Genomic DNA, 232,542 nt, shown 5'->3' on the forward strand with positions numbered 1-232,542 from the left:
TTGTATACACAGTATATTCACACCAATTTGTGTCTTTATACCTGTACTTTGGATAATAATGATCATCACATTCCACCATCATTAATAACCCCATGCTCCTTCTCTTCCCTTCCAACCCCTCTGCCCCATCTAGAGTTCTGTCTGTTCCTCCCATGCTCCTTATCCCACTAGGAATCAGCCTCCTTATATCAAAGAAAACATTTGGCATTTTTTGGGGGGGATTGGCTAACTTCACTTAGTGCCTTGCTTTTGCTGAGTCTGGCTTTGAACTCATGATGTTCTTGCCTCAGTTTCCTAATCTGCTGGGATTACAGGCATACACCATCACCACACCCAGCACTGATACATATTTTTAACCAAGTCAGTATTTTACATTAAGTTTCCTTCTTTGTGTTGTACAGTTCTGTTGGTTATGACAAATGTGTGAATGTCATATATCCACTATTGTGATATCACACAGAATAGTTTCAGCCCTTACCCCTTTGTTTTACATATTTCCTTCCTTTTTATCCCTCTCCTCCCCATCTTGGAAAAAAGTTTATTATTATTTTTTTAAGATTTATATTTTGCAGTACTGGGGTTCCAGAGTGCTCTACCACTGAGCTACATCCCAGTCCTTTTTATTTTATTTTGAAACTGTGTCTTACTAAGTTGCTGGGGCTGTTCTTGAACTTTGATCCTCCTGCCTCAGCCTCCTTGACCCCTGGCAACAACTGATCTTTCTATTGTCTCTATAGTTTTGCAGAATGTCATATACAGTAGTTGGAATCATACAATATTTTTATTATTTATTTATTTTTATTTTTATTTTTGGGGACCAGGGATTGAACTCAGGGGCACTCAACCACTGAGCCACATCTCTAGCCCTATTTTATATTTTATTTAGAGACAGGGTCTCACTGAGTTGATTAGCATCTCACCATTGCTGAGGCTGGCTTTGAACTCATGATCCTCCTGCCTCATCCTCCCGAGCAGCTGGGATTATAGGAATGTGCCACCGCACCTAGCCAATATTAAGCCTTTTTAGATTGGCTTTTTAAATTAAACAACATGTATTTAAGGTTCCTCTATGTCTTTTTTGCTTAATAACTCATCTTCCTTCTTTCCTTTCTTTCCTTTTTTGCTGTATTGGGGATTGAACTCTGGGCCTCTCCTTTACTAGGCAAGTCCCCTTCCACTGAGCTATATCCTCAGCCTGGAGAGGTCCTTTCTTTCTTTCTTTCTTTTTTTTTTAAACATTTATTTTTTAGTTGTAGGTGGACTCAATACTTTTATTTTTATGTGGTGCTGAGGATCGAACCCAGTGCCTCACACATGCTAGGCTAGTGCTCTACCACTGAGCCCCAGCCCCAGCCTAGGTCATTTCTTTTAATCCCTGAACAATATTCCATTATATGGGTATAAACCACAGTTTAATCGTTCATCTATTAAAGCACACGTTAGTTGCTTTCAGTTTTGAGTGATTATGAATAAAGCGGCTATAAATCTTCATGTACAGGTTTTTTTTTTTTTTTTTTTTTTGGTACTGGGGATTGAACTCAGAGGCACTCGTTCACTGAGCCACATCCCCAGCCCTATTTTGTATTTTATTTAGAGACAGGGTCTCACTGAGTTGCTTAGTGCCTCACCATTGCTGAGGCTGGCTTTGAACTCGAAATTCTCCTGTCTCAGCCTCACCAGCTGCTGGGATTACAGGTGTACGCCACTGGGCCCGGCTGTACAGGTTTTCTGGGGACATAAATTTCATCTGAACTGGATAAATACTTAGAAGTGTGATTGCTGGGTCATTTGTTAAGACTATGTTTAGCTTTTTGAGAAAATTTCATAACCAGAGGTTGTGGGTTAACTCAGTAGTAGAACACTACAAGTGAGTCAGAGGTTCAATGACCAGCACTGAAAAAATAAAACCAAAACAAAATCTCAAAGAACACAGACACTGCTAAACTATCTTCGAAAGTGTTTTTACCATTTTGCATTCTTATCAGTATCGAATGAGAGTTCCTATTGCTTCACATCCTCACTAGTGTTTGGTATTATCAGGTTTTTGGACCTTAGTCATTCTAATAGATATGCTGTTGTTGTACCATATTAACGTTACTATTTTTATTATTTTTGGTACTGGGGATTGAACCCAGGAATGCTTCACTACTGATCTATATCCCCAGTACCCCGCCCCACGTTTTTTTTTTTTTTTTTTTTTTTTTTTTAGTTTGAGACAGAGCCTTGCTAAATTGCTGAGCTTGGTCTCAAACTCGGGATCTTCCTGTCTCAGCCTCCTGAGTCACTGGGATTACAGGCATGTACCACTGCACCCAGCCCATAGCCCATATTAACCATTTTTAGTGTACAGTTTAGTGGCACTAAACATATTTACACTGGTTTGCCACCTCACCATCATCTATCCTCAGAACACATTTCATTTTGCAAAACTGAAATTCTGTACCTATTAAACACTAAATTTCCATTTTTGGGCTGAGGCTGTACTCAGTGGTAGAGTGCTTGCCTAGCATGTGTGAGGCATTGGGTTCGATTCTCAGCACCACAAATAAATAAATAAATAAAGATCCATCAATAACTAATAAAATATATATTAAAAAAACCTACATTCTTTCCTATCCCCAGCTCCAGGCAACCATTATTCTACTTTGTATGTCTGCCTTTGACTATTCTAGGTGTCTTATAAGTAAAACCACATAGTATTTTTCCTTTTGTGTCTGGTCTGTTTTACTTATCATAACGTTCTGAGGATGCACCCATGTTATAGCATGTGTCAGAATTTCCTTTCTTTTGAGGATTCAAAATTTTGAGAATTCAAAATTCCATAAAATGTAGAGAACACATTTTGCTCATCCTTTAGTGGACACTTATGTTACTTTCAAATGTTAGTTGTTGTGAATAATGTTCCTGTGATCACCACTGGGCAAATATCTCTTTGAATCCCTGCTTTTAATTCATTCGGATGTATATTCAGAAGTAGAATTACTAGGTCATACAGCAATTCTATTTTTAACTTTTTGAGGAGCTGTCATGCTGTTTTACACAATGGCTGCCGGAGTCCGGCTGCAGCAAAATAACAGGGGTGGGGGGTGGGGTGTGACAAGCAACTTGTGGACATTGATACAGTAGGAGTGGAAGCCATTTATTGTAGGACAGGAGTGGTATTTATACATTCCACACAGCTTATCTTAATTAGCATAAACTAGATATAGCAGTCAACCAATAAGAAATCTCCACACTTAATGGCTCACTTTTGTTACTTCACAACCACTCCCTCTGGCATTTTGCTAGGCGCCATCCAGACTTATTTACAGACCCTAACATTTCTCTGGCAAAATGCCAGGCGCTATCCTGACTTGTTTACAGACTCTAACATTTCCCCCTTTTGTTTAATTTAAATAATGACCATAGTGGTTTTTACACAAAAACCATAAATAACCTGCTACAAACAGAAAGGGAGGATACAAAATGCCACAATGCCAAGCCACTTGATGGCTCCATGCAAGAAGCCCTTGGAAAAATTATACCAGCAATGACACCATTTGTAAAGATACGGAGTTACAATTTGTTGTAGATTACAGTTTGTTGTCTCAGTCCAGGTAAAGCAGTGTCTCAATAGATTAACTCACAGTCCAGGTAAATCACAGTCCAGGTAAGTTCTGCAGGCAGCTAGCTTAAATCATAGTCTAGGTAAGTTCTGTAGGCAGCTAGCTTAATCCGAAGTCTCATCCGTTTTTCAGCGGAAGTCTCGTCCAGTTTTCAGCAACACTGGAAATTCTTTCACCTTGGTCTTTACTGGCATTGGGACGAAGGCAGGAATTCTGGATGGCTAAAGAAAATCCTGTAGCATTCTACTAAGAAAACAACCTTCTGAACAATTTAGTACATTATCTCAAGGTGTTTTACATTTGAAATAAGCCTTAATAGTGCTCATTACTCATTAGCTTCCAGGTGTGGGAGAACCATTGTAGTTACTGACATTGGAAATGATCAAACTTCAGGGACACCGGTGTCTTCTGCCAGCTGTAGCATCCCGGGCAGCCCCAGATGGCCCTGGGGAGAATCCCAGACTCAAACTGCTTCCAGGCACAGGGAGCAAGAGCCTGCGAGACTATGCCTGGATTTGGGCTCTTGCAGTGGCCTCCCGCTCCCTGGGCGGAGGGCGGGAAAGAGCCCACTGCTTGGAAAAACCTTGCTGTGCCATGATCGGCTCGAGTGTCCTAGTGTCCCGGGGCTCCCCATACGGGCGGGCCACCATCTGCCGCAGTCCGGCTGCAGCAAAATAACCGGGGGGTGACGAGCAACTTGTGGACATCGATACAGCAGGAGTGGAAGCCGTTTATTGTATGACAGGAGCGGTATTTATACATTCCACACAGCTTATCTTAATTAGCATAAACTAGATATAGCAGTCAACCAATAAGAAATCTCCACACTTAATGGCTCACTTTTGTTACTCCACAAACCACTCCCTCTGGCATTTTGCCAGGCACCATCCAGACTTGTTTACAGACCCTAACATTTCTCTGGCAAAATGCCAGGCGCCATCCTGACTTGTTTACAGACTCTAACAAATGGCTACACCATTTTACATTCCTTCCACTACTGCACAAGGATTCGAATTTTTCTACATTTTCATGAACACTTATTTTAGTAGTGGCCCTAATATCAATCTTAGTATAAAAATTTGAGAACTTTTTTTTTAGATCCTCTTATCTCAACAGTTTAGTGCAATGTTTGCATATGGTTCAAAAGTAGGTATATGGTATTGATGTGCCCAAATTTACTATCGCATGACCTTAGTCACCCATTCCAGTGTTCCCCCTGCTATTTATCAAGGACCCTCTCCCCACCAGTGATACTGGGAATCAAACCTAGGGACTTAGACAAACTAGGCAAGTGCTCTATCACTGAGCTATATCCCAAGTTCTAACAAGGAATCTTTAGGAGTGGTGTTTGCTCTGTAAACTCCATAATCAGCCCTACTTCTCTCTCTGCTGATGTTGTATAACTTCAGACACAGGCCTCGAATCAGCCAAGGCCTCTGCTGTCCTCTGTCCTCTCTTCTAGGGCAGCTTATTTATTTTAGGCCTGACTCTACTCTTCCTCCTAGCTACCTGATCCCTACCAGTCTTACAAGGGGTAGAGAGGTGGAGTGAGAAACTGCTCTCTCTGCTTTTTATTTCCTTTTCTTGACTGTTGTAGTGATTCCCAGTAAGTACTAGACATTCCAGTAATGTGTTGAAAGAGTGGTTGATAGTGGACTTCCATTACTTGTCCCTAATTTTAGAGGGACAGCATTTAGTCTTTCACTGTTAAGTATTGTAGCTGTAGGGTTTTTTTTGCTTTTTTTTAATTAAGTTGAGGAAATTTCCCTTTATTTTTAGTTTGCTGAACTTTTTTCTTTTTCCCCCATGAATGGGTGTTGGGTTTTGTTCAATGCTTTTTCTGTGTCAATCAGGCTTGCTTTCTGAGTATACATTTCTGATTCCAGGAAATTCCTTTTTCTGGAATTATTCATGTTTAGTCAGCTTTTTGTTGCTGTGATCAAACTATCTGACACCAACAAATTAAAGGAGGAAAGATTTATCTTGGCTCACAGTTACATAGGTTTCAGTCCATGATGGGATGGCTTCATTGCTCTGGGCCTGTGAAGGCAGAACATCATGGTGGAAGGACTTCAGAAGACATTCCAAACTGGGTACAGTGGCTCACATCTATAATCCCAACTGCTGGGGAGGCTGAGGCAGGAGAATTGTGAGTTCAAAGCCATCCTCAGCAATTTAAACAGAGGTTCTAAGCAACTCAGCAGGACCCTGTCTCTAAATAAAAATATAAAAAAAGGGCTGGGGTTGTGACACAGTGGTTAAGTGCCCTTGAGTTCAATCCCTAGTACCAAAAAAAAAAAAAAAAAAAAAAAAAAAAAAAAAGACATTTCAGATCCAAGTCATAACAACTGCTAATGAGAAGGAATTTCTTCTTCCTTTAAGGAATCATCACCTATGCCCATAATGTTTTGGTTGGAGGTCCTCAAAAAGCCATTACTTGAAAATAGACTAACTAGGGATGGAGATATGGGTTGGTGGTCGAGTGCTTTCCTAGCATGTGTGAAGTCTTGGGTTCAATCCTCAGTACCTCAAAAACAAACAAACAAATAAATAAAGACTAACCATGAAAATCACTATATTTTTTAATGTTGGGAGTATTTGCTCTCAATACCACATACTGAAACACAGATTCCTTATCACAGTTGATGTTGATTTCAACCTGGTCTTGTCTAGTTGTATTTTTATAATCACTTCACTTCAGGGAAACTGGACAAGGGTCTGGAACCTCTTAATTGTAGTCTTTGAGATCTCAGTAAGTCCTCAAACAAAAACATATGTTCACAAAAACAATAAGTTGTGCTAAAAAGTGCTGCTTCAAACTCTTGTTTTGCTGTATTCTATGATCATGAGTTTGTGAAATATTGGTTAAAGGAGGTTAAATAGGATTCCTTATCACAAAATAGCTCAGTGCTTTTCATATGTTAATGTATGTTATAAATCTCCCCAGAGGAGAAATACACAGGGAATTGCTTCCCAAATTTCTTTGATCATGGAGGTGTTTTATTTCAGAAACTCTTCTGGGTAAAAAGATTTGGAGAATTAGAGCTTAAAGGCAAAAGCAGTCTAAATTCATAGAAAAGAAATACTTTTCTCAAAAAGAAACAGTAACACAGACCAACAAATAAAACTCTTCCTCAGTCCTACTCAATATAGCACAACATTAAAGTACAGTTTAAATTTAGCGTTCAGTTTTCTATAAGTTGTTTTTCCTGTCAGTAAGATGGGGGCTTGATTTGCATTGGAGGCTTGATCTTTCAGATTAAAGGACAGTTTGGCCAACAGAGATCTTAAGAACTTTGAAATGGCAGTTTTCCTACTTATGTCCTAATGATTAAGAAACGGTTTCAGCCTAGTTACATTTGGATTTGATGATTTGTAGTCCCAGACCTCAAAACACAAGTTTTGAAGAAGCAGCTTAGGTTAGAGCGTGGAGTCCAACTTCCATAGTTTAAAAGTTAGTTTACTGCTAGCCTTACCCTATAAGTAGTGAGACCTTGGATAAGCCATTTTACTTCTTTGTATTTCAGTTTTTAAAGTTTTGTAACTTACAACAATCTTAAGCAAGCAGGATAAGAAATTTTATCATCTTCATTTTATACTTGGTGAAACATTCTCAGTGACTTGCCCAGGCTAATAGGGGTGATCAATGCTGCTATACTGACTAAAAATCAAATGCCCAGTACCCGCCCCCCACACAAAAAAATTAAAACAAGTTGTTCAACTATAGTAAAATGACTGTATTAATTTTTTTTGACCATAGTATAAAATGGACTATAGTAATTTTCCCCATGGTACTGGGTGTACAACCCATAGCCTCATACAGGTTAGGGTTAGCATTACCACTGAGCTACATCTCCAGCCCAACTAGTATCCTTTTTATTCCTCCAATACCTACAAAAAACTATTAACATAGCTTAAGTTATCTGAAATGAAAGAGAAACTAAGTTTCACTGTATGCTTCCAGCACCTCACATCTGGTATTTCTGTTCAATAAAGATTTGGAAATAGGGAACACAAACGTAAAGGGTACGGGTTTGGAGGGTCATTCGGTTCCTTCAAATTCCAAACTACAGGCTTCACAGAGGGTTCATTCTAAGACTAGAGCCCAGTCCAGACCAAGGTCTGCTTGTGACACCGCCGAACAGTTACACCACGCCAACTAAGAACGGTCCGAAACAGCTGGAATCGCTGCGAAAGGCCTCAGGGTGTACCAGACAGGTCGCACCGGCCGGGGGTCCCCGCTTAGCGGAAATACACCAAGCCAGGCGTGTTGAGAGGCCACTCCCCGGGTGCACAGGAAGAAACTGGGACGTTGCGGACACGGAGCTGGCCTGGCCAGCGGCGCGTGGCACGCGTGGAACCTCCCGCGCATGCTCCGCCCGCCGGCCTCCCCCGCCCCGCCCCGAGCCCCGCCCCTATCACTCCTTCTCCCCTCCCCCGCCAGCCTCTCTTCGACTTTGGCCCCTCCGGCCGGGCGGCCGACGTTCCGCGTGCGTGCGGGCGCCTGACTTCACTTCCGGCTAACGCGCTCCGCTTGCCCCCTGGCCCCGGATGGTGACTGGCGGTGGTGCTGCACCTCCCGGGACTGTCACTGAGCCGCTTCCCAGTGTGATTGTGCTGAGCGCAGGCCGGAAGATGGCGGCTGCGGCTGCGGCGGCCTCGGGCCCGGGCTGCTCTTCGGCGGCGGGGGCGGGAGCGGCCGGGGTCTCGGAGTGGCTGGTGCTGCGGGACGGCTGCATGCGCTGCGACGCCGACGGGCTGCACAGTCTCTCCTACCACCCAGCGCTCAACGCCATCCTGGCCGTCACCAGCCGCGGGACCATCAAAGTCATCGACGGCACCTCGGGGGCCACCCTGCAGGCCTCAGCGCTCAGCGGTGAGTGTGCCGCAAGCCGGGCGGGGGTTGTGTCGGCTGCGGGAGGAGCCGGGCGGGCGGATGCCGGGCAGGGAAGCCGCCCAGCCCCGAAGCTCGGCCTTTGAAGGGAAGCGGGGTTGCGGGAGGGCAGGGCTAGGGGCTCGGGCCAGGTTGTGAAGGGAGGCCCGAAAGCTGACGGAAGAGGACCTTAGGGCTTGGCTGCTTCGGCGGCAGCAGCTGGGAAGGAAAGACCGGCGAGTCGGGGAATGGTGGGAGTTGCCTTTAGGGCCGTGAGCGTCAGGTCTGGCTTGGTCCTCTGGAAGTGGAGATAGAGGCCTCGAAGCTCGGCGCTGGAGAAGGCAAGCCCCCCACCTGGGTGGTGGAGAAGGTGTCGGGACTGCGCTCTGCTAGATGAGAGAGCGAAAGGCTCAAAGAGTTGATCCCGGCAGGAGAGGTTGGTGGCCGGAGGCAAGGGGCGCGAAGCGTCCGAACCGGCTTCCGAGCCCAGAGTTCCTGGAGAGAAGTGGCCAGCCGGCTGTTCTTGGGTCTCGCAGGTGCGGGGACTTACAGCGGGCTTCGCGCCTGGGGTGGGGGTGGGGCGGGCCAAGGGTGGGGGCGGGGAGGGAAGTAGGCGGGCCAGCTGCCTGAACTGTTCAGTAGACTAGTCTCAGTCTGGCAAGACAGCTAGAATAGACCCAGTTCTCTAGCTCTGGGCTTTCAACTTCTGCTAGGCTCCAGTACCTAGAAGTTTAGGATCTGGGGTGTATGAAGTACCGGTTCCTTTCGGTTTGTAATTAGGTGATACTTAACTCCCTCTCAACTTGTTTTATCACAGTTAGCCAAAAAATTGGGATTTGGACGTTTGTCTGAGTCTCCCATTGGAGGACAGACAGTACTTCTGGGTGGTGTAGACGTTGGTCTAGGGATAGGACTTTTGGAATGCATGAGGTTGAACTCTTAGAGGACAGACTAGAGTGTTTTGGAATTGCCCTGGCTAAGTTAACATTTGGCTGAGGTGACATTCCATTTGTAGTTAAATGACGAGTAGCTTAATTTAGATCTCATAGGTTAAATTGAAAAATTATTGTATGAGTGAGTTAGACCCATGCATAGAGAGATAATGTATGCAGTAGTATTTAGCCAGTGGAGGTAGTTATGTGATCTCTCAGTTCACTTGTATTTTAACATAGACAAATAAGGAAAAGTTACTGTGTAATAAGGGATTTAAAAGAGTAATTGGCAATTTATGAATACAGAGGTGAAAATAGAGATTTCTGTTCATGTGTCACTTGGGAAAGAACTAGTTTGTGTATAGTTACAGAATGTAAACCAGATATATGTATCTAAGAGATATGTTTAAGTGAAAGTTTTGGATCATAGACTTGTAATTTTTTCTTTTCTTGGTTTAGGTAAATGACAGAAAGGGTCCCAGATGTAGCACCAATCAATTACTGCAATTTGGGTATAACAGCTTGTCACTGTGAGGGAGATGCTCATTAGTAATTGGGTATCTTCCTTTTAAAAAATTCATTGAAAATATTTCAGAAATGAAGAGGAATAGAGAGTAATTAACAGTGAACAACCACATATCTCCAACTCACCATCAGAAGTAAAAAATTGGAAATAAAGTAGAATCTTCCTTTGTGTCCCTCCTGGATTTCTTTCCATGTAACTCTCCCTCCTCCATAAATATCCCTAATTTGGTTTTATCATTTTCATACATGTCTCGTATCTGATATTATTTTTCATGATTCTTTAGCTCTGAGTAAATGATATTATAGTATATACATGCTAAAATTTCTACAGAAAGTCAGAATAATAAAAGTATTGAAGTATTTTGGGTAGGAGGAGTTTCATTTTTGTGTGGTGTGTGTGTGTGTATGTGTCTGGAGGCCATGTTCGAGAAAAATAATGTGTGGCAGGATTTCTTAAAATGGTTGTATATTTATATGCCTGAAAATGGAAGGGAAGAAAATAACCACTGGAGGGGTAGATTGTTAAAGAGGAGGGTTTTAGGTGTACAATGTAAATATAAAGATATATGCATAAACCAGCACTGATTTGTAATAACTTAGTTGGGATATATTGTGCCATTTGTTAATAAGAAAAGTATGGGATGTGATGCAGCTGCAGATGCCCATGCATGAGGATTGAGTATATAGAGGAGTTTAATGGCTAATAGAACAAAAGGATTGCAGGACAAAAGTTGAAAAGTAACAATGGAATAAGTTGAAACATTTTACATATGAGAACTAAAGTTTATTATTATTAATTACCAGAGGTTATGTAGAGTCTGTGTCTCTAATGTATTTAGACCATTGGGAAGGGAATGATGCATTTTGTTTTTAACCTGGAATATGTAGGTATTTACTTAATTCGTTTTTAATGGTTAATAGAGGGTGACAGTCCTAAAAATAGAATAAGGATAAGGTTCCAGTAGTCCACCATGGTTCTAACATAACCCCTCTTTTCAGTTCATGGGCAGTGAGCCACCTTCTCTTCTACCCCAGAGAAAGACATCTTTGTGTAAGGGGATAAAGAGTGGGGTAACCAACCATATGAAGTTTATTAGGTGATAGAATATCATGCCTTATGGATGCACAGGGTTTAGCTTATAGGTTTATAGGTAGCCTGCTAGTGTAAGTTGGAAATTGAAACATTGGAACAGGGCTTGTATGTATATGTATTCAGATTGGTGGTAAAGATTTTTTTTTTTTTATATCTAGAATAGGTCTTCAAATGATTGTTTTATAAACACATTTTCACTACATTAAGAGCTGTCAAGATATATGTAGGTTAGGCAAGATTTGTTAGTGTTTTAAGAGTTAAGGTTTTTGATGACCTGAGCTGGTTCCTGGGCCGGGGATATTCAGTGACCTCCATAGTTTGGCCTGTTTGATTCTCTTTATCTCTGATTTGTTTTGTGAAACTGGTCCATTTAACTCCCCACCTACTCCCCACTATATTACTTTTGCTCTTTGTTGGAATGCATCAGTTCTCTCCAATCAGACAAATCTTACTCATTTTTTTTGTGGCTCAGAGCATATTTTAACTTCCTGAACCCTTCGGCCAGCAAGGAACCCCTAAGTACATATTGTTCTGTTAATGTCCATTTTAGTAATTTGGCTGCGCGCTGTTTCTGTTGTTTTGAATATTCAAGTTTCATTTTATTTTGCTTTTTTGTAGATTTGTTTCTCATATTTCAGCAATTATAAAAATCTCATAGTAGGTATCTTGTCTGCTTGTTTATAATTTCCTCTACAGGATGCTTCTTACAAAATATTCAAATATCTCTATATATTTTTGGGTGGGGGGTACTGGGGATTTAACCCAGGGGTGCTTAGCTTCTGAGTTACATACACAGCCCTTTTTCCTTTTTTATTTTGAGACAGGATCTCGCTGAGTTGCTCAGGGCCTTGCTAAGTTGCTGAGGTTGGCTTTAAACTAGCAATCCTCCTGCCTCAGCCTCCTGAGCTGTTACAGGTATGCACCATTGTGCTTGGCTCACTCAAATATTTTTGATTTGAAGCATGTATGTATACTAATAAGTGCTTTGAATAGATGCTTCCTTATATACTAATTGCCAAATAAAGACATTCCCTGACTTTTAAAAAAATAGACTCTATTTTTTAGAACAGTTTTTAGGTTCACAGCAAAATTGAGCAGAAATTGCAGAGTTCCATGTATCCTCTGGCCCTACACCTTCACAACCTTCCCTACTATGAACAGGGGATACCACAGTGGTATAGTTGTTACAGTAGATAAACCTACATTAAAAAATTATCACCCAAACTCCATATTTTACATAGGTGTTGTAAAGACTGAATAATATTCCATTATGTGGATATACCATAGTTTGTTTACCCATTCCTGTTTGGAAGTACTTCTTGCTAGCTTCTAAGTGTTAGCAATTATAAATAAAGCTGCTGTAAATATCTGTGTGCAGTACTTCATGTGGGTAGGCAGTGAACTACCTCCTCCCTTTCTACCACAGGAAAAGACATCTTTGTAAGGGGATAAATAGGGGGTAACAATATACATAGAGTTTTACTGATAATAGAGTAGTATGCAACTTTTCAAATAATTTTTTCAATTAAAGTGTTTGGTTGATGGAGAATCATATACAGTAAGAATATGCTTGCTTGTCCAAGAAACTGCCAAACTGTCCTCCTGAGTGGCTATACCATTTTATGTTCTCACCAGCAACAAATGAGATCCTGGGTGGCATAAGAAAATGAACAAATTGAACTTAATGAAAATTAAAAAATCTTGTGAATCACTATTAGCAAATTAAAACAGATAGCTCTAAACACTGGATTTTGGTCAGAATCTGACAGGTGTTTAGAGGTATCTGTTTTAATTTGAGATTCTCTAATGCCATACAAGGTTGAACATCTTTTTATATGCTCATTTGCCTCCTTTTTATGTTTATTTGCTAAATTGGGTTTTAAAAATAAAAAAGTTTATTTACCACTTGACCATGCTGTTTACATACCTAGATTTGCCCCCTTCTCTTGCTGTTGCCAGTTCATGCAGTTCAGCGTGATAAGAAGTAGCTTGGCTCTCCAGACAGTTGGCTTAAGTTAAAATTATGGTTTTTGTTTTAGTTTAGTAACAGTGTAACCTTGACTAAATTATTTAACATTTGTTTCAGTTTCCCCATTTGAAAATGGGAATGATAATTGTACTAATTTTTATTCATTTATTTTTTCAGTGCTGGGAATCAAACCCAGAGCCTTGAGCATGCCAGGCAGATGTTCTATCACTGAGCCACATCCCCAGCCCGGTTGTATTTTGAAAATTAAATACTAATGCCTGTAAAATGCTTATAGAGCAGTATATTTACCAAATATACAAAACAGTTTCCTTGTATTTACTTGTAATTCTTAGTAAATACCTTGCTTTTTTTCTTGAGGCCTTTTCATATTCTTTGTAAAGTCTTTTGAACATAACCTGCTACTTTCCTATCTCCTGCAGAACCAATCTAGTTTTCTTTGTTGTAAGAATAAGGCTTTGGGGCTGGGATCGTAGCTCAGTGGTAGAGCACTTGCCTAGCCCATCTAAGGCTAGGTATTTATAACTAAAAAAAAAAAAAAAAAGAATAGGTATTATTAAGGTATTGTCTTATTTAATTATTCTTGGTGGTGTTTTCTCTTACTCCTTATAATAGCACACTCCCCCAGCATTGTACTCTCCCCGAGCACCTCCCCTCCCCAGGTACTGGGGATTGAATCCAGGGGTGCTTTACCACTGAACCACATCCCTAGCCCTTTTAATGTTTTTATTTTGAGATGCATTGTTGCTTAGGGCCTCATTAGGTTGCTGAAGCTGGCCTCAAACTTGTGATCATCCTGCCTCAGCATCTTGTGGGGATTACAGGTGTGTGCCACTGTGCCCAACCATCATAGTACATTTTGTATTGTTTATTTTATTTTTTATTTATTTTTTTGATACTGGGGATTAACACTGAGCCAATCCCCTGCCCTTTTTAGCATTTTATTTAGAGATAGATAGGGTCTATCTCTGAGTTGCTTAGGACCTTGCTAGGTTGCTGGGGCTGGCTTTGAACTCAAAAACCTCCTGACTGAGCCTCCTGAGCTGCTGGGGTTATAGTTGTGTGTCATATGTCACCATGCCCGACTTTATGTTTTTTAATATGTTTTTTTGTGGATATGTAGAGACTGCATGGGCTTTATGTGTTAGGTGATCCTAAGTTTTAGCTAGCTTTCTTAAACTTCCTGAACCCCAGCTTCCTCATTTGTGAATTAAAATTAATATTTAATAGGGTAGTTGTGAAGATTAGGTGGTCAAACATGTTAAAAGTACCTAAAAGTTGGTGGCAAATACATAGTAGCTACTCAGCAAATGCCAGTTCTCTTATGTCTCTTGGATGCTTAATATTGTAATGCTCTGGGCTGGGGATATGGCTCAAGCGGTAGTGTGCTCGCCTGGCATGCGTGCGGCCCGGGTTCGATCCTCAGCACCACATACAAACAAAGATATTGTGTCTGCTGAGAACTAAAAACGAATAAATATTAAAAGTAAATTCTCTCTCTCTCTCTCTCTCTCCCCCCCCACTCTCCCTCTTTAAAAAAAAAATATTGTAATGCTCTACAAGATTGTTTAAAAAAAGTTTACTCATTTATGTTTATATACAGAGGATAGATAAATATCATTCAAGTATGGGTGGGAATATGAATGTTGGTAACAAATGTAATCTAAGTTTGGATAAATATCTTTGTATATATAGGTTTGGCTAAATAGAATAAATTTAAGATATTACTAGTTCTCTGTGTATATATACATTGTTCATATAGTACATATACATAAGTAAATGAAGATATGTGTGTGGATAGTAATCAGTGGATAGTGTATATATTGTAGGAGGAAGACATGTGTAATTAGTTTCTGAAGTGGATTCCAGGCCAGTGTTGCAGTGGAAAAGGAAAAAAGCTGCTCAGCATTTTTAGACAAACATTGTGTTTCTTTTAGATTATCTCCCTTTCCCTTTTTCCTAGGTATATATTGACTTTGATTAGAGAAAATTATAAAATTGTAATAAATAAGAAAAAAGATCTTTATATTCTACTCCAGCTTCAATGAAGTTTCAATTTGGTGCATTCCCCCCCCCCCTTTATTTAGAAACTTCTTTTTTTAAAAAATTGTTTATTTGTCATACTGGGACTTGAATCCAGAGGTACTTTACCACTGAGCCACATCTCCAGGACTTTTTATTTTGAGATGGAGTCTTGCTAAGTTGCTTGGGGCCTCACTAAATTGCTGAGACTGGTCTTGAACTTGTGATTGTCCTGTCTCTTGAGCAGACTTGAAACCCATAGCTGCCTATTCCAAGAAATGCTGGAGCCTGCATGGTCCTCAAGAAATAAATTTTTAGAAAAAAATGCAGTATTTCCCAGTAATGGAAATTTTTAAGTGATTCAAACCTTTTTCTATTTCCTGCATACTAACTCGGTGCATGCAACCTTTTTATCAATTTTTCTTTGAGAGATAATAAATATGGCTTGAATTTGGGATTTCTAATAACCCTAGAAGATAGTTATCTTTTGGATGCATCCAGTTCTTTTATAAAGCATTAAATCAGCAGAATCTCTCTTTGGTCTAAGCAGTTAGGCTCTGTTTCAGTCACCTGACTTTGGTGATATTAAGTGATGAATTAGTTAATGTCAGAGGTTTGCTGTTTTGTTAACAAAGCACTTTTCTCTAGTTAGTTATAGTAAATTTGCATTATGCTAAGATCTCCTTTTAATGTTTTGCTTGTGTTTTAAAGAGCATATATTTTTATTTAGGTTTTTACTTTTACCACTCAGACTTATCCTAACTGTTGAATGCTGTAAGGTGGTTTTACTCTGACAAAGAATTTATTCTAATCTTTGTTTTAGTATGTGGCAGTATGAGAGACCTTGAAACCTGGCAGCCAAGGCTCAATTAAGCCATAACCCTCACTCCCTCCCCTTACAGAGTAACACTGGGGATTAAACCCAGGAGGGTTGTTCTCAGCTACATTCTCAGCCCCTCTTCCCTACCCCTGTTTTCTTTTTCTTTTGCTTTACTGGTTATTGAATTTGGGTATTCCACTACTGAACTACATCCTCTGTACCCTCCGGACCCTCTTACTTTCCCCCTAAACTTTTTTTTACTTATATGGTGCTGATGAGGATTGAACCCAGTACCTTACATGTGCTAGGCAGGCACTCTACCACTGAGCCACAACCCCAGCACACCCGCCCCCAACCCTTTTTATTTTTTATTTTTAGACAGAGTCTTGCTAAATTATGATCCTCTTACTTCAGCCTCCTGAATATTTGGGATTGATGGTACATGATACTGTGCCTGGCATATTCTCCTTTTTATTTATTTATTGATTTATTTAGTTGCGGATGTACACAATGTCTTTATTTCTTTAATTTTTAAATGGTGCTGAGGATTGAACCCAGTGTCTCAGATTGCTAGGCAAGCGCTCTACCACTGAGCCACAGCTCTAGGCACACGCAATTTTTTCTTAGTTTTCCATATGTATGGCAATGTGACTGAATTGTAGTAGACATAAGAGCAATAATTTTTGTATCCAAGAGAGTTATAAACTATATCTTAATTTATTTTGGACCTGATTTATTGTTATTATTTAAAACATTAGACCACATTTTTTCCCCCTTTATTTATCTATTTTTATGTAGTGCTGATAATTAGACCCAGTGCCTCACATGTGTTAGGCAAGCGCTCTACCACTAAGCCACAACCCTAGCCCTGGACTTGAATTATTAAAAATGTAAGGTGAAGTAAAGAATTGATGGCTGATGTTAACTCAGGCATTTATTGAACATATGCTGGGCACAGTGAATACAAAATAACTAAGGTAATATTTTTGTCTTTGAATGCATGCTACATGCTTTTAGTAAACCATTTTAGCATAATTTCATAAGTGCTGTAGCATAGATATGTAGAATGTCATGTAAATATGGAGCAGGGAATTGTGAATACAGAGGGAGTTTCTTCAACCTAAGGGAAATTGGAAAAGCTTCTCAAAGAAGGCAGCCTTTTTAATCAGTTTTGAAAGGTGGAAATACTAGGAAGGAAAATTTAGGTACTTCCTTGTGAACAGACACGCTGGTCTTCAAAAACATCATTAATTCAAGAACAGAGAGAAGTATTTTGAAGATGTTGACATTTATTGTGTATGTGGGAATGGTTAAGTTCCAAGCAGAATTATAGGCAAGGATAAGAGCACTTTTTTTTTTTTTTTTTAAGAAGTTTGGACTTGATATTAGTAGTAGGGAGCCATTGTAGGTTATGATATGATTAGAGTTGTATTTAGAAAGATATGAAGCTAATATCTGTTTGTGGGAAGTGATGAGAACATCATGTAAAACAGTTTGAGAAGGAAAAACAATATAATTTGGTTAACATGAAGAATGAGAGAAATTGGCAAGGTGAAAATTATCCTTAGGATTCTTCTTTGCATTACTGGATGGATGATGTTTATTAATCCAGATAGGTAGTACAAGAAAATATGGTGACTAGCTTTTGTTGGAGAAAGCTTGAAGTAAGATGCAAATACATTTTTCGGTTGTGTTAATTTTGAGGTATTTTGAAGTTCATCCAAGTAGAGAGGGTCCAGAAGACCCTTAGCAGTTGAAGCTTGAAAATTTGGAAGGCATAGGCACTAGAGAGAAAGCCTAGTCTAGTTAGCTGTTCAGGATGTTGGCTCTGGAACCAGAGCATTTGAGTCGCTCTACGTATATCAGATAGGAACTGCCTTGCTCACTTCCATTTGCTTTTTCATCTCTTACTAGCTGTGACTTCAGTCAACATGCTTATCCTTTCTGTGTGTTTCATAATTACTTTAAAAAAAAAAACAGAGAAGATTTATTTATTTATTTATTTTTGAGAGAGAGAATCTTTAATATTTATTTTCTAGTTTTCGGCGGACACAACATCTTTTTTTTTTTTTCCTTTTTTTTATTGGTTGTTCAAAACATTACAAAGCTCTTGACATATCATATTTCATACATTAGATTCAAGTGGGTTATGAACTCCCATTTTTACCCCAAATACAGATTGCAGAATCACATCGGTTACACATCCACAATTTTACATAATGCCCTATTAGTAACTGTTGTATTCTGCTACCTTTCCTATCCTCTACTATCCCCCCTTCCCTCCCCTCCCATCTTCTCTCTCTACCCCATCTACTGTAATTCATTTCTCTCCTTGTTTTTTTTCCCATTCCCCTCACAGCCTCTTATATGTAATTTTGTATAACAATGAGGGTCTCCTTCATTTCCATGCAATTTCCCTTTTCTCTCCCTTTCCCTCCCACCTCATGTCTCTGTTAAATGTTAATCTTTTCCTCCTGCTCTTTCTCCCTGCTCTGTTCTTAGTTGCTCTCATTATATCAAAGAAGACATTTGGCATTTGCTTTTTAGGGATTGGCTAGCTTCACTTAGCATAATCTGCTCTAGTGCCATCCATTTCCCTGCAAATTCCATGATTTTTGTCATTTTTTAGTGCTGTGTAATACTCCATGGTGTATAAATGCCACATATTTTTTTATCCATTCATCTATTGAAGGGCATCTGGGTTGGTTCCACAGTCTAGCTATTGTGAATTGTGCTGCTATGAACATCGATGTGGCAGTATCCCTGTAGTACGCTCTTTTAAGGTCTTCAGGGAATAGTCCGAGAAGGGCAAACGGTGGTTCCATTCCCAGCTTTCCCAGGAATCTCCAAACTGCTTTCCAAATTGGCTGCACCAATTTGCAGTCCCAGCAGCAATGTACAAGAGTACCCTTTTCCCCACATCCTTGCCAGCACTTGTTGTTGTTTGACTTCAGAATGGCTGTCAATCTTACTGGAGTGAGATGGTATCTTAGGGTGGTTTTGATTTGCATTTCTCTGATGGTGAGCATTTTTTCATGTACTTGTTGATTGATTGTATGTCCTCCTCTGAGAAGTGTCTGTTCAGGTCCTTGGCCCAAATGTTGATTGGGTTATTTGTTATCTTATTGTCTAATTTTTTGAGTTCTTTGTATACTCTGGATATTAGGGCTCTATCTGAAATGTGAGGAGTAAAAATTTGTTCCCATGATGTAGGCTCCCTATTTACCTCTCTTATTGTTTCTCTTGCTGAGAAAAAACTTTTTAGTTTAAGTAAGTCCCATTTGTTGATTCTTGTTATTAACTCTTGTGCTATGGGTGTCCTATTAAGGAATTTGGAGCCCGACCCCACAATATGTAGATCGGAGCCAACTTTTTCTTCTATCAGACGCAGAGTCTCTGATTTGATATCAAGCTCCTTGATCCATTTTGAGTTAACTTTTGTGGATGGCGAGAGGAGGGGATTCAATTTCATTTTGTTGCATATGGATTTCCAATTTTCCCAGCACCATTTGTTGAAGATGCTATCCTTCCTCCATTGCATACTTTTAGCCCCTTTATCAAATATAAGATAGTTGTAACTTTGTGGATTAGCCTCTGTGTCCTCTATTCTGTACCATTGGTCCACCCGCCTGTTTTGGTACCAGTACCATGCTGTTTTTGTTACTATTGCTCTGTAATATAGTTTGAAATCTGGTATCGCTATACCGCCTGATTCACACTTCCTGCTTAGAGTTGCTTTTGCTATTCTGGGTCTTTTATTTTTCCATATGAATTTTTATGATTGCTTTATCTATTTCTACAAGAAATACCGTTGGGATTTTGATTGGCATTGCATTAAACCTATAGAGAACTTTTGGTAATATCGCCATTTTGATGATGTTAGTTTTGCCTATCCATGAACAGGGTATATTTTTCCATCTTCTAAGATCTTCTTCTATTTCTCTCTTTAGGGTTCTGTAGTTTTCATTGTATAAATCTTTCACTTCTTTTGTTAGGTTGATTCCCAAGTATTTTATTTTTTTTGAGGATATCGTGAATGGAATGTTTTTCCTCATTTCCGTTTCAGAAGTTTTGTCGCTGATATACAGAAATGCCTTTGATTTATGCGCGTTGATTTTATATCCTACCACTTTTGCTGAATTCATTTATTAGTTCTAGTAGTTTTTTTGTAGACCCTTTTGGGTCTTCTAGGTATAGAATCATGTCTTCCGCAAATAGTGATAATTTAAGTTCTTCTTTTCCTATTTTTATGCCTTTAATTTCTTTCGTCTGTCTAATTGCTCTGGCCAGTGTTTCGAGAACTATATTGAATAGAAGTGGTGATAGAGGGCATCCCTGTCTTGTTCCAGATTTTAGAGGGAATGCCTTTAATTTTTCTCCATTCAGAATGATGCTAGCCTGAGGCTTAGCATAGATAGCTTTTACAATGTTGAGGTAAGTTCCTGTTATCCCTAGTTTTTCTAATGTTTTGAACATAAAGGGATGCTGTACTTTGTTGAATGCTTTTTCTGCGTCTATCGAGATGATCATATGGTTCTTATCTTTAAGTCTATTGATGTGGTGAATAACATTTATTGATTTCCGTATATTGAACCATCCTTGCATCCCAGGGATGAATCCTACTTGATCATGGTGCACAATTTTTTTGATATGTTTTTGTATCCGATTCGCCAGAATTTTATTGAGGATTTTTGCATCTAGGTTCATTAGAGATATTGGTCTGTAGTTTTCTTTCTTTGAGGTGTCTTTGGTTTCGGAATCAGGGTGATGTTGGCCTCATAAAATGAATTTGGAAGAGCTCCCTCTTTTTCTATTTCCTGAAATAACTTGAAAAGTATTGGTATTAAGGACACAACATCTTTGTATGTGGTGCTGAGGATCGAACCTGGGCCGCACGCATACCACGCATACCAGGTGAGCACGCCACTGCTTGAGCCACATCCCCAGCCCTCATAATTACTTATTGAATTATTGGCAAAGTTAAATGCACTGATTTGTAAAATACTGCTTGACCTATCATAATAAATCAGTAAATGTTATTTTTTTGTATTGGTGTTTTAAATTATATAGTTCTGTTCAACATGTGTTTTTAAGGTGAGGATAATATGATGAATTTGAAATTTCTTCCTCAATCTGTTGATATAACAAAAATAGTAATTATGAAGAGGGTACCTTTGGCAAGACACATCTGAGCTACCATCATTAAAATGGACCAATAATATTTTCCCAGATATATATCTGATTACATAATAAATGTAGAAACCCTTTATAAACTTTAGCACTTTATTTTTTTAGTTATAGATGGACATAATATCTTTATTTTTATTCATTTTTTATTTTTTAAAATATTTTTTGTAGTTGCACACAATAACTTTTATTTATTTATTTTTATGTGGTACTGAGGATCGAACCCAGGACCTCACACATCTGAGGCAAGCACTCTACCACTGAGCCACAACCCCAGCCTAAACTTTAGCACTTTAATATAAGGGGTACACAAAAGTACAGATGAACTTCTGTGGTATGGACGAGATAATAAAGGTACAAATTACAAAAAGAAGTATGGAAATGTATACTCGTTTCTATACTGTATGGAGGTACAACTAAAAAGAATGAAACAGTTGATATATAAAACAGTCTATAAAATAGTGCTCCTAAAAAGTCATTATTCAGTTTGAGTGTGTTAAATCAGGGATGTATGTTAGAAGTAGACATGCTTACTTTGGGGAGGAAATGATATAAATATTACAATGAGGAATATGCGAGTGTTTTTGAGATTTATTGTGGGCACTGGTAATTTAATCTTCATGATTTGTTATTGTACTTTGATTTATGAAGTAGGAGAGAGAAGTAAGATAAGGGATATGGCACAGGGCAGTGGTTCTCAGTCTTGCTTGTTCATGAGAATCATCAGGGGAGCTTTTAAAAAATACTCTGTTTGGGCTCCAGTATTCTGACTTAAGTGGTCTGGAGTGGAGTCTAGGCATGCCCGCCCTCTTGCCTGAGAAAGCATGCCAGCTGGTTCTAATGTGCAGTTGGATTTAGGGGTTCAGACTTTGAACATAAGTACCATAGATAAAGAAGCTTATTTTGTATGTGTGGGATAAATGAGAAAGTTTTTATTTGATTTTTATAATATTCTATTTAGTCTTGAAATATTCTCAAATTCTTTTGCTAATACAACCTATCTTACTGTTCTTAAAGTTGTATTTAGTGAGTATATATTTAAATATGTCTGTGAGTAGCAGGGACATATCAAAGGCTAAGTTTCTGTTGCTTTGTATTTTTAACATTTTTTTTTTTCCTGTAATTTTTGGTCTTTTGAGCTAAGTCCTCTGATACTTTTTCATTAAAATGCCACTGTAGTCAAGGAGAATGACTTCACACTGGAGGATGTGGAAGGAGAGAAGAAAGGGAATAGGAGGACAGGGATGTGGGCTATCTGTGTCAACAGGTCAGCTATTTTATGCCTAGAAATGTTTTTGTTTTTATGTAAAAACAAACTAATAGGGCTGGGGCTGGGGCTGTAGCTCAGCGGTAGAGCACCTGCCTTGTATGTGTGATGCACTTGGTTTGATCCTCAGCACCACATAAAAATAAATAAATAAAATAAAGGTATTGTGTCCATCTACAACTAAAAAAAAAAAATTAAAAAAACTTAGAGTATTGCATTTCTCACACTCTACCTTAATATAGTAAAAAGTTCTTCAAAACCGTATGAAGTGGTTGATTTTTTTGAAAAATTTATTGTGTATGAAGTACTGGTGATAACTACTTGCTTTTCTGGAACTCATGGTTTAGTGGGAAGAGCTCTGTTATACCCACACTATAATGTCAGGTGGTGATAAATGCCATAGGAATGTTAAAGCTGGTATAAGAATGGCTTGTTAAGTTTGTGCTGTTAGGGAGTCTGAGAGGTCTTTAAATTTGTGCTAGTTAGGGTGGCATTTGAATAAAGATCTAAATGATGGGTGTTAGCAGCAGTGCAGATAATAATCAGAGGAACTTTCCGCTGGCCTGTTACTAGAGTAGGCACAAACAGCTGGATGGATTTTCATCATATTTTGGGTGGAATTTGAGTAGGGATGACTTAAAATATAGGGTATGTGAGGAATGATGAGTCTCTGTGATGATTATTCTGGAGATATATGTTATCTATGTTTAACAGAAAAGAGTATTTTTAAATATGAACTGTAAATGAGAATTCAGATAAACACACACTACAAATTGTAGAATTGTATTGATATAGCTGAGTTACTTTCTCATATTGGTAACTTTATGCAACAATAACTATTTATTTACAGACAGTTAAGGGTTCTTTGAGCAGCATCAGATAGGGAAGTTAAACCCCAAAGTTTACTTTAGCCAGATCAGCATTGTGAAGGAAGATTATAACCTGTTTGTCCTAAGTTGTTGAGAAATATAACTGACAGATTGGATATCTGAAAAAGACACTGTAGTGTCTTGCAGGGGATACTAGGTCTTTAGAGATGAGTACCATCTATGAACATTTTTCAGTGATGATTGCTTTCAAAACTTTCTTAATTGATATCACATATTTAAGGTTATAATAAAATAAGAGAGTCTGGTGGCAGTTTTGGTTAAAGTGAATAAAGAGAATTGGAATGTGGAACTCTTAGAATAATTTTGTATCTTTTGAAGGTCCTTTTCTATGCTTTGGTAGGTTTTGGTTCTCTGGCCTAGAACAATACTATCCCTGCATTATATTTTATCATTGTTATCTTTTCTTCATGGTCCCACCATTGTACTTTTACAGACTTTGTTGTGTATCAAGTTTTGTTTTACAATAATACTTTCTTTTTAAAAATATTTTTTTTTGTTTAGTTGTAGATGGATACAATACTTCTAAATAATTATTTTTATGTGGTGCTTATGATCAAACCCAGTGCCTCAAACGTGCTAGGCAAGCGCTGTACCACTGAGCTACAACCCCACTACTTCGGTTTTTTTTTTTTGAATTTTTTTAAAATATTTATTTTTTAGTTCTCGGCGGACACAACATCTTTGTTTGTATGTGGTGCTGAGGATCGAACCCGGGCCGCACGCACGCCAGGCGAGCGCGCTACCGCTTGAGCCACATCCCCAGCCCACTACTTCGTTTTTTAATGCTGGAGTTTTAACTAACAAACTTTTTTCGTATTCAATGGTTTTATTTAAAAAATTATATCTTAAGAGCTTTTTGAGAACCTACCATTTGATTTTACACCTTCTTTTTCCTTTTTTTTTTGGGGTACCAGGGATTGAACCCCGGGCACTCAACCACAGAGCCACATCCCCAGTTTTTAAATTTAGAGACAGGGTTTTGCTGAGTTGTTGAGGCTGGCTTTGAACTCACGAACCTCCTGTCTCAGCCTCCTGAACTGCTGGTATTACAGGCATGTGACACTACACCCAGCTTGTAGCTAATTTTTTAAAACTAAATTCACTTATTCTAATTAGGTATATATGACATTAGAATGCATTTTGATCCATTGTACACAAATGCAGCGCAACTTCATTTCTCTTGTTGGACACGATTATAGTGTCCATGTGTGCAGTCATACATGTACCTAGGGTAATGATGTCCATCGCATGCCACTTTCTTTCCTGCCCCCAAGCCCCTACCTCTCCCTTTGTCCCCTTCCAGTTCGTAGCTAATTTTTTTAACACATTTATTTTTTAGTTATAAGTGGACACAATATCTTTATTTTGCTTTTATCTGGTGCTGAGGATCGAACCCAGTGCCTCACACATGTTAGGCGAGTGCTCTACCTGTGAGTCACAACTCCAGCCCTTGTAGTTAATTTTTGAAAACAAACTCTTTCCATATTTTCGATTCTAAAGTTTACATAATTGGGGCTGGGGTTGTGGCTCAGCGGTGGAGGACTTGCCTAACGTGTGAGGCCCTGGGTTTGATCCTTAGCACCATATAAAAATAAATAAACAAAATAAGAGTATTGTGTCCAACTACAACTAAAAAAATAGATGTTTAAAAAAAAGTCACATAATTTATAGCATGTCAAATAGACTAAGGAAAAGAGGAATCACTTATTATTTTATTACATAGAGGTGGCCAGGGTTAACATTTGAGCTTTTTACGTTTTTATATAATTTTTTGGTACTGGGAACCCAGTAAGAGATGCAATTCTAAAATTATAAGAAAAAAGTAGGAGAAGCTGGGCGTGTTGATGCACACTTGTAATCTCAGAGACTCCAGAGGTTATGGCAAGAGGATGCAAATTTAAGACTAACTTGAGTAATTTAACCTCAAAAAACGAAAAATAAAGGCTGCATATGTAGATCTGTGATAGAGCACTCCTGAGTTCAATCCCCAGTACCAGAAACCACCAAACAATAACAAACAAAACAAAACAAAACACCATAGGGAAAAGCTTGATGACATTATATTTGATAGTGATTTTTTTTAAAAATATGGTATCAGAACCATAGACTGCATAAGAAAATGAATAAATCGAACTTAATGAAACTTAAAAATCTTGTGAATCAGAAGTTACACTATCAACAGTACAAAAGCAATACTTAAAATGGGAGAAAATATTTGTAAAGCGATCGACATGCAGAATATATAGAGAACTTCTAAAATCCAACAGTTAAAAAAAAAAGTAAAAAATGGGGAAAGCACTTGAATAGACATTTCTCCAAAGAAGATGCCTAAGAAGCATATGAAAAGAAGCTCAATGTCACTAATCGTTAGCAAAATGCAACCCAAATCACAATAAGGTACTATTTAAAAAAAAGTTTGTTTTTATTTTTTTTTTAATGGGCACAATACCTTTATTTTATTTATTTGTTTTTATGTGATCTTGAGGATCAAATCCAGTGCCTCATGCATGCTAGGCAAGCACTCTACCACGGAGTTATATCCCTGGCCCCACAATAAGGTACTATTTTACACTCATTGGGGTGGCTACTATTAAACAAAACAAAACAAAACAAAAAAACAGAATAACAAGTGTTGATGAGAACATGAAGAAATTAGAATTCTCGTGCACTGCTGGTGGGAGTATATTTAAAATGGTGTAGCTATTATGGAAAACAAATATAGTGATCAAACAAGTAATTTCCTGCCACTCAGGAAGATGAAGAAGGAGGATCACAAGTTTGAGGCCAGTCTTGGCAATTTAGCAGACTCTGTCTCAAAAAAATAAGGGGCTAGGTTTGTGGCTCATTGATAGAGCACTTACCTAGAGCACTTGCCTTACATATGAGAGGCACTGGGTTCGATCCTCAGCACCACATAAAAATAAATAAACAAAATAAAGGTATTGTGTCCATCCACAACATATATGTGTGTGTGTGTGTGTGTGTGTGTGTGTGTGTGTATTTATTTTTCCTTTCTTTTTTTTTGGGGGGGGGTGTCAGGGATTGAACTCAGGGGTGCTTAACCACTGAGCCATATTCCCAGCCCTATTTTATATTTTATTTAGAGAAAGGGTCTCACTGAGTTGCTTAGTACCTCCCTAGGTTGTTGAGGCCGACTTTGAACTCAAGATCCTCTTGTCTTAGCCTACTGAGCTACTGGGATTATAGGTGTGTGCCACTGCTCACTGAAGCAGCAGTATTCTAAATAGACAAAAGGTGGAAGCAACCTAAGTATCCACTGATGTGTAAATTGTTAAAATGAATGGAATTCTGACACATGCTGTACTATGGATGAACCTTGAAGACATTATGCTAGATGAAATAAGGCAGTCACAAAAGGAAACATACTGTATGATATACTGTATGATGATTCATATAAGGTACTTGGAATAGTCAAATTCATAGAAAACACATTCAGGGTTGCCAGGGGCTGAAGGAAAGGGATCCACTTCTGTAGATGGATGGTAAAGATGTTTATACAACATTGTGAATGTACTTAATGCTATTGAATACTACACATAAATGGTTAAAATGGTAAATTTTGCTGGGTGTGGTGGCACATGCCTATATCTCAGCGGCTCAGGAGGCTGAGGCAGGAGGATTGCAGATTCAAAGTCAGCCTCAGCAATTTAGTGAGAGCCTAAGCAACTCATCGAGACCCTGTCTCTAAATAAAATAGCCCCCCCCCCCAAAAAAAAATCAGATGGTATGTTTGTGAAGTTCTGTCTCTGAATTCTATTCTATTCATTGTGCTATGTCTGTGCTAGTACCATACTTCTTGTGGTAGTATAGCTTTTTTGGTAAGTCACAAAATCATGTAATATGACTTGTCCAACATTATTTATTTAGTTTTTGAGGTAATGGAGATTGAACCTAGGGGTGCTTTACCACTGAGCTACATCCACAACCCTTCTTATCTCTCTCTCTCTCTCTCTCTCTCTCTCTCTCTCTATGACTGGTGATTGAACTCAGGGGCACTTAACCACTGAACCATATCCCAAGTCCCAGCTCTTTTTGAGTCCCTAAGACAGCTTCTTCCTAAATTGCCCAAGGTGGCCTTGAGCTTTCGATCTCCTACTCACCTCCTGAGTTGCTGGGATTACAGGCATGTGCTACTGCACTGGACCTCCAGCCTTTTTATTTTATTTTTTAGACAGGATCTCATTAAGTTGCTCTAGCTGACTTTGAACTTAAGATACTCCTCCCTCAGTCTCCTCAGTAGCTGGGTTTATAGGCATGCACCCTCAGAAGTAACTCCCCCTTTATTTTTTTATTTTGTTTGTTTAAAAAAAAAGTTTTTTTTAGTTGTAGTTGGACATAATACCTTTATATTATTTATTTTTATGTGGTGCTGAGGATCCAACCCAGTGCCTAGCTGGTGCAAGGTGAGTGCTCTACTGCTGAGCCACAGCCCCACCCTTCCCCCTTTATTTTTGATCTGCAGTTGGTCAGTCTACTGATGCAGACTGATCCATATTGAGGGCCAGCAGTATTTTTTTTTTGTTGTTTTGGGGATGAAGGTTTGAATTCAGGGTCACTTAACCACTGAGACGCACTCCCAGCCCTTTTTTGAAATTTATTGAGTGACAGGGTCTCACTGAGTTGCTTAGGGCCTCGCTGAATCATCCTGCCTCAGAGTCCCTAGCTGCTGGGATTACAGGCATGTGCCACTGCTCTTGGCTTTATAGATTTTTTTATCAGCTAATATCTACATAATCTTTACTGTATCTTCTCTTTCATTCCTGATATTAGTAATTTGTATTGCCTTTTTTAAATCAGTCTTGCTAGATTTTTGTCAGTTTTATTGATACTTTCAATGAACTGCTTGTTTGCTTGTATTCATTTTCTGTATTCCTTTTTTTTTCATTCCTCCCTTGCTTCTCTTTCCTTTCCTTCCCCCCATTTCCTTCTTTATTTTATAATAGCCTTTTTAATGGGTGAGAAGTTGTATCTCATTGTAGTTTTGAATTGTATTTCCTTCTGGGTTTTAAATATCCAAGTATCTCAAGTGAACCTTCCCTGTCTCAGAACCCAGCAGTTAATAGCAAGGCTTCTAAGGACAGGGCAGAATCTGATGAGCAGTAGCCCCAGTGCCTCAGCTGGCCTAGGATGTGAGCCAGAGTTTTCACTTGTTGGTAAGCAGCAAGTTAAAGCATCAGATGATGCTCCAGTTGGGATAGGGCCCTAGGCCCTGGAGTTTGGAATAAATAGTTGTGGTCCTTATTTGTGACCTTTTGATCTTGGCCTAGTTACCCAACCTCACCAGGTTTCAGTTTGTTTTTGCCTTTGTCTTTTCTCTATACTGGGGATTTGTTTTAGTCAGCTTTTTCACTGCTGTGACTAAAAGATCCAACCAGAACAACTTTAGAGGAGGAAAAGTTTGTTTGGGGGCTCACAATTTCAGAGGTCTCACTACATGGACAGTAGGTTCCATTCCTTTGGGCTTGAGGTGAGGCTAAGCATCATGGCAGAGTGTGTGGCAGAGGAAAGCAGCTTACATGAAGCAGAGAGGTCTCCAATTGCCAGATACAAGTAGATACCCCAAAGCTACACCCCAATTTCCACCTCTTTCAACCTCGACCTACTATTTCAGTCATCACTCAGTTAATCCCTATCAGGGGATTAATACCCTAATTGGGTTAAGACTCCTACAACCCAATCATTTCAGCACCAAATTTCCTTGCATTTTCTCACATGTGGGATGCCACACCTAAACCACAACAGGATTGAACCCAAGGCCTTTCACGTGTTAATCAAGTGCTCTATTGCTGAGCTACATCCTGAACCCTTTTTTTCAATTTTTAATTTCACTTCATTATTTCTTCTGGTTGTTTTGGGTTATTTTGTTCTTTCTGTAGGGTACCCTCTCCCCACCCCTGTACTGGGAATTAAACCTAGGAGTATTCCACCATTGAACTACATCACCCTTTTAAAAATTTTGGACAGGGTCTTGCTAAATAGTTGAGGCTGGCCTCAAACCTTGGATTCCTCCTGCCTCAGCATCCAGAGTTACTAAGATTATAGGTATGCCACCACACCTGGGTTCTTTCTCTAGTTTTTTAGTAGGAAGCTTAGATTATTGAGTTCATTTTCAATTTCTGAACACCACAATATAAACTTTTAATTTGTATGAACTTCACTCTAAGCGCTGCTTTAGATACAGTGACAAGTATTGAAGTTCTCAGGTTGAGTAAAAGATACAGAGAAAGGGACAGTAGATTGAATAATCTTCCCTGAAAATTCATGTCCATGGAGAACCTGGGAATGTGACCTTATTTGGAAATAAGATATTTGCAAATATAATAAGGTAATCCTTGGGCGAGTATGCCTGGAATCAGCCTACCCTTTTCCCCTTCTGAGCAGTGTGGCATTCATACTATTTATGAACGGTCTTCCCTAACTCAGTGTTCAGAAACTGAAAATGGACTCAACCAATGAATGTGTTTCTGTGCATGCTACTATATGGGCCTGGAAAATCCTCTGAAGAAATTGCTGACAAGACTGTTTGATCACTGTCCATCATTTTGAGTGCTAGTGTTGCATAGGGCAAGAAGTTAAAACACACACACACACACACACACACACACACACACTGTTAAACTTCTTTCATGTTCTCTTTAGGAATCTAATAACATCACGGAATCCCATGGTTGTATGGAAACCCATTTGAAAACCCTGGGAATTGTACCATTATATACTTACCTGGGAAAATTAATGATTTGTGATTTTTAAAGTTTAACTAATTACATATCTTAAACATTAAAGCAGTTAGAGTTTAAAATAATTTATAGTTATTGATTTCTACAACTATTTTATAAGTTTTTCCACATGAGTTCCTTCAATTTGTATTGTTTTTTATGGTTTTACCTTGAGACCGGAATTGCCAGCTTATATTCCTATTTACTATATTATAGATAATATTTTTCTTTTCTTTTGGTACTGGGGACTGAACCCAGGAGCACTTTTCCATTGAGCTACATTTATACTACTGAGTTACTTACCCACGCCTTTTTGTTTTTATTTTGAGACAAGAGTCTTGCTAAGTTGCTTAGGGCTTCACTAAGTTGCTGAGGCTGAGCTCGAACTTGTGATCCTCTTGCCTCAGTCTACTGAGTTGCTGGGACCTTGCCTGGCCAGTTATTATTTTTTCTGTATGTTAGTGTGTATTTCAAATTTCCAGACCTGGTACTTAGATAGATATAGAAATTTTATGAAATTTTTTTGTTTTATGTAGATCATAAATTAGTTGCTGATCAATTTTGTAATACTTTCAAGATGCCCAGGTAAGTTTAAGAGATATATAATAATCTGGGATTATGAAGCCCAGTTCTAATATTGGTTGATTATATTATGTTAATGACTATTTTACATATTGATGAATAGGCCCCTGATTTATTTACAGTTTTCTGCTTTTTTTTTTTTTTTTTTTCAATCATTAGGCAGTGGCAGGACTAGTAACAGGCATGTTCTGCAGCATTGTGGTGGGAGTTTAGAATCAGGTATGTTAGCAGTGGGATTGCTTACCCACTAAGAAGTTTCTTAGCTAATGTAATAAAATTTTGTAGTTGGTCAGTCTTAAGTCCCCTTAAGCCTGACATGGTAGTGCATGCCTGTAATCCCAGCAACTCTGGAGGCTGAGGCAGGAGGATCGTGAGTTCAAAGCCCATATCAGCAATTTAGTGAGGCTCTTAGCTACTCAATGAGACCCTGCCTCTAATAAAATATAATAAAAGGGCTGGGGGATGTTGCTCAGTGGTTAAACACCCCTGGGTTCAATACCCAGTATTTTCCCCCATACCCAAAAAGTCCCCTTATAGGCCTGGGGTTGTGGCTCAGTGGTAGAGCACTTCCTACCACTTGTGAAGCACTGAGTTGGATCTTCAGCACCACATAAAAAAAAATAACTAATATAAAGGTATTGTGTCTGTCTACAAGTAAAAAATATATATTAAAAAAGTGCCCTTATTGACACTCTGTATTTATAGAATAAAGATAACATTGGTCTTGTAAATGTTTTTATAGACTTAAATGTAAAATGAATGTTATCTTTTTTCATAACTTTAAAATTCCATTTGAAGCTTCTAATGCTTAGTATTTTGTAAGATTTGAAATTCTTGTTATGAAATTTTATGGTGTGCTCGGTGGCTTTCCATTAAAGTACTTCTCTGGTGTTAACTCAGAATTTTAGTCAGCATTGATCCTCAGTGGTAGGTTTCTGTTTTCTCAGTGGTAGTTGAATCAGGGGCTTTTCTAATTCTCATAATTTAGGTTGTGAAAAAAATACTTTTCATAATGTAATCTCAGATAATAAAGCTCTCAAGAACTTTGGAGGTAATTTTCTAGTAAGCATAAAGTCTATGATGACTTTATGTTTATTGAACTTTGCAGAAATAACAGAAAATAGCTAATTTAAAAAAATTTTGTTTTGAACAATTGAATTTTGAAATAATTCAACTTAGAGGAAAATTGCAAGAATAATATGGTACAAAAATCTTCCCTTTATCCTTTACCCAGTTCCTACCAGTTCTAAATATTTCACATTGACTTTTCTTTCCCACATATATACACACATAACTACTTTTATTCTCTTTGAGAGTTGTTTGCATGTATCAGGCCTGTTTAATCCTACTGTTTCTGTGTTTATTTCTTAAAGCAGTGATATTCTCTTTTCATAATAGCAATGTAGTTGTTAAGTATTTATAATTTCACATTGACACTTTCTAGTACATATTCCACTTTAATCATTTGTCCCAGTCATGTCTTTTAGAGCATTTTTTTCTAGTCCAGGATTATATATTCTATGTAGTTACCACAAAAGCATTTTTTATGGACTATTGGTTTTAACATTTTAAGTGTTTAATTTTTGTTCTTTTGGCAGCTAAACCAGGTGGACAGGTGAAATGTCAGTATATTTCTGCTGTGGATAAAGTTATATTTGTGGATGATTATGCAGTAGGTTGTAGGAAGGACCTTAATGGAATCTTATTGTTAGACACTGCTCTGCAAACACCAGTTTCAAAGCAGGATGATGTGGTTCAACTTGAACTGCCCGTTACAGAGGTAAGTTGAAATAAGTATCTCTTAATGTGATTTCCAATCTATTAGATGTTAAATGAAATTAAGTTGTCCTTCAAAGATGTTATATAGGTATCCATATTAAAAACCACCAATTGCTGTGCACATTCCAGTAATCCCAGCAGCTTGGGAGACTGAGGCCGGAGGATTGAGAGTTCAAAGCCATACTCAGTAACTGAGCGAGATCCAAATCAACTTAGTGAGACCTTGTCTCAAAATAAAATATAAAAAGAGCTGGGGGTATGACTCAGTGGTTGAGCACAAGAATTCTTATCAATCACCATTTTAAATAATATTTGTCTTTCCTCACTATAGTTAATTAGTACTCTTTGAAATGTTATTTTAGTTGTGAACTGTGAATCAAAACAAGCTAAATCATCTTGATGATTATTATTTGTAGTAGCAGTTTAGGGCTAAGTGTAGGGCCGGCTTTGGTAACTTGAAAACTGAGGTTAGTTCCTGAGTTATAGACAACTGCTTCAGGTCTCATTTTTCAGTCAAGGGAAAGGGAGAGCACAAATCCAGAGAGCACATGAGCAGATTTCTTCTCATTTTATTTCTGTCTTCCCTTTTCTGTTTTCTTTCTCTCATCTGTTTTTGTTTTCTTTCTTACTCTGCCCTGTACTCTTTTTGTATTCAGCCCATTGTGGCTATGTGAACATGAGAGGAGTTAGAGAAAGAGGTGGTTTCTCTAACTTTTTTAATATTAAAAATGGGAGGATTCTATATTGAAAAACCAGTAATCTTTGCTATGTATCATGTCTTAATAACCCCAGTTTTAAATTGCATCCATAAGTGTTTTTCTATAGTTCTACATTTTCATTATTGTTATTATTATTATTATTATTATTTTTTTTTTGTGTGTGTGCCGTGTGTGTGGCCCTGGAGGTTGAACCCAGAGCCTTAACAACTGAGCTACATCTGCAGCACTTTTTTTGGGGGGTGGGGTGGGGGTGGGTCTATTGGGGATTGAACTCAGGGGTACTCAAGCAGTGAGTTACATCCCCAGCCCTTTTTTGTATTTTATTTAGAGACAGGGTCTCTCTTAAGTTGCCTAGTGCCTCACCATTGCTGAGGCTGGCTTTGAACTCATGATCTTCCTGCCTCAGCCTCCTGAGCCACTGGGATTAAAGACGTGTGCAATGGTGCCTGGCCATCTGCAGCACTTTTTAAAAAAATTATTTTGAGGGCTGAGGCTGTAGCTCAGTGGTGGAGTTCTTGCCTAGCATGTGTGAGGCACTGAATTCAGTCTTCAACACATAAAAATAAATAAATAAATACATAAAATAAGGCATTCTGTCCACCTACAACTACCAAAACATTAAAAATAAAATTTATTTTGAGATGGGGTCTTTCTGAGTTTCCCAAACTGCCTTGAAGTGGCGATCAGAACTTCTGCCTTAGCCTCCTAAGAGCTGAGATTATAGGCATGCACCACTGTGCCTGGCATATTACTTAATTTTTAAGTTTATCCCAACTTAATTTTGTTCTTTGTGTGGGTTGCTATTTGCATAATGTAATTTGAAAGCATTTTTCAAAATAATTGGATTTTGAATCATCTTAAATAGAATGTAAATGATGATAATGCTGTATTCATAATAAAGTGAGAAATTATATTTATGCTCAGTGTAGGTTATTAATTATTTTGTAGTTGATAGATATGATTAGTTTATAAAATTATTATGATATACTTCCTGTTTTTAGGATGCAGAAACATTGATGTGTGAATTTTAAGCATAGTATACTTGTTTCTATTTGCATTTTTTCTTTGGTTTAGAAAAATAAAAGTTTTAGCATTTTTAGCATGATTTAGCATTTCTTTTAAATGCTAAAATGTATTCACTTACATTTCACAGTTATGTCATACAGCAGTGTCAATATTGAAAGCATGTTGCTGAAAGTTTAACTTTCAAAACAGATATCCTTTTGTTACTAGAATATCTGAGACTGGGGGCATGTCTAAAATCTTTGGACAAATGGTTCTACTTTTTTTTTTTTTTTTGTGGGGGGCGAGAAGTGTACCTGGGATCGAACTCTGAAGCACTCAACCACTGAGCCACATCCTCAGCCCTATTTTGAATTTTACTTAGAGACAGCGTCTCACTGTGTTGCCTAGTACCTCATCATTGCTGAGGCTGGCTTTGAACTCTATTCCTGCCTAGCCTCTTACGCAGCTGGGATTAGAGGCGTGCAATTGCAAGCCCATTGTTCACATAATATTCATTGTAGACATTCCACCATTCTAGGCATCATTCACTGCATTACAGTAATTTGTCACTATCTTCCCCGAAATATAGGGTTTGGTATGATTGGTATGGGTATTCTTTTTCTTAAATCAGCCATATAGTTCGATTAAATGGTTCATATTGAAGATGTGAGTAATATTTCTTATTACTTGCTGAATAACTTTTATAGTTTTCGGTATTTAAAGCTCATTGGAGAACTTTGTGTATCTCTTTAAAATTTTACCTGTTTGATTTTTGCTCATGGTTTCAGCTTGTTCATTTTTCTTTCTTGATTTGGTTTGTAATAATGTGTATTGAAACTTTACCAAATGCTATTATTCTGAATAAAAAGCCCTTTAAACTATTATATAATAATTTAGGTTTGTATAATAGAATTAAAAGTAGGTAAGTTTTTTATAGTACCTGTCATAACCATCACAAATCAAAATATCTGATTGAGGATTTGAATTTAACTTTGTTTTGTTGTGTTTAATTTTTTATGATCATCTTTTTTACTTAGGCACAGCAACTTTTATCAGCGTGTTTAGAAAAGGTAGATGTTTCCAGTACAGAGGGTTATGATTTGTTCATCACACAGCTCAAAGATGGTTTAAAAAATACATCTCATGAGACTGCAGCAAACCATAAAGTTGCTAAGGTAAGAAACAAAAAAAATTTTTTTTTTTACCTTGTTTGGGATTATAATAGAATGAATACCTCCATCCTTTTGCATTTCATTTCCCTTCTCTTCTGAAACTGTTCTTGTTGTAAATTTCTCTCTTTTTTGGGTACTGGGAATTAAACCCAGGGGCCCTTAACCCGAATCTCCAGCCCTTTTTAAAGTTTTCGTTAGAGACAGGGTTTTGCTGTGTTCTTCACACTGACCTCAAATTTGTATCCTCATGAGTAGATGCAATTACAGGTGTGTGCTATTGTGCCCTACTAAGGCTTCTCTGAGTTGTAAATATAATATATAGAAGCCTTTCATACTGAAGGATATAAGGCCAATGATCAAAGCTAAATCTTTTTTCAAGTATGGTTGTAATTATACTAAATATTAAAATATACCTTGCTTTATTTCACTTCAGACTGTATTTTGGGTATTTGCATACCAATCCTGAAATCATCTGCATTGTTGTTGTTCTTTTTTTTTTTTTTTTTTTTGTGTGTGTGTGTGTGTGTGGTACTGGGGATTGAATGCTAGGTTTCTGTACCACTGAATGCTTGTATTACTTTTGGTTTTGAGAAAAGGTCTTGCTAAATTGCCCGGTCTGGCTTTGAACTTGGAATCCTCCTGTCTCAGCCTTTCAATTTGCTGGGATTACAGGTGTGTACCACCACATCTGGCTGATTTTTTAAAAATCCTTGCATTGAATTTTATTTTGAGGTTGATTTTATTAATCCATACTCCATTAATGGAATGTTTTGTTTAGGAAAGCAGAAACCGTACTATGAATTTCTGCAGAGAGAATTTTTTTTTTTTTTTGCGAGGATTTGATTTACAGTTTTTGAGAACCGTAAAGTATAAAGGACATCCTGAGTAACACAGAGATGGTAACTACAGGAAGCAGCTTACATTTCTGTATAGAAGAACAAAGAGAAAGAGGTTAGGATAATCAGAATCTAGACGCTTAGAGAATAGACTCCATGGATCTGGACTTAAGACTTCTGTGGAGAAAGTGCTCGGAGGAAGACCTTGTTGAATTGGGACTCAGTCTCTGAAGAGAGGTGCTAGGTAGCTGATGGTAGTACCTTTAAGGGAACTCTATGAGACCCCTTTTGGGAATGTTAAAAAAACAAAACACAAATGGTGAGACTGCCAAGAATCAACTCCTACCACCAGGTTGTTCCCTGAATCATTGGTGATAATAATGACTCCTAATACCAAGGAACAAGTCTTTCTCCCTTCATCACACTTTCTAGTTTCTTTTCTGTTTTCTTGTCGACAAGAAACTGACAAGAAATATATTTGCCTCAGCCCCAATATGATAGAGGAGAAGCTGAGAGACATCAATTTAATAATTGGCACAGTCTGCTCTGTCTCCATACATAGTTTATATTTCTTATTTTTTCCCCATATACAGTTTCTAAATGAGCTTAGTTGGTAGAGTGCTTGCCTCGCATGCACAAAACCCTGGGTTTGATCCCCAGCCTCACAAAAAACAAAACAAAAGCAAAACAAACAAAACAACAACAGCACATACACACAGAAAGATCATACTTTTTTTTTTTTTCATAACAAGATGCATTGATCCTTGTTACAAGGGAAGATTCTCTATTCTAGAAAAATGAGACAAAAAGTTTCAACAGATATTTTACCCTCCCCTAGATGATATTAACTACTTCTAAAATTTAGTTATGGTCTTACTATTTAGGTAACAAAACTGAGTTACTTAAAGATTAAATTAACAACAAAAAGATCTTATATATAACGCCATTATGTTTTTATGTGTGTAGTATTGTCATTCCTGAACAATCTGAATCTTCAGTGTTGCTGTGTTTTTTAGGTTTTTGTAATTTTTCATAAACTTTTACCATTGAACACAGAAGTACTCTGAGGCATCCTAGACAATCTCTTGGGTTTTATCTAAGTTCTCTTTGCCTTTTAGTCAGAATCAACCCAATATCCCCTTGTTTGTGTTTCAGTCAAACAGGGTATGACGATGTGAACTTTATTTCACCATGATAAACCAGGCTAGGGGTATGTCTTAGGGGAAATAGCCAGCTTTTATTTGACCAGTAGAATAAATGCTTCTTTGCTTGTTCATAGCAGTTTCAACACCTAGTTCAATGGAATCATTGTTGTAACCCTGGTAGAATATTCCTCCTTTAGAAAGTAAGACCTATAGAACTTAAGAAAGAAAGAAAGGGGTAAGGATTGTGGCTCAGTGGTGAGGCACTGGATTCAATTCTTAGCACCGCATCTAATTAAAAAATAAAGGTCCATTGAAAACTAAAAAAATATTAGGAAGAAAGAAAGAAAATCTGAATGTTTTTTTTTTAGGTATAATAGGGATCATGCTGGGAGAAACGATATTATGATTTTTTTTTTATTGATTTGAAGCGTGTACTTCATCTAGTGACGTGAAACTTCAAACTTCTGGTGTCTCTCCCAGTTAGTGTTGAAAATGAGTTGTTAGTAGGCTGTGTACATATATTGCACTTTTCTGTCAGGCCAACTCCTTCTGTATGTGATAAGATCAGTAAGTTTTATGGGCAATAGTCCATTATTGCAGTTTTGTTTTCTTTGAAATGCTTTCCTTGGTCAGAAGGAAAGTTGTCTGGAATACCATTATGGTGCATAAGACATTCTGTTAGTCATTCCACCTGCAGTGATATAATGGCAGAAGTGTTGAGGGCAGAACAGGTGAATGCATTATCAACAATGCACATCTGTTACAATGAAGAGAAATTGCTGCCTAATATATGACTGAAGGATTCCTGTATAGGTGCCCCGCTATTAGATAGCTGGCTGTTCCCCCTAAGTCATGCCGCTCTCTTGGTTTGTGTTGGTGAAAGGAAGTTCATGTTGTCATACCTGGCCTTCATCTTTTGCCATGGCCTTTTGTGTATAGGACCATTGAATAGCACTGGCTGTGGAGAAGGCTAACTGATGTGTAGATTACACACACACACACACACACACACACACACACACATAATCATTTCCTCTTATTGGTGCCTTTTGCAGAGCATTCATATTTCACAAATATTTTCATACTGTTTATTGTTGAAATTTGTCTGTAGACTTTTACCCTTGATGTCCTTGTTAACAGTCTTCTATTTCTGATATTTCTAAGTGCCTTACCATCCAGCCAACACATAAGCTGTTAGTCATTGAGGATCTTCACTTCTGGCCAACTTCAACAAATGGGTTGAAGTTGTATCCAGTGAGATTTACTTTTTTCCTTCTGATTGGTGCAATAATTCTGTAGTCATTACACGTGGATGATACCAGCATATTGTGCAAAACCATCTGTGAATCAGGGCCAAGGTTGTTTCCCCCTCAGATTATCTCATCATAAGGAGTTCCCTATGAAGCTATCAATGTGGAACAAGGAGGAAACATGCAGTAGTAGTAGTTATTCTAGAAGTCTGAGCCACTTGCTTTTATACAACTTGTGCCTTTTTAAGACTTTCTCAAGACTGATCTCTTTATGACACCATATGAAAGAACTTGTTGCTCATGCCCAAAATTATGGTTTGGTATATCAGATATCACCTAGTTCATGATGGGATTAATGTATATCTGGGAAGAAGCCAGGGACTGTTTCTCAATATAGTTATTTCCATGAGTGGGCACAGTTTTCCTTTAAGACTCTAGCATTCAGTTTTGGAATTGTCCCAATTCAGGTTGCCAGAGGCTCTTTACAGCAACAGAATTTGCCACAGAGACTTTTTTTTCAAATTTTTTTTTTTTAGTTGTAGATGTACACAATGTCTTTATTTTTTATTTATTCATTTTTATGTGATGCTGAGGATTGAATCTAGTGTCTCACAAGTGGTAGGAAGTGTTCTACCACTGAGCCACAACCCCAGCCTGCCACAGAGGCTTTTAGTGTCATTGTCATTTAATTTGCTCTTAAAGTAAAAATGTTAGAGCATCTTGAACTATGAAGTAGACTTGTTGCAGAACTTCTTGACTGTTCCCCACTTAAAATTAGCAACCTTATGTACTGCTTGATGTGTAAGGTCAGTGTAGCAAGTTTTGATAGGCTAAATATTGGCTCCAAGATTGACTTAAACCTACTAAGCATCCTGTGTTTTATTATCTGAGTGGTTTTATAAGCTGTAGCAAGTTGTCTTTCACCTTGGAGAGAATATACTGAAATGTTTAATCTACTAAATCTCTGTAAACTTGACCACAGTTGCAGGACTGTGAGTTTTTTCTGGAAACTATTGATCTTCTCTGCAAGTATCTTACTAAAACATAAATTTCTAGTTAACTTTCTCCTTATCACCACCAGTGTAAGTGATCTGCAAGATGTTAGGATGATTAGAATTTCTGCAGATTACATTATGGGTATGGTAAAGAACATGAGATAGAGTCCTGGGGTTAAGATTATGAAGATCTATTGTTATTCCTGCCAGGTAAAAGCAGACTTTTTGGGTAAGTCCTTAATATCAGTATAGAAAAATATTTGATAGAAGTATAACTGCCTACCAGAATCTAGGAAATTTGTTGATTTGCTTCAATAAAAATGCCTCATCTGGGACAGCACCTGCATTTGACTTTGCCACCTGATAGTTTACAATCCAGGGTCATTCTCTAAACTCTATTTACATTCTGCATAGGCAAAACAGGCTAGTTAGATGGAGATGAGACTGGGTGATCACCATCATTATCTTTCAAGTCTCTTATAGACACATTAATCTCAGAAATTTTCATAGGAATATGGTAATGCTGTGGCATATCCTAGTGGAGAAGGATAATTCTAGTGATGGCTTCTTGACCTTTCCTACTTTAATGGTCCTTAGAGTGGAGCAAAGAGCTAATGTGCAGATTTTTCCAGTTGCTTTTTCTCTAGATCTTCCAATTAAGCATTCAGGAACTATAGAACTAACTACAGTGTGGTTTTGTAGACTTATAGTTCTCTGAGACAGCTTTGTGCCTAACTGTTAATCATAAAATTGTTGTGTAAGTCTTTAGTTTGATGAACACATCATGTTTTAGGTCAGTTCAGAGCCACGTTTTTGTAATGCCTGAAAGACTTTTTCTCTAGTACAGTCACTTGTGGTGAATGACCACAAGTCTCTTTGGCAAAAACTCAGAGTATCATTTATATTATATAGTTGGGGTATTATCATAGTACCCCTTTTCAAAGGAAGGCAGCCTACCTTTCGATGAAGAGGCTTTGTATCTATGAACAGGCTAGATATAGAAATCTGGTGAAATGTTCTTATTTTTTTTATTATTTTGTGGCAGTTCAAGTCATATTTTTGGTCATAAGTTTTTCCAGTTACAAAGGTGTAAATAATAATTTGCTAGACTGCCTAGAGTATACTACACAGAGTGCAGACCATTCCAACTTATCTAAGCACAAGATGTAAAGATGAAATTACTTTATAGACTTATTTCTTTGGGAGAGAAATATTTAGCTTTAAAAAATAATAAAAAAGATAAGTCTAACTATTTATTGTAGTACTGGGGATTGAATCCATGGCCTTGTGCATACAAGGCAAGTGTTCTATCAACTGAGCTATATTCCTAGTCTCATATTTAGCTTTTTTTAGTCCAGTTTTTTTCTTTTACTTTTTTTTCTAGCTATGTGACTTCTTTAGTTATTAGAATATTAAATAATTGGGGGCTGAGGTTGTGGCTCAGAGGGAGAGTGCTTGCCTAGCATGTGAGAGTCACTGGGTTTGATTCTCAGAACCGCATGTAAATAAATGAATACAGGTCCATCAACAACAACAACAAAACAATATTAAATAATTGGGCTGGGGTGATGGCCCAGTGGTAGAGCTCTGGTCTAGCACATGTGAGACCCTGGGTTTGATCCTCAGCACCACATAAAAATAAATAAATAAAATAAAGGTATTGTTTCCAACTACTTCCAAAAAACAAAAACAAAAAATGTTTAAAAAATAAATAAATAATTGGGATAGACATTTATTGTATATTGTTTTTAGTGAATTTGGGCTGAAAATTCAAGTCTGTGACTTCAAAGCCTATGCCTTTAGCTACTGCACTGGATTATGATGATGACAGCAACAAAAACATATGCATGGGCTAGGGATATAGCTCACTTGGTAGAGTGCTTGCCTTGCATGCGTAAAGCTCTGGGTTCAATCCCCAGTACCACCTCCAAAAAACAAAAAAGAGGAAAAAAAACAACCCAAAAGCATTTGCTAAGCTGGGCTGAATACTCATGTACACCAGTAATAGTAATTGTTCAAAAATATTCTTATGAATGGATATATCTGAGTGTGTAATTTGTTCTTTAATGTTATGTTTATACAAGGTGAATATGGAAAATGACAGATGCTTTTAGTACCATTTTAATTGTGGTAGGATATAAAAGAAGATTGCTACCATTCAGTTTTAAACCATCTTTTTCAGGGTAATTAGTTGAGGTTTTATTAAAATTTTTAAAAAATTAAAAATAATTTAAATTGATAAATAATTATATATATTTATGAGATATGGTATGATATTTTGATATATGCATACATTATGAAAAGATTAAATGGAACTAATTGACACTATCTTACCATTTATCATTCCTTTTTGGTGAGAATGTTCAAACTGCTCTTCTAGCAGTTTTTGAAATATACATTATTATTTGAGCTCATCATGTTCTAATGTCACCGAAATTTATTCTTTGACACTTTGTACCCTTTGACCAACATCTCCATACACCCACCTCAGCTTCTGGTAACTACCCATCTACTCTCTGCTTCTAGGAGTTAAACTGTTTTGGGTTCTGCATTTGAGATCATGCAGTATTTATGTTTCTGTGCCTGGCTTATTGCACTTAGCATAATGTCCTCTTGGTTTCTCCATGTTGTCACCAATGGCAGAACTTCCTTCTTAACTGCTGTATTCTGGAGTACAACATTTTTTTAATTTTTCATCTGTTGTGGACAGTTTGCTTTCGTGTTTGACTTGTTTCAATAAGAGTTTTTTTTTTTTTAAAAACATAACAGTAAGCTCCTTCTGTCAATAATAAACTAATGCAGTAAACCTATTTGAGGTTGATAATCTTATCAAATAAAGAATTAGGTTAAGTCGTGATTTTTGGTTAAATTGTTGAGTATGTTTCCTTTGCTTATTTTCTTTCAGTGGGCCACAGTTACATTTCATCTTCCTCATCATGTGTTGAAGTCCATTGCCAGTGCCATTGTAAATGAACTCAAGAAAATAAATCAAAATGTTGCTGCCTTACCTGTGGCGTCCTCAGTGATGGACAGATTGTCTTACCTCTTACCTAGTGCACGTCCAGAACTTGGAGTGGGGCCAGGCCGTTCTGTAGACAGGTATGAGTTTTGCTTACAAAGAGAGGTGATGGATTGAATTTTTAGTTTTTGGATTAACTAAAAATTACTATCAGGGGCTGGGGGTGTGGCTTGAGCGGTAGCGCGTTCGCCTGGCATGCGTGAGGCCCGGGTTCGATCCTCAGCACCACATACAAACAAAGATGTTGTGTCCGCCAATAACTGAAAGAAATAAATATTAAAAAATTCTCTCTCTCTCTCTCTTAAAAAAAAAAATTAAAAAAATTACTATCAAATATGATTATGATAAAAAAACTTAAAAAATATTTTGAAAACTTGATTCATATAAACAAAGTCATCGTAACTATTCAAAATGTAAGAATTACTTTGCTATTGATAAAATATTGTGCCCTTTGAGATAATTTTTAAATTCTAACAAATTTAAAAACTGATTAAAACCAAAATGTTGTTAGCTATTATTTTCTAAAGAAAAACAATGAAGAATTAATATCTGTCCTTTCCTGGATTCAAACAGTATTGTAAAAATCATAGCTCAGTGATCATTTTCTTCAGGAGATTTATTGAGGATCTGTTTTGTGTAAAATGAAAGAAAGAGCATTTCTTTAACAACTTAAATGATGTGCTATTTGAAATGATATCTGTCAGATTCTGTTAAAAGTACTAAAGTTTTAACTGAGCAGAGTAGCAGTGAGATATAATCCCAGCTTCTTGGGAGGCTTAGGGAATAGTAGCACATATTTGAGGCTCGCCTTACCAACTTAGCAAGACCCTGTCTCAAACAAAAAGAAAGAGAGGAAAAAAAAGAAAAGAAAAGGGAGAAATAAAAGGAAAAAAAGGAGGTGTGGGGGACAAGTGATAGATATATAGCCTAAAGTGGTAAAGTGCCCTGGATTCAATCCCTAGTAGGTACTAAAGTTCAGATATGCTTTACTGTAGTATAAAATGTAACAGGTTTTTTTCTGTGTGTGTGCCAGGAATTGAACTCGGGGGCACTCAACCACTAAACCACATCCCTAGTCCCCTTTTTTTGTATTTTGGAGACAGAGTCTCACTGAATTGCTTACTGCCTCGCCTTGCTGAGGTTGGCTTTGAACTTGCCTTCCTATTGTCTCAGCCTTCCGACTGCTGGGATTACAGGTGTCTGCCACCATGCCTGGCTAAAATGTAACGATTTTCATTAGATAGATGTTCACATCTGCTTTTTCATGTAGCATTTTACATGTGCACATTTCCATTGAATGGGATTTGAAACTGTCTAGGCATTTAAAAATATTATTTTTGTAGTTGTAGATGGATAACACCTTAATTTTGTTTTTTTTTCCATGCAGTGCTAAGGATTGAACCCAGAGCCTCACACATGCTAGGCAAGCTCTTTGCCACTGAGCCACAACTCCAGCCCTTATATGCATTTTTGTGAAGTAATTCATGCTGATGTTACCAAAGGCACTATTAAATGAATTCACTTTAAAAAATTAAAAAATAATTTTTTTTTTAGTTGTAGATGGACATAATACCTTTATTTAAAGTGTGGCAACATTTAATAGTTTATCTTTTGGAAAACTGTTACTTTGCTTAGTTTTCCTATTTGTGTTTGTTAAGTGGTTTTATTACATAAATGACTCACTAATTACATTAACTATCGAGAAGAATATTATATTCTAGAGGAATATTGCCGTCTCTATCTTTTTGGACAAAATATAGAGATTGTTGCTTTTAAATTGAGTTTCAGGTGATAATTGATATAACTGTCCATGAAATATGCTTTAGAATATGTTTGGAAATGGGAGAAAGAAAAAAATACATAATTTGAACAAGCTTTTCTTATCTAAGAGCAATGCCTATAGTGACATCATAAAACATGCATCCCTGCAGAACTATTTTCTTTGCAAATAGTTGCAGGGTTTCTTTTTAAAGAAATCAGTTGAAGCTGTGATAAATGTCATATTTTGGGAAATGCATTCATCAGATAGGATTTTCATTGTTTTTGGGAATGTTAAAATGTCCCGAGTACTAATTTTTTTGGGGGGTACCGAGGATTGAACTTAGGGGCATTCAACCACTGAGCCACATTCCTAGACTTTTTTTTGTGTGTGTGTTTTATTTATAGATAGGGTCTTACTGAGTTGCTTAGCGCCTCGCTTTTTGCTGAGGCTGGCTATGAACTCATGATCCCCCTGCCTCAGTCTCCCGAACCACTGGGATTATAGGCATGCGCCACAGTGTCCAGCTCCGAATACTAATTTAATGTAGTGTTTGTTCCGTTAAAAATGAATTGCAGGGGGCTGGGGCTTGCCTCGCACACATGAGGCACTGAGTTCAATCCTCAGCACCACATAAAAATAAATATAGTAGGTCCAAAAAAACCCAAAAGAGTTAAAAAAATGCAGAATCTTATGAGGACTTATTTTTTTTTTTTTTTTTTTTTTTGCTACCAAGGATTGAATCCAGTGGCACTTAACTAACGAGCTACATCCCTAACCCTTCCTATTTTTATTTTGAGCAGCGTCTCACTTATTTGCTTAGGGCCACAGTAAATTGCTGAGGCTGGCTATGAACATGTGACCCTCCTGCTTTAGCCTCCCGAGTCTCTGGAATTATAGGTATGCACCATTATGAGGACTTGGGTGAACTTGGGTCTGTTGAAGGTTGAGTTAGAGTCTAGTGGTAGTATAAGTAAATGAGACTGGTTTTGTGTTCTAGGAGCAATTCTGAAGATTTGTAACCTGTGAATGAAAATGGTTTTCTAACCCATAAGATTTTTTTTTTTTTAAATAATGGATTAAACCCAGGGCCTTGTGCATGTTTGACAAACCCTGAACCATTAAGACCTCCTTCTACCTTTTAAAAAATTTTTTTTTAAGTTGTTGATGAACCTTTATTTTATTTATTTATACGTGGTACTGAGAATTGAACTCAGGGGCTCACACATGCTAGGCAAGTGCGGAGCCACAGCCCCAGCCCATTCTTCTACCCTTTTTAAATCCAGAATACAATTATGTGTAAATATAAACTTGCTAGTAATATTATAGAAAATTGTGTACTTATTAATTTGAGGGAAGAATTTAAGAGAACTATGTATCTGGTCTCTTTTTGATGACTTTTACCTCTTTGTCCTTTTTTCCCCCTTGCTGTTATCAGTTACAAGTTTGTGTTAGGAAGAGTAACTTGTTCTTATCAGTAATTTCTTACTTGAATCCCTTTGGACTTGACTTTAAAAAGTCAAACTATTAAAAAAATACTCTTGTGCTTTTAAGTTATAGTTTAGTTCCAAGTACGCTAGTATATTTTAATATGAAAACCTGTGAGGATTCAATTTTTTGATAAATCCCTGGAGAGTACTGTTTTTCCTGGGAAAGGATTTCTATGGTCAAAGAACAGAAAATTGCTTTCTACTTACAAAAACAAAGGGGCTAGGGTTGTGGCTAGGGCTAGCATGTGTGAGGCATTGGGTTTTATCCTTAGCACCACATAAACATAAAGGAATAAAAATAAAGGTATTGGCTAGACTCAGTGCTGCATGCCTATAATCCTAGCGGCTTGGGAGGCTGAGGCAGGAGGATCATGAGTTCAAACCCAGCCTCAGCAAAAGCAAGGTGTTAAGCAACTCAGTGAGACCCTATCTCTAAATAAAATACAAAACAGGGCTATGGATGTGCTTCAGTGTTGAGTGCACCTGAGTTCAATCCCTGGTACCCCCCAACCCCAAATAAGTGAAGGTATTGTGTCCATCTAAAATTAAAACAACAACAACAACAATAACAAACAAATGAAAAGCAAATCAAAATAAAATAACACTTCCTCAGTATATTTGAGGAAAAAAATTATTACTTTGGTTGCAGTTTTATTCAATTATGCAAAACTTGGCATGTGTTGAAAGCATGGGGCTTTCTGCCTTTTCATTTTCACATTTTCTGTTTTCTGCTTGCTAATTGCTCAAAATTGGTTAATTTAGTCTACCTGTGGAATCATTTAACAGCAATACCCACTGATCAGATTTTGTTTTTCCCTACTCTGTTTAAGAGAAAGTCCTAAAGTGATCATTTTTAGTTTAAAATTTAAATTTATTCAGTAGACCATTTCCAGTTTTTGTTGAACTCTGAAAAACGTTTCTGCATGTTAAATAGGAGTTTCTCTATATTTTGATGCCTAAGTTCAATTATATGATATATGTTTACTTTTAGATCATTGATGTATAGTGAAGCTAATAGACGGGAGACATTTACCTCATGGCCTCATGTAGGCTATAGGTGGGCACAACCAGATCCCATGGCTCAAGCTGGATTTTATCATCAGGTAAGAAACACTATCAAAAATATTTTTTTCCATATGCCATTGTCATCTTCAGTAAAATAATCAACATTTTAGTAATTTTGTCAAAAACTTATTTTGTGTATTCTAGATATGTGCCTGTTTGTATACATATACATATATGTGAGTTTTGATTATGATGTATAACCTTTGTATGATGTTGACTGGCAATAATATTTCCTGTGTTCTGTATTGCTTATGAAAAGGAAAAATCTATTGTTAAAAAGTAACTAAGAATTTAATTACTTCATATTTAAGTATTTTCTTTTAAATTTGATGTAAAATTTAAGCACCAAATTGGCAGTATTTTCTGGACTTGCTTTTTGGAAAATATTCTCTTTGGATAAGTATTTTATTTTTAGATTTTGACTTTCATTCATAACAGTAGTAGAAGCTTAGGGTAATCACAGTTGCTCTTGGAATTTAAATTTTGAGATAAAAATTATTCATATACCAGATAATTATAGAGGCAGCATTGCTGATAGTACAGTACAACAGTTATTGAACAGTTGATTAAGAAGTTATGTAGGCATTTATTCCAGTGTTGTAAGGGTGTATATGCAGTTTTTTTTTGTGTGTGTGTGTTGATAGAGGAACAATTTAGTCAAGAAAAACAGTTAGTTGTATTCAGGAAAAGAGAGGTGTACAGTGTAATGATTAGCATGATAGAAAGATATGAGGATGGGGCATTATAGAAATCTTCACTGAACTGAAGTAGAGGGAAGGCAAGAAAAATTATTTTAGCTTCTTTCAAGTAATAGTGTATTTCAGCTGAGTGGTATAGAATGGCGTACCATTGATTTACTAAGAAATATCAATTTGTGTAAAACATGCTTATTCAACTATAGAATTCAGGAAATATTTGTCATAGCTATTTCACAGAGATTTGGAAAGATGATTATCCTTTTTATTCTAATATTCAAGTGTTTTGAATACCTTAATGGAAACCCCCAAACCATGTATTGCAGGTTTTCTTCAAAGTTGGTCAAATTTCTAGTAAAAATAAGTTTGGAGCTGGGTGTCATGGCACATACTTGTAATCCTAGGGGCTCAGGAGGCTGAGGTAGGAGGATCATGAGTTCAAAACAGCTTTAGCAAAAGCGGGGTGCTAAGTGACTCAGTAAGAACCTGTCTTTAAATAAAATACAAAATAGGGCTGGGGATGTGGCTCAGTGGTCAAGTGCCCCTGATTTCAATCCCTGGTACACCACCCCCCCCCAAAAAAAAAAAAAGTAATATTGGAGACTGGTCAGTTAGAATCTCTGTAATTATTTCCCTATAATAAGTATTGAATGTGCACATTTTTTTTCTAATAGCTTACCTTCTTCTAATTTGGTGTTATTTTCGAAGTCTCTATTGGGCTGGGGATGTAACTCAGTAATAGAGTGTGTCCTTTGTGTGCACAAAGCCCTGGGTCAGTCCCCAGTACCTCTGTCCATGTCATCCCCCCCTCCTCCCTCAAGATAAAAAGGATCTCTCTTAAGGGCTGCCCTGTTATTTTTTTCTTTTGAGTTATTGTTGTTCATTACAGTTCATCTCAGAAAAGAGATCAGATCAAAATTTTCCTATAATCTCCTGCCTGTGTTAGGGACTGATTATTCTTAGTCTCTCAAAATGTCTAATAAATTCTACTGATTATTCTTAGTCTCTTAAAATGTGTGATAAATTCTATGTATAAAGTAAGTGCTCAAATATGTATATATTTATTTATGGTCCTGGAGATTGAACCCAGGTGTACCTAACCACTAGTCACATCCCCAATCCCCTTTCTTTAAAAAATTTTTTTTTTTTAGTTGTAGTTGGACACAATACCTTTATTTTATTTATTTATTTTTATATGGTGCTGAGGATTGAAACCAGGGCCTTGCATATGCTAGTCAAGTACTCTACCACTGAGCTACAACCCCAGGTCCCCCAACCCTTTTAAAAATATTTTATTAAGAGACAGGGTCTTGCTAAGTTGCTTAGTGCCTTGCTAAGTTGCAGGGGCTGGCTTTGAACTTTCTATCCTCCTGTCTGAACCTCCTGAGCTGCTGAAATTGCAGATGTGTACCACTGCACCCAGCTCAAATATATTAATATTGGTTTTCAGTTATAATTGAAGTCATGTTTTGTCATCAGAATTTTATATTTTTGAGTACTGACTGTATAGAAGCAAAATTTTTAAACATATATAGATATATATTTATTTTAATTATTAAATTATAATTTATATGGTAGTTTTTTATCATTAATAGAAATACTTGTTGAAATAAATATTATAAAATACTTAATTTTTTGATATGTATATATCAAAATCTGACTGAAATATATAGCATTTTGTTCCATATATCTTAAAGAATATTGGATGAATTAGGTCAACTAGCTTAATTTTCCTTTGTTCTTACATATTTGTTTCAAAATCGGTTTTTATAAATAAATTGTACTAGTTCTTTTCATACACAGCACTGTAATTCAAATACTTCAGTAGTACAAATATAGGGTAGTAGGTCAGGAATTGAGCATGTGTATGCTTTCATGTTTGATTTTGTGATTATTTTCTGATGAAACACTGCTTTTCATATAAAATGTCTAATTCTTAAACTTTTGGAGTTTCAGTGAGTTGTTGGGACCTGATAGTATAGGCTAACTCAGTATAGAGTTTTACTTAAAATTAAGAACTCTTAAAAAAGAGTTTGTATTAAAAAGCTATTTAAATAATGATTATTAATCTTTTCTGTGTGGGTGTCTGTCTGTGTTTGTCTGCCTCTCTCTTTCTCCCTTTCTTTCTCTCAATAATTTTGCAGCCTGCCTCATCTGGAGATGATAGAGCCATGTGTTTTACTTGTAGTGTGTGTCTCGTTTGTTGGGAACCAACTGATGAACCTTGGTGAGTCTAATTTTTCTAAGCCTATAATTACAGGCTGTTAGTTGTATAAATGTACTTATTAATTTTAATTTTCTGGGTTGATATAAAATAATCTTGAAATTTTACTGCATTTCATTTTTGCCATTGTTCTAAGAGAATGAGGTGGCCCTGTCTATATTCTATCACATCATTTGGCATACAGTGTCTCTGAGACCTATTCTTTTTTTTTTTTAATGACTACATGACAATTTTTTTTTTTTTAAAGAGAGAGTGAGAGAGAGAGATAATTTTTTAATATTTATTTTTTAGTTTTTCGGCGGACACAATATCTTTTGTTTTTTTGTATGTGGTGCTGAGGATCGAACCTGGGCCGCTGGCATGCCAGGCGAGCACACTACCGCTTGAGCCACATTCCCAGCCCCGTGAGGCCTGTTCTTTCCCAAATCTCTACATGGGAGAAATGCCAAATAGAACTGGGCTGTGGCCAAAAACTAGGTAAAATGAACTCTAGAGTGATTAACTTGAGCAGTTTAATCTCTAATCTATTGAGGGAATCTGTCAGTAGGGAATCCCATTGAGGAGGACCTTATAGTATGTGTGTCTAATTTTGATGTAATTTTAGGGTGTATCTGATGTCTTCAAATTCTGATGCATGCAATTTTAGAACCTGGATAATTAGAAGTTATATTTTCGAACCTCATTTTCACTATTCTGAGGCTTTATTAATAGAAATAATAATAATAATAGCAAATATTAACACGTGTGTGTGTGTGTGTGTGTGTGTGTGTGTGTGTGTTTGATACTCAGGATTTAACCCAGGAGCACATTATCACTGAGCTTCATTCCCCAGCCCTTTTTATTTTTTATAAAGTTTGAGACAGGGTCTCACTAAGTTGTTCAGGGCTTTGCTGAGTTGTTGAGGCTGGCCTTGAACTTGTGAGCCTCCTCTCTCAGCCTCCTGAGTCACTGGGATTACAGGAGTGCACTACCATGCCCGACCAACTTTGTATGTTTTCAATTCATTTAATTTTCACATTGATCTTTGTAGTAGGTATTGTTATCATCTCCATTTTATATGAGAGATCTGAGAATATTCCCTAATTATAGTCACTCTCTTAGATAGGAATTACCATTTTAAAATGAAGAAAATATCATTTGCTCAAGGACAAATGGGTAGTAAGTGATTGAACCAGTTTTTTGTTTTAAGATGTCATGTTGTACTAAAATTAATAGTCTCTGAATGTTCATCAGCTGGTGTGAATGAAGTGAAACTGGTAAAGCCTATACATTTGGATCAGTCTGAACTGGAAAATACTATATGAGAAATTCATGTTGCATTATTTACAGACTTAGTTGACCAATTTCAGATTTAAGTTTTTGTTTGGGACTCATTTCTTTCTATGGAAGCAAGCAGGCTTTTTGCTTGTCTGTCACACATGCTCCATTTAAATATAAATACATATGTGTTTGTGTTCATGTATATATGTGTGTGTGTGAGTGTGTGTATGTATATATAATTTCTAAAGACAGTCATCAAAAAGTTACTTAACTTTTACTTGAAAAATTATACCATGATTTTATAGAATATAATCTTGTAAATTTTTCTGTGGGAAAGTGGATTTAAATTTTCTACTTGGGCTGGTCAGAATCCTTTTTTTAGTAGCAGGGTTGGGGGTATTATCAGGGATTGATTGCCTTGATGATTCCCCCTCTTCTTTGCTCTAAATTTGGGGATTCCTCAAACCCAAGAAGTTTGTGGGGTCTCTGAATGCCTGGAGTCATGCTCTAAATGGATGGAAGGGGATTGGCAGAGGCTGCGTAGCTGAGCTGGGGCACTTTTTGAATTTAAAAGGGAAAGAAGGGACAATCTGAAAGGGGTAATGCCACTCTCCTATTTTGATAATAGGATTAATAGAGTTACTTTGGAGGGAGATTGAATTCTTAAAAAGAAAAAAAGAATTACCTAGTAATTCTGCTTCTACTTATCTGCCCTAGGGAATTAATTGCCTTAATATGCATGGAGGCATAAAATAGATGGCTATTGTAGCAAAAGACTGGAAGCATCTTTTTTTTTAATTGATTTTTTTAAAAATACATGACAGTGAAATGCATTCTTAAATGCCCATCAGGAGTGGAATAGCCAAATAAAAAATAATATGTTCATGTGATAGACATGATCCAACAATTAAAAGGGATGAACACTGTGATATTTGTTACAATCACCAGTAACTTTCCAATATATTATTAAAAAACATTTTTTTAGTTGTTAATGGATCTTTATTTATTCATTTATTATATGTGGTGCTGAGAATTGAACCCAGTATTTCACACATGCAAGGCGAGTTCTTTACCACTGAACCACAATCATAGCCCTCTAATACATTCTTGTATCAAGGAAATGATTATAGAATGATTTGTTTAATGACATTGATTTATATAAAGTAATCAAAAACCCTTTGTGTACATTTATATGTAGACTTATAAAATATATATATATATATATATTAATGTTTATTTTTTAGATGTAGATGGACACAACACAATGCCTTTATTTTTATTTGGTGCTGAGGATCAAACCCAGGTCCCACCCGTGCAAGGTGAGCGCTCTACTGCTAAGCCACTATCCCAGCCCGTATAAAAATATTTTAAAGGGGCTAGGGTTGTGGCTCAGTGGTAGGACACTTACCATGTGTGAGGCACTGGGTTTGATCCTCAGCACCAAAGTAAAAAATAAATAAATAAAGCAAAGTTTAAAAAAATATTTTAGAAATATATAAGTTGGTTGGTCCTGGTGGCTTATGTCTATAAACCCAGCTACTTGGGAGTCTGAGGCAGGAGGGTTACAAGTTTGAGCCCATCCTGAGCAATTTAGCAAGACCTTGTCTCAAAATAAACTAAACTAAAATAAAAATGGACTGGGAATGTAGCTCAGTGGTAGATTACCTACAGGTTCAATCCCTATTTCATAAACAATAGCAATAAAAAAATGTCAGTTGAATTCATAATAATGGTTACCTGGACTTGGGATAGGGGATGACTAGGATAAGATAACTGAAGTTCTGGACTGGGTTGTAGCTCAGTTGATAGAGTGCTTGCCTCCCATGTGTAAGGCACTTGGTTCAATCCCCAGCACCACATAAAAATAAAGTAAAAGTATTATTTTCATCTGCAGCTAAAAAAAATATTAAAAAAGAAATAACTGAAGTTCATTTGGCTTTATTTTATATAGTCATGTGTAATAACTTGTATAAGTAACATTTTAATAAAGAAGCTAAACCTCAGGGAAGATGAAAGGGTGAAAAAATACATTGGAATTTAGCTTGGAGGGAATTTGGTCCAAATATGTGCTTGGCAGTGAAATGTGAAAGGATTTATGGAAGACATCTGAATTTCAGATTACCCTGGATTTGTAGATAGATATAGGTATAGGTATAGATATAGGTTAAGTTGTAGTTGCCATATAAAAAGAAATATGGATAAGTAATACCATGTTTTATCAGGGGGATTTTCTTTTCTCTCCCTTTCTTTGCTATGGAAATATACAAGTGGGTAAGGGAAAAAGGTTTGTTTTTTTTTTTTAAAGTAATAGGATCCTGACATTTCAAATACCTTATAATTAAAACTAATCAAAGTAAAAAAGTGGGCAGGGAAGCATGCAAGAAAAAAACGAAAACTAGAAAGAAATAATAAAGAAGTCACAAAGTTGGACAGATAATTTTTTTTTTGGTACTGGGGATTGAACTCAGAGGCTCTGTCCTCTGAGCCACATCCCCAGCCCTATTTTGTATTTTATTTAGGGTCTCACTGAGTTGCTTAGCGCCTCGATAAGTTGTAGAGGCTGCCTTTGAACTTGCCATCTTCCTGCTTCAGGGGAGCCACTGGGATTACAGGCCTGTGCCACTGCTCCAGGCTTTGAACAGATAATTTTTGAGTGTTAAAAGTTGATTCTGCTTTGAGTATTTGAAAAAATTCTTAAAGTCATTATACCAGGTCTTGTTTTGCATTCTTAACCTTTTAAAAAATTCTTAAATGTTATGTTTCTTTATGGTTTTCTAGTAAACTAATTTAACGTTTTAGTTTTGTGCAATAAGCAGTTACTTGAAAGAAGTACAGTTGTATCTCTCTATTTGTGGGGATTGGTTCTGGGACCCTCTGTGAATACCAAAATCTAAGGCTGCTCAAGTCCCTTTTTATTCACATATAACCTATTTACATTCTTACATGTAATTTTAAATTATTTTCAGATTACTTATAATATTTATATAATGTTATTGATATGTAAATAGTTGTCAATCTATGCCTTTTAGGGCTTAATCACAAGAAAAATGTCTATATATATTCAGCACTAATGCAGTTTTTTCCCCAAATGTTTTCTATGCACTGATGGTTAAATCCATAGAAGCAGATCCCATGGATATGGAAGTCAGCCTGTAGTGTGTACTTTCTGAACATCAGAAATTTATAACATCTGAACCTCTTTTAGGTTTTTTGAAAAGGAATTTTATTTATGAGTTACTTGCCTGATTGTGTCTTACAGTGAATATGAAAGGTATATTTTTGTGTTTTAATATGTAATTTTATCCATATACTTGTTATTTAAATATTTTTTATCCGTATTCTTAAGAGATCTCTGTTTTTAGAGCGTCAAAAACTTTTTGACAGTAATTCCATTTATTGAGTTTTGTTTACTAGAAACTTTGTGATATAAGTTGCATTTATTGATATCCTACTATATGTGATTTATAGTTGTGGTGGAGAATTGTAGGAAACCATTTTGAAGTAATATCAGGAGTTTAGATTATTTTATCAATATGCTAATATAGCATGAATTATAGTATTGGTTTCTCAGTTTCCTTTGAGACCGACCTTTTGTGACTTGAGTTTTTTACAAAAAAGGAGCTGATCCTGAAGTTCTGTTTTTTTTCTAATAAGTCTTTATTTACTCTTTTCAGTTACACATGACAGTAGAATATATTTTGACATTTATGTGGAGTTCTATTTTAATGTACTAGTTTAACTGCTTCGTTTTTCAGTAATCTTTTTATTTCTTAATCTGTGTACAGGTCGGAACATGAGAGACATTCTCCAAACTGCCCGTTTGTTAAAGGTGAGCACACACAGAATGTGCCATTGTCAGTCACACTTGCAACAAGTCCAGCACAGTTTCCTTGTACGGATGGAACTGACAGAATATCTTGCTTTGGGTCTGGGAGTTGCCCCCATTTTCTAGCAGCTGCAACAAAACGAGGAAAGATCTGCATATGGGATGTTTCCAAACTCATGAAGGTATGCTTTATTTTTGAAGTAACAGATTCATAATTGAAAAAAAAATCAATTGTAAACTTAGGATTTTCGTTTGTTTAGGTGCACTTAAAGTTTGAAATTAATGCCTATGATCCAGCAATTGTGCAACAGCTTATTCTATCAGGAGAACCTAGCTCAGGAGTTGATTCAAGGAGACCAACTTTGGCATGGCTGGAGGATTCCTCTAGTTGCTCAGATATACCAAAATTGGAAGGAGATAGGTATGTGAATTTTTTTTTAGTAGTATTTATAAATGTTACAAGTTTTCTTTTTAAAAATTTTATGTTCTCATTGTTCTACCTAAAGGGGCATAGAAATTTATCAAGATTATAAAATTTTTCAGAATCAGAAAATAAATGTCAGAATTTATCAAAATTAGAAAATAAATGACTGGGGGCTGGGGCTGTAGCTCAGTGGTAGAGCGCCTGCCTTGCACGTGCGAGGTACTGGGTTCGCTCATCAGTACCACATAAAAACAAATGAAATAGGGGTATTGTGTCCAACTACAACTAATAAAATAAATAAGTATTATTAAAAAAAAATGTCTGATCAGAAATCTGAAACCTGTGATTCTCAAAGAGAAATTTTCATTCAGAAATACTGTGGCCTGTAACCTGTAACTTTTTTTTTTCTTTCTTATTTTTTGTCAGTTGGCAATAATTGCCATAAGAAAAATAAAGTTGATTGATTGTGGGTGTCTCTCAGTGGTAAAAGTGTATGCTATGCAGGTACAATGGCCAGGGTTCAACCCCATACCAAAAGTGCAGTGGGGGTGGGAAAAAAAGCATAAAAAAATTAAATCCTTGGATTAGATTTGTGATTCACTTTTTAAAAATTAAATCTTCTCATAGAGCAGTTGAAACAAATGATTTGTTTCCCATTTTTCATTAGCACCTCAAAAATGGAAGTGAGGTTGTATGTGGTGGTGCGTACTTGTAATCCCAGTGTCTTGGGAGTCTGAGGCAGCAGGGTTCAAAGCCAGCTTCAGCAACTTAGCAAGGCCCTGTGCAACACAGTGAGATCCTGTCTCTTAATAAAATACAAAAGGAAAAAAAAAAAGGAAATAGGGCTGGGGTTGTGGCTCATGGTAGAGCACTTGCCTAGCACATGTGGGGCCCTGGGTTCAATCCTCAGCACCATGTAACAATAAATAAATAAAGGTATTGTGTTCAACTACAACTAAAAAATATTTTTAAAAAAATGGAAATAAAATTTCACTAATGAAAGTGAAATGATGTTAGATAAAGCAAGAGGACCTAATTATTTAAAACAATATACCATTAGTGAACAGGGAGTTGAGGCATCATAATCATTGATATAGAAACATTAAAATTGCTCTTCTAGATTCTCCTCTCAACTTCTCTGACAGGTAGCTGATTTTTGTGACTTTACTGATTTGTGTGGGGCAGGAGAGTCAAATTAAAATCTCAGTTCACCCACTTGTTTTCTATGAACTTCTGCAGTTATGACTGTGTACTGGGCCTGGATCACACAACAATGTTTGTGTGATTTCCCAAGGAGGCAGTAAGCCATTCAGTTGATGATATTGATGATAAGCAATACCTGCTATCACTGGTAAGAGGTTAGGTAGCAATGTGAAATGGAGGATGTTTAATTGTCATCAGATGTCTTTAGATACTGATGGTATCTACCAATTCATCTGCAGGGGCTTCTGATGTTACTGATTGGTGCTACATTTATTCAGCGATTTATTATTTTACTTCACAATCCCTTTTGGTGGCATGTACTTCATTACGAAGTATGTAAAATTTTATTAATGGGAATTATTTTATAATTGGGAAATTAATTTAGGAAGATTATCACTGTCTAGTTCCTCTTTGGTAATAGCACGTGGAAATTATTGATAGTGGTGTGTGCTCGAGAACATACTGAATTAAAGCTTTGTGGTTGTTCTCAGTTACAAATCCATGTGAGAGTGATGGGAAAGCAGCTTGCTTTTGTTGTGTGAGGTTGGTTTTTTTTTTTTTTTTTTTTTTTGGTATTGGGGATTGAACTCAGGGGCACCCGACTGCTGAGCCTCATCCCCAGCCCTATTTTGTAGTTTGTTTAGAGACAGGGTCTCACTGAGTTGCTTACAGCCTCGCCTTTGCTGAGGCTGGCTTTGAACTTGCGATCCTCCTGCCTCAGCCTCCCCCGCCTAAATTATACTATTAAATTAGTTTATGAACAATGATTATCACTTAAAAAAACTAAAACAGAAACTTTGTTAAAATTATTTAGGTGAACCCCTCCCAAATTTCAAATGTTGCCTTGTTATGTAGTATCCCTAAGCGTTTTCAGTGGAGACCATAACTAGAAATCAAATAACATTATAAATGTCTCCATATTTCAGATTTAAGTATATTATTTCAAAAGGGTAAAATTGCCTTTTCTTTCTGCAAAATGCATCTTTTTGTTTTCATAATGAGGTTATCAGAATTTTAGAAATCACTATAAGATGTGCTGATTAAGAGAGTCCAGACAGAGCCTAATATTATGTTTGTTTGGTATGTAATGACCTGTTTTTTCTTGTTGGCTAACAGTGGAGAGAGAGAGGATAGAGGTCGATTCAAAGAGGGAGGCTGACAGTTTCATCGCCACTTGAGTGACGCTCAAAGGAGGGACTATTGTTGTGTTAACCTCTAACTTCTGAGTGTAATAGTTTGTCAAGGAGTTATTAGCAGCCTTTACAAAACAGAAAAACCCCACAAAATAAAAATGAAATGCATGTTGGTGTGAGTATGTGTACTTACACATGTATTTGTACAATTTTATTAGGTTTCAAAGTAACTTTTCTAAATTCAATAATATAATAGTCCTTAAAATTTTACTATTGCAAGCTTATGCTTAAATTTATTAACTGCTGCTCTGTACCCTTTTATTTGCCTAAATTATCGCCAGTCACATAGTAGATTTCAAATCCCTAAATGTTATATTGATTCCTGTAAGTTTCCACACTCTATTTCAGGTAGACATTTATTTAATGATTTGTGATGATTAAGACTTTATTATTTGTATCTCATTTCAGCTAGTTTTAATAGTTTTTTATGTTGTTTACATTTGAGATGTATAGCAGTGATTTTAACATTACACTTTTGTTTTGATTTCTCATATGATGAATGTTTCTTATCGAATTCAGATTGTTTTTCATTTTTACTTTTAATTTAAGTGATGATTTACTGGAGGATTCAGACAGTGAAGAGCATTCCAGATCAGATTCTGTGACAGGTATGTAAAAATTATTAGATTATCTTCTTTGTAAATTCTTCTATTTATTATTCTAGGTAAAGCTAAATACTGTTTAAGTCTGAATTTCTTAGTTAATGCAAACTCAAAATTTTCAGTAATTTGTGCAGAAAACCCAAGTATCAGAAATCTTCGGTGTCTCTTCTTTGCTCTTTTTTTTTTTTTTTTTTTTGCAGTTTTAGTAATCTTTTTTAAAATTAATTAATTAATTATAATTAGGTATATAGGACAGCAGAATGCATTTTAATTCATTGCAGCACACTTTTCATTTCTCTGATTGTACATAATGTAGTGTCACACCATATGTGCAGTCATACATGTACTCTAGGGTAATGATGTTCATTTCATTCCTGCCCTCATACCCCTCCTCACCACCACCCCTTACCCCATTGAAGTTCCTCCATTACCCTCATCCTCTTATGGATCAGCATCCACTTAAAAGAGAACATTCAGCTTTTGTTTTTTATGGCGAATTGGCTTACTTCGCTTAGCATGATATTCTCCAACTCCATCCATTTACCTGCAAATGCCATAAGTTTATTCTCTTTTAAATGCTGAGTAATATTCTGTTGTGTATGTATACCACAGTTTCTTTATCCATCCATCTACTGAAGGGTACCTAGGTTGCTTCCATAGTTTAGCTATTGTGAGTTGAGCTGCTATAAACATTGATGTGGTTGATTACTATAGTATGCTGATTTTAAGTCCTTTGGGTATAGACCAAGGAGTGGGGTAGCTGGGTCAAATGGTGGTTCCATTCCAAGTTTTCTAAGGAATCTCCATACTGCTTTCCAGATTGGTTGAGAAATCTTGAATTAATGGTAAGTACATAGTGTATAATGTATTATCTTAAATAAATGTAACGTTTAAATTAAAGCTCTTTATTCTTAAAAGAAAAGTATATGGAAAATAAATTTGAAAGTATAAAATTATAGTCATGCTATCAAGTGTACTAAATTTAGTACCAAGCATACTAAATTTATCTATCTATTTATTTAGTACTGGTGATTTAACCCAACGGTGCTCTACCACTGAGCTACATCCTTAGGTTATTTTTATTTTGAGACCTGGAGTTGCTAAATTAATGAGGGCCTTGCTCAGTTGCTGAGGCTGGCCGTGAATGTGCAATTCTTCCTGCATCAGCCTCTCAAATTGCTGGGATTACAGGTGTGTACCACCACACCCAGGTTAATGTTATTTTATAGGAAAGAATAATAGTGATTCTCAAATTAGTTTTATTATGTCAGAATTTATACTCCAACTCTGTTACTTATAGTCCATTTGCATTTCCTTATATGTAAAACAGTGATTATTCATATTATTCATAGTTCTAGTCTTTAAATATATAGCTGTAAGACTTGGAACATAGTACCTGAAAAGTAGCTAGTGTTTTAAAGAAATGACTGTAAATAAGTTGTGGCTATCATTTAATGCCAAATGTCATGAACTAAGGATATGTGTAACTAAATAAATCTCTTTAGAAGAGATATGGTTTTGTGTAGTACAGTAGTTAAAAATTATGGTTATTATAGAGTAATACATGTTCTCTAAATTCTAATTTATCATGAAGTCTTTTTGAAAGTGATTAACAAAAGGCTGGGCCACTTAAACTCTGTGGGTTTAAGATTTTCCTTTGTAACGTGAAGTGTTTGCATTAAATGTTCTTATTTTCTTTTTTTCCCCTTAAATTTTGATTCTGATTGTAACCTTTACATGCTCTAGCTTTGTCCTTTTTTCTAGGTATAGTTCTTATAGATCTTAAAGATCTTACTGTGTATATTTGTAATTAATAATAGTTGTATTGTTTATTTTCTTATCCCTTTTCTAACTTTAGAATTTTTAAAATTATCTTTTGACTTCATTTGTCAGCACCTAGAAAAATTTTCACATTTCTGTTGACTGCATATGGCAACACATCGTTAAGGGTTGAGAATGTTGTCTGTGTGTAGAATTAAAAGGTAGCTTTCAAAAGCAAAAAAACCCCTTTCTGTTCAAAAATTGTAATTGCCTCAGTTGAGAATTTTTAAGTACCTCATTTTTTTCATAAGAAACTATATTTCTTCTAAACTAATTTAGTTATCTTAAAAGACTTATTTGTAACTTTCTGGAGGCTTGTGGAGTAGCCATACATGTATCAGTTATTATGAAAGATGTGTTCCTTTTCCAAAATATCTAGAAAATTTATAAACTCTAGGTACTAATTTCCGTTCAGTTGAATTCTGTTGTCTGAGAAAGGTTTAAAAAATGTGAGTGCAATCTAAGAGACTTCATAAGACATTTTTCAGTTGAAGATTAAGACTTTTAAAAGTAATTAAGCCAGTGGCTTGGGATGCTGAGGCAGGAGGATTGAGAATTCAAAGCCAGCCTCAGCAACAGGCGAGGCGCTAAGCAACTCAGTGAGATCCTGTCTCTAAAATACAAAATAGGGATGGGGATATAGCTCAGTGGTTAAGTGCCCCTGAGTTCAATCCCTGGTTACCCCCTCTCCCAGAAAAAAGGAGGTATCTAGATCATCTTAAAAATATTTTGGTTTTGGAACACATACCGGCATTAAGAATACATGCCTTTTGACAAAGAGTGAGAATGTTTGACAGGAGGTCAAAGAAAAGTTTAATTACTTTCGAAAGTTGCCTGCATAAGACTTTTGTATGGGGATTATTTGAAGAGGTAAGAAAGTTCAAAAAGGTATAATGTAGTGTAGTTGTACTCCCTTTAATTAATGAATTCATTTTTTAGTAATAAAGTTTAACCTTTATTTTTTATGTGATGCTGAGGATCACATCCAGTGCCTCACCCATGGTAGGCAAGCGCTCTACCACTGAGCTACAACCCCAGCTCTCCCTTTATTTTTATTGGTTCTTTTTAGTTATGTATGACAATGGAATTCATTTTGACATAAAGGCATGGAATTTTGTTCTATTTTAATCCCTAGTACTTCCCCTTTCCCTCCACCTGTTCCCTTCCCCCTTCTCTACTGATCGTTCTGCTATTTATGTATAGTATATTTTTTAAAAATTAATGTCTTGTGGATGTACATGATGATGAGATTCACTGTGGTATATTTATATACATATACGGGAAGTTAGGTAGATTCATTCCACTGTCTTTCCCTATCCATCCCTCCTTTATCCCTCCTTCCTTTTCCTTTATCTACTCTACTAATCTTTTTTCTCTTATTTTTTTTTTTTTTTTCAAACTTCCCCGCCTGTGCTTTGGATTAGCTTCTGCATAATAGAGAAGACATTGACCCTTGACTTTTTGGGACTGGCTTATTTCACTTAGCATGGTAGTATCTAGTTCCATCCATTTACCAGCAAATGTCTTAAAGGTTGTTCTTTATGGCCGAGCAATACTCCATGTGTGTGTGTCTGTAATATATATACATGTATATATCACACACACCATATTTTCTTTATCCATTTATCTATTGAAGGGCAGCTAGGCTTTTTTTTGGTTATTGTGAGTGTGCTTCCTTTAATTGAACTATAATTAGCAGATAGTACAGAAGATATGTGTGTTTCATTCATTCATATATATGTTGTAGTTGAACACAATACCTTTATTTTATTTATTTATTTTTATGTGGTGCTGGGGATTGAACTCGGCGCCTTGCACATGCTATGGGAGCGTTCTACCACTGAGCCACAATCCCAGCCCCTGTGTTTCACTTTAAAATGATAGATTTTGCAGAACTTTTTCTTTCTAGTTGTTATTTGTTTCTAAGCTCAGATTAGAAGTAAGTTTCACACAACTATAATCCACTGATAATCAGCATGGTAGGATAAGAAAGAAGAAATGGTGCTTTGATTCTTAAGGAATAAAGAAAATTCAATCAAGATTATAATGATTTTTCTTAGATATTTTTCAAAGTATGTAAATGAGAGATACATCAGTAGTGTTAGATGTCTTTTTGATTTAGAATTGAAGTACAGAGATCTTGTTTTAATATTCATTTAAAGTAATGAATAGTTAATATACTCATTCTTTAGCTCTTTAATTTCCTATTTTTTAAATATATATATTTTTTAGTTGTAGATAAATGCAGTACCTTTGTTTACTTTATGTGCTGCTGAGGATTGAACCCAGTGCCTCACACATGCGAGGCAAGTGCTCTATCACTGAGCCACAACCCCATCCCTAATTTTCTATTTTTTTTTAAGCAGGTTTTCAGAACCTCAGTACAGTAAGTTCTGAAATTGAAAATAATTTTGAATACCTTTGTAATTTTCTGAATAGGTTCATCTCAGATTTGATTAAATGTCTTTTAAAATACTTTAAATTCTTTGACTTACTATAATGCACTGACTGGATGAGTAAAAAATAAATGTGAACATGTTAAACCACAGATTTTGATTTAAATTAACAAGGTCGTATCTAATAAATATTGTTCCTTTTCAAAGGGCACACATCACAGAAGGAAGCCATGGAAGTAAGCCTTGATATAACAGCACTCAGCATTCTCCAACAGCCAGAAAAACTTCAGTGGGAGATTGTTGCAAATGTGCTTGAAGATACTGTTAAGGATCTTGAAGAACTTGGGGCAAATCCTTGCTTAACAAACTCTAAGAGTGAGAAGACAAAGGAAAAGCACCAGGAACAACACAACATTCCCTTTCCATGTTTATTAGCTGGAGGTTTATTAACCTATAAATCTCCTGCTACCTCACCCATTAGTAGTAATTCACACAGGTCACTGGATGGTTTAAGCAGAACTCAGGGTGAAAGTATTTCAGAACAGGGGTCAACTGACAATGAATCCTGCACTAATTCAGAATTAAATTCTCCTCTTGTAAGGAGGACTTTACCTGTTTTACTTCTTTATAGCATCAAAGAATCTGATGAGAAAGCAGGAAAAATCTTTTCACAGATGAACAATATTATGAGTAAAAGTTTGCATGATGATGGTTTTACGGTTCCACAGATTATTGAAATGGAGCTGGATAGTCAGGAACAATTGTTGTTGCAGGATCCTCCTGTGACTTACATTCAGCAGTTTGCAGATGCTGCAGCCAACCTTACCTCTCCAGATTCTGAGAAGTGGAACTCTGTGTTTCCCAAGCCTGGGACTTTGGTTCAGTGCTTGAGGTTGCCGAAGTTTGCAGAGGAGGAGAATCTTTGTATAGATTCAATAACTCCTTGTGCTGATGGAATTCACTTACTGGTAGGACTGCGGACGTGCCCTGTTGAATCCTTGAGTGCAATAAATCAAGTAGAGGCTTTGAATAATTTAAATAAATTAAACTCTGCACTATGTAATAGACGGAAAGGTGAGCTGGAATCAAATCTTGCTGTAGTGAATGGTGCAAATATTAGTGTAATCCATCATGAACCACCAGCAGATGTACAGTCTCCTTTGATAATTCAGCCTGAGCAGAGGAATGTTAGTGGTGGATATTTATTACTTTATAAAATGAATTATGCCACTCGGATAGTGACTTTAGAAGAGGAGCCAATAAAAATCCAACATATCAAAGATCCCCAGGACACGATTACCTCGCTCATTTTGCTTCCACCAGATATATTGGATAATCGAGAGGATGATTGTGAAGAACCTGTTGAAGAAATGCAGTTAACCTCAAAGAATGGCATTGAGAGAGAAAAAAAATCTGACATTTCTACTCTTGGACACCTGGTAATAACCACTCAGGGAGGTTATGTAAAAATATTAGATCTTTCAAATTTTGAAATTTTGGCCAAAGTAGAACCGCCCAAAAAGGAGGGCACTGAAGAACAAGATACATTTGTTTCTGTCATTTACTGCTCGGGCACAGACAGGCTATGTGCATGCACCAAAGGTAAGCTATTTTTTTGCTTCTTTCATAAATCTTATAAAACCCTTATATATGGTTTATGTGCATACCTAATATGAAATTAAGATCCATATAGATGGGGAGGAATTTACTGTTTTATAATGAAGTAATTTACTGTTTAAGTGTTCTTAAAACTTTTTCTGCCACCCTAGGTAAGGATTATGTTTATAAATAAGTTAATAAATCCCTTGGAAAGTATCTTCTCTGCTTTAACTTGAGGAAAATAGCCTGTTGTTTTTACTGTTAGACCAGCCTTTGCCTTTGCTCAAATTTGTGACCTTGTACAAGTTATTTTAAATTCAGTAAATCTTCATGTATTTATAAACTAGGATAAGAAGGCCTATTTCCCAGGCTTATTAGAGTAAAATTAAATAATGTATGTAAGGCTTTTGGAATAGATATTTATTGGTCCTTATTTCCTCCTGAAATAATAATACTTAGCAAATAATTATGAGTTTTGCCAAATAAACTTTTTTTTTTTCCTGATGTACTCCTAATATTGGTTGATTGGGAATCAGTTTTGAAACATTTGAAGCCCTATGCATTTTTTCCGTTTTTTTTTTTTCCATTAAATACATTTTAAATTGGGGAAATATAGCAGTTTTTTTTTTTTTTTTAAGAGAGAGAGAGAATTTTTTTCTTTAAATATTTTTCAGTTTTCGGTGAACACAACATCTTTATTTTATTTTTATGTGGTGCTGAGGATGGAACCTAGCGGTGCCCCCCGCCCCCGCGCATGCCAGGCGAACGTGTTACTGCTTGAGCCATATCCGCAGCCCAATATAGCAGTTTTTGAAAAGGATTGCTAACAATATGAGGCATAACAAATAGTTCTATCGAGAGTTTAGTAGGAAGTATTGGGTCGGAAGATATATAGCCAAGGGTTTTGGGATTGGAGAAGAGCTACACATACCTTTTATCTGTTCTTCTGTTAGGCATTAACCTGAGCTTTCCCTCATAGATTACAATAGTTTAGTTAGGGAGAATAATGGCTAATATTATGGTTCCAATTGCCTTTTTTTTTTTTTAACTACGTATACTGAAATAACAAGGAAAAAAAAGTCTTCAAATAATACTAAAATCTAATTAGGTTAATTTAAAAATGAGTAATGCAGAACTTTGAATTAGAGTTGAGAAGTTCAGAACAACTACTAAATGTTGAGGTATCAGGTAATTTTAATTTATTGATTACATTTTAATTTATTGATTACATATGTGTCAGTTCATTATTCTAAGAACTTTACCTTTGTCAATTCATTTAGTTATGAAATCCAACTTTATGAGGTATGTACTTTCTTTTGTCTCCATTCTGCAGATAAGAAAACTGAGGGAAAGAGAAGTAAAGTAACTTATCTTAAGCCACAGAACTAAAAAATGGCTGAGCCAGGATACACACCTGGGTGTGGTGGGTCATCAGGGTGCTTTAAGCTATATACATTATTTAATGCCAGAGTGTGACAAAAGCCAAGGAATGATACATGAATACTTTGCAATCTTTTAATTCAAAAGATTTAAAAAGTTAAAACAATATAACTTACTATAAATCATCCAAAAGGAAGTTAGGTTTGGAACCAGAGGGTTCTGGCTCTAGGGCACATCCTTAGATAAGACTTGAGTGTTTTCCAGAAATGGAGGAAGGGTTTAATGATTTCAGTTATTTGATGAGATATGCTTAAAGCAACTCAGGAAAATAGCATTTAAGCCTTAAACATTTAGGTATTAAGTATTTAAATATTTAATAGCAGTTAAAAATAGATTGATGGGTTGGGGATGTGGCCCAAGTGGTAGCCCGCTCACCTGGCATGTGTGCAGCCCGGGTTCGATCTTCAGCACCACATACAACCAAAGATGTTGTGTCTGCTGAAAACTTAAAAAAAAAAAAAAAAAAAAAAATAGATTGATGTATTCTTGGAGTTGGGACAGATAGAAGTTCTAGGAAGGGATTTCATGTGATAGGGGAATTTTAAGAATATTATTTATAAAGTTTTCAACTGATAGATAAACATTAAAGATGTAGATGTAGTTGGATACAATCCCTTTATTTTATTTATTTATTTTTATGTGGTTCTGAGGATTAGACCCAGGGCCTTGCATGTGCTAGGCGAGTGCTCTACCACTGAGCCACAATCCCATCTTTATTATTTATTATTTCAAAAATTCAAAATGTGATCTTTATTATTCTTTTCTTCTAATTTCAAGTTTAGCTTGTTCTTGTTTTCCTTGAAATGCATTGTAGAATTTTTTTTTTTAAATTTGTACTTTTTTGATGTGGGCATTGGTTGCTATAAAGTTTTCCTCCTAGTACTACCTTTGTTGTATTTCACAGATGTTGGTATGTTGTGTCTCTACTTTGGTTTTTCTAATACTGGATGCATGTGTATTTAGAATTTCTAATTCCTATTGCTGAATTGACCCTTTTATCATTAGATAATGATCTTCCTTGTCTTGTTTTACTACTTTGATTTAAAATTGATTTTATCTGATGTTTGTATGGCTGGCCCTTCCTTTTAGCTTCCATTTGCATGGAATCTTTTGTTAAACTCTGTTCTTTACTTCATTTGAGGGGAGAAGTGAGTTTCTTGCAAGAAACATATAGTTGAGTCTTGGTTTTTTTTTATTCCATTCAGTCACTATTTTTTAATTGGAGAACTGAATGAACTTTCATTCCTTCTCCCTTACAGTCTTTCTTGGTGGTTAAGTTAATTACCCTAGTAGGTAGTGTGTTTTGTTTTACTTTTTAAATTATTTATTTGGTGGTGCTGGAGATCGAACCCAGGGCCTTGTGTATATGAGGAAAGCACCAACTGAGTTATATCACCAGCCTTTATTTTTAATTTTTTTGGTAGTTGTCCATCTACAATAATTTGTAGTTTTTTAATTTTTATGTGGTGCTAAGGATGGAACCCAGTGCCTCATACATGCCAAACAAGCACTCTTACCACTGAGCTTCAGCTCCAGCCCATGTTTTATTTCCTTCATTATTCTTGGTTTGTATATTATAGATTTTGGCTTTTTTGTTACCATCAGGCTTACCAAAACCATCTTTTAATGAACTTTTAATATAATCATAAGGGTAAGAACAGAAATAAAAGAATAAGAACATAAAAGAAATCTCTCCACTTGCATTCTGTTCTTCCCCACATTTTGAATTTTTGGTATCCCATTTTACCTATTTTTATTTTGCCTAACTGCTTAACATTTAATGTTGCTATTTTAAATTCTTTAAGTCTTTATACTAAATCTAAATGGTTTTTGCACCATGTTTACAATATTAGAGCATTCTGAATTCATATAATTACTCTTACCAGTAAGTTTTCCTATGCCTTCCTATGTTTTCTTCTTATTAATGTCTCTTTCAGTTTGTACAACTTCCTTTAGTGTTTCTCATAGAACAGGGTATGGTGGACATATTATTTTCTCAGCTTTTGTTTGGGAAAGTGTTTATCCTTCCTTCATTTTTAGGGTTAACTTTGCTGGGTACAGTATTTTCAATTGTCTGTTTTTTTCCTTGAGTACCGTGAAATCCTTATGGTACTCTTTTCTAGCTTGTAATGTTTCTGCTGAGAAGTTGGTTTTCAGTTTAATTGGGGCATCCCTATATGTCATTTCTTTTCTCTTGTATCTTTGAGAATCTTTATCCTTCAGTGTAAGAGCTTGATAATAAGATGTATTGGGTAGACTTGGTTGAGTTAAATTTGACTGGTGGCCTTTGACTTTGCTGGACAAACAAACAAACAAAACAACCCAAAACTTCTGTGAATAAGCTTTCTTCCTTCTTGGCATTCTCAACTACTATTACCCTACTTTTTGTTCTTTTTTTACTATTCCATAGTTCCCATAAACTTTGCTCATTCCTCTTCATTCTTTGTTTTTTCTCTTGTGTGTTTTCAAATAGACTTTTTTTTACTTCCCCAATTCTTTCTTCTTTTTATTTATCCTACTGTTAATGGCCTCCATCATGTTTTAAATTACATTTAATGTATTTTTTAGCTCAAATTTCTGATTTTTAAAAATTTTAAGTTTTTTTCTGAGTATCAAATTGTTTTCTTCAAGCTTATTGAGGTTATTTATAACAGTTGTTATAAATTCTCTGAGTGTTGGGCTGGGGTTGTGGCTCAGTGGTAGAGCGCTTGCCTAGCACTGGTGAGGTCCTGGGTTCGTTCCCCAGCACCACATAAAAATAAATAAATAAAAATATTGTGTCCAACTACAACTAAAAAATAAAATTAAAAAAAATTCTGAGAGTGTTCCTATACTGATTACTGTATGGTCAGTTTCTGGCACCTTGAGTAGCAGGGAGGTCATAGTTTCCTGAATAATCTTGAGACTTTTTATCTATCTAGTCAGTTTCTGGCACTTTATCTTGAGTAGCAGGGAGAGCATAGTTTCCTGAACAATCTTGATGCTTTTTATGTCATTTGGGCATATTTTCCAGTCTCCTTAGTCTGACTTCATTTGTGCCTGTCTTTCCAAATTTATTTTGGTGTTTTTTGTAGCACTGGGATTGAACCCAGATTTTGTACATGCTAGGCTAGTTAGTGCTTTACCACTAAGCTACATTTCCCAGACCTTTTTTTTTTTTTTTTAATATTTATTTATTTATTTTAGTTTTTGGCAGACACAACATCTTTGTTTGTATGTGGTGTTGAGGATCGAACCCGGGCCGCACGCATGCCAGGCGAGCGCGCTACCGCTTGAGCCACATCCCCAGCCCCATCCCAGACCTTTTTTCTAGATATTCTTAGAATGCTGCTTATTTTCTCTGAGCCTGTTGTCCCTTCTACTGAGTTAAGTAAAAGACAGTACCCAGGTCCACATTTGCCAAAAGTCTGCTGTTGGTGGCTTGTCACTGTTTTGGTGTGCAAAGCAATCCAAGCCCAGGTTTGTTCTGAATACTCTGTTGGTGTATTGTTCAGAAAGAAACAGGAAAGTGCCTTGATCTATTCCCACAGTTCCTTCCTGGGGCCTTCATAGGCCCAACTGACTTATTTCTAGTCATTGACCTGTGGTCAGATATTGTGGGATTCTGACTGGCTATGGGCAACTACTGTGGATGAGCCAGACCAAGGCTTCTTTGTGACACCAGTGGCCACCCAAACTGCCAATCTGCTTCAAACCCTGATCTCCCAGCCCACCAAGACCAGCAAAACACTTTGTTAGGACCAAGACAGCACTTCTATTGACTGCTTATTGCTGAGGTGGACTTGTGGTCCAAGAACACTGTTGCCTCTAGCCATAGGTGTTACTATCCAGTATAGAAATTTGGTTGACTGGGGCCATGTGTGTTGTTCTGGCAGTTAGACTGTTTGAGAGGCTCCTTCCATAGCTGTACTAGAGATGGAGTCTCCTAGGATCTGCCCAATGTTTGATTTTACAGCCTAGCAGTAAGCTCCAGGGGCAAAGTCTGGTATATACTATCCTATTCTGCCCTCAGTGTATTGAATCCTGTAACATGCTGTACTGCTAAGGGTTAAGGTAGTGTGGGTGAAGGCACATCTTTGGCTGTCTTAGCTGATGCTAAGCTGGTTTATGCCTGAGTCTCAAAGCCACAAGCACCAGCAGAGTCTGGTATGCTGAGTCTCTCCAAAGTGCTGGGGCAGTTCTATAGCCCCTAATGCAAGCACTGACTTAGCAAAAGCCATGCTTCCTGAGGTTGGTGGATAGGTGTGGAGACTGTCCCTTGCCATTAAAGCTGGCGCTAAACCGGGTAACACCTGAGTTTAACAATAATGGGGACCTGCAGCATTGGGAGGAGGGAGGATGTTCCCCAAGCCCACTCCAAAGCTGGAACTGTTGCAACCAAAATTCAGATCTGCCCATAGGCATCCAGGTCTCCATCTGGTGTGGGAGATAGTCTAGAGGCTCTTTCTGTGAGTTTTGGACTGCATTACAGGGCCTTCAGTGTTTAGTGGGTGCGTGTTCTCTTGACATCAGGCCTGGTACTTGGCCCTGAAACAAAGCCACATGCTAGCTGGGTGTGTTTGTGGGGAGAGTTAGCCAGAGGATCTTAGATGCCATCCTGATCTTCCCTGCTGATAGTGTATCTAGATGCATTTAAAGACCTAGAAAAATCCCGAGAAATGAACCACTTTGAACATTATCTCCCAGTTCTTCAAGTGTTGACTATTGAAGGTGCATTTTATTTATTTATTTATTTTTTAAAAATATTTTTTTAGTTGTTGATGGGCCTTTATTTTATTTATTTGTATATGATGCTGAGAATCGAACCCAGTGCATCACACATTCTAGGCAAGTACCCTACCACTGAGCCACAACCCCAGACCCTGAAGGTGCATTTTAAAGAATGAGATTAATAACATCAACATTTTAAGTTGATGTCTTAAAATGTATGTAATGGCATACCTTAAGAACATATATGATTTTTTTTAAAAAGAGAATTTTTTTTTATATTTATTTTTAGTTTTCGGTGGACACAACATCTTTATTTTTATGTGGTGCTGAGGATCGAACCCAGCGCCCCCACGCATGCCAGGCGAGCACGCTAACCGCTTGAGCCACATCTCCAGCCCACATATATGATTTTTTAAAAAAGTATATTATACTGTGATGCACATGGATGTGGCACTGTCTTCTGAGTATTTTCTTTTTTTTTTTTCCAGAGTTTATGTTTGTTTATTGTTGTAACATTTTGTTTTGAACATCAAACACTGCACCAAAATATGAGCCATTCATCCTTTTTTTTAAATTTTATTATTTATTTTTTAGTTTTTGGCGGACACAACATCTTTGTTTGTATGTGGTGCTAAGGATCGAACCCAGGCCGCACGCACGCCAGGCGAGCGAGCGCGCTACCGCTTGAGCCACATCCCCATCCCTGAGCCATTCATCTTAAGACGTCTTTACCATAACTAAAAAGTACTGTATTGATGTTTACAATTAATTTCAGGCAACTGAAAACTTATTAGTGATATTTCTAATAATCAAATACTTCATCATTGGCTGAACATAATTATTAAATTAAAGAGCAGTTTCCCCTCCCTTTCTTACCCTCAAACCAAACCAAAAGTCATTTTCCACCTGGAAATAACATTTATTTTAACCAGTTTTAAATAAAACCCAGCATGCTCTAAAACATGGGAAAACGAGGTTTCCCAGAGTGAATATGATACTTGAAAAGATAAAGCTCCCTGGATGAATCGTTTTCACCAACTTGCAAAAAGAGAAAGTGCTTAATGTTTTTTCTAATCATTTCTTCTCTCAAAGGCCTTGCTTCACCTTCAAAGCAACTAGAGAAGGGCTGTGTGCAGGCCCACAGTCAAGTGGGCTGTTCAGGGCAGAAGCATGTTTCAGTCACTTGGTCACCTTTCCTCCTCAGTTGGTTTCCCTATGATTTTTAGCAGCTTTTGTTTTAGGACAAACTAGTAGGTTTCTTTTTCCAAATGAAAACTTTATTGCAGATTAAGTTTTATGGAAAAAATATATTTTGTCCTATTTTGAAAATACTCAGGGACAGGATGTCTTCTGAGTATTTTCAAAATAGGACAAAATATATTAATCTGCAATAAATAAATGTTTTAGATTAATTTTATGTAGCATTAATAATATACTAATAATATACTAATAATATACTTTGATTAAAATTTGGAAATAGAATATACAAACTGAAGAACTGAAGGTAGGGCTAAGATCAGTGCCATACAAGGGTGAGGATGTAGATATGGTACCTAGCTTAGTTAATGTTTAAAAAAAACATTTTTTTTTAAAAGCTCACAATTAAAAGGGAATTGACGACATTGAATTTGATCCCTGTAACTTAAAACCTATATACATGCACTTATATTTATAAGGAGAAGTTCAAATTGCTTTATCCTTAATAATCCTACTTTCTGAGATTATTGGTTTATATACTCACATCCTTGTTTTTCTGCTGGTTTTAGGAGAAAATCATTCTTCTTGCCTTTTACTTTTGAGTTTTTGAGAGTTTCCATTAGGAATGGATATTGTATTTTGTCAAATATTTGTTGGCATCTGTTGGGATAGTTATAGAGTTTTTCTCCTTAGTTTAATATCATGGATTATGTTGATCGATTGGTTTTGAAATGCTAAAACAACTTCGTATTCCTGGGATATTTTGTCATAATGCATTAGTTCTTGTATATTTTGGTAAACATGGGGAACATCCTCCCTCCTCCCAATGCTGCAGGTCTCCACTATTTTTTTTCCCATCTCTGTTCATGAAAAATACGGCCTTATAATTTCTCTCCCCTCCCCTCCAATCTGGGGATTGAACCGGGGGTTTTGCAGATGCTAGATAAGGTCTCTACCACTGAGCTGTATCCCCAGCTCCGTTTTTGTTTCTTATAAACTTTTTTGCTTTTGGTGTCAGAGTAATTAATTGCCAGATACATTGAATTGGGAAGTATTCTCTATCTCCAATTTTGTGGTCAAGATTCTTTACATTTGGTAGAACTTACCACTGAAGTCCTTGAGCCTGAAGACTTTGCAGGGGGGAAGATTTTTTACCTCAGATTCCATTTATTTTATAGATAATTATTTAGCATCTCTCTTCTTTAGTGAGCTATGGTAGTATGGCAGTTTCATTTAAGTTATCAAATTCTAGCATAAAGAGTCTTAAAATATTTCCTATAATCTTTTTAATATCAGTAGACTCTTTATTGATGTCAGGGCTTTCCTTTGTGATAATGGTGACATGTGTCTCTTTTTCATTGTCAGTTTGGCTAGAAGTTTATTAGTTTTACTGATTTTTTTTTTTTTTTTTAAACCAACCATCTTCTGGTTAAAAGACTTTTTTCCCCTTTGTTTTTCTATTTTTCTTTTAAGTCATTATCACTATAATGCTTCTTATTTCCTTCATTCTCTTTGCTTTGGGGTTTATTTTGATCTTTAGTTTCTTTAAGGTATAAGCTTGGGTTATTAGTTTCAGCCTTCTTTTATAACAGGCATTTTGAAACTATAGATGTTCTTAGAAGCACTATTTTAGCTACATTCCCCAAATTTTGATATGTGTGTTTCTCTTTTATTTTTTATTTTTATTTATTTTTTAGTTGTAGTTGGGCACAATATCTTTATTTATTTATTTTTATGTGGTGCTGGGGATCGAACCCAGGGCCTCCCCCGTGCCAGGCGAGCGCTCTACTGCTGAGCCACAACTCCAGCCCTGTTTCTCTTTTATTTTAGCTCAAAACCTGTTCTAATTTTCCTTGTGATTTCTTGTTAGGCCTATGGGTCATTTAGAAGTGTTTTGTTTAGTTTCCAAATATTTGAGATTTCTCCAATTTTTTTTTTTCCGCTCTGGATCTCTAATTTCATTGCGATCAGAGTACATAAATTATATGATACCAGTGTTTTAAAACATACTGACACCTTTTCTATGGCCCAACATGTAATCTTTTCTTGGCTAATGTTCTGAGTGCACTTGAAGAGATTGTTTATTATATACTGATTGGGTTGTGTTTTATGAATTTCACTTGTATAAATGTATTGTTGATAGAATTGTTAAAATTTTCTTGATTTTTATATTGAATTCTCTCTGATGGCTACTGCTTGCATCATCTATCTTTTCCACACCTTTATTTTCAACAAATTTGAGAATTTTTAAATCTAAATGTGATCTCTTAAATTCAGCATATAGTGAGTTTTTTTTTGACACAGTTGGATCATCTTTGCCTATTAAATTTGAATCAGTTTATACCTGATATGATTCCTGTTTACATTTATAACTGCTTTTTTGGTTTTTAGATTTGTTTAATACTGTTATTACTTTTTTATTACTTCACTGAATTTTCATTCCTCAATTGATTTCCCCCCGTCCCCTTTCCTATACTGGGGTTAGAACCTAGGGGTGCTTTGCATCAAGCTATATCCCCAGCACTCCCCTGCCCTTTTTGCCTTTGCTACTAGGGATTGAACCCAGGGCTGCTTTGCCACTGAGTTACATCCTCAGTCTCTTATTTTGAGACAGTCTTTCTAAGTTGCTGAGGGTCTCACTGAGTTAAGGCTGGCCTAGAACTTGTGGTTTTATCTTAGACTCCTGAGTCACTGGGATTAAGATTTATGTCACCATTCCCTGCTGATGTCTTTAATATTTGTGTAAGAACAATTCATTAGGAACGTCCAGGTATCTATTGCCAAATCAAGAATTCCATAGGATAGATATCTTGCACCTCTTGATATGTCCTTTCTTCTTTCCTGAATTCTGCCCTTTTCACAGAGAGTTTTTTTTTTTTTTTTTTTTTTTTAAGGGGTGGGGTATCAAGGATTGAACTCAGGGGCACTGAACCACACCCCCAGTTCTTTTTGTATTTTATTTAGAGAAAGGGTCTCACTGAATTGCTTAGGACCTCACTAAGTTGCTGAGGCTGGCTTTGACCTCATGATCTCCCTGTCTCAGCCTCCCGAGCCACAAGGATTATAGGTATACACCACTGTGCCTGGCTCTAGAGATAATTATTACTTCAGAATATTTTCTGTATCTTAACTTTTCAAAAGAAAACGTCTTATACTGGGTGTGTTGGTGCACACCTGTAATCCCAGTGGCTAGGGAGGCTGAAACAGGAGGATTGTGAGTTCAAAGCCAGACTTAACAAAGCGCAGTGCTAAGCAGCTCAGTGAAACCCTGTCTCTAAATAAAATGCAGAATAGAGCTGGGGATGTGGCTCAGTGGTTAAGTGCCCCTGAGTTCAATCTCCAGTCCCCCCACCCCCTGCAAAAAAAGAAAATTTGTTTTATACTTCATAAGTAAATGCTTCAATAACATACTGTCGATTTTTTTTTTTTAAAGAGAGAGGGAGAGAGAGAGAATTTTTTTTTAATATTTATTTTTTACTATTTTTTACTATTGATTTTTTTTGTTCTTTATAAAAATGGCATCAAACTATGTAGGTTTGGGGACCTTTGCCCTTCTCATATGCTGTTTTTAGCTTATTGCATGTCCTATACATCGTTTATTTTTCACTTCTGCATTGTACTCTATTGTGCAATACATCCACTAATAATTTATCTGTTTTCCTGTCTGTGGACATCTGGGTTATTTCCAGTTTTTCTGCTATTAAGAGCCTTGCTGCTATAAACATCTTATAGTTTCCTGGTGCTCATATGTAAAAGAGGCTTCCTATAGTATATTCTTAGTAGAATCTTGGGTCATGGAATATAATTATCTATGTTCTCCTGAAATTTGTGGTTAAAAATCAACATGATAAAATACAACACTTTAGCCAATATCCTTGAAAAATAATTTTGTCTCTTTTGAATCTTCTGTAGATATTGCTTGGGGAAGTGGCTCCAGCCTGAGAAGGCAAAAATCAAGAAAAGAGCTTGCCCCAGACAAACCAAAATACATAACTTCAAATTTATGGAGGAGGAGGTCCCTGTTGCCTGCCTTGCCACCAACCAGTTAGCTATTCCATTCCAGGGATATTGGCTCCCCCTCCCCCCATTGTTGCAATAGGCTGAGAAATGGGGAATGAGAGCAATTAGTGTGGGTCACTCTTACTGGAGATTAGTCTGTTCGTTCATCAACCAATTCTCTGGTTGTCATTAATTGTTGGGTTCCAGAGTTGGGAAATAGTTGTTTCTGGTTACATTTTCTAGTTCAGTGGTTGTTTTGATGGAGGAATGGGCCTTTGAAACTTCCTGTTGTGCTATTTGACCTGTAATCACTGTTCCCATATTGTTTTTTTCTTTCATGTTTTTTTTTAGTGATTCAGATTATCATAGTCTGCTTCATAGAATAGTAACTTAATTCTAGTAAAATAAATAGAAATGTCACTTTAATCTCCTTAGACATGTAATAACCCCCCAAAGTGTTACATAATTATTTTGTATAATCTTTATCTTTTAAAAATGTTGATAAAAGAAAAATATTTATTATATTCATCTGCTTACCATTTCTGGATCCCTCCCACCCCTTTTAAATTTGGTGTTGCTTATTTTCTTGAAGAACTTTCTTTGGTATTCATGATAAAACAGGTTTGCTAACAATCCTTGTGAGTCTATTATCTGGAAATGTCTCCACATTAATTTTTTAAAAATATTTATTTTTTAGTTTTAGGTTGACACAATATTTTTATGTGGCCATGAGGATTGAATGCAGTGCCTCATGTATGCTAGGCAAGCACTGTACCACTGAGCCACAACCCCAACCCCTCCACATTAATTTTTGATAAATAATGCTACATGTATAATTATGAATTAATATTCTTTAGAGTACATGTATTAATTTTTAAAAATTGTCTTAAATATTAGTTTGCTGTCACTTATTTTTCTGACAAAAATATGAAAGCTAGAAATTTAATCTGTTTTCATTTCATTGTCATTAAGAATATTTATTCACTTTTATTATTGCTGGGATTGAGCAATTGGTCTGTGGGTCCCAATATAGCTGGTATATCCTTTTCCTCATCTGCAAATGGGTGTAGTATAGTCTCTGTCTTTTTTGTGAAGATCCAGTAATTAAAGCACTTACCTATTTTCACATGTTTATATATTTCTTATTTTCTTCATTACAGTTGTCTTAATTTGTAATTCCTTGGCAATTAAATTCTCAAATTTTAATCATTTTGATAGCCTTCCTTATCTGCCTCTGGATTGACATTAAAATAAATAATAATTTAAAATAATGGCATTGCATGTGAATATTTGTTCATCTTATGTGTATCTGTGTTGATGTGATTTTCCTAAATTGTAGGTGGTGAGCTTCATTTTCTCCAAATTGGAGGAACCTGTGATGATATTGATGAAGCTGATATTCTAGTGGATGGATCTCTTTCAAAGGGAATAGAACCATCTTTAGAAGGTTCCAAACCTTTATCAAATCCTTCCAGTCCTGGTATTTCAGGTGGGACATTAATATTTTAAATGATTTTTTTTCAACTGAAAATTCTTATGTTGTTAATTTTTCTGAGACTTACATCATTTTAAGCATTGTTTCAGTCTTTATAGTCAATTCGATTGCTTTTAAAAGGAAGTCCATTTACTTGTTCACATTCTTTTGCCAGACTTGTTATTATTATATATATATATATATATATTATTAGTTGTTTAAAACATTACAAAACTCTTGACATATCATATTTCATACATTTGATTCTGTTATTGTATATTATTTATCATTATTTCTCTAGGAAGATACTATAAAATGTTAAAGCAAGAAATGGTTCTAAATATTGGTGAGGTTGACTAAGGGTTAACATTATTTCTGCTATTAAGGGAGTTTTTTAGTCTAATTGGGGAGGAAAAAAGACATGAAAGTGAGCTCATTAAGTAGGTATAAACTCAGTGGACTGGTTAATATTCTTAATATTACGACCGGAATTGAAAAGCCTAAAAGACATATTTTCACTGAGGTGTTATATTTACTTCCACATTGCCCTGTCCTGAATCTCCAACTGTGTGTTTTGTTGTTTTGCTTTTCTGTTTCTGCCCATGTTCTAAACTGCCCCTCCAGAGCTATTTTTCCAAAGAAATAAAGATAATATGTTAATCCTGGCTTAAAAATAATTATTTGATTTTTGGACTTTTGGAAATAACTGCAGATTGTTTCTCAGTCTCCAGGTACAATAAACTTCATGATTTTTAAAGTATGTAATTTAGTTTCATAGTTTCCACATATTGCAGTAAGCCCGTGAATATTTGTATGTTCTCTTTCAGCTGGTGCTGGGATCAGACTCACTTTATATATGTGGGCAAGCACTCTACTACTGATCAGTACTGGCAACCTTTTTACTAAGCTTTCTTAGACCTACTCTTTATCCAGTTAGTTGTTTTGTGCTTCCTTACTGCTGCTATATTTTACTCTTAACAGTTACTACCATCTTATCCTCTTAACCTAGCATTTAAAAAAGTTTAGTACATCTTTAATGAAAAGTATGTTTAAACTCAGACATTTTCCAAATACAAGTATTTCCTAAAGTTCGTAAGTGATCTTCATGGACACTTAATTTTAGGCACTTGGTATTCTTTCTTCCACCAAAATCAAATGTTGAGTGGCTGCTACCCATATGTGTTAACTTTTAGGGATTACTACAACAACATATGGCAGTCTTCACTATATGGTATAAAGCTTAACATAACTGACCTTTTTATTGGTGGGGGGGTACCAGGGCTTTAACTTAGGGGAACTCGACCACTGAGCCATATCCTCATCTTCTTGTCTTAGACTCCCAAGCTGTTGGGATTACAGGCGTGCACCACCCACACCTGGCCATGTAAATGACCTTTTGGAACAAAAATTCTTATTTATAGGTAGACTGTCCTGTGCTAGAGTCCAGTAGCACACACAGCTGTCCCCATCAATACGGTGTAATATTTTCAGGTGATTGTAGGCAAAATCATTCCCCAGTTGAGATATGCTGATTTGTAGTTAATTAAGACTTTGTCTTGGCTAACTAGACAACCATGTATAAAAATTTAACACATTGAATGGTTTCTTGTTTTCTAAGTTATTGGTAGAATGGAGCAGAGTTTTCATATAAAATATATAAAGTACTTTTTAGTGGAGAAAAGATGAATCGGGTTATTTTATTATGTTTTTATTTATTTATTTTTGTTCTAGGGGTTGAATTCATTGCCTTGTACATGCTAGGCAGGCACTATACCACTGAGCTACATCCTCATCCCTAAATTAGTTTATTTTATTAACAAATGACAATGAAATCATGGTGGTAATGTTTACAAACAATTATTTAATATGATTTAAATCAGATATGATAGTCGAGAAAAAGATGTAGTTTGAAGTAGGCTTGTGATAATTTTATAGAACTTAGTATCATTTTCTTTGTGACAATATTCTGAGTCTACAAGATGTCATATTTAGCCTTTTAAAACTTATTTGTGTTAAATAGAATAAGAGCAAAAGCTCCTCAGCTTTGACTAATGTTAGACATTTAACATATGTGAATAATGTATTTGTAAAAGAAAAACTAATCTGTGTAAAGTAGGTTGTTACTCTTTTATCAATGACATATCTATAAAATACCATAAAGGTGCAAAAATATTGTTTGTTAATGTGTACACATTTATTTGCTATCAGAATAGTTTTTGACTATTTTAAAAAAATGTTCATTACAAAAGGGCATTTTATTGTATAAATACAAGTTGTGAAAGTTAACAGTTGATCTGATATAAACTGGTTTGCATTAAACTGCCTCTACTGCTTTTGTTGCCCTTATATTCTTAGGGTTAGTCAAAAGTCAGTACATCATCTTCTAATAGGTTGTTTTTGAGTTTCTCCAAAAGTGACTCTTCTGTCTATAATTTAAACTTATTCAAGATAGGCTTTTCTTTTGTGATGGTATTTAGTCAGTACTTGTTACTTTCATTAGAGTGAATGGATTCTCTTTATTAAATCTTCAGGATATTTGGTAGTGTTGTGGTTGATTAGACAGAAAACATAAATTAAAATTTTATCTTTTTTTCCCTCCGTATTTCATTCACTAATGTTAAGGAGTTGATTTGTTGGTGGACCAGCCATTCACCGTTGAAATATTGACTTCTCTAGTTGAACTAACCCGCTTTGAAACTTTGACTCCACGGTTTTCCGCTACTGTTCCTCCATGCTGGGTAGAAGTTCAGCAAGAACAGCAGCAAAGGAGGCATCCTCAACATTTGCATCAGCAGCACCATGGAGATGCTGCTCAGCATACTAGAACTTGGAAATTACAGACTGACAGGTAAAATATTTCTTTCCAAGATTAAAAAAAAAAAAAAAAAAATGGGGGAGCACTTTACCACTGTGCTGCATTGCCAACCTTTTAAAAAAGTTTTTATTTTGAGACAGGTTCTTGCTAGGTTGTTTAGGGCTTTGCTAAGTTGCTGAGTTTGTCCTGGAACTTGTGATCCTTCTGCCCCACTGTCCCAAGTCACTGGGATTACAGGTGTGCGCCAAGATTTAATTTTAAGACCATTTTATATATTTGGTTAAAGACAACCTGAAATTCCTAATAATATTCTTTCTGTTAACTTTTGCATATTAGTGACTTTATGCCTTCCATTTGTCATCTTCAGTTTGGAAATTGCTTTGTTCTTGTTCTTATAGAATAAAATAATAAGAGTAAGGGCTATTAATTTGTTCATGTAGCCCACAAATTTATTTAACAAATATTTAAAATGTTTGTTATTTTATAAAATATTCTTTTATAAAAGCAGGTACTCTTACAGGCTCTAGTAATATGGTGCTTATGGAATTTACATTCTAGTGTGCATAGACAAACAGTAAACAGGCTTAGGGTAAAGCTTTTATGAAAAAGATTGAAGAATGTTAAAATGGTGTATGGTGATTGAATAGTTTTTGGGTAAACACATGTATATGAATTTAGAGAGAGAGTGAAAAGGAAAATTTGCATGACATTTTTATACAAGGGGCCTGAGAAAGCCCTCTATGGAAATACTAATTCAGGCAATAATAAGTACAAAGCCCCTGAGGAGTATATTTTATAAGTTCTAGGAAGGGGAAGAAAACCATTGTTGTTGAAGTGGAATGGATATAGTGGAGAATGGTAGGAAATGAGTTCAGACTCGTGCTTCATGAGATATGTGTTAGTTTTGAGTATAGGAGAGATGTGATATAATTTGTGGTTTGGAAGGTGACTATTGTGTTGGGTAGATTATAGGTGGTAGTGCTTGTGATATTGGTGTGGCAGTGGTAGAATCACTATTGTGGTAATCTGGGTGAACTACTAATGATAGCTTGGACCATGATGGCAAAGAATAGAGTGAATGGATTCTCTTCATAATTCAGAATTAGAGGGAATAGAATTTAATGATATATTGGGCATCTGATGTGAGAGAGAAGAATTTAAAAGCAGAGAATGGATGTATTCAAGAAGTTCTTGTTTTAAAAGGAAGATTCTGGGACCCTATGGTAGATCTAGGATGGGCCCAGGAATTTGCAGATAATTCTGATACTTGGTAATCCACACTCTTGAGGAACTAAGGGTTTATTGGTATGTACACATCTTAAGGCAGGTGTAGTAGATTCCTAAGGAAATATCATTTGTTGCCCTAAATTTAACCTCTCCTTTGGGAGAAATGTGTTTCGTTGGAACGTACAAACCCAGAAAGTAGGAAAGGTGATATTAATGATAATTTGGTTATGGCTAATGAACGATTTTTGCAATATTTAGTGTTTCACCTCTTATTTGACAGCAACAGCTGGGATGAACATGTATTTGAATTGGTTCTACCTAAAGCCTGTATGGTTGGACATGTGGACTTCAAATTTGTTTTGAACTCAAACATCACCAATATTCCACAAATACAAGTGACATTGCTGAAGAATAAAGCTCCAGGCTTAGGGAAAGTCAATGGTAAGAATGGATCAAAATTAATCTTTGAATATTTTATCTTGTGATTTTTTTTTTTTAATCTAATTTTTAACTTGACTGTTTCAGTTTTGAGGTCTCTTATTGCCCCTCCTCCCTACCCTGTGCTGTTTGCGTGCTCAACTACTTGTGTTTTTTATATAGGAAAATAATCCAGAAAACATTTCAGTGCTTTTCAGTAACTCAGTGATGTTCAGAAATGCATAAACATAAGCAATTTAATTGAATTTTTTGGGAAGGGGATTCATTCCTTTGTGAATTAGTTTCACTTTTAGCATCACTAGCTTTATGCTTTTTGTTTCCTAAGAGGAGAGTTAATTGTAAAAAGAATTTGTTATGAAATTTAGCATTCTTTTAAGGTTATTAGTGAAGTGAACATTTTGTGTGATGCCAGAAATATACTTTTTTGGGGTTATCCTTCTTAGAATTTTAAAATTTGATATCCTGACTTACTAATAACATATTATTATCCACTTAGCATATTAGGAACTCGATGTTAGTTCTCAGTGTTTTTTCTTTAATAGGTTATTTTAAAATAGACTGGAAATAATTTCAGGGTAAAATGACCGCTTAACATTAGGGGCTCAAATGTTGAAATTTGAAAAAATTTTTTTTGTGAAAAAATGCATGTATGTGTTTGTGTATTTATGTGAATTCTTATATGTGTGTGTGTGTGTGTGTGTGTGTGTGTGTGTGTGTGTGTTTTGAATCATCACAAACTTCTTTTTTGGGTTTAGAACTCAGGCATTGGTATTTTAAAAACTCCATAGGTACTTATATGTGCAGCCAACAGTCAGAACTTTTAATTTAGTTGTCAGTAAGTTACATCTTCAGGTGAATATTTTATTGGCCTTAGAAGAGAGAAGAATATATAAAATAGTTCATTGAATCTAATTTTCTTCTTCTTCTGATATCTATTTTATAGCATCTGTGATGAAAATCACAGTATTTCCAAATTTAATAAAAACCTTTAGATTTTTAGGCACAAAAATCATTGATATTAAGCAAAATTAAGTTTACTAATATTTTTATCCTCTAGAAACAGCAGTAGATAGGCAGATCACCTTTCCTTTGTCTCCAGCTCTTAACATTGAAGTGGAACAAAATGGGAAACCGTCTCTGGTTGATTTGAATGAAGAAATGCAGCACATGGATGTAGAGGAATCACAGTGTGAGTTAAATTATAGAGCTGTTGTCCATGACAGTAAAGGAGTAGTGATCCGAATGCATCGTGTTGGGCAAAGATTTCCTTTCGGCTTGCAAAAACTTGGTTTTAAGAACAATGATTAACAAATACCCTATGATTCTGCTTTGGCAATGTGCTTTAACTTTCAGCTCATCTTTGTGAACACAGCTGCGCTAATACTTGTGTTCTTGTTTTTTAATACCTTGGGATTTGAAATCAACTCTTGGCTCTATAATTTTTTTTTTTGAAAATCAAGATGAAACGAAAAATGATATGGGTATGGAAAACAACATATATTAGATAATTGGTTATAGCTCCTTAGCATGGCAATGAATTATTATTTAAACACTCTCTTAGTGTGGTCTTTTGTGTGGTGGTATTATATGCAAAGGGATGGATATTTTTTTATTACCTTTTAATTAACTAAGAAAATCTGTATTTTTCCTTTTAGGTCTTAGATTGTGTCCATTTTTAGAGGATCATAAAGAAGATATTTTGTGTGGGCCAGTATGGCTTGCAAGTGGCCTTGATCTCTCAGGGCATGCTGGGATGTTGACATTAACAAGCCCTAAACTTGTTAAAGGTGAAGTAATTAATATATTTTATAAAAGTAGAATGAATAATGTCACAATTATTAAAAAGACTTTAAGATAAGCTGATTTGATCAATGTGAAATACTGTTTTGTTTGTGACTTTCATTAGAAATTTGAACAGCTTCCTTTATCTTAGGTATTTTCCTTTCATATGTGATTATGGTTATGTGAAACTTCTTATCTGACTTTTGTGTCATGAAGGTCTTAGTGGTCATTGGTAAAGCACAGCTTGAGTGTAGTGGCACATGCCTGTAATCCCAGTGGCTTGGTAGGCTGAGGCAGGACAGTGAGTTCAAAATCAGCCTCAGCAACTTAGTGAGACCCTATCTCTTAATAAAATATAAAAAGGAGCCAGTAGTGTGGCTCCAGTAGTTAAGTGTCCCTGGGTTCAATCCCCAGTAGCAAAAAAAAAAAAAAAAAAAAAAAAAAGAAGAAATGAATAGAGGTCGATTTGACAGAGGTCTTTGAGTAATCAGACATTATGTTCTGTCATTTTCAACTTTCCTATTGCTTGAGATTCCCAAATCTTTGAGTATTTATTGTATATTTTTATATTTTCTTCCCCTGAAAGAGTTTTTATGGAATAGGTTTGATACTACCAGATAAAATAATTCATATATCTTAAGTATACAAAAAGTATAATAAATGTATATTTAAAAATAATTGGTTGTTTCATGGATAACAAATAAAACTGTCAGTAGCAGGACTTTTTAGCTTATTGTCCTAGGAGTGATTTAAAAATTAAACAAAACAAAATAAAAACAACCAAACAAAAAATGCCAATTCAAATTGTTGAAAAAGTTATCAAAATCATCTGGATGATTATCAGAACAACTTTTACAGTATCACAGGGCTTGTGTTAAAGTAACCCTTATGTTACCTAATAACATAAAACCCCAGAATAGTGGTACTGACAATTTGGGTATGCAAAAGAGAAATCTGAAATCCTTTAAGTGAAGTGGTGAAAGTTTTTGACTTTAGGAAAGCAAAAAATGATATGTTGAGGTTGCTAAAACCCATGGTGAAACCCATTCATAAAATTGTGAAGAGGGAAAAAAGAAGGTTTGCTCTTGTACTTCAAACTGCAAACATTATGTCCACAGATGAATGAGAAGTTAAGGTAGAAAAGGCTATAAACTGTATCATAGTTTCATATATATAGGAGGAAAATATAAAATATATGGAGTTCAGATCTAACCAGTTTCAGGCATCTGCTGGTGGTCTTGGATCATATGCTCCACAGATAAGGGGTACTACTAACATATCAAAATTGTTCAACCATATACTCAAACAGTATAATTTGGAATTTCTGGCCTGGTGGAGTTGTTAGCCTGGTCTATTAGATGAAAGGCAGTGTATTTATATTTTTGGTTTTTGGTGATTCAGTAATTTATTCTGTTCTGCACCACTCCTCTAGGTATGGCAGGAGGAAAATATCGTTCATTTTTAATCCATGTCAAAGCAGTAAATGAAAGAGCGACAGATGAAATTTGTAATGGTGGTATACGTCCTGTAGTAAGACTTCCATCCTTAAAACACCAGAGTAACAAAGGTTATTCACTTGCTTCACTGTTGGCAAAAGTTGCAGCTGGCAAGGTATGAAGCTATCATTTTGAACAACAATACTGTTGTAAAACATTGTGGATGAGATTTGACACACTTTGGGAAGTAGTATGACCCCATATTGATGTTTTACTTGATACTTGGTTTGTTTGTACTTTTTTTTTTTTTTTTTTTTTGCAGTGACTTAAATATAATCATGAAAATGTTTTGAATTAACATAAAGCAAATTGTCTAGCTTTTATAAAATATTCTCAGTTGGAAATAATTTATAGCAGGTATTTCCATTTATAGTTTTCGAGTATAATATTTATTTAGAATTTTACCCTAATATGTTCTCTTTTGGTATCTCACTACTTTTTATTTATTTTTTGATGGCATTTGGGGAATGTCAGATGAGACTTTGGGTAATAATTTTAGAATATGTCTTAATCTTCATGGTTTATTTTCTACAACTAGCTATGTATCATGCAGTCTCTTAATAATTCTTTGATACTTGATTGTGTAGGTTTTCCAGTTTTTCAAGGACTTCTACACTTTATTTAATCCCCAAAATAACTCTGAGATAGGCAGAGCAGGTGCTGCTATCAACCTTTTTTTCTACATATTTGGAAGTTAGTGAACCTCAGCAGTTGGGAAACTGGCATATCTCAAATAGCTTCTAAAGTGCTATAGCTGGAATTAGATTCCAGAAGTATGGTTTTTATAATCTTTAATCACTGGGCTTTAAAATAGTGAGTTTGTTGTTATTTTCTCTGTGGAAAATTTGTTATTTATGAACATGAGAGCAGAAGCTATTGTTTTAATTTGAGATTTATGGTTTTTGATAATAATAATGTGCAGTTATTTTCCTTGGTTTGATAGCTTGGTACAATTAAAAATTTTTTTTTCACTTATCTAATTTTACATATTTAGGAAAAGTCATCTAATATTAAGAATGAAAATGCAGGTGGCACTCGCAAAAATGAAAATCTCCGGGGCTGTGATTTACTTCAAGAGGTTTCAGTCACTATTCGAAGATTCAAGAAAACTTCAATTTCTAAGGAAAGGTAATCTCTTTTCATTCTGTTGTTCTTAAAGTAATAAAAGTACAAAACAACACACACACAAATTTGAAAATTTGACTTTACCTGAAAATTTTGTTGCTAGCAACAAAAAGAAAAACTTGTCTTTTTATTTAATTGTCTTAACTCTGGTATTTTTACAGTATTTGTTATGAACCAGGAATACATGAGGAAAGAAGTGAATTTTATTTGAATTTATACTCATTCTTTTGTCATTATTATCATATTACAATAATGTCATATGACTTTATTGTAAGCTTCATTTCTTTTAAAAGTATCTACAAATGAAGTTCTCTATATATGCTAATTTAAAAGTCCCCCATCTCTCCTAGTAGTGGTAATCAAAAACAGGCTGTGCATGTGCTAGGCAAGCACTCTACCACTGTTTCATATCCCCAGCACCCCCCAATATTTTTCTCTTTTTAAATTGTGATAATTATGATTTAAAATGAAACATTATACTGGGTGCAGTTGCACATACCTGTAATTCCAGCTACTCAGGAAGTTGAGACAATAAGTTCCCAAATTTGATGCCAGCCTGGGCAAGTTAGGAAGACCCTCTGTGGTAAATAAAATAGAAAAGGCTAGCATGCATGTGTGAGAGCCTTGTTTAATCACCAATACTGAAAGAAAGTTAAATAAAATAGAGGGGAACATTACATGACCAACAAACATGTCATTGCTTTAGTTTACTTATTCTAATTTGTTGTGTTAATATAATTTTTTGATAACATATTTTTTCTTTCTCATAGAGTGCAACGATGTGCTATGTTACAGTTTTCAGAATTTCATGAGAAGCTTCTTAACGCGCTTTGCAGAAAAGCCAGTGATGGCCAAATCACAGAACATGCCCAGAGCCTTTTGTTGGATACTCTCTGTTGGTTAGCTGGAGTACATTCAAATGGACCAGGAAGGTTAATAATTATGACTTTGTTTACCATTGATGATTGCCCTTTGTATTTTATGATTCAGAGTCCAGAATGAGTCTAAATGTCTGCCATTGTTTTGCAGCTCAAAGGAAGGAAATGAGAGTCTACTTTCAAAAACACGAAAATGTCTTTCAGACATTGTACGCGTTTGCTTCTTTGAGGCAGGACGAAGTATAGCCCATAAGTGTGCCAGATTTCTAGCCTTATGCATTAGGTTGGTGTGCTTTATTGTTTTTAAGTTGGTGTGTTTTTAATTTGAAAGTATACTGGTAGGTGCACCTGTAGTTTGGTGACTGATACCTTTCTATATTGTAATTTGATCTTCATTGAATGACTTCAAAAGTTGATGAAGCTTATTTTTTTATTTAAGGAAATTTTTATAATTTAAAAAATTTTAAAATTTGTTGTAATTTAACTAATTAAACATGACAATAGAATTCATTTTGATGGTGAGGTTTATTTATATTCTAAGAAAAAATTTTAAGTTCTTAGGGCAAATTGCAATGTTAAATAAGTCTATTAATAAAAGGAATCTGCTAGCCTTCTCCGCTTATTAGTAGTGGTTGGGCGAATTATAAGAGGGACATTTCTCTCACTTTCACTCCTGTCTCTTTCTGATGGGCTTTTTTTTTTTAACCTGAAGCTTACTCCCTGTCATATACCAGTCTAACTTGAACTTTAAAAAAAAGAAAAAAAAATTATGTAAGTCAGTTTTTGTAAATCCAGAAACTTAAACTAAGAAGTATTTAAGAACTAATGGCCATTATCAACTGCATTCGCCTGAAAGCCTGTTTTATTAAAGGTAGTGCTTTAACGCATAAGAAAATTGTCTCAGAGACCCTTAGTGTAATTAGTTCTTGGTATCTTGCTATATGTTTGGTCTAATGCAGGTGTTTCTTTAATCAGGATGAATAAGTTTTAAAGATCTTTAAATGCTACTCTAGATTTAGGGTTAATTTTTTTTTTTTTTAAACTTTTAAAATTCTCCTTTTTAAAAATTTTCAGTAATGGCAAATGTGACCCGTGTCAACCAGGATTTGGATCTGTTCTGTTGAAGGCTTTACTTGATAATATGTCATTTTTGCCAGCAGCAGCAACTGGTGGTATGTAAAATTAGTTTAACCACAGATAGCATAATCACAGGGACTATCTTAGTAATTGTTTATCTCTGTTATCATTCCCCCTTTTCCCTTTAGGTTATCTATCTTTTTAAGGTGTTGATAACTTGTGGTTTGGTCGGCATATACTCTGTTTTAATAATATTCCTAGGAAAAGGTTAGTTGGACAATAAAAATGCCATTTCATCTCAACTTGTATACTTTTCTGTACATCTTTTAAAAAGTGTCTTAAGCCAGGTGTGGTGGTGCGTACCTGTAATTAATTACAGTAACTTGGAGGCTGAGGCAGGAGGATTGCAAGTTTAAGGCCAGCCTGGGTAATTTAGCAAGGCCCTAAAGCACCTTAGGGAGACCGTGTCTCAAAACAAAAGGGGGACCGGGGATGCGAGATGTAGTTGAGTGGTTAATCGCCCCTGGGTTCAATTTCTGGTATGAGGGCAAAAATAAAGATAGTTTCTTACAGCTAAAGATAGTTTCTTACAGATGAAGATAGTTTCTTGGGTAGGATGCTTCAATTCTGATGTGTACTTAGTCATCTTAAAATTTATAAAGAATGTTAAAATCTCTTGGTCTTTATCTAATAGGCAGTATAGAATAACTACGCTCCATTCACTTCCTAAAGTGTACTGTTTGAAGCTAACTTCTATCCAGTAGTTTTTGAAAATTTTCATGCAAAGAAACAGTGTTTTAGGAAGGTTGGTTTAGAGGACCTATAGTCTCCAATTATTTAGCTATTCTAAAATGTACCTCAGAGTCATTTCACATTATAATTCTAAATGCCTAGGTTGATTTGATATTCCTCTCAAAAATATGTTTGAAATTCTTAGTGTAGGACTGTGCCACACATTGGGCCACAGTTCAGTGTGGTTCAGTTTGTCAGTGTTTTCTCTTTAATCCAAAGATTTTATTTTTCTTTGTAAATTGTCCTTAAAGATTTTCTTTCCTAGAAAAGATATATTTCTAGCAAAAGGAGATGTACTGATAAAAAACTTGAAGTCTCTTTGTTAAAGAAAAAAGAGTAAAAAAGAAACATGTCAATATTACTGTTTCCAGGTTCTGTCTATTGGTATTTTGTCCTACTGAATTATGTTAAAGATGAAGATTTAGCTGGGTGCAGTACAGCTTGTGCATCTCTGCTTACTGCTGTGTCTAGACAATTACAGGACAGGCTGACACCAATGGAAGCTTTACTTCAAACAAGGTATTTTAACATATGGAATACTTAATAAGGAGCCTTTCTGGGTATGATTCTACCTTTGCATAGAATTGTTACTTAATATATATGCTTAAGATGCTATTTTCTGGCAAAATAGTTTTCATTTGTGCATTATTACCATTGTTACTTAATATATATGCTTAAGATGCTATTTTCTGGCAAAATAGTTGTCATTTGTGCATTACTACCATTTTTCAAATGATAATTCCTAAGGTCTTTCCCCTTCTCTGAATTTGAGATTTCCCCGTGGATAGTTATTCAGAGGGCTAATTGTATTTCATAACTTATTGGAATGCCTTGCTAATGGAAAAAGCATTTAATGTGATATGCTTTTCTGTTTTTACAACTTTATAGATGTGATTTTGTAAAAGAATTATTACCCTTAACTAGTAGTTTTCCATCTGTTATTTATGTTTCCATAACTTCTATGTGGTGAATTAAGAAAGAGCAAAAGGTTAGATTTGAATTATTTCCTGATCTTCAATTTCTGAAGTATTCCTTTATTTATAAAAAAGGTTGTCTAATCTTTTTGAGATTAGATATCTTGATTTTGATGAAACTTTCTATAATGCCTTTGTACTTTCTATTACTGTAGAGATTGAGTGGTATAGAAGAATGTCTGTTATTTTCTTCCCTGCCTTCCTCCAAAAGTGATGGCCTTATTACAATAGCTACTAGCTTATTGGAATTATATTTCCTGAGTCTCTGGATGTCTTTAGGAGTATAGTTTCAGAGAACAGAATTAGGATTCAGTGGATTAGTTAAATCTGGTTAGTTGCTTCCTCAGCTCTGTAAATCAAACTGCTGTTATAAACAAAGTGAATAGATAATTCTTAATTAAATGGTTGACAGGAAAATTGTTAGTACTTTTAAAAAAATTTTTTTAAATTTATTTTTCAGATACGGATTATATAGCTCACCATTTGATCCAGTCCTTTTTGATTTGGAGATGAGTGGCTCCTCTTGTAAAAATATATACAATAGCAGCATTGGTGTCCAATCAGACGAAATTGATTTATCAGATGTCCTTTCAGGTAGTGATTTATTTTATTAAAAGAATTTTTAAAATGTTATATCTTAGGTTTAATTTACCATTTTACTTAATGCATTGTAGTTGCTATGCTTTAACATTAAAATTCTTAAGAACTTAGCACCTGTGAATCATTAAAACTGCTTTAATTTCTTGCTTTTCCCCTTCTCCTCCAACGCCCCCAAACCAGTGAAGTTTGAATATCTCTAATCCAAAAATCCAAAATCCAAAATGCTCTAAAATTAGAGATATTCACCCAGTAAATTCTCTATTCCTAAATCCAAAAAACTTCAAAATTTGAAACATTTCTGGTCCTAAGCATTTTCTTTAAGGGATACTTAGATCTATAATGTTATCTCATATACTTAGCTATATGTTAGCATGGGAGGAGTTGTGATTTTATTTCGTGTTTTTGTTTTTACTTGTATGTCAACAAAATTTTAATACTCATACTTCTATTGAAATTTATGTGTTGTAACCTTGTGAGTTTTATATGCTTTACCTTTGCTGCCTATAATGTCAAATAATGTTATTTCAGAAATATAGAGTTAAGATATATACTTACTGTAATAAGTAAGGATGAAGAAAGAAAAAAAATTTTTATATTTGTCATCACTACCCCAACTTAAGCTTTGTAGACAGTGCATATGTTCTTCTACATGTTTCTGAATAATCTACTTTTAGGATTGTTTGTATAAAATTATTTATATAAAATTTTCAGGTGCTGGAATGTGGTGTTTATTTTCATACATAAAGCAATGACCATGTTATTTTTAATTCTTTTTCCTTGTAATACACTAGTTGTATTTGTTGCTGATAAACTGTTAGGTAATTTATTTGTAAAACATTAAGATAATTGTCACACTAAATATAAATAAATTTTTGGAGTTTTGTTAATTGCAAGTAAATGATGATGAATTGTGGAAAAAGGAAACTAGAAAATCACATACAGAAATATAAATAAAATGAAATATCTCAACTACATCCTTTTTACCCCTCCTGTATATCATTATTTATTAGATGTTTAGTTATTTGGACTTGTTTCCTATACACATTTCTTAAATTTTTTAATGGAAGATATTATACTATACATACAAGTTTGCCAGTTTTGTTTCCTCTCTGATACTGCAAATTGAACCCAGGGTGCTGTCCTGCTGAGCTACCTTGCCAGTCCTCCCTAGTCCTACCCTGTAACTTTTTTTTCTTTTTCAATACCTTTATTTTATTTATTTTTAGGTGGTGCTGAGTATCGAACCCAGGGCCTTCATGTGCTAGGCAAGCACTCTAACTATTAGCCATAGCTTCAGCCCCTCCCCTATAACTTTTGAGGCAGAGTCTTGCTAAATTGCCCAACTGGTCTGGAATTTGTAATCCTCTTGCTTTAGCTTCCTGAGATGCTGGGGTTACAAGCATTCATGATTCCTCCTGGCTGTCTTTTTTTTTGGTAGTTATAAATGGACAGAATGCCTTTGTTTATTTTCTTTTTTAAAAAATTTTAATTTGTTATATATGATAACAGAATGCATTACAATTCAATTACACATATAGAGCACAGTTTTTAATATCTCTGGTTGTAAACAAAGTAGAGTCACATTCTTCGTGTCTTCATACATGTACTTAGGGTTATGATGACCATCGAATTCCATTGTCTTTCCTACCCTGTGCCTGCTCCCTTTCCCTCCCTCCTCTTTCCCCTTTGTCCTATTTAGAGTTCATTTAACACCTCTTCCTCCTCAGCATATTATGGATCAGTATCCTTAAATCAGAGAAATCATTCAGCATTTGTTTTGGGGATTGGCTAATTTCACTTAGCATTATATTTTTATGTGATTCTGAGGATCAAATCCAGTGCCTCACACATGCTAGGCATAGTGTTCTGCTACTGAGCTACAGCCCACTGGCTGTCATTTTGTTATTAAGGAATTATATTGCCCTGAGTATATATGTTATCACTTGTATTTGATGACTTAGGCTATGATTTCCTTACGCCTATCTCATCTGTATTCTCTAAGTGACAAATCATTTAGGTCATTGCTAATTATAGTTAGAACTTGGAGGATAAGTTAGAATTTCAATGAAGATGAGATCCATTAGGATAAGACTGTATGGTGAAGACCATAGGCTCAGGCCATGCTCTCAGGTAGTAAGTTTGCAGGAATAGCAATACTTAGTAAAGAACACCCAGAAGAGAAAACTTAGAAATCATGATGTGTCACCACATGAATGTCTCCTCATCTTATTCTTCATCATTCAATCTTCTATTGTCTTTCTTTTTTCAATTAATACCATTAGTGGCATAAAGACAGAATGTCATTCTTGTTTATCTCTTTCTTAATATGTCCCAGCTATTTTTCCACCTATGTGTATTTCAGTTCTCTTCACTCTCTTACCTATCATGATTGATGGGATTACAGTCCAAAGTATATTCATTCTGAACTTGAAGTGCAGTAATAGCTTTTTAACTGGTCTTCATGTATGCATTCTTGACTCACCTCGGTACATTCTCCATACTGCAATGAGTGTAGTCTTTTCTGAGTACAAACCTAATTGCTTAATCTCTCTCCTTAAAATAGTTTAATGTCTTCCTATTACTGTGAAGTTTAACATCTCTAATACAGCATATTAAAAAAATCTTATATAATTTGGCTTTCTTTCCCTTACCATATAATTTTTTGCCATTGCCCCTTCAGTCTTCAGCCCCTTTTTAATTGTCAAGATATGGCCCATAGACCCCCTCAGGATTCCTAACATCAGATTTTTTTGCTATAATGTACAGTGTTGTTTGCCTTTTTACTATGTGACATTTGTATTGATTATGCAAATGCTTGTTGGTTTTTACTATACACTTGAAATAAAAATATGCCACATTCATTTATGGATATACATGATGCAGTAAATATGATTAGCTATTAAGTTTTGAAACCCTGAGTATGTATTTTTTTTTTCAATATTGGCTGATGAAATGGGAAATATACACAAGGCATTTCTCTGTGCCAAAGTACTATGGTTCTTTTAGGGAAATAATTTGTGCAGTTGTTTGAGTTACAAATTGAACCAGTAGCTTATTTGCAAGTAAGGTTGATAGGCAAACCATGTTCATTCAATCTTAATTATTTGAGTGGTATTTTCTAAAAAATGATTGAAAATAACCTATCACTTTGGGAAAAATTAATATTTTTTGCCAATCTTAAACGTAGAACTGTTAAAGTAAAAGTTAGAATTTTGGAAAACATATCTTTCACAGTGAGCTTGACAGCTCTCAACACGTTGAATCTTTTCTGATGGCATATAATGATGTTAGCATTACTTTCTAGTATTATAAAATAAAATATCAGCATTTGGAAGATTTGTATATAATCTTAAATCAATATTTCTCAAATGATCCATGTGTGGGATATTTTATCACTGTGTGTAGGTAAAAAGACTCCTTAAAGTATTCAGTATACCAATTGCGTGGTGGTGGTGGTGGTTGTAATGAGGATTGAATCCAGGGACTCTTAACCACTGACCCACATCCTCAGCCCTTTATTTTATTTAGAAACAGGGTCTTGCATTGTGCCTCACTAAATTGCTGAGGCTGGCTTTGAACTTGCAATCCTCCTGCCTCCTGAGCCCCTCGGATTATACACATTTGTCACTATACCCGACTACCAATTGATTTTAATGGAACTGTTTCAGAAGTTCATGGCTAAGGGGCTGGGGTTGTGGCTCAGAGGTATAGCACTTGCCCAGCATGTGTGAGGCACTGTGTTTGATTCTCAGTACCACATATGATAAATAAGTAAAGGTCCATCAACAATTAAAAAAAAAAAAAAAACAAAAACCCAAAACAAAGTTCATAACTAATTTTTAAGAACTAATTTTTAAAAAAATTTTGGCTGATGAATTTTTTCCATATACAAGGCTATTAATTTACTCCTTTTTCTTTTTTAAAAATATTTATGTATTTATTTATTTTTTTGGTGTAGATGGATACAACACAATGCCTTTATTTTTATGTGGTGCTGAGGATCAATCCTGGATCCCGCATGTGCTAGGCGAGCGCTCTACTGCTGAGCCACAATCCCAGCCCCCAATTTACTCCTTTTTCAACTACTTATTTGTGTTGGACTAGATTTTTTTCAAATTCTTCTATACAAATGACATATAGCATCACTTTGAATAAAAATGCAGATGGGAGATTCCAGCTATTCTCTGATAAGCCAGACTATAAAGAGATTGACTTTTAAGTGTTTTGGTTATTTTAAAACCAAAGCATACTATTTCTTTTAGCATCTAATGGATTTATTATTATCAAATGAATTATATAATTTCTTGACCTCAAAATGGCTTTCATTTACATTAGCTTAATATATAATGTTTACCATAGAGTTCTTAATATTTTACAGACATGTAAAGAGTCAGCATTGATAATTGTTCCTCTAATCATATTATTTTTTTAGTTCCTCAGAGATGTCATGTTTCTTTGTATTGTAGGAATTTTCACTCATTCCTTCTGCTTGACTTCTTCTACTTTAATGAATAAATACATAGCAATCTCTTATTTTCCCCATAAATCTCATCGATTCATCAGGGAAATATTGTGTTAACCTGTTAAAATAAAATTGACTCCCCTCGACTTAGTCATTTAAGTTTTTCTTAAGGAAAGCATTTAAACTTTTAAGTGTGTAGCTACTTGCTAAATACCTTGTAACCACTAATATCGAATATGTTTCATGAAGAGCCAACCTATTTCATTTTACTCATTGATCTCATATCTTATTTGAGTTTGTGTGCAATAAATTGTTTGTTGTTGTTGTTTGTTTTTTAATGATACTGGGAATGGGCCTCGGGGCAGTGGACCACTGAGCTACATCCCTACCGCCCATCCCTGCCTTTTTTTTAGTTGGAGTTGGACACAATGCCTTTACTTATTTATTTTTTAATGCAGTGCTGAGGATTGAACCCAGTGCCTCACATGTGTGAGGCGAGACATTTACTGCTGAGCCACGACCCCAGCCCCTATCCCTAGCCCTTTTTAATTTTATTTTGTGACAGTGTCTCAGTAAGTTGCTGAGGCTAGCCTCAAACTTACGATGCTCCTGCTTCAGCCTCTTGATTTCCTGGGATTACAAGTACACAATACCTTGCCCAGTTTACAATAAACATTTTGGTTGAATATGTGTCAGGCCGTATGTTGGTCACCAATAGGACATTAGAGAGTAAGGTTATGACAGTTTAGTCTGGCATTTAGTGTTCCTTCAGATGTTGACCATTTTTAACTCCTAGATCTTTTCTTGGCCAGCTTTTATTTTACCTTGTCTCTTAAATAATTCTGCTTAAAGCATTAGTTGTCTAAAAAATTTGAAAAGCAGTTAAAATAATTTGCTCTCCTGAGCCATACATATAGTCACTGTGAACTCTTTTTATTCTTTTTCCTTTAGTCTTCTTGTTGTAGTTTCTTTCTTCATCTAATTATGACCATTATTTTTTAAATTACTTATGCTAACTTGAATTATCTTTATTAATAGAAAGCAGTATACCTCAAGATAAGTGTCTTTTTCATTTTGAAATATTTCTGTAATCTTTTTTTCACTGTCTTAGTTGACAGCATAGAATGTATTTTCATTATATATATTTAACATTGTGTAATAGCTAATGTCAGGAGCTAGCTTATTATTTTTCTGTAATTAACATGTAAATCACTTGTTGCTGAATATAAGTTTCAGTGCTTATAAAAAGAAATCTCTGATGTTTCTTATTACTGTGAATGGCCACTTCATGGCTTTTATGCAACTCTGCTTTTGTGGCAAACATTCTAGTATCTTCTTTTGTGAATTTTCTTAGTATCATGCTCATTGTTTGGGCTCTGTGTAAGTGTTTTATGTTTATATGTGTTTTAATTAATTTTAAGTTTAGAGCTATAATTACTGTGCCTTTTTAAAAATTATCTTTACATGCTTTAAGTGTAAGTCTTCTCTTTTTCTGTACTAGGAAATGGAAAGGTCAGTAGTTGCACAGCTGCTGAGGGTAGTTTCACATCTCTCACTGGACTTCTAGAAGTTGAACCCCTGCACTTTACTTGTGTCTCAACTAGTGATGGAACCAGAATAGAAAGGGATGATGCAAGTACGTTTACTGGTATATACCTTCTTTTATTATATATTTTATGGAATGATGAACAAATAAATGATATGTAAGTATGTATGTGCAATAAATGTAAATTTTGCTATCATTGTAAGTGGAAACTTATGGGAGGGACATTTTGGGGAAGATATCATAAATCATTTTATAATCTTAGTTGATTTCTAAGTTTTTCCTCCCTGACAGTAGAGCACTGTCTGAAATTTTTTTTTTTTCCCCAATATTTTTTTTTAGGTGTAGTTGGACACAACACAATGCCTTTATTTTAATGTGGTCCTGAGGATTGAACCTGGGTCCCGCCCGTGCTAGGCGAGAGCTCTATTGCTGAGCCTCAATCCCAGCCCCTTCTTTTGTTTTTATGTGTGCATTTTTAGAAACTTTTTAATTTGGAAAATGTCACCCACAATGGAAATAGAATAGTAAAATAGATTCCCATGTTTCCATTACCAAGCTTCAACAATGAATTAATGATGGCTAGTATGGTTTTGTGTACACTGTACATATAATGTTCTTTCTTTCATTTAGAGTCAATAATATGTTTGCTGATGTCTTTGAGAAAGTTGAGATGAATTGAAAGAGAGTACTATTTTTCCAACTAGTTTAAAGTAACTGTGGATATCTGAAACATTATTTGAGTATATTAAATGTGTGGTGGTGTTGATTTTTTTTTTTAAATTTTTTTTAGTTGTTGATAGACCTTTTTTTCTTTTAATTTTTTAGTTGTAGATGGACACAATACCTTTATTTTGTTTATTAATTTTTTTATGTGGTGCTAAGGATTGAACCCAGTGCCTCACACATATTAGGTGAGCACTCTACCACTGAGTCACAACCCAATCCCCTGTTAATAGACCTTCATTTTATTTATTTATATGGGGTGCTGAGAATCCAACCCAGTGTTTCACACGTGTCAGGCAAGTGCACTACCACTGAGCCCCAGCCCCAGCCTACTTGTGTTGGTGTTTTAAATAAAAACCTTCACTTATAAATTAAAATTTTGACTATTAGTAGAAACTTTACTTGCCTCAGTTTTTTACTTAAAAATGAGATTATAGTAGTACCTAGTACATATTATAATATAAACTAATACTTTGTACAGGTAATACCTATTTGTTAGCTGTTGCAAAGATTTAATGAGTTTACGTAAGTTCCATACTCTTGACATTGGGTTTAGCCTTGGCCTTCACACAGCCCTTGGTTCTAATCTCAGTTCCGCCACTTTCAGTGTTACAGGGTAACTTTTCTAATCTGGTCTTCACTTAAACAACTAAAAAATGAATCATGATATCTGATACATTTATTCGTCTCTTGAATGTGGCAACTCATTGAAAGTGTATCTTTTCATAATGCACACTAAATATTTGCTTTTATTACAATGGTTATCCTTTCCAACGTAGCTTTCTAGAAAATACCTGTTACAAGGGTTGGAGTTGTGGCTCAGTGGTAAAGCATGCTTGCCTAGCACATGTGAGGAACTGGGTTAGATCCTTAGCTCCACATGAAAAATAAATAAAAGTATTGTGTCCATCAATAACTACAAATATATATATATTTGTAAAACCCGTTATAAGTATTACTGCTGTTATCAGATTTGGCTTCTTCCTCTTGTTTTATGCTGACATGTTGTGAGATTAAGTTTTTATCTCAACTTTCTCCAAAATATTATTCATGAATATTAATTGAAAAATGGTTTATTAGTAATGTGTATTTGAATTCATATTGAACATACATTTTAATACATGTTGAAAAAGAAAGTCAAAGAAATTTCTTCACTTATAGGATTTCCTGGAGTCTTTATTGGTGACAAAATTTATTGGTAATAGTGTGTACCAGATTTGACTGTGTGTGGGACTTGTTTATTTCCATTGGAGTGTTCATGGGGAACATACATTAGGAAACCTTTATGTATTCTGTATAAGCCTGTTCTAGTTTAGACTGTGCTTTCAGATGAGGAAATTAAATATCATCTGTCTTTTTAAATAAAGATCTTAAAATTGAAGGCTTTTAAGCAGTTTTGGAAGTGGAAAATTGTGTGTTGGTGTGAGAAAAATTAATAAAGTTATTTTAAGTTTATCTCATGCTCATATAAATTACTCTCATTTTTTTAAAGTTTTTTTTTTTTTTTTTTTTTTAAAGATGAACACAATATCTTTATTTGTTTTTATGTGGTGCTACGGATTGAACCCAGTGCCTCACATGTGTGAGGCAAGTGCTCTAATGCTGAGCTATAACCCCGGCCCCTAAATGACCATTAAAAATGAGAGAATTAAAAATGGAAGTTCTTCTATACCCAAAATATTTGTAAACTCAGAAGTAATATGCTTTATGGTCGTTCTGGGTCCCCTTAGAATTTAAATAGCAATATTATGAGTACTATACCTTTGACATAAAATTTTCTCATTTATGCTCCCTTTAAAATTATATTTATTTCCCTCTTTTTGTGAATCCTTTTTTTAAGTATATATTTTTAAATTTTTAGTTATGAATGGACACAATATCTTTATTTTGTTTATTTATTTTTATGTGGTGCTGGGGATCAAACCCAGTGCCTCACATGTGTGAAGCAAGCACTTTGCCACTGAGCCACAACCCCAGCCCATGTGAATCCTTTTCTAAAAATGAGAATTGACTATAGTTTAGTTCGACTGTTTCTCTGTGAAACTTTTCTTCATCCTGGTGTCTTTGTTTTTGTTTTCCCTTTGTCTTATGCCAGTGAGTTCCTTCGGGGTTACTCCTGCAGTAGGTGGACTATCATCTGGGACAGTTGGGGAAGCCTCGACAGCCCTGAGTTCAGCAGCCCAGGTAGCTTTGCAGTCTCTCTCTCATGCAATGGCTTCAGCCGAGCAACAGCTACAGGTGCTGCAAGAGAAACAGCAGCAGCTTTTGAAGCTTCAGCAACAGGTTGGAGACTATTTGGCTCTTTGTTCATGCTGTCTCTAAACTTCAAAAGCTGAAAAAGTACTTTCAAAATGACCATTATTTTTATAAAGAAAAGTAGATTGATCCGATCTAATAATTTTCAACAAAAAATTGAGGTAAAGTTTTTGTAGCATTAAATTTGTTAAAATTACATAAATGCTTTTATTTGATACATATATGAAGGAATAGAATTGATCATTTTGTGTAGTCTTTACGTAATATCCATTGTTTAAACATTCTTGATCAAACATTACAGTTCCCAGTTATTCCATAGAGAATCTAAAACAACATTTCGAAGAACATTTAAATTAATATGACTTATAATTTAACAATAATGATGTTTATAGTCTAAATGCAGCCTGTGACAATTCCAGGTGACAAATTATGTTAGATTAGTTCACATGAGAATCTGCCTCTTGTTAGGGTTTAACAGAATTTTCTTTCCTTATTTACATTTAATTGTTCTCCTTGCTGTTCATGTTCACTTTGAGAAAGTGTTAGTTCTCAAATACACAGGAAATTTTATATTCAGTATTTTAAGAAGTATACATATTAAAGCAGTGTTTCATTTATAGAAGAGTCCAATTTTGATTGATCTTTATGTACCTAGGATCTACTTAATCGTGTTTATCTTTATAATTTACATCCATGTTCATAGTAGTCCCCACAACTTAGGTAGGCAGGATTAGTCTATATGTGTTGCTTTTACTTCTTTTACAGAAAGCAAAGCTGGAAGCCAAGTTACACCAGACAACAGCTGCAGCAGCTGCAGCAGCCTCAGCAGCCTCAGCAGTAGGTCCTGTTTACAGCTCTCTGCCTTCCAACCCAGTGGCTGCCCCAGGATTCTTCATTCATCCTTCTGATGTTATTCCACCCACTCCAAAAACAACACCACTTTTTATGACTCCACCACTCACTCCACCCAATGAAGCAGTTTCCGTTGTGATTAATGCCGAACTTGCACAGCTTTTCCCAGGCTCAGTCATTGATCCCCCAACAGTCAATCTTGCTGCACATAACAAAAATTCCAACAAGTCCAGAATGGTAAATCATGTTTTAAATAGGTGTTGGCTTAGACATTTAAAAATATTTGGAAGTAAACTTTTAACTATAGAAGGCAAGATTTTATTATATGACTTCAATATATTAGATTATTTTCTTCAATAAAATATAATATACATTAGGAAATGAGACTTGTTAAGTTAATATTATGGCTGATATTTTTTATAGAGCAAGAGTAATGTCAATATAGAGTTATACTTTTTTCTCTTCTAGAATCCACTTGGTTCTGGTCTAGCCCTTGCAATTTCTCATGCTTCACATTTTCTTCAACCTCCACCTCACCAGTCCATTATTATCGAGCGAATGCATTCAGGTAATCTTTTACTTTCTTGAAGTATTTTTCGAGCCTACATTGTTGGCTCTTTTGTGACTTACTGTTATCCATTTTGATTTTTCATTGCAAATTAATCACATTTGCTCTCTGATAAGTACATTTGACCAAGAAAAAGCACTATTATAAAAGGTTCAGGCTGTGTGCTTTACCAAGTTGAATGGAAGAGTGCTGTTTGCACAATGAATTTGTTCTCTACCTGAGTCTTGCTTGTTTTGAAGAATGATTGACATGAATATCTGCCTTCATTGTAAGTGCTCAGTTATTATACACTAGAAATTACATTTCAAGGAGTATTCCTAAAACTAGCATTCTTGAGGTGAAACTGTTTTCTGAGAAGAGCTGACAGAACTGCTACTTACCATAGTAACTGAGTAAGATTAATAATACTTCAGGGTCTCTGGATTGTTTAAATTTGTTCTAAATTTGTGTTACGTTTATATAATGGAGACCTGTGATTGGGATAGTTGTTTTCCATTACATCATATTTCTGAATAAACTAAGTAACTTTAACTTATAATCATACCAACTTTTAGTTCTGCACTTTAGCAGCTGAACTCAGCAGAATACTTAGAGGGAATACAGGGAGATATAGTGTAAACTGTAGCACTTTTCATTATATGAATAAGTAAGCCAAATTTGTTTTATTGTAACAGGTTTTTCCTCTTTGGAAGAATGAGTTTGAAAGCTCATCAAATAAGTCTTATGCTATTTTCTGTCAAACTAATTATTTTTGATAGCAACATTAGTGTTGATAACATTTAGAAAGAAAGTTTGTTCTTGTTTTTTCCCCCACATAAATCTTTTCTTTCAATAAATAATGAATATTCATGGCTTAGATTTTAAATCATATTTACAGATGAAGAAAAATTTTAGGCCCAAATAGGTAAAAATGAAGGTATTACTGCTGGAAAGAATACATGCCCCATACCTAAAGAGCAAGGATCATCATGCATATTACTGTGTAGACTAGGTAATTAGAATCGTGAAAAGAACAGGAGACTAGAAGTAGTCCTTGCAGTACCATCTGACCCTCCTCTTCATGCTATAGAACCAAATTAAAGCTGTGGTACCTGAGACAAATTACTGTGGGTCCTGATCACACTGAGGAAACCTCCAGTTGTTAACATTAGGCCAAGGGTGTTAGCTACAGAAGGATATCCACTGATAAATATAATAGCAGAACAACAAAGAAGAAGCTACATAGCAAGCTACATAGACGATCTTGCTTCTTAGAAGTACAGCAGTAGATTAATTTTGCCTCCAAAGGGCTTAGTCCAAAAACTTCCTATTGGCATTTGCACCAAACAAGGCTCCTCATACTTCAGGCATCATCTGCTGGGTATTGGAAACCCTTTTTTTATGATCCCTATTATAGATCTCAACTACACCAACTATTTCCTCAGGCAGGTAAGCCTCCTGATCAGTTTGGACATCAACAATCTTCTTGGTGGCAATTTTGTACATAGGAATAGCTTTCTGCACTGCAACCTTTACTAGAGGCAAATCTTGTTTTCTGCAACGAACAATCATTTGGGGCTCCAATAACTAGTACAAACCCTGGAGGACCAGTCCATCCAGCAGCACTTGGTACCTGGTTGTATCTTTTACCACTTTGCTGAGTCTCTGTTTTGCTTCGTTCAGTAAGTCAGTGATAAGATCATCTCTTGCTCTAAGGACTTTGAGCCCTGCTTGATTCATCAAATTGGACATTTGAATTTTCTTCTGCTGCTCAATCTGTTTTTCTTTCTTCTCATAGTATTCCATAATCTTCAGTCTTTGGGTTTGCACAAGACGTCCTTTCTCAATGTTGAACTCTTTTCTGCCTTTGCATCTATTTCTTCTGCTTTCTCATTCGGCTTCTTGTTCAGTAAAAGCCATTATGTACTTTATCTGCTTCTGCATGTCAGCATCGATGAGAGCCATGGTGAAAGCGATGCTAGGTTGGTGGGCAACTGGCCCGAACTCAGTTAAGAAAAAGGATGGTAGAAAAACAGGGCCAAGAAAAACAGAGCAGGTTCTCTGACTTCCTTTACTTTATAACCCTGACTTCCATTTCCTCTTGTTCTTTTAGTCTTAAGAGATGTGAGGAGTTGCTTATACTATAGTTTGATTTTTTTATCTCTTCAGATGACCATAACACATAAGTCCTTTGAGTAGGAAAACTATATTCTTCATTGCTTAATAATTTTTCTGTTTGGGAAAGTATTGGTAACTGCTCTTTTTTTTTTTTTTTTAAAAAGAGCTTCATTGAGAAAAGCACCATTCCCAAATGTTTTAGTCTTTCTTTTCCTTCATGGTAAAATGTAGCTGGTAAGGCTATTTAGTTTGCCAAAAGAATGAAAGAGAAAATGTGTTATTTTATTAAGGGTCTGCCTTTCATGTCACTATTTGAACTTGTCCTTGTATGAGATGAGAAATGCAAATCTTCTGTTTCTTCATCTACTTCATCTGGTATTGACTTGAAGCGACAGTGATGTCTCTATACTGGAGAAAAACATTGTTTGAGATGATCTGTCTGTTTTCCTTAGAATAGTTTGGCAAAGCATCTTTTTTGGGATAGTTTGACTTTGTATGATTTGAGGTACACTTTTACTTTACATGTTAAGCCTAATAAAATGTACATTTCACAAGAAGTTGAACAGGGCTTAAGAAGACTGATGTCACATAGTATATCTTGGTATATTTAATTAGTTGTGAAATTAAGGGAAAAATACATCCAATGATTGAAAGGAAGGCAGAATGATACTTTACAGTATTAACATATATACTACATGTGCTAATTTAAAATTTTAAACTAAAGTTTTATTGATTGATTAATCTGTAGTAGTAGGGATAGAACCAAGGACCTTGTGCATGCTAGGCAAATATTCTACCACTGAATGCAGCATCAGGCCCGATTCTAGTGTTTTAAACCAAGCTTATGTGTACAGTTGATTTCTTTCTTTTTTCTTTTAATATACATTTTTTAGTTGTAAATAGATCTTTTATTTTATTTATTTGTTTATATGCGGTGCTGAGGGTTGAACTCAGGGCCTCACACATGCTAGGCAAGTGCTCTACCACTGAGCCACAACCCCAGCCCCAACAGTTGATTTCTTTCATAGTCAGTTTTTTTTTTTTTTTTTTGATTTAAACCTAAAATAAGGGTTTTAGAAATTTAAAAAAAAAAATTTTTTTAAGTTGTTGATAGAACATTATTTTTATTTATATATGTGGTGCTGAGAAACGAGCCCAGTGCCTCACACATGCTAGGGAAGTACTCTACCACTGAGTCACTACTCCAGCCTGGTTTTAGAAAATTTTTGAATACGACATGACAAAGCTAATTTTACTTATTTTTGCTTGCTTTTATTTGTTTATAGTTATTTTGAATTGATTTTATATGTTAAGATGAGTGCTTCAGACTGTTTCTGAGTGTATCATTTGGTTAATTATATATATTTTTGTCAATTGTTCTCTTTTTTTCATAGGAGCCAGGAGATTTGTGACCTTGGATTTTGGAAGACCTATACTTTTGACAGATGTATTGATTCCTACTTGTGGAGACTTGGCCTCCTTATCAATTGATATTTGGACATTAGGAGAAGAGGTGGATGGAAGGCGATTGGTAGTGGCAACTGATATAAGCACTCATTCACTAATTCTTCATGACCTAATACCACCTCCTGTATGCAGATTCATGAAGGTAAAGAGTTTTAAGACAGTAGATTTATGTGTTTTCCACTTATCTAACAAATACTAAGACATATAGTTAAAAAGTGTAACTATGTCTTTTATTTATGTATGTGTGTATGTGTTTATTTTTGTAATACTGGGGATTGAACCTAGGACCTCAAATATCCTAGACGATGACTTCTCCACTGAGCTATGTCCCCAGCCATTTTTATTTTGATTTTGTTGCAGGTTTTGCCAAGTTTGCCTGACTGATCTTGAAATTGCAGTCCTCCTATCTCTACCTCCTGAGTAGCTGGGATTATAGGCATTTGCTTGGCTAACTATCTTTGAAAATATTCAGCCCCTTTGTTTTTGTTTTTGTTTTTTTTTAATCATGACTGTGTATGTATTTTTATAATTTTTCATTTTAGATAACTGTCATTGGACGCTATGGAAGTACAAATGCCAGAGCCAAAATCCCTTTAGGATTTTACTATGGTCATACCTATATCTTGCCTTGGGAAAGTGAACTTAAGTTAATGCATGATCCTCTAAGGGGAGAGGGAGAATCTGCAAACCAGCCAGACATCGACCAGCATTTAACAATGATGGTTGCTTTACAAGAGGATATACAGTGCAGGTGAGGAGAAAATAGCAAACATTTTAATCTATTCTTTTTTTTTTTTTTATTGGTTGTTCAAAACATTACAAAGCTCTTGACATATTTCATACATTAGATTCAAGTGGGTTATGAACTCCCATTTTTACCCCAAATACAGATTGCAGAATCACATTGGTTACACATCCACATTTTTACATAATGCCCTATTAGTAACTGTTGTATTCTGCTACCTTTCCTATCCTCTACTATCCCCCTTCCCATTTTAATCTATTCAAACTGCAGATTTTATAGAATGTCTTATTTATGTTTCCACCAAGAAATGTCTTTTTATAGGTGTATAGAAAAGAGCAAAAGGAAACAGGACATTAACACTTTACAGAAATACTCAATTTGCCCTGAAAATATTGTGATTAAATAATTGACTCCATTTGTTAATACTTACCAATGGAGTAATTCTTTTTAAATAGTTGGGTTTTAACATGTTTTAAAAATGTAATTCTTAGTGTGTACATTTATAAATCAAGAGAACATTGCAGGAATTATTTTGTTCATTTATTTTTTACTTATAGATATAACTTAGCTTGTCATCGTCTGGAAACTCTTTTGCAAAGTATCGATCTTCCTCCTCTCAACAGTGCTAACAATGCACAGTACTTTTTGCGAAAACCGGACAAGGCAGTCGAGGAAGATAGTAGAGTTTTTTCTGCTTATCAGGATTGTATTCAGCTACAGCTTCAACTAAATTTGGCTCATAATGCAGTGCAGAGGCTCAAAGTAGCTATAGGTGCAAGTCGGAAGACATTGAATGAAACATCAAATCCAGAAGACTTAATTCAGATGTCTTCCACAGAGCAGTTACGTACTATCATCAGATATTTATTGGACACTTTGCTCAGCCTTCTTCACTCTTCCAATGGTTTGTATTTGGCTCATCTATTTTAAAGGCTGGGAACGTGTTTGATGTAATTTTGTTGCATGTTTTAGGAAATATATTAATTTGAATATTTGTGAAATATCTGTTTAGAATCACCCATTTGTGTTTCCCTTATTTAAATTATTTTTGTTTTGTAGTGCTCAGGATTAAACCTAGGCCTTACATATGCTGGGCAAGTACTCTTCCACTGAGCTACATGCTCAACCCCACTTAATTTTTTTATTTGATTTTTTTTTGTTTGTTTTTTTTTTCTGTTGTTGTACATGCATTGAGTTACTGGCAAAAAGGTTTTCATAAATTGCTAATCTAATATAGAACTGTTATTTTGTAGCCAGGAACTATTTTTGACATTCTATACCACATACCCTATATAGCAATCTGATAAACCCAACTGCAAAGCCAAGAAATATAATTGACTTAGGTGCTGTTTTTTCTCCTCTCCAAATATTTGACAATATATATAAGGTATAAATAAAGAACAAAATAAATAGAATATAATTTTCTACTGTTTGCTAGTAAAGAAGAAAGCGTATGTTGTTATACCAATTTTGATATTATACCATACACTTAATTAGGAAATTGTGCTGTTTTCTCTCTTGTAATAGGGCACTCTGTTCCTGCAGTTTTACAGAGCACATTTCATGCCCAGGCCTGTGAAGAGCTCTTTAAACACTTGTGCATCAGTGGAACCCCAAAGATACGGTTACACACTGGTCTTCTTCTTGTTCAACTGTGTGGTGGTGAAAGATGGTGGGGTCAGTTTCTTTCTAATGTTCTTCAGGAATTGTACAATTCAGAACAACTTCTCATCTTCCCCCAAGATAGGTAGGTTTAAAAATTTTGGTGGTATTTGTTCTTAGTGATTTATAATTCTGACATTCATTGGTTAGATTCTGAAATCTTTTTTATGTGGATGGCAAGTGTGGAGAAAGGGAAGCAGGTTTCTTCAAGGATTTGGGATTGCCCAGTGAAAGATACCAGCACAGGTAGTTTATTGAAGAAGATTATATGTGATTTAACCACAACTATACTCTTCTTCTTTTTTTTTTTTTTTTTTTCTCACTTGAACCGGTGGCATTCATAGATCTAAGTTTCTAAGTATTTCCTCATTTGGCGGGTACAGTGGATTGAACTCAGGGGCACTCAACTATTGAGCCACATCCCCAGCCCTATTTTGTATTTTATTTAGTGACAGTGTCTCACTTTTGCTGAGACTGTCTCAGCAAAAGACTGATCCTACTTTCTTAGTCTCCTGAGCTTCTGGTATTACAGACTTGTGCCACTGTGCCTGGCTATATTTTCTATATTATGTTATTTTTGTATAGTAGATAAAGTTAACTGAGTCTAAGTGCCTGATTTCTCATGAATAATGTTATATGGGCTGGGGGTGTAGCTCAGTGATAGTGTGCTTGCCTAGCACACATGAGGCACTGGTTTGATGCTCAGCACCGCATAAAAACTAAAAATAAAATAAAGATACTGTGTCCATGTACAACCAAAAAAAAAAAGTTATAAAATATAACCAATAACTAGAAAGAAAGCTCATTGTAATGTACATATCCAGATATAGATCTTTCTTACCAATGTAAGTTCATTGTTTTTTTAAATTTTTTATTCTAATTTGTTATATATGGAAGCAGAATGCATTACAATTCGTATTACATATATAGAGCATAATTTTTCATATCTCTGCTTGTATACAAGGTATATTCACACCATTTGTGTCTTCTTCTTACATGTACTTAGGGTAGTGATGTCCATCTCATTCCATCATCTTTTTTTAACCCCCTTTCCCCCTCCCTCCCCTCCCTCCACTTTCCCCTCTCTAGAGTTTGTCTAATATTCCCCTGCTCCCCCTCCCAACCCCACTATGAATCAGCCTCCTTATATCAGGGAAAACATTTGGCAATTGTTTTTTTGGGATTGGTTAACTTCACTTAGCATTATATTCTCCAACTCCATCCATTTACCTGCAAATGCCATGATTTTATTCTCTTTTATTGCTGAGTAATATTCCATTGTATGTATGTATGTGTATATATATATATATATATATATATATATATATATATATATATATATATATATATCACATTTTCTTTATCCATTTATCTACTGGAGGGCATCTAGGTTGCTTTCACAGTTTATTGTGAATTTGCTGCTCTAAACATTGATGTGGCTGTGTCCCCGTAGTTCCTTTGGGTATAGACCAAGGAGTGGGATAGCTGGGTCAAATGGTGGTTCCATTCCCAGTTTTCCAAGGAATCTCCATACTGCTTTCTATATTGGCTACACCAGTTTGCAGTTCACCAGTAATGTATGAGTGTTCCTTTTACCCCACATCCTCACCAATACTTATTGTTGTTTGTATTCTTAATAGCTGCCATGCGGACTGGAGTGAGATGGTATTTTAGAGTAGTTTTGATTTGCATTTCTCTAATTGCTGGAGATGTTGAACATTTTTTCATATTTTTGTTGACTGATTGTATATCTTCTATGAAGTGTCTGTTCAGGTCCTTCTTCATATACCCTGGAGATTAGTGCTCTATCTGATGTGCAAGTGGTAAAAATTCTTACCTAGGTTTAAATTGGTTTGTTTTTGCTTCACTGGAGATTGAACTAAGTTGAACTTGGTGATTCTCCTGTAGTGGCCTCTAGAGTCCTGGGATTACAGGTATGCACCAGTTTGCCTGCCTAATGAGATAGCTTTGAAGATGCAAATGCTGTTAGTGTTCTATTAAGTTTAAATGTAAATTATTTTCTAAATTGAACAGTTAAATTGCAAGTACTGTCATTCTTCTTCTTTCTATTTTTTTTGGGGGGTACCAGGGATTGAACCCAGGATTGAACCAGGATTGAACCACCAAGCCACATCCTCAGCCCTTTTTTATATTTTATTTAGAGACAGGGTCTCACTGTATTGGTAAGTGCCTCAATAATCTGCTCAGACTGGCTTCAAATTCACTATCCCTCTGCATCAGCCTTCCAAGTTGCTGGGATTACAGGTGTGGACCACCATGCCTGGCCTATCATTATTCTGTTTAAATGTGAATTATTTAAATGTGAATTATTATTTATTATTTTTTTAAAATTTGTTTTAGCTGTACATGGACACAGTTTTAGCTATACATGGACCTTTATTTTATTTACTTGTTTTTATATGGTGCTGAAGATTCAACCTAGTGCCTCACAAATGCTAGGCAAACACTCTACCACAGAGCTACCCCAGCCTGTTCATTACTTTTTAAATGGAGCAATTAAATTAGTTCTCACTGGGTATTCTCTTTGTATCTCTCTTTTAGGGTCTTCATGCTACTTTCCTGTATTGGTCAAAGATCACTTAGTAATAGTGGAGTATTAGAAAGCTTACTTAACCTCTTGGATAATTTATTGTCACCTCTTCAGCCGGAGTTACCCATGCTTAGGAGGACAGAAGGTATTAAAATAAAGTATCTATCTTTAGTAAAAATATAAGGTTCCTATAAATACGCTTTTTAAAGATATTTATTATAAAATATTTTAATATCCATTGCAGCACACTTTTAATATTTTTATAATGTAGAATTTCTGGAATGAGCTATCTTCATGTGATTGATTGCCATGTAATTATTACTTTAGAAATCTGTTATTTTTTTCATTATTTGATCTTTGAACTTTAAAATGGTTGTAATTTTTTTTTTTTTTTGTAAATACTGTCATCACTAAAATCAAGGTCCTTTATCTAAGTTTAATCTTCACAAAGATATAATTGTTCTCCTGGTTAATCATGAGTGTTATATGAATAAGAAAATTGTTTTAGGAATAAAAATTTTAGAACATACTTTGGTACTATGTGAATTATAAATTGAATCAGATGTTTTATTTTAGTTACCTGTGGCCCTTGTAGTTTGTTATTCTACTTGATAAATTATTTTTTTGGTGAACTCTGGTTAGACTTTATTTTCATACCAGGAAATACCTGTGCTTTATTAGATTTGATGTTCCATTCAATTTGTGGCCACAGATGTTTGGTTTGGGGGAATACTACATGTAAATATTAGTGTTGGTAATGATATGATATGTTTTGACTTTATAAAATGTTTAATTCATTGTGTTATGTAATTTCAGTAGGACTCTTATATTCACCTGAATTTTTACTCACCTCCCCGCATTTCTGTTTAGGAGTACTAGATATTCCAATGATCAGTTGGGTTGTTATGCTGGTGTCCAGGTTGCTGGATTATGTGGCAACTGTTGAAGATGAAGCAGCAGCTGCAAAGAAACCTTTGAATGGTAAAGACAGGGAGAGGTTTCTGACAGGTATCAGAAGTTTATAATAATATGTTGGTGGGGATTTTGAGTGACTCCGCAGTTGTTCCAGAACTGGCTATTGGCCTGGAAATACCAGATGTATGTAATTTATGTAAAACATGAGTTAACTCTACCAGGAACCTATTTCAAGGTAGAATTTACTTTTGATGGAAAAGTTTCTTTGGGCATGTGTCTATAACCATGTGTTTCACAAAGTTTTCCCCACCATGCTCCTTTAAACATTCTATAGGGCTGGGGTTGTGGCTCAGAGGTAGAGCACTTGCCTACCATGCATGAGGCACTCAGTTCGATCCTCAGCACCACATAAAAGTAAAATATATTGTTATAACTAAAAATAAATATTAAAAAAGCACTTTATAATAACATACATAAAAGTGAGGCATGAAAGCAAAATTTGTGAAGAGTTCTGTTTTTTGTTTTTTTTTTAAATAAATGTTATTTTTAGTATAGTATTTTACCCTGTTTACCATTATGGAGTCTATTAGTTAATTACAAATGACTTTGGTTGAAATCCCCAATTTATAAAATGTGTAATCTTTGTTTATAGGCTGAAGGCACAAAATTATTTAAAAATTAAAGAAAATATTTTCTTCCCTTTAGTCTGACTACCACAGATTTTCATAAATAATTTGAAACAATTAAATCTAATATGTAAACACAGAAATTAAAGTCCATAAATTTTGGACATCTCCACATTGTCAGTATTAGAAAGTTCCCTTAAGATATTTTATATCCAAGTTAATTGTTTATACATATTATGTTTTGAAAGATGAAAGTGAATCTGTACACGGAATTTGCTCCATATTGATTTAAAAAAATAATAATGTATTTCCATGAGTCAGTTTACTCATTGATTAGGATAGGGATTAAAAAAAAATACAATTCAAGTACATATAGCTACAATGTAAAGTTGGAATATCATAGAATATAGTATTGAACAACTTCATTTTATTTATATTGTTCAGTATGGGAACATTGGTGGAAGAGTAGGGTTAGATGAATTTTAATGAAGAGTTGTTAGATGGATAGTGGAAAACAAAATTTTTATGTTAAACATATAGTAAAGAATTTCATGGGTAAAGTGTGTTATTGGGCCTGTTTTCTTTTTTTAACTACCTCATTTTGGCAGTCATTAAGTAAATTGTTGAGCACCTCTTTTTAGTCTCTGCATAGAAGCATATGTTTTTTGAGTATTTGTTGTTAGATCTTAATGAAATAATAAAAGCTGTGTTGTAAATGAGGTTATTGTTGTGGTTTGGATATAAGGTGTCTCCTAAAAGCTCCTGTGATAAGTATAATCTTAACCATTGTGGAGGAATGTGGCTGTTATTCTAAAAGAAAGCTTGAGGACAGAACTCTGGTCTTAAAGTCATTTCTGGTGTAGATTAAAGTAGTGACAATCATTGAATCTTTTTCAGATCATCTAAGAATGACGGGGGTGGTTGCTCAGTGGTAGAGTGCTTGCCTAGCATATGTGAGGCACTGGGTTCAATTCTCACCACTGCATACAAATAAATACATCAGTAAAAAGAATGACTTTATAATGGTTTCCTTAATTTTCTTTAAAATTGCTTTGTCATGTTTTTTCATTTATAACTGTGTTTTTTGTTTTCTGGGTATGAAAGTACTTTAAAAATCACACTTGATCAAATTATTAACAGGCTTTTTTCTCCCCTTCTAGGTAACCAGTGGAGTTTTATTAACAATAATCTGCATACTCAGAGTTTAAATAGGTCTTCCAAGGGCAGCAGTAGCCTTGATAGATTATATTCCAGAAAGATCAGAAAACAGCTTGTTCATCATAAACAGGTAACTGTATTTTTATTAATTTTAATATTTGAGAGAATTATAATTTTGAAGGTTGCATATGGCATATGTGCCATCAAATGTTACTTATATATTTAACCAGCTATATAGCTTGGGGAGATTTAATACTTTGGAAACCTTATTTGTAAAATGGCAATAGATTTTTGGTGATGTTCTTTAAACTGTTTACTTCTTTACTTTCTATTACTACCACTCCAAATGAGTTTACTGTTATGGTTTGGATATGAGGTGTCCCCTAAAAGCTACTGTGTTAAAGTAGGAATGTTTAGAGGTAAAGTGATTGGATTATGAGAGCTGTAACTCTAGGCAGGTAGGATGTGGCTAGAGTAGGTAGGCTAGTGGTAGCATGCCTGGAAATGCATCTTCCTATGCTCTTCTTTGCTGATGTGAGGTGAACAGCTTCCCTGAAGGAAAATTTCTTGAAGGAAATTTCCAGAAAAGCAAAGCTAAGAACTCTTAGACAATAAAAATTTTCTGCCATTCAAAATATCTATTATCTTATACAAGTCAACTAATACTATGATATTAGTTGACTTGTATAAGAAAGTCTCCTAGTTACTTCCCTTCTAAATGTAAGGGACTGATGGTTTTAATTTTTACTTTGTTTGTGGTACTGAGGATGGAACTCTGAGGTACTACCACTGAGCTACTTCCGCAGCCATTTTCTTTTTTAATTTTTTTTTTTAAGTTCTAGATGGACACAATACCTTTATTTTGTTTGTTTATTTACTTATTTATTTTTTATGTGGTGCTGAGGATCAAACCCAGTGCCTCACACGTGTGAGGCAAACGCTCTACCACTGAGCCACAACCCCAGCTCTACCCCAACATTTTCATTTTTTACTTTGAGACAGGGTCTTCCTAAAGGTGTCTTCAGATGCACCATCCTCCTGCCTCCTCGTCCTGAGTAGCTGGGTTTATAAGCATGTGCCACCCACTTCAGCATAACTAATGAGTCTTTAGTGAGAGATTTTGAAATCAGGATTTGGAAATGAAGTTTTTGGAGGGACTAAATAGTAAAATTTTATTACTACATTATTCAAGGAATTTTTTATTCCATTAGTTTGTATGAATTCCTAAGAAGTATATAAATAATAATAATTTACTTGTCTTTAATGTTGTTTTTCTTTTTTATTTGTACATTATAGTTGTACATACCGGTGTGTTTTGTTGTTACATACTAGTACATACAAAACAATGTAACAATATAATTTGGCCAATATCCTTCCCCTAATGTTTTTTTTTGTTTGTTTTTTTTTTTTTTTTTTTTTTTTTGGTGTGTGTGTGTGTAGCAGGGATTGAACTCAGGGGCACTTGACCACTGAGCCACATCCCCAACCCCATTTTGTATTTTATTTAGAGACAGGGTTGCTTAGGGCCTTCATCTTGCTGAGGCTGGCTTTCAACTGCTAATCCTCCTGCCTCAGCCTCCCAAGCCGCTGGGATCCCCTAATGTTTTTAAGACTAAGTTGTTGTTTACTTGTATTTTAAAGCAACTTAACCTACTGAAAGCAAAACAGAAGGCGTTGGTGGAACAGATGGAGAAAGAAAAAATACAAAGTAATAAGGGATCATCATATAAACTCCTAGTAGAACAAGCAAAACTAAAGCAGGCTACTTCAAAGGTATGGGTATATTTTTTAATTATCTTAGAAAAGCTGCTTTTTTTTTATTTTTAAGCATCTTAAGTTATTTTATTAAGTATCTTTAGGAATGATCAGAAAATTTAAATATGTTGTTTTGCTTATCAAAAAAAAATATCAATCTAGTCAACTTTTTTTTGGTGAGGTAGACTTTAAATCAAGGAAATGTTTTGTAACCTGTTCTAGTTTATTTCTTCAAAGTGGATTAAAATTTAATAAACTGAATATAAAGAAAGCAGTGAAATGTATAGTTTTGCTCATGTGGCATTGATGTTGTTGGTTTTTTCTGTTCTATAATACAAAAAATACTGGATGATTACAAATACCTTTTGACTAATTTTAAAAATAAAAAATGTAAAGTGAAAATTTTTGGCATCTCAAAGAAATTTTTAGTATGTTATTGTAAGATTTTCATTGCTAGGTTTAAAATTGAAGTTTCTTTTGGATCCGGTTGTGCACAGGTTTCAAATATAGCCTATATATGTCCTTGAAGGTGAAAATGAAGTTGTGGTAGTTTTTTAATAAAATGAAACATAGTCACTTGTATGTGTATATGTGTGTGTGTGTGTGTGTGTGTGTGTGTGTGTGAATATATGTGTGTACATAAACTGTAGTAGTCACATTTGTATATTGTGTTTTTATAAATATGCTTATTCCACTCAGTCTTGGAATGACTTGAACCACCCAGCCTGTATACATCACACTTAGGATATTTTAGTGATACTAATTAAAGATGTTAGGTTTGCCATTATATATTTCTCTGGCCTTTTTGTAGAATTTCACTTTTCCGAATATATATTGGTCAATACAGTTTTTAATAATCTTACTTTTTTAAGCTTATGGTTTAATCTAAAAATTTTATTCACTGTAAGTTGTGTGTTGAGTAATATTTTCATAAATGTATACTGAAACTTTTTCATTAAATAAACATTGATTTAAATACTGTAAATTTCTGTATACAGCACTTTAAGGATTTAATTCGTTTGCGCCGGACAGCAGAATGGTCTCGTTCTAACTTAGATACAGAAGTTACTACAACAAAAGAAAGTCCAGAGATAGAACCACTTCCATTTACTCTTGCCCATGAACGTTGCATCTCAGTAGTCCAAAAACTCGTTTTGTTTCTCCTCTCCATGGACTTTACATGTCATGCAGATCTCTTATTATTTGTCTGTAAGGTAAGTAAACTATTATGCGTAATTTATAAATCTAGACTTTAAAGGGTAAGAAAAAGAACTTCAGAAGTACACAGTTTTTATTTGGTTTTGATTAAGATAAAATAGTAGTTCATCTTTTGGTGTTTTTTTTTTTTTGCAGTTACTTAAGTTTTTTTTTATTGTGCATTGAAAGATTTAAATTTTTTTATTTATTTCTAGAGAAATCTAATATAATATAAATTTTAATCTATTTAAAAGTCAAGTGTTTCAAATGTGGGTAATTTGGGTATGTCTATTTCAACTTAACCTTTCTTAAGTTAAATTATGAAATATACAGATAAGTGTCACATGATATTAATGAAAGACTTTCAAAGTTATGATTGTTTTCCTGTAGCATGTTCACTATTTATAGATGTTATTCTTAACTGTTCCACCCAGATTTAAAACTAGATTTAACACTGCACTGATGAAATTACATTATTTTTGCTAGGCACTGTAGTGCATGCCTGTAATCCCAGCAACTTGGGAGGCCGAGGCAGGAAAATCTCAAGTTTGAGGCCAGTCTGAGCAATTTAAAGAGACCCTGTCTCAAAATAAGATAAAAAATGAAGATGAGGATAACTCTGTGGTAAAATGTCTTTGTGTCATGTGTTTGGTCCTGGGTTCATTTCCCAGCATTACCAAAAAACAAAAAGAAAAAAACAAAACCAAAGAAGATTACTTTCTTCCATATTTCATCTCAAGTAATTACTTAGATACCAGAATCATACTTATTATTGTAAATCATTAGTGTAGTGCCAAACCTATTGATAGATTTCTATTATTTTTGGAAAAATGTATAATTTTTATATTGTTTTAAAATGTATTCTAGGTTCTTGCACGCATTGCAAATGCCACAAGACCAACCATTCATTTGTGTGAAATTGTGAATGAACCACAACTGGAAAGACTGCTGTTGCTTTTGGTTGGAACTGACTTCAATAGAGGAGATATATCTTGGGGTGGTGCTTGGGCTCAGTATTCCTTAACTTGTATGCTACAGGATATTTTGGCAGGTTTGTAAGGATTTATTTTTCCTTGGGTATGTCAGAATTAACTTGTCATTGCTTGACTAATTACTCGTTAAAGGAAATTGTAATCTCTTAAAAGCATAAAATTCTCTTTAATGTCAAGCAGTAGCAACCATTTAAAATTAATTTTCTACTTGATTAATGTTGACAGTTTTGATAAATCTGTCTTTCGAGAGGAGTTAGTTTGTTTAAGTGCATGAATATTGAAACTAATCTGCTTTGTTAATAACATTGGTGTGCTTCTTACTAGTTATTTATGTGACTTTAAGAAATCACTATGCCTGAGCTTCTTCATTTGTAAAATAAGGATATTAAAAATACCTTTCCTTATAAGCTTGTTTTGATGACTAAGTAAGTTAACATCTGAAAGTGATTATAATAACTCCTTGTTGATTTTGAATATTGTGCGTTTTTCCCTACTAGTTATTTGTTTTAGGCATTTGTAGGTACTGCAATGAGTTTTAGCATTCTTTAGGTAGGTGAGAACTCATTTGCCGTATTTTCTTTTCTAGTTGGTAGAGTATATGTGTGTTTCTGAACACTGGAAGGAAAAATATAATGGTTCAATATATTTTAGAAGACTGTGTCTAGGTTATTAAAATGGTTAGGATTATCTTCTTAAATGCAGGAGAATTGTTGGCACCAGTAGCTGCAGAAGCCATGGAAGAAGGAGCAGTGGGTGATGATGTAGGTGCAACAGCTGGTGACTCTGACGACTCCCTTCAGCCGTCTTCAGTTCAGTTGCTGGAAACTATAGATGAACCTTTGACACATGATTTAACAGGTACATTAAAAATTTTTTTTAAAAAATATTCTTTAGTATTTTTTACAAATTGAGTACATTTCAAAATAAAGAATGCTATGAAGTATAAAATGGGTTTTTACGTTTTCTTTTGAGGTTTTTGACCTTATATAATAATGTAAGATATTTTTCCAGTAAACATATTTTGCCTTGTTTCTGGGTGTGAGTGTTAATTACAACAAAGTACTATCATTTTATAATATCCTAATTACTCTGATATAGTCTGATTTGTATCTGTAGAAGTTTCAATAAAAATGTGGGGAATATTTAATGACTTCTCTCTCCCTCTTTTTTTGGGGGTGGGGGAGTGTGTGGGGATATGGAAGATTGAACCCAGCTGTGCTTAACTACTGAGCCCATCCCTTTTTATTTTTTATTTTGAGACGGTCTTTCTATGTTGCTTAGAGCCTCACTAATTTGCTGAGGCTAGACTTATTCTTGCAGTCCTCCTGCCTCAGCCTCCTGAGTTGCTGGGATTACCGGTGTGCTTCACCACACCTGGCTATGACTATTTTTTTTAAATGATTTTTTTTTTTTTTAAGTTGTAGATGGACACAGTACCTTTTATTTAATTTATTTGTTTTTATTTGTGCTAAGGTTTGAACCCAGGGTCTCACACATGCGAGGCGAATGCTATACCACTGAGCTACAAACTCAGCCAGCTATGACTATTTTTAATAGCAAAGTTTATGCAACTTGATTCAACAACAGCTAATATTGTGGTATTTTCTCTAGGAAATCAAGTATCATACTAGTAGTGTTTTTTATTTTGTTCTGTGAAGTAATACCTTTATGTACTGATTAATAATTAAGTGTAAAAGTTTAGATTTTTAATCTTTTAAAATCTTTTAGCATGTGTCTGTTATATGTAGACAAAATATTTTTTTTCTGCAACTAAAAGCAATATGTTGGCTAAATTTCATGTTAAATATAATACAGTAATTTTCAATTATTTGAAGGCACACCCCCCCTCTCTTCTTTGGAAAAAGATAAGGAAATTGACCTTGAGTTACTTCAAGATCTAATGGAAGTTGACATTGATCCTCTAGATATTGATTTAGAAAAGGATCCCCTTGCAGCCAAAGTTTTTAAGGTATGCTCTATTACAATATTGTATGTAATCAAAATACTCATATACATTTTTAGATTACCAATTACTTCAAAGAAGAAAATATACAAAATTATTACCAAGTGAATCCCATTTATTCAGTATATGTAAAATTCATTAAATTGCTACAGTACTATAGGCATTTTTTGAAAGAACCTCATGGAATAGTATGAGGGAAACTTACACCATTTTTGTTGATGTAGCCATTAATAATTATTATAAGTATCATTAATAAGCATTTAGAAATTGAGTTAAGGTTTATCAGCCTTTTAGGCAGCCAATAGTCTTTATCTAAACTGAACTTCTTTTAGGTTAATCTTCTATGTTAGCCTCCCCTTTTCCTAAAGAAGATACACCTTTAATACTTTGTAGTGGTATTGTTCTTTTGGTTCGTTAGATTTTGTTAAGGATTCTAGTTTACTTTCAGTTTCTAAGCAAATGGGGTATTTTTAGATTTTTCAAAAAATGAAAAGGCTATCATTGAAACATTCTTGCAAATCGTTAATATTCTAAATGGGTGAAAATTTAAAGGATGTGAAGAATGTTTATTGTGTAGTACTGTTTTAGTTTACAGTAGAAAAACAAACATAAACCACAACTTCTTTTCCATTTTTTTTAAGCCAATAAGCAGTACATGGTATGATTACTGGGGTGCTGATTATTGTACCTACAATTATAATCCTTACATCGGAGGTTTGGGAATCCCTGTAGCAAAGCCACCAGCAAACACAGAAAAGAATGGATCACAAACAGTTAGTGTTTCAGTATCTCAGGGTAAGTGTTTATATGTGACTATTTTGAGGTATATACTATTCTTAAAGCAAGTACTAAATTTATATATATTTTGTCTCCTGAGAATTTGAGCCTGAGTGTATAATAGGTTTGGTATCAAAGTTGTACCATAGAGTGTCATTCAGAGCTTCCTGTTCTTTTCTATCATAAAGTTTAGAGGAGCTTTCATTCAGTGATGGTCCATCTGTTTCTCAAAATAATACTGAGCAAAAATTATTTGTGGGTTGTATGAGACTGACAATGATTTTAAATAATTGTGCTTTGTTTTGCTTTATTGTCTTTTTAATAATAAATTTTTATGTATAAAAAATCCCACATTGAATACTAGTTTTTCACTTTACTAGTCATGTACAATGTAACATTTAAAATTTTCAATAAAATATCTTAAAAATGGAAATAATTACAGATTTGAAAATGTTTGAAACAAGTAAAATTCAGAGCATGTTTGTTATCCTGAACCAGTTGAGTGTAAGCTGCCAATCCAATTTTTTGTTTTAAAAGCTAGACATTCTTTAATATGAGCGCATCAAAGAAGCATATTCCATCAGAATCAGAATATTAATATTACTATTACCTTATACTGAGAGGCCATTCAGATTTTAACAGTTGTCAGAATAATGCCCTTTATGTAGAAGGACCCAGTGAAAATCATGCTTTGCATTCTAGTTGTCAGATCTTCAGTCTGAGATGGTTTCTCATTGTTGACCTTCATGACCTTGAACCTTTTGCAGATTACAGACTAGTTATTTATAGAACATCCCTCAATTTAGATTTGTTGCTATTTTCTCATAATTAGATTGAAGTCATGAATCTTGGTAGAACTATCACAGCAATAATAGTCATTTTTGTTTGCTGTATCCTTGTATGTGACCCATGATTTTGATTTGTTTTACTTATTATGCTGTTACATTTAATCACTTAATGGGGCTGGTGATATAGCTCAATTGGTACAGTGCTTGCCTTGCATGCACAAGGCCCTGGGTTCAAACCCCATTACTACCAAAGGAAAAAAAAATTTAATCACTTGATTAAGGAGGTGTCCACCGGGCTTCTTCTTTTGGAGTTGCATTTTTCTCCTTTGTAAAAAAATTTTTTAACACAGTTATAATTTCTTATTACAATATGTTACTGGTTTGCTTTTATTGTGGTAAAATGTAAATAACATAAAATTTATTATTTTAATCATTTTTTAAAATGTATTAGTTTAAGATTCATTAAATATATTCAATGTTATCTTTATGTAATTTGATCTTCAAGTTGTCTTACATTTGACCAGTAGGATCTCCTTCAATCTGGTCTCTTGGACCATTTTTAAAATTTTAGTTATAGATGGACACATACCTTTGTCTCATTCATTCATTCATATGTGGTGCTGAGGATTGAAGCTAGTGCCTCTCACGTGTCAGGCAAGCGCACTACCACTGAGCTACAACCCCAACTCTTTCTTGACCTTTTTGACGTGCTCTTAGCAGTCTTTGAGCACTTCTTGTTCTCTAACAAAATGAGATACCCGCAGCTCATTGTTTAGTGTATTTTCCCTAGTTGGGAATTAGCCACTTATATAAATAATATGGTATTCAGATCTATTCAAAGCAGAATATTGTTTAAAAAAAAAGATTTGAATGCAAGATGTACTTGTTAGTTTTGTTGTCTATTTCCATGCTGTCTTGCTGAACAAAGCTAGGGGATGTGTGTGTGTTTCTATACATATGTCTTAGATATATTGAAAGTGGTTGAGTTCACATTGGTGTATCTGGTTATAGTATAGTTCTGTTCATTTAAGTTTTCTCCCTTCCCATATTTACACTCCTTTTTTTTTCTGAGCGAAAAACCTGACTATCATTTTCCTTAAAATATTTGCTTCTACTATTATTATTTATTTAATTAGTCTATCTCTCTCTCTTTTTTTTTTTGTAGTATTTTGGATTGAACTTGGGGTTCTTTGCCATTGATCTCACCTCTATGCCCTTTATATTTTAGTTCTTTATTTTGTTAGAGGATCTTGTCAAGTTGTTAAGGCTTACCTCAGACTTGGGGATCCTCTTGCTTCAGTTTCCTGAGTAGTTGGGATTTCAGTCTTGTACCACTATGCCCACCTCAATCTCTTCTCTTTAACCACATTTTTACAGATGGTCTTCCAGCTCTGCCTCTGATAATGCATGCCAAGCTGTACTTGTCTAACGGTATACACATCATTTCCCGAGTTTGGATTTTGACTTTTTTTTTGTAGGAGGTAGGATTTAAGTAATAATGATGATCAATTAGGCTTCTTTTTACTTGCTTTTTGTAGCCCTAGATGCTCGCCTAGAAGTTGGACTTGAACAGCAAGCAGAACTTATGTTAAAAATGATGTCCACTCTGGAAGCAGATTCCATTTTACAAGCATTAACAAATACGTCTCCAACATGTAAGTAAAATGACAATTTTTAGACAATTATAAGGAGTGATTCGTCTTGATTATTTACAGGCGCATTCTACAAGGACAAATGTCAAAATTCCATGTCTAAAGGAGCTTATCAGCAATACCCTGCCTCAAAGTAAAAACAAAAAGGGGTGGAGATAAAGTTCAATAGTAGAGCATCTCTGGGCTCAATCCCCAGTCCCTACAAAATACAAATAAGAATGGAGTTTTTTGTTTTTTTTTTTTAATTTTGTGTTGATGGACCTTTATTTTATTCATTTATTTATATGTGATGCTGAGAATTGAACCCAGTGCATCACACATGTGAGGCAGGCACTCTACCACTGAGCCCCAGGCCCAAGAGTGGAGTTTTTAATAAAAACATCTTTATCATCCTCAAAGACTAGGATGGAATGTATAGGTAGCATGGCATCCAAATGGGCCTTATAACTGAATTCCATAATTGAGAAGATTTAGTAGTTATCCTGCACACAAGTGTGTATCTTTTTAGTATAATCATATTCTAAATATATGAACAAAAACTTCTAAGTGTCCCTATATTTTTCTGATCCCCATGATTAAATTCTCAATTTGTTTGGCCTGCTGACACACATTTGAAATGCCCAGTTACTTGGGAGGCTGAGGTAGGAGGATCACAAGTTTGAGACCAGCCTGGGATAATTTACCAAAAAAGAAAAAGAAGGAAAGGTTATCAGTAAATAATTTATTTGGTATGTAGCCTTAACATCAGAATTTTGCTTTTTGCCTATGTGATTCTAATAATCCATCAGTGTCTAGAATCACGCCAGGCATGTCTATAATCTTAGCTGGTTGGGAACCTGAGGCAGAAGGATTACAGAATTGAAGCTAGCCTAGGAAGTTTAGGGATACCCTGTCTCAAAATAATAAAATCAGATAAGATTCTTCTTTCTTTCTTTCCCTTTCGTCTTTTATTAATTAGCAAAAACTGTTACAGAGTATGTTCTTTTCCTTTATTGAATGAGTCCTGTATATTTGGGAGCTTCTCTTGTTGGTGACTATCTTTTTTACCTTCAAACAATGTTAAAAATTAAATTTTTCAGATACTAACATATAACTTTAAACCATTTTACAGAATGCAGGTTAAAAAACTTACTTTTACCTACGCATACATATAAGTAATGAGTTAGTGTGTGTGTTCTGAAACTTTGTTTATAACATCATACTTCTGTTTGATTTTCAGTATCTCAGTCTCCCACTGGAACAGATGATTCACTTCTAGGAGGTTTACAAACAGCAAACCAAACCAGCCAGCTTATTATACAGTTATCATCTGTACCAATGTTAAATGTTTGTTTCAACAAACTTTTTTCCATGCTTCAAGTCCATCATGTTCAGGTATGACTTTGGGAGAAAATGATATTTTAACATATTATTGGGAGCCTCTGAAATGGTGAAACTAACTGTAAAGTTCATTTGCAACTTGATGGTGATTATTAATTATACTCAATTGGGACAATATTGGAAATGCTTTAATTATCACAGGTCCTCCTTAAAGGAACAATTTTTAATTTTCATGATTTTAAGCCTTAGTTTCTACCACATATTGTATAAAACCCATCAATTTAGTAACTTGAATCACCTCTTTTAACTTAGAAAAACATTTATATGATGTAAATGGTAAATTTTAACTAAGTTAAATTTTGTTCTGGAATTTTAAGATGTACTTGCTTGTCACATGAAGTAACTGGGGGAAATATTTAATTGAAAAATTTCTTTATTCATGACAAGATTCTAAGCAGTAAGATTTTTGTTGAAATACGTTTTATAATATGTACTTTTTTCCCTCTGTCAATTTTCATTCATTTTCAGTTGGAGTCACTTCTCCAGTTGTGGCTCACATTGAGCCTGAATTCTAGCTCATCTGGAAATAAAGAGACTGGAGCAGACATTTTTTTATATAATGCTAATCGAATACCTGTCATTTCATTAAATCAAGGTAAGATTTATTTGTAGAAAAAACCCTAATAGGTATAAATAAAATAGCTAAATAGTAATAATTGGGTTAAATGTACCTAAAATGTACCAGTTTCTATGCATGTATAACAAATTTGTAATGAGAACATGTTATTTTAAGTGCTGCAGACTAATCTCTACCCTTGCTGGGAAATGTTATTGATTCTCAAAGTTTTAGGTGTATTTAATTCGGAACTGTATTTGTGTGTTCCAAGGACAGTAGTTAATGAGCTAATTTTAAAAAATAATCTTATTTGTTAGTTCGTTCTTTTGGTTTTTAATTCTTAGTAAATATTCAGTTTTTCTGAGTAAAATTTTTTTCTTTCCTCTTTTGTATGTAGCCTCAATAACTAGCTTTCTCACAGTGCTAGCGTGGTATCCCAATACTTTGCTCCGGACATGGTGCCTTGTTCTCCATAGCCTAACACTCATGACAAACATGCAGCTTAATTGTAAGTTCAGAAACTTATTAACGTAATTTCTGATGTACATTTTAATATGCTTATTATCGAATTCTTAATATATTTTTACCAGAAGTGATGTGGTTGTGTAAGTAATTGAAGTCCTTTCAATTACATTGTATTCAATCTGTAAGTTATAATAAGAGGATGGATTTCAATCTCTATTTGAGAAAGACTTCATTAAATTGAGAGTTCTGTCACTTTGATAAAGCTGTTATTTGAATCATTGTTTAACATCAAAGTGCTCTTCTATTTTCTTGTTTAGAATATATTATCCAAACATGAGATAAAAATATTGCTATCTGATAAACAAAGATGTTGTATTCTGCTCAAGAGAATCAGTGGGTTGCCTATTCATTAGTTAGTTGTATGTAACATGCAAAAAGGAATAGTTTTGGCCTCAGTTTATCTTAGAAAACTGAGTTATAGTTTATCTGAAAAGCTAAGGAAAAATAGTTCCTAAAAATAGACTTCTAACATAATGGTAAGGTGTTAGTTGTTTGTTTTTCACTTGACTGTATTCATAGTCAGAAGAATGAGGGAGGAGATAATGTGATAGATGAAAATAAAGAATGAAATCCAGGTCTATCAATAGTGTGTATAGGTTGGAACTCTTTTAATAAACTTGTAATTACTAGCAATATGTAAGTTTTCTTTGAACTAAAAGATGTTTATATATATATTGGAAATTGTTGTTTTGTAGTCAGTTTATTAAGATTAATTATTATTATTATTTTTTAATAGCTGGTTCCAGCAGTGGGATTGGAACTCAGGAGAGTACTGCTCATTTGTTGGTTTCAGATCCAAACCTCATTCATGTATTAGTGAAATTTCTTTCTGGTACCAGTCCACACGGAACAAATCAACATAGTCCACAGGTAATAAAACTTAATTAGTGATGTGCCCAGACTATTCAATAAATAATATTTTTGAAGTAAAACTATAAAATTTTCATCATTAAAAAATTAAGTAATAGCCCTTGTATGTTAGTGTAATAAATAATTTTGTATTATTTATAAAGTAGCTATATAGAAACTGGACAACAGTTGGTAGGTTGTTATCAAAGAACATTGAATTTTTTTTTTAATGTAGAGTATGTGTTTGGCATTGATTTTGTATAATTTAGGTTTATAATTTAATGTAATTACAAAGCCAAGAAAACACTTAAAATTTTTGAATGAAGATTAAAGAATTCATTTTTTGTGAGTTCTGCTTTTAGGATTGATAGTCAGAGTTGGTCAGTAAGTTTTCTTGTAAACTCAGCACCCTGTGAGGCTGAGGCAGGAGGATTATGAGTTCACAGCCAGCCTCAGTAACTTAGGGAGGTGCTAAGCAACTCAGTGAGATCTGGTGTCTAAATAAAATATTGAAAAGTGCCTGGGTTGTGGCTCAGTGGTTAAGTCTCCCTGGGTTCGCTTCCTGGTAACACCCCCAAAACCCCCCCCCCAAAGATTAATAGCGCAGACATTTTATATTATTTATTGTATTTGGATAGCAAAAAAACAACAAAATATTGCTTAGAATTCAACATTTTGTGTTTAATTATCAACTGAATTTCTTCTTGTATTATACTGCTTCTAGTTTAAATATCTTGTATAAAATATCTTTAGTATTCATAAATATTTTTAATGGAGGTTTTCCAAGGTTTCTTTCAATTCATTATTTTTGATTCTTTTAAAAATTCTTATCTGCCATTAAACAAGTTCTAATTTTGTTGCATAGTCCATAATAGTCTCAGTCCTTCTGTTATTTCATTTGTTCAATAAGTGTTCAATAGGTTTCTCTGTACTAGGCCTAGGTACTGTTCTCAATATTAGTGATGAAGGTATTTACCAAGACAGAGTCTCTGCCTTCATCAACTTTAAATTTTGGTGGATACTTTCAGTGAATATTTTGACATTGAAAATTTAATTTTATGGTCATAGTAAAGAGTCAAGTAAAAAGGAGGGAAGAAACTGATTGGGACAGAATTTTGGTAGGGACAGACATGTTCCTGAGAGATAACTATGTGTAAAGATGAATTAATTTGAGATCACTAATTCCAATTTCATTATATTAAATGTGAAAAAACGTACATCTGCTATACTGCCCCAAATTATATAGCTTGTTAGTAGTAGGGCTAGGTACCAGGGTGCCTGTCCTCACCCAATAAGGCAGAGTAAATTATTAAGAATAAGCTTTCTTTATGATGATATCTTATATCTTGGTTTTATGTAGGAAGTTTGTTAAGAGTAGAATTTCTTGGTCCATTATTAATAATTAAATTGATTTAATTTAGTTTGCAGGATGATATTGCATTTTATTTTTCTAAAATTTCAGAGTTTTATGATTTATTCTTCAAACCTAATTAGTTGTTATATATAAACCACGATGAAAAAATCTATTAATGCCAGCTGCTCAGCTGAGGTGGGAGGATTTTGAGTTCAAAGCACAGCCCTAAGCAACTCAGTGAGACCCTGTCACTAAGTAAAATATGAAAAAGGCCTGGGGTTGTGGTTCAGTGGAAAAGAAAAGAAAAGGCTTTTGTTAATCATTACTATAATTTGCCATTTATAATAAATAAACTAAGACCTAAAATGTCAGTTTCCTCTGCCACTGTTAATATTTTTGTTCTTTCTTATATGGAAATTATAACAGTGCAACTTTTGACTTTATATCCTATGCCATTATAGTGACTGCTTCTATAAATAATAATAGTGAGCTGTTTTTAGTGGAAATGCATTTCTCTTCAGGTTGGTCCAACAGCTACACAAGCTATGCAAGAATTTCTTACCCGATTACAAGTGCATCTATCTTCAACATGTCCTCAGATATTCAGTGAATTTTTGCTCAAGCTGATTCATATACTTTCAACAGAAAGGTAAATTTCAATGTACTCTTGTTGTCTCAATACAGAAGTCACCTGTAATCTTCCAGATATACTTTACTTTAATGTTTGTTAGGAATTTATCTGAGAATGAATTGGCAGAACAGTAGGTATTTAGGAGTGTGTGTCGGGGGGAGTTCTTTGGTATGTTTCCAGATTCACTTCCATTTTGTTTCATTAAGGCCCTTTTAAATCCCTCAGCTGTCTAATAAGGAAGGAGTATTTAGTGCCTGAAAATTTGCCTGCTTTTAATGGTTACATAGATTAGTCATAAATTTTTTTAAATTTTTTTTTTTTAGTTGTAGATGGACACAATACCTTTAGTTTATTTACTTATTTTTACGTGGTGCTGAGGATTGAACCCAGTTCCTCACATATGCAAGCACTCTACCAATGAACTACAAACCCAGCCCAGTCATTATAAATCTTATAGGTAAAATTTATTTTGCGACTATTTGAAATTATTCTGGAAAACAGAAATAAAGCTACCATTGAATTTATATATCATAAGAAAACCTGGAGAGGATAGCTTACAAAAGAAAATATTGTTCATTAATAATCTCATATAGAAATACTAAATATTTATTAACATAATCAGGCAGGGGGCTGGGGTTGTGGCTCAGAGTTAGAGCTCCACCTAGCCCATGCGAGGCCCTGGGTTCGTACTTCAGCATCTTTATTTATTTATATAAATAATTTTATTAAAATCTTAATAAAATTATTTATATATATAAATGAAAGTATTGTGTCCAACTACATCTAAAAAATAAATATTTCAGAAAAACACATAATCAGGCAATGTTTTAGATGGATAAATTGGGCTGGGGATGTGGCTCAAATGGTAGTGTGTGAGCCTAGCATGCGTGAGGCACTGGGTTCGATTCTCAGCACCACATAGAAACAAAATAAAGATATTGTGTTCACCTAAAAAAAACTAAAAATTAAATATTTAGATGGAAAAATTGCAACAGTGATGGGTTTGTTCTGATAATGTATGAATGCTTCAAGAGCATATGTGACACTAATAAAATCTTTTCCATCATTATATAAAACATTCCATAAAATCCAACATTATTTTCTCAAAAAAATCTTTTAATAGGCTATAAACAGTATTATCTTATTTCCAGTTACAAAAAAATACATGAAAAAACATCCGGCATATTTGAGTTTTTTTAAAATTAATTACCATTTTTGTGTCATGAAGAAGTCAAGGTGGATATGATGGTGCATCCCTGTAATCCCACCTACTTGGGATGCTGAGGCAGGAGGAATGCAAAATTAAGGTCAGCATGGGCAACTTAGTGAGATCCTGTATCAAAATGAAATTTTAAAAGGGCTAGGGGGGCTGGGGTTATGGCTCAGTGGTAGAAGGTTGCCTAGTATGTGTGAGGCCCTGGATTTGATCCTCAGCACCACATATAAATAAACAAAATAAAGATATTATGTCCATCTGCAACTAAAAAAATTAAAAAAAAAAAAAAGGCTATGGATGTAGCTCAATGGTATAGCACTTGCCTATTGTGTGTGAGGCCTTGGATTTGATCCCCAGTAACGTAAAACAAGCAGGAAAAGGTGAAGATGTGTCATTTAACTTTATTCTTAAGTACAAGTGCATGTAAACGTGTGTGTGTGTGTCCGTGTCCATATATACATACACGTAATTTTCAAAGTGTTTAAAAACATTTGTGTATTACGTGAACCTTTAAACATTAATGTTAAAATTTAACATAAAAATGAACAATTTGTAATAACCTGTTTTTTAAAAAACAGTGAAATTTCTGACACAGTGGTTTTCTTTCCTTTTATAACTTTGTTTTGAAAAATTTGTTTAGTTGTAGATGGATACAATACTTCTATTTTATTTATTCATTTTTGGGAGGAAGGGTACTAGGGATTGAACTCTGGGGCACTCAACCACCAAGCCACATCCCCAGCCCAATTTTGTGTTTTTTATTAGAAATAGGGTCTCACTGAGGTGCTCACTGTTGCTGAGGCTGGCTTTGAACTCATAATCCTCCTGTCTCAGCCTTCCAAGCTGCTGGGATTATAGGTGTGCACCACTGCGCCCAGCTGTTCATTCATTTTCTATGTGGTGCTAAGGATCAACCCAGTGTGCTAGGCAAGTTCTCTACCACTGAGCTGCTACTCCAGCCCCTTTTATAACTTTTCAAAAACAATATTATTGTAATTCAACTTATTTGGAGTATATAAAGCATATACAGAAACATATAGGGGACTGTAATGATTTAGATACATAAATTTGAAAACATTAACATGAAAACACTATGCGTATTTTATTGGGAGGAATTTGTGAGATTTTGGATGATATAAATAAAATTAGTGAACAAGTAATGATCAGTCATTATTATTTCGTTTTTCTGTTAACTATACTATTAAATTTTTATCGCAATGGGACCACTAAACCTTGTTATTAGGTGTAGACTTTAGCATAGTTCTATTCACAGGGGTTGTATAACATTAAAGGTTTTCTTATGAAACTTCAGAACATTAACAGTTATTTACAGTTAACACTAGTTATATCCAATTTTTTTTTTTTTTAAGTGGAGGTATTTTGAGATCTGTATGCCCCAACTACTTTCCACAACTTTTTTTTTTTTTAAAAGAGAGAGGGAGAGAGAATTTTAATATTTATTTTTTAGTTATCGGTGGACACAACATCTTTGTTTGTATGTGATGCTGAGGATCGAACCCGGGCCGCAGGCATGCCAGGCAAGCGCACCACCACTCGAGCCACATCCCCAGCCCTCCACAATTTTTACACTGCATGTACCTCATAAATTTCCCTGAAATAATTTCTTTAACATGATCCAGAATAGTGTGGCCAAGGAGATTCCTATGTTTGTTTGTGTGTTTTACAGAAAGTCTCTTGTATCCTGTTAAATTAGCCAACAGTTCCTTAATTAGATTAATTCAATATTGAAATATTCATTCTTACTGTAAAGGAGTTATTCAGGTCTGGGGCTATAGCTTAGCACACATCATGCAGGAGGCCTTGGGTTTGATCCCTGGAACCACCAAAAAGGATAACATTCAATTTTATCAAGTGAATGTTTTGCAGATATTTTCTATTGCTCTGTGGAATCTAATTTCCATTTTCTTAACAGTGTATTTCAAAAATTAGAGAAGTCTTTGTTTTGATGAAGTTGTCAACTTTTTCTTCCTTTTTTTTTTCTTCTTCTTCCATTTTTAAGGAATTCTCCTTTAATACTTAGGTAGTACTTTGAATGTAGGACATGCTTTATGTCAAATGCATTTCTTTTTTTTCTTTCTTGTAATATTATTCTTGCCAGAAAAAAATCCTTTCTTCACTGAAGATTACACAAATTATCCTTCTGTTTCTTCTTGAAATTTTAGTTTTTATGTTTTACATTTGTTTTAGAGTTTGCTCAGGAGCTTAAGATATTTTGCCTGTAGATATCTCATTGATTAAAATAATATCTTGTTTTTCATTTGTATTTCCTGATTTTTTTTCCCAGAAATAATTGATTATTGATTATTTTGGTCTATTTGTGACTTTATGATACAGAATTGGTGTTTCTGTCTGTTCTTTTACCTTTCTGGCATTTAAAAATATCTGGTAATGTGACTTCTCCGACTTTATTACTTCAGGTATTTTAGATCTTTTGGTCTTTTTTTTTTTTTTTTTTTGCGGGTGGGTTTTACCAGGGATTGAACCCAAGGGTGGTTAATGACTGAGCCCATCTTCGTCCTCAGTCTCTCCACCCTTTAATTTAGAGTGGATCTTACTAAATTGCTTATGACCTTGTTAAGTACTTGGCTTTGAACTTGCAACACTGGTCTCTTTTTGCCTTTTTATATAAATTCTAGAATTAGCTTGTTGATTTTCAAAATAACCCCAAGAATCCTACTGGATTTTGAGTGATATCCTGTGTGTGTATATATACGTCTATGTATGTGTATATATCTATTTGGGAACAGTTATAGCTTTTTTTTTTTTTGTACATAGCTATACTGTCAAAGAATATAGACAGTCTTTTTTTTCCCCCCTCTTTTTTCTTCCTAGGTACAGTATTGAATAGACATTGTACAAATTGTTCTTTTTTCTTTTCTCCCTCAGTCTTTAGAATTAGATATGCTACTAGTTGTAGATTATTTTGTAGATGCCTGTAACAAGTTGAAGAGATTCTTACTTCTTTCTAATTTGCTAAGGCCTTTTTTTTTTTTAAATCATGAATGTCTCAAGGATTTTGTCAGATACCTATTTTGCTTGTAGTGAAATGATCATATGTTGTTTATTCTTTAGTCTGTTCACATATTAGTTTTTTCTAGGTGGAGTACATATTGCTCACGATGGGCTAAAACTCCTGGGCTCAAGAGATTTCACATCAGCCTCCTGAGTAGTTGGAACTACAGGTGTACACCACTGTTCCTAGCTTGTTATTTTAATTAAAAAGATTTTTTTAAGTGACAATTAATTTGTGTTTTCCCAGGATATATCCAGTTTTTGTGACATGTTAATCCTTTTTTCTGTGATGCTGAACTTAATTAGTAAATATTTTGTTGAAGATTATGGAATCTTGTGTTTTTGAGGGATATTTGTATTTTTTCCATATAAAGTCTGGTTTTTGTATATAGGTAATGTTGGACTTATAAAATGAATGTTCTCTTTTTAATTATCTGAAAAAGGTTGTGTAAAATGTGTATTATTACTTAAATATTTGGTAGTAAAAATCACTATTGAGATATTCTGGGCCTGGAGTTGGCTTTATATCAAAATTTGATGTTATTTTATAGATGTAGGATTATTCAGGGGTACCTGCCACTTTCAGTTCTGGGAATGGAAACCAGGGTCTCACTCATGCTAGACAGGCAGTCTACCTCTAAGCTATATTCCCAGCTTTCTTCTTTCTTTCTTTCTTTTTTTTTCTTTGAGTAAGCTATGGTAGTCTGTATACTGAAGGAAATAATTTACTTTCCTTCATTTACATTGTTGAATTGATTATTTGTCATATTTCCATATTCTCCTTATGGTTATAAGGTCTTTAGTGAGATTTCTTTATTTCCAGGATTGGTAATTTTTATCTTTTAGGTGTGAGGGTATTATTCTAACTAGAAGTTTATCAGTAGTACTCGTACTTTCAAAGAACCAGATGATAGTTATACTGGTGTTGTTTCTTTTTCTTTCTTTCTTTCTTTTTTTGTTTTTGTTTTTTCTTAAAGTCAAGTTTTAATTAATTTCTGTCATTATTATTTCCTTCTTTTCACTTTCTGTAAAGCATGTTTAATTCGACCTTCGGATTTAGCTTAAGTTATTGTTCTGATATGTTTCTTCTTTACTAATGTAATAGGCTTAGACTACTTTCTTTTAAAGTAATTATTGATATACTGGATTAAGATTAGTCTTTTTGATAATTTTCTATTTAATTGACCTGTTTCTTTTAATATATTTTTTTCTGCTAACTTTTGGAAAATTTTTTGATAGTTTGATTTCCACTATTTTTATTAGTTATTACTAAAATTTTTAAAAATGCTAATTGCCCTAGCTCTATTATGTATGTCTTCATTTTATTAATCTTATTTTAAGTATTATTAACTTACTCTGTATAATTTCAGAATTTAAAATAGTATAGTTCTGATTTCTTTCTGGTTTATTTTGAAAGATAGACCTCAGGAGCAGCCAAATACTGGGATGTGGGGTCACAGAGGAAGCTTGTGAGTGGATATGGACTATGATATCTCCCTAGGATACATTCATCCTTTAGCAATTTGTTAAACATTATAGCTGAATTTCTTACTCATTTGTACATCACCAGCATCTCTTTTTATTACATTCTTCTACAGGAAACCCAGTGCTTTTGTTCCATTCTCTTGGGTAGCGCATTTGTTTTCATGGATTTCAGCATTTTGGTTTCTCTGTGACTTCAGCTCTCTGAGTTTAAGAAAACTTACGACTGTAGTTCATTTGCCTTTTTTATTTTTATTATTATTATTTATTTATTTTGTAGTTGTACATGAATAAGAATGCCTTTGTTTCTTTGTAAGTGGTGCTGAGGATCAAACTCAGTGCCTCATGCATGCTAGGCAAGCACTCTGTCGCTGAGCCCCAGCCCCAGCCCTAATTTGACATTTTTTATTGTTAGATTGGGAGTGATACTTTTTATAGCATTTTTTATTTGGGCATAAGCAGAACTTGAGTTTTACTGTTTTAGTACATAAAAATGTTTTGATTGACACTTAATTTTTGAGAATCAAAATCAATATTCATAATAAGAACATTTGAGGATATAATGAGAGCTCATTCCATTATTAAGATTGCCCTGAGATATTAAAATATCATAGTCTGCAGCTTTAATTACATATCATTAAGTTTTCTATTTAGAAGGGAAGTCATTTTGGTTTTGTGTAAACTGGAGGCAAGAACAAAAGTGAGATGGAAACTATCAAAGAAAGTTTTTTGTAACTTTGTTGTATTGAAGTAGTTACTTCTATCTAAACTATTTAAAATGATTTTATTTTTAACACTCTTTCTTTCTTTCTCTAGGGGTGCCTTTCAGACAGGACAAGGACCTCTCGATGCTCAAGTGAAGCTCTTAGAATTCACTCTGGAGCAGAATTTTGAAGTTGTTTCAGTTAGTACTATTTCTGCTGTGATAGAATCTGTCACCTTCTTGGTGCATCACTATATCACTTGCTCAGACAAAGTAATGTCAAGAAGTGGATCAGATAGCTCTGTGGGTGCTCGAGCATGCTTTGGGGGACTTTTTGCCAACCTCATTCGCCCAGGTGATGCAAAAGCTGTTTGTGGTGAAATGACAAGAGATCAACTCATGTTTGATTTGTTAAAACTTGTTAACATTTTAGTACAGCTGCCTCTTTCAAGCAATAGGGAATACAGCGCGAGAGTATCTGTGACCACCAATACAACAGATAGTGTATCAGATGAAGAAAAAGTCTCAGGAGGCAAAGATGTCAATGGAAGCAGTACCAGTATGCCTGGATCTCCTGCATATGTTGCTGACTTAGTCTTAGCTAACCAACAGATTATGAGTCAGATTCTGTCTGCTCTAGGCTTGTGTAATAGCAGTGCCATGGCAATGATAATTGGTACGTATTGAGAATATTAATTTTATAATTGTTTCTGGTACATCAGTTTTACTTTATAATGTAAAACTACTTTATTGTAAGATTCTGATGACTGATTTTTATTAGTGAAAACATGTGGAATGGCTTCACTTAAATTAGGTTCTGTAAGGTACAACTAACTGTCTCTAATGTTTTCAACTTAAAGAATTTGTTATCAAATTTTGTATTGGAGACCAGTAAAAAATGTATTTATGTACATTTTCTTTGAAAATGAAATATAAAATTTTATTTAAAATTCAAGTTCCTGTGATTTAAAGTTTATATCTTATTGTTTTAGCTTCAATAGGAAGAATAGTTATATTGCATCATTTTGTTAAAATTTTACTTATTTTGGCTTGTTTATATTGCTTTCTTTGTCACTGTATCTTCTTTTTGATTAGATGTTATGATGCATAGTTGCATACTAATATTTATTTTCTCTCTTCTTGAAGAATATCATCTACTTTTCTCTTTATTTTTTTTATGAAAGAAAATATCCAAAAATCTTGCTTTTATGAATAGATACTGTAATCTCTAGGGGTATGTGTGTGTAGTTTAACTGTTCCTATCATCTTCAGTGGTTTTGGAAAAATTTACTTTTGATTAGTACTGGCTTTTAAGGATATACTTTAAAAAAATATATGTAATCTTCTATTTAAACTAGGGGCAAGTGGATTACATCTCACCAAACATGAGAACTTTCATGGTGGGTTAGATGCCATATCAGTTGGGGATGGATTATTTACCATACTGACAACACTAAGTAAAAAAGCTTCTACAGTCCACATGATGTTACAGCCAATTTTAACCTACATGGCCTGTGGGTATATGGGCAGACAAGTAAGTTCAATTCACCAACAGTTACAGTATTTCATGTAATATTTGATATTATAAATAGAGAAATAGTTACCTACCTACATTCATATATATGTATTTTAATAGAAACATATTAGTATTCATATCATATATTAAAAAAATGTGTCAATAGGTGAGGATTATAGGCTTATTAATAGAAGTTGGGGAGTAGTTTCTCAAGGTGATATTTTCCAAGGACTACAGTGATATATAAATACAACATTTAGCATGTTCTTAAACTTCAGATTTCTTTCTATGGGCCCAGGAAGTGGTTCTTTCCTTTTCCTTAAAAACAACATAGTTGAATAGGATGTTCTTTATAAATGATATGTAAGAAAATTTAATATGACTGTTTTTCAAATTTATGTTGTATATTTAGTTTTTTCTTTTCAGTAAAGAAAAATTAGGATAACTTCAAAAAGAAAATACGTTAGAATATATGCTTTTCTTTATTTTCTGTTAAAAATGAAATTATAGGAACCAGTTTGGTTTTTTTTCTTTTAAACTGTTTTGTCCATTTATTATTTTTCAAATGTAGATTTCAACACATTTCTTAGGGAGTTTTTGTATATATCGGTGTATAATTGTCATTTTCTTAAAATGTTTTTGAATGTATAATTATAATTCAATTGGAAATGCAAAGGAATTGAGTAGATGCAATTTTTTTTTAAGGAAATTAGTGTCTACTGGAAAACAATGAATGCACACTAAAGGATGAAATTATAATTGTAAATGAAGGTAGTTGCTTACAAATTACTCTTGAGTACAGAGAAGAGATAGTTGTCTTTCTGATTCAGATACTTTTTTTATGTGCTTTGGCAGATAATTTGTATGTAGTGTATTTAAGATTGTCAGTTTATAGAAATTATAAAGGAATATTATATGGACTTAGAAGTGTAGTTTTCTTGGTTCATAGGAAGGTATAAAATTATAATATACATATTTATTTTTTAGGGCTCTCTTGCTACTTGCCAGTTATCTGAACCATTATTGTGGTTTATTTTGAGAGTATTGGATACTAGTGATGCCTTGAAAGCATTCCACGATATGGGTAAGATAAAATTTCAAAAGTGTTTAAGTGTAACCATTTTGATAGTACACTCTGTTTTCACTTTTGTAGTCTTCTGTGATTGTTGACTCTTGATGTCAAAGCATCTGTTTTAAGATAATTTTCATTCAGTATTCTTTGTTAACTTAGGTGGTGTTCAACTCATTTGCAACAACATGGTTACAAGTACAAGGGCTATTGTGAACACTGCAAGAAGTATGGTATCAACAATTATGAAATTTCTTGATTCTGGTCCAAATAAAGCTGTTGACAGTACTTTGAAAACGAGAATACTAGCTTCTGAACCTGACAATGCGGAAGGGATCCATAACTTTGCACCCCTGGGTAGGAAAATGATTGCATGTTATTATGAATTTATTTCATATATTCACTGATATAAAGGAAAATTAGTTATTAAACTAACTATTATTGTCATTTGAATAGTTTCTTTTTTACAAAATGTGTTATATATGACAGCAGAATGCAATATAATTCATATCACACATATAGAGCACAATTTTTTATCTCTGGTTGTACACAAAGTAGAATCACTCCATTCATGTCTTCATACATGTACTCTGGGTAATGATGTCCATCAGTATATGAATATTGAAGAGTCCAATAAAGATTAAATTATACTAAAACAATCGAAGTCCATAAAAAGCAAAGTATTTTACATCCTTTATGAATACTTCTAGTTTCTGCTTAACTTAATCTAATCTTATTTTCTAAAACTTATTTACCCTACAAAGCTATAAAATACAATCAAGAAATATTCATCAAATAAGTAATACAATATTATAAAAGGCTATGTCATTATAAATATGATATTTATTTGACCTGTTCAGGTCCTTGGCCCATTTATTGATTGGGTTCTTTGTTGTTGTTGTGTTTTTTTTTTTTTTTTGGTGTTAAGATTTTTGAGCTCTTTATATATCCTAGAGATTAGTGCTCTATCTGATGTGCATGTGGTAAAAAGTCGTTTCCAAATTGTAGGCTCTTTATTCACCTCACTGATTGTTTCTTTTGTTGAGAAGAAGCTTTTTAGTTTGAATCCATCCCATTTATTGATTTTTGATTTTATTTCTTTTTTTGTTTTGTTTTTTGTTCTTAATGCTTTATTGCATATGTCGGGGGGGGCAAATTCTTATTTATTTAAAATGTCTTCTGTAGGTACAATCACATCTAGCAGTCCTACTGCCCAACCAGCTGAAGTGCTTTTGCAGGCGACACCACCCCATCGAAGAGCTCGCTCTGCTGCTTGGTCCTACATCTTTCTGCCTGAGGAGGCATGGTGTGACCTTACCATTCACCTTCCTGCAGCAGTGCTGCTGAAAGAGATACACATCCAACCTCATCTTGCATCTCTTGCAAGTAAGTAATGGCTTATAAAGCATTATGACAAATTATAATTTAGAAACACTTGAAATAAGAAAAATGTTTTTTTGTTTTTTGTTTTTTACCTTTATTTTGTTTATTTTTGTCTGGTGGTGAGGATCAAACCCAGTGCATCACATGTGTGAGGCAAGCGCTCTACTGCTGAGCTACAACCCCAGCTCCGACAAAAGAAAAATATTTATCAAATTTAAGGGCTTAAGTATGATTACCAGATTATAATTTTGGAGCAGATTTTGGTGGAATAATCAACACTACTTTCAAGTTATTTCCCATTAAATGAAATGATAGGGTTGTTATCCTCAAACAAATAGTGTTTGATGAAGTCCAGAGAAATATAGTCCAGTTATATGTTATTCAACCTTTCTTTTCTCCCAATTTATTATTAATATTTTATGTCAAAATGAGTTTGTTTACTCATTTTGTTTGTGAGTAATGTTTGTTAGCAGTCTTAGTTTGTCTACGTTGGTCCTCCTTACTAACCCTGAAATGTAAAATTCACTTAGATTTATTTGCATGCCTTATCCTACCTCTACTGGAAGATAATTACCTCTACAAAGAATTTTGTGACATTTTTAGAGTAGTATTTTCAATATTTGAGTGTGATTTCAAAATTTATATTTCATATTTATTATGACATAGCCTTTTGTAATATTGTATTATTTATTTGATGAGTATTTCTTGATTGTATTTTATAGCTTTGTAGGGTAAATAAGTTTTAGAAAATAAGATTAGATTAAGTCAAGCAGAAACTATAAGTATTCATAAAGAATGTAAAATACTATTTTGCTTTTTATGGACTTTGATTGTTTTAGTATAATTTAATCTTTATTGGACTCTTCAATATTCATATATTGATCGTCATTACTATCAAGTATCACCCAATAACTGATTGAGACCTATGGGAAATTTGCAGATTTCAGGCATATTTGGAAGAAAAAACTTTTTTCTTCTGATTTGAACATTTAGACTATTATATCCAATTAGTAATTGAGTTCATACTACTAGATACAAACAGATATAGTTAATATAAATTAGAAGAGAAAAAGGCTAATGCAGAGAAGAAACATAATATAAAGGGGAACTCTGGTATGAAAATGCAAATGTTTTATGAGTGTGCTTAACGAAACAGTTTGGTTTTACTTTTGGATTGGAGCAGACATTGGACGTATGTGTACTTCAGTAGAGATAACAAAGACTTTCAAATCAAATATGGACTTCAATATAAGGTGTATCATTTGTTCTTGTGGGGAATTGAATTACCTAATTTTTTTTTTCACTGTGTCTCCTGTATAAATACTTTCTTCAAATGGTTTTGAAGTTCAATTTTAGAAATTGGTATGAATTCTCTAATTCCCTGTGTAATTCTGATATATTATTGGCATGCAGTAAAATTTAGTCCTAATTTTACCATTGAAATTAAAATTAAAACCCCATTTATATATCCTAGAGATTAGTGCTCTATCTGATGTGCATGTGGTAAAAAGTCGAGATGAATTTAATATATGGACTTCTGTGCTGTGGTAGGGAGAAACAGTTTTCCTGTGGTAGCTGCCATTTGTTACCTCATTGGGGTTCCTGCATATTAAGCAAGCACTCAACTATCATGCTACACCCCAGCCCTGTTCATGGCAATTTTGAATAAAGTAGAAATGATAAAGTAAATGCCTTTTTGGTTGTTTGGATTGCACATCTTAAGTTACTGTGTTTTTCTTTTTTTAGGTGAATATTATAAACATTTGAATATGATCTTTCTATTATGTTGAGGATCAAATATTTAATATTGCGAAATAGCTCCAAAACTAATTATGATGAAATTCACTGAGAAAGTATGATTTGGTGTATGAATTTTTTATTAAGTTTATAGTGAATGTAACTGAAAGCTGCTCTTTTACTTGGATTTTTATTAGATTTTGAAATCTAGTTCACTTTTCTGTTTGTGGTTGTTCAATTTTCTCTTCTTATAGCCTGCCCATCCTCAGTGTCTGTTGAAGTAAGTGCAGATGGGGTAAATATGCTACCTTTGTCCACTCCTGTTGTTACCAGTGGTCTCACCTACATAAAAATTCAGCTTGTAAAAGCTGAGGTAGCTTCTGCTGTCTGCCTTAGACTACATCGTCCAAGAGATGCCAGCACATTAGGCCTTTCACAAATTAAATTATTGGGCCTCACCGCGTTTGGTACCACTTCTTCAGCAACAGTTAATAATCCCTTTCTTCCATCTGAAGATCAGGTATCTAAAACAAGGTATGTTTTTTTTCCCTGAAATTATTCATCTCATGGTCTGGTTTTTTTGTTTGTTTGTTTGTTTGTTTTTTAAAGGTTTTAGGAAGTTTTTTGTTCCATAGGTTGTCCATATAATATCTATATAATATCTTAATTTTTTATTAGGTGAGATAGAGTCAACAATTTTGTGGAAGGAGAATCCTGAGATTGATTGAAATTGAGATTTTTGTGTGTTTAATCTTTTGAGTTGACCCACAGTGTGACATATATGTTTGTAGCTTTCAGGGTTTGTGTATGTATATGTGGGGTTTTTTTTGGGGGGGGGGTGGCGGGAGGGAGTCATGGTCTGTATAGGGATTCCCACATGCCCACATGCTTTTAAGTAGGAGTATATCTGAATACTTGAATCATGCAAACTGACTTAGAAAGAGGGAACTAATCTTGAATGATAATTCCTAAAAGCCTGTTATTAAAAGTATTATGTCTGAATAAAACATATTAGGACATAAATACGTCCTGTAATAAACATTTTGATAAATTTTAATGGTTAAAAATTTTATAGTGAAGTTTTATTGAAAATTTTGCCTAATAGAAAATTCAGTATTTTTCTATTTTCAAGTTTTCCAACTCTATGATCTTAATCAGTTGCTATTTAGAAAGAAAAAAAAAAGATAAAAACTGAGTCAGTGGCTGTTTTTGTTTGTTTGTTTTAAAGCAAGCTTTTAACTCCTGGTGGTATGAGCACTTAAATACTTATAGGGCAACTTTCTGTGTGTTTAATTCTTTATTGATTTTTTAAATATATTTATTTTATTTTTATGTGGTGCTGAGAATCAACCCAGTGCTTCACGCATGCTAGATGAGCATGCTACCATTTGAGCCACATCCCAGCCCCATAATTATTTATTGATTTTGCAGATGTCTACCATTTGATTAATTAATTTATTTATTTATTGGTGGTATCAGGGATTGAACCAAGGGCCTTACGTATGCGAGGCAAGTGCTCTATCACTGAGCTATACTTCTCAACCCTTAACTGGTGATTTTTAAGAAACAAAATATAATGATGTTTTAAAAAGTTTTATTCTATCTGTGAAATAACTTGAGCTACTTATATTTATCTTGTAAGTAATTTTGTGTTTATATTTCAGTATTGGATGGTTACGGCTGTTGCATCATTGCCTTACCCACATAAGTGACCTGGAAGGAATGATGGCAAGTGCTGCTGCACCTACTGCTAATCTTCTACAGACTTGTGCTGCTTTATTGATGTCACCATACTGTGGAATGCATTCACCCAATATTGAGGTTGTGCTTGTAAAGATAGGACTACAGTCTACTAGAATTGGCCTGAAGCTTATAGACATTCTCCTGAGAAATTGTGCCGCATCAGGCAGCGATCCTACAGGTGGCAATTAACTCTGATATTTTATATTTTACATTATCCTACAAAGCAATCACAATTGGCTTAAGCAACCTTGACGATTATCCCTGTTTCTGAAATTAATTTCTCTTTAGCTTCATTAGTTTTCAAATTTGTTTTCTCTTCTTAGATTTTATGATTTGTTTTTAATGAATCACTTAAAAATTAAGCACTTCTTCCCTTTCCAAATTTATTTATCTAGTAACTTTATTGTTTTTCTTTTCTGTTGTAAGATTTGAATAGCCCTTTACTTTTTGGAAGACTGAACGGACTGTCTTCTGACTCTACCATAGATATTCTTTATCAGCTTGGTACAACTCAGGATCCTGGAACAAAAGACAGGTATATGATGATCTGTTTTCATTGAAGCACACATGTACACAAATATGACTGTAATGAATGTTACTTACCATACTTTGTCCTTATACAATATTACATAAAAGTTAAGATGGTATTGTTATTTTTTGCATATCTAGCTATTTACATAGTACAACTTTTAGAGATTATCATGAATAACATAAGTTTTCATGTATTTGGATGTATTTTGAGTAAAGTTGAACTCAAGCAGAATTCGTAGTCTCTCTTTTAAAGACTGGAATGGAATAAAAACATTTTTAAGTCAACCATGTTATGATATGACCTTTATAAGGTGATGGTACCATAATCATGCTATCTCAATTAGTACTTACTAATTATATATAAATATATAAATTGTGTCCACAGTAAGTATTTGGATTATTTTGATAATGCAGTAGTAATGTTCTAAGTTTTTACATATCGATTATATAGCTGTCATTTAAACTCTGTACCTTCTTTTTCTTGCTTCCCACAAGGTGAAACAATATTATACTACTACCAATAATAATATTAAACAATATTATACTAATAATATCTGAACACTTGAGCTAAATGTTCAGTGGTGTCTACATATAGGTAATTTTGATGGGTTCTCCTAATATGATTCTACCTTAAAATTTTCTACTCCAAATTGATAAAAACTCTGAAGTACTTCTGAAACGTTGTTTGAGCAACCGTTTGGTATTCTTTCATTTCATATATGGTATATGGGCATATATATAATATGTGAATTTAAAAGTAATATAAATAATTCCTGAGCTAGAGACATATTTCCTAAGTTATCCTTTAAGGTTTTGGTTATTTATATTGAAGAAGAAATCCATCAGTATTTTAACTTCTTACTTTATAAATTATTATCAAAATTGTTAACTTTTTGGTGGGTACTTACTCTTTATATAGGTATTTACATAATAATGTCTATATGCTTGCTATGTTATTAAGTACTAGAGAGAACAGGTTAATTAAGTTCTGCTCTGTGCCTTCATGGTTGGGGAGACAGAGCAGTATCACCCAACAAGGAGGGTGTCAATTTGGGTGTATGCAATGAAGTGCTTAATAGTACAGGCATTCAGGGAAAGATGATTAATATTTACTCATAAATAGTGTAATAGTAGTCACTTAGTTTTGCCCAATTAATTGCACATTCTCTTGATTAGAAACATTTAAATTTTCATTTTTAACATTGTAAATATTAAATATTATCAAAATATTAAGCAGGGTAGTTTTTCCCCTAAGTGTTTTACTTTATATAAAACTGTATGATAAGTATTTTACATTGTAAATGATTGCAATTAGTTTTTTTTACCTAGTAAATAACAATATTTTGCCAAATTTAGTTAGTAGAGTTAAAATATATTTTAAACACAAAATATATTTTAAAAATGAGTACTTATTTTTCCAGATAGGTTGCTTAAATTCTCTTAGAACTAAATTGCTTAGTTTTTAAATTTTAGTTTTATTATAAATAGAATATTAAACTTAATTTTGTCCACGTATTTATCAAAGCGGAATTACTTATCCTTTAGAACTAACATTAATGCCAAGATTCCTGAAATCCCTGGAATAAGAAATTATTACTTGTCCCTAATTATCTCATCTTCCTTCTCTTTCTCCAAATAATCTTTATGTCCTGTCATAAACAATTAAGCATTTAAGAGTCTTACCTTTCAGTCCTTTAGGAGAGAAAGAGAGAGAGAGAGAGAATATTAAGCAATATTATGTGCCCTCTGCCCTCATTTCTTTTAATCTAAAGCAATAAATTTTGCATTTTGTGGTCTACACTAGAAAATCAGATACAAATGTAGTATTTTAATAATTGGACAATAAATCATAACTTTTTTTTTTTTAGTTTTTTTTTTTTATACAAACTCTAAAGTATTGTTTCTTTTAAAAGTGTTTTGTTCTTGGGCTGGGGATGTGGCTTAAGCGGTAGCGCTTTGGCCTGGCACGCGCGGGACGCTGGATTCAATCCTCAGCACCACATACAAATAAAATGAAGATGTTGTGTCCACCAAAAACTAAAAAATAAATCTTAAAAATTTCTCTCTCTCTAAAAAACAAAAAAAGTGTTTTGTTCTTAGCCAGTGATTCATACTTTGATGTGTTTTACTGATCTGCAGCCTTAGGGGATTGGGAGTAAGTGACATTTGCCACAGTATGTGTTTGAGGACATATTCCATTGTCAGAATGAGTGAGGGTGGGTGACTGCTTCTAGTAAATATGCTGGTTTTGATCAGATCTTGCACAATAAAGAAATGTCCTCAGATCACTGCTGTATCTAGTGTAAATTTGCTATAAGAGGACAGAAAATTTAGAGGAGTTTGTTAAGATGTATATTCCGTAATTTTAGACATTTAAACATATTGTTTATAGGTAAGGTAAGAAGTTAAAAATAATTTATTTACCGAGCTTTATTAAATAATAGTATTATTTAATTTAAATACTATTAATTCAAATAATGCTTTATTTAAAATTGGTAATGTTATTGGAAAACTCCACAACTACATCCTACTTGCTTAGTTCCTCCCATTTGAAATTAAAATGATTCAGAACAAGTAGTATATTCTTATATATATCTTGCCTACATGCCAAAATGATATTTAATGAAATGTTAGTTGTGGCATTATTAGTTATGGGAATTCATTTTCTTCTTTGAAGAATTCAGGCCTTGTTAAAATGGGTCAGTGATTCTGCAAGAGTGGCTGCTATGAAGAGAAGTGGCCGGATGAACTACTTATGCCCTAGCTCTTCAACAATAGAATATGGTCTTCTCATGCCGTCTCCTTCTCATTTGCACTGTGTAGCAGCAATTCTTTGGCATAGTTATGAACTGCTGGTAGAATATGATTTACCAGCACTGCTGGACCGAGAACTCTTTGAGTAAGTATGATGATTAAAAAAATCCCCCCTGCTAATACTAGATTACTTCAGGTTTTCAATTATTAAACAGTGTTTTACGTGTCTATTTGGATAAATATACTTTGAAAGTAATAAATCTAATCAGTTTTAAATAGGATGTCACATAGGTTTAATTAGTGTGTGTGTGTGAGTGTGTGTGCGTGTGCACGCGGGCAGGTGCACATGCTACCTTTTTTTTTTTTTTTTTTTTTCATTGCTAGGGAATAGAATCAGGGGCATTGTGTGTGCTAGAAACACACTGTACCACTGATCTACACCTTCATATTTTCTTCTTGTTTTAAGAAAATGTATTAGCAATGCTGCCTGCTTTTCTTGCCTGAAATCAGAATGCTTTGGGTAGGTCTTCATAGAGTATTGTGTCTGTTCTCCTTTGCATATTTATCCATTAGGATCTTTTATCTTTATTAATGTACCATTTTGGAGGAAAAGTGTAGCTACATATTTTTGAAAGACTACTTTCTACATTGTCCTTTTGACAACTAGTTTTCATTTACTCATATTTCTTCTTCATACTTAGCTAAGGCTTTGCCAGACTTACTAATAGATAACTGTAAGTTGGTAGCAAAATATTGTATTTATTTCTGAATAGTTCCATGAAGGCTTAGAGAAGGTAAGTCTTTGTTTTTTTTATCTCTTTATCTTCATATTTGGCCCTACCAGTTGGCATAATCCATGATTTATTAGTGAACCTCACTAAATTTTCGATTTGTAAACATGAACTTACACCACTTAAATGTCATATATAACCTAAACATTTCTTATATTTTTTTGTTTTTCCCATGATTTTTTTTTAAGATTACATTGATAATGATAGAACCATTTAATATAAGTCACTTCATTTTCTCAACTCATTTTACAAGTCTAACCAAAATCCAGTGTATCTAAATTATTTAAAAATGTATGTATCGTAAGCACCCACACTATAGTATCATATTGTTAAGTGTCAAATGAACTATGTTTTTTGTCAGTATATTTGATCTATAATAGAAATATTTAAATAATGGATTTTTTCTTTATAAAATAACTATATTATTAATATATGGTATCTTTTATTTCCCTAGGTTACTTTTTAATTGGTCCATGTCTCTTCCCTGCAACATGGTTTTGAAGAAAGCTGTCGACAGTCTACTTTGCTCGATGTGTCACATACACCCAAATTATTTTTCATTACTTATGGGCTGGATGGGAATTACCCCTCCTCCAGTGCAGTGTCACCACAGTCTGTCCATGACAGATGATAGCAAAAAGCAGGACCTTAGTTCATCTTTAACAGATGACTCTAAAAATGCACAAGCACCTCTTGCACTAACTGAATCACATCTGGCAACCCTTGCTTCTTCTTCTCAGTCTCCAGAAGCTATCAAACAGTTACTAGACTCGGGTTTGCCTTCTCTTCTTGTGAGGAGTCTGGCTAGTTTTTGCTTTAGCCACATTTCTTACTCAGAAAGCATTGCTCAGTCAATAGATATTTCCCAGGATAAACTCAGGCGGCATCATGTTCCACAGCATTGTAATAAAATGCCTATCACAGCAGACCTGGTTGCCCCTATTCTTAGGTTTTTGACAGAAGTTGGCAATAGCCATATTATGAAAGATTGGCTTGGTGGTTCTGAAGTCAATCCACTGTGGACAGCACTTCTTTTTTTATTGTGTCATTCTGGGTCCACTTCTGGAGGACACAGCTTAGGTGCACAACAGACCAATGCAAGATCAGCTTCTCCTTCTTCAGCTGCTGCAACAGGACTGACAACTCAACAGCGTACTGCAATTGAGAATGCAACTGTTGCGTTCTTTCTGCAGTGTATTTCATGCCATCCTAATAATCAAAAGCTTATGGCACAGGTAAGAGGAGAAGAACTTGAACTTTGTTAGGTTTTGGTTGTCTGTTATTTTAATATACTATCACTTTGCACTAGAAGAATAAAATAGAGAGGGTTATGTATTAAGGCCAGATGATGGTAAACTTGAGATAAGTGATATTTGAAGATTTGAATTTAAACTATAATTAAAATGAAGTACCAATATCTCCTCTCTGCCCCCTCAAAATATATAGTCTCAAAAATAATTTATTCTTTATGATAAGGTGATTGGGAAATTCATACATAGGGATTCTTTATGTAGATCTTAACACCCCTCCAAATCTCCCAATTGAAAAGAACAAGACCAAAAGAATAATATTTTAGCTGCTGGAAGAAGATTAACACTTTACTGTGATCATTGTTTACCACATCTGCATTTAAACAATGTATTTCGGTGTAGCCAAATTTCTATAACTGTTAATTTGCTTCTCATTATATAGACTTCAGAGTAGGTTTCACATAGGAGGCTCTGGATAAATCACATAAAAAAGATAGCCAGACGTTGTAGCTAAGACCTTTAATCTCGTCAACTCTGGAGGATGAATGACAAGTTCAAGGCCAACTTCAGCAATTTAGTGAGACCCTGTCTCAGAATAAAAAATTAAAATGTGAAAGATGATTTATTGTATTAAGCCTGAGGGACCTAAAATCTTGAAACCTAGAATTATTTCAAGGCAAATTCTAAGTTGGAATTTGTCAGATTCTGCAGGTTTCTGGATTTTATGACCTTGGACAAGTTGTTTAACATGTCAAACAGGGCTAGTAATACCTGTCTTTAAGGATGTTTTGCCAGGATTTAAAAAAAAAAAATGTTTATTTTTATTTATAGTTGGTGCTGAAGATCAAACCCAGGGCCTCACATGTTCTGGACAAGCACTCTACCGCTGAGCCACAATCCCAGCTCCCATGATTAAATATTCTAAACACACACACACACACACACACACACACACACACACACACACATTCTCTCTCTCTCTCTCTCTTCTCTCAAGCAAGCGCATGCTTATGTGTGTATAATAGAGTTTGTATTACAGAGCCTCTTTGACACAGCTAAAACACTAATAAAACTTTACTCTTATTTAATAGTGCTTATTGAGATCAAATTTTGTTAGTAGATTAAGGTGTATCAGTGACAAATTTTCAAAAATATTGAGCGATTCAACTTTATTAAGAGGAAGAACAAGATACCTTATAATAATTTTAATGGTTGGGAAAATACCCTTCTGATTACTGCAGTTAAAGGGAAATTATAGTTATCAACTTTGACCAAGGGCTTGGTTATAGATACTTGAAATTTTGATATGTGTCATTGAGTATCCTGAATTGTTTCTGTTCTATTGATTTCTGGCCTGATTATCACCTCTGTCTCATTTTAAGACTTTGTTTATTTGTTTTTGTGGTGCTAGGGATTGAACCCAAGGCCTTGTGCATGCAAGGCAAGCACTCTACCAACTGAGCTATATCCCCAGCCTTTTGTTTTATGTTTTTAACATACTTTATAAAATAATTTTTGTTGTAACCATATTAATATAGACTAAAGTTTCTTGTGTGGAAAAACTCTTCAATAGTAATTTCTTTTCTTTTGGGGGAGGGGAAGGTGGGTATCAGGGATTGAATTCAGGGGGCACTTAACCACTGAGCTGCATCCCCAGTTCTTTCTTTATTTTATTTAAAGACAGGGTTGGATTTGAACTTGAGATCCTCCTGCCTCAGCCTCCTGAGCCTCTAGAATAGACCACTGCACTCTACTTTTAGGAGTAAATTCTCTTATGCACAAAATGTTTCTTACGTTTTGAGCTTAACTGTATTCATATATTTGCTTTAAGATATTTTTTTAGTCATATATAGACACAATATCTTTATTTTGTTTTTTCTCTGTGGTGCTGAGGATCAAACCCAGTGCCTCATATGTGCGAGGCAAGTGCTCTGTCACTGAGCCACAACCCCAGCCCTGTATTCATATATATTTAAGTTAATTGTTTCTTTAGTTGCTGATTTGATGTAAATGTATTAGATGTATACTTATTAATCTACGTTCTTAATTTCCTGTTTATTCTTCAAAATAAAAGCTATAAACAAATTTGCAGTGAACTTGTTTTAATCTCTTGCCAGGTTCTTTGTGAACTATTTCAAACATCTCCCCAAAGAGGGAATCTTCCAACATCAGGGAATATTTCAGGGTTTATACGAAGACTGTTTTTACAGTTGATGCTGGAAGACGAGAAAGTGACAATGTTTCTTCAGTCTCCCTGTCCGGTGAGTATTTAACACTTAAATTTTAATGAATACCTCTTTGTAAATATATCTCATAGTTAATTTTTGAGTGTGTACTTATCTTCACATTCATCTAATTTTCAAAATAGCAAACCAAAACTGGAGCAAACTATACTTGTTATCAGGACTTGAAATTCTCTTGAGGATAACCTCCCACCATTTCAATAACATAATTTTTCCTATACTGTACCTTAAGTAGTTTGATTTGATTTTGGGGAAAAAAATGACAGAATATTAGGTACAATGCTGCTAATGGAAAAGTTAATAACAATCATGGCAACCATAACGTTTAAAGAAATATATCAAACTCTTGTGTTTTGTGTGCTTTATTGAACTTTTCATTCTTATATGTTTTTGAAATTGATTCATAATGATATATATTCTAAAAAGTGGACTTCTTAATTTCTTCATTTTTCAGCTGTACAAAGGTAGAATTAATGCAACTAGCCATGTCATTCAGCATCCAATGTATGGAGCAGGACACAAGTTTCGTACTCTTCATTTACCAGTCTCAACAACATTATCAGATGTTCTTGACAGAGTGTCAGGCAAGTCAGATTTTAAGTATTAATTTTTCTTTTACTTTATTAGATGTGTGTGGAATTCTATTTTATAACTTTATTTCATTGCTTCTGCTCACTTATCAACCACTTAATGACTATAAAAGGTCAAAATATCTTTATAGTTCAAAGCATGAATAAAAAACTTATTCATTGGACAAAATGTACAGTGCATTCAGGCATGAGTAGTCCTTTTGGTATGATGTATGTTATGCATAGTAATGACAAAAAGGTCAGCTAGAAATGCAGATCAGGCATTGGAAATCATTGATGAAATTTTACCAAAGTAAACCCTCTGGTCATTCTATAGTGATGAATTGCAAGGCATTAGATTGGATAAGAGAAGTTTTATTAATAAATGTTTTCTAAATCTAGGGACAAAGTGTGATAAAGAGATGATAATGAAATAGGTAGAAGTGTCTTGTCACCTTATCATGTATAGCCATTAGTGAAGAAAGCAGAAAGCATTTTCTGCAGGTTTCATGCTTGTAGTATAGTGTGTGCTTTTAAGCAACATACAGGTTATTTTTTTTAAAGCAGTTTTTAATAGCAGAATGCATATCATCTACAGTAGATAGTTCTATTTCTTGCCTCTTAGAAATCCCATTTAATCAGTCAATGAATTTATTGAATATCTGCTATGTGCAGATACTTGTATAATTAGAATTTAACCTATTGATGTGAAAGTAAGCAGGACACATTCTGCCCCTAAAAGTAATTATGAGTTTATGTGTGTTAGATTTAAAAATAAACTGGAAATGTGAATGTGTGTATTAGAGTATAAATATACTGTATACTTAAGAGGGATCACTATCAACTGAAGGAAGAATAGGAGTATCATATAAAAGCTGGAGATGTTCATTTACCAGAGGAAAATACAAATCTAAAGCTTATTAGAAAAAAAAAAAAAACTGGTTGAATAGTTTGGAGAGTTGTTACCATATACAGGTGCTAACTTAAGTTAAACCATGTCTAACATTCAGACAATAATGCACCAGAGAAGATGCCCTTGTCTCCCATCTTTCAACTTCCGTGTCTCCTACAATTAGCCATCGATAACTACAACAACAACATGAAACAGGGCGTAACCTAATTGTAGAAAGTAAATTCAATTATGATGAAAATCAGAATGAATTAGAATAAGTTAATTAGTAATATCAATTGACTATAATTATTCTGCAAGTTCACTTGTAAGAAAAATTATCAAGTGAGATGAAAACAAGTTGGTTTAGGAATTACCTTTTAAAAAAACTGATCATGGTTGTCCATACACCTCCAACAAAAGTCCTTCATAGTAGAAACAAGAATTACTATTTATACTATGCCTCTGTTCTAAGGCAATCTACTGTGTTATCAAAGAAAATGCCTTTTTCCCCACCATTTTCTCTTTTACTAAGGCAGGCAATCTTTTGGAACAGACATGTTTCAAATTCAGACTTTTCCAGATTTTAGAAAGTAATATAATGCATAAATAGTACATTACATAACCCCTAAGCAGAGTCTTGGGCAGATCCCACAGTCAAACTCATTAATATCTCTAAGTGAATATTTGAATATAGATGATATGCAGAAAAGTTATACATAACCTTATGTCAAGCCAGTTAGTTTTTGCCACCAAATAAGTGGCACAAAATAGGATTGTTAAAAAAGGAATCTTGTTTTCCAGAGATTTGAGAAGTGTAAAATTGTAGGTAAGAAGTGATCAAATGGAGTTATGCCTAGAATAATTTTCATTAAGATGATTAAAACTAAAGGGAGCTGAGTGTGGTGGCACACACCTGCAATCCCAGCAATGTGGGAGTCTGAGGCAGGAGGATTGCAAGTTTGAAGCCAGCCTTAGCCTCAGCAACTTAGTGAGGCCCTAAGCAATTCAGTGAGACTGTCTCAAAATAAAAAATAAAAAAAGAACTGGAGATGTGGCACATTGAGTTCAATCCCTAGTACCAAAAAAACAAACAAACAACAAAAAGAAACTCTCAAGGGAGTTTGGGTCACCTATAAATTAATCAAAATACCTTTATTTCCTTGAAAGATAGTAATTTGAGGCAGTTCCTTCATTAATATTTGTGGAAGCTTATGCAAAAATGGGAATGGAATTCTATTAGCATATGCTAACAAACTGTTCAATAACTGTGATCTCTCTGCCTACCTTTTTAAGTATACCTTATACTGCAAGAAATCTTAAATATGTCTGTATTTCATTATTTTTATATATGACTGGATATCTTTGATGAATGAGTAATAAAACAAAGGTATATGTAATTCATCATTCCTAAACTTGGATAACCTTAAATATAGAAAAAATACAAATAATTTGTTATAATTAAGTTGACACATATTTGATAGTAAATGGCTAATGGGTTAAAATTTTGAATATATATTCATGAAAAAGTAAAAAAGTTAATGTAAAATATTGACAGAGCAAAACTTTTTCATGGTTTTAAAACTTATTTTCTTCTAACATGCTGAAAATTTTCTATTAAAATTATAAAGAATAATAAAACAAAATTTAAATAAAAATATATATGAAACAAAAATGTATTATTTGATTTCAAAAATGTAATTATCTGTTATTGAATGTATTAATAATAAAATATTCACAATTCTAACAAAAAAAAATAAACCATGTAAGTAGGTATGATCATTTGAGCAAGGTAAAAATATTGTTTTCTAAGTCAGACATTGTGGTGCAAGCCTATAAGTACCATCTGAGGCAGGAGGATTGCTTGAGCCCAGGAGTTCAGTCCCAGCCTGGGCAACATAGTGAGACTCCATCTCTGAAGAAGGAAAAAAAAAAAAAGATTTTTTTTCAGTTCATAGTCATTGTATGTAAAACAGCTGTATGCAAAAATTGAAATTCTTTCCTACCTTTTAACAAAGTGTTTAGTGCAGTGTTATAATACTGTAATACTTATTTTAAAAATCATGGTTTCTAACTTGAAAATGTCTTATCTATTACAGCTGAACTTTTTTGAAAATCTGATTTTAGAGGCTCTTTTCTGATAAATACAATTGAAAAATAAAAATTAATACAATTGAAAAATAAAAATTAACTAAATAGATGAAGGGAATAAATATTCCTAGAGTTTTAATTATTGATATTTTATATATTTATATATTTTATATATTTAACTTGAAATTCAAAACTACATTCTACTATAAAATACCTGAAATTTTAACATTTTTTATTACATTTCTAAAAATGCTATTGTAAAACATTGTATTCCATTATTTAGAATATTCTACAAAATAATTCCCTTTAATTTTTTTTTTGTAATATTTATTCTTTAGTAATAGGTGGATACAATAACTTAGTGCCTCATGCATGCTAGGTGAGTGCTTTTCCTCTGAGCCCCAACTCCAGCCCCTTCCTTTAATTTTTAAACATAATTTTATTTATTACATAAATATTCAAATAACATAATTGTTTGTAAATATACCACATCAAAACTTATGTGCTAAATTTAACCTCTTTGTAGCAGTTCTTTAACCCTTTGAAGTGGGCTTATGACCGTTAGTCATTTTGTGATACATGTTACATATATTTATTTCAATATGTATAGAAATATAAGTAATTTAGAAATATTTTATCAGTAATTTTACTCACTTATAGCTTTTGACACCATTGGTTTTAAATAAATAATACAGTTTACAGGTCACTATATTTGTATTTATGCATCTCTATATCAAATATTTAGAAGTTTGATTTGGTTCTTTTTTTAAATGTCCTTGTCCTTACTTAAAGTGTACAAGTGTTCTACTTTCTTAAATACATTGGGCAGTGTGTATTATTTTTCTCCTCACATTAGATACATTAGGTACATTCTTGCCTCCTTGTCTGAAAATTTTATTGGATTCCAGAAAAAAATGAATGCTATTTTCTTGGGTTCTGGTTTATTTTTTGTTCTATAAATTTTTTTCCCAGAAGTATACTTATGTTAGTTTAAGTAGTTAATTGCTTTTAGGACCTGCTTTTAAGCTTTATTAGGTAGGATCATATAAAGTTTTAATGTAAGGTGAAACTTCCTGTGAGGATAGAATTTTTTTAATAAATCTATGTTGTCTAGTTTGGAAGTTGTTGAGAATTACCAAACTATATAACTGGTGAGAATAAACTGAATTTTTAATTTAAATTAGCTTTAAATTGGTGTATTGTATTGGAAAAGAAATAGAGTAATAGGTTTGAAAATGCATGTATAAAATTTACTTAACCCCACTTCAGAGGCTATATGCTTCTGGGTACTCAATTAGTAATTCACTGGTCCCTCATTTGAGACCCTGGGATTGTTCCCCCTGTTCTTTTTGGATAATACTTTTCCTGGACTTTGATTATTTTGTCATGTGTATTTGCTTGTTTAGTAAACGCTGGAGCCTCAAAGGAGAGTGTCCCTAGATCGCTGGAATTCTATGTACAAATTACTCCTCCCTCATAAATGTGCCTTATGATTGCAACCAAGTGTATTTGTCTTCCTAAACTCTCAGCTCTTTATCTTCAAACCAGAGTGACACATGGATTGTGCTGAGCTTTGATCTGAGAAACTGTCCATATAATAAGTGGAAATCACTGTCTGCAAAATATTATTAAATATATTCACCTTGAAATTAGTTATTTCAAGTGGGTGTGTAAATCTGGTTCTTATTCTATCTTGTGCAGAAGTGGAATTCCAAAGCAGATAGCATGTCTTGTCTATTACAGTTTCAAAAGTGAGGTTAAGAAAAATTTTTCTTGGTCGTATCTTTTGGTATTTGGATGTTGTGTAGTTTTCGTGTTTTATTTTGGAGACACCAGAGTGCATAAATGGAAATTAATTCAACTTCTTGTTGTACTATGTAAATTATTATCAACTAGTGCTCTTCACATGGTTTTCCTCCTTGATGATATTATAAGTTCATTTTGTGAATTATTTTGTTACTTATATACTTCACTAAATCTTGTGTTCATATTTTTGCCATTAAGATTTACTTGATTGATTTCTTCTAATTTCACAAAAATAAAAACAAAACACAATCAACAATTAGTAGTAAAAAGCCTTTATATTTTCAGATACTCAAACAAGAGAATATTAGATGTTACAAAAGATACTGTCATTCGTCATTTGATTGTTTAACTTTTTTTTAAGAGAGAGAGAGAGAGAATTTTTTAATATTTATTTTTTAGATTTTCGGCGGACACAACATCTTTGTTTGTATATGGTGCTGAGAATTGAACCCGGGCAGCACGCATGCCAGGCGAGCTCGATAACGCTTGAGCCACATCCCCAGCCCCTGATTGTTTAACATTTTAACATAAAAGAGTTTTATATCATAATTGTGTTAAGTTAGAAAATTAAAAAGAATTGATCAGTTATACATGGTAAAATATTCCTAATATCCAACAGTCTGGCCTTTGAATTTCTTAATGGCTATCTAACTTCATTATATGACCACCCATTTATTTTATGATTTTTAGCAACACATTATATACCAGTATAATTAAAACTGTTAATTAGAGAGTAATAACTGTTTATTAATACCTGTGTTCTTTTATTTTAGTTGGGACTTATGATTAAACCCAGGGGCACTCTCCCACTCTCTGGAGTTACATCCCCAGCCCTTTTTTTTGAGATAGTGCCTCACAAGTTTGATAGGATTGGCCTCAAACTTGTGATTGTCCTGATCCACAAACTGGAATTACAGGCGTGCGCCACCACACCCAACTTTATATTTATTTTTAAAAATATACTAAAATATTTAAGATTTTGTTTATTTTTAAATAAAAATAACAAAATAGGAAATCTTTGTTGTGGAAAGTTGTTCTTATATACTCCCATTTGTAGTAGAAATCTAATTGAATGCTTTAAAGTGAACTCCAAGGTCCAGTCCCATACTTGCCTTTTATAGGCTGTCAGTAGCCTTCCTAAGGCTTTCCTCATTTGGTCTTTTAAAAATTTTTTTAAATGTTTTTATTAGTGTATGATAGTTACATAGTGTGGTTCATTTTTACATATTTATAAATGCATGTAATAATTTGCTCAATTTCAGTTCCCAGTACATCCATTTTTCCCTCCTCTCCTTCCTCCCACTGCTCCCTTTCCTGTATGCTGTTAGCCAGCCTTCCTTCCTTCCTTCCTTCCTTCCTTCCTTCCTTCCTTCCTTCCTTCATTCATTCCTTCCTTCTTCATGTGTTTCTTTCTTTTTAAAATTGGTTCTTTATGTATATTTATATATATGTAGAATTCACTGTTCTGTATTTATGTATGCTTGTACATAATATAATTTAAGTCAGTTTCATTCCTTGATTCCTCCCTTTTTCCATCTCTTCATCTTCCCCTTTGATTCCCTTCCTCTGCTCCACCTCTCTCCCTCCTGTTTTCATGGGATCTCCCTCTACCCTTATTTTTTAATTCCATATTTCTCTCTATCTTTCACACATGAGAGAAAACATTCAGCCTTTCTGAGTCTGGCTTATTTCACTTAGCTTGGTGTTCTCCACTTCATTCATTTACCAGCAAATAATATAATTTTATTCTCCTTTATAACTGTGTAAAATTTCATTGTGTATACATACTGCATTTTCTTTATCCATTTTTTGACAGGCACCTGGACTAGTTCCAAAACTTGGCTATTGTGAATTGCACTGCTGTGAATATTGATATACGTGTATCACTAAAATATGCTGATTTTAGTCTTTTGGATAAATATCAATTAGTGGATAGCTGGGTCCTATAGTAGTTTCATTCCTAGTTTTTTTTTTTTAATTCTAATTAGTTTACATGACAGAATACATTTTGACACATTGTACACAAATGGAGCATAACTTCTCATTCCTCTGCCTGTACATGGTGCTTGCTGATACTTTTGAGGAAATCTCCATACTGTTTTCCAAGGTGATTGTACTAATTTGCAGTCCCACCAACAATGTATGAGTGTGCCCTTATCCTCACATCCTCTTCAGCATTTCTTACTATTTCTATTGTTGATTGCCATTCTGACTGGAATGAGATGGAATTACAATGTTGTTTTGCTGTGCATTTCCCTGATTGTTAGGGACGTTGAATATTTTTTTCATTTGTTGGCCATTTGTGTTAGTTCTTTGGCCCATTTACTGATGGGTTTTTGTTTGTTTTGGTGGTATGGATTTTGAGTTCTTTATAATGTTCTGGATATTAACCCCTTTTTGGAAGAGCAGCTGGCATAGATCCCACATTCTGTAGGCTCTCCTTTTTTCAGTTTTTGGAACAATTTTAATGAAGAACACTTCAAATTGGAATTTATTGTTGGTTAAAAAATATCCTTTTGAGAATTATGACTCCCCTTTTATTCCTATAATCTTGAAGTCTTTAGAAGAGTAAAGTTCTTCTTACATACAAATCTTCAGATTCTTGATGAAATAAATATGACAAATGATGTTCTCTAAGAAAAACAACCTTCAACTTTGGTTCTTCCCTGCATATTTAGAATAATTATCTTCCAAGATCCACTTGTCTTTTCCCTTTATCTGTAAGAGTTAATTCCTTGATATGAATCTTTGAGTCTAGAATCTCATTTCCTTGATTCCCTCATCATAGAAAAGTATCTTTCAGAAGGGGGTTCTTTGAATTAAGGAGCATGCTCACCTCAGACTCTTCACTTAAGCTCCCCTGGAGTGACAGTTTTAATGCCCGCTGTGCCAACAGCTCTTACGTTCTCTCTGGATCAGAGAGCCCAGATTCACCTCAATTTTGGCCCATTCCTCTCTGCTTCACATTCTCCGATTTGGGCTCAACGAAGGTGCAGGTGCGATGGTGCTGGATTGATCCCAAGTAGGAAAACTTGGAAGAAAACAATTTAGCTACCTCTTCGCACTCTTAATTGTTTCTTTTGTTGTGCAGAAACTTTTTAATTTGTATATCATCCTACCTACTGATTCTTGGTTTTATTTCTTGCACCTTAGGTCTCTTGTTTAAGGAAGTCAGTGCTCACACCAATTGTTTTCTTCTAGCAGTTTTTTATTTTTAATTTTTGTTCTTTTTTGCCTATTACTTTGAAATTAATATTATTTTCTTGGTATCTATGTTTTGAGGCCTGAATTAGCTGTAGGTATCAGTTAATGAACTCTGCTTAAACCAAAGCAAATTTTTGTTTTTAAGGTTTTTCACTGCCTTTAGTGGTAGTACTATTGAAATACATAAAACTTTGTAGAGATTGAAACTTAAATATTCTTACTTACAAACTGTACCATGTTATTTCCATTTTTATAAGGAAGCATTAAACCATCAGGCTTTAACAGCATTTCTTCTAAATTTCTTTACATTGCCTCAGTCTAGGAGAATATCCTGTATAGTCTTCTGAAATCATTTATTGCTTCTCTTCTCAATGATTTAGAGAAACAATAGTACATTATAGACAATATTTTCTTACAGATACTCCAAGTATCACAGCTAAACTAATTAGTGAACAAAAAGATGACAAAGAAAAGAAAAACCATGAAGAAAAAGAAAAAGTTAAGGCGGAAAATGGATTTCAAGACAATTACAGTGTTGTTGTTGCCTCTGGTATGCTTTCTGTTTTATAATCTTTATTTCATTTCGGTTTCTATAAAATAAAGCAATTTATATTTATAGGAATTTAATGTAATAAATGTATTAGTGCAGAAGGCTGATATACAATCTTTTAACACCAGATTTATAAATTTTGTACCAGAAGTCTGTTATTCTTTGCCATTGGAATTATTAAACTTATTTTATGCACAAGCTTACTGTATTTCATCAAATACTGAACATGTGTGGGTAGCTCAGATATTCCATTGAAGCTTGATAGTGTGTATCCAAACTACAGGGATTCACACCCTTACAAGTTCCCTAAGTATTTGGAAGTTTTCATATGACCCCCTTGTTTAAAAAAATAAATAAATAAAAAATAAAAATGTACTTACTAATTTTCATTTACAATGTGTTTAACTGGCAGTGAGCTGTCAGATATGTCATTAATAGTAAACAGTACATTTTTCCCAGCACAAAAAAGTCTTTGGCCAGTATACTTTCCATATAAAGTTAGAAGAAAGTAAAAGTAATTTAAAAATTGGTTGAAAACAAATTTTCAGTATTGGATTAAAGAGTAATAAAAATCAGCAAGGGTAGCATAATTTTGGAAGGTTATATTTTTAACCTGAGTGAGATTTTATGACAAATAATAAAGTTGAACATAGATTACTCCTCAATTAGGAAACCTCTGTATTGGAATATCTACCCCATCTCAGAGAAAAATAAACACAAGATTTCCTATGTATTTATACAAAACTATATTTTACTGTGTGGATGGTCATCTATCTCACAGATTATAGCAGTTAGCAATATTTTTACTCTCTTGGAAAACAGATACAAGCTAACACTTATTGTCATAAAGTGAATAGAATTGGGAGATTAGGTTTTTGTTTAGAAGAAACATTTTTGTATTTTAGCTTAACTAGGAGCGCATGGTTTTTTAAAAATATTTTAGAAACTCACTTGTACTTTTAGTGTTCTGTTTACATAGATTTTTACATTTTTATTGTTTTCTTTTAGGCCTGAAATCCCAATCTAAACGTGCAGTGTCTGCTACGCCACCTCGCCCTCCATCCAGGAGGGGGAGGACAATACCTGATAAAATAGGAAGTACTTCCTCAGGTGCAGAGGCTGCGAACAAAATAATTACTGTCCCGGTGTTTCATCTGTTTCACAAGCTCTTGGCAGGTAATATTCACATTACCTAGGCATCACTAAACATCAAAGAAATTTTTAATAATCTTATAGCTATAAAAATTACACTTATAGTCATCAGAATTATTTTTGTTTAGGTGTTTTTGATGAAATAAATGAATTAGTGATATTTTCTCTATACAGTTCCATTCAAAAGAAAAAAACAGAAAGGAAGTAATGTATTTTATATCTTCTTTAACCCTGTTAAATTACATCCTTGTACTTTAACTGGCTTCCTACCTTTCGCTGTTAGTATGCCATAAAAAGAGTTATATAGAAAGCAATGTGAGGCTAATTTTTTAAACTGGCAGTGAGCTGTCATATATGTCACTAATAGTTAAGCAGTACATTCTTCTCAACAAAAAAAAGTCTGTGGCCAGTATACTTTCCATTGGTGAAGGTGATACATATTTTATTATTTTTGTGCCATATCATTATAATCATACTACCAACTAACTCTGGATTTCTTTTCGTAGCTTTTCATTGTCGATTTGTAGCAGAATTCAACAAAATATGGATGTCTGTTTTATTGTTTCTATTTTGCTTGTGATGTGCTACTTTAATTAACAATTCACGTGGACATTATTGTTCACATGTCAGAAGTAAAGTAAAATTTTGTAGTAGCTCAATTTAAATTGTTTTGGTTACTGTTCAATAGATCTGACTGTTAAGCCAGAATCGAACTCTTGCCTGTGATTTAGTCAAAATAAAATAGAATAGAATAAATCAAGCCAAGTAAATGTTACCCTCTTGGGTTCTAATTTAACTTAGTCATGTCATTTTTAGGCCAGCCATTGCCAGCTGAAATGACACTTGCCCAGCTTTTAACTCTCCTCTATGACCGAAAACTTCCTCAAGGTTACCGTTCAATAGATCTGACTGTTAAGCTGGGATCAAGAGTTATCACAGACCCAAGTCTGTCAAAAACAGATTCTTTTAAAAGATTACACCCTGAAAAAGGTATGTGCATGATGCTACTTTAAAAATTATAGTCTTTAATACAGCAAAAATTTCTAGTTAATGACTTAATTGACTGTTTTCTTTTTGGTATTGGTGATGTTACTCAGTGGTAAAACACCCCTGAGTCCTTTACCACTGAGCTACATTCCCAACCATTTTTATTTTTTGAGACAGGGTCTTGCTAACTTGCTTAGGTTCTCGCTAAATTGCTAAGCTTGGCCTCGAATTTGAGATCCTCCTACCTTAGCTTCCGCAAATCGCTAGGATTATAGGTGTGCACCACTGCACCCAACTGACTATTTTCATTGTGTCTGCCTGACAAGATATTTTTCCTTTGACTTGGTTAATTTGTAGACATTAAAAATTACCATGATTTTATTTGGACAATAGTTATGCTAATTCCTCTTATATTATCACTTATATGTACTTTAATTGCTAACATTACTGTGAAAATTATGTGAATTGTCATTTTAATAGTCAAAGTGAGAGCCGTATAATGCTTTATCTATATTGAGTGGTACTTCATTTACTCATACAAATTTGGATCATGCATTTTCTTATCTTTTTATTTTTTTTACATATGTATTCCATTTAATATTTCAGATGTGCATTTTTATTACCGATATTTTGGTATGGATCTAACAAAATCTATGCTCTGTAATTATTTAAACACTCTGATTGTTTCTAGTTCATAATATTAATATGGTATTATCATTTAAATGTTGAATCTTTCTCATGACTGAATTTTTAGTTATTGTCCATTTTTAAAAAAATATTTTTTAAATTGTAGGTGGATACCATATCTTTATTTCATTTTTATGTGGTGCTGAGGTTTGAACCCAGTGCCTCACATGTGCTAGGCAAGCACTCTACCACTGAGCCACAACCCTATCCCCTAGTTATTGGCCATTTTTATTCTTCATTAGTACACATTTCGGTTCCCTACGTTTTTGACAGGGCTGTCCATTTTTTTCATTTTTTAAATTATTTCTTTAATATTTATAAGGTTTGAGCATACCAATGTTTTGGTTTTCCAACTTAGTATTGCAGAGTTAAACCAATATGGTGGAGTTCTTATTTTGCCTTTTTCTAATTGGATATTTTTTCCCCTGTTACTTGGGATTGAACCCAGTGGTCCTTTACCACAGAGCCATATCGCCAGCTCTTTTTGTTTGTTTGTTTGTTTGTTTGTTTTTTAAGACAAGGTATTGTTGAGTTTCCTAGGCTGACTTAAAACTTCCTATACCCAAGTAGCCTCCCAAGTAGCTATGTTTAAAGATGTTCGCCACCATACCCTACCCTAATTGGATACTTTAAAGTGTAATATATGCATATTACTAGCTAGAATCTTCTTTGAGGACTTTTTAAAAACATAAGTCTATAACTTACAACTGTGCCCAAAGTACAGCACTTCTCAGACTTCATCATACTTAGGATTACCTGCAGAATCATGTTAAAATGCAGATTTTTAAAAAATTTTAGTAGGTCTGGTGTGAAACTTGAGATGGTACATGGTAATAGTCCATGGACTGTGCTTTGAATAACAAGGTCATAAAAGGCAATATCAGAAGTATCTAAAAGTCATGTTGGCATTTAGCCTTAATATAGCTACATCTCAATATCTGATGATAGTTGTGTTCTTTGGTTGAGTAGGCGGGGCAACAATATATGCTTTTGTAAATGGAAGGGTTATTATAAAAACAGATCTGCATCATATTTGAGTGACACATGTGCCTATATCAAATGTGACATAGGGAGAAAGAAGTGAAAGAAATGAGGGATTCTAAGCCAGAGTGATCCTACTTAGAAGTCACATTCAGATATAACCACTGTTTCATGTGTGTAGTTTATTCAACACTACTATGTACATAGTGGACAAACTTATGTCCTTATTTGAAACATCTAGTACAAAGTAAAAAGTAGAGGCAGGGGCTGGAGTTATGGCTCATTGGTAGAGCGCTTGCCTAGCACATGTGAGGCATTGGGTTTGATTCTCAGCACCACATAAATAAAGTTATTAAACAAAAAGAGGCAGTAAGGAAAATATTTTGTTGATTTTTTTTGTTAAAATTTATGATGAGATAACTATTTTAGAAATGGAATGAGCAAAACACTTCTTCTCTGAGTAGTGCATATTATATTTCTGCTGATTTAGGGAGGACAAGGGAAAAGAAAAATGCAAAGGGCTTTATACCATTGTATTTTCTGTGAATATATATTGATCATTGTCTGTGAGTTTTGTTTTACTATGCTGTGTAAATAGTGTATATAAAAGACAGATGACTCCTAATTTATATCTAATCTAGCTAGATGTTAAAGACGTTGCCAGTGTATGACAAAAGTGGAGTTAGTAAACACAAAAAAGTTAGTAAAGTTAGTAAAAACATATAAACATTACAGATGCATATATCTGACCCCTGGGTTAATAAGAGAAGAGAAGGGAAGGGTTCTGATGTAGAATGTTCCAATTTGGAAGACACTTTCCAATTCTAGTCATTAAAAAGGGAGTTTTGTTTTGGTTTGGCTTGGGTTTTTTTTTTTTTTTTTTTTCCTTCAAAGTCTAGCCTTTGTTAATAAATTGTATGCAGTTTATTCAGTGCTTCAGGATGTATAGTTGGAAATGTAAGTCCAACTATGTAAGTTTTACACATGGTAAAAGTAGAGATCTGAAGTATTGCCCTTTTAAATATTTTCCATTACTTCGATGGAATGGTTGCCAGTGAGGGCTGAACTGCTGAACTTAATGTCTTGGAGAGTATGTTGAAGGTTCACTGGATTGTGGGTAGGGGAAGTAGAAAGCATGCATAGAGAAACAGTCTGTGTCCTTTACATTAATTCAGATTGTCTAGCCATTGTTATATGTGATTTTAGTTAATATTGTAGGTTATTAAAGTAAAAGTCCTAATGCTCAAAGTTTTAGAAGAACAGAAAAAAATACCTGTATTAATACCCTTTGTTAGTTTTTAGGAAGAACTGTCTTCTGGTAATGACCTTTGTTGGTCCTAGGTGTAGTCCTGAATTTAGTCACTAGAATGGAGAAGAGGTAAAAGAGGAAGGGTGAGGATAAGTGCTCTTTTCTCCATTTCTGGAAGACATTTTTAGATTATAACCATAGATCTCTATGTACATTTTTAGTAAAATACTTATGTTTATTTTATACAAAGTTCATGCTTTATTTCACAACATCTAAGCTTTCTAGATGTCCTGTAGTAACAGTGTGTCATAAAAAGTAGAGCTAGTGATTTAGTCAACTTGTAAATATCTCTTTGTTATAATTGATAGAAAAGATGATCTTGGACATGGAATTGTTTATCTTTGGGCAGTGTATATGAGAACTTGTTCGTTAGGCTGCAACAGAGGACAGAAGGAAGTATACAGGGAGAGATGGGAGCAAGTGCCACTCATGTGTGCATCTTCTGGTTGTACTACAGGAATACTTTAATTTACTGGGAACATACTTTCTTACTAATATTTAGGAATAGAAATCTGAAAATGAACCCTCTTAGAAGCATGCTTGGTTATTCTGTTGCTTTGTTTCATTTTATATTGAGCATCAAGGGAATGCATTATTTTACTTGTAACACTACCAGTATGTTTGTCTGGAGGCCTGTTGCCCTTTCTGTCTCCAGTGAAATTTTTATCCCCAAGAAAGGATTACAATTTTTTGTAACAGATTGAGTTGATGTAGTGAATTCTTGATTATCAAAGATACTTGAGTAGGGCTGGGGTTATGGCTCAGTGGTAGAGCACTCAACTAGCATGTGTGAGGCACTGGGTTCGATCCTCAGCAACACATAAAAATAAATACACAAAATAAAGGTGTTGTGTCCATCTACAACTAATACGTGTGTGTGTGTGTGTGTGTGTAGCTTTGGGATTTTGAATTGGTGAATATTCATGATGTGTGGAAAAACATGATATACACTAAGATCTTAATCACACAAAAGGGGATGTTGTGTATGTATGCACATGACCTGGAGGTACATGTCCAACTAAGCTGCTTTTGACTGGATGACTTTGGTTTTGGTTTGTTTGGTTTTTTTTCCCTTCAATGCACGTATTAACTTTTAAAAAATAATAGCTCTATTAAAACCCAAGATCTTTTCTTACCCATTCAGTTTTTTGTTATTGTATAGATCATGGAGACTTACTTGGTAGCTGTCCAGAAGATGAGGCTCTCACTCCAAGTGATGACTGTTTGGATGGGATATTGGATGAATCTTTACTTGAAACCTGTCCCATTCAGTCACCATTACAAGTTTTTGCAGGAATGGGTGGATTAGCCTTGATTGCAGAAAGACTGCCCATGCTGTATCCAGAAGTAATTCAGCAGGTAAGATGAGATACTGATGTGTATTTTTGTTTATTTGTTTGATTTTTGTTGTTGTTGTTTTGGTTTTTAACTTGCATTAACCTTTTTGATCATTATATAACTCTTTCAAAGGTTAGTCTTTACAAGGCTTTATGAGAATTAGTCACTTCTAAAGAAATGTTATAGACAAACTGCATTTGCTAAACTCATCATGCTGTAGCATTTTTCTTGATTTTTATTGTTGCCACAATAGTGCTGTCATTTCTGTGCTTCTGTTAGATTTGATATTAATTACAGTTTTTATTGGAAATGGGAGAATAAAATACTGTGTACTATTGTCCATATATGCTCTTTCGTTCTGAAACATTGTTTTAGATGCCATTTTCAGTGTAGATATTAAAAAAATTAACCTATTCTCATGTTTATTACTATGCTAACATTGATGTATATGCTTCCTATGCTTTTTTTTTTTTATTAATAGTGGGGTGGGAGTGTAGGGCATGGAGAATTGTAAATACAAAGCACTTTGTTTGTTGAATGAGTTAGGGTAATTATTCTGTCTCTAGGTACTTTGTATAAATTTCATAGAACAATTAAAAATAATAAAAACTGGGGAGATTAAAACAATAGAAATTTGTCATGTATAGGAGGCGCTAAGTCTGAAATAAAGGTATCATCAAGTCCATGCTTCCTCTGAGGGCTCTAGGGAAGAATCCTTTTTTGCCTCTTTCTATCTTCCAGTGATAGCTGTGAGGTTTTTGCATTTTTTGGTTTGTAGTTACATTACTCCAGTTTTCTGCCTGTGTCTCATCTGGCTACTTTCCCTGTGTCTCTATATCTTTCTCTCATTATAAGGACTCTAGTGATTGAATGAAAGGTCTTTCAAACCAGTTTTACCTTGTTTTAACTTGGTTACATCTGTGGAAACTATTTCAAAATAAGGTTACCTTCACAGAAAGTATATCTTTTGGGGATGTACACTCAACAGTGCACAATACCTATTCAGCAAATGGATATTGCTTACAGTAGGTAAGGGAATTATAATTCCCCTAGTATTCAAAAAATTTAAGATATTTTGATTTGGAGGTCACATATCATAAGATGATTGACACAGAGGAGTAAAACTATTTCTTACTGGAAAAAAATCCATTACATAATTAGTCAAAAAATTAAAAGAGAAGACTCCAAAGTTTTTAAAATTATTATTACTCAGTAGAAATGATTTTTCCTAATTCAGTATTCAGTATGCTTTACTGTATTGACTAGTATTAGGAAATGAAGTAGTGCTTTAACAATGCACCGCAAAAAGTGGAAATAACTTTAGACTTGGATAGTTGGCAGAATGGAAGAATCCGCAGAGATTATAGGCGAGCACCGCTGTGCCAGTCCATTGTCAGCTAACAGCAGTATCTGAATCCAGTTTGCTTAAGTAAGATAATTTAGGTTTTCTTTAAGGACAAGGTAGGCTTTCTCCATCACAATTCTTACATCCTTGTGAGCTCTCATCGGCAAAGGCTTTACTATCCACATTTCTATTAATAATTAGTTCAAAAGAATCTAGGATTTCTGTTAGATCCCCACTGAGGGGATCTGTGTATAATAGGTATCATCTCTTCAGAGAGCTCTCTATGTAAATAGATATTCTGACCTTTAGAATTTTCTAAAACATAAGGAAAAGGGTATCCTGCCACACCATGATTTTTCTCCCCAGAGTTTTTCTTGCAGTGAGATTTTAGCAACTTTTTGTGATCTTAATAGGTTGAGAATTTCCTAAGTTGTAAATGTTGGCTGCAGATATATCTTTCAATTTATCTTTTTCCTCTTACATTTTCGTATAAATGGCAAGCAAGAAACAGGCCGTACATTTATAATTTTGCTTGGAAATCTCTGCTAAATAACCAACTTCATCACTTAATTATCACTTGCAAGTGCTGCTTCTACATTTAAGACACAAAGGAGCTAAGGATCTGCCACTATCTGCCAAATATCCCTTTCCTTCCTGTAGTTTCTATTAACTTGTTCCTCATTTCCTTCTAAGCCTACCAGCTTCTGGGGGGAGGCGGGTGCTGGAAAATGAACCCAGGTTCTTGTGTGCACTAGGCACAAGTGCTCTTCCCACTGAGCTACACCCCCAGCCCACTATCAGCATTTCTTTTATTGTGTGTATGGTGGGATACTGGGGATTGAACTCAGGAGCTCTTGATCACTGAGTTGCTTAGTACCCCGATTTTGCTGAGACTGGCTTTGAACTCACAATCCTCCTGCCTCAGCCTCCTGAACCGATTGGATTACAGAAATTTTGTCTATATATGAACTCACACATATACACATATGTGTTTATACTTGGATTTTCTTGATTTGTGTGCTGATAGGTCCTGGAAGCAGACTCCCCTATCGGTGTCAGTTTTCCATTAAAAGGAATCAGAGATTATTAGGTGTGGTGGTGCACACCCACAATCTCAGCTGCTCAGAAGTCTGAGGCTGGAAAATTGAAGTTCAAGGGTAGCCTGGGTAACTTACCCTGTCTCAAAATAAAAACAGGACTAGGGATGTAGATCAGTGGTAGACACATTTGCCTAGCATTTGCAAGGGCCTGGGTTCAATCCGGTACCACAGGGAAAAAAGAATTCAGGACTCTAAAACTGATGAGACTGAAGTTTCTTTTGTAGTAGAAAATAAAGAAATGCTTGAAGGATAGGAATGTGTTCAAAGGAGGCAGAAACCTGGTTTAAGGATTTCTAGTGACTAATCTGATTCCACTTAGACATCAAAATAACTAATGATAATAACAGAATGTAACTATAGAGTAAAATTAGAATCCATGATGATAAACATGAATACATGCACAGGGGAAGAAATGAATATTTTTCCTTGTAGTTCAATGACAACTAAATAAATACGGAAAGAATGGTAGTATTAAGATGTCAACCTTTATAGTTTTGGTGGTAGCTAGGGTTTCAGGAAAGAATTATAAAAATGCTACTACTAAAAAAATCAGTTAAGTGAGAAACAAGATATTTATATAATCTTAAAGACTATCTAAAGATACTTAACTAATTACAGGCAGAAAATATAACTCTAAAATATAGAGATGCTACTACTGCCACGCTCAGGATTTCATGTACTTTCTGGTATCTGGATGCTTGTCCCTTTTTTATTCTTTATACTCTTGTATTTTAAAAAGATCATTTTAAGTCTTTTATTTGAACCTAATGTTGAAAGATACAAATAACCAAACACAGTTTTGTTTTGTTTTGTTTTTAAGGTGAGTGCTCCAGTGGTAACATCTACCACTCAGGAAAAGCCAAAGGATAGTGACCAGTTTGAATGGGTGACCATTGAACAATCAGGGGAATTAGTTTATGAAGCTCCAGAAACCATTGCAGCTGAGCCCCCACCTATCAAGTCAGCAGTACAGACCATGTCTCCCATACCTGCCCATTCATTGGCTGCTTTTGGATTATTTCTTCGTCTTCCGGGCTATGCTGAAGTGCTATTGAAAGAAAGAAAACATGCCCAGTGCCTTCTTCGATTGGTATTGGGAGTGACAGATGATGGAGAAGGAAGTAAGTGTTTAGTGTTATTAATTAAATTTATCAACACATACATAAGTAGATTGAATAGAGTTACTCAGATCATTGCTTTTTGTTCATCATTTATTTTTTTCATTGTTCAACTATTAGATAATTTGTTGATGATGGTAGCTCAGTTTGAAGATAAGATGTAATAAATTGTAAAGAACTTTGATTTCGGGCTGTGGTTGTAGCTTAGCGGTGGAGTACTCACTTAGCACGTGTGAGGCCCTGGGTTCCATCCTCAGCACCACATATAAATAAATAAAATAAACATATTGTGTCCAACTACAGATAAAAAATAAATTTAAAAAAATTTAAAAAATAACTTTAATTTCTGTTTTTGTTCAAAACGTATTTCCTAAGATCTTACAAACTTGCTAGAAACCTTTGGAGTGATTTAAACATGTAGTGTTTAAGTAGATCTTCCCTTATGTAGCAAGTGTCTTCTAGTCATAACAGTGACCAAGTACATGCAGATGTAACAAGTTATTTAAGGCCTGAACACACTTAAATGTGATATGATGGAACCTCACAAGTGTGAGGTTATTTCTTTACTACCCAGCAATGTGTAAATGGAGCTCCATAGGGATTTTTGCGGGAGGCTTAAAGGATAGATGAGATTTCATTGGGAAGAGTTATTTCAGAAGGAAGGAATATTTTTGAAAGCATAATTATATCCTTTTCTATAATAATCTCATTCACCATTCATGTAACATTGCTTTCTTTGCATGTAACACTTCATTCTAAAACATAGTAGAAAACTATATTGCAAAAAATAAAGTAATTTCAGTCACTCACTGTTTGTAGTGGAAACTACTCTTAAGGCAAGTAGTTATATTTTTACTATTGTAAGACACTTTAAATTCTTCTCTATTAGAGAGTTTAGTTTGAATTCTAGTTCATAATAATTTTGATATCATCTGTAGCTACTAATTATTATATGCATATATTTCAACCTTTTTGGAATTTATGTATACTGTGTCTTACAGAGCTTTTTTCCTGACACTATTTGTGATTAAATTTGAAAATATAACTGTTCTATCTATGGCTTTATAATAAATTAAGTGATATAATTTTACATTGCATTGTCATTAATTTTTGACCCTGTATGTAACTTCATATTGTGTTTTTAAATATTTTTGAGTTTGAATCCTCTTCTCTTTTTAATCTAGGTCATATTCTGCAATCTCCATCAGCCAATGTGCTTCCAACCCTTCCTTTCCATGTCCTTCGTAGCTTGTTTAGCACGACTCCTTTGACAACTGATGATGGTGTGCTGCTTAGGCGGATGGCATTGGAAATTGGTGCACTGCATCTCATTCTTGTCTGTCTCTCTGCTCTGAGCCATCATGCCCCACGAGTTCCAAGCTCTAATCTCAATCAAACAGAGGTAAGTTTAATTTGAATTCCTTTTTTTAAAAAAATATTTTTTAGTTGTAAGTGGATCTTTTATTCTATTTATTTATTTGTATGCGGTGCTGATGATTGATCCCCGGGCCTCACACATGCCAGGCAAGTGCTCTACCACTAAGCCACAATTTCAGCCCCATAATTTGAATTCTTTATAATATGAAAAACTAAAGCCTTTTCTGCAGTAGTATTTCAAAGACTTAAGTGTCCCTTTGTACACTTAAAACAAGGGTTATTTAAAAGTGAAACTGTAATTGGGTTTTATATTAGGCTTCTTTGGAAAATTGCAAATTAACCCACCTACTTGAAAAACAGAAAAATTTTAAGAGCTTAATAACTTTCCCATTTGTCACGATATTTTGAATTTATGCTATGATCCATTTTCCTTTCCTTTAATGAAATTTAGAGAATCATACTATTGCATGGTAAGTTCTGTTCAATGGAGTCAGACAAGAACGACAAAAAAATAGGATTCAGACCTCATTATTTCTAGATGATTTGATTGTATTTTTTAGGAAAACCTAAAAATAATCAATGGCTTAACTGAGTTTAGTGTGGATGCAATATATAGAGTCAGTATATAAAAATCAATTATTTCATCAATTGCAGTGGTGCATGCTTTAATCCCTACAACTTAGGAGGTTGAGACAGGAACAACACAAATCTAAGGCCCTAGGCAACTCAGTGGTAGAGCACCCCTGAGTTCAGTCCCCAATACTGAAAAAAATAAATATATGGAAATAATTAATTATTATTTAACAGTAATAGGCAAGAAGAACTTTGTAAAGAAATTTTTAAGAGTGGCATCAGAAATAGATGATTCTTGGGGCTGGAGATGTGCCTCAAGAGGTAGTGCGCTCGCCTGGCATGCGGGCGGCCCAGGTTCGATCCTCAGCACCACATACGAACAAAGATGTTGTGTCCACCGAAAACTAAAAAATAAATATTAAAAATTCTCTCTCTCTCTCTTAAAAAAATGGTTTTAAAAAAAAGAAATAGATGATTCCTATGAATATATCTGAAAACTTGCATAAAATCACTTCATAAAATACATGAAATTTTTTTAAAAAACCACTTGAAAGTATTTAATGTCTTTGTCTATGTTTATCTCCAGAAACTACAGCAGGACAATAATATTCTTTTCCAAATTAATCTATGTTTGTTGCAATTCCAGATTTCCTTTTGGAAGAAGTCTACAAATTGATTGTAAAACTTATGTAGAAATACAATGGGTCAAGGATACTTAATGCAGTTTCAAAGAACAACAGCATGTCTAGGCAACACATATTACCGTAGATCAAAGTTTACTATGAAACTGTGGTGCTATTACAAGGATAGATAGAAGCCCAGGAAAAAGTAGAGACGAAAGCCCATATGTAAAAGATTATCTAATACATGACATGTAACTACAACATAATGAATTAGTATAGTCTTATCAATACATGGTAGTAGATGAGTTTGATATCTGTGTGGAAAGAAAAAAATCTTTTAAGCTCTGCTGGGCTCTGTAGGCAAAATAATTTTAAGGGGTCCATAAATCTAAATGTTTAGAGTGTATTAGAAATATGCCCCAGGTTCAATGGGATTGGCTAACTTCACTTAGCATTATCTTCTCCAATGCCATCCATTTACCTGCAAATGCCATGATTTTATTCTCTTTTAATGCTGAGTTAAAATTAAGAATTAAAACTTCTGTAAATAGTAGTCTCTCTTATAATGATTAAAAACATCTCTGTGTTAGTCTTTTTACTGGATTCATCCTAAAAGGGTCTGGCATATCTCTTTTTTCTTTCTCTGTTTTTTCTGTCTTCTTCCACTTAGTTTTTGAGCTTTGTCCACGTAGCATGCATTAGTACATCATTACTTTCTATCGCTAAACAATATTCCATTGTGTTTGCTTGTCTGTTCATCCGTTATTTAAGACTAGTTTTCTTTTCTTTGGGGTATCTACATAGAAATAGAATTGCTGGGTCATAATAATTCAATGTTTAAATGATCATTCAACAAATTTTCCATAACTGTTAAACTATTTTACATTGTCAGTAAGAAATATTTCTGAAGATAAATAAAGTCCAATAGTAATAAATTTTTATTTTTTATTGCCTTAAGCCACAGGTGTCAAGCTCTCATAACCCCACATCAACAGAAGAACAGCAGTTATATTGGGCCAAAGGAACTGGCTTTGGAACAGGTTCTACAGCTTCTGGGTGGGATGTGGAGCAAGCCTTAACTAAACAGAGGCTGGAAGAGGAACATGTCACCTGTCTTCTGCAGGTAAATTTGTAGAGGCCATATCCTTAGTGATAATAGTTACCATTATTTTCTGTATTTGTACTGATTTTTAAATATTGATGACATATCCAACTCATCTTCAGCTACTTTTATGCCCATTTGTACTCCCTTCTCCTAGTACATTTTAGATGCCTTTGGACAAAGATTACACTTCCCTGCTTATAATTCTTAATTTCTTCACTGAAAGGAAGTTAACAAGAATGAAATTCTTCTATAATTAGAAAATGTACATATCTACTTTATTCTAGTCATCTCATTTTTAACATGTTGTATCTGGACTCCTCTATTAAAAATTATCTGTTTATTTGTTTGTTTGTTTTAGCTGTTGATGAACTTATTTATTAATTTATATATGGTGCTGAGAATCGAACCTAGTGCCATACACATGCTAGGCAAGTGTTCTACCACTGAGCCACAACCTCAGCCCTGTTTATTTTCTTTTTGTTGTTACTGGGCACTGAACTCTGGGCCTTGTGTTTGCTCTACCAGTGATCTACATCCCCAGCACCATTATACTTTTGTTTTCAAATCGTCTGTGATGTTTCTAGAGTCGGGCAAGTTGAACTAGCATAAAAAAGCCTTGATACCACAGAAGTGAGTAGAGAGACTTAAAGAAACGATTAGCTTTAGTTCCTTTATCAACTAATTGAAATTAATAAAGTCTTTTTAAGTGTTGCTTTCTGCAATTCTCGAATGATACACTTATTGTAATGTAGAATTCTTAAGATCTCAGTACTCTGAAACTGTAAACTGAACCTAATCAATAAAATATCATAAATAACAAGAGTTGCTACTGTTTTTAAGTTTGTGCCCTTAAATGGATTTCTTCTCTAAGTGTAGTCATATGTGGTGCACCATGTTTTGTCAGTAACACTCTCAGGCAATATAAATCCTTTCCTTTTGAAAATTTAAACAGAACATATCTTCTTTTCAAAAACATAGTGTAAGACATTGAATGAATAGAAAATATATACTTTTGAATATTCCGATTGAATCTGTTAACATATATACCTTTAAAGTATGTGGAGCTAAAGTCCAGTTTACTTTCAATAATTTAAATTTTCAGGTTCTTGCAAGTTACATAAATCCTGTTAGTGGTACAGTAAATGGAGAAGCTCAGTCATCTCATGAGAGCAGAGGACAGAACAGTAATGCCCTGCCATCCGTACTTCTAGAGCTTCTCAGTCAGTCCTGCCTCATCCCAGCCATGTCATCTTACCTACGAAATGATTCAGGTAAATCAAATAATTACAAAACTTTGAAATTGTTCATTTGAAATATCTTTGTGGATGAATATTTTTGTCCACTTATTTATCATTATCAGCTTAACTAAGAAGGTTTAGTTGGCACAGTCAGAAGATTTATTTCTTATTTATTTTTCTGAAAATAATTGATTTTGGTGCCCTTAATTTAATATTATGCCATCACCTTTTCTGGTACTTGGAATAAAAATTTTTATGATTCCTTTGTCTTTACCTAAGTGCACACATTTCTTTCTTTTAATAACCAAAAATCATAAAACAAAGGCTAGCAAATTCATGACAGTATTCTGATTGAAATGTGCTAAATATGGTGGAACCTCTGTGCATTTTATAGGATTTTTTCATCCAACTATGAAATGATGCACAGTAAACCACCTCCACCCCCACCCCATACTGGGAATTCAACCCAGGGGTTCTTTACCACTGAGCTACCTACCCAGACCTTTTTATTTTGAGACAGAGTCTTGCGATTTTGCTAAGGCTGGCCTCAAACCTATGATCCTCCTGTATGGACCTCCTGAGTTATTAGGATTACAGATGTGTACCACTATACCCTGCTAGACAATAGTAAGGTTTGAAGAAAGGCGGATAAGTCATTCAGGTGCACAAGTACTTAATAATAAAGGGATTAATTTTTTTAAATTCAATGAAAATATCATAGGTACTTACTTTGTCAATATGCAACTTATTATTGATTGGAGTTAGTTTATTATTTCCTTGGTTGTGGAATTATTGTCCAAGGATTGTGTTCTTTTAAAAATAAGTACAGAAAGTTATGAGACTCAGAACACAATATTGACAAGAAAAACAAGCAGTTCTTGTTTACTTTTAACCAGAACCCTTAAGTTTGTTTTTTATTTTAACTGTTTTATCCTTATCTCTTTTAGTTTAGATTATTACTCATGAAAGTAAACATGTATGCATTTTGTTAGTTTGTTAAGAATACATAGGGAAAACAGTGGGAGTGAATCTCAGAGTAATCTAGTAGTTGGTGGCAGCTAAGTTTCACAATCAGATGGAAAGAAAAGATATTGATTTGTTATGAAAAGGAATTACTGCTTATATTCCCTACCATTATTATAGAAATTATTGTGCTTCAAAAGAATTCCAGTCTACCTTAAATTTCTTCATGAAGGTATGGAGGTAATTAAATATTTAGATTTATTTTTAGTTTTTAGATTGACTTGTTTTGCACATCAGCTTGGTCTTTTTTTTTTTTTTTAATTGCAAATGTAGAATGTTTTGTAATTAAGTAAAATACTTGATATTTTATAAAATTTAATACTGGATTGCATAGAACAATTGGATAGGGTGAGAAAAGGTTTGTCTTTTTCTCTTTTTCTATATCATTAAAATTTTATTTTATTAATCCCTTTACTTTCAAGAAATACATTGCCTACCAAAACAATTTAAATTTCTTTGTTTTAAAATTCACTCTTTGTATAATACTGAGTTTTTATCTTTATGTTTTAGGATCAAAACATTATTTATATAATATTTAAAATAATCACTGTTTATATAAGTGAGCTTTCTGATGAAACATATATGTTAATGCTAATTATGGTGGTATACATCTGTAATCCTGTCTATGAGAGGAGAATCCTGAGTTCCAGGCCAATCTGGGCAAATTAGCCCTACCCTGTCTTAAAACAAACAAAAAAGAAATTGTGTGGTAATAAGTAAGGTGTGATATTTTGTAATCTTATTTGACAGATCAGATAGATAAAACTTTTCCAAGTTTTAGTATTTTCTTGAAAAGAGTTTCTTCATACTGTATTTAGATGTGCTTAAATGTGTGTTTTGTCTAAGTAATGATATAACTTTAATTAGTACCTTTGAACTTGAATGTTATACCAAAAATATATTTTGAAATCATACCTTTATTAAGCCAGGCAATGGTAGTGGAAGTTTGTAATCTCAGTGTCTTTGGAGACTGAGGCAGAAGGCTGGCAAGTTCAAAGCCAGCCTCAGAAACTTAACGAGATCCTAAGCAATTTAGACCCTGTCTCTAAAAGGGATAGATGTGGCTTAGTGGTAGAGCACCCCTAGGTTCAATCCCTGATATCCCCAAAATTAGAATAATACTTCAAGATAAATAATATAAAATTATTAACTAAGTTGTGGTAAATAAATTAGATGTCATGCCTCTTAAATCATGTTTTCAGTAATTAGAGAATTATTCTTAAGTTTGGAATATTTTCTCACCTTTAGTTTATGAGAAGCAAGATATGTCAGGAATATCTGGCCTAATATTATATATGTATAAGTAAATAGAAGTTAATTATATGATTATCAAATTTAGGTAAAATATTAATAATTAACTTTTTCAGTGGATTTTAAAAATCTGAACAAGTTATCTTGCCATGGTTTTCCTAAACTTAGTAAAATGCCTATTTTAGAACATTAGTCTAAAGTTCATTTTTAAATTTTGTTGTATTTCCAATTTAATTTATTTTTGGCAACGTTTGATGGTTGGGGCATAGGTTACAGTATTCAACTCAGAATCTTTTGCTTTGTTTAGTTGTCTTGACTCTTTATTCTTTTTTAAAAATCTGGAATAGTTCACAGCCTTTATCTTTTTAGGTGTCAATATTTTTTACAGGATGCAGACCATTTATAGAATATCCTCTAAGTCGGTTTTTGTTTTTGTTTTGTTGAACCCAGGGCTTTCCACAGTAATAGCTGAACTACATCCCCTGCCCAACAGAGTTTTTTTTAGTTGTTGATGGATCTTTATTTATTTATATGTGGTGCGGTGCCTTGAACCCTGTGCCTCACACGTGCTAGGCAAGCGCTCTACCACTGAGCCATACCCCAGCCCACAGGTTAATTTTTTTTTTTTTTCCATTTGGTGCTGGGGATTATACCCAGAGCCTTGTGCATGTGAAGCAAGCACTCTACCAACTGAGCCTGTATCCCCCAGTCCAGCCACAGGTTGATATTTTTTTTTAAAAATTTGTTTTTAGTTGTAGATGAACACAAATCCTTTATTTTTATTTATTTATCTTTATGTGGTGCTGAGGATCGAACCCAGGCAATCACTCTACCACTGAGCTACAACCCCAGCCCACCACAGGGTGATTTTAAGTGTGGAAACAATACTGATAATTTCGCTTGACATTGTATTTAAGGGATGAAAATATTTGCTTACAGTTGCTAGCATATTCAGAAACAGAAATCAAGGTGATAGGTTCTTTCAAGAGCTACAGGAAAATAACTACATATTTCCATTCTGTTACATGTTTTTAAGTGATTGATGAACAAGACAAGAAAATACAGAGGCCTGTGGTGTCAGTGCCCTACTTTTCCTATCAAACACTGGTCTTCTGGTAACCTTTAATTACCTAATGTGTTTTTTTGCCTCTACCCCAACCCCTTTTGCCCTTTTCTCCTGGTGCTAAGTAGCTATTTGGCAGATATTTTTAACTCCTTAATTACTGTTAAAAATTTATGTAAGTACCAGAGTTTATTCCTCATTTTAATAAAATCTTCCCAAGGTTTCAATTGTGCAAGCTCACAATGTAGCAGGTTACCTAAGTCTATTTTATTTTGACAGAAGTTTTTAAATTGGCCTAAATATTTTAAATAATAATATTATGCTGGCCAAAAGGATCAACAATAATTGCACATAAAGTTGATCTTCACTTGTAGCGCTGAACATCTTTGCATCAAAGTTGGAAAGAGAATATTGTCAGTTGCAAAATTATTACCAGAATAGAGGGAGTGTACAAGTTCCTTGGGGAGAAGGACACCCTTTTTTCAAAAATGACTTCTAACAATTCTGTAACTGAGACACTGATCCTATTCTTCAGAGGTAGGTAACTGATTATATTTAGTGATTTAGTCATTAAATAATTCTCTTAACAATTCTTTTACTTGTAGTATAATAATGACTATGCCATTATTTAACCAATTTGTTATTTTTAGACAGTTACTTTTATTTGTAAAATTTTAAATTTGAGCATTTGTGTGTCCAGTTCGTTAAGCTGGTTTAGTATTGTTAGGATAAATTCTGAACATTTCATCTTTTATGAATTCACTGCAGCAGAACTATTTAATAATGATTTATTAGTAGTTTTTCTACTATAATTTTTTTATTTTGGGGAGTGGGGACTGGGGATTGAACCCAGGGGCATCTGTATCACCGAGCTACATCTCCAGTGTAACTGTGATTCTCTTTTCTCCTGCCTCAGCCTCCCAAGTGGCTGGGATTATAGGTGTACACCACCACCACACCTGGCTGCTATAACCTTTTCATAAATTATCTTCTTTGTATAAGTGTGAAAATGGGTGAAGAGGAAATTTAGGGGCCTGTTATATTTAAATGAATGGAGACCTTTTTTTAAAGTATTTGGTACAATGGTAGTATGAGTTTTTATATTTAGGCAAAATTACTCATATGTAACAAATGTTTTTGCAGCATGGTATTTTGTTTTGTTTTGTTTTTTTCTTAGTTTTAGTTAGACACAATACCTTTATTTTTATGTGGTGTTGAGAATCAAACTCAGCGCCTTGCACTTGCTAGGTGAGCACTCTACCGCTGAGCCAGAACCCCAGTCCCAGTTTCAGCTATTTAAGATAGAACAATAAATTTGACACTGGCCTATTAGTTTTTTTCATGAAAAAAATAACCAAAATAAAGAAATATGTTAGTGTTCTTTCTTGAGGTTTCACTTTGGATTAACATGAAATTATAACATAATTCTGTGTTGGCCAACTATGTGTAACAATCTAGTAATTTAAAAAATATAATAATTTGGAATTTTCTTCCAAGAGCCTAATTCTATAAATAAGTAAGACAGGTGGTCTGAAAAACAGTGAAGAAAAAAATATAAATAAAACAATAGATTTGAAATCATAGTTTCTAGGTCTAGGTATGCAGTGAAACAAGTAAGTATATTAAAAAATTATATTAGGATGTTTTATCTCCAGTATCATTTTTAAAAGGAATGGTAAATTCCCACCAACAATATATAAGAGCTCCCCTTCTCCACACTCTTGTCATCATTTTTTTTTTTTACTTTTTGTCTTTTGATAATAGTCATTGTAAATGGGATGATATTTTTGTGGTTTTGCTTTGTATCTCCCTGATGATTAATGGTGTTCAGTATTTTTTTACGTATTTGTTGGTCAGTTTTATATCTTTTTTAAAGAAATATCTATTCAGATCTCTCCCCATTTTAAAATTGGATTATTTAGTTGTTTTTCTTACTATTAAGTTTCTATTGTATTCTAGATATTAACCCCTAGTCAGATAGTCAACATAAATATTCTCTGTAGGTTTTCTTTTGATTGTTTACCTTGCTGTGTAGCAGCTTCTTAGTTTCATACAATACCATTTGTCTAATTAGTACAACAATTAATTAGAGGTTCTTCAGCAACATGAAAATAGAATTACCACATGACCCAGCAATCCCTCTGCTTTGCTTGTATGTATGTGTGTACGTGTGCCTGTGCACATGTGCATATCCATATCCAAAAGAAATGAACTTGTATCAGCTATCTGTACACCTGTGCTTACTGCAGCACTATTCATAATAGTCAAGATACAGGGAAGGAATCAACCAAGATGTCCATTGACAGATAAATGGACTTTTGAAAAGTTATATATTTACACTCTAGAATACTATTCAGCCATAAAAAGATGAAATCCTATCATTTGCAGCAACATGGATGAAACTAGAGGATATGTCAAGTAAGTGTGGAAAACATGCTTATAATCCCAGCAATTCAAGAGGCTGAGGCAAGAGGATTGCAAGTTTAAGGCCAGCCTCCTCAATTTTTCTTTCTTCCTTCCCTTCCCTTTCCCCTTCCCCTTCCCTTTCCCCTTCTCCTTTCCCTTCCCCTTCTTTCCTTCCTTTCTGTCTGTCTCTCTTTCTCTTCCTTCCTTCCTTTCTTTCTTTTTTTTCCCCCCAAGGATTGAACCCAAGAGCAATTAACTGCTAAGCCACATTCCCTAGCCCTTTTTTGCATTTTAAGTAGAAACAGTTCTTGCTGAGTAGCTTAGGGCCTTGCTAAGTTGCTGAGGTTGCTTTGAATTTGTGATCCTCTTGCCTCAGCCTCCCAAGACACTGAGACCAGCCTTCACAACTTAACAAGAAACAGAGCAATTTAACAAAACCCTGTCTGAAAATAAATAATAAAAAGGATTGGGGCTATATCTCAGTGGTAAAGCTCCCCTGGATCAATCCCCTACATCAAAAGAAAAAACAAAGGGAGGAAAGAAGGGAAGGACAAATAGCACATGTTCTCACTCATTTGAAAAAGTGAAAAAGGTTGACAGTGTAGAAATAGAGTATAGTCATTAGCGAGGAAGAGGGAGAGGGGGTATAGGGATTGTGAAAGGATGGTAGGTAAAGGGCCCCCAAACAGTTGGATAGTGGGAAGTAGTCTTTGTTATATAGCCCAATATGACAACTATACATTTCAGAGTTTTTGAGACGTTTGAAGGATTTTGACACATAGAAATTATAAAATCTGAGGAAATAGAAATGCTAATTATCCTGTTTTAAGCATTATATTGTAATATATGTATCAAATTATAATACTTAATAAATTTTTAAAAATACATCAAACAACAAGAAGAAGAAGGGGGAGTGCTGGGAATTTGGCTTAGTGGTAGTGATTGCTTAGCATGCATGAGGCCTTGGGTTCTGTCCCAGCGTTCTCCCGCCCCTCCTCCTCCCCCCAGAAAAAGAATGATGAAAATGCCATAGAGAGAAAGGGCAGTTATTTCATGAGAGATTTTTTAGGTTGATAATAAAATCTTCATGTAAACGATGTGTTTGTTTTAATTTTTTTATCAACATTTAGCTTTCCACTTATAACCATGTAATTCTGAAAACTGCTTTTGTAGGTCATGATCCTTTTTTCTCTAGTCCTATTTTTTAAAATTAATTTATTTTAATTGGTATATATGACTACAGAATGCATTTTGATTCATTGTATACAATTGCAGCACAACTTTTCATTTCAGTGGTTGTACTCAATATAGCATCACACCATATATGCAGTCATACATGTACCTAGGGTAATGATGTCTATCTTATTCCACCATCTTTCCTGCCCCCATGCACCCTTTCTGCCCCCATGCACCCTTCCCACTCTCCCTCCCCTTTCCCCAATCACAGTTCCTCCATTTTTTCCATGTCTCCCCCTCCCCATTATGGATCAGTATCCGATTATCAGAGGAAACGTTTGGCCACTGGTTTTTGGGGATTGGCTTACTTTGCTTAGCATGATATTAGCATGATATTTTCCTGCAAATGTCATAATTTTATTCTTTTTTAATGCTGAGTAATATTCCATTGAGTGTATATATACCACAGTTTCAAATCCATTCATCTATTGAGGGGCATCTAGTTTGCTTCCACAGTTTAGCTATTGTGAATTGAAGCTGCTGTGAACATTGATGTGGCTGCGTTATAGTATGCTGATTTTAACTTGTGCCTAATAGAAGAAAAAGTAGGCCCAATTTTTCATCACGTCAGATTAGGCCCTGATTTCCTTAACAATACTCCTAAACTGTAAGAAATAAAATCAAGAATTAATAAATGGGATGGACTCAAACTAAAAAGCTTTGTCTCAGCAAAAGAAACAATCAATGAGGTAAACAAAGAGCACACATTTTGGAAGAAAATTTTTGCCACATGCACATCAGATAGAGCACTAATCTCCAGGATATATAAAGAACTCAAAAAAACTTAACACACACACAAACAAAACAATCAATAAATGGGCTAAGGAGCTGAGCAGACATTTCTCAGAAGAAGATCTACATTCAGTCAAAAATATATGAAAAAATGTTCAGCATCTCTAGCAATATGAGGAATGGAAATCAGAACTACTCTAAGATTAGATTTCATCTCATGTCAGTCACAATGGCAGTTATCAAGAAAACAGACAACAATAAATGTCAGTGAGGATGTGGGAAAAAGGCACACTCTTACATTGGTTGCACCAATTTTCAGTCCCATCAGCAATCTGGAAAACAGTATGGAGATTCCTTAGAAAACTTGGAATGGAACTTCTAATTCTATTATAGTTAACATTTATATCATTTAGTAAGTTACTCCTCTGGCCACTAGATGGAGATCCTGTTTCATTGTTATACATATTTGACTTTTACAAGGCAGAATGTTTTTACTTCATCTCAGTCCCCTTTTGAAAAATGGTATGTTCCTTTCTTTTCAGAAAACAATATGTTAGCTCTTAGGGCACATTATATTATTTACTCTTAACCTAATGGGTTATGTTAACAAATCCTTAAAGTGTCACAAAATCCTTACCTTTATAGTGCCTCTTTCAAAGTATGGAGATATCATTTCGGAGTTGAAAAGGATATAAGCATTATTTTGAGAGATACCTGTGTTTCCCAGAGAAACTGGGAAAGAGACCTCTCAGATACAGAAACTATGAGAAAATTCTCATGGAGAGAGTTGGAGAGTGAATTTACAGAATCTGAGTAACTGAGGTTATGGATTTGGGGGAGAAAATACTACAGAGATAAGTTTCATTCTTGTCATATCACATCAGGGTGCATATGATGTCACATATCATCGATGGTGATGTCAATCTCAATCACGTGGTTAAGATGCTATCTACCAGGTCTTTCCAATTTGAAATTTAGAAAACTCTTTCCTTTCCAAACTCTATTCTTTATGTGCATGTCACTCATTCCCCCACACTCAGTGGGAAGGGAATGAAGTACCCTTCTACTGGAGGGGGGGTGTTTATTTAGATTTTGGAACATCCATTTCGAATTTGGAATTCTTTTGAAAGGAAGATTTGTCTCTTCACTGTATTTATGCAGTCAGTTATTTGTATTCCCTTGAACTTATATTTTTTCATATGGGGGTCATGATTGTTTCCAACAGCCTTTCAGAATATAATTAACACATTATAGAATTCACATAGTTAATATGTACAGTTCATTGGGTCTTAGTATTAATTGTGGAGCTCTGTAACCATCATTATAATCTTAATTTTCAAAATTCTTTCAGTCATCCACGAAGAAGTCTTAAATTTTTTAGTAGTTATTCCCCACTACCTGCCCTATTTCCCAACCTGAGCTTATTACTTTATTGTTATTGTTTTGTTGCCCAAGTAGTTTTGGCTTTGGCCAGTGGCATTTTTTTTTTTTTTTTTCTCTTTTTGAAGTTGGTCTCTGTGGCTTTCTTGACATGCTCTATTTTGATTTTTAGAGGACTTTTCTTTCTTTCTGGTGCTACAAGATGATCTATGCTGGTCTTGTACTTTCCCTGCCTAATCCCTGGACTCAGTAATTTATTTAAATAATCCTGACTCCTTTAATAGAATAGTAATTAGAAATCAAGATCTAGATGTTCATTGAGAATTTTACAACCCAATATGAAAAGTCTCAAGATATAATTCAAAATTATTATGTAAAGAGTTGGGAAAATGACCAACATGCAAGGCAACAGACATTCAAAAGGTTTCAACCACAAAATAACCCAGACATTGAAATTATTTGATGAAGTCCTAAGAGTAGCTGTTACATAGTTTACTAGCCACTTAGAAAATTAGAAAAAGAAATGACTGGAAAGATGGGTTGAGAGAGAGAGAGAGAGAGAGAGAAACATGAAAAGAACTAAATGGAAATTTTACAACTGTAAAGTATTTGAAATTTCAAATTCACTAATGGACTTTGTAGCACAGTACAGACATTCATCTTGATTAAATGATGTGAAAAAAGAAAAAACTGAAGAGTCCCAGACCAATGAATAACATCAAAGGTCCCGTACTCCTGTCACTGAAGTCCTAGAAGCAGTGAAGAAATAGATTAATGTGGAAAAAATGCTTCAAGAAATATTTGAAAACATGAAATTGCTGAAAGATGTAAAATCTGAGATTCAGGAAGCTTTGTTAAATACCAAACAAGTCAACACAGAGAAAACTGTACCTGGAAACATCATAATGAAACCAAAGATACCCAATTAATTTTGAGAGGATCCATAGAAAATAATACTATTATAAGAGAACAACTACTATTCAGGTGATTACAGACTTCTCATAAGAAATCATAGAGGCCATGGGTTGGGGTTGTGGCTCAGTGGTAGAGTACTCGCCTAGCATGCTTGAGGCACTGAGTTTGATCCTCAGCACCACATAAATGTAAAATAAAGATATGGTGTCCACTTAAAACTAAAAAATTAATATCAAAAAAAAAAAAGAAAAAGAAATCATAGAGGCCAAAGGACGCTGAAATGACATCTAAACTGCCTGAAAGAATTGTCAACCCAGAATTCTATGACCAGAAATATATTCTTTAGGAAGGAATGTGAAATACATTCTCCAAAGAAACCAAACTAAGAATATGTATCACAAACCTTTAAGAGAAATGCTTAAGAAAATTCTTCAGATCAAATGGAAATAATTTTAAAATGAAATATGAACTTCAGAAATAAATAAAAGAAGTAGTTAATTTCTGAATAAATAAAATAGATTATTTTTCTCCTCCTAAATCTTGAAAATATGTAAGATTTTGAAAGCAAAAACTATAGCAGCTTGAGGATATGTTAATGTCATACTTATAACAAGTATTACATAAAGGGTGGGGCAGAAGGAAACGTGGTTGTAAGGCTTCTTTGTTCTACTTGAAGAGGTAAAATGTTAAATATCTAAGTAGACTGTGGAAAATTGAGTGAGTATGTTGCTCAGAGGTGATGTGACCAGTAACCATTAAAACCATGTGTTCCTGAGTTTCAAGTCAGCTTCTGGACAGAAATACTTACTTTTAATATTTTACTGCTGGAGGAGAATGCATTTTCTGTGTCAATCTACTAGAAGGGAGAGAGAACATAGGATTCCTATATTTTAATTCTTCCAGATCCCATCTAATAAAGCCTTCTTGTTGATGGTTGTAATAAATGAAATATAGCCATGAATACAACTTTCTCTGAGCCTTGTAATCCTTTTAAGACTTGTTTTAGTTCCATTCAAAAAACTGATAAAATTACAGAGAATTATGTCTTTTAAAATAAAGTATAATATTGTATTTTAACTAAAAGCACTTTCAATTATTAGCAACAAATCTAATGTATAAAGAATGAATTCCTTATTTAAATGTATACTGTTTCTAAGGTTTTTAGGTTTTTAAAGCTGTATTTCTTTTCTTTTTATATTATTGGTTGTAGATGGACACAATACCTTTATTTTATTTATTTTTATGTGGTGCTAAGGATTGAACCCAGTGCTTCACACATGCAAGGCAAGCACTCTACCACTGAGCCACAACCCCCCAGCCCCTCACATATTTTTTAAATTGTCATTTTTACTGTGTTGAATGTGTCTCTCTGTGGATGTATGCTGAAATTGTCACCTGTGTTTTGAAGCATAGGGGTTTTTCATCGTAAAATTCTTGTATATTTTTGGTTAGAGTTACTGTTGTGTTAATATCTTTTTTATTACTTTTTCCATTTGATTATTTGTTATAAAAAATTAAAAGCACCCATGCCTGTTAATTTTGTGTTCACAAACTTTGCAGACTTTTATATTAACACTAGTTCTGTGAACTCTCTTTGTTTCCCAAATAGATAATCAATTTTCTGAAAATAAATTCTCTTTTCCTTTTCTTCCTCCCTCTGTCCCTCCTCCCATCAACCCCTATACCCACAAACTTTTCATGGCTTAAAACAAAATTTTATATATATATAAAAGTACACACACACACACACATACATAATAGAATGTAAGGAATTTGACTCTTCAAGGTGGCATTTTCCAAGAAAACTTTTTGTACGATGGAAGCATGCCATATTTATGCTATCTAGCATGGACTTATGTGTCCATTGAGCTTTTAGAATGTACTAAGTGCATTTGGAGAACTGAAATATTGGTTTGATATTTTGAAACTGAAAATTTGGTTTGATAGTCATATGTGACTAGTAGTTACCGTACTGGACACTAAGGAAGAATCATGGCATAGTGGAAAAAGCTCTAAAATTAGGTGTACCTCCTCAGTGTCAGTGTTGTTCTTTCTGCTTTCATTCAGTTAGTGTAGCTCGCTAAATCTTAATTTCTTATGTACACAATGGTGACAATACACCTGCTCAATAGAAAAATATGCCCATAGAAATGTCATTGTACAGAAAATTAATTAGATGTATGTAGGCCATAGTGATGTGCTTGATGAAGAGCAGGGAAGGAGAGAGATGATCAAAGGAGACTATAGCCTCATCAGAAATATTTCTACTTTGCCACGATTAGCCATTTTTATATACATATGTAGTCATATATATAATTAACTTTTAGAAATTCACCTTTTTCCTTAATGTAATTCTTATGTAGTTCCCCGTAAAAAATAAGTAGTATTTAAGTTTTCATAAATGTCATCTACATGTATATTTTGCAATTTATTTCACTCAAATATTGATGTGGAAGATAGATCTGCTTTATTCTTTTAAAATATTACATAGAATAGAATCTCATGGATGTTATTGTTTGGGTATGATTTAAGATTCAGAGTACTTCTTACCTTCTGAAAAATTTGATATCTATTTGTCCTTTACCAAGAACATAAGATGAATGAAAGTAGGGATTTTGTTATCTTCACTGCTATATTCCCATCCTATCCAGCAACATTTTTTCAGCAAATGTTATGGAATGACTATTTGGTAACTGGTGTTGAAAAAAAAGTTGTTAGTCCTTATCTCACATAGGAAACAAAAGTAAATTTCAGTTGAAATATAGTTATAAGCTAGGCACCATGGTCCACGCCTGTAATCCCAGCAGCTCTGGAGGCTGAGACAGGAGGATCACAAGTTCAAAGGCGGTCTCAGCAAAAGTGAGGCATTAAGCAGCTCGGTGGGACCCTGTCTCTAAATAATAAAATTTAAAAATGGGCTGGGGATGTGTCTCAGTGGTTAAGCACCCCTTGGTTCGATCCTCAGTACCAAAGAAAAAAAAAGAAATACAGCTACAAAAGCTAAAACCTTAGAAACAGTATACATTAAAATAAGGAATTTATTCTTAAATTCATATGATTTTAAGAAAAATTTCATTACATTTGTTGCTAATAATTGAAAGTGAACATAATCAACATTTTTTATTAATAAGATTGATTTGTTGAAGAAGATTTAATTTTTAAAAACCCACCAGACCTAGCCTTCTCACTTCTATAACATTAGAATGACTTGTTTCAAATTAATTTTAAATATATATTTCTACTTCATACTAATAAGTGTATTTATTATCATATTCTATTATCTATCCTATATAATCATTTTTAATGTAATATAAGCAGATTAGTTACATATCTTGTTTTCCCTCCAACTCTGCACCTTTTTTTTTTTCCTTACTTCTTCCCCAAGTGTCTATTGTTATTCTTTGTACATTGGTGCCTAATAGCCATCTGTTGTATTTGTCCATTTATTAACTAACCAGTTAATCTGGCACATTGCTGTGGACTTAACTTGTATATAACATGTTCTCATTTTGTGCTTTTCCATCTCCTCCTCCTCTTAGTTTTGGATATGGCAAGACATGTGCCACTCTATCGGGCTCTGCTGGAATTGCTCCGGGCCATTGCCTCTTGTACTACCATGGTGCCGCTATTATTGCCTCTTTCTACAGAGAGTGGTGAAGAGGAAGAAGAACAATCAGAGTGTCAAACTTCTGTTGGTACATTATTGGCCAAAATGAAGACCTGTGTTGATACCTATACCAACCGTTTAAGGTACTATGTTTGTTCCTCTTGGCCTTGCCTCTGGTTTTTCTTTTTTCATTGTTATATACTGTTTAAACATACACACACACACGTGCGCAATTCATAAATACCCAAAGAAAAAGTATCTTCCAAATCCTATACTAAGAAACATCTATTCATAGTGGCTTATCGCATATTTCCTGTGTGATTTTACAGCTATTGGTAATGGAGTTTTCCTTAAATGCCATCACATTTTACCTGTTACACAAATACTAATTGCACTTAATATTGCTGTCAAGACATCTTTCAGTCAGTAAATACACATCATTGACATCATTATTAATACTTCTGTTTCTCCATTTTATATAAATGCTATATTTTACTTGACCATTTACTACTAGATATTTGGGTTATTTTCTGTTTATAACAATTTCATGCATTTATTTCATGGGGCTTATAGAAATTTCTGCAGGGTATAATCATAGAAGCAGAACTATTGCGTTTTTGGATTGCTCCTATTTCATTTTAATTCATGTTATAATTTATGGTATAACCTTCCTTAAGTCAGAAGATTTAGTATTTGTCAGAGTTATAATAAAGTTGATTATTTGTGGAAAAAGTGAATTTTTAAATTATTTTTGATTTAAGTTTATACCTTAGTTGACTGAGATGATGAGTTCTGTTATCCCAAACTTTTTGTTATTTTTGGAAGCTCTGTGGATTGAACCCAGGGCCTTTTGTATGCTAGGCAAGGGCTGTACCACTAAGCTACAACCACATTCCTTTTTTATTTTGAGACAGGGTCTTGCTAAGTTTCTCAGTCTATTCTTGAACTTGGGATCCTCCTGCTTCAGTCTTCCGAATAGCTGGGATTACAGTCTAGTTCCACCATGCCCAATACACAAACTTTTAAAATTACCTACAGTACTCTTTTTCTTTTAGCAGAATTGGTTCAGTGTTTGTCAGTTTTCCTTAAAGATGGCCTGGTTCTGATTTTTTAAAGCATTTATACGTCCAGTAGATTTTTCTTTGTCAGCTGTCTTTTAGAAGATAAAATAACTTTGTCAGTGGACTTTAAAAGTCAATTTATGTTCTTTCTCATCTTTGCACTGTTTTGCCTACAACCAAAACAGTATATAGATCTACCAAGGGCAGAGAATTGGTGACTAGGTAAATGCTTGTTTTCACTTTACCTTTGAAGGAAAACCCAGCTTATCAGATCATCCTCTTTATTGGCTAAAGTGCTGTCACTATCACTTTAAAAACTAATGAATTGCTGCCATGTAGTAAAACTTATAGATTTATCTGGATGTGATGGTTTGCGCCTTTTCATCTCGGGAACTCAGGAGGTTGCAGCAGGATCGCTTGAGCCCAGGAGTATAAGGCCAACCTAGGCAACATAGTGAAACCACATCTCATAAATGGAAGCTATAGGTTCATAGTACTCTGATACTCATGAAGGAATATGTAGCTTTATTTTTTTCTGTTGTATTATTGTGGCATTTGGTCTCATCTTCTGTGATGGCCTCCAAAAATCTTTCTAACTGTAATCTAGAAAGCCAGTGTAATTACATAAAAATAGTATGGTGCCATAAATGAACTCCAAGTATCCAGTTCTTTAATTGAACTAATGTCTTCTTGGAAAGCATCTAATTGAACATCATCTTCCCTACCCTAGCCACAAGTGTCCCTTACTCCTTAATCAATTTACATAATGGATATCAAGCTTTGATATTATCCACATGTTTTTAGGGGACATCTTGCCCTATATTTCTGTGTTTTGAAACAAGTCTTTTATATTATAAGTAAACATTGAAACTTTGTTAAACTCAGTGCTTTTTATCCAAGAATTTTTTTTTAATTAGATGAAAAATTCCTTACTGACTCAGAATGTTGAACAATATCACCAGTGTGTAGTGTTATAAATGTGAAAATAAAACCAAATAAGAATTATCTTTCTTTGAACTATGTATTTTCTTGCACTGTAATTTCTCATGGACCCTAACAAAAGTGAATATGTAATGTATTGAATTTAAGATAATTTTAGGATATACTTATTGCATCAGTAGAATATGGACACCTATAGGGCTTCGGAGGTCAGTTTGCTTTTCTGAATGTATTTCCTGTTCACCTATCTTATGCTGTATGTTTTTTTTTTTTTTTGAAAAAAAATTTCTAGACGTCTGTATGGAACATATTGAATTAATTCACTAGGAAAGTTTAATTTCAAATAGAGGATAATTGGTTTTATTATCTTTACAGTGATTCTATGCGGTAACTCTTTTTAGTAACTTCATTTTTCTAATAGTGAAACACTACACTAGTGTGTTTTTTATTAAGACTTGCATGGGCTTCTTAGTCAAGATCCCTCACAGTCTCTGGTATACTGTGTAGCCTTTGTTAGAAAAAGAAACCATATGGGGCTGGGGTTGTGACTCAATGGTGGAGCGCTTGCTTAGCACATGTGGGGCCCTGGGTTCCATCCTCAGCACCACATAAAAAAATGAATGAATAAAATGAGTGTTTTGTGTCCAACTACAACTAAAAATAAAGGTTTGGTATGTTGAGAATTCAATTTCAACTTCACAGAGAAAGTTAAGGTTCATTCTTTTTTAGGCTGTCAAGACTTAAGATATTGGCTTTTTTTTTTTCCCTACCAAGCATACACAAATGGCATGCATTTTTCCCCCTCTTCAAATAAAAGTGTGTTGTATTTTACCTACAACAACTTTTCAGTTGTTGTAGGTAAAGAAAAAGATTCCCTATGTACTTTGCAGATTTCTACCTGATGATTATGGTTAAACATAATAATTTTCATTAAAATTACTTGTGTGTGTTATAGTTAGAATTTTTATCTTCCTTTTGGAGATGAGAAAAATCAAATTAAAAGAAAATATTTTGACCAGGCACAAAGAAGTAGTTTACTATTACTGATGGGAATAACCTAATTGAGATTATTCTATTTTGATATCAATCCCTGAACCCTAATTTTTATCTGATAGTTCAAAGAATGTAGGGGATTCTACAGGTTACCATGTTCCCAACCTTTAAACCTTTTATAAGAGATGGGCAGATTATTCAGAAGCTTGAAAGGAACACCTTTTACATTACATTTATCTAATTTGTATATTAGAAATTTGTGATTACATTGAGATGGGTGAGCTCTGTCCTTGTCACAGAGCATTACTGATTCACTCATTTAACAAATGTTTATTAAATGTTTGTGAGTGCTTAAGAAAATTTTGTCTTCTTTCTAAGGGACTGACATATAAGTTTTGGAAATAATAATAACCAGGAACTTTCAATAAAATACCACATGTGGGTGGCTATTAGGGGAAGTATAAAAACAATACAAGAGAATCAGCCCAGGTTTGGAAATCTAAAGAGCAAGTAGGAGTTAGCTAAGTGAAGAGTGGCAGGGTATTGTGTGTCTGGCTGTGGAAATAATGTTAGATTGAAAGAAATCATCACGTATTTAGAGGACCTAAGAAAGTTCAGTGTATCCTGGGAGTAATGTTGGTGGGAAATCAGGGACTACTAGAAGATGAAGAAAAATCACAAAATTAAGTGTGATGAGCCACTGAACAATTTTTAGCAGAGATCTGTTCTGAGTTGCATTATAAAAAGGTCTTGCAGTGTAAATAAATGATTGAAATAAGAGGTGGAACAAAATGGTACTACCACGAAAGAGACATTCACCCTTCCCATCTCAGCAGACAGAACTGTATGCATCCTATCCTGCCCTGCCCTGCCCTGCCCTGCCCTGCCCTGCCCTGCCCTGCCCTGCCTGGGGACTGAAATTTTGGTGTTCATTAGCAACTCTTGCTCTTACACTCATTCCTACATAGAAATATATTCCATGTTCCAGACATTGAACCTAAAAAAGCAATTATTTAACTCAGGCTTTTAAGTCAGTAGGGATCTCCTTCAGTAAAGTACAAGTGCCACAGCACAAATGGTCTGGGAACATGAATTTCTTAGTTCATACATAAGAATCTAAAGTCTATAATTCCAGGCAGTTTTCCAAAACTAATCCTACTGTTTGGTTATTTGACTGACCTTGTAAGGCAGAAAGCTGTCATCTCTTGGCTTAATAGAAGCCCCGTCATTTTGGTATTAAGGTTCCAGAATAACAGAATGAGGCTGTTCACGTATTCATGTTTTCTTCTACTGTTCCTTTAAAGCTGTCATTCCAGCTAGTCATAGATATAGAAAACTTGTGCAATAGTCAGTGTTTTAAATGTAAAAAGTCTCTGTATCCTTGTATGTATATTATTTATTTTGGAATATATTCGTATTTAACAATGAGCCCATATAAGAATGAGATTTATTAAGATGGTCAAATAAATCAGATAGTTTTCATGATTGAAAACTGAAGAAAAATTTTCTTGGTAGAAATTCTTTGTCAGAGACTTCAGAGCATCAGCATTTGTGAGAAAAATCTGTTGGATCTTATGTGCTACACTGTAGTTAACTTTAAATTTTTCTTTAGGAGCCTCGCATGGTGGTACATGCCTATAATCCCAGCAACTAGGGAGGCTGAGGCAGGAGGTTCATAAGTTTGAGTCCAGCATCAGCAATTTAGCAAGGCCCTGTCTCAAAATGAAAAAGGGCTGGGGATGTAGCTCTTAGTCTCCAGTACCGCCCCGCATGTTTTTCTTTAGATCAACTAACTTTTTTTTTAAAGAGGAAACTTCAAAGTACTACCACATCAGAAGAACCAGTACCGTTTACCATAAATAGAAGATAAGGGTAAAAAAAATGAACTACATAACTGTGAATAAAATAGTGTACACTTATTTGTTCTAGAAAATGTATTAACCCAAGTGCTCAAAGGGGCATAATCAGAAATGATCAATCCCACGTTGTTTGTAAAATGGAAACTAAAATTAATTTATATAAACCACAGTATATACCATGTGTTGTGTAGCAGGAAAGACATCTATATTTATAGATGTAAATTTGTTGGATTTTAAAAAGAAAGTGAAGCAATTAGTGTGATATGATTTTTTTTAAAATAATTTCATTGTCATCAAGTATATTTGATCTGTTTTTCTTTTGGTATACAATTCCATGAACTTGAATACATGCTTAGATTACTGTAATCACAACCACAAATAACATACAACAGTTTGATTATCTGTTTAAAAAAAAAAAAAACTCCCTGATGCTACTTGCCTTTTTGTAGTCAAACCTTTATGCCCCCTATAATCCCTGAAAAAATATATTTTCCATTAGTGTAGTTTTTACCTTCTCTAAGGATGTTTAAAAAATAAAAGTGAATATTGTAAAACAGAAAAAATCTAACACCATTGCTCCATATTTTTAAAAGGGACAAACATTGAAGCATACCAAAAGGTGTACTTTATAAAAAAACTTTACTGGAGATTGAACCTAGGGACACAGAGCCATATCTCAAGCCCTTTTTATTTTGAGACAGGTTCTAAGTGGCTTAGGACCTTGCTAAATTGCTGAGGTTGGCCTCAAACTTCAAATCCTCTTGTTTCAGCCTCCCAAGTCTCTGGGATTACAAGTATACCCTGCTGCACCAGGCCCGAAGGCTTACTAAGACCTTTCCTTTTCAATGAGTTTCCTACATGTGTGATTCAGTTATTAAATATTATATTTCACTTCCACTTAACAGTCTGCCTATACTTTGGAGAACATTTATTAATAGGATATATCCCTCCCGTAGGACCATTTTACAAGTACAAATTAGCAGAATTTTACTCTTTCTCTATTTCCTTCTTGCTTAATTGAAAGAAATTAAAGTTTCAGACAGCCAAACTACCCTTGATTTTATTTTTAAATGTGGCTACAGTTTAGAATTGTGTTGTGCTTCTCCTCATCACCAGGCCTGTCCTGCTCTTCAGAATTTTGCCTACTCCTTCCTCAAGTATGGAAGTATGGATTAATAAAATTTATATGACAAAGGAAATGACCTCTTAATCTTTCTTTAGGATACTTATATTATTATTTTTTAAAATATTTTTTAGGGGGCTAGGATTGTGGCTCAGCGGTAGAGTGATTGCCTCACTCGGGCGGGATCCGGGTTCCATCCTTAGCACCACATAAAAATAAAGGCATTGTGTTGTGTCCATCTACACCTAAAAAATAAATATTTTAAAAAATATTTTTTAGTTGTAGAGGTACACAGTGCCTCTATTTTATTTATTTATTTTTACGTGATGCTAAGGATCAAACTCAGTGGCTCGGGGCTGGGGATGTGGCTCAAGCGGTAGCGAGCTCGCCTGGCATGTGTGCGGCCCGGGTTCAATTCTTAGCACCACATACAAACAAAGATGTTGTGTCTGCCGAAAACCAAAATGTAAATAAAATATTTAAAAAAAAAACAAACTCAGTGGCTCACACATAGTAGGCGAGTGCTCTACTACTAAGCCACAATCCCAGCCCCTTATATTTCAATAAAAGATGAGCAAGTTAATTCTTGGATAAAGGATGTATAAAAGAAACTTTAGTTGTGTTATTTTTTTACACCTACTCCTATTCAAGTGATATGCCAGAAAATAGAATAGGTAAAACTAATACTGTAGTTAAGTTACGGAACTTTCTGCATAAACCGTAAGAATGAACACTAGAGGAGGAACTTGAGTTGGCACAGTGACACAACACCATGGGATTTCCTTTTATGCCCTGTAAATCTGTAATTAGAGTTTTTACTATTATATGTAATAATGTATAAGATAAATATATATGCGTGTATATATTGATGAATGCACATACATAAAAGTAGCCTTTGAATTTTCATTTTTGAAATACAACTTTAAGGTTTGTTTTAGATTTCCCTTAATTATAATCACACCCTTAATAGTAAAATGATTATCTTATAGTTTAGTGACTGATTATTGCATTACTCTGATGTAGTTGGAATTTGGTATAATCTAAAACTCTACTTAAGTAATGTGTACTTTTAGTTTATTAACTTCATCTTTCCTGACTTTGCCAAGTAGCAGCTGGGAGTGATTTGTTGTGATTTAGTTTGTCTTTAAGAAAGTTGGTAATTCCTTAGGCAGTTGTTGAATATTTAGCATACAAATTGCATAGGACCTTCCTAAAAACAATAGTACTTTAGTATCTTCTTATTCTTTGTTTGTGCTGTATACTGTTTCTTCAAACAACTCCTTTTAAGATTCGCAATTTGTATTAACTGCATAGTGTTTATTTAAGTGTAAAAATTAAACATAGACAAACTGTTCAACTATTGACTGTCAACTGTTATGGGTAAATATTTAGGTTACAGCATTTTAGTAGTAATACTTCTTCAGGAGGCATAAAACATTGGGCAAATAGACACTTCCAAATAGAAAAATTTACATTCAATCCTTGCCAGTTTTCAGCTGAAAGAGAAGGTTAAAGGTGAGTAATGGTCAAGATTGTCTTGAGAAACTAAAATGTTTTTAGGAATATACATGACATTTTGTGTGTTAGGTTTATACCATTTTGAAAATGTACTTTACTGTGCATTTAAAGTTAAAGGTGACTTTCCACTTACAGTTTGTCTACCATTATCTATCACTTAAAACCTAGGCAGTAAGAAGTGGAGCTTTTCAGGATGCTGTCATCAGGAAAGTTTTTAAATTCTTTTTTACCCAGTTGAAATTTATTCATAGTAGTTTGAACTAAAACAGGGAAATGGTTAATTAAACCATAAATGTTGTTTCTGTTTAATTTCATTTGCCTGATTAATATCAAGTAGTTCTGGAGTTAGGAGAAATTACCTTGTTAATCACTTCAGTAAAAAGATCAAAAAGACTTGCCAATTAATAAGATAAATCATTTTATTTCTTACTATCCTAGGCACTTGTGTAAAACAAAAAATTTTAAACTATAGGTGAAATTCACTCCCTTGACTAGAGTAGTTTGAAAACTTTAATCAACATGTATTTTGGATGCTGTTAGGGTGGCAACCTTCAGTCTCTTGGTATTTGAAACTTATTTAAATTTTTCTGCCTGATGGAGGAGGGAAGGTACCAGTTTCTCATTTATTTTATTTAAAAAAACTAATTTCTGCCTTACTTCTTTTGTTTCATAATCATTTTTGTATATAATGCTTTAGATGTTTAAGCCTATGGGTGGTGAAAAGAAATAGATCCTTAAGGAGGGAAGGAGGGACAGAGAAAGATCAAAAGTATCTGACAGAGTGAGCAGTGAGTGTTTGCACACATGCCAAAGAACACCTGTGCTGAGATGTGAACCTAATGCCATGTACACCTAGTTTCATACCAATTATAAGCAATCAAAATCTTGAAAAAATTGCCAGGCTTGGTGGCACATGCCTGTAATCCCATCAGCATGGGAGGCTGAGGCAGGAGGATCACAAATTCAAAGCCAGCCCCAGCAAAAACAAGGAGCTAAGCAACTCAGTGAGACCCTGTCTCTAAATAAAATATAAAATAGGACTGGGGATGTGGCTCAGTGATCAAGTGCCCCTGAGTTCAATCTCCAATACTAAAAAAAAAAAAAAAAAAAGGTGAAAATGAATTTTATAATCATCTTAGACATATAGGACATACCAGATACATAGAAGACTTAGACATATAGAAAACAAAAGTATTTCCCATCTTCCCTTTATTCTACCAATTTAAATTAATTCCAGTTAGTGTAATATTTCTGTTCTAGCCTGTGTGCTTTATTGATTGCCCTTGTAGTTTCTTGAGAATGAGCCAATCTGTCTTTCTGTGGGTAAGTTCTAATATATTCGTAGTTGCATATAGTTATAAGAAGATAATTAGCCTTTATTTTTTATATTGTGTTTACTTTCAATGCCTAGGTATATATTCTTTTTTCTTGCTATATGTTGTAGGCAAGAAAATAATTCTTGTTTGACAAAGAAGGAAACTATTGCTTAGAATTTAAGTTTAAAAACTTACTAATAGTCAACACAGCTAGGATTTAGCTTCTGAATCTCCTGATTCCTGTGATATACAATGTGGAAAACAGTATATCATGAAGAAAGATAAGTTGATTTGACATATTTCAGATATTTCTGTTTTTATATGCTAGTGCAACCTCCTACCCAAATAGTTCGTTGATCACTTTGGTTTCATAATTGTATAGTGGTAAACTTGAATCTTAGCTGTTTCCTGATCAATAGCAAAATATCCAGCTTATTCTGTTACATAAGTGATTAAAAAAACTACTAAAATTATTGACTTAGCATTTCTACTTCAGTAGTATCACATTAATGTAAATTGATCATTTTACTCTATTATTCTTTCTCGTGTGTGTGTGTGTGTGTGTGTGTGTGTGTGTGTGTTGTGTGTTTATAATATCTATTTATCTGTAGTGATCTATCAGTATGAGAGATTGAACCCAGGGACACTCAACTGCTGAGCTACATCCCCAGCCCTTTTTATTTTTTATTTTGGGACAGGGACTAACCAAGTTGCTGAGGTTGGCCTCATACTTGTGATCCTCCTGCCTCAGCCTCTGAGTAGCTGGGATTACACATATGCACCACCATATGCCTGGCCAAGCTCTCTTTATTACTTCAATATATATATATTAAATATATACATATTTAATATTTTTTTTTTTTTTAGTTTTCAGCGGACACAACATCTTTGTTTGTATGTGATGCTGAGGATTGAACCCTGGCCGCACGCATGCCAGGCGAGCGCGCTACCGCTTGAGCCACATCCCCAGCCCAGAGAGTTATATATTTTTACACTCTAGTGTAAAGGTATTTCAGATCTCTTTCAGCAAAGTGATTCATTTTACATTTTCTTATGCCCCATGACAACTATGAAAATTCAGATCTCTTTATACCCCATCAAGTATATCCACTAAATTAATCTCCAAAGAACAGTAATGCTTCTGATATTTAGGATGTATACTTTTTTAATGACAACAATGAAGTAAATATTTTTAATTGAAAAAAACCCAAATCTGCTTTTGATAATTTTTTAAAGTATGTATATTAATAATTAATAGATTACCAAATTAAACTAAGCCTCATCCAGTTTTGTTGTCTGCCTAGTAAAAGAGCAGCAACAACTATATTATTATCACTTAAAAGAGGTAAATCAGCTCTAATCCATTTTGTTTTTCTTAATTAGTAAATAATGTTAATTGAATAAGAATTAATAGAAATTATTTTTCTGAAAAGGTCTTTGTTATTAAGTATATGTTTTTCTTCCACTGGCTTTTCAAGCTGATTTGGTATCTATTTGTATGAATTAGCACAGTATGTTGTAAAATTGTTTTCTCTGTTATTCAAAATAGCTCCCTCCAACACTCTTGTTTTTCATTTTTTGAATTTTATTGTTATCTTAATTTACCCTATATTTCTAATGTCTTTAATTCCTTTATTGAGAAGACATTATTTAAAAAGTTTAGACAACTTTACTTGATATTTAAAGAAAAACACAATCGCTTCCTATTGATTACCATTTGTTCAACATTTTATTTTAGACTATTAAGAAAGGAGCTCTGTCCCATTAATAAACGAATTTGTGGCATGAATGACCTAATACCTTCTGTTTACATATTATTTTCACTTGAATTTAAATTAAGATTATCTAGTATGAAAATTCTTTCTGTTGCCCACGAAATAGTTACATTGTAATGATTTGGACACTAGTCCTGATGAACCTTCTGGTAACTCTAGCCTGCATTATCACATAATGAAGTTATATTGCAGCCATGGCATCTTGGGTTTACTTTTGAATGACTGGGACACCGTATAGCTTCCTCAGAGGCAAGAATGAAGGTGATTATATTTTTGTCTCTGATTTTATATGCATACTTCCTGCCATACTGCAATAACCAAATAAGCATATTTTAGAATATTGAGTATTTCATGATTTTAACAAAAATTTTAGAGAGAAACTCTTAATTGCTCTCAGGCAAGACACAAATGACTGTTTGGTGTAAGGAGTTCTGGATATTAAACTTCTCTTTGACAGCTCTGAGACAGCATTCTTTATTGCCATATTTCTAACCTATCTCAAGGTTTCTTCTTAGTGGGAAAAAGTCCACCATATTTTAATTTAATTCTTTGTAGAAATGCCGTACTTCCTGTTTATCTCTCTAAGTAGTAGAATATTATTAAACCCACTTTTTTGGCAGCGGGGAGGGTACCAGGGATTGAACTCAGGCACTTACCACTAAGCCACATCCTCAGCCCTACTTTGTATTTTACTTAGAGACAGGGTCTCACTGAGTTGCTTAGTGCCTCACCATTGCTAGGCTGGCTTTGAACTCTTGATCCTCATGCCTCAGCCTCCTGGGCTGCTGGGATTACATGAGGCACAGTACCTGGCTAGACTGACTTCTTGTAAGACATGTTTTCTATCAGATTCTCATTTTAATAACCTCACAAAGGATCTTATCGGACTTGAGTCAAACAATTATAGTTTTTACTTTGATCAGGAAAACTTCCTAGTGTCTCCTCTTTTACCTCTGTCTGTCATACCCACATAATTAAAAGGGCCTGATTTCTCAATCAAGAAGAATTTGACATGCCCACATTTCTATAAAAGTTTCTTTCATCAATGACTGTAAGCAAGTTCAGTTCTTCATCAGCCTTTTACCTAATAGAGACAGTGATGCCAACATTTGCTTTAGTTTCTTGGCCTAGTTTGGTTTCCCTAGGTAAACTGGTAAAGCATATTGTTTATGGCAACTCCATTCTTAAATATGACATAGTACCTTCTTCATGTCTGGTGATGTTTAATCTGATCTAAAAATTATTATAATCTAATACAGAAATCAAGGTACTGTATGTGTGGTGCTGGGGATTGAACCCAGGGCTTTACACATGGCTAGGTAAGTGCGTCACAACTGAGCTACATCCCTGGTCCTTTTTATTGGTCGATTGGTTGAGTGAATAAATGAGTCAGGGTCTCAATCAGTTGGCCAAACTGCTCTGTAACTGGCAATCCTCAAGCTTCCTGGTTAGCTAGAATTACAGGTGTGAGCCATCGTGTCCAGCAAGACCATAGGTTTCTTATACCTATCTTCTAAGTGTTTCTTTTACTCATATTGCTTATTTGTTTCCCAAGATAACGAAGTTTAATTATTTAAAAATTAAACTGATGAACTTCCCTTTAGAAAGCTTTTAAGAAAAAATAAACAGGAATTACAGAGTTAAAAACTGTTTTAAATTAATAATGGAAAACATTTTACAGAGATCTTTACCTCATTTACTGGTGCATTTCACCAGTTATTTTCATGCTTTCTGGAGATATTATAAGCAAACAGTTCTCCACGGTAATAATATTTTTTTTAAGTCTTTCACTTTACCTTTGATCTTAACTTGATTTAAACTGTGGTTCCTGGCAAAGAGCTTTAGAACTAAAACGTACAATGCAATGATTGTTTTATAGGTAATTTTTAGAAGTTTCATTCTCTTACAGTTTTTGAATAATCTTCTAAATGATAATTCTTAAAAACTCTGAATCTGGACATGTCAGCATGTAGTCTCCAGTGATTCTATTTTTAAAATGTTTATTTCAACTGTGTGATGCTTTTGACTTTAAAATTAGGAGTATAGGGGTTTAAAGAGGTCTTTCCTAATGTTCTACCAGGAAAAGCTTTATTGAGCTGTTTCCAATTTATGGATTTTAAAAGGACGTACTTCTCATGTGGTATATTTAGTCTTAATAATATCCAACTTAACTTGGGTGGTAGTATTAGTAGAAGCAGATCAGTTTAATTGAATGTTGAGGCATGGGGGCCCCTCCTCCTTTGAGGAGAAATATTTGCCCATTTTGCTCACATCCTAGTTCAATATATTTCACAGAGCCAAAATTTGCTTAATTTATTAGCCATTTAGTTGGAATTCACAGCATAGTGGAAAATGTTTGCAGATAATTCTGTGCAATAGTAGAAACTTCAGTTGCTTCCTCGTATTTCTTCAGGGCAGTGATCACAACCAGATTCAACGTATGCACAAAGCAGCGGATACCATGGTAGCGGCCGTCGCTGATTGCTTTTACCATGTTGGATCCATTGTCAGTCTCAAAGACCTACTTCCAGCTAGGTGCCTTGAACTCAAATAGCTTTTCACACAGACTTCAGGATGTGAGCTAAGGTATGGCCTTTTTTCATGAGCTGGGCCTACATATGGGTTGACAGTAACCTGCAGCTTTTAAAGAAAAGAGACTACTGGCTGTAGTTCAATGTCAGATAATGAATAGTTGCAATAACTGATAGGCAGGGAGTAGTATGTGTTCTTCATATATTTGAAATACTGTCACCTTTTGAAAAATCCCGCCCCCCTCCCCCGCTTTTTTTTCCTGAATATTTTTGTCAAAAAGACTGTCCAAGTAAAAATTCTCATTAAAACCTATGTAAAGGTCTAAAATATATGTTTCTTGATTCAGCTGTTGTCTTCAATATGAAAAATACATGATGATTTATTTTATACATTTGATGTGCAAGCGTTTTTTAAAGTTCTCTGTATTCTTGGCACTATTTTTAACTTAATTTTGGTTAAAAAACACAAAATTTATCATCCTGCTTATTACATTATTTTAGTCTTAAAGATTTTTTAAATTATTTTTATACAAGTTCTTACTAAATTGCTTAGGACCTGAGGCTGGTTTCAGTCTTGCAGTCCTCCTGCCTCAGCCTCCTGACTTGAATGATTACAGGCATTGCATCACTGTACCCAGCTGCTTACAGTATTTTAATAACCTCTTACTAATCTGTTTTTTTAAATAAAACTGGAATTAGTATATGGGTATTCATGAATAAGTCTTGACATTTTGAGTCAGTGGTTTTCCCAGGTAACCTATGTGTCAGGAATGAGTTGCGTTGAATACAGTTCATGCTTCTTGCCAGAGGTTCTTGTTTCTTCAAGGAAAAAAATACGGTTCTTGAAAAAATGAGCTTTACTTTCATATCTTCTTTCTCTGCTTGGCAAGATATGTTTCTCTAAGTGAAATCTTTATTGAGAAGACAGTGGGTCTTCTCTAAATGAAATCTTTATTGAGAAGACAGTGGGTCAGCTGATTGACGATATACTTAGGAAGCCATCTATATTTTATGATAGCTGTAACCGTAACTTTTCTCAAACAGCTTACTGTTTTCTTATAGTCCATTTGCCCTAGTATTTTAGAATTTTTTAAGCTTATTAATAGAAGTACATTTACAACTAGGGAGAGAAAAGTCTTTGTAAATTCAAAGTAGGTGCTAGCAAGAGCTTTTGTACTTCTTCGATTCTCACTGTTTAATACTGGTTATTCATAGCTTTTGATAAGTGCAGTTGAGAATTTGAGCTCTTCTGTCAGAATCATTTCTGTATTAAGAAATGCTCAGGCTCACAATTGGATTGTAGGTTTACTTTTATCTCATAGCTATAGAAGATACAATGTCTTGGTTGACTCTAGCAATAAAAAATCAGATATTTCAGTTTTAAAACATTCACCATATTCTGCTTACATGCACACACAAACACATCTATTCATATACACATACTTATACACTGGTTGATGGCTGAAATGTTTTATGGAACATGCCAAGGGACTTCCTGAATGGTAAAGAAAAGTGGATGTGTGTTCACTGTGATATCTCAGGGAAGATAAGGAGAGAACATAGGAGAAAGGGCAAAGATCCAATGACAAATTGTACCTCTTCAGTTATGTCATTCTGCCAGGTGGAGATATAATATATACCTTTGTTAGAAATATCTGTGGATACTAGTGTTTTCACAGACTGTAGGAACCAAATTTAAAACTAAGCAATCAGTGGCAACTTATTATCTGCCTTTCTTTAAGCCTTGATTTCCTTCTGAGAAGATTTTGTCTTTGAGATAAAGATTCATTTGTACGTAGATGACATTTTTTTGTTGTTGTTGTTAGAAATTATTCTTCTACGTTTGGTTCTTTTTTAGTTCTCCAAGGCTCCATGCCCACTTTGTGAAATATTATTATGATATAATGACAAAGTCCTTTTGTTGATTTACAACTAAAAAATAAATCCGAAAAGCTTAGATTGTACTTCAGCATAAGTATTTAAAACATCTTACCTATATTTTAGTTTATTTTAAATTTTCCATTTACCTAATTAATGAAGATGTAGATTTTTAAAAATCTAAGCAGTAAAATTGTTATGTGAATAATATGAACTGAGTTGGAATAGAAGAAAAGGAAATAATGTTTAGTTATAATTTTTAGTGAATGGTATTAAACTACTACTGTATTCATCTAGAAAATTTAAAGAAACATTTTCATGTCCTGTATACTGAAACTTTACTATAATACATCCTCTTTTGGTAACATTTTGATATAAGGTTGCATACATCTTAGATCCTGCTGATAGAATAATGTCTTTAAAATGATTATGTGCTAGAGCTTAGTATTTATTTAAAGGGCCAATGCATAGAAGCACATTGTGATGAGATACCCAGTTTTGAGCGTACATTTTACTCTGAAATGCTAGATTTCTTTTTTCTTGGAAACTAATGTACTCAGTGAAATACAAATAGTATTAAAATTAAGAAACCATATGTGGTTCTTTCATTTACAAGTCTTAGAAGACAGAAGATAGCCATTCATCACTTTTAGTAATAAAAGTGATTTCTATCTCTAATTATTTTTAAGTATGTTTTTAAAAGATTGGCTCTAAGGACATACCAAGTACCTGGATCTTGTATAGACTGACTTTTGTATAATATCTATCTTTTGTCTTTTTTAATTAGAATTAAAAAATTAATTCATAACTTTATTTATTATCCTGTGATTTCAAAAGCAGTAATGAATCTACTCAAATTATTCTTGCTATGTATCATGTATGACAAATGTACTGCACATTTCTATTTTTAACCATGTTATTGGCAGTGTTTATTTTTAGTCCTAAAAACTTAATTTTTCTTGCATTTCTTTCTATATTTAAAAAAAAAAAATTCAGATCTAAAAGGGAAAATGTTAAAACAGGAGTAAAACCAGATGCATCTGATCAAGAACCAGAAGGACTTACTCTTTTGGTACCAGACATCCAAAAAACTGCTGAGATAGTTTACACAGCGACTACCAGTTTGCGGCAAGCAAATCAAGGTATGATGTTATTCCTCTTACATTCCTTTTCATTTGATCCAAAGATGTTTCATTTATCTACTTGAAAACTACCTTTTTCTTCCCAATTTGTGGTCATGATTTTCATGCAACTTCATTTTCTTAAAAAGTTTGTTTTCTGTCAGGTTTCAGTTACGAATAATTTTTAATTTTAAATATCTCTATATAAGTTGTTATGACTAAATTTAGTAGGCTAAGAGCATCACAGGTTTTTCCTCTGACTGAAAATCATGAAATTGAAAAATACTATTTTGTTAGGAACTAGTACATTAAGACTAAGATTGTGTGAGAATTCAGCTTAAATTGATGTTCCATATATTAGTCATAGAAAAATAATAATTCCTGTCTGTTGTTTTTACCTCTGTGGGTTTTTTAAAGTTGATTACATTCCATTTCCTCCTACCTCCAAGCTAAGGAGTAGGGGCTTGGGGACAGTCCTGTTGTTATAGTTAGAAATACATACCCTTTTTTCTCAAAGCAGTAAAATAGAGCTGGGTGTGGTGCTGCATGCCTGTAATCCCAGTGGTTCAGCCCTAGCAATTTAGCAAGACTCTGTCTTAAAAAATAAAGTGGGCTGGGGATGTGACTCAATGGTTAAGTGCCTCTAGAGAAAAAAAAAAAGGTAAAATAGATAAATGAAGAATTTGGTACTTTTTCTTTCCGTTTTTAAATTCAGTATTTGAACTGTAGAAGTGAATTGTTTTTTAGTTTTAATCTTCAAAAGCATATACTCATGTCATCTATTTTGAAATATTAAATAACAGAAAAAAAACTAGGCGAATATTCAAAGAAGGTGGCTATGAAACCCAAACCTTTGTCAGTATTAAAATCTCTTGAAGAAAAATATGTGGCTGTTATGAAGAAGCTACAGTTTGGTAAGTTGAAATTTTTCATTTGCTAAGATCTCATTATCACTTTTTAACAGTACTATTGAAATATGTTCTGGTAAAGATTTTAAGACTTGTTTGTCACAAAAGTTATTTCTAGGTGTAATAGGAATTTTTATCATCTAACTCTTCAATTTATATCTGTATGTATAGTTAGTTCTTGATAATTGGAACTTTGCACTTAAGTAGAAGGACTGTAGGAACCTAGAAAAAATTAAAATACAACCAAATACCTGCAAATTAGACGAAAATTTTTTTTCAGTTTTATTATTTAAATTATTTTGTCTTCATGCATGCCAGAACAGCATTGTACCACTGAGCTATTTTCTTACTTTACCTCTACATTTGTGTTCATCCTGGCCTAAAGGAAGCCAATGTAGAAATCTGAATAAATTGTCACTCTTCCCCTTTTCAGAGTTCCATGAGAGTCACCTTTTAAATATGTATGGTTCAATTCTAGCTCTTGGCATTCTACAGCTCTTGACAAGAACTAATGATGAATAGATCATATTAGCACCTCTCATAATGCTGTTCTGTAACTATAAACCAACACTTAAATTCCACATTTGGATGAGTTACTTTCTTTGCTACTTTTCCATTCTTGAGAACCAGCCCGAGGACTTTTGACTATATCAAAAAGAACATGGAAGTGGGCTTCAAAAAAATCGATTTTTGTCATACCAACTTTAGAACCTCAGCAGAAATTATTTAGCTTTTGCTCTATTTATGTCTCAGGTTTTTAGTAATGATGGTAAGAAATAATGTAGAAGAAACTTAGAGTCTGTTTGGAGTTTGTTTAGTGTGATGAGATTACAGCCTTAGTTTGGCAGTCTAGTCTTTTTTTTTTTTTTTTTTTTTTTTTTTTCCCACTTAGGGTAGATTTACTTGTATTTTAAACACTTCTTTTATTGAAAAAAAATTTTTTGTAAGTAGGAATTTACTTATAAAAATGGGACCATTTACTTTGTTTGAATTAATTTAAGCATTGCCAAGATCATTGATAGCTTATTGGGATTTATTAATTTCTATAGTATTTTACCAAATAGTTCTATTACTTCTTGATATAAACAATTTATCCCCCAAACTTAGATACTTTTAAAAAAAACTAATCTTCATTATGTTGCTGCTGTTTCCATGGGTTAGAAACTCAGGGATTGTGATTAGCTCAGTGTTTGTCTCAGGGTCTATCATGAGGTTATAGTCAAGATGTGGACCGGAACCTCAGTCATATGAAAAGTGCCATTGATCGGAGGCCTCTCCTTAGGCTCTGGAGTGCCTTACGTATCAAAGCTGACAAATCTTTCCAAAGGAAAAAAATCGGAAGCCTGGTGCCTTGTGTGATCTAATCTTCAAGGTTTCACATGTTCACTAAGTCTAGCCCACACTCAAGGAGAGGGAAATGATTTATTTTTAAAGAGAATGTTAGAGAAAGATGCCTAAAATGTATTTGTGTATATAAGTTTTGTTAAAGGCAACTATTTTATTAAACTTCAGATTTTGTTCCACTTATTGGATCATCAAAAGTATCTAGTGGAGCTGGGGCTGTAGCTCAGTGGTAGAGCGCCTGCTTTTCATGTGTGAGGCACTGGGTTCCATCCTCAGCACCATATAAAAATAAATATATTGCATCCATCTACAACTTTTTTTTTAAGAAAAATTGAAAGAAAATCTACTACTCTCTTTAAGAAACATACTTTAACATTCTTGTAATTGGAAATATTTAGCCACATTCCATCTCTATAATTTCAACTTATACTTTCAATGGAGAATGCTTGGTTTTGCCAATAGGAATGTGTTTTTGCATCTCTATGTATGAGAGATTCTGATTTACCTCTTATAAATTTAGTCCTGTGTTCAGAGCCCTTGATTAGTGTTAGCTAGGACAGTTCTCTTAAACCACATAAAATCACAAACTCCCAGGTCAAATATAATTTTAATCATAATCAAGTTTTGCTATTCATTGAGTTTCAGAATAATTCAGAAAAAAATACAAGTGTTCTGTTGATTTTTTTCTTAATAAGCTGTATTTTCTACCTTATATCTCATTTTTTCATTGACATGATTCTTTTATAACTTAATTTTTATTAACTTTCTAATAGTCCATTATATGACAGACTCATTTGTTGAGCCCAAAATTGGACTTTTAGGTTGTTTCAGGCTATTTAATAATATGCAACATCTCAGAGGCTGTCATTGCATCTAAATATTTGTGTGCATCTAAAATTAATTGCTTGGGACAAATTGATAGAAGAAAAATTGCTTGAGTCAAACAAACATTTTTTTTTTTTTTTAGCATCCAGCCATTTTAATAAAATTGTGGGATTAGTAGACCCTGTCTGTTCTCTCTATGGATATATGGTATAAAAGTTTTCCTTGTGATATGAGAATAGACCCATTTTTACATCTGGTTGATTGCTATTTACGAAATTCAAAGGAAATTTATCCCTGTAGTGCATTACAAACCGCAATGGTGAGCACATGAAATTAGTTTATAGGTTTACCAATAGGAACTGGTCAGTGGTCTTTTTGTTTTTTTCTGAGACATAGGGCATTTGGTTAGTAATGGTCGAATGTACTATGTGATAAAATAAGCTTGCAATAGTATTTATTAAATTCTGCTTATACATAATGGGTAAGCAGATGTCATACACAAAATGAACCAATTTTTTTTTCCTATTTGAAAGATTTGTTAAGGATTCTAACACTTCTTTTTAAACATTACTGCACACACCTGTGACAGTATTTATAGGTCTTCCCATTACTCTATTGTAAACCCAATTTACTGTAACACATTACTCTCTTCCCATTACTCTGTATTGTAAACTCCTTGTGGACATATACAGTTTCTTCTGTGTCATCTGACTCAAATCATCTAGCCTAGAACCTACACTTACTGAATTTTTACTAATTGTAATATGCATTAAATATTTTTCTATTTATTTAGAATTAAATTGTCTGTAATAATACTATTTGCCCTGATGGTTTTAATTTAGTATTTATAATTTATTTAGATATCTTTGTTTAATACATTGGTGAAGGATGGAATTAATCTGAATTATAAAATTCAAGTCTTTTCCCCCCTTATTTTATACATAACTTTCATGAGTAACTTTTAAGTCCTTTCAAGTTTGCCTAAATAAATGATTTAGAATAGTACCCTGAGCTTAGTTTTTTTTTTTTTTTTTTTCTTCTGAAGCCAGTTACCTAATGATCTTTTCATTCTAGTAATGTAAGTTTTAACCTGGCATTTCTATTCTCAAATTTCAGATCAATACAATTATTTATAGATCCTATTTTTTTAAAAAGTGAAATATAGTGAGAATGCTTTCTATAAATTATTTTGATAAAGTATTACATGACACCCTTTTAATAGATTATTTACTACTTTACATTTAACTACTTGGTATATCTACATTGTATCCTCACTGTAGATTAAAAATAATTTCTTGATTTTACTTCTATTATACATCCATTTATCCAACAGTGTTATCGTAAGCATTTCTAGTTTGTTGTTTGTCCACATTACAACCCTCTCCATTGTGATTGGAAGATGATACTAGTGATTTATTTGTGATGTTTATCATTATAACAATTATATTCCATTCTGGTTCTTTTTTGTTGAGTGGTGTTTTTTTTGTTGTTGTTGTTTGTTTGTTTTGTTTTGTTTTGTTTTTTTCTTTTGTAGATACATTCGAGATGGTTTCTGAAGATGAAGATGGGAAATTGGGTTTTAAAGTAAATTACCACTACATGTCTCAGGTGAAAAATGCAAATGATGCCAACAGTGCTGCAAGAGCCCGCCGCCTTGCTCAGGAAGCTGTGACTCTTTCAACCTCACTGCCTCTGTCATCATCCTCTAGCGTGTTTGTACGCTGTGATGAGGAGCGACTTGACATCATGAAGGTAAAAGAAACACCTCTGCCCCTTATCTCCCTGGCTAATCTAAGTATTCAAATATTCATCAGAACTATAGAAATAGAATGCATTTTTTAAATGTAATGAAAATTTTTTTGACCACTTTGGATTACAGTGAAAGGAGTCTGTTCTAATGTTAGTTCAGGGTATATAGGTCAGACTGATGATGAACTCATGTTTTCTCTCATATGCAGAAGCTAGAGAGGAAACAGGTAAAGAAAGGTGGGCTCAGGCCAGGGTCTTGTGAAAACAGAAGGAAATCAGAAGAAAGGGACCGGGGGAAGGAGAAGGGGAGGAAAAGGAGAAATACTAGGGAATGATATTGGTAAATTATGATGTTCTATTGTGTGCATGTACAGATATGCCACAGCAAATCTCACCATTAAGTACACCTGTAGTGAACCAGTGAAAAACATGGAAAGAAAAATAAAATAAAAATTTAGAGAAAAATATCAAAAAAGCATCCTTCCTTGTATTTGGCCTGTCACAGTTTTAAAACACAGTATTTAAGAATTTAATGCTGATCGGTAGGAAACAGGATTTCTTCCTTGTTATCCAGGAAAAAAATATCATGTTTTATAGTATAACTTTGTTAGTTATTAGTCTTTTTAATTTTCTTTTCCAGGAAATTTATATATTTACAAATGTTAAAGGCCTATGAATAAAGTTATGGCAACACAGAAATTTATAATCTGTACCTTTTATGTTTTAACACTCTGATGATCTGGCCTTAAATTATAAGTGCTGCCTTAAGAAAATCCTAAAATTTTGACACCTGGAAAAAAAGTCTTTATGATTTAAATTTATGGGTTAAATATTCTGTCTTTCTCAAGTAGATAGCTGGAATGTTGACCCATTGTGTTCTGGGAGCTTTTTTGTTTGCTTACTTGTTTTACTTTTTGGATAACTTTCTGTAGAAACCTCATAGACCTTACCTGTTGAGCCACATCTTATTTCTTCTGACAAACAATGGAAACCGAGCTGGGGCTATAGCTCAATGGTAGAGTGCTTGCCTAGCATGCATGAGGCGCTGGGTTCGATCCTCAGCACCACATTAAAATAAACAAATAAAATAAAGGCATTCTATCTGTCTACAACTACAAAAAATAAATTTTAAAAACAATGGGACCCTTCATAGGATTATTGCTTGGGAAATTATTTTATCACTAAATACACCATATGAGCCATACTGGGGAATTGATTCTGCTATACTTGAAAAATCCCAATATAAAGCCCTTAGCATTTATCAGTGTTGTTGCAGAATGAGACACTAGTGCCATTTGCCCTCCCACCACAGCTCTTAACAAACAGTTTTGTTGCTCTTGTGTAACATAATCTTTTGATTGACTCAAAATTCATTAAATAATTATAGCATTCACTATTGGATCATCTGCTGTATTTTTTTTTTTTAACTACCAGTAACTCTTAGGGAAACACCTGCTGTTCTCTCCAATGTTTTTGTCATATTAATATGAGAAGATGTTTTTCCTGTTATTATCCTAAAGAATATTAAAATGCTAGTTCTTAAAGTGGTAACTTATTTGAAGATTTAAAGCAGATAAATATCTTCATACCTTGAGATATGGTAGTGAATGTATGTAGAATCTCAAAATTATGGAAAACACTATAGAGAAAGTCATGAAGCAGAGCTCTCAAAAGAAAAAAGAAAGTACTTTACTCATTTAACGGGTATTTGATATTAAAGGTAAACTTTCTTGGTGCCAAGAAGGCTTTTTTTTTTTTTTTTTTTTTTTTAACTTCCACTTTTATTCTGGTAGAGATGTATGTAGACTCTCAAGACACAGTCTTGTTTCTTTAAGTCTTTCTTATCTGGCTTTAATTTTCTAAATATCAGCAATTAGGAAGTGACCTAGGCCTCTGTGTTTCTGTCAATACCAGGTTCTGATAACTGGGCCAGCGGACACCCCCTATGCAAATGGCTGCTTTGAGTTTGATGTGTATTTTCCTCAAGATTATCCCAGTTCACCCCCTCTTGTGAATCTAGAGACAACTGGTGGTCATAGTGTGCGATTCAATCCAAACCTTTACAACGATGGCAAGGTAATGTAATTATAGTCTTTTGTTTCTAATGCCACTGTATTGGATCTAAAGGTTTTTTTTTGTAATTGGAACAAAAATTTTGTTTTAGTCATATTTGTTCTGAGAAGACATGGGTTTCTTCATGCCTCAGTTCTATATATGCACAGGATAGCTTGAAGAGTAAGAAAAGGATCTGAAAGGGCAGAAACACTAGTCTTATGGGTGATCCTAGACCAATCATTTCCTTTTTGAATCATGAAGAAACTTAGTCACATGGAAGTAGAATAATTTGCTCAAGGACATACTTCTCATTAGTAGAAGAACCAAGACTGGACTTTTTTTGGTCTTCTGACTTTTGGCCCTTCAATGTATCTGTGGTCACCATGTCTAAGTGATGCCACCGCCTAGACTGAGCGATGGCAGGCTAACTTTTAATTTTAATAAAATGTTGTAGGTTAATATTTTTACTTAACTTCAAAAGAGGTCCTAATGTTACCTGGGGTGGGGTGGGGGGTAGGGCAGAAACACTACAGTGTTAATAAGCACTTATTTTGTTAAGAAATTACTGATGAACTAACTTATGGAGCCCATTCTGTAGCCAACTGCTGAGAGCTTTCCCCACTTGGAATACTGCTGAGCCAGTGTCTAAGATGGTCTCTTAACTGTCCTTATTTTCCATATCTCCATTTTTAGTCATCTTTTCACATAGGCTTAGAAGTAGGTAAATGGCAAAGCACAATACCATCAACTGTTTCTTTTTTGTAAATCATGCCCTTTTTTTTTTCCTTTGCCATCATAACTGCCACACTTGTGGACTTATTTTTAAAGTTTAATGAATGTGAAAATGTTTTCACATATTCTGTACTAAAAAGGAAGATGCATTCCTATTTTTTTAAAAAAACTGACAAGGGTATAATAAAAATAATGTTATGAGAGTAAATCATTTTTTATTCTTAATGACAGTAAGTCTTTTAAAAATTAGATTTAAAAGAGCAGCTATCACTTTTGAAAATTATTTTGGGCAGTTTGATGGAATTTTGGTGGTAGTTTTCATGGTGAATATTTAATGTTTAAAAATCAACACTGGGTGAGAAGAAAAGTATAGACTTTACAAGCAGATGTTTCTTTCTTCAAGCAGTTGATATTCTCATCATCAATATATTTTATCAAAGATATCCTCAAGGTATCTACTGATTTCCCTTTTAGATTTGAAAGGATCTCCCTGCCTCTGATCTGTGGCCAAATTACCATATTAATATTTAAAATTAATATTTAAGAAATTAATTTTAGCTAGGTACAGTGGTTCATGCCTGTAATGCTAGTGACTTGGGGAGACTGAGGCAGAAGAATCACCAGTTTGAGGCCAGTTTCAGCAACTTAGCAAGACCCTGCCTCAAAAGTGGAATGGGGGAACCTGGGGATGTAGCTTAGCTGTACAGTATCCCCGGGTTCAATCTGTAGTACTGCGCGCCCCGCCCCCCTCCCCCCCAATAAAAAAATATAGAAAGGAAGAACGAAAGAATAAGAAATTGATACACAGTTTAGTGGTAAGGGATAAGGGGTATGGAATTGGGAGTCCATTGTGCTGAATTATATAGTCTTTTTCCATCATATTTGTGTGTTCCATGAATCACACAATTGTAAAAGTTACTTTTAATTGTTTACTTTTTTTGGTGCTGGGGATCAAATTCAGAGCCATGTGCATGCCAAGCAAGTGCTGTATCCATGAGGTACACTTCCAGCCCCCAAACTTATTTTTAAAGTTTGCATACTAGTACTTTCCATGGGTTTGTGGCTGTCACTCAGTGCTCAGTGGTAGAGTACTTGCCTGGCATGCTTGAAGCCCAGAGTTCCATGCCCAGCACTGCAAACACACAAACACACACACACACACACACACACACAGAATATCATGGGAATGCTCTAATGATCAAATGGGATTATATCCATAATAGTAATTTTAATAATACACAAAGCTAAAAAGATATAAGTCTAATTATTAGAAGCTATATGCTAAATGTGCTGGTGCACTTTGAATTACTACTTTCACACAGTATTGAAAGAGTAAAGAGAAGTATCTCTCTGCTTTTTAAGGACTATTTACTTTCTACATTTATTGCCCATTATTTGAAATTGCAAATTTATCATTAAATATTCACAAATCTGGCCAGGTGCAGTGGTGCACGCCTTTTAATCCCAGCCGCTTAGGAGGCTGAGACAGGAGGATCATGAGTTCAAAGCCAACCTTAGCAATGGCGAGGCACTAAGCAACTATGCCAGGAGAAAATAATGTAGTATGCTGCTATTTTTTTTTTAATCACAAGAGTAATTTGTAAATACAAATAAAATGTCCCATTTTAACCTGCATTCAGTATATTGTTTTGAGTTTTGCTGTCTAAGTGAACAATTTCTAATGTGTCAGAAAGTGTGTTCTGAAGAACCCTGGGAATCCTCAAGACCTTCAGGGAATCTGTGAAGGCCTTCCTTTTTCACCTTCTTTTTTGTGGGAAGCCAGATTCGACCCATATATTTCAACCTAAATAACATTATATAGCAAATGGAATGTAGGGGTGGATATAAAATCAAGTTCTCTTCTGTTAAGCCATAACCCATTTTCAGAATTTACCAAATTCAGAAAGAAATTTGTAAAAAAAAAAAAAAAAAGCTTAAAAAAAGTGTAAAAACTCGTACCAGTTTCTCTCACTAAAATTGTCTGGTTTTAGGGAAAGTTATTCATGAAAATATGTGTTACGAGTGTGTATACATGTAACAGGTGCTGGCTCATTCTTCATTATGAAGAAAGTAGTGCTACACAGATTTGAATCACATGTGAAAATACCAATTTGTTCTTAGAGGCTGACTTTAGGGGTTTCTTAGGGGACATAAAACTAAAATACCTTGACATGAGAGCATTTTATTTTTACTTCTAGGTGTGGCAGTCTGATTTTAAGTACTTTGAATTCTTTTTTCTATTTTTTCCTCTTCTTTAGGTTTGTTTAAGCATCTTAAATACGTGGCATGGTAGACCGGAAGAGAAGTGGAATCCTCAGACCTCAAGCTTTTTGCAAGTAAACAAAACTTCTGACAGTTTCATTTACAAAATAAGCATATATGTTTGAAATTTTTTTTCCATGACCAAGAATAAACATAGTTAACCCAAACATGATAGAATGATAGGAAATAAATATTAAAAAGCTGATAGGTGAGCAGTTAGTATTGTGGAATCTCATCTAGAGCTTAAAGTCTGAAGTTGGGGCATTAGTCAGAATTTTAGTTTTGTCAAAATTGCCTTTTAAAAAATCCCTAAGTTGCTCTTAATATACACTACAGTGCAGCAAGGTGATATAAGTAGGTTTCTCCTATCTTGCAGTTCACATTTTTAGGGTTTATTTGTGAATTTAATACAATACTGGTATTATGTATTTCTTCATGTCTAATCTTGTTCTATTATCTTATAAAAACTTGATATCTGAGGCTCACAAGTGCCATCCTGGAATTCATAAAACGCGGGATTTATAGGCCTTATTTTGTAGAGCCTTTGACACAGATTTCAGAATCTTAAATTTTTTAATTTTCCACAAGTCTCTTGAGCAAGTATAATAAGTATGTTACATAATGTTCCATTTGTCCCAATTGTTCAGAAGCCCAGCAAAGAGATAGACACAAAAGCATGCTGATAATGAATAAACTTTATTCCTTGTTCATTTAGAAAGCAGCAACAGTCATTGTTGGTACATAATATTTTAAATTCCTAGTTACAGTTTAGCATTTCTTTTAAGAAAGTCAACTGAAAGTTATCCCCATATAAGCCTTCCAAGTTTGGCCTACCCTGAAAGATTCCTTTCCTGCGTTCTTATTTTGCACTAGGTGAAAGAAGATATGAATAAAAATGCATTTATTTACTTACAAAAACATGTTTAAAAAATACATAAAAGGTAATGACTTCTGTGACACCTAGTGATATTCCTGAAAATATTTGTTGTTATCAAATTCAAACTTTATAATTCATTGTATTTCTTTTTCCTTTAGCAAATAGCAAGTTATATCAACATAATTTCCCAAATGTAATTTTTTTTTTCTGGTACACAAAACACCCATTCTTTGTTTCCTTTAGAAGACTTCCTTTAGAAGCCTATCAAATAGGGTATGAATCTGAAGTAAATTTTAATTTATTTGTCTCAAAAGGGATAAGTTTAAATAAATAAATAGTGATCTTTTTTATAGATTTATGATAAATACTTAATTTAGAATATTTCTCTCTGGGGCTGGGGATGTGGCTCAAGCGGTAGCGCGCTTGCCTGGCATGCGTGCGGCCCAGGTTCGATCCTCAGCACCACATACAAACAAAGGTGTTGTGTCCACCGAAAACTAAAAAAATAAATAAATAAATATTTTTTTAAAAAGAATATTTCTCTGCTTTTATAGAAAAATGAGCGTTATATCCTATTTGTATTAATAGAAGAAGATGATTATTTAAAAGGGGCAGTGACAGGACTAATAACTATGCCCTGGATTGCTATTTTTAGAAGAGTGAGGTTTGATTTAGGGGAAAGTAAACCACTTTATTTCAATGGTATATATAGTTACAGAAAGTTTCAAAATCATGAGATCTTTGTCTCACATTGTAAAGATTAAATTTTTTCCCCTATCGTTGACCTTAGTCTTATTTAGAAACAGGATCTCACTGAGTTGCTTAGCACCTTGCTTTTGCTGAGGCTGGCTTTGAACTCACAATCCTCCTGCCTTGGCCTCTGGAGCCACTGGGATTACCATCCTGCCTGGCAAGATGCTCATTTTATTAGTTGATGTCTATATAATGTTTTTATGACTTTTTTTGGTTATCATGCCAATCAAAATGCAATTGCTCTTAATCCTTTTTCATTTATGAAGCAGGCAAGTGGTATCTAATGTTTCTCTGGCTTCAAAGATATTAACTAGGCATATAGCTATATTAGCTAAAATAGTATACTACTAGGAATTAGCTGTGTGTTAGCAAGATAGCAGTTTACTGATAGTGAAGATGTTATCATTGTGGCTCTTGTATTATCATCGTCATTCCTTCATTCCTCAGGTTCTGGTGTCTGTCCAGTCCCTTATATTAGTTGCTGAGCCTTATTTTAATGAACCAGGATACGAACGATCTAGAGGCACTCCCAGTGGCACACAGAGTTCTCGGGAATATGATGGAAACATTCGACAAGCAACAGTTAAATGGGCAATGCTAGAACAAATCAGAAACCCTTCACCATGCTTTAAAGAGGTATGTTCAATAAAATAATGAAATACTTTATTAAAGGCATTAGAGAATGTGGTTTGTTAGTTTTACTTGACTTTAAATGTAGAGTATGTGGTATACTAACTCTTAGTTTTTAGAGCTAAAACTATCAGTAATATTAAAGAATGGGTAGAGTTTAGAACCACATATATTCTGCTGGGTGTAGTGACACACACTTCAATTCCAACTTTTCTGGCTACTGAAGCAGGAGAATCACAAGTTCAAGGCTAGCTAGCCTGTCTGAAAATGAACAGAGCTGGGGATGTAGCTTAGTGGTAAAACACCCCTGGGTTCAGTTCCTAATACCTAAAAATAAAATCAAACCACATAAAAGACATCTGAATATATTTGAAATATTTAAAGATAGTTTTTCTTTTTGTTTTCCTTTTTTGGGTGATGCTGGGGATGGAACCCACAATCTTGCACATGCTTGACAAGTACTCTACAGTTGAGCAACATCCCCCGCCTTATTCCTAATTTTTTTTTTTTTTTAATGGTTACCGTTCTGCTAGCAAACTTTCTACACATGTCACTAAAATGTTCCACACTAACGTATATATGTAAACAGTAAGGAAAAGATGTTCCCTTTAATACAAAGTTATCAGTTATATAATAGTTTCTAAAAGCTGTGTTGATTCTCTCAAGTGCTTTTATTTCACTATTTTCCAAGGCAGGGCTCTTTTCTTGTGACTAGTTGTCCCCATAGTCTGCCTAAACATGATAATGCTTTTCACCTATTATGTCAAAAGCATACTAGATCTTGTTTTTATGGTACTGGGGATTGTACCCAGGGGCACTTTACCACTGAGCTACATCCCTAGTTCTTTTTATTTTCTTATTTTGAGACAGTCTCGTTAAATTGCTAAGGCTATCCTCATCTTGAGATTCTTTTGACTCAGCCTCGTGTGAGTATGGGATTACAAGCATGCACCACCACGCCTGGCATCTTGTTTTAACTGTCTCCCGAAACAGTTTTCTTTCTTAAAATTGTTTCCCTTCATCATAAGTTTCTGAGACTGACTAGAAATTGAACAATATAGAGGAAGAAAATCAATGTTTAATTTTTTGGAGTGGTGGGGGGCAGGAATCAAACCAAGAGCCTCACATGTTGGGCAAGCACTCTACCATTAAGCCACATCTCCATCCCTAACTTTTCAGTATATAAAACTGAATCATGATTCGTCATTCGTTTCCCCTATAAATGATATCACTTACATAAAGTTCAAAAAAGAGCAAAGTAACTTAGGCTTAAGGAAGTCAGAATAGGAGCTGGGGTATAGTTGTGTGGTAGTGTACTAACAAGTACATGGCCCTGGATTTGATTCTCCAGCCCTGCAAAAAAATCAAAAAGGTAAGTTTGGACAGTATATTCCTTGGGATGAAGATTAGTGGTTAGAGGAAGCACATGGGGAGCTTCTTTTGTGTGTGGTAAGATTCTGTTTATTATCTTTGGGTAGAGGTGTGTGCACTGAAATAAAAATGTATTCAGATGTACACAGTGATTTTTGCATTTTTCTGTGAGTTTTAAACTTCTGTTTTTAAATGTATTAAAAATATTTAGTCAGGCTGGGGTTGTGGCTCAAGGTAGAGTACTTGCCTAGCATATGTGAGGCATTGGGTTTGATTCTCAGCACTGCCTATAAATAAATAAAGTCTATTGACAACTAAAATAAAAAATAAAAATTGTATTTAATTATATCTTACTGGTTTTTACATAAAAATTTTCTTCCCAAGAATAAATATAGGAGACTCAGTAGGAGAATGACTTATAAAAAAGCAAATAAGTATAATTACCCTTCTGATTCATTAGAACCAATCCTACATTAATGAATTTTCTTAATAAAATGTGATTCGTTTCTCTTTTAACTCCTCTGGGGTTTTGTTGTTTTGTTGTTTAATTGTTTTTGTTTGTGTCATTTAAAGTACCTTTTTCTGTTGCACTCATCTCCCATTTGGTCTCACGATTAGGGTTTCTCATATCAAGCTGTCTTAATTTTTTAGTCCCCATAATGATCAATCTCAAAAACAGTTAAACACTGGGGTTGTGGCTCAGTGGTAGAGCTCCCTGTCTCACACATGTGAGGCACTGGATTCAGTCCTCAGCACCACATTAAAAATAAATAAATAAATGGATGAAATATAGGCGTTATGTCCATCTACAACTAAATATATATATGTGTGTGTGTGTTTTAAAAAAACAGTTAAATACGATAAAGTCTCCTTGGTCTTTTATGGCTATATCAGTCTTCATAGTAATTTTTCCTATATAGGTATTATCCCCCTTTCTTTAGGCCAGAGAAGCTCATTGCACAATGTAGGACCTCAACCAGAATAGAGAATAATACTTCCAAGTTAGTGTCTAGTTTTTAAATTTAAATTTGTCAGGAATAGACTCTTTTTCTTTTCTTTTTTAAATATTTCTTTAGTTTTAGGTGGACACAGTATCTTTATTTCACATTTATGTGGTGCTGAGAATCAAACCTAGTGCCTCATGCACGCTAGGCGAGCGCACTACCACTTGAGCCACATCCCCAGCCCCAGGAATAGACAAAAATTTTCAAATTTGGCGTTTTTTTTTTTTTTTTTTTCAATTAAATTCCAAATGTAAGCCACAGTTACTACAAGGAAGTTGAACTTCATTAAAGTAAAATTGTATCCATAGTTAACCAGAAGACAAAATCCAAAGATTAAGAATCGTGCCATGTACAGAGCTTCATTCTGATTTCTCTATGAATTCCCTTGACATTGAGAATATTTTAAATAGCTATTCTTTTTTTTCCTCCTTTTCCTTTTTTGGTACTAGAGATTGAATTCAGGGTCACTTTTATAACTGAGCTAAATCCCTAGTTTTTTTGTTTGTTTGTTTATTTGTTTTTTATTTTATTTTGTTTTTAAGACTTGGTCTCACTAAATTGCCAAGGTGAGCCTTAAACTTGTGATCCTCCTGCCTCAGCCTCCTGAGTTTCTGGGATTACAGGAGTATGTTAACACACCTGTCTTTTCTTGAATAGCTGTTCTTTGAGAATAGCTGTTCCTTTAAAGATAAAAATTTTTGTCTTGGCAGTACTTTGGAAATCCCTTTCCCCTGGTTATTTACCTTTTGAGTATATTACATCACATGTATCTCGAGCTGTCTGGATAGGATTATTGGAGTGTCTGTGTGGGATTGGACGTTTTCTTCTGATGTGATTTGGGTATTTCAGCACATTTCATTTGGTATTAGGGAAGAATTCCTGCTAATGATGCATAGTTCATGGAATTAACTTTTATGGACAAAAGAAAATTGCATGAAATCTAAAATGTCATTTTTTTAAAAATGTCTACATACTTCATTTTAAAATTCTGATGGTAAATGCATTCTGTTCAATTGCTTCCCTCCCTCACCAAGGTTATACACAAACATTTTTACTTGAAGAGAGTTGAGATCATGGCACAGTGTGAAGAGTGGATTGCAGATATCCAGCAGTACAGCAGTGACAAGCGGGTGGGCAGGACCATGTCTCATCATGCAGCAGCTCTCAAGGTCAGTACGCTTGCCTAACATGAGCCTTGGTGATGGTTTGGAAAGAAGAGTTGTATGTGCACTGACTGAGCAGTGCCCACCAAGAGGTAAAGAAAAGGAGGGCACCAAAGAAAGTAAGTTTAGGTCGGGCTTGGTGGCACTGCCTGTAATCTCAGGAGATTGAAGCCAGGGGATCGAGAGTTCAAAGCCAGCTTTAGCAATTTAGCAGGGCCCCAAGCAAAAGGGCTGGGAATGTGGTTCAGTGGTTAAGCGCCCTTGGGTTCAATCCCTGGTACCAAAGAAAAAGGAAAGAAAAGAAACAAAATTTATTAATGTTAATTTCATAACACTAGAGTACTACCCAAAAGTCTATGGTAAAGATAATGTTTCTTTTCACAATGGATTGGCATTTCCTAAAACTAAAAATGGGTTCAGGGACTAGGCCAACAGTTTAGTGGAATTCTTAAAAAAATGACTATAACAAGTTGGCTGCCTGAATGATTTCTTTTATTCCTTTAGCCTTTACCTCTGTATCTTACCTTCTAGAATTGTATTACTTGGAATAATGAGGGAATGTGAGTTGTAGAATCTCTGATGGCTGATTGGTGTCAGTGGCTATGATACAAACCTATTTTCAGGGAGAAACAATTGTTTTCACCTTGGGTATTCACAGAATGGAAATGTAAAATGTGATGGTTTCATAGACTTTTCCCCCCCATGCATAGGGATCATTCCTTTTAAATGCCACCTTTCCTGCTTGCAAATCATCTGTTTTTACTCACCTGAACCATTTATCCTCTACCAGTTATCTTCCCTTTCTCTACCTTCAATTTTTTGACTTCTTCTAATTCTAAAACTGTCTTCATTTAAAACAAGTAAACAATGATAAAGATTTGTTAGTTTTGTCGGTGTGATTTTTAAAATTATACCTAACTTTTCAGGCTTGTGTACAAAAATGTTTATGAATGACAGACCTTATGATGTCTGGGATTTGCTTCAAAACAAAATGAGAAGAAAGTGGTGGAAATATAAATGAAACAAGACTGGCCATGACCTGATAACTGAGGCTAGGTGGTGGATACATGGGAGTTTATTTTGCTATTCTGCCTACTTTGTATATGTTAAAATATTCCATTCTTAAGAGCTTTAGGTTTTGACTTGCATCCCCCTAAGCTAGTTCTGTTTTGCTCATATTCTTATAAAACAGTTTATCTTCTTTCATTATCAAACAGGAGCAATTAATGCTTTTTACCATCATTTTCCCCCCTTAATTAGTGAGGTTAGGGTTAGGGTTAGTGTCTGTAACCATGCAGTTGTCTTACCCTGTTTCTGTCTTATACCTTCAATCAGAATTTAATCTCTCCAGGCTCAGAGATTATGTCTTATTGTGCTTATTCCCCGCTTGCCTGCCTTTCTCTCTCTCTCCTTCTCCCTTTCTTTCCCATGCCCATTCATCCATCAGTCTGTCTCTACATGCTGGGGACTGAACCCAAGGACACCCTACCACTGGGCACCTTCCTGTACTTTGCATTTTTTTAAATTCAAGATAAAGATCTCACTAAGTTGCCCAGGCTGGCCTCAAATTTGAATCCTCCTGCCTTGGCGTCCTGGGTAGCTGGGTTATAGGTGGGCACGACTGCACTTGTCCCATAGCCTTTATATTGTCAGTGTTTTACACAGCATCTCAGACATAAACATTGTTCTTTACCTGTTGATTAATTTTCAGAGTCGGTTATTGATAAAACTAATTTTCTAAGACCTTGGTATGATTATATAATCTCATTTCTCTCCCATCAGAAGTTATAAAGAACACTTTAGGTTTGTAGTCAACTACCCACTCTCCTCATGTTTACATATTTCTGTAAATGTCAGTATGGAATAATAGATAGTTATTTATTCTCTTAATGTTCTTTTTCATTTGCTCAAATTTTAAAAAATTCTAATGATAAAACTATTTCTAAGGGCTTGGGTTGTGGCTTAGTCTAGGTAGAGTGCTTGCCTAGCATATGTGAGACACAAGGTTCAATTCTCAGCACCACATATAAATAGATAAAATAAGGGTTCATTGACAACTAAAAATATTATAAAAAATTATTTCTAAGGTTTGTTCTGGGAATAGACAATTAATATGAAAACCATTTATAAATATTTACATTGAGCCTAGTACTTAATACTTATTTTTATTTTCTCGCAATGGGTTTATTTTTATTTAATTTTTGCAATACTGGAGTTCAAATCCAGGGCCTCACACATACCACTTAGCTACATCCCCAGCCTCGGTGTATTTTGATTTATTCTTTTGTCTTTCTCTCAAAATACATTTAAGTAGAGACAGCATATATGATAAGTCAAGGGGTTACCATCTTTAGTTTTTTAAAATGTCTGTATTGAATTAATGATGACTTGTAAGTCATCAGTAATGCTGTATCTGACAAGGTTTATGACCTGGTTGTGTCTGTGGGCACGTTACTGAGGACTTATCAGCAACTATATTTATTTGGAGTTTGGGGACTCTTGCTGGGGTTTTTTTATTGCTTGTTGTATAAAGTGCCTGTAACAGTGGCTAGCATAAGGAAACACTCAGCAAATAATTATAAGCCTGATGCTTTGGAGTTTGTTTAAACCCCATTCCTTCCTTGGTGAATCCTAGAGTTTACTGTTCTAATGTTAGCAATTTTCTCTCATTTAGCGTCATACTGCTCAACTTCGTGAAGAGCTGCTAAAACTTCCCTGTCCTGAAGGCTTGGACCCTGACATTGCCGATGCCTCCGAGGTGTGCAGGGCCACAGCAGGTGCGGAGGATGCGCTAACACATGACCAGGTCAAAGCCAGCAGCAGCAGAGACCTGTCCAGCGACTTCCAGCTATGAGCTGCATTGACATGGATTTTATAGAAACAAAGGCTTCGAAGCACAAGCCAAATATGTCAATATTTGTATGTAAGAAACTAATTATGTAATAGGTAATGAGACTTAAACTATACTATGCCCTTAAGGAGATCCAGTTTAATTCAAGGTGATCTTTTATTTACCTGTACAAGAGTGTAAACTTTTTGTGCTTTTATTTTTCAATTGTGAGAACCACTGATTGGTATGTTCAACAAATTTGTGTATACAAAGAAATGGATAAATCACTGATATATAAGGGAAACTACCTTAGGAAAGAATGTTTACTGAATGTTTATTTTATTTTATTTTATTTTTTTTTTTACTGTAGAGTGAGGGATTGTTAACAAAGAATATATATTGGTCATTCTTACAACTACTATTTAAAGTCAGCAACTTTTCACTGAATTTGATAGATTTTATGTTTGGCCATATCTTCATGCTCATATTTGATTTCTGAAGACCTCCTACCTACACTTCAATAAAAGTTAAATGGACATACTCCCTCTTTTTTGATTTACTGGTACATTTTAAAAATAATAAATCTGCCATAAAATGCATTATAGCTGGAGACTTGCACTTGTATGGATGAATTTATTACATTCAACGTATTTAATTTTATGCCTCCTAATTCTAAGATGCTGAAAAAAATAAATGAACATGATTTTATTCTATGCCAAGATTTGGGCCTCCAAATGTATCCATTATTTGAATTTTTAAATATATGAAAAGGAATGGTCAATTGGAAAAGTCACTCTAAACTGATTTTTTTTTCCTAAAGGGCTCCTTTTTTCCTGGACTATCTGGTTTTATTGCTAAGTCACATGTATGTATTAACATCAAGGCTCTGTAGAGGAGAGAGGCTGTCCCTCTCTGGTGCTGTTACAGTACATTCTGTACCTGCCATATAGGCTCATTTTCATGCAAATTCTTCCTAGAGCCAAATAAATAAAGACTTAGGTGAATTAGTATGTCTTGTTTCTAAAATGGTTTGCCATGGTGTGGAATGCTGTTTCTACAAAGAATTGGCCTTTTCAAGGCCTAAGCATGGGGGGACAAAGGGTGTTTTTCTAAGATGGTCACCATAAAGGAAAGCTGAGGTGACTCCTGACAGTATGTATATAAAATAAAGTGGTGTGTGGGAGCCTTGAATCTGCAACTGAGTAGGAGATGGTGTATCTGGAACAGTGAGTTCCTCTCTGAAGAAAAAGGGGAACCAGGGGACATGAAAAACTCTTGGGAACACGTCACAGAGGTCTTCACACTTTGATAAAGGAGTTAAACAATGTGACCAGGAAATCAAAGATTCTAAAACAAAATAGTGTTAAGGTCTGGTAGGTGGTGAGCTACACCAAGAATGACAGAACAGTGACAGTCAACTTACGACAAGAAAAAAAAGACAGCCATCAATCCTCTGTATTATTTATTTATTGTTTGTTTGTTTGTTTTGTGGTGCTCAGAATTGAACTCAGACCTTTGCACATTGCTAAGCAAGTACTGTACCTATTGAGCCACATCCCCAGCTCCCTCTTCGTGTTATATGTTGTAATTGTTTGGTTGGTTTTGTTCTGTCAGGGTTCCATTGGATCTGAAAGATAAAACTGTCAAGTGTATTATTTGTGTCCAATTGTGGATTTTAAAACCCCATTCAAATTTGTGGTTAGGTCAGTCTCTCCTCTAGTCCTCATTGGACATTAGAAAGCTTTATAGAATGAAAATAACAATATCTGTGCTCTACGATCTAATCTATGTTTTTAAAACCAAGACTGAAAAATTGAAATAACATAATGGTCCCATCTGGGGTTTTTTGTTTTGTTTTGTTTTGTTTTTAATACTGGGGATTGATAGGGCTGAGATTGTGACTCAGCGGTAGAGCGCTTGCTAGCATGTGCGAGGCTCTGGGTTCTATCCTTAGCACCACATAAAAATAAAAGAGATAAAATATTTTTAAGAAAATACTTGGGATTGTGGCTCAGTGATAGAGTACTTGCCTAGCATGTGTGAGGCTCTGAGTTTGGTTCTCAGCACCACATAAACAAATAAATAAAATAAAAAAGTTCATCAACAACTAATAAAAATACTTAAAGAAAATACTGGACCCATCTGATTCAAATGTATGATATGTCAAGATCATTGTACTGTCATGTGTAACTAATTAAAACAAATTTAAAATAGTGGGGATTGTACCCAAAGGTGCTTCACCACTGAGCCACATCCCCAGCCCCTTTTTAAAATATAAGATGAGGGTTGGGGATATAGCTCAGTTGGAAGAGTGCTTACCTCACATGCACAGGTTCCCTGGCTTCAATCCTCAGCACCACCAAAAAAATGATAATAAAATATAAGATGACAGGATCTCACTAAGTTGCTGAGGCTGGCCTCAAACTTGTCATCCTCCTGCCTCAGCCTCCTGAGCCACAGGGAATCAATGAACATTTGAACACTCATCTTATACTAGGTGCAGGTTCCTGAACTTGAATGAATAACTGACATGAAAGCATAATATCTGTGCAGTATGTAAGTTCTCTTTCAGAGTTATTTGCAGGGTAACTTGGGAGCATAGAGGAAGGGTATTTACCTTAGGAAAAATATTGAAGGGCACCAAGGTGAATGGTCAAGAAAAGCTTCCTAAAGGAAGATATCACAAGTCTTGAAGGATGAGGATAAAGAAGTTATCCCGACATGAGAAAAAAGGAGAGTTAAGTTAGCAGCACCATGTATTAGGAGGGAATTGCCAAATGGTTTGGCAGGCTCTGCTGGAGTGGAATAGACATTTGACAGCTTGGGGAAATTATATATTGATTTGAGGATTCCTCATTTCATGTTCCCAAAGTAAGAAGCTAGTGTGAGGTGAATGTGAGGTCCTGGGAGAAGGGTGACCTGGGTGCAAGAGCACATGCAGAGAATGAAGAAATGTGGAAACCAATAAAGCAGGTCTCTTCAAAAAAAAGAGCTATGAAGTTATCTAAAAGAGATGTCATCCCACATCCCTCTGCAGTACTGAGGTTTGAACCCAGGGCCTTGCACCTGCTGGGTAAGTGTTCTGCCACTGAGCTATACTCCCAACCCCAAAGAGAAATTTAACTGCTGAAATATCTTTCTAACATTAAGACTAAAATCTCCTGGGGCTGGGGTTGTGACTAGTGGTAGAGTGCTCACCTTGCATGTACGAAGCCCTAGGTTTGGTCCTCAGCACCACATAAAAAATAAATAAAGGTGTTGTGTCTAAACTACAACTAAAAAAATAAAAAAGACTAAAATATCCAAAGCCAGACAAATACAGGAAATACTGTGAACATTTTTGTCTTCAATGTCTTCTAAGTTGGTTTATGTGATGTGAGGTGAGATACTGTAATTGGTATCTTTCATACTATCTGTGGTGAAGGGCTATAGCTTTTGGTTAGTCTCCCCACTCCTGCTTCCTTTAGAGACAGACACTTTGTAAAACACAATAAGGCTTTTGCTGCAATGTTACCTTCCTCAGCAACCCATGAACCATGATTTGTGTAGCACTGTGCTAACAGCTCAAATGTGGTTTGGGTCCTAGTCAGGTGTTACCAACTGATCATTTATTACTTAAATCAAAGATAATTATTGAGATAAATTCCTACCATTGCAGTGTTTCACCATACTATATACTTTGCCAAAATTGAAAGTTAATACCCTACTATATACTTAAACCTATAGGTGGTGTTGAAATACTATCAGTTTGCTGAAGAGATTGCTCTTTGAAGAGACTGGTTAATCTGAAAGACTCCAAATGGAAAACAGACATGCCCACTGGATCAGTCAAGTCACAGGAACAGATCCTGTTGCAGATGTTGGGGGAGCTGAGTAGAATTGGAGCTAGGAGCAGGCAGCTAAAGAAGACTGGAATGAGGAGCCCGACCCAAACTGCTACATTGGTACTTCAGTCATGGGGAAGATAGAGCATGGCAGGGCCTTAGGTTCATCTGGCTTTGATATCAGACTTCTTTTCATTGTGGATAAACTAATGTGCAACTCATGGAAATGGGGGAAAATATAAAATGTGAAATTGTTCTTAATAACTTCTAGTCTTTTTCTATACTTTTTTAAGTAACTGGTGTATATATTTTGATTTTTAAAACTATATTATGCACATTTTATCATAAAGAAATGAATGTCTGCATAATATGGATGTACTTAACCAGTTCTTATTGTTGGACATTTTAAGTTGTTTCTATTTTTCTAATTATAAATAATGCTATGATGAACATGGTCTATATCTTTAATTATTTCCTTTTGATAAATCCTTTACATAGAACTGGTAGGTAAAATTTTTTGAGATAGCCAGGCACTCACCTGTAATCCCTGCAGCTCAGAAGGCTGAGGCAGGAGGATCCCAAATTCAAAGCCAGCCTCAGCGAAAGTGAGGTGCAAAGCAACTCAGTGAGACCCTGTCTCTAAATAAAAGACAAAAGGGCAGGGGATGTGGCTCAATGATTGAGTGCCCCTGAGTTCATTCCCTGGTACCCACCCCCCTAATTTTTTTTTTCAATATAATGACTAATTGCTTTGCAGGGAGTCATAGTGATTTATGTTTCCAATATCAGTGTTACTGATCTTGGCCAGCATTGGATATGATAATTTTTTGTTCAGACTTTTTTTGTTATCAAATGTTATATAATCTTCTTTCAACAGTGTTTATTTGTTAGCTATTTGGATTTCTACTATTGTCAATTATCACCTTATACCTTTTCCCTTTTTATTTTGAGACAGGATTTTGTTGAATTGTTTAAGTTGCTTTTCCCACTTGTCTTAGGTTTTAATATATATGAGCTACTTGAATAGTAAAATGTTAATTTTTGTCATGCTTGTATGTATTTTACCTAGATGGCCTTCATTTTTGCTTAGCTCTTCTCATAGACGTCTGAAATGAGCCAGGGGAGGTGGTGCACGCCTGTAATCTCAGCAACTTAGTGAGGCCCTAAGCAATTTAGGGAGACCCTGTCTCAAAATAAAATATAAAAAAGGGCTGGGGAATGTAGTTTAGTGGTTAAGCTGGGTTCAATTCCCACCCCCCATACTAAAAATAAATAAATAAAAGAGCTTCCCTATGCAAAGACTAAAGACTGCTAGCTGGGATTGATGTGGACATTGACATAGGCCTATCTGAAGCTGACCTGGGACAAGCTTGAACACATCCCAGTTCCCACCCCTCAGAGCCCATCTTGTCAGTAAGAATGCAGAGGCTACTTGTGGAAAGTGTGAGCCTTGTTGAAAGGAAACTCCCACTAGCCTTCTCTTTCCTCAAAATTTGCCCAGTTTCTAGCACCTTCTAGTGCTTCCTAATGCTTCAAGCTAAGGAACTGACTCAAGTCCTCTGAACCTGTCCGTTTCCTGGGTAGAAGAGGCATCTTCTGCCCCATTCCCTGCCAGCCTGGGGTGTGACTGGGTAGTGCTCCCATGGGCCTCCACCAAAATCTTGCTTTTCTTTTTTTTTTTTTTTTTTTAAAGAGAGAGAGAGAGAGAGAATTTTTTAATATTTATTTTCTAGTTATCAGTGGACACAACATCTTTATTTGTACGTGGTGCTGAGAATTGAACCCGGGCCGCACGCATGCCAGGCGAGCGCGCTACCACTTGAGCCACATCCCCAGCCCTTACTCTTGCTTTTCTTTGTTCCTTCATCTGTGCCCCCCCTCAGGTTCGCCAGTTTTATTTTCCTATGCACCATGCTACCATTTAAAGTGTGCTTCATTCACTTGTCATTTCTCCAGAGAGGGATGCCCAGCAAGGCCATGTCAGAGGCAGACTTCCCTAGTTTGGAGACAGCCACAAGTTAAATCATCTATGGCTCCGTTAGGTCCCCAGGATCTCCCCACCTCCCTGGGCACCTCCAAGGTCACAAGGGTAGCCATGAATTTCCCTCACCCCATTGCTGGCTGTTGCTTTCCCTATCCTTTCTTCAGGTAGGTTTTGTTCCTTGGTTTATCCCTTACTCTTTTTACCTTGCTAACTGTGAGAAACTGATGTGACTCCATTTTTGAGAAACCAACCTCTACCTCAGAGCAAAGCCCGTCCAAGGAAGGGGGCGTGACCCTTGTCCTTGGAAAAACCCACAGAGCACTCCTAGGCACATAGCCACCCTGCTGAGTTGTTTGTCTGCCCAAAACAGGAGAGATCTGCTGAGCCAGGTGTCCCTGACTCAGTCAGGGTAGGTGAGGACCCATAGCAACCCCCTAGCAACCACCAATCAGCATGAGACAGGGAAAATACTTGGTATGCCAGATGATCCCCCAGGAACTTATGGTGGTTGATAACATGTTGGAAAGCCATGTAGTTCAGCCGTACTCCCCTTATGGCTTAAACCAATCAGTTCAAAGGAATCCCCCTCTTGTAGTTACCAATCACCCCTGCCCAACTTGTTCCCACCAGTGAATGTGCTAGTCAATGTTAAGAGTTGTTTGATTTTCCCAAGGTGTGGAATGATTTGCTGTATGATGTTGTGACACATAGAGTTTCCCTCAAAACCTATAAAATCTCACTGAACAAAGGACCAGGACTCACTCCCTGGGACCGCTGTGTCAGGAATGGTTGTGAGTCCAAGTTTGCAATAAAGACTCTTGTATGATTGCATTGGAATCGGCTCCTGGAGGTCTATTGGAGGCCCAGGAATCTGGCATTACAATTGCAAAGTCAGCAAACCCAGCCACAGAGTGCCTTCCTCCTCTAGAATGTTTTCCATTTTTAGAGGAACCAGCTAGAGGTGATATCCTTTTCCTGGGAGCTGCTGTCTTTCTTATATTCTCTAGCTACCCAGGTATGAGATTTCCTAAGCCTGACCAATTTTCTAATATCTGTCCTGTTGTTTTTTTCTTTGGTTTTTAAATACAAATTCACAAAACAGGAAGGGGTGTGTTTTTCAAGCCTAGACCCATCACACCTGAGGTAGAGGCTGGGTATGGGTAAAAACCTACCTGCCCATCCATCTCTGAGAATCAGCTGCTGCTACTCGCCAGTGAAGCAAGCACTTCTCCCCTTTAGACCCAGGGACCAAGGTAAATCTCCCCAAAGGCATTGAGCAAGGGCGAGCTCAGGAAGTCCTCAAGCTCATCCACTCCTAAGTGTAATTTGCAAAAGCCTCTTTACCAAGGAAGGAACATCTTAATTTGTTATGATGTTAATTTGATCAGACATTCTAGCACTTTCTTCCTATCCTGCAATGCACAGGGAATGGGAATAAAATATCATTAGGCTGACCCTACCCTCAGGATGTACTCAGTCTAATAAAAGAAAAGAGTCCATTAAAATTAATCATTTAGATTGTTATTTTGAGAACCTTCCAATCACCAGCAAGTTCTCTCCGAGATTATCTCAGATCTGAAGGGATTGCCTTGGGCTTTGAGCCAAGGAAGGGCAATCCCCTGAGAATACTTCACCCAGCTCTAGAGAATTCCTAGCCCTAGGTAACTGGGCTCTTAACTTTTTTTTTTTTTTTTAATTTTTTTTTTTTTTTTCAGTTTTCGGTGGACACAACATCTTTGTTTGTATGTGGTGCTAAGGATCGAACCCTGGGCTGCACGCATGCCAGGCGAGTGCACTACTGCTTGAGCCACATCCCCAGCCCCAGGGCTCTTAACTTTACAGTGGGAAACTATAACCGTGCAGGCACCTTGGCTCTGGCCAGTAAACCAGCTACTGGAAGGCTGGGCATCACAAATTTAAGGCCTCCGCAATTTAGTGAGATCCTATCTCAAAAAAGTTAAAAAGGGCTGGAGATGCAGCTCAATGGTAAAGCACCCTCCAGTTCAGCCCCCAGTACCCCACCACCACTACCACCAGATAAAGAAGGGGAAGAAAAACAGACAGACCTTGGGGCGGGGGGTACGGGCTAGGAGCAGGTAAGGGAAGGAGGGAAAAGAAAAGGGAAAGAAAGTAATCTCTTCTGCCTCAAAGGAGAAACCTCTAACAGCCAGCCTAGTAATTGCTACTGTTACAGTTAAAGCTTCGTCCCAGGGTTGCATAAACTGACTTCCAGACCACTCACGTATAATCTAATCAAACCTTTATTGAAGCACACCGGTGGCGGCTGACCAGAACATAAAGCTCTTCCCCTGATCAGCACCGAACAATTGCAAGGGCACTCCTTATAAGCCTGAAAACCACAAAAGGGATGTTGGGGGGGAGCATCTAGCCAATGCAAGCAAGTCAGGATACAGAAGCAGGACAGTGCAGTCAAGCGCAGGGAAGCCTAACCAATCACAGTTAGCCCAGACACCCCAGTTACAGAAACAGAGCCCTTCTGTGTCTAAGGACGATACTGGACTCGCAAGACCATAAGTCTGACCTACATTTTTGTGTATATGGTTTAGGAGGGTTTTTAAGAGGCAGGGTCGTACAGTAATCCCAATCAGGAGAAATACTAGGGACCCAACTATGGCTAAAATGATGGTAGTCAACCAAGGGGACCATGAGAATAGGTTTTGGAACCAATTTCCTGAAGTTCAAATTTATATCTATTTGACGGCTGAGGGACTTAAAATTTTTAGAGCCTGTGTAAGAGTTGTAGTTCCCAAAGCAGTAGATTCAGCCAGGAGGGGAACAAAAATGGGGGTATCCAGTCTATGTTGATAAATCAGTGGGGCCTGGCCTTTTAGTAAGTCCAGGTGTTCTTTTCCTTTTACTCCATCAAAATAGTAAGTTACATAGTTCAGAGTTATTGACAGTTTGGATATTTAGTCAAGGAGTTCAAAGTGGGACACAGGAAGCACAATTTTTGGTGAATGGGGAGTTGTTCCTCTTATAAGTTGGGTTGTGGAACCAAGTGTCTCTTTCTGGGAGATCACCCAGTGTAATCTTGAGAGTAGTTTCCCAAGTACATCTTTCTGAGCTAGACATATTGGCGAACATCTATATTGACCGTAATTTTTTTCTCTAATATTAGGGACCTCCTATTGCTGTAAGGGAAAAGGGCGATGACTGTTCTTGCTACTCCCAGCTGAAAGTGGGGCGATGTGCAGTGGGCTAGCAGTTTGGAGTCCCTTTTTAGAAACTGAGTGGGTCAAGGAGTCCATGGTAAAAATCTGGTTCAGGAAGAACAGGATGTAAATTCACCTGGGGTGGGCACTTCTATGAGAGAAACAAAAAGATATGAATGCTGAAATAAGATTAATACAAAATAGCAGTTGTAGCATCTATAACCTGTCCATGAATATCACGAAAATGACAGAAATTAATAATTGTTTACCAAGAGGTGAAAGACCTGAGAAATTGTCCCTATAACAAGGCCTAACAAAGCCTAATAAGGCACTTTTTTTTTTTTTTTTTTAGGAAACATAAATCTTTATGCTTAGTAGGAAAGCAACCCTGGGTTCAATCCCTGGTATTGAAATAAAAGGGAAAAAAAGCCCCCCCTGGTCCAACACTCATGAATTCAGTCTTACTTAGGAAAAATATGTGAGCTATGCATTTGTCTGAATATTTATAGGCAAGGGAACATGTCTTTTTCACCTGTCCTAAATTATCCCTCATAGCTGATTTCTAACAAATTGGGGAAATAGATCACTTTCTATTTAATGGGAAGGTAGATAGGAAGGGTATCATCAAATGCAATTTTTTTTTAAAAAGCATAAGTCTTTTTTAATTACACTGACATGCTACTAATTTCGGTGACAGTTTTAGTCAGATCCTGGTACAAACCGAATTGACATCATAATGACTTTATATTTCATTTACACACACACTAGGACATTAACCACGTTGGAAGAATTTGTGGTGATATTAATGCGTTACTTTGCACAAATGCCCAGAGCAATCAAAAACATGGAACTGCAGTGTCTTTGCCCAACCATTCAATAGACCATGTGGAAGGGGGACAAACCTGCTAGGAGTAGACATTCTTGCCACTTACCTAGGAATATGGTGGACACTTATACTTCCCAAAGTCCTAGTATGGGATGAACAAATAGTCTGATTTATTAGAACCAGAGAAGGCCTAAGAATGTGTATTTTAATGAGTTCCATGGGTAATTCTTATTTTAGGAGAATCCCTAGGTTACCCAGTCTGGCTTAAAACTTCTTGGTTTAAGAAATTCTACTTCAGGGCTGCAGTTGTGGCTCAGCGGTAGCGTGCTCGCCTAGCACGTGCAAGGCCTTGGGTTCAATCTTCAGCACTACATAAAAATAAATAAAATAAAGGTATTGTGTTCAACTACAACTAAGAAATATTTTTTTTTTTAAATAAGAAATTCTACTTCAGCCTGACCACCATGCATGGCTCATAATAATTCTGATTCTAGTGGTCTCTGAACTTTGAGAAACCCTGGTACAGAAGACAGAATAAGGGCTTTGGTGTCTTACTGACTTGTTTGATTTCTAGCAGTATCATTTATTCACTTATTTACCAGAAGTCTTACTCTCTTTGCTTCTAAAATGAGATAATACTATGAGCAGCCTTGGAATTGTAGTATTAAATAACACATCGGATGAAAAGAACTAACTCATAGCTGACATACTGCTGGAGCAAGGTCAGCTACAGCTGGATCTTATTACCTGGCCTTTTCTTTTACCTTTTGTGTTGACACCACTCAGCTTCCTCTCAAATAATAGTCCCCTCTTCTGTCTATGTCTGCTGTTAGTGTCTAAGGGAATAAAAGCATTCCTTGTCTTTGGACTGCAAAGAGGCATGAAGCCTAGAAAAACTCTCCTAAAACTTTCTCACATACTGCAGTCCTCTTTGTGGCACCTCATGAGTATATCAAACCCCATCTCCACACAGTGCCAGTAGAGATGATTGACCCATCACAGAGTGCCTCATCACAAATGTCCAGTCTGATATGGTGTGATATATTGTCCAAGAATGATAAGACCCTGTCGGAGACCAGCTCCAACAGGGGGTCTCAGGAGACGAACGGATGGTGAGGAGTCGGCGAAAGAGGGGTGGAGAAACAACACAGACACCAAAGTGCAGGTGTTGATCCCAATCTTTACTTGTGAAGTTGATCATATATACTTTTCATTTTGGCAGGCTCACAGTACTTTGTGGTTACAAAACAAGAATCATTATTCAAAGAAACAAAATATTACCTAGCTACAATCAAAATAGAAGAATGTATCTTGGCTTATACATAAGCAAACATTTGTACTTTCAGTTCGTGTTTTGCTTTGAGCTGTTTTTGCTTAGTTAACTTTTAATAATAGTTACAAATGTCCCAAACTATTGGCCTATACCTTGACTATTCTTTCTTGACTTACTGACTGGAACCGGTGCCATGGTTATGGCAAGTGGTTGACTTGTTATTAGTTTTAATCAAACAAGAGTAAGAGCACAAACCATTGTGCACAGGAACAAGAACAAGTTGCCCAGTACTAAGCACTAATCTGTCTTCTTAACATTAATTTTTCTTCTCTAGATTTTAATTTAATTTCTCAAAAACTTCCTTGACAGGAATACAGGGAGTTTTTCATTAGACATTAACAATTTACACTCCACAGCTGAATCATTGCATTTAGAGCAAACAGATCCATTCTTTAGAAGTAGTTGTATTAATTGGGAAAGTCATGTTTTTTCCTTCATACTTAATGGTCATATGAGAAGTCACAAGTATACTTATTAAAGGAATACAAAAACAAATCAGCCCATTCCCAGAAACATACTGCGCTCCTCCAGAGGATGGACGCCTTGTGCCATCCACCTCAGTAGGGCCTTGCCATTGCCTGAGTCAGGGGAGGGGCGCAGCAAGACCCTATTCAATACCTGAAAGAAAAAAAAAAAAGCTGAATTTATTGTGTATTGTAGGAAGGGAAAGTTATGTAGGTCTATCTCAGTCTCTTCTAGCACAGGGAGCACTAATCTTAGGCAAGGCTTTCAGAGTTCAAGAACTGGTAAATATAGAGGCCTAAGCATTTCACATCATCTATAAAATGAGAAGCCACTGTGGACGGGGTGATATTCAGAGCCTTTTCAGCTGAGTGAATCTATCCCTGACTTTCAAAAACAAGAATGAGGCCATGGTTGGTTGACTTGCAAAAATATGTTTACTTCCAGCAAGTTATTCAATGATTGAACAGGTCTATAACTAGTTCTAGTCACTGTTTATCACTTCAGAACATCAGTCTTTTCCCCAAACTTATGGGAGGTTTTCAATATTAAGTCCCTCACATTGGTCTTCATTCAGCCACATCTGCAGGAAATACTGTCAAGGATAGTCCAGTGATGATCCTCTGATAATGAGTGTTTGCCTGTGAGAGCTGATTTTCAGTGTATGTGTTGACCAGCATGATTCATCCTGGTTTTGTTTTGAGTCATTTGCTGAATCATCTGTCAGGACAGTGACTGCATGGAAGTGGTAGAGATTTGGACAGCAGTTATGAAACAAATGGGAAACAAATACACTGGAGTTTTGAGTGACTGGAAGAACACTGGAACCCACTGCCCATGATTTCCCAGGTTTAATCAAGAAAGTAAGATTAAGTGACCCACTGCATCTACTTTAGATAACCAGTTTGCTTTTTCCTTTAGCTTAGATACAATTTTAACTCACCTGTGGAATAAATTCAGGCACAGCTTGAAATGTTAACCATATCACAGTTGGCCAAAAGGAAACTGAAGGCAAATTATTGGTCATATGCTATCCATTATGTCTGTTATCCATAAATCCTTGTGTTAGGAAATCTGAATCCTTATGTCCCCAGGGCTTGGGTCATTCTATTTGCTACATCAGCCAAAGTAAGGAAACAAAATTGTGAT

At 34.6% G+C, this 232,542-nt stretch overlaps 1 protein-coding gene and 1 pseudogene across 8 annotated transcripts; one reads left to right on the top strand and one right to left on the bottom strand.

Moving 5' to 3' along the window:
- The first annotated feature begins 8,156 nt into the window (after nt 1–8,156).
- Birc6 (baculoviral IAP repeat containing 6) lies at nt 8,157–220,795 on the top strand. 8 transcript variants are annotated; one of them, XM_076833780.1, is made up of 74 exons: nt 8,157–8,481; nt 32,119–32,300; nt 35,061–35,198; nt 42,327–42,520; nt 46,681–46,792; nt 49,594–49,676; nt 54,719–54,941; nt 55,020–55,180; nt 58,129–58,187; nt 62,606–64,000; nt 76,683–76,832; nt 79,440–79,665; nt 81,140–81,300; nt 82,397–82,486; nt 82,953–83,084; nt 84,512–84,690; nt 85,570–85,703; nt 86,471–86,632; nt 86,730–86,861; nt 87,653–87,750; nt 88,819–88,966; nt 89,882–90,015; nt 95,985–96,131; nt 98,848–99,035; nt 99,774–100,097; nt 100,329–100,428; nt 103,920–104,134; nt 104,535–104,743; nt 105,295–105,641; nt 106,265–106,484; nt 108,962–109,095; nt 109,821–109,958; nt 111,652–111,779; nt 113,291–113,422; nt 114,403–114,618; nt 115,469–115,652; nt 116,296–116,451; nt 117,429–117,562; nt 118,198–118,351; nt 120,660–120,776; nt 121,993–122,147; nt 122,622–122,748; nt 123,107–123,217; nt 123,971–124,104; nt 125,959–126,086; nt 132,616–133,178; nt 133,861–134,036; nt 135,006–135,102; nt 135,250–135,444; nt 136,273–136,473; nt 138,462–138,741; nt 139,872–140,128; nt 140,377–140,485; nt 143,159–143,380; nt 144,481–145,261; nt 147,394–147,537; nt 147,974–148,103; nt 156,497–156,628; nt 157,637–157,804; nt 158,597–158,770; nt 162,907–163,103; nt 166,348–166,648; nt 167,830–168,047; nt 170,177–170,341; nt 171,426–171,594; nt 185,107–185,317; nt 201,164–201,309; nt 202,092–202,202; nt 205,900–206,117; nt 208,029–208,190; nt 211,160–211,237; nt 213,241–213,429; nt 216,833–216,967; nt 219,636–220,795. In XM_076833780.1, exons 1-74 carry the CDS (start codon nt 8,157–8,159, stop codon nt 219,813–219,815), a joined length of 14,625 nt encoding a protein of 4,874 aa, XP_076689895.1. In that variant the 3' UTR covers nt 219,816–220,795. The 8 variants fall into 8 exon arrangements, 7 of the variants coding, with proteins under 7 accessions (XP_076689895.1, XP_076689896.1, XP_076689897.1 ...); XM_076833781.1 differs by having other exon boundaries at nt 109,821–109,931; XM_076833782.1 differs by having other exon boundaries at nt 95,985–96,119; nt 109,821–109,931.
- On the bottom strand, nt 101,719–102,372 carry LOC143380524 (V-type proton ATPase subunit E 1 pseudogene; annotated as a pseudogene).
- Nucleotides 220,796–232,542: the final 11,747 nt, after the last annotated feature.

The sequence above is a fragment of the Callospermophilus lateralis genome, chromosome 14 (assembly GCF_048772815.1).
Source record: "Callospermophilus lateralis isolate mCalLat2 chromosome 14, mCalLat2.hap1, whole genome shotgun sequence".
Classification (NCBI taxonomy): domain Eukaryota; kingdom Metazoa; phylum Chordata; class Mammalia; order Rodentia; family Sciuridae; genus Callospermophilus; species Callospermophilus lateralis.

What these genes read in the sequence shown, in the direction of transcription:
- Birc6 (XM_076833780.1), top strand. Translation starts at nt 8,157, where the DNA reads ATGGTGACTGGCGGTGGTGCTGCACCTCCCGGGACTGTCACTGAGCCG. An exon ending in CAAGAGGATATACAGTGCAG is followed by an intron (nt 104,744 to 105,294) that starts GTGAGGAGAAAA and finishes TTTTACTTATAG; the next exon opens with ATATAACTTAGCTTGTCATC. An exon ending in TGTCATTTCATTAAATCAAG is followed by an intron (nt 122,749 to 123,106) that starts GTAAGATTTATT and finishes TTTTGTATGTAG; the next exon opens with CCTCAATAACTAGCTTTCTC.